This window comes from Suncus etruscus, chromosome 4 (assembly GCF_024139225.1).
Source record: "Suncus etruscus isolate mSunEtr1 chromosome 4, mSunEtr1.pri.cur, whole genome shotgun sequence".
NCBI classification, from domain to species: domain Eukaryota; kingdom Metazoa; phylum Chordata; class Mammalia; order Eulipotyphla; family Soricidae; genus Suncus; species Suncus etruscus.
Genome location: NC_064851.1, coordinates 3,058,646 through 3,305,204, shown reverse-complemented (window position 1 = coordinate 3,305,204; position 246,559 = coordinate 3,058,646). Strand labels below are relative to the sequence as shown.

Below are 246,559 nucleotides of genomic sequence, written 5' to 3'. Positions count from 1 at the left end.
CGAGACTTCGTGGTTCTTTACACAGACTGCAGAAACGCATGCCCCTTGGGGCCAGGGTGGGAATACAGTGGGTTGGGCGCTTGCCTGGCACAGAGCTGTAGCGCGAGGTGACGCCTACACTAAGCCCTGAACATCACTGTTTGTGGCCCACACCCCAAAAGGGCCCTCCCCACGTGTGGGGTCTGGCAATCAACCTCCACACTGGGCGTGTGGTGGGTGGAGGCCACATCCATTGCTCAGGGGCTAGCCTTGCTCTGGACTCAGGAGGGAATGGTGGTGCCAAGGATCTAACTCCTCGCTTTTCTTTTCAGGCCACACCTAAGCATGTTCCGGGCTTACTCTGGGTGAGGAGTGCAGGCGGCCCGTATGAGATCTCCAGGATCGAATTGGGCTCAGCTGTATACAAACACCCTACTCAGTGTTCTGTCGCGCCAGCCCCTCAAAATGGTTTTGAAAACCCTAAGGAGCTGAGAACTGGAGCCACAAGAAAGCCTGCCCAAGCCTGGCCAGTGAGCAGGTGAGCTGTTTTCTCCAGTGTTTTACCAAACACTAAGGGCTCTTGGGCCCTTAAGTCAGGAGGCGTCTTCATGCTTATAAGCAGAGTCCATCGGAAAAGACCTGGAATCCTGCAGCTCAGAGGGTTGTTAGCCCCCCCCCCCCTCCAACCTTGGAGATATCCACTAAGCGTCCTCAGTGAGCTATGGTTATGGGAAAAGGTCTCTGCAGGTTCATAACAAGGCTAGTGGGTGGGGCAGAGGAACCTGGAAATTGCTGAACTTTACCCTCAGTAGCAAACCTAGGCCAGCTCAAAATCAAGCATTGCTGAAATGCAGAAGGGGGGCTGGAGAGAAGCTTGAGTGACTGGTCTCTTCATAAGCCAATAATCCCAAGTGCCTCCTAAAGCCCCACTCCCACCCCCATCATGTGCAAGTTCCCACCCTGTTTGGGTGAAAACTCATCGGAAATGTGGCCTGGAATGAACCAACCGGGTGCTGCCCTCCCGCCCCTGCAAGAAGATGCATTTGAGCCTCATCACAAAGAGACAAGGTTAAAATGAAGTTTATTTATTTTTTATTTTTTTAAATAAAACTGCTTCTGAAACAGCTATTTTACCCCCCATGGCAGAGTGACCCCTGAAAGAGGCACTAACCCCTTCTTAAGGCCTTAACAAGATTTTTTTGTACATATTTTTCCTCTCTCTTTTTGTAAAACTCAGATATTTAAAAATTATACAATTTATGGTCCCCCGAGCCTGCCAGGAGCGATTTCTGAGCATAATGCTGGGAGTAACTCCTGAGCACTGCCGGGTGTGACCCAAAAACAAAAACAAAAACAGATTACACAATTTATAAAACAAAAACAACATAAAAGAATCATGTAGTGGACTGGGCCGGGCGGTGGCGCTGGAGGTAAGGTGCCTGCCTTGCCTGTGCTAGCCTAGGACGGACCGAGGTTCGATCCCCCGGCGTCCCATATGGTCCCCCAAGAAGCCAGAAGCAACTTCTGAGCGCATAGCCAGGAGTAACCCCTGAGCGTCACAGGGTGTGGCCCAAAAAACAAAAAACAAAAAAAAAAAGAAAAAGAAACATGTAGTGGAGTCAGAGCGGTGGTGTAAACAGGAAGGCATTTGCCTTGCACGCAATAACCTAGAATGGACTGCAGTTTGATCCCCCGGCGTCCCATATGGTCCCCCAATCAGGAGTAATTTCTGAGCGCAAAGCCAGGAGTAATTCCCGAGCTTCACCTGCTGTGGCCAAAAAAAAAAAAAACCGAAACAAAACAAAAAAAGAATTGTAGCATGGAAGGCTATAAGGCCTCCTTTTTATAAAAAAAATGAAAGCTAAAAGGAAAAAGGGGTTCTGATGTTCCTGGTCAGATCATCCCCAGAAATCCCCACTGCTCAGGCTCGTCTGATCTCCAACACAAGCTACCCTCCCAGCCACCCTGACCTGTCTGTGCCCTGACTGGACACTATGGCCAGTGACCCACTACCTCACCTGCTCTACGCACTCCTTTCCCAGCCCCACTCCCTGAGGAGGAAGAGAGAGAAGCGTGACCTCAAAGTCCTCACTTGTCAGGCCCCCATGCCTGCGTGCTCATCACACAGTGACTGGGGGGGGCATTTGTGCAGTTACCAGTCGCCGAGGAACAAAAGGGGCCTCAGAGGAGGGACCGGCCTTGTCCAGGCACATTTCCTTGTGTTCACAGATCCAGAGGACAGCTTTTCTCCTCCATGTTTCAGTGGGTTACTAAAAACTGTGTCCATTGGGGCATGCCCAAGACTAAGAGGTCAGAAGGAAACCAAGTTGGGGGAGGGTTGCAGAGGAAAGTGTGCTCTCCCCCAAGTCTGAAGAGAGGACCTGGACCAGCCCCACATGGACAGGGCAGCGAATATGTGCAGCGTGAATCCCCACAAGAGACAGTGGTCAGCTTCCACCCTCCCCGCTTCTCCTCACCTTTGCTGGCTGCACTCCAACTTGGCCCAAGCACCCACTGCTTCCAGTCTGTGACCCTGTCCTCAGACAGCAGCCCACTAGCCCCAAAGACTCTCCTAAAGAGCATGAAGCACTGGGGGTGGGGGTTCCTTGGGCCACACCCAGCAGTGATGAGGGCTCACTCCTGGCTCTGTACTCCTTACCCCTGACTCGGCTCAGGGGACCACATGGGGTCATGTATGCCAGGAAAAAATAACACTCCTAAACATACATGCACCCAATAGAGACCAACAAAATACTCAACTGCTAATTGACCTGACCAAAGATATCAATAGCAACACAGTAGTGGGAGGAGATTCAACACTGCTCTGTTACCTCTAGATAGATCAAACAGGCTAAAACTCAAGAAAGAATATTCTAGCTTTGAAGGAAGAAATGGAAGAGAAGATCTGAGTAGATATGTAGGTTTTAATCCCCACAAAAGCTGAATACACATCCGTATCCAATGCACATGGGATATTCTCCAAGGTAGATCACATGCTGGGACACCAAAACTTGCTCCATAAAATCGAGAAGAAAGTGTATCAACCAGGGGGTCAAGTGATAACACAAAGTGTAGAGAGTTTACCTTATGCATGTCCAACCTGGGATCGATCGATCCCTGGCATCCCATAAGGTTCCTGAGCCTGCCAGGAGTAATTTCTGAGTGCAGAGCCAGGAATAACCCCTGAGCACTGCCAGATGTGGCCCCCAAACAAAAACAAACAAATCCCCAAAAAAGATATCAACCTCTTCTAGATATGGATGCACTGAAATGGACTTGAGTTACAACAGAAACAAAGTTAACACCCAGAAATGAAACAGTCACTACTGGAACAAACAGTTGTACCAGAAAGGAAATAAAAAGATTCCTAGAATAGGGGGCGGGAGTAATAGCACATTGATAGCGCATCTTGCATTGTCCTGTGACAGACCCGGGATGGATTGTGTTGATCCCAGCATCCCCATATGGTCCCTAAGCCTTCCAGGAACGATTCTGAGCACAGAGCCAGTAGTAACTCCTGAGCGCTGCGGGTGTGGCCCAAAAACTAAAAACAAACAAACAAAAGGGATTCCTGGAATCAAATGAAAATGAAGACTCAAATTATCAGAATTTGTGGGACACAGGGGGGCAGGAAAGGTGGTGCAAGCAGTAAGGCATCTGCCTTGCCTGCACTACCCTAGGATGGACTGCGGTTCGATCCCCCGGCGTCCCATATCGTCCCCCAAGCCAGGAGCAATTAGCCAGGAGTAACCCCTGAGTGTCACTGTGAGTGCCCCCCCCCCAAAAAAAAAGAATTTGAGCGACACAGGAAATAAGGTATTAAGAAGAAATCTATAGTTTTCAAGCATCCATCAATAAGAAAGAAAGGGCCTGAATATAACTTATCTGAACAGGTTAAGAAATTGGAAAATGACAGGCCGGAACCATAGTACACTGGTAGGATGTTGGCCTTGCACATGCCTACCCAGGACTGACCTCAGTTTGATCCCTAGCATCCCATATGGTCCCCTAAGCCTGCCAAGAGCGAATTCTTTCTATTCTTGTATTTTTTTTATTTCCTATATTTTATTGAAGTGACATCTCATCATTACATTATGTAAGTTTCTTTTTTCTTTTATTTACATTTTAAACATTTAAACTTTAATGCATAAAATGATCAGATAGATAAAACACATTTTTCTAAACCTAGCATAACTAAGTATATTTGTAACATTTCATCTTACACTTTTAATTTAACTAGACAATTATTTTTCATTCAGTATTCTTTTTTTATTTCTTTTTTTTTAAACACCATGATTACAAACATGATTGTAGTTTGGTTTTTCAGTCCCATACAAAGAAACCCCCTTCACCAGTGCAACATTCCACCTCTAATGCCCCCCTATCTTCCTCCTCCCACCCTCTGCCTGTATTCGAGTCAGGCATCTACTCCTACTCATATACCATTGTCATGGTAGTTGTTAGGGTAGTTATTTTCCTAACTGCACTCACTACTCTTTGTGGTAAGCTTCATATTGTGAGCCGGTCCTTCTGGCCCTCATCTCTGGGGATTATAACAATGTTTTTATTTTTCTTAAAACCTATAGATCAGTGAGATTATTCTGTGTCTCTCTTTCCCTCTGGCTTATTGCACTAAGCATAATGTTTTCCATGTATATCCATGTATAGAAACATTTCATGATTTTATCTCCCCTGACAGCTGCATAATATTCCATTGCATATATGTACCCCAGTTTCTTTAGCCATTCATTTGTTGAAGGGCAACTCAGTTGTTTCCAGAGTATGGCTATTGTAAATAGCACTGCAAGAATATAGGTGTGAGGAAAGGATTTTTGTATTGCACTTTTGTGTTCCTAGGGTATATCCCTAGGAGTTGTATAGCTGGATCATATGGGAGCTTAATTTCCAGTTCTTTTAGGAATTCCCATATTGATTTCCATAAAGTTGGACTAGATCGCATTCCCACCAGCAGTGAATGAGAGTTCCTTTCTCCCCACATCCCTGCCAGCACTGATTTTTCTTTGTGCTGTGTGCCAGTGTCCTTGGCTTGAGATGGTACCTCATTGTTTTAATTTGCATCTCCCTGATAATTAGTGATGTAGAGAATTTTTTCATGTGTCTTTTGGCTATTTGTATTTCTTCTTTGACAAAGTGTCTATTCATTTCTCCTCCCCATTTTTTGATGGGGTTAGATTATTTTTCTAGTTAAGTTCTGTCAGTGGCTTGTATATCTTAGATATTAGCCCCTTGTCTGATGGGTATTGGTTGAATACTTTCTCCCATTCTGTGAGTGGGTTTTGTATCCTAGGGACTATGTCCTTTGATGTACAGAAGCTTCTCAGCTTATTATAGTCTGATCTGTTTATCTCTGCTTCCACTTGTTTGGAGAGTGCTGTTTCCTCCTTAAAGATGTCTTTAGTATTAATGTCATAGGGTGTTTTATTTACATGTTGTTCTATATATCTTATGGCTTCTGGTCTGATGTCAAGGTCTTTAATTCAGTGTTTTTTAACCTTTTTTTGTGCAAAGGCACACTTTTTTCATGAAAAAGAAATCACAAGGCACACCATAATTAGAAAATGATGGGGCCGGGAAGATGGCGCTAGAGGTAAGGTGTCTGCCTTGCAAGCGCTAGCATAGGACGGACCCCGGTTTGATCCCCCGGTGTCCTATATGACCAAGCCAGGGGTGATTTCTGAGCACATACCAGGAGTAACCCCTGAGCGTCAAACGGGTGTGGCCCAAAAACCAAAAAAAAAAAAAGAAATGGACTTAGAAAATGTTAAAAAAAAAAAAAAAAGGGGGCCGGAGAGATAGCATGGAGGTAAGGTGTTTGCCTTTCATGCAAAAGGTTCAAATCCTGGCATCCCGTATGGTCCCCCGTTGCCTGCCAGGGACTATTTCTGAGCAGATAGCCAGGAGTAACCCCTGAGCGCTGCTGGGTGTGGCCCAAAAACAAACAAAAAAAGAAAATGTTAAAATAAATTTAACTCTGTGACTGTATTGACTATATATAAATTAATTCTCTTGAATAGGAATCAAATAAAAACAAAATTTATTTTATAACTACTTTATTATAAAATAGAAATTATTTTATGATTGTTCATATTTCTGTTCACCTATTCAGTGCGAAACCTGGGCTTGTTTGGCTGAACACAAAGCTGATACTCTGGCAGGAATTGAAGAAAAACACACACATAGCTCTTTGTCAACATCTGTCAGTCTCTCTCTGTCTTTGGTTTTTATAGCAATCAGGCTTGAAAAGCTCCTCTCACACAGATATGTAGTGGAAAATGGGAGCAATGTCAAAATAGCTTTGTTTGCCAGAACTCCTTGGCAATATCCAACCAAAAACTTTCCAAAGGTAGATCAGCAAATCTTAGTTTGAAACCACGCATTTGTCTCAGTTCGGTTAGTTCCTCCTACTCCTGTAAAGTCATGTCCTTTCCACCAACTGATGCCGAGCTCTAAGGGTCCCTAACCCAGTCAAGGCATTCAGTGGAGACTGAAGAGAAATAAAATGACAATTTCTCCTTGAGAGTTTTTAAATATTTAACTATTATCTCACACAGTGCAGCAGTGTGAACACCCTGCCATTGCTTGGTGACTGTGAACATTTCAAGATTGCCACTTTCCAGGCCCGGAGAGATAGCACAGCGGCGTTTGCCTTGCAAGCAGCAGATCCAGGACCAAAGGTGATTGGTTTGAATCCCGGTGTCCCACATGGTCCCCCGTGCCTGCTATTTCTGAGCAGACAGCCAGGAGTAACCCCTGAGCACCATCAGGTGTGGCCCAAAAAAAAAAAGATTGCCACTTTCTATGTGTTGATGCCAGAGTTGCACCTTTGAACAGAATCCATTTATTTTATCTGCACTTGTAAGTAGGTTTTTCATTTCTGCCTTGCATTCGTGTGTTCAGTTCACTCAGATGATGAAAAATATCTGCCAGGTATGCCAGCCTTGCATGCCACTCATCACTTGCAAGCAGTTTTGAGTAATCTGACCTCTCTGTTAGAAACACTTTTAAGTTCCTCCCGCAGCTCATACACATGAACCAAGACCTTGCCAGGCAACAAGGTGCCACTGCACCTCCATATGATACAGCAAGGTTTTATGCTTCACTCCCATCTTCTCACACAAAGCTGCAAACATGCAACTTTTCACAGGTCATGACTTTACAAAGTTTACCATGCGCACAACATTATCCAACACAGGAACTAGGTCTGCTGGTAAGGTCTTGGCTACAAGGGCCTCCTGATGTAAAAAAGAACGTGTAATAATCACATCTGGGTTTCTTTCCTTCACTTGGTGTGCCTGACCATGGCTGTAGCTCCATTGGTGCAGACAATTTTGCAATTTTCCTTGTTCAAGGTATTCTGATGTGACCTGAAAAATTTCTTCTCCTGTTGTTTTATCTGGCAATGCCTTGCAAAAAAAAGAAGTTTTCTCTAATTGCATCACCATCCATAAAACACACATTGGCCAAGAATTGAGCATGTCCACTGATATCAGTAGACTCGTCAATTTGCAATGCAAATTTCTCACTGATATAAGTTTTTTCTGAAACCACACCTTCTAGGTCTGCAGACATGTCATTAATATGTTTGGAAATTGTGTTGTCTGAGGGACTTTGACTATTTCTTTAACTGCTTCAGGTCCGAGCATCTCCTCTACAATAGCTTTGTAGGTGGCAAGTATTAATGTCTCTGCCACAGTGTGCGACTTTTTTGACTTGGCTGTAAGTTCAGCAACTTGATAGCTAGCTTTAAGACAGTAGTCCTCAAACTATGGCCTGCGGGCCACATATTGTATTTGTATCTGTTTTGTTTCTTCATTGCAAAATAAGTTCTATGCAGTGTGCATAAGAATTCGTTCATAAGTTTTGTTTTTACTAGAGTCAGACCCTCCAATGGTCTGAGGGACAGTGAACTGGCCCCCTGTTGAAAAAGTTTGAGGACCCCTGCTTTAAGAGCTCTTTTATTTACTTTTGTGGTTTTTCTCATAAAAGTTGCCTGTTTCCAACAGACGAATGGTACATATACACAATGGAATATTATGCAGCTGTCAGGAGATATGAAGTCATGAAATTTTCCTATACATGGATGTACATGGAATCTATTATGCTGAGTGAAATAAGTCAGAGAGAGAAAAAAACGCATCTATGGGTTTTAAGAAAAATGAAAGACATGCTTGCAATAATAATTTTTAGACACAAAAGAGAAAAGAGCTGGAAGTTACAGCTCACCTCAGGAAGCTCACCACAAAGAGTGATGAGTTTAGTTAGAGAAATAATTACATTTTGAACTTTCCTAATAATGAGAATGTATGAGGGAAATGGAAAGCCTGTCTAGAGTACAGGCGGGGGTCGGGTGGGAAGGAGGGAGATTTGGGACATTGGTGATGGGAACGTTGCACTGGTGATGGGTGGTGCTCTTTACATGACTGAAACCCAAACACAATCATGTATGTAATCAAGGTGTTTAAGTAAAATATAAAAAATAATAAAAAAAAGTTGCCTGTTTCTCCATGTTTTCATGCAGGTGAACAAAAAAATAATCCACATTCTTGTTTTGAAGTGAAGGGTGTTTCGTTTGGAGATGGCATTTAAGTTTACTTGGGACCATAGCACTGTTAGATAGCTTTTCATCACACACCACACACAGTGGAGTTGGTTTCTTTGCATCTTCAGTGAAAGTAAATCCAAATGAAATATAGCTTTTGCTGTATTGCCTTGTGCCAGAGAATTTGCTTAAGCTAACTATCTTTGCTTTCTTTTGATCCCCACTGATACTTGGGCTCTCATCTGGCTCTGAATTTTGTTCAGAGTCCAGTTCTTACCTTTTCAAAAACTTGTTCATCATTGCAGTATCTGCTCCTGTCTCACTGTCACTCAGTACTTAGTGTGCTTGTCTCCTGCAGATAGCCGCTGTCCGTCACTCTGAGCACTCTTCTGGGCATGTTTCTATCCAGATCCAGCAGTCAGCGCTCTTCTGCTCATGTCTCCTCCAGATCTATCACTTAGCGCTCTTCTGTGCTGTGTCCACAATAATCCACTAGAGGCCAGATCCATCGATGCTCTTCTATGCATCAGCAATCTACTGCAATGTCTCCCCCTGTCAGTATAACAGTAACACCGGAGCAATTTTTAGTCAGTAATGTGCGCTTTGATTCACAAATAGGCCAATCATTAGAAACAGTCTAATGATTCTGTCTATTTGTGAGCCAAAGCCACATGTTATAGATGAAATTGGAAATTTTTCCATGGCACACCAGACAATATCTCACGGCACACTAGTGTGCCTCAGCACAGTGATTAAAAAACTCTGCTTTAATCCATTTAAATTTGACCTTTGTGCATGGTGTTAGATGGAGGTCTGAGTTCGCTTTTTGGCAAGTGGCTGACCAGTTGTGCCAACACCACTTGTTGAAGAGGCTTTCCTTGCTCCTTTTTAAATTTCTTGTCCCTTTATCAAAAATGAATTTATTATATGTCTGGGGAATATTCTCTGAATACTCAAGTCTATTCTACTGGTCTGAGGGACTGTCTTTATTCCAATACCATGCTGTGTTTTTTGACATCTTGATAGCATTTATTACAAAAAATGAAAACAAGTAATAACTTTTCTGAAAGATAAAAAGTCTGTTGAAGAAAAATATAAATGTGAACATGATTAATTTGAAATCTCTTTTTTTTTTTGTTTTGTTTTTTTTGTGACGCTCAGGGGCTACTCTTGGCTATGCGCTCAGAAGTGCTCTTGGCTTGGGGGACCATATGGGACTCTGGGGGATTGCAGTATCCTCTGTCCTAGGCTAGCGCTGGTAAGGCAGGCACCTTACCTCTAGTGCCACCGTACCGGCCCCTTGAAATCTCTTTCAATTTATACATTGAAAGATCTTTTTTTTTTTTTTCTTTTGGCATTGCTAAGAATTGAACTCAGGGCCTCCCACATTAAAGGCAAGTGTTCTTTGGCTAAATCACATCTTTGGAAAGACAAACATCACCTACTTGTCTTAACAAAAAATTCAAAATTATAGTGCTCATAAGAATTCTATTTTTCTGGGTCTTACAACATATCTGACCATGTAACTGGGAGTAAGTCTTTCTTTTACCAAAAATAAATGGTAGGCTTCCTGATCCCTGCGGGAGACTGCTGAGGAAGACCCCAGCGGAACTTAATTTCATCAAGGTTCCCCTGGCCAGGTAGGAGGTCCCAGCCCACAAGGCAGGTACCATCTCCTGCCTGGTGCTTTAAAAGCCTCTGCATCCCTCCATTTTTGGCTTCCTGATCCCTGTGGAAGCTGCTGAGGAAGACCGCAGTGAACTTAATCCCATCAAAGTTCATCAGCCAGGAAAAGAAGAAGCATGGCTGCTCCACTTTGCTCCGAGGCCGTGCCAATCTCCTAGCCCGTGAATTCTACCATGACACGCAGTAAAAGCTCTGCTACAAGTGTGACAATGGGGAAACAATGCAGGACAATGGCATGCATAGAGAATGAAGATGGCAGCTCCACTGACCCAGAAAGTACCAACTACATAGTCAACCTCTCACACAAGGAGTTTAGAGTAATAATATGGAGAATGCTCATAGAACTCAAAGAAAGAATAGATCAAGCTGAAGAGAACACAATCAAAAAAAAAATCAAAACTGAAATAAAAGGACTGAAAAACTCAGTAGATGAAATAAAAAAAAAAAACTCAATGGAAAGCCTCTCAAACATGGTAACAGCAGCCAAGGACAGAATCAGTGAGCTGGAAGATGAGATGCAGAACAGCTTCATACAGCAGAAGAGACTGGAAAAGAACCTTAATGCAAATGATCAGACAATGGAAAAAAATACTCAAAGAATGTAAAGAGATGAAAAGAAAAGTCCTTGACAAATTCAACATAAACAACATAAGAATCATTGGAGTCCCAGAGATCCAGGAAGAAAATCCCCAGGAAGAATCAATGGTCAAGGACATCATTACAGAGAAACTCCCAAAGCTAAATCTGTGTTTTACTATATATACTAGCTTTGAAAAGATTTGGGCATGCACCCAAATCCTGTATGACCGTAGAGTACCAGCTAAAGGAGACCTGAAGAAAAGCACCCCAAGATACATCCTAGTCACAATGGCAAATTCCACAGATGGGGACAGAATACTGAAAGCAGCAAGATCAAAAAAGGAAATTGCAAAAAAAAAAAAAAAAAAAGGGAAAATTGCATTCAAAGGAGCATCCTTGGGGCCGGCGAGGTGGCGCTAGAGGTAAGGTGTCTGCCTTGCAAGGGCTAGCCAAGGAAAGACCACGGTTGAATCCCCCAGCGTCCCATATGGTCCCCCCAAGCCAGGGGCGATTTCTGAGCACTTAGCCAGGAGTAACCCCTGAGCATCAAACAGGTGTGGCCAAAAAAAAAAAAAAAAACCCAAAGGAGCATCCTTCAGATTTATAGCAGACCTGTCACAAGAAACCCTTAAGGCCCAAAGTCAGTGGTGGGATATAGTGATAAAACTCAATGAAATGAATGCTTCACCTAGAATACTGCACCCAGCCAGACTCACTTTCAGGTTTGAAGGAAGTATACATAGCTTCACAGATAAACAGCAGCTAGAAACTTTACTGATTCAAAACTAGCCTTAAAAGAAAAACTGAAAGTTCTACTTTAAGACAAGACAGACCAACAGACACAACAAACTTCTACACAAAAATGGCACTAAATTCCATGACAACTATCTCTCTCAACATCAATGGACTAAATGCACCAGTTAAGAGAAACAGAGTGGCAAAATGGATCAAAAAGCTGAAGCCAGGGGCCAGAGAGATAGCATTGAGGTAGGGCATTTGCCTTTCATGCAGAAGGATAGTGGTTCGAATCCAGGCATCCCATATGGTCCTCTGAGCCTGCCAGGAGAGATTTCTGAGTGTAGAGCCAGGAGTAACCCCTGAGCATTGCCGGGTGTGACCCCCCCCCCCAAAAAAAAAAAGAAAAGAAAAGAAAAAGCTGAAGCCAACATTCTGTTGCCTACAAGAAACACATCTAAATAGACAGAACAACATAGACTCAAAATAAAGATCTGAAGGAAAATTATGCAAGCAAACAACTCTCTTACAAAAGTTGGAGTGGCTATATGAATATCAGATTACACAAATTTTAGACTCAGAAAAGTTATAAGGGACAAAGATGATCATTTTGTACTAATCAAAGGATATGTACAGTAGGAAGAAATCAATCTTTTAAACATATACACACCTAATGAGGGACCAGCAAAATATTTAATACAATGACAAACCTGAAAAAAGACATCAATAGCAACACAATAATAGTGGGAGACCTCAACACTGCCCTCTCACGCCTTGATAGCTCAACCAGGCTGAAACCCAACAAGAATATACTAGCTTTGAAAAGAGAAATGGGGGGTGCGATGAGGTGGCACTAGAGGTAAGGTGTCTGCCTTGCAAGCGCTAGCCAAGGAAGGACCGCGGTTCGATTCCCCGGCATCCCATATGGTCCCCCCAAGCCAGGGGCAATTTCTGAGCGCTTAGCCAGGAGTAACCCCTGAGCATCAAATGGGTGTGGCCCCAAAAACCAAAAAAAAAAAAAAAAAGGAAAAGAGAAATGAAAGAAAGTGGACTAGTAGATATATATAGGGCATCCTTCCCCAGAAAACGGATGCCTATTCTTCTCCAATGCGCATGGGTCATTTTCCAGGATAAACCACATGTTGTCCCATAAAACATATATCCATAAAATCAAGAGGATAGAAATTGTACAGACTACCTTCTCAGATCACAAAGCACTAAAATTAGAAGTGAACTACAAAAGATCACAGAAGAAAAAGTTAATACCTGGAAATTAAACAGCACACTGCTGAACAACCAGTCAGAGATGAAATAAAAAAGGAAATCAAAACATTTCTGGAACAAATGACAATAAAGCCACAAACTATCAGAATTTATGAAACACAGCAAAAGTCATACTAAGAGGAAAATTTGTAGCTTTGTAAGCACACATCAGAAAGAAAGAAGGGGCCTACATACATAGTTTAATGACACAGCTTTTAAAATTAGAAAATGATCAACAAAAGGAACCCAAAATAGGTAGGCAAAAAGAAATAACAAAGATTAGAGCATAAATCAAAAAAAATGGAATAAAATTGAAAGATCCACGAACGCAAAAGTTGATTCTTTGAAAAAATAAACAAGATTGATAACCACTAGCAAAACTCACAAAGAAACAGAGAGAGAAACTTAATAAAATGGATTAGAAATGAAAAGGGGGAGATCACTACAGATACTGCAAAGATTCAAAAGGTAATGAAAGACTACTTTGAGAAACTCTATGCCACAAAACATGAGAACCTGAAAGAAATGGATAAATTCTTGGACTCCTACAAGAATTCCACAGTTAAAGCAGGATAATCTAGGGGCCGGCATGATGGCGCTAGAGGTAAGGTGTTTGCCTTGCCAGTGCTAGCCTAGGACAGACCGCGGTTCAATCCCCTGGCGTCCCATATGGTCCCCCAAGCCAGGAGCAACTTCTGAGCCCATAGCCAAGAGTAACACCTGAGCGTTACTGGGTGTGGCCCAAAAAGCAAAAAACAAAAAACAAACAAACAAAAAAAAGGCAGAATGATTTAGCAGACCCATCACTACTGAGGAAATTTAAAAAGTAATCAAAAGTCTTCCCCAAAACAAAAGCCCAGGCCCATTTGGATTCAATAATGAATTCTTTCAAACCTTTCAAGAAGAACTACTCCCAATCCTTTTCAGATTTTTAGTGAAATTGGAAAAGCAGGAACACTCCCAAATAGTTTTTATGAAGCTAACATCACCTTGATACCAAAACCAGACAGGGACATTGCAAAAATAGAAAACTACAGACCAATATTCCTGTTGAACACAAATGCAATAATTCTCAACAGAATTCTGGCAAATAGGATCCAATGTTTCATCAAGAAGGTCATACTCGACGATCAAGTAGGATTCATTTCAGGAATGCAAGGATTGTTTAACATAGTAAATCAATTAACATAATATACTATATCAACAAAAAATACAAAACCCATATAATCATATCAATAGATGCAGAGAAAGCATTTGATAAGGTCCAATACCCATTCTTGATAAAATCTCTCATCAAAATGGGAATGCAAGGAACTTTTCTCAATATAGTCAAGGCCATCTACCACAAGTCAATGGCAAATATTATTCTCAGTGTGATCAACTAAAAGCCTTTCCTCTAAAATCTGGTACAAGACAAGAATGCCCTTTCTAACCACTCCTATTCAACATAGTGCTGGAAGTTCTTGCCATAGCGATTAGGCAAGAAAAAGCTATCAAGGACATTCAGATAAAAGGAAGAAGTCAAGCCCTCACTGTTTGCAGATGACATGATACTACATTTAGAAAATCCTAAAGACTCTACCAAAAATCTTCTAGAAAGAAGAGATTGGGCCAGAGAGATAGCATGGAGGTAGGGTGTTTGCCTTGCATGCAAAATGACGGTGGTTCAAATCTCGACATCCCATATGGTCTCCCGAGCCTGCCAGGAGTGATTTCTGAGTGTAGAGCCAGGAAAAACCCCTGAGTGCTGCCGGGTGTGATACACACACACACACACACACACACACACACAAGAATAGATTTATATAGCAAAGTGGCAGGCTACAAATTTAACACACAAAAATAATGACTTTCTTATACACCAATAATGATAGAGAAGAAATTGACATTAAAAAAAAACCATTTAATTTACACTGGTAAAGGAGGTGTTCTGTTTGTGACTGTAACCCAACTATAATCATGTTACTTAAATAAAAATATATTAAAAAAAAACCATTCACATTAGTGTCACACAAACTCAAATATCTTGGAGTTAACTAAAGTTGTGAAGGACCTATACAAAGAAAACTACAAAACCCTGCTTCAAGAAATAAAAGAAAACACATGAAATGGAGACACATACCCTGCTCATAGATTGGCAGAATTTACATAATTAAAATGGCAATACTCTCCAAAGCATTGTACAGATTTAATGCAATTTCTCTAAGGATACCCATGACATTCTTCAAAGACGTGCATTAAACACTCCTGAAATTCATTTGGGACAATAGACATCTATGAATAGCTAGAGCAATCCTTGGGAAAAGGAGTATGGGAGGCATCACTTTCCCAAACTTTAAATTGAATTACAAAGCTGTAGTCATTAAAAATCATGGTACTGGGGGCCGAAGAGATAGCATGGAGGTAAGGCATTTGCCTTTCATGCAGAAGGTCATCGGTTCGAATCCCGGCATCCCATATGGTCCCCTGAGCCTGCCAGGTGTGATTTTTGAGTTTGGAGCCAGGAGTAACTCCTGAGCACTGCCGGGTGTGACCCAACACCCCCCCCAAATCATGGTACTAAAATATAGATAGATCCTCAAACAGTGAAATAGACTTGAGTATTCAGAGATTGTGCCCAAGATATACAATCAATTAATCTTTGATAAAGGGGCAAGAAATGCAAAATGGAGCAAGGAAAGCCTCTTCAACAAGTAGCATTTAAGCAACTGGTCAGCTGCTTTCAAAAAAGAGAACTCAGACCTCCATCTAACACCGTGCACAAAGGTCAAATCCAAATGGATTAAAGACCTGGATATCAGACCCGAAACATTTAGGTATGGGCCCGGAGAGATAGCTCAGCGGCATTTGCCTTGAGCAGCCGATTCAGGATCTAAGGTGGTTGGTTCGAATTCCGGTGTCCTATATGGTCCCCCGTGCCTGCCAGGAGCTATTTCTGAGCAGATAGCCAGGAGTAACCTCTGAGCACGAGCCGGGTGTGACTCAAAAACTTAAAAAAAAAACCAAAACATTTAGGTATATTGAACAACACATAGGTAAAACACCCCACGACATTGATACTAAAGGCATCTTTAAGGAGGAAACAGCACTCTCCAAACAAGTGGAAGCAGAGATAAACATATAATAAGCTGAGAATCTTCATCAAAGGACATAGTCCCTAGGATACAAAACCTACCTACAGAATGGGAGAAACTATTCACCCAATACCCAGCAGACAAGGGGCTAATATCTAAGATATACAAGCCACTGACAGAACTTAACAAGAAAAACTTCTAACCCCATCAAAAAATGGGGAGAAGAAACGAACAATTTATCAAAGAAGAAATACAAATGTCCTAAAGGCACATGAAAAAATGTTCCATATCACTAATTATCAAGGAGATGCAAATCAAAACAACAATGAGATACCATCTCACATCACAGAGACTGGCACAGATCACAAAAAACAAGAACAATCAGTGCTGGCATGTGGGGAGAATGGAGCTCTCATTCACTGCTGGTGGGATTGCCGTCTAGTCCAACTTTATGGAAATTAATATGGAGATTCCTTCAAAAACTGGAAATTGAGCTCTCATAAAATCCAGCTATACCACTCCTAGGGGTATACCCTAGGAACACAAAAACACAATCCAAAAATCCCTTCCTCACACCTATATTCATCGCAGCACTATTTACAATAGCCAGACTCTGAAAACAACTGAGATGCCCTTCAACCGATGAATGGCTAAAGAAACTGTGGTACATATACACAATGGAATATTATGAAGTCATCAGGAGAGATGAAGTCATGAAATTTTCCTATACATGAATGGGCATGAAAACTATTATGCTGAGTGAAATAAATCAGAGGGAGAGAAAGACAGACAGAATAGTTTCACATATCCATGGGTTTTAAGGAAAATAAAAGACATTATTATAATAATTCCCAGTAATGGGGGTCTGAAGGACCAGATGAAGCACCTCGAGAAGAGGTGAGTGCAGTCAGAACATTAACAAACACCAAAACAATGTTAATGAGTGAGAGAAGTAGAATGCCTGTCTCAAATACAGGCAGAGGGTGTGGGTTGAGGTAGGTGGAGTGTATTGGTGGTGGGAATGTTGCACTGGTGAAGGGGGGTGTTCTTTTTGTGACTCAAATCCAACTACAGTCATGTTTGTAATCATGGTGTTTAAATAAAGATTAAATAAATAAATAAATAAAAATTTTTAAAAATTGTATAACATTTTACTATAACTTTGTATATAAAAATATCTCGACATGTCAGCATGAACAGTAATAAAAACAAACTCTCCAGTAGATTCCCACTATGTTAGGAATAAAATTAAATTCTTGGTTTCGGCCTCAAAAACTCTAACAATATGTACACCAATCAAATCTCTCATATAATCCTCTTCTTGCCTTTCATTATATCTTTTTGGGGGGCGCACCTGGTGACACTCAGTGGTTACTCCTAGCTATGCACTCAGAAATCGCTGCTGGCATGGAGGACCATATGGGATGCGGTACCTCCTAGGTCAGCTGTGTGCAAGGCAAACTCCCTGCTGCTCAGCCACTGTTCTGGCCCCTCATTATATCTTATATAATTCATTATATTTTATTTTCATTATACTCTTTTTGTTTGTTTTGTTTTGGGGCCACACCCGGTGATGCTCAGGGGTTACTCCTGGCTATGCACTCAGAAATCTTTCCTGGCTTAAGGGGCCATACAGGACACTGAGTGCAAGGCAAACGCCCTACCACTTGCACTACCACTCAGGCCCCTATACTTTATTTCTTGAACATACCAGCATCATAGGTATTATATCAACATTATAGGTTGATATTTTCTTTTTTATTTATTAATATTCTTTTTATTTCTCCATATTTATCTGGTTCATTACTCTCAGTACAAATTTACTATCATCTCTGTTCTTTGATTTCTTTTTCTCCATGTTATGTGTCTTTATTTTCTGGCTATTTTTTTTTTTTTTTTTGTGGTTTTTAGGTCACACCCGGCAGTGCTCAGGGGTTATTTCTGGTTCCAGGCTCAGAAATTGCTCCTGGCAGGCACAGGGGACCATATGGGAAGCCGGGATTCGAACCGATGACCTCCTGCATGAAAGGCAAACGCCTTACCTCCATGCTATCTCTCCGGCCCCTTTTTCTGGCTATTTTTTAAAGATACTCTCTTTTCTTTAAATAGATTTTATATTTAAGTAACATGATTATAATTGGGTTACAGTCACAAACAGAACACCCCCCTCACCAGTGTAACGGTCCCCCCTCCCAATGCCTTCCTTCCCCTTCCCATCCCCTGCCTGTATTCGAAACAGGCATTCTACTACAGTTATTTGTTTTTAAGTTCAGTAAGTTGTTTTTTTTCTTAAAGGATAAGGGTTAAAAAAAATAGTAAAGGTGTGACAGTGGCAATCGCCATTGTATGCATAGGCCCAGAAAAATATGGGGAAAACAGAAAAAATCCTTGGCCTGATTACAATTAGTCCTCACCCCCGAAGTTTATTGGCATAAGACCAACTCTGGGCTCTAGGCATTCCAGTCTGTCCAACCCGAGTCATTCTCCGTGGTCCTGGTGAAACTTTGTCACACTTTAGCTGTTGTTGGTATCAGGTTCCTATATTTAGAGATTCTGGATTCTATGCATTTCTTTCATCGAAGTCAGGCTGATGTGGAGCATCCTCTAGTTCAGCACATCATTAGATGCGGAGCAATCTGCCCTGCAAGTAGGCTGTTGCTGAGTCAACTGGGTGTTGAGAGCACTCTTTGGAGTAAATCAATGCCAGAGCAATGGTAGGTCTTCCCTTTTAGAGGTTTGGATCCTGGTAATGTTATAGACAATTGTGGTTGTTTCCATAGATGGTATCCATTTTTCAGTGGTGTATATGCAAAGCCCATTCTTCTGAGACCTAAGCCAAATCATTATGCCCATGTTCAGGTTATAAGACCTAACTGCATTACCAAATTTGTTTTCCCATCTCTATTAGATAAGAACTTTTTTGCATATGTATTATTTTCCCATTTTAATGTGCCTATGCAAAAGAGTAACAATGCCACAAGATATTGTTGGTGCATCTGGGGTCCGACGAATAAAGTCCAACATTCCCCATAACTTGGTTCAAACATGAATTCTATACAGAGATACTCTTCTACCAGTATTGCTTATAAAACAGATCTCAAAGGGGGAAAAGCAAACAAACAATCAAATAAAAAAAAAACCAGTGGGCAAAAAAAACACACACAAAAAAACAACAACAACAAAAAAAAACAGTGGGCAAAGTTGTCACTATATAAGAAGATATTCGAAAAGAGTTATAGATGTTAAGGGAATACCTCTGAGATATACAAAGGAGAGACACGTGTCCCTTTTATGTTTTAGAAATAGTCAAGAGGGAGGGTGTTGTTTCCGAGACACCACTTTGGTCTGTGATTTGGCCAAGCGAAGAGCACATGGAGTCATGTCATCCCCGTGTTGCCTGCTGAAGTTCCGACTCCCCGAGAGGGGTTTGCTTCCTAACTGCTGGAAGCCGGAAGTTCAGCAGTCCCCTCCCCGTCCCACAGGGACTGGGAGGAAGGAGAGAGAAGGCTGTGGGGGGCAGCCGAGACTGCATCTTCCCTAAGCTTGACCAAAAAGCCTACCGCATGGGAGCCATATCGTCCCGTGTTGCCTGCTGAAGCTTCTGACTCCTGGAGAGGTGATAGCTTCCTAATTCCTAATTTATTTAAAGAAAATGTATCATAGTTGACATAACTGAACATAATATATTTGTTTTAGAATGATAGGAAGCGAAATTATCAAAAATATAAAGAAAATAGATCTGGGGCCAGGAGAGATAGCACAGCGGCGTTTGCCTTGCAAGCAACTGATCCAGGACCTAAGGTGGTTGGTTCGAATCCCGGTGTCCCATATGGTCCTCCGTGCCTGCCAAGAGCTATTTCTGAGCAGACAGCCAGGAGTAACCCCTGAGCACTACCGAGTGTGGCCCAAAAACAAACAAAAAAAATAGATCTAAAAATTTAAAAAGCGGCAAAAAGAAAAGGAGAGTTCATTAGCAATTATTTAGTGACAATTATTGTATCACCAATAATACAATAGGAGAAGCTTTAGTATGCTTTTTTAAAAATAGTAGATGCACTGAAAAAAGAAAGATGTGTGTGGCAGTTGTTGTTGTTTGCATAGGCACAGCAAAATAGAAGAGAAATTGGAAGGAGAAACCTTTGGACTAAAAACAGGGAGACCTCACTCCTGAAATATTTTGCATAAGACCAACTCCAGATTCATGCCTACCAGGTTATACAACCCCTTTGACATTCTTGTGGTCCCAGAAACAGTCCTTCACCATCACAGTTGTGGCTGTCGGGTTTCTGTAGTATTAGATCCTGGTTTCTGTACAGGTCCTGTGTTGAAGGCGTCTTATGGCTTTGTCTAACCACTAGGGAGCATTGCAGAGAATCCTGCCCTAAAGGCAGACTGTTGCTGTTCCTAGGTTGTCATGGTGTCATAAGTACCATCTTTGGAGTAAGTCAGTGCCATGGGGATAGTGGAGCCTTCCTTGTTAGAGTTCTTATTCCTTCCACAGATGGTGTCCACGGTTCAGGGGTGAATGGTCAATGGCCAATCAGCTGAAGTCTAAGTCAAGTCACTATGCCAGGTGTTCAGGGTATAAGGTCCCACTGCCATTTAAAATGTTGTGTTCTGTGCCTCCTGAGTTTGTGACTCTCGGCTGCCTCTGTCACTCTCCAGCCACCACCAAAATGGTGAAGCAGATGGAAAGCAAGAATACTTTTCACAGGGGCCGGAGAGATAGCATGGAGGTAAGGCGTTTGCCTTTCATGCAGAAGGTCATCGGTTCGAATCCCGGCATCTCATATGGTCCCCCGTGCCTGCCAGGAGCAATTTCTGAGCATGGAGCCAGGAGTAACCCCTGAGCACTGCCAGGTGTGACCCAAAAACCACAAAAAAAAAAAAAAAAAAAAAAAAAAGAATGCTTTTCAAGAAGTCTTGAGCAGTGCAGGAGATAAACTTGTAGTAGTTGATTTCTCAGCCACGTGGTGTGGACCTTACAAAACAATCAAGCCTTTCTTTCATGCCCTCTCTGAAGGTATTCCAATGTGGTGTTCCTTGAAGTCGATGTGGATGATTGCCAGGACGTTGCTTCAGAGTGTGGAGCCAAATGCATGCCAACATTCCAGTTTTTCAAGAAGGGACAAAAGGTGGGTGAATTTTCTGGAGCAAATAAGGAAAAACTTGAAGCCACCATCAATGAATGCATCTAATCCCATTTTCAAGAACATTGTTCATCAGTTATATAATTTTAATATATATCTTTAAATATATATTTATATATATTTAAAAAATATATTTTTACAAAAATGACATCAAGTACGAATATATGAATATGAATATATTATATGAATAATATTATATTAATTATAATATATTATATTAACATTTTATAATATATAATATAATATGAATATATACATTTTATATATTTTAAAATATATATATTTTTTACAAAAAATGACATCAAATATGAAGATTAGGGGTTGGAGAGATAGCACAGCAGTAGGGCATTTGCCTTGCAAGCAGCTGATCCAGGATGGACAGTGGTTCAAATCCCGGCATCCCATATGGTCCCCCATCCCTGCCAGGAGCAATTTCTGAGCACAAAGGCCAGGAGTAACCCTGAGCGCTGCCGGGTGTGACCCAAAAAACAAAAAAATAAAATAGAATAAAGACTATATGACCAATACCATTGATTGTAATGATAAATATTAATTGTACCCTTTTCTCGTTTTAATGTGCCTATGCAAAAAGGACAACGCCACAAGATATTACTGGTGCCTATGGGGGTTGAGGTATCAAGACCAACAGTCCCCATAACCTTTTTCTTACATGGCCTCTAGACAAAGACTTGTCTACTGGGATTCCATACTAAACGGTTCCTGAGGAGGGGGAAATTGCCACTACATGAGAAGATATTTGATTACAGTTATACTTATTAAAGGAATGTAAATAAAGGAAATATTCAAAGGAGATTCATATGTTCTTTTTAAGTCTTTTGAAATAGGCTGAAAAGGGTGAGATCCAGAACCCAGCTTCAACCTGTGAGTTGGTATTTTGGAGTCTAAGAAAGATGCTCCCAGCAGTCACCTATCAGGGAATAGCCTTAAGCGGGGGGCTTCTCCACCACCAAATCCGATAGCAAGCAGAAGTCCCAGGAGAAGGAAAAGGGGCCGTCGAGAGAGAATCATAGCAGCTGAGTGTCAGTTTCTTATGTATCTTTTCACTTTGGGGGCTGGTTGACATCTGGCTGGGGTGGGAAGAATATTCTGCTCTGTGAGGAGTTAAGTTTATGATAATTATACAGGGGTTTGGGCATTCCATTTCCTTTCCTAGGAGCAATATAAAATTATGAGCATTGTGGAATCATGGTAAAAAAAAATTTAAAAAGTACAGTTGTCACGCAGAAACACTAGGGCCTGTATGTTTTCAGAAATGAGAATTGATGAGAAAGGACCCCTGTGCAGAAGGTGGCCTGCACAGCTGGGTTTATGCCCTGTGGGAGGAGCTACATGTTCCCTTCCCCTAGATCCCGGGACCCAGCTGCCCGGCCATGCTGTGAAGGCCTGGCCTGGCAGTCCCATATTACTGCTGTAGGGTTTAATACAAGGGGCATATGGGCTAGCTTTCCCCCACAGAGGCATCACAGTTACCAATTGCAAAAGGAACAGTGGTTTCCTGGTTGCTGGGGTCTCCGTCCAGTACCATGCTGTTTTAATGAGTATAGCTTTGTAATAAAATTTATATTTGAAGAATGTGATGTCCCCCATATTCCGTTTCCCTCGAATTGCTTTAGCTATTCATGAGTTTTTATTGTTCCAAATGAATTTCAGGAGTATTTGATTCACTTTTTTGAAGTATGTCATGGGTATTTTTTAGAAGGATTGCATTAAATCTGTACAATGCTTTGGGGAGTATTGCCATTTTAATGATGTTGATTTTTTTTTTACATAACCACGCAACAAATTTTAATAAATTGTATAGTCACATGTCATATGCTTCCAAATACATTATTGAAAAAATCAGATAGTGCCAAAATCATTATTTTTAAACAGTTATTAAATTATTTTTATAATATCTTTATTTAAGCACCTCAATTACAAATATGATTGTGATTAGGTTTCAGTCATGTAAAGAAAGCCCCACTTCACCAGTGCAACATACCCACCACCAATGTCCCAAATCTCTCTCCATCTAATGATGTTGATTTTGCCTATCCACAAGCAGCGTATGTGACTCCATATCCTTGTGTCCTCCTTTTTTTGTTTTGTTTTTGTTTTGTTTTTGTTTTTGGGCCACACCCGGCGGTGCTCAGGGGTTACTCCTGGCTGTCTGCTCAGAAATAGCTCCTGACAGGCACGGGGGACCATATGGGACACCGGGATTCGAACCAACCACCTTTGGTCCTGGATCAGTTGCTTGCAAGGCAAACACCGCTGTGCTATCTCTCCGGCCCGGTGTCCTCTTCTATTTCTTGAAGCAGGTGTTGGGTGACTGATCCTACCCTAATCAACAATTGTGCCCCACCCTAGGGTGTGACCTGGTGATAGTATATTGGATCATTCCTTACTTGATATTCGGCTCCCACCCTAGGGTGGTACCTGATTCTGGTCTATAAAGGCAAGGGTCTGGGGAAGGTTAGGGCTTTTTCTTCAGCCTTATTCACTGAATAAAGCTGATATCTCCTGAAGCCTGACTGCCAGTAAATTTTCTACCCGCTGACTGAACAAGGTGGCAGATGTGTGGTCCGAGGTGGAGGAGAATGACCTCATCCTTCATCCCACCATCATCAAGCTCCATCCAGGGCTCATCTGCAACAGCAGGCATTTGTAGTTATCTACAAATAAAGGACCTTCACGTTTCTCTCTAATTGACTCCAAGATATTTAAGTTTGTCTGACACTAATCTGAATGGGATTGTTTTTCTAATGTCCATTTCTTCTTATCATTATTAGTGTATAAGAAGGCCATTGATTTTTGTGTGTTAATTTTGTAGCCTGCCACTTTGCTATATAAACCTATTCTTTCTAGAAGCTTTTTGGTAGAATCTTTAGGCTTTTTTAAGTATAGTATTATGTAATCTGCAAACAGTGAGAGCTTGACTTCTTACTTTCCTACCTGGATGCCCTTGATAGCTTTTTCATGCATAATCGCTATGGCAAGAACTTTAGCACTATGTTGAATAGGAGTGGTGAGAGAGGGCAGCCTTGTCTTGTACCAGATTTTAGAGGAAAGGCTTTTGGTTTATCTTCATTGAGAATAATTTTTGCCATTGGCTTGTGGTAGATGGCTTTGACTATATTGAAAAAAATTTCTTTCATTCCCATTTTGATGAGAGTTTCTATCAAGAATGGGTGTTGGACCTTACCAAATGCTTTCTCTGCATCTATTGATATGTTTATATGGATTTTATTTTTCTTTTTGTTGATATGGTGTATTATGTTGACTGAATTAATGTATGTTAAACCATCCTTGCATTCCTGGAATAAAACCTACTTGATCATGGTGTATGTCCTTCATAATGAGGCATTGAATCCTATTTGCCAGAATTTTGTTGAGGATCTTTGCATCTGTGTTCAACAGGGATATTAATCTGTAGTTTTCTGTTTTTGAAGCATCTCTGTCTGGTTTTGGTATCAGGGTGATGTTAGCTTCATAAAACTATTTGGGAGTGTTCCTGATTTTTACAATTTCATGAAAGAGTCTGAAAAGGATTGGGAGTAGTACCTCTTGAAAGGTTTGAAAGAATTCATTACTGAATCCATCTGGGCCTGGGATTTTGTTTTGGGGAAGACTTTTGATTACCATTTTAATTTCCTCAGTACTGATGTGCCTGTTTACAACTGCTAGATCATCCTGGTTTAACAGTGGAAGATTATTAGAGTCCAAGAATATATCCATTTTTTCCAGGTTCTCATGTTTTGTGGCATAGAATTTCTTAAAGCAGTCTTTGATTACCCTTTGAATCTCTGCAGTATCTGTAGTGATCTCCCCCTTTTAATTTCTAATCCAGTTTATTAAGTTTCTCTCTCCATTTCTTTGTGAGTTTTGCTAGTGGTTATCAATATTATTTTTTCAAAGAATCAACTTTTGCTTTTGTTGATCTTTCAGATTTTTTTTATTATTTCCACTTCAATGATTTTTGCTCTAAGCTTTATTTCCTTCTTCCTACCCATTTTTGGTTCCTTTTGTTGATCATTTTCTAATTTTAAAAGCTGTGTCATTAAGCTTTTTATGTAGGCCCCTTCTTTCTGATATGTGCTTGCAGAGCTATAAATTTTCCTCTTAGTATGGTTTTTTTTCTGTGTCCCATAAATTCTGGTAATTTGTGTCTTCTTTGTCATTTGTTTCTAGAAATGTTTTGATTTCCTCTTTGATTTCATCTGACTCAATGGTTTTCAGTAGTGAGCTATTTAATTTCCAGGTATTAAAGTTTTTCTTCTGTGATCTTTTGTAGTTCACTTCTAATTTTAGTGCCTTGTGATCTGAGATGGTATTCTGTACAATATCTATCCTCTTCACTTTATGGAGATATTTTATGGGCCAGTAGACTATATATATATATATATATATATATATATATATATATACACATACATACATACATACTAGTCCACTTTCTTCCATTTCTCTTTTCAGAGCTAGTATATTCTTGTTCCATTTCAGCCTGGCTGAGCTATAAAGGGGTTACAGGGTAATGTTGAGGTCTTCCCCTATTACTGTGTTGTTATTGATGTCTTCTTTCAGATTTCTCAACAATTGTATTAAATATATTGCTGGTCCCTCATTGGGTGCATATATATTCAGGAGTATTGTTTCTTCCTGTTGTACATATTCTTGGATTGGTACAAAGTGTCCATCTTTGTCCCTTGTAACTTTTCTTTTTTCTTTCTTTTTTTTTTTTTGTTTTTGTTTTTGTTTTTGGCCACACATGGTGTCTCAGTGGTTACTCCTGCTATGCGTGCTCAGAATTCACTCCAGGTTTGGGGGACCATATGGGACACCGAGGGATCCAACTGTGGTCCATCCAAGGCTAGCACAGGCAAGGCAGATGCCTTACCCCTTGCAACACCGCACCAGCCCCCCTTGTAAATTTTCTGAGTCTAAAGTTTTTATCAACTGATATCAATATGGCCAATCCAGCTTTTTGAAGGGAGTTGTTTGCTTGGATAACTTTCCTCCAACCTTTGATTTTGAGTCTACGTTTGTTCTGACTATTCAGGTGCGTTTCTTATAGGCAGCAGAATCTTGGATTCAGCTTTTTGATCCATTTTGCCACTCTGTTTCTCTTAGCTGGTGCATTTAATCCATTGCTATTGAGAGATAATTGTCATGGGATTTAGTGTCATCTATGTGTAAAAGTTTGATGTGTCTATTGATTTGTCTTGTCTTCTAGTAGACCTTACAGTTTTTCTTTTAAGGCTGGTTTTCAGTCAGTAAAGTTTCTGAGCTGTTTTTTTTTTTTTTTAATTTTTTGAAGCTATGCATATTTCCTTCGAACCTGAAAGTGAGTCTGGCTGGCTGAAGTATTCTAGGTGAAGCATTTATTTTATTGAGTTTTGTCACTATATCCCACCACTGCCTTCTGACCTTTAGGATTTCTTGTGACAGGTCTGCTGTACATCTTAAGGATGCTCCTTTGAATGTAATCTCTCGTTTTGATCTTGCTGCTTTCAGTATTCTACCCGGATCTATGGGATTCATCATTGTGATTAGGATGTGTCTTGGATGCTTTCTTCAAAGAAAGGGCATACTCTTTAGGCATGCAGAATTTGTTTGCATGTAGTATTTAGCTCTGAGAATTTCTCTGCAGTGATGTGATTCTGTTGATTCTTCCTGCAGATTTTCTTCCTATGTCTCTGGGATTCCAATAATTCTTATGTTGTTTCTTTTGAGTTTATCAAAGACATCTATTTTCATCTGTTTACATTCTTTGAGTATATTTCCATTGCCTAATTATTTGCTTTAAAGCTCCTTTCCGATTTATTCTGTTGTATGGAATTGTTATGCATCTCATCTTCCAGCTCACAGATTTGGTCCTCAGCAGCTGACAGCCTGTTGGAAAGGCTTTCCACTGAGGTTTTCATTTCATCTACTGAGTTTTTAGACTTGTGATTTCAGTTTAGAGTTTTGTGATTTCTTTCTTCTTTCTTCTTTCTTTCTTTCTTTCTTTCTTTCTTTCTTTCTTTCTTTCTTTCTTTCTTTCTTTCTTTCTTCTTTCTTTCTTTCTTTCTTTCTTTCTTTTCTTTCTTTCTTTCTTTCTTTCTTTCTTTCTTTCTTTCTTTCTTCTTTCTTTCTTTCTTTCTTTCTTTCTTTCTTTCTTTCTTTCTTTCTTTCTTTCTTTCTTCTTTCTTTCTTTCTCTCTCTCTTTCTTTCTTTCTTTCTTTCTTTTTTCTTTCTTTCTCTCTCTTTTTCTTTCTGTTTTTATTTTATTTTATTTTATTTTTTGATTTTTGGGTCACACCTGGCAGCACTCAGTGGTTACTCCTGGCTCTATGCTCAAAATTTCTCCTGCCAGGCTCAGGGGACCACATGGGATGCTGGGATTTGAACCTCCATCCTTCTGCATGCAAGGCGTTTGCCTTACCTCAATGCTATCTCTCCGGCCCCTCTTTTATTTTTATTTTTGGGCCACACTCGGTGAACCTCAGGAGTTACTCCTGGCTATGTGCTTAGAAATCACTCCTGGCTTGGGGGACCATATGGGATGCCAGAAGATGGAACTATGCTCTGTGCTAGGCTAGCACAGGCAAGGCGGATGCCTTAATGCTTGCACCACCACTCCAGCCCTTATGTTTTCTGTTTTCTATATTCATATCTTCATGATTCTTATTTGTGTTCCATTCAACTATATCTATGTTTTCTTTGAGTTCTATGAACATCCTCCATTTTTCTTCTCTAAACTCCTTAACTGAGAGTATGTGATTGGTTATTCTTCAGTCCTCAGACTGCCTTCTACATTCTCTATGCATGGACTTGGCCTGTGTTGTTTCCCCATTGTCTTACATGTAGTGTTGTTTCATATGGGTGTAAATGTGGAGTTCATTGGCTACAAGATGTGCAAGGTGTGAAGCGAAGCAAGCAACCGCACTCCTCTCATACAAACTGTGGGCTGGGAGAGGCTACCTGGCCAGGGAGCCTTGATGGACTTAAGTTTGCTGGAGTCGTCCTCAGTTACCTCACACAAGGACACAGCAAGTCAAAAATGAAGGAATGCAGAGGTTTTTTTAAAAGCACCCGGCAGGAATCTGGTACTGCCCTTTTGGGCTGGGACAGCCTACCTGGCCTGGGAACTTTGATGGGATTACGTTCCTGACGTCATCCTCAGGGGCCTCACTCAGAGACAGGAAACCAAAAATAGAGGAATGAAGAGGGTTTTTTTATTTTTTGGTTTTGAGGTCACACCTGGCCATGCTCAGGGGTTTCTCCTGGCTCTATACTCAGAAATTGCCCCTGGCAGGCATGGGGGACCATATGGAATGCTGGGAGTTGAACCACCACCCTTCTGCATGCAAAGCATATGCCTTACCTCCAGGCTATATTTCTGGCCCTGAAGAGGGTTTGTAAAAGCACCCGGCAGGAATCTGGTACTACCCATGTGGGCTGGGACAGCCTAGCTGGCCAGGGAGCCTTGATGGGATTCAGTTTGCTGTGTTTGCCCTCAGTCACCTCAAGCAGGGAATCAGAAAGTCCCAGAAGCTATTTCTGAGCAGAGTCAGGAGTAATCACTGAGTGCTGACAGGTATTACCCCCCAAATATAAAGAAAAGAAAAGAATATGGAAAATGCAACAAAATAAATTGATAGCAGGCAGGGGAAATGAAATAATAAAACTGAGAGCATAATCTAATGAAATGGACCCCACCCCAAAGTTCAGAAGGAAACAAGTTTTGGTTCTTTGGGGTGAGGGAATATCTTTAAACCATTAGCAAGACTCAAAAAAAAAAAAAAAAAGAGAGAGAGAGAGAGACAGAAGCCTAACTAACTGAATCAGATGAAAGGGGGGAATATCACAACAGACACTACAGAAATTAAAACGATAATCAGAGATTGGTTTGAGAATTTAGAGAACCTGGAAAAATGGGTAAATTCTTGGATTCCTAGGACCTCCCAAGATAATGTGGAATACCTGAACAGACCTATCATTGTTGAGGAAATTGAAATAGCAACTCAAAGGCTTCTCAAAAACAAAAGCCAGGACAGATCCAGATGGATTCACTAGGGAATTCTTTCGAAACTTTATTATTATTATTATTATTATTATTATTATTATTATTGGGTTCTTGGACCACACCCAGTAACGCTCAGGGCTTACTCCTGGCTATGCACACAGAAGTCAATCCTGGCTTGGGGGACCATATGGGACGCTGGGGGATCGAACTGCAGTCCGTCCTAGGCTAGCGCTGGCAAAGCAGACACCTTAACTCTAGCATTACCACACCAGCCCCTCTTTCAAAACTTTAAAGAGGACCTACTGGTCAATCCTTTTCAGGCTCTTCAAGGACATTGAAGAAATGAAAACACTCCCAGTTTCTATGAAGTTAACATCACCATGATACCAAAAGGAAACAAGAAATACCATGACAGAGAGGGGAGGGGAGAGAATTACAGGCTGATATCCTTGATGAAGACAGATGCGAAGATCCTCAACAAAATACTAGCAAATGGAATCCAGCCATTTATTAAAAAAAAAAAAAAGAAGAAGAAGTTATGCACCATGGCCAAGTAGGATTCATCCCAGAGTTTCAAGGATGATTTAATACATGCAATTCAATCAACATATTATTTCTTCTTTTTTTTCTTTCTTTCAGTTTTTGAGTTACAGCAGGCTGTGTTCAGGGGTTACTCCTGGCTCTGTACTCTGAATTGCTCCTGGCAGGCTCAGGGGATCATATGGGATGCCTGGAATTGAACCCAGGTCCATCCTGGGTTAGCCACGTGCAAGGCAAATGCCTTAATGGTGTGATATCTTTCTGGTCTCATCATTTCAATAAAAGAAAAATCATAATCATATCAGTAGATGCAGAGAAAGCATTTGATAAAATTCAGCACCATTTGTGGTAAAAACTCTCAACATAATAGGAATTGAAGGAACTTTCTTCAATATAGTCAAAGCTATTTATCACAAGTATAATGTCAAACATTATACTCAATGGGAAGTAAAAGTCTTTCCTCTAAGATATGGCATAAGACAGAATTCCTTACCTTTGCCATATCTATTCAGTATAGTACTAGACGTATATGCCATAGCAACAAAATAAGAAAAAGATATCAAGGGCATCCATACAGGAAGGAAGAAGTCAAGCACTCACTGTTTGCAGGACACATGACAAATTCTAAAGACTACAAAAATCTTCTAGAAACAGTAAATTTGTATAGAAATATGGAAGGCTGCAAAATGAATATACAAAATTTCATGACTTATTATAAAAAATAATGAAAGGAGATATTTTTTAAAATCCCATGCAAATTATTCCTCAGAAAATCAAGTTCCACGTGTTTGCCTTGCTTGCAGCTGATCCAGGACAATTGGTGGTTCAAATTCTGGCATCTCATATGGTCCCCTGTGCCTGCTAGGAGTGATTTCTGAGCAAAGAGCCAGGAGTAACCCCCGAGCACTACATGTTGTGATCCAAAAATAAAAAAGAAAAGAAAAAAATCAATGCCATGAAATCAACTTAAAAGGTGAAAGACCTATAAAAAAAACCCAAAACAAAACAAAACAAAAAATATCTTCAAACTGTTTTAAAAAATAAAAGGAAACAAGAAAATGGAAACACATACCCTGCTCATGGATTGGATAAACATCATAAAAATGGCAATACTTCCCAAGAATTATTTCCGAGAAGTACAGATTTAATGCAATCCCTTTGAGGTTACCCATGGCATTTTACAAAGAAAGAGATTAACCACTCCTGAAATCCATATGGAACAATAAAATTTCATGAGGAACAAAAGCAAACATTGGGAAACACTGAAGATGAGAGGCATTACTTTACTCAGATTTAAACCATTTTAAAGTGGTAGTAATTAGAACAGCATGGTATTGGAATAAAGCCAGACCCTCAGATTAATGAATTAGACTTGAATATCTTGAAATAGTCCCTCTGGTAAGTATATGATAAAGGGTAAGAAATACAAAATGAAAGGTAGGAGCAATAGCACAGTAGTACGGTGTTTGCCTGGCATGCATCCAATCCCAGTCAGACCCTGGTTAGATTCCCAGCATCCCATATGGTTCCTCAAGCCTTCCAGGAGTGACTTTTTTTTGTTGTTGTTGTGGTTTTTGGGTCACACCCGGCAGTGCTCAGGGGTTATTCCTGGCTCCAGGCTCAGAAATTGCTCCTGGCAGGCATGGGGGACCATATGGGATGCCGGGATTCGAACCGATGACCTCCTGCATGAAAGGCAAACGCATTATCTCCATGCTATCTCTCCGGCCCCCAGGAGTAACTTCTGAATGCAGGTCCAGGAGTAACCCCTGAACCCCAACAGGTGTGACTCAAAAACCAAAAAGAAAATAAACCAGAAGAAAGAAAGCCTCTTCAACAAGTGTTGGGAAAACTGGTTAGCAGCATGCAGTAAAGTGAATTCATACCACTCTTTAAGAACAAGAACAGGGGCCAGAGAGATAGCATGGAGGTAAGGCATTTGCCTTACATGTAGAAGGACGGTGGTTCGAATCCCGGCATTCCATATGGTCCCCTGAGCCTGTCAGAAACAATTTCTGAGTGTAGAGCCAGGAGTAACCCCTGAGCACTGCCAGGTGGGATCCCCCCCCAAAAAAAGAACAAGAACAAAAATCAAATCAAAATGATTTAAAGATCTTGATATCAAATGTGAAATTGGTACATAGATAAAATATGTAAAGAATTCTTCAAGACATTAAAGACATTAAAGGAAATAGTGACCAGGATGCAAGGACTCCCCACAGACTGAGAGAAACTATTTTAAAAAAAGAATGAGAGAAATTATTCACTCAATACCTATCTGATTACAGGTTAATATCTAATACATTATACAAGGCTCTGCTGGAACTTAACATGAAAAAGAAACATCCAACCCCATCCAAAAATAGTAAGAGATGGACAGATACACATGGCCAAAAGGCACGTGAAAAATGCTCCACATCAGTAATCACCAGGGAGATGCAAATCAAAACAGCAATGGATCACATCTCACACCACAGAGACTGGCACACATTGAGAGAACAAGAACAACCAGTGCTGGATGGGTGCCAGGAGAAAGGGATGCCATGCACTGCTTGGTGGGAATATCGACTGGTTCAGTCTGTGGGAAGGACAATATGGGAATACTTCATAAACTAGAAATTGAGCTCCCATCTGACTCAGCAATATCACTCCTCATAAAAAAACACAGGCCCCAAAAACAAATGCAGAAAAACACTCAGCACTCCTGCAACAATTGTAGTAGTAGTCACAAGAGCCAGAATCTGGAAACAACTCAAGGGCCCAAGAACAGATGAGTGGACAAAGAAACCGTGGCAGAACTACACAGTGGAATACTACACAGCCTTTAGGAAAACGTGAAGTCATCAAGTTTGCTTATATTTGGATGAATATGGAGAGTAATATGCTGACTGAAATGAGAAAGAGGGAGAGGGACAGACATAGAATGGGAACATTTATTTGTGGAGTATAAAAGGAGAGTATGATATTAATATCTGAAGACAATAGAGATGAGTTCATGTAGGACGCTTGCCAAATAGCGGAAGAGTGCAGTTAGAGCAGAGATGAGAACACTATGATATGAAAGTGAAAATGATCGCTCTGAGCAAGATATGGATGATGAAAGGAGATAAAATGTGTATGATATCAGTAACAATATTGCAAACAACTGTTAAAAGATATAAAAGGAAAAGTGAGAGAAGTAAAATGTCTGCCATAGAGATAGGCAGCTGGGAGGGCAGAGAGGACAGTGGGAGGAAAATGGGGACTTGGTGAAGAATATGTGCACTGGTTAAGGGTGTTGGACATTTTATGACTAAAGAATCACAACTTTGTAACTATCTCATTGTGATTCAATTAAAAATTTTATTGAAGTTAATCAGGATGGGGCCAGAGTGATAGCACAGTGGTAGAGCATTTGCCTTGCACACAGTTGACCCAGGGTAGATCTGGGTTCAATTCCCGGCATTCCATATTATCTCCTATGCCTGTCAGGAATGATTTTTGAGCAAAGAGCCAGGATTAAGTCCTGAGCATGGCCAGGTGTGGGCCCCAAAAAATTAATTAGGAATTGATTGATAATGATACCAGTTTATTATAATTAAATTTAAATGATTTTGGTCAGAATGACTATATAACCTAGCAATTTCTTCGTGAGTATAGAGCACCCAGAATTGAGTGTGTCTCTACAGGAACTTTGCATCTCATGTTCAGAGTAACAGAGTCCACAGTGCAGAAAGCAGAGATCCAGGCCTCTATCAGTACATGGGATTCAGTCTTTACAGGGCAGTTCTGGAGCTTGAGGACTGAGAAACGATCATCACAGACCCACGACTCCATTCCCTCAAGTTGTGACATCCACAGAGACAACTAGATGGTGCTAGGGCTGGCAGCAGGGAAGAAAGTAAGTGTCTGTGCGGACAGAGTTCCTGAGATGCCAGGCGAGGAAGGCTCTGGGGAAGGCTGGTGATGATGGCTGTACTTCATGCCTGAAGACAAAGGGGACTTCAAGTGCCTTTGGAAATGCAAGACACTTGATGTTGTATTGTAGATACTTTACACACTAACAGATGCTAAACAGAGATTACATTGGCCTCTGAGCCACAGGCCAGGGGCAGCCTGCACAGAAATACATTAAATCAGCAGGGTAACTGTTATATACGGAAGCTTTTATAATATTTATTTAGAATATTCTTATCTCTGTTTGTTGTCCCACCTATGACCTTCCAGGTGAGGATGCAGGGGAGAGCCTAATAAATAGTGGTTGAGCGAGGTGCTCGGGGTCTTTTGCAACAGCTAGCTGGGATGCTCTGGTGTTTGGGAGCTGCTATTAAGCTGACAAAGGATTCTTTTTTTTTTTTTACTTCAATTTTTTTTATTTAAACACCTTGATTACATACATGATTGTGTTTGGGTTTCAGTCATGTAAAGAACACCACCCATCACCAGTGCAACATTCCCATCACCAATGTCCCAAATCTCCCTCCTCCTCACCAGACCCCCACCTGTACTCTAGACAGGCTCTCCATTTCCCTCATACATTCTCATTATTAGGACAGTTCAAAATGTAGTTATTTCTCTAACTAAACTCATCACTTTTTGTGGTGAGCTTCCTGAGGTGACCTGTAACTTCCAGCTCTTTTCTCTTTTGTGTCTGAAAATTATTATTGCAAGAATGTCTTTCATTTTTCTTAAAACCCATAGATGAGTGAGACCGTTCTGCATTTTTCTCTCTCCGACTTACTTCACTCAGCATAATAGATTCCGTGTACATCCATGTATAGGAAAATTTCATGACTTCATCTCTCCTGACAGCTGCATAATATTCCATTGTGTATATGTACCACAGTTTCTTTAGCCATTCGTCTGTTGAAGGGCACCTTGGCTGTTTCCAGAGTCTTGCTATGGTAAATAGTGCTGCAATGAATATAGGTGTAAGGAAGAGGTTTTTGTATTGTATATTTGTGTTCCTAGGGTATATTCCTAGGAGTGGTATAGCTGGATTGTATGGAAGCTCAATTTCCAATTTTTGGAGGAATCTCCATATCGCTTTCCATAAAGGTTGAAATAGACATCATTCCCACCAGCAGTGGATAAGAGTTCCTTTCTCTCCACATCCCCACCAACACTATTTATTCTCATTCTTTGTGATGTGTGCCATTCTCTGTGATGTGAGGTGGTACCTCATAATTGTTTTGATTTGCATCTCCCTGATGATTAGTGATGTGGAGCATTTTTTCATGTGTCTTTTGGCCATTTGTATTTCTTCTTTATCAAAGTGTCTGTCATTTCTTCTCCCCATTTTTTGATGGGATTAGATGTTTTTTTTCTTGTAAATTTCTGTCAGTGCCTTGTATAATTTGGAGATTAGCCCCTTATCTAATGGGTACTGGGTGAATAATTTCTCCCACTCAGTGGGTGGCTCTTGTGTCCTGGGCGCTATTTCCTTTGAGAAGCTTCTCAGCTTAATATATTCCCATCTGTCAATCTCTGCTTTCACTTGCTTAGAGAGTGCAGTTTCCTCCTTGAAGATGCCTGTAGTCTCAATGTCCTGGAGTGTTTTGCCTATGTGTTGTTCTATATATCTTATGGTTTTGGGTCTGATATCGAGGTCTTTAATCCATTTGGATTTTACCTTCGTACATGATGTTAGCTAGGGGTCAAATTTCAATTTTTGCAAGTGGCTAGCCAGTTGTGCCAACAAAACTTGTTGAAGAGGCTTTCTTTGCTCCATTTAGGATTTCTTGCTCCTTTATCAAACATTAGGTGATTGTATGTCTGGGGAACATTCTCTGAGTATTCAAGCCTATTCCATTGATCTGAGGACCTGTCCTCATTCCAATACCATGCTGTTTTGATAACTATTGCTTTGTAGTAAAGTTTAAAGTTGGGGAAAGTAATTCCTCCCATATTCTTTTTCCCAATGATTGCTTTAGCTATTCTAGGGTGTTTATTGTTCCAAACGAATTTCAAAAGTGCCTGATCCACTTCTTTGAAGAATGTCATGGGTATCTTTAGAGGGATTGCATTAAATCTGTATAATGCCTTGGGGAGTATTGCCATTTTGATGATGTTAATCCTGCCAATCCATGAGCAGGGTATGTGTTTCCATTTCTGCGTGTCCTCTCTTATTTCTTAGAGCAGAGTTTTATAGTTGTTTTTTTTTTTATAGATCCTTCACATTTTTAGTCAAGTTGATTCCAAGATATTTGAGTTTGTGTGGCACTATTGTAAATGGGGTTGTTTTCTTAATGTCCATTTCTTCCTTATTACTATTGGTGTATAGAAAGGCCATTGATTTTTGTGTGTTAATTTTGTAGCCTGCCACCTTGCTATGAGTCTATTGTTTCTAGAAGCTTTTTCGTAGTGTCGTTAGGATTTTCTAAGTAGAGTATTATGACATCTGCAAGCAGTGAGAGCTTGACTTCTTCCTTTCCTATCTGTATTCCCTTGATATCTTTTTCTTGTCTAATCGCTATAGAGAGTACTTCCAGTGCTATGTTGAATAGGAGTGGTGAGAGAGGACAGCCTTGTCTTGTGCCAGAATTTAGAGGGAAGGTTTTCAGTTTTTCTCCACTGAGGATAATATTTGCCACTGGCTTGTGGTAGATGGCCTTAACTATATTGAGAAAGGTTCCTTCCATTCCCATCTTGCTGAGAGTTTTGATCAAGAATGGGTGTTGGACCTTATCAAATGCTTTCTCTGCATCTATTGATATGATCGTGTGATTTTTATTTTTCTTGTTGTTGATGTTGTGTATTATGTTGATAGATTTATGGATGTTAAACCATCCTTGCATTCCTGGGATGAAACCTACTTGATTGTAGTGGATAATCTTCTTTTTTTTTTTTTTTTTTTTTGTGGTTTTTGGGTCACACCCGGCAGTGCTCAGGGGTTATTCCTGGCTCCAGGCTCAGAAATTGCTCCTGGCAGGCACGGGGGACCATATGGGGCGCCGGGATTCGAACCGATGACCTCCTGCATGAAAGGCAAACGCCTTACCTCCATGCTATCTCTCCGGCCCCCGTGGATAATCTTCTTAATGAGGCATTGAATCCTATTTGCCAGGATTTTGTTGAGGATCTTTGCATCTGCATTCATCAGCGATATTAGTCTGTAATTTTCTTTTTTCGTAGCATCTCTGTCTGGTTTAGGTATCAAGGTGATGTTGGCTTCATAAAAGCTATTTGGAAGTGTTTCCGTTTGTTCAATTTCATGAAAGAGTCTTGCCAGGATTGGTAGTAGTTCCTCTTGGAAAGTTTGAAAGAATTCATTAGTGAATCCATCTGGGCCTGGGCTTTTGTTTTTGGGCAGACACTTGATTACCATTTTAATTTCATCAATAGTGATGGGGGTGTTTAGATATGCTACATCATCTTCCTTCAACCGTGGAAGATTATAAGAGTTCAAGAATTTATCCATTTCTTCCAGGTTCTCATTTTTAGTGGCGTAGAGTTTCTCAAAGTAGTTTCTGATTACCCTTTGAATCTCTGCCATATCAGTAGTGATCTCTCCTTTTTCATTCCTAATACGAGTTATCAAGTTTCTCTCTCTCTTTCTTTGTTAGTTTTGCCAGTGGTCTATCAATCTTGTTTATTTTTTCAAAGAACCAACTTCTGCTTTCGTTAATCTTTCGGATTGTTTTTTGGGTTTCCACTTCGTTGATTTCTGCTCTCAGCTTTGTTATTTCCTTCTGTCTCCCTATTTTTGGGTCCTTCTGTTGAGCACTTTCTAGTTCTATTAGCTGTGTCATTAAGCTACTCAGGAAAGCCCCTTCTTCCTTCCTGATGTGTGCTTGCAAAGCTATAAATTTTCCTCTCAGTACTGCTTTTGCTGTGTCCCATAAGTTCTGATAGTTTGTGTCTTTATTGTCATTTGTTTCCAGGAACCTTTTGATTTCCTTCTTGATTTCATCTTGGACCCACTGGTTATTTAGTATGAGGCTGTTTAACTTCCAGGTGTTAAAGTTTTTCTTCTGTGTCCCTTTGGAATTCACAAATAATTTCAGAGCCTTGTGGTCAGCGAAGTAACCTGCAAAATTTCTATCCTCTTGATATTATGGAGGTATGTTTTTTTAATATAATTTTTATTTTGTTCATAGTGGTTTACATATTGTTGATGATAATATTACAGGTTCACATTTACATAAAATCAGGGGGGTTCCCATCACCAATTTGTCCTCCCTACACCTCCGTGTTCGTCCTACCTCCCATATCCTCCTCCTCTCCCCTGGGGTTGAGAGAAATTGTGGTCCCCTCTGTACCTAGCTTATTACTTAGTAGTCTTGGTCTTGGTGCCTCCCTTATTTCCACCTCTAACTGGGAGAAAGGACTACATAGTTCAAGTTATGTGGTTTTATTTGAAGAAGAGAAAAGTAATAAACTGAGGTAAAAGTCTAATATGCCAAAAATGGGGAGAATCCTTCTAGAGGCTCTCATTGTCAGTTTGAGAGATGAAGGAGAAAAAGAAGGTGAAACACCCCAACAGTACAAAAAGAAGAGTCAAATATCCAGTGAGCACTCCAGTGATAACTATAGGCACCACAATAAACAGCCATGGTCTTGAGTTAAAAAACATGGCAGAGCACCTAAAGAAAGAAAAGAAAAGAAGAAAAAAAAAATAAATGTAAATGCGGACAACAGCTTCAATAACCACACCAAAACAAAGCAATCGACAAAAAGTAGATAGGTAAATAATAATAATGATGATGATGATGATGATGATAATAATAATAATAATAATAAATAAAGAAAAAATAATATATAAAAGATAAAAATGTTTTGTGCTTTTTGCCTTTTTTTTTTTTCCTCCTGCACTGGCACAGTAAATATTGGGGTCATTCGAAAAGGAATTCACTTGGCCTTAGCGCTATGGGGTTTCTCCACCCTTGGGGTATATTGTCATGGGATTAACTATAGACTCCGTTCAGGTTCATTTACTCTACCGGTGGTACTTTCGTGGTGTTTGGAAAACTGCTCAGCCCTGGGTGATGAAATAAGACCTCTGTATCTGTAGATCTCAGTATCTGCACAGATCCAGGAGTGGGACTTATGGTGAAGTCTTTCTTTGTGGTTCTAGAAGTTCTGTTCCTTCAGTGTCATTTTAATCCATTTTCTGTGTTTGGTGTTCTTGGTCTTTGCACTGATCCTAGGATAGAACCTAGGATAGTGTCTTTCATTGTGTTTCCAGAAGCCTCATTCCATTGTGATTGTCTCTGCTGGACCTTTGGAAATGGGGATCATGGTTATTGTGTGGGTCATAGTTCAAACCCTAGACTAGGGCTTTTTTATTGGTCTCAAGATATATTCAGTCCAGTCATGGTTCTAGCAGCCAGTCATCTGTAAATCGCGATCTTGGCTTTTGGACCGACCAAAGGTTGACCAGTCTTCTGATTTTGTCTTATCGTTAGCTGGTGAGGTAGGATAACCTGTTTTTTTGTTCTTATTTTTTTTGTTTGTTTGTTTTTTCTTTTTTTGTTTGTTTTGGGGCCACACCCGGCGGTGCTCAAGGGTTACTCCTGGCTGTCTGCTCAGAAATAGCTCCTGACAGGCACAGGGGACAATATGGGACACCGGGATTTGAACCAACCACCTTTGGTTCTGGATCGGCTGCTTGCAAGGCAAACACTGCTGTGCTATCTCTCCGGGCCCAGGATAACCTGTTTTTAGGTCAAGTTGTTCCCATTTTCTTTGTTGTCAAGATATCATATTAGAGCTGGCATTTGTTGGTGGTCCAGTGGTATTAAGGATGTCCCGGATGAGATTTGTTTCCTGTAGCTGTTGTGAAGAACTGTGTTGATTCTATGTCTGGGATCCAGGGTTCAAGGCTGGACGAATGGTGTCTAATCACCTGATGTCTAAGTTGAGTCCAAGTGACATATTTTCAAGGTAGGAGATATTCCTGTATTGTAAACAAGTATCAGTTCTTATCTCTAGTAGATAAGAGCTCTTTTTATATGTAAGAGTTCCCCTTTTTGTAGTGTGCCTTTGCAGGGAGAAATGGTGCTACTTTATATTGTCAGTGCATTTGGGGCTGGACAAAGAAGAAAACAGAAACATGTCACACATCCAAACAAGATAAAATTAGGAATAAAAGTGTATGTGCTCACATATGTATATGTAGAACAAACATTAAAAATGAATTAACAAAATAATTAAAGGAACCATGTGATGCATGAAACTACCTTACTTTTGGGGAAAAGCAGGTGAAGAGGTGGTGCAATACCGGTCTTATACTTATGTTGGAAGTATAGGTTTCCCCATTGTCTTTTGGGATTTTCTTGTGGTGTGTGGGTTCCCAGGCACCTTTCCATCAACCCCCCCCTGACCTTTTTGAGATTGGCAGAGGATTTGCAGCAGGGGGGTTATGGAGGTATGTTTTATGTGCCAGCATGTAGTCTATCCTGGAGAATGTCCCATGTACATTGGAGAAGAATGTGTATCCAGGTTTCTGGGGATGAAGTGTCCTATATATATATATCCACTAGGCCTCTTTCTTCTATTTCTCTCCTCGGGTCTAGTATATTCTTTTTGGGTTTCAGTCTGGTTGACCTATCCAGTGTTGACAAAGCCGTGTTGAGGTCCCCCACAATTATTGTGTTGTTACTGATATTATTTTTCAGATTTGTCAACAATTTTATTAGATATTTTGCTGGACCCTCATTCGGTGCATATATGTTTAGGAGAGTTATTTCTTCCTGTTCTACATACCCCTTGATTAATATAAAATGTTCATCTTTGTCTCTTACAACCTTCCTGAGTATAAAGTTTGCATTATCTGATATTAGTATGGCCACTCCAGCTTTTTTATGGGTGTTGTTTGCTTGGATAATTTTCCTCAAGCCTTTTATTTTGAGTCTATGTTTGTTCTGACTATTCAGGTGCATTTCTTGTAGGCAGCAGAAGGTTGGATTGAGTTTTTTGATCCATTTAGCCACTCTGTCTCTTAACTGGTGCATTTAGTCCATTGACTTTGAGAGAAAGAATTGTCCTGGGATTTAATGCCATCTTTATATCAAAATTTGGTGTGTCTTTTGGTTAGTCTTGTCTTAAATTAGGTCTTTCAGTTTTTCTCTTAAGATTGGTTTTGAGTCTGTAAAGTTTCTGGCTGTTTTTTGTCTGTGAAACCATGTATTCTTCTGTCAAACTAGAAAGTGAGTTTTTCTGGGTACAGTATTCTAGGTAAAGCATTCATTTCATTCAGTCTTGTCACAATATCCCACCACTGCTTTCTGGCCTTGAGTGTTTCTGGTGACAGGTCTGCTGTAAATCTCAAAGATGCTCCCTTGAATGTAATTTCCCTTTTTGATCTTGCTGTTTTCAAAATTCTGTCTCTATCTGTGGGATTCATCATTGTGACTAGGATGTGTCTTGGGGTATTTTTTTCTGGGGTCTCTTTTGGTTGGTACTCTTCGAGCATGCAGGATTTGATCACATGTGTTCTTTAGCTCTGGAAGTTTCTCTTTAATGATGTTTTTGACCGTTGATTCTTCCTGAAAATTTTCTTCCTGGGTCTCTGGGACTCCAATAATTCTTAAGTTGTTTCTGTTGAGCTATCATAGACTTCTATTTTCATCTGTTCCCATTCTTTGACTAATTTTTCCACTGTCTGTTCATTTGCTTTAAGTTTTTTTTTTCCAGTCTCTCCTGCTGTATGGAAATGTTATTTATCTCATCTTCCACAGCACCAAGTCTATTCTCAGCTTCTGATTCCCTGTTCCAGAGCTTATCCAGTTTGTCATTCACTTCGTTTACTGAGTTTTTCAGGCCTGTTAGTTGACATGTTATTTCAGTTTGGAGTTTTGTGATTTCTGTCTTCATATTTTTTGGTTCTTTTTAGTGTTCTGTTCAACTCGATCCATGGTTTCTTTGAGTTCTTTGAGCATCTTCCATATTGCTTGTCTAAAGTCCTTATCTGAGAGGTTGATTAGTTAGTTTGTCGTTATCTGGTCATCAGTATTGTCATCTTCATTCTCTATGTCTGATGCTGGCCTGCGTTGTTTCCCCATTGTCACACTTATATTGTGGGTTTTTCTATGTGTTGTGGTGGTATTCATTGGCTAAATGATGTAAGCAGCCACACTCCTCTGGCTCCACCCTTTCTGGATGGGTCAACTTGCTTCCAAGGGAGGGGAGTCCTCCGTGGATGAAGCCTCACACAGGATCAAATCTTAGGCCCCATCATGCAGCAGAGAAGACAGTCCAGAGAGAAACGCTGGGCTTCAGTGATCCAGCACAGTTCTTAGTGTGATTTTTTTCTTCTTGTTGCAATGGTGTTCTTTCTTTAGAAAGAGCGCACGACCACTTAGCGAAGCGGAGCGGCCATGCTCTGCTGGAGCCTCTTTTCGGCCCACTCCCAAGAGGTTCAGGCAACAGGACAGTAGACAGACACACACAGGCAGCACTCACAATTTTTCACAGTCGGGCCCCACTGGGCAGGCGTAGATTCTGACAAAGGATTCTGTGTCCAACCTTCTTGACTTTTTACCCTCCTGTCTGTGTGAATTATTTGCGGGAATAAATATTACCAGGATCGCTTCCCCATCCTAGGGAATAGGGGAATGGGAATCAATTATGTATTCTGGGAGCTCTTTGAAGATCCATCAACTACCAGTATAGGAGTAACTCTAAGCCAACAAATGGTGCCGGAACAAGCTGAACCAGGACTCTCAATAACTGTAAGTAAAATGCTTTACTGGAAATTTTCCCTGGCGACCATTGGATGGCTTATGTGGTTAGTCACGTGGATTATGCCACCTTGTTTCAAACAGATTGGTTCAGCATTAGTCAAGTGGATTGTGCTGCCTTGTAATAAACAGATTGGTTCAGCATTATGGAATTTTTTTTGCTGTAGAATGGTTGTGGCCTGCATTTCAATCGAAAATTTATAACCACATAACTGCCGGTCCTATACTATCTCCATACTTCATAGTCTTTGGAATTTCTATCTTGGCTAATATGGTTATGGTGAGCTTATTGATTGACTGGTATTTAGGAGATAGAAAGATTAGCAATAGTGAAGCTAAAACCAGTACAGACAATAGGAAACTTTATCCAACCAATACAGACAATAAAGAATTTTATCCAACAAAGATTTGGGCCATAGTGCAGGCTGGCAGATCCAAGCCCAATATAAAAATTAAAGGCATTTATTCTGCTAAAACTAAGGCTTGAGACAATAATTTAGAAACTCACAGCCCCGGGGCTGGAGAGATAGCATGGAGGTAAGGCGTTTGCCTTTCATGCAAGAGGTCATCGGTTCGAATCCCAGCGTCCCATATGGTCCCCCGTGCCTGCCAGGAGCAATTTCTGAGCATGGAGCCAGGAGTAACCCCTGACCACTGCCGGGAGTGACCCAAAAACCACAAAAAAAAAAAAAAAAAAAATTAAAAAAAAAAAAAAAAAAAAAAAAAAAAAGAAACTCACAGCCCCATTTTAACTCTTTTTTTTTTTTTTTTTTTTTTTGGTTTTTGGGCCACACCCGGTGACGCTCAGGGGTTACTCCTGGCTATGCGCTCAGAAGTCGCTCCTGGCTTGAGGGACCATATGGGACGCCGGGGGATCGAACCGCGGTCCGTCTCCTAGGCTAGCGCAGGTAAGGCAGGCACCTTACCTCCAGCGCCACCGCCCGGCCCCCCCCATTTTATTTTATTTTTATTTTTATTTTTTTTGATTTCATGACTACGGATACTTTTTATTTACTGTATTTTAATTTTATGTTGGGGGAGAAACATTGATGTCAAGATGAATTTGGGATATATATCCTATATGCAAAACATATATTCCAGCCCTTTGAGCCATGTCCCTGGTCCACAAGGATACTTTAAATAAATAGTCATACATGTAAAAAAAAGAGAGAGAGAGAGAGAGAGAGAGAGAGGGAGGGAGGGAGAGAAAGAGAGAAGAGTCCTGGTAACAACTATTTTATAAATGTAACTGTATTTTTCCTCATGTCCAGAAACTCTTCCAATAGAATTCGGCATATTTCTCCAAAATCCACATGGGTTTATCACTCTAACACCAGGATTTCATTTGTACCAAGACAGGCAAGAGAATGAAGGCACAGGTTCACTTTGTCTCAACAAAGGACACCAAACACAGCCATGAGGCACTAAGGACATGGAAGCAGAGTCCATCACAAAAGAGCAAGTATTCAAAGTCTGTGGGAACTCACGTTCCCTTAACATTTGGCAAAATTCAGTCTAGATCATTTAATACCTCCGAAAGAACAAATAAATAAGAGATTCTACATTAAAGTATCAGATTGCCTATCATTAGTCTCCAGAAACTTGAGGCAAGGAGAGGGGTCATTGGTGGGGGAGGGCCAGAGTTCTCTACTCTTGACTCAACCTTCCTTTCTGAGGGCCGCAGACCCCCAAGATGGCAGCAGTCTTGGAAAATTTAAGAAGGCTGGTCATAGCTGACATGGTCCCTCAACACTACTGGACATTTCTACCACAGAAGCAAAATCCACATGGTTTCTACTCTTTAGTCCACTGTTTTAAAACACCAAGTCCAATTTCTTTGTTTTGTTGGTTTTAACTTTGTGGTGCTGAGGATCAAACACAAGGCCTCACACATGCAAGGCCACCATTTTCTGTCTTGTACCACTGGTCTTCATCCCGAGCCTCTGGCTTGATTATTTCAAGGTGACCTTAAAAAGCTTAAGATAAAGAAAAAATGTGTTCCAGTCTCCCACGAAGAAACAGATTTCAATGACAAATGAAGACATTATAAAGCCAAGCAATTTCCTCTCCTCAGGAAGCTGGAGATCATCAAGCCAGTCACTGCTTCTCTACCATGTGATGAGGACAGGACAAAGCTTGTTTCACGATTCTGAGACATTTTCCCATGACACAGCATGAAAGACAAGTGTGGAAGCTTGTTCTGAGCAGGTGAGGTAGACCTACTCTCCCACCCTCTCTTTACAAGGTGTGACAACTGCACAACACAGCTCAGGTTTGATGAGTCGCTCAGACTCGCCATCTAAGTGAAATTTAATTTCCTGCCTGTAAGGGCTGGTACCTCACTGCAAAGAAAAGGGTCAGCGGTCAATAGGCACATCACTGACAAGGAAGCCTGAGTCCAGAGCTACAGAAGAAAATGGAAATACATCCACCCAGGCCAAGGAGTGATTTATATTTCAGAAGTTTTCCCTAAGGGATTCCTTTAGAGATTATGCTCCAAGTTCTTCAACTTAGAGACATCTTAATATTTTATTGGTCTTTTTTAGATTAAAATCAAGCAAAAAATTTTAACTGTTCCCAAGCATGAGAAACATTGTTGGAGCTAGATCAGCATGTATTTGAATTCATAATTTATATTTAAGTGATTTACAATAAAATATATGCTTAAGAAATGAATTTTAAAGCAAAAAAATGAAATAATTATAGAAGAATCTCAATTTATGTTTTCTTATTGTTTTAAAAACAATCCTGGGGGCCAGAGCAATAATAACACAGCCGATAGGTCATTTGCCTTGTACCAGCTGACTCGGGTTTGATCCCCGGCATCACTTATGGTCCCCCAAGCCTGCCAGGAGTAATTTCTAGCACAGAGCCAGAAGTAATCCCTGAGCGCTGCCGGGTGTGACCCAGAATCGAAAAAAAAAATAAATAAACAATCCCTAATATGGGTCACAGGGGGAAATACTACGGAAGAGTGCATTTGCCTTGACATAGCTGACCGGATTTGATCCCCAACTTCCCATATGGTTCCCCCTAGCACTGCTAGGAGTGTTTCCTGAGTACAGAGCCTGGAGTAACCAATGAGCATGGCCATATGTGGCCCCAAAACAAAATAAAAACACACAAAAAATTAAGTCCCTAATTAAGTCTCTAATTCCTCTTGAACAACGTAGTATACATATATGTCTGTGAACATATATACACATATATAGGAAGTTCATTTCCATGCTAATTACATAAAAACTCAGGAGGCAGGGATGTAGCTCAGTGGCAAAAGGCATCGCCTGGTATGTGTGAAGCCCTGGGTTGGATTCCCCAGCACCAGAGGGGGAAGTGGGGAAGAAAACCAACTGGGATCATGGGTAGGTGTCATCTGCTAGAAATCCAATTAATTCATTCACTGCAGAAGGGGAGCTAGTATGTCCCCAATCTAAAGTAATCAGTAAAGCTCAAGTTCAGTTCCCCCCCTTTTTTTTCTTCTTCTTTTTTTTTTTTTTTTTTGCAAGTTTAAATTTTTGGTAGTTTATCTGTTTTGGAGTTCAGTCTAATGACCTCCTCCAAGCAGGTTCGAGAAGAAGCTGGAAGACTTGTTGGTGGGTGCAGCTTCTGCCTCTGGCTCAGCTGAGAGTCCCAACTCACTGTCGATCTGACCTAGCTCTGACTGGTCCAGGAGTTCGAAGTCATCGGCCTCTTCAGAGTCTGTGTCCTCTGCAAGGACGGGTAGTGCCTGGGTCAGCACCTGCTGCACACCCTCGACCTTGTTTTTGATAGCAGCTGTCACGGCGGCCGTGATGACATCCCCAGCCAGGTTTGTCATCAGCTGAAAGTTTGGGTCACTGCCAGGGGGCAGTGAGGGGCCAGCAGCCCCCACCTGCCCCTCTCCTCCACCAGGAGGGCATCTGTCCCGCCTTGCCTTTCTGCTCTGGGGCTCCCCAGGTAAACCAACACTGAGTTCCTCTTCATCCAGGGTTCCTGGGCCTTTTTCCAGAGCTGGAAAATCTGGAAAGTCTCCAGAGAAAACTTCCTCTCCAGGTCGTTCAAGATCAGAGCGCTCACGTTTTTTCTGATTAATATATTCTCCAATTCCAAAATCTAGCTTCAGCAGAATAGACTTGATTTTGCTGTACACTTTTTGCCCAATGTCATTACACTTCAACAATGGGCACAGAAATGCGAGCAGCAGTAGTAAGTAGCTGAGTATAACCCCCGGGACGTAACTTCCCAAGACTGTAAAAAATGTGCACATGCTGCAGACCACGAGACAAAACTTGCCAGGACTCTGCTGTTTAAAAAGAGACATTTCTTGAAGAAATACGCTGAAATTCATCCATGATTCTGTAATACATTGACTGAACCTGGGTCTTTCTTCTGGTTTGGTGTTGACAACTTCCCAGCTCCAGGGTCAGCTGGTACTCACTGTCCATCTTGTCTGGCTTCACCTCCCCAGGGCACCGCCTTGCTGCTTCCCAATTGCCTCTTTTTGTCACTCTTTCCATCTTGTCAGAAAGGTCCCTATTTGCCAGTGCTCAGTCCCAACACACTTCCAGCCCTTCCCAATCCCCTCCTGTGCCTGTAGGTGCCTCTGGGAGCTAGTGGTCCCCAGAGCAAGCCATCCTGGACCTAGAAGCAGACAGAGGCCTATCCCTCAATATTCCTAATTCCATCATCTGGAAGGTCAAGACTGCACCCACCCAAGGTTCCTGCCTTCCCTCTTCTCACTAGGCTATCTCCTCAGAACTCTCTCTTCTTCTTCCAGAATTCAAACTCATGAAGACTCCAGAATTCGAACCCATTCCAGCTACCCTACCCCTCACTTTCTCACCCCCATTCCATCGCCCCCCCCATTTTAACTCTTAACACTAGTGACCAACCTTCTGATGCTAAATCCACAGGTGAATCCTGATTCTATTCACATAATTGACTTACATAACGGTGCTGAATCAGACAATGAAACACCAAAAGCATGTCTCTATGCACCTAATCCACAATCCAGGCCTCAGAGCCCTATTCAGAGTAATTTTGTTAACCCGGCCTCTGCCCCTTTACCTGGAGTAAATGTTTCAAAATATATCCCGTTGAGATGGAAGACATAAATTGGCTTAAAAAGTCACATAAAGGGACCGGAGAGATAGCATGGAGGTAAGGCGTTTGCCTTTCATGCGGAAGGACGGCAGTTCAAATCCCAGCATCCCATATGGTCCCCTGTGCCTGCCAGGGGTGATTTCTGAGCAGAGCCAGGAGTAACCCCTGAGCACAGCCGGGTGTGACACCCCCCCAAAAAAAAAGTCATGTAAAGAGTACGGTCAAACATAACCATACTGTGTGGAGTTACTAAAATTTTGATGTCAAAAATCAGCTTGGATTTTGCATGATTTAAAAAATATTGCGAACATGTGCCTTCCTATGAATCATTGGGTTCAGTGGGAAATGTTTTATTCAGAAGGAGTAAAAGCCAAAACTTTATAGCCTGAATGGAACTAAAAAATGGGTGGCAGGGGTCACTTTCTCATACGAATTATTGATGGCAGAAAATCAATACACAAATGTTCAAATTCGAGCTGCTTTACCTAAGGAAATTTTAGATATAATTAAGGATATTGCATTATCCACATGAAAAAAATTGATTATAAGAGCACAGGTACAGGAATCTTTTTAAAAATTACCCAAGGCTCCCTTGAACTGTATTTAGAGTTTGTGGGTAGGCTTAAAGATGTGCTCAAATTAGAAGTCAAAGATGAGATGAGAAAATTTCTTGAAAAGAGATTGTTTTGGGGCCGGGTAGGTGGCGCTGGAGGTAAGGTGTCTGCCTTGCAAGCGCTAGCCAAGGAAGGACCGCGGTTCGATCCCCCGGCGTCCCATATGGTCCCCCCAAGCCAAGGGCGATTTCTGAGCACATAGCCAGGAGTAACCCCTGAGCGTCAAACGGGTGTGGCCTAAAAACCAAAAAAAAAAAAAAAAAAAAAAAGAAAAGAGATTGTTTTACCATAATGCTAATTCAACTTTCAAATCAGTATTATTATCTTTGCTGGACAAAGCAGATCTGAATGATTTCCTCTATGCATGTCTGAATGTGCATAAGATAACCCAATCCCCACCCCTCTCAAACCTGGTACAAACATTCATGGTTACCAAGAGAACGATCCTTTCCTTCCACAGGGAACAAAACACATTCAAAAAACCTAGCTTTTGTCCTAATTGTGGAAAAGGTAAGCACTGGGCAAGAGATTGCAAATCCACAAACTGTTTTAATTCTGACTGGGGAGAAGTCTGAATACTAACCCCAGTAGGCAGAGTACATATTTTCATTGTGGGAAATCAGGATACATCAAAATAGATTGGCAGCTCCTTTTAAACTCAGTTCTCCGGGGGCATTGATACATGATGCAGGGAAGTGCTTATAGGGGCACGCCCCAACCCCTCCAAAACTAGGGGCAAAACCCTTAGACTATAATGCTTCCTGGCCCAACCCAAGAAAATTCCACAAGATAAAAGAATTGAATCACGTAACTTCGGGAAGTGCAGGGTTGGACATAATATGCATGGAGGACATCACCATTAACCCAGAACAATGCCCTTATATGTTGAGAACAGGCATTATGGCTCAAGCACCCCCAAATACAATGGGTTTGATTCTTGGCAATGTAAAGGGGATATCAATAACTACTGGGATGGTGGATTCAGACTCCATGGGAGAAATAATTGTGATTATTAGTGTACCAGTCACATGGACCTTTAAGAAAGGTGAAGCAATCACCCCGATCATGATAGTATCTTATGTCAAAAATAAGAACTCAAATAAGAAAAGGATCAGAGGTTTTGGAAGCACAAATACGGGTGCAGTCCACAACCCACTCATGGCTATGGTTGCTAAATTGAGAGATGAACATCCAATGATAAAACTTCAATTGGAAGGGCAGACATTTGAAGGGATGCTGGATTTCAGAAGGGCAGACATTTGAAGGGATGCTGGATTTTGGAGCGCAGAGATTACCATAATCTCTGAAAAAGAATGGCCAGAAAATTAGCCTATCAAGGAAATCCATATTCTCTGGAAGGAATAGGAGGTTTAAGTTCCTGTTTGCTGAATACAAATACTATGGTGTTTAAAGACCCAAAAAAATCAAAGAGCTATAATTAGACCTCACCTGAGCCCGTTTTTGCCATCCTTGTGGGACCTTGACCTGCACAAACAGTGGAATGAAGAATTCCATATCCCATTAGCTCCAGAAGAACCTAAACCTTCCTTTGATTCAAAAATTCAAAAAATTTTTCATAGGGGCCACTGCCATTGAAACTCCAGCACCGATAAAAATAAAATGGATATCTGATGAACCAATTTGGACAGGTCAGTGGCTCCTTAAAGCTGATAAATTTAAGGTGCTGATAGAATTAGTGGATAAACAGCTAAGTTTGGGACATTTTGAACCTTCCTTTTCTCAATGGAATTCTCCCATATTCATGATAAAAAAAATTGGGGGTGGGGGGAGGACCGGTGAAGTGGTGGCATGAAGCAGTAAGGCCTCTGCCTTGTCAGCTCTAGCCTAGGACAGACTGTGGTTCAATCCCCCGGGGTCCCATATGTTCCCCCAAGTCAGGAGCAATTAATTTTTTTTTATTTTTGGGCCACACCCGGTGATGCTCAGGGGTTACTCCTGGCTATGCGCTCAGAAGTTGCTCCTGGCTTGGGGGGACCATATGGGACGTGGGGGGGATCGAACCACGGTCTGTCCAAGGCTAGTGCAGGCAAGGCAGGCACCTTACCTCCAGCACCACCTCCCGGCCCCAGGAGCAATTGAATTTGAATTTGAATCAATTGCCAGGAATAACCCCTGAGCATCACCAGGTGTGGTCTCTCCCCCACCCATAAAACACACACACACACACACACACACACACACACACACACACACACAGAAAACGAACATATGAAATCCGGGAAATGGAGACTTTTGATGGATCTTAGAGTTGTGATTTTGTCCATGATACCCATGGGCAAACTGCAGATAGGTTAGCCACTACCTGTAGTTATTACAAAGGACTGACCATTAATAATAATTTATCTAAAAGATTGCTTCTATCATATTCCTATTCACCCAGATGATAGAAAACGTTTTGCATTTTCAGTTCCTTCTCTCAATAATACTCATCCCTGCAGGCGTTTTCAATGGACCAGTCTCCCCCAGGGCATGCTGAACTCCCCAACAATGTGTCAGTTTTTTTGTAGATAAGATTTTGTGCCCTGCTCATAAAAAGTTCCCTCAAGCCATGATTATTAATATATACCGATGACATCTTACTGACCATGAACAATGAGACAGATTTACAGAATTTATATCCTTACATTACTGATTGTTTACAAGCATCAGGACTAAAAATAGCTTTAGAAAAAATACAGACTATGCCACCTTATCAATACTTGGCTTTCATTTTAGACCGAATGTCAATACATCCACTAAAAATTCCATTAATTAAAAAAAAACTCAGAATGATTAATGATTTTTAGAATCTTTAGGGGATGTGTGCCAATCTCTGTGTGTGAGATGGTACCTCGTAGTTGTTTTGATTTGCCTCTCCCTGATGATTAGTGATGTGGAGCATTTTTTCATGTGTCTTTTGGTCATTTGTATTTCTTCTTTATCAAAGTGTCTGTCATTTCTTCTCCCCATTTTCTGATGGGATTAGATGTTTTTTTCTTGTAAAGTTCTGTCAGTGCCTTGTATATTTTGGATATTAGCCTCTTATCTGTTGGGTATTGGGTGAATAGTTTCTTCCAGTCAGTGGGTGGCTCTTGTATTCAGGGCACTATTTCCTTTGAGGTGAAGGAGCTTCTCAACTTAATATATTCCCATCTGTTTATCTCTGCTTCCACTTGTTTGGAGAGTGCCGTTTCCTCCTTAAAGATGCCTTAAGTCTCAATGTCATGGAGTGTTTTACCTACATGTTGTTCTATATACCTTATGGTTTCAGGTCTGATATTGAGGTCTTTAATCCATTTGGATTTTACCTTCGTACATGATGTTAGCTGGGTATCTGAGTTCGTTTTTTTGCAAGTGGCTAACCAGTTGTGCCAACACCACCTGTTGAAGAGGCTTTCCTTGCTCCATTTAGGATTTTCTTGCTCTTTTATATAAAATTAGGTGATTGTATGACTGGGGAATATTCTCTGAGTACTCAAGCCTATTCCACTGATCTGAGGGTCTGTCTTTATTCCAATACCATGCTGTTTTGATAACTATTGCTTTGTAATACAGCTTAAAATTGGTGAAATCAATGCTTCCGATATTCCTTTTCCTAAGGAGTGCTTTAACTATTCGAGGGTGTTTATAGTTCCAAATGAATTTCAGAAGTGTTTGATCTACTTCTTTGAAGAATGTCATTGGTATCTTTAGAGCAGGGGTCTTCAAACTATGGTCCGCGGGCCACATATTGTATTTATTCCCATTTTGTTTCTTCACTTCTAAATAAGATATATGCAGTGTGCAAAGAAATTTGTTCATGGGCCGGAGAGATAGCATGGAGGTAAGGTGATTGCCTTTCATGCAGGAGGTCATCGGTTCGAATCCCGGTGCCCCATATGGTCCCCCGTGCCTGCCAGGAGCAATTTCTGAGCCTGGAGCCAGGAATAAACCCTGAGCACTGCCGGATGTGACCCAAAAGCCACAAAAAAAAAAAAAAAAAAAAAGAAATTTGTTCATAATTTTTGTTTTTACTATAAATCTGGCCCTCTAACAGTCTGAAGGACTGTGAACTGGCCCCCTGTTTAAAAAGTTTGAGGACCCCTGCTTTAGAGGAATCACATTAAATCTGTACAATGCTTTGGGGAGTCGACTTATTCTTTCTACCTTATCTTTCCCTCTTTTCCCCTAGTCCTTAGCCTTCATTTTTCAGAAATTTCTTCATCACTGTAAATCATCTGCACCCTCAAATAGAAGCTTCCTGATTTCAACCTTAGGAAGAAATCTTTGGCTTTTGGAGTTTCCTATCTGGTACCAAGCTGTGATCAACTTTTCCAAATTCCTCAAGTTTCTTTGAGGTTCTCGGGTTCCAGGTCCTTTATTGGCACAGATTTGCATTGGACTCTAGAAAATTCACCTTTTGTATGTTTTTGATTATAATAATCCTTTGAATTTATATTTGATACTAGCCTTCCTTTATTGTAATTAATGTTCTTCCCATTTTAATTTTTACTTTTAGAAATTAACTTTGTGTTACTTTAGGGTTTTTGCTTTCTTCACTTTAGGTTAGTGGGTTGGATGTACTGTTGACAATTTCCTAAATGATGATTTATTCCTGTTCTCACGGTTTCTGCTTGGGCACATCATAGAAAACATATTGTAGGTTCAAAAGGAGGTTCTATTCATTTTGGATGGAACCTCAAGTTACTTATCTACACAGGGAGGTTCTAGGCCTTAAAATTTTGGTTTGGTTTGTGACATGCACCCATCAATAAATAGTCAGCCATACTCCTTTGTACTTCGTACATCAACTTTGGACCTTTCACGGACTTCTGCCTGGACTATACATGTGGAAGAACTTGGATTAAGCTCAAACATATATTGGCCATCATTACAGTTGTCCCCCCAGTGATCTTGTGCCTACTTCTCCTAGGTAGGGACCCAAATCAGTGCCCCCCAAAATGGGCTTCCTTGTCAACCTGGATATGAATAAACAATGTGCTTCTTCCCGACCACTACACAGCCTTTCTAGCATCTTTTCAAAGGATCTCTGTCTTCGGATTACAATTGGGCTTTTTGATTGCCTCGGGAGTTCCCCATAGCCAACTTGATCTTTTATCATTGAATGCTGAATATTCCACTTGATCTTCCGCGGAAGAACTTACTTTGAATTCTTCATCTTGTATGTCGTAGATCTAACATTTCTGGAGCTTGTAGTCGATTCCTTGGCACGTGTCTGGTTTTGGACACCCGGTATTTAGGTTAGAAATTTTTCTTTCCTTTTCCCTGTGATGTGCTTATTCAAACAGCCGCCCTTTTCCATTTGTTTCGGTTATTCCTTTGTAATTATAGGGAATGTTACTTAATTGTGTATCTATATATGGAGGTTTTTATAAGATTTATTTAGAGGGGCCGGCGAGGTTGCGCTAGAGGTAAGGTGTCTGCCTTGCAAGCGCTAGCCAAGGAAGGACCGCTGTTGGATCCCCCAGCGTCCCATATGGTCCCCTCAAGCCAGGGGCAATTTCTGAGCACTTAGCCAGGAGTAACCCCTGAGTATCAAATGGGTGTCGCCCGAAAAACCAAAAAAAAAAAAAAAAGAAAAAGATTTATTTAGAATATCCTTCTCTGCCTGTTGTCCCACATACTACCTTGGGGGGGGGTGGCGCTATTGAAAGGATAACAAATAGTTGTCGAGTGAGATGCTCAGGGTCTTTTGGGCAGCTAGCTGGGAGGCTCTGGTCTTTGGGAAGGACTAGCAGGCTGACAAAGGATTCTTCATCCGACCTTCTTGCCTTTTTCCCCTCCTGTCTCTGTGAATTATCTGCACAGATAAATATTACCAGGATCACTTCCCCATCATTGGGGATAGGGTAATGGGAGTCAATTTTGCATTCTGGGAGCTCTTTGAGGATCTATTGATAACTCGTATAGGAGTAAATCTTAGTCAACAGGTAACTTTCCCAGAGGAGCATTAATATGACATCCCAGGTGTTGGGACTTATGCTGTATGGCTGAGCATGGCAGTCTCTGTGCACAGAGGTCATGAGACACAGCACAGTCTTGGCACACTGACTGTGGAGGGACTTTGACCTTTTGAACTTTCAGGAGAGTCTGAGAGTGGAGGTAGCTGTGTGGTCATCCAGTCTGGGGGACCCCACCAAGGATGCAGAGCAGTGGGTGCCTAGACAGCATCGCCTCTGATCCATCTTCTGATCATCTTCTGAACCCATCCATGGACCCTCTCCATACGATGGAAATCTGCCACTCCTCCCTCATTCAAGATTTTGTCCTGGTCATATCAGAAGTTCAGTCACTGTTCCTCAGCCTAACACCCAGGACTCAGACTTCAGGGTCTCAGACACAGGTGGGAAGCCATTGCTGGTTCTCCTGAGTATCAAGAACTGGTCGGGTAAGTAAATGGTCACTCTGAGCCTCAGTATACCCACCTGCGAAGTGGTCTGAGTGTCAGGTTTATTCAATAGGGCGAGGGTGTGAGGCCCAAAGTGAAGGAACATGGACAAGGTGGAGTCAGATCAGGCTGGGACCTGGGCTGGTTTATTGAGCATTTGATCCACAGCAGAGAAGCAAGTGAGGTTTGGGTGTCCGCCTTAGCGAGACACAGCACAGAGCTCATAAGGCACTGGGGTCACCAGGGAGGCAAAGACACCCTGGTCACTGGGGCGGGGCTGATCTTCGGGCACCGAGAAGCTGAAGCGCTGCAGGAGGCAGGTGAAGAAGAGGAAGAGCTCCATCCGAGCCAAGGGCTCCCCAAGGCACGCGCGGCGACCTGTGGTGGAAATGGGCTCAGTGATCCTGGGGTTCTGGTGTTCCTCCCCTCCAGGACCCTGAGGAGACACAGACAGAGCTGGGGACATGCAAGCACCTGCAGAGAAGGGCATGAAGGCCTCGTGCTTCACGAAGTGGCCCTGGGCATCCAGGAAGTGCTCCGGGTGGAAGCGGCGGGGCTTTGCCCAGACACTCTCGTCCTTCAGCACCGATGACAGGTTGGTGAGCAGCGTTGTCCCCTGAAGACAGAGGCCAGGCAAGGTGAGGCCAGTCACCTCCACCTGGGTCCACCTGATGCTCAGGGTATCCCTGGCCACCTGGTAATGATGGGGACCTGTTGCAAGTCAGCCCCTGAAAAGGTTGATGGAGGGATGGAGGATGAGGTCTTTCCCTTCCAGCTAGGAGCACGCGTCTGCCACCCTGTCTAGCCAACAGTTCTGAGGTGAAACACGGTTCTGAGGTGAAACGGTGAGTAAACAGCTCGCAGACGGTCAGGCTCATGGAAATATTTGCTTTATTCAGTGGACAAGACTGAAGTCCAAAGACTCAGCTTCCGTTCCAGCCAAAAAGCCCCTCGTCTTCCACAGACCCTTGCTTTTATCCCCCAGAATCAGGTACCACCCAATGGTGGGATCAGATACCAACCAATGGTGGAAGCAGAATCAGGTCCTACCCTAGGGTGGGGGCAGAATGCCAGGTCATACCCTAGGGTAGGGCACAATCACCAATCAGGTTAGGGTGAGTAACATAGTAATCCCCTAAAATATTTACATACACAACAGGGACCTACCTCCCTGCAGACAAGGACCCCTTCAGCCTCAGGGTCCCATTTTCATTCATCTTCCCACTGAGCAAGACATTATGGACTGGGCAAACCTGAGTCTGTGCTCAGCCCCAACTGCCAGGATGCACAGGTACCTGGGAAATGTGAGGCTGTATACTCCCTGACAGTTGTGGGAGCAGCTGCTCACAGGATGCTTCTAGTGTGTGAGGCTGTGGGCTTGGGGATGAGGCTTACCTTAGGGATGAGGAAGCCCTGGATTTCAATGTCCCGAGAAGTCATGTGGGGGACTCCTAGTGGGACGATGTCCCCGAAACGCTGCACCTCGTGGATCACGGCCATCGTGTAGGGCATGCAGGCCTGGTCCCCCATCTCTGGTGGCCGTGCCTGCCCTATCACCTCATCGATCTCCTGCTGGACACGGCCTGGACAGAAGGGGTTCCCCATGCATCAGAGGCAGAGGCTGGCTCAGGCCTCCTGATCTGAGTACAGATGAAAGGCTGAGCTGCTTCTGAACTCCCAGCCAGTCAAGTTGATGATCCCAACCGCGAGTTTGCTCGCTGTGACCGACACTGCCCCCAAGCCCCCTCATCCCCAGTCAAGCTCACGCTGTACATCAGGGTGCAGGATCATGAGCAGCAGGGCCCAGACCAGTGTGGTTGAGGTGGTCACCATCCCGGCAGTAAACAAGTCGGCTACCACCATGCGCAGGTTGGCATCGTTGAAGCTGCTATTGGGGTTCCCTTTGGCCTGGGCTCAGGGGTGGAAGGAGGAGATGCCCATTCTAATCCCAAATACCTCACTCCTGGTCATTGGGTCATTCACAGTCCCCAGCCCACCTTCACCACATTGACTGTGCCCCAACCTCTCACCTTCTCTACTTCGTCCAGGAAGGCATCAATCAGGTTTCGAGGTGCTTCAGTGGGGTCCCGGCTCTGCTTATTCTCAGTGATCAGTTCATCGAACATATTCAGCAAGGCAGTCAGCCCTGGGAAGGCCTTGGCAGGGAGCCCGGGAATTTTCAGAAGCACCGGAATAAAATTCAGGACCTGGGAGTGGGGCACAGAATGAGATCAGGGGGTCCTTCCTGTGCTTCTGAGCCTGCCTTCCTTGATTGTGCCTAAGTGAGTCCCCTAGGTGCCCGTGATCAGGAAGAGATCTGAACTCCACATGCATTGGTCCTCAGCTCATGAAGGAGGCCCAGGACCCCCAGCCTGGACATCTCTCCAGCCCTGTAAAGTCCTGAGCCTGGGGAAGCTCCATGATGTGCCTGTCAGCTCTGGAGAGGCCTCCCCGCACCTCTCGCAAGAAGCCCGAGTCCTCCTTCAGAGAAATGTCCATTAGCTGCTGCATCCTGATAAAGCGTGGGTCCTGGTATTCAAAGCGACGTGCGTAGATGAGGGAGGAGATCACGTTGCTCACAGCTTTATTCAGAAGGACTTTGGGGCTAAAGGGGCGTCCTGAAGGGGCAATGCAGGTCAGTGCTCGCCTCCCTCCCTCAATCCCACTTTCCCTCCCCTACCTGCGCCTCCGTACTTGCACTCACCTGCATGGTCATTGAAGGCCTCACAGAGGTAGCCGGCCTCCTCGGTCACCCACTGCTCCAGTGACTTCTTGCCCAGGCCGAAGTTTCTCATGGTGGACAGAGAGAATCGCCGCTGCTCGCGCCATGCTTGCCCGTAGCGTGCTAGAATTACGCCTGGGGATGGGGCAGGTACCTGAACTAGATTCTGGGTACCTGGTGCCAGCTCTTGGCCTCTCCCTCTGTTGCCACTCAGTTGTGCCCCCACGAGCCAACGAGTCTCAGAACCTCACCCCTGGGGGCTTCCTGCCCACAAGTACACCTACTGGGGGCCCCATGCTGCATGTAGTCCTGGTCCTTCCCATGGCCTCCACCCTCTGCTGGTCTGGGCTCACTCTGCAGGCTCATTCTGCAAGCGCACTTTGCCTCTGGTAGCTTCTCCCATTCTTGTTTCTCCCAGTTCGACGTCTTTTCCACCCCAGAAGGTCTTGCCCTTTCAGTCACCTCTTCCTCCTACCAGACCCAAGCTGACATGGTCACCCTCCTCCCTGACCTCCCTGGGTGCTGCCCTCTTCTGCTTCCTGCTCCTTCGTACCCACTGATCATGACCTTGCTCTGCTGAGCCCCAAGTGCAGGCACCCTGATTGGTATCAACTGTCCCCTTGCCTTCAGCACGGGAACTGAAGCCCAGGTGCTCATAGGTGGGTGCAGACGGTCTGTCAGAGGTGTCCTCGCTCTGGTGCACCAGGGCCTCACGCATTGCCACCAGCCCGTTGAGCACGACCACAGGCGTCCAGGCCATCTGCAGGCTGAACACATCCCCGAAGCGTCTCTGCAGCTGCAGGCCAAGGAGCAAGGGCTTTCGTCAGTTGAAGGGCTTTCCTGGTAACATCACCTTGCATAGAGCAGTGCTTGGGACGGGCCTTCCAGCTAGGACTCCCCGTGTCACCAAGTTGTCAGTAAGAGAAGCCAGTGCCTCATTTACAGATAGGGACTAAAGTCACAGTGCAGAGAGGTGAGACCAAGGATCCCCAGAGATCAGTGATAGGACCCAGGTCAGAGCACCTCTCCTACCTGCCTTGCTGTCCTCAGAGCTGTACTGCAGTCCTCCCCGAAGAAGCCTGTCCTCTCTGGGCAGGTCCTTCTCCCAACCAGGACTTACATTCAGGACTCGGGGAGTGTCCCCCCTTACCCGGCCCATGCTGTTGGGCATGTCCTGGAAATCGATTTGTAGCAGGTTGCCCAGCCCAGGCAGGGCCCTGGGGCCTGGTGGGTAGCGAGGGGCCCAGCGTGCTCTCCTGTGCACAAGGTCCAGAAGGAGCAGGAAGATGGCCAGGGCCACGGCCAGGGGGGCCAGCATGTCTCCGGTCAGCAGCGCCATGCTGTGTAGGCACCTGCAGGGCAGAACAGTCATGTGTCAGCAAGTCAGGACTGCTTCCAGCTCTTGTTAGAAGGAAGCTGACTTTGCCTTTGTGTCCCAGTCAGATTCAGGGTGTGACCATGCAGCAGGGGTGTATCTGGAGGGTTCTGAGGGGTGTTCTGGGCCTCCTTGTCCTCTCCTGGGCCTTCCTCTCGCAGTGATGGACAGGGTTGTACCCCCTTCCCACCCGAGCTCCTGCTTATTTAACTCTGAGGGGATACCAGGAGTTTGGACTTGGCCCTGGTCTACTGTTCACCTAATTTAAGTTTTGAGATTTCCCCAGCAGGGGGGGGGTTGTCACCTGTGTCCTTTGCAGTGACCCTCACTTTCCATCAATAGCCCTTAGGGTCACTGTGATCACACCCCTTGGAGTGGGAAAAGGTGAATGACACATGAACCATTGACTCATTACAGTATCCTCAACCCGCACATCCCAAAGGTCATACTGCCCCAAGCTCAGTCAGTCCAGCTCATGCACCCACTTTCTATCCAGACCCCACACAGCTACGGTCCTCAAGTCTTCCAGGTCCCAGATGGTCCAGTGACATCCAGACCTTATTCCTGGCCCCATAGGGCAATTGGCAGTGTTGGGGAACCCCAGCAGGCTGACTGCTTACCCAGCTCCCTGGGATTCAGCCTGGGTGGGTGCACAGGTCCAGGGAAGGAGTCAGACTAACTCCCCTCCTTTCCCCTTCGTCCTTGGCCTCAGTTTGTTCGAGTATCCGGGGCTGTGTCCACCTCCCGATGGAGCAATGTGGGCGGGCACATTCCATGTCTGTCCTAGCTGCCAACATGCCTAATGTGTGGCCTAATGGGAAGCCGGCCATTGCCTCCTTCTCTGTCCTGGGCTCTTCTGAGAAGTCTCTGCTCCAAACCCCCTCCAGCTTCTCACGATGGTCCTTGGGAGGTGACCCAGCCAACAAGTATCACTTGGACAGAAGCTGAGCACCACCAGCGTCCCGTAAGCTCAATGTTAGGGAAACAGCCGGATTTGGGGCAGAGGGTTGAAACCAGGGAGAGAGGCGTGAGGGTAAGGGGTGAGCAGGGGTAGGACTATGAGGCTCAAACCCACTGACATGAGAAGGGGCAGGACAAAGAGGGTGGGGAGGGGTCTTCCTGGTCAGGGGACAGTAGCCATGCTCTGTTCTGGAAAGAGCAGATGTATTCAAGCATTTGGTGGGCTTCCACACCCCCGTGCCCCGTAAGTAATCAGGATCAAGTTCCTCTTAGGGTACCTCTTGGTATCCCCAAATCACTGCCAACACTGGCAGCTGGGTGCAGTGTGGGCTCTGAGAACTGACTCCTACAGCTGAAGCGCCTGCCTGTAGGTGGTAACTGTTCTTCCTATTCCTCACCCGTGTGCCAGTGAAAGGGTGCAAAGGGCGCTCATGCGCATGCAAACACCCAGGTGCACAGCCATCCAGTCATGGTGGGTGCTGGATTCAGGTGACTCGGGCAGCAGGTCAGGTCTTCTCTGATGGCATTTCAGCCAGACCTTGAAAGACCAGCAGTCCGTGTGAGAACAGCCGAGGGAGGTCGGACACGAGCCCAGGCCGGCTGGCACTGCGGGGACAACAGGACTTTGGCTGGCTTTCCAGGGAACAGGACAGTCGGACAAAAGGTCTAGCTCTGTGCAGGGAGGGCTGAAGGGGCAGTCGGAGACGGGTTTGGCTAGCAGGACCAGGGACTGTGGGATTTGGGGCCCCAGGGTCTGCAGATCAGGTTTTGATTTTTCGTTTTAGGTCACACCCATTGGTGCTCAGGGATCACTCAGGTGATGCTCTAGGATCCTCTGGGATGTCGGGGATCAAACCCAGGTCAGCAACGTGCTAGGCCAACACCATGCCTGGGCAGGTCCATTTAGAGGCCAAAGGCCAGGAGGGCGAGCCCTACGTTCCCGTGGGGTCTGGCCTCTGGGGAGCTCCCCGAACTGTCCGTGGGGTGACAGGAGAGTTGAGATCATGCACAGTGACCCTGCAGTTGGGGCTCTGCATGTGGCGCGGGCTCAGCGGGTCTGGGGTTGGGCCTTGGGGAGCCTCGAAACAATGGGTCAGGCTCCATTTCAAAAGCAGATCTGCGTCCCAGCTGCTTCCTGAGCCTGTGCCTGAGCCTGCCAAGGATTTCTGAGCGCGGGGCCTGGAGTAACCTTGGGTGTGGCTCCAAACTAAAAGAAAAAAACCCAAACCCACACCCCAAAAATGCTTGCGCGAGGTCCTTGTTCTGCGCTGGACCCCAAGTTCGCTGAGCGGCTTCAGTCCGTTTTCGGAGCCCCCTTCTGCCTTCTGCCTGACGAGGCCCGCAGGGAAGGGGCGGCCGTCCCGCTGCCCAGCGATGCCCAGGACGCGCCTGGAGAGCGGGGAGGCGCCGCCCAAGCGCCCCGCAAGGTCTGCTCGCCAGCCCGACCCTCCCCGGCGTCCCCAGGGGCTTGGAACCTCGGCTCCCGGACCTCACCTGCAGCGTGGCCGGAGCGGCCGTCCCCACAGCGGTCCTGGACTTCTGGGTGGCCTCACCCGCCTGTCCAGCTGCAGGAGGCTGGGTCCGCGCAGCACCGCCCCCAAACCGTCCCCGTTTCAGAGCACTGCCCACTTGGCAAGACCAATTCTGGGCCTATTGCGTAATACGAATACCCTTAGTAACAAAACACCACACTCCACACACCACCACACACCCCTCTAAGACTAGGGTCCGGCGAAGTTCCTAAGGATCAAGACCAGGCAGCTGCCAGACTTCGTGGTTCTTTACAGACTGCAGAAACGCATGCCCCTTGGGGCCAGGGTGGGAATACAGTGGGTTGGGCGCTTGCCTGGCACAGAGCTGTAGCGCGAGGTGACGCCTACACTAAGCCCTGAACATCACTGTTTGTGACCCACACCCCAAAAGGGCCCTCCCCACGTGTGGGGTCTGGCAATCAACCTCCACACTGGGCGTGTGGTGGGTGGAGGCCACATCCGTTGCTCAGGGGCTAGCCTTGCTCTGAACTCAGGAGTGATTAGTGGTGCCAGGGATCTAACTCCTCGCTTTTCTTTTTAGGCCACACCTAAACGCGTTCCGGGCTTACTCTGGGTAAGGAGTGGTTGGCGGGCCGGTCATATGGGATCCTCAGGATCGAACTGGGCTCAGCTGTATGAAAAATACACCCCAGTGTTCTGTTGCGCCAGCCCCTCAAAATGGTCTTGAAAACCCAAAGGAGCTGAGAACTGGAGCCACAAGAAAGCCTGCCAAAGCCTGGTCAGTGAGCAGGTGAGCTGATTTCTCCCATGTTTTACCAAGCGGGGCTCTTGACCCTTAAGCCAGGAGGCGTCTTCATGCTTATAAGCAGAGACTATGGGAAACGACCGGGTTTCCTACAGCTCAGAGGGTTGTTAGCCCCCCAACCTTGGAGCTATGGTTATGGGGAAAAGGTCGCTGCAGGTTCACAGCAAGGCTAGTGGGTGGGGCAGAGGAACTTGGAAATTGCTGAACTTTACCCTCAGTAGCAAATCTAGGCCAGCTCAAAATCAAGCATTGCTGAAATGCAGAAGGGGGGCTGGAGAGAAGCTTGAGTGACTGTGGTCTCAGTCATTCAGAAGCCAATCCCAAGTGCCAAGTGCCTCAAGCCCCTCCCTCCCATCATGTGCAAGTTCCCAACCCTGTTTGAGTGAAAACACATCGGAAATGTAGACTGGAATAAACCAACCGGGTGCTGCACCCTCCCTCCCACCCCTGCAAGAAGATGCATTTGAGCCACATCACAAAGAGACAAGGTTAAAATGAAGTTTATTATTTTTTTGATTTTTTTTTTTTTTTAAATAAAACTGTTTGTGAAACAGCTATTTTATCCCCATGGCAGAGTGACCCCTGAAAGATGCACTAACCCCTTCTTAAGGCCTTAACAAGATTTTTTTGTACTTTTTCTCTCTCTTTTTTTAAAACTCAGATATTTAAAAACCATACAATTTACAAAACAAAAACAACATAAAAGAATCATGTAGCACGGGGGCTGTAAAGGCCCCCTTTTTATAAAAAATGAAAGCTAAAAGGAAAAAGGGGTTCTGGTGTTCCTGGTCAGCTCATCCCCAGAAACCCCCACCACTCAGGCTCATCTGATTTCCCACCCCAGCTACCCCCCGGCCACCCTGACCAGCCTGTACACCGGCTGGACACTCAGACCTTATGGCCAGTGACCCCAGACAGGCTGTGACCCTGAGGCATCTGCCAACCTTACCCCCCAAAAGTTAAAAAAAAAGCTTAAACATAATAAATAAATAGTGTTTCTTTCTGGAAATGAAAAAAATTTATTTTTGTGTTTAAACATCATTCTCCCACACTCTTGAAAACATGGACCGTCCCCCCCACCGCCCACCTTCCCACTTGGAGACAAATGAATGACAGAGATGGCTGGGGTGTGGCTGGTCTGCTCTTAAGAATCCCGGACCTAGAATGTTCTGAACTGGTGTGAGACAGGCTCAAGAGGGAAGCCACACCCCCATCCCTTATGAGATGAGTTTGTTCAGTTCAATTTCACATTTAAATTTCACTGTTATTGGAACAAATTTGGAGTTAACTAGGTAATTTTAAAATAGAATCAAAAGGGATAGCGCACCTTTCATTTAAACAAAGTCTTTCCAGACTAAAAATAGATTTATATATATATACTTTATCCTTCCCTGTCACCCCCTTTCCCTCCCCCCTCCCCCCTCATTGTCACTATGGAGATTGTGTCCATGGAAACAGCCACTCCAACTTCTTGGGTCTTTCTTTCCTGGGGTGTGTGTGATGGGAGCTGAGGAAGAGCTGGCGCGGGGGGCAGGGCAAGGCTGCCAGCAGAGCCGGTTCCATCCGTCGGGGTGTCCACCCTGGTCATCTCCACAGCCTCACCTGCAAGACACAGCAGAGCCTGGATGATGGCCTTGGTCACCCACATCCCCCAGAGTCCTCAGGTGTGCGCACCGGGAGGGCCCTTCTGCGGCCCTGAGGCAGTGCTGACCTTGGGGGCAGCAGATGGCCCAAGGCTTGGAGCCAGGTCCCAGGCAGCAGTGACCTGGTGTGGCCCATGTCCCCCAACAGCAGCCAATACCCTGGCAGGACCCATTGGTCGGGACCATCTCATGAAGGTACCAGATCCCGACACTCCTCCGCGTCCCCATCAGCACAAGGGCTGGTGACAAGACTCTGCCTTGTCTCCTGCCACCCAGCTCCCTCAGACACTTGCTAGGGCTCTTCACACAGCCTCGGGAGAAGGCGTGTACTTGGGCTCCATTTTAACACTACTGACTACTAGACACAGGGTTGGGTAGAAGTGTCCCCAGCTTGGACCTTTGTGAAGCACACTCATGTCCACCGGCATGTGGGGAAACGTAGACCCTTGAGGTTTCCCGTCCCAGAGCCTGCCCGAGTCCCCTCGACGACACCAAACCCAGGCGGCTTCAAGCTACAACCAAGGGAGAAGCCGCCTCCAGGTTGGGCTCTGGCTGGCAGGACGAGGCCGGAGTGCCCGCACCTCCATCCCCTGGTACTCAGAACTGTGGGCCCCCACCTTGGAATAAAGAGCGCAGGGGTACCTGAGCCTGCTGGGCAGGGTGATAGGGTCTGGTACTGGCCCTGAACACCACTAAGGATTTGCTGAGTGGGACACGTACATGGCGCTGTGGGGTACAAGCAGCAGGAACCCACTGTAGGGCTGAGGCCAGGCTCCCAGGGGTGAGGGGGTGCCTTAGGATAAAACCTGCCCCGGCCTCCACCCTGTGATGATCCCCAGCTCACACCTGAAGGCGGGCAGGGCTGGTCTGGAGAACAGAGAGAGCCATTTTCTGGGGGTCCTGGGCTCAGGAGTTGGAAACAGCCGTGAAATGATTGAGGACCTAAAGGACAGACCTCAGGGTAGGGGGTAGCAGGGGCAAATCCAGAGAAAGCAAAGGGCTTGGAGCACCTTCTGGAGACTTCCACCGGCTGCGGATGTGTGGGGAGGGGTCCGTCCGAGAACCTCAGCAGACAATGGCCTGGAGGTTTGCGGGAGACCCAATGAGGGTGAGGGGAGGGGTCGCCTGACTTGCCACAGGACAGGAACAAAGCACTCATGCTGCATCGACCATCAGGGGTCAGGCTACACAGGCCCAGGTTAGGTCGGGAGGGCAGATCTGCTTCCTGTGCCTGAACGGGAGTTTACCCCCAGTGCTGCCCCAGACCCTGCTCTCCCTGCTTTCCTGGCCCAGCAAGGCCCAAATGCCAGGGGCTTCATAGGCTGGAGACATGTGGGGGCCCTCTGTGGGCAGGTGAGGCCTGGCCTGACTCCACTCACATTCCACACGCACACCCAGGGCCAGCAGGGCCACGTTGCTTTTATAGGATGCGAGTCCAGACCCCTGCCACAGTGCTCCTCTCTAAGCGAGAAAGGGGGTGCGCGTGTGTCCTGACCTGGCTCTGACCTAGTCCCTGAAACTCAGCCAGAAGAGCAGCCTTCAAACAGCCTCCAGGGTGTCCCACTCCCCGGGGCATGGGCAGTGGGAGATGGGGGTCCCATCACAGGACAAGGCCACCCTCCTGAGCCTCCCAGGGCACATGTAGAAGCTCTGGCAGCGAGTGCTCGTCAAGGCAGGAGCAACATCCCGCGAGAGCTGCCCCAGTCCAGGTCCCATTTCTCCCTGCACATGGACCAGACTCCAGGATGGAGCTAGAAGCAATGAAGCCTGGTCCTGCCTGGCGGCGCTTCCCCAGATCACCCCGAGGCCCTGGGCCTGGACTGAGCCACTGAGCAAAGCACAACTCGAGCCCAGGAGCGAGGAGTGGTGGGCTCGGACCCTCCCACACTCGGCCTTGTCCTGAGAACTCATCAGCAGGAAAGGTGCTGGAGTAGTGGACCCCGGAGGGTTCTAGAAGTCCAGTGGCCGCCGCCGATGGTCCAGGGGGCTCCGTGCGGCTGTCTGGTTGCGAGGCGCACCACCTCGCCCGCTCTGCGCCCTCCTTTCCCAGCCCCACTCCCTGAGGAGGAAGAGAGAAAAGCGTGACCTCAAAGTCCTCGCTTGTCAGGCCCGCCGGCCCCGCACACTCATCACACAGTGACACGGGGGTCACAAAAGCGGCCTCAGAGGAGGGACGGGTCCTGTCCCAGCACATTTCCTTGTGCTCACAGATCCAGAGGACAACGCTTCTCCTCCGTGTGTCAGTGGGTTACTAAAACCTGTTAGTTGGGGAAATGCCCGAGACTAAGAAGCCAGAAGGAAACAAAGTTAGGGGGATCATAGCCAAAAATGGCTGAGAAATACTGTTGCAGGGGAAGGCGCACTCACCCCCCCAGTCCGAAAGGGGGCCAGAACAGCCCCACATAGACAGGGCAGCAGATGTGTGCAGCTGTGAATCTCACAGAAGAGAAAGTGGTCAGCTTCCCCACTCCAGCTTCTCACCTCTGCTGGCTGTATCCCATCTTGGCCTGAGCACCCACAGCTTCCAGTCTGTGGCCCTGTCCCTGGACAGCAGCCCACCACCCCCAGACTCTCCTGAAGAGCATGAAGCATTGGGAGGAGGTTTTCCTTGGGGGGTGGGTTTGGGGCCACCCCCCCAGCAGTGATAAGGGCTCACTGCTGGCTCTGCACTACTGACCCATGACTCCGGGCTCAGGGGACCATACGGGGTCCCTCTGGCAGCACTGGGGAGATTTTGAAGAGTAAACAAATAAAACCCAATGCTTCAGCCTAGGAGCCTTTGAGGGGATTTCCCTTCTCTGTATCCTTCTGAGCAAAGGGAACCATCACGGTCCTGGAAAGAGATTTCAATTGAAGCTGAAGGAAGTGTTTGTTTTCAGGGATTTCTCAGCTTCGAGAAACGTGGAGACTCTAATAAGAGCAGAGGCCAGACTCGGACCCCGAACTCAGATCTGCCCCTGTAAGGGCAACGGTCCAGTCGCAGCCCTGCAAGTCTCCTGGGCAGCTTGGCACTAACACCTCGACAACAACAACAAAAAAACCAAGGTGTCCTGGTGTCCACCTGGTGCCGGCAGTCCACGTGATTAAAGGCCGGGTGACCTGGGAGGCAGAGTCCAAGACCCACTGGAAGGGTCCGGCAGGGGTGAGGCGGGATCCTGGCCTACCCGACTTACCTGTGCTTGCTGTACTTTCACTCCCATGAGCACACTGCCCCCTCACCCCCGCTCCGACTGCTCTGTGCTGAGGCTGCCTTTTGCTGTCTTGTTCTGCAAGGGGGGGAGAGGGCATGGGAGGGGAGGCTGCCAGCGGTGCCCGGTGACGGGCAGGAGGACAGGAGAGCACATGGGTGCCAGGGAGGGCAGAGGGAAGGGGAGGAGAGCACATGGAAAAGGAGAGAGAAAGCAGAGTCAGTATGGCACGGCCAGAGGGAGATGCGCAGCTGGTTTCTCGGGCAGAGGTCGGCGCTGACCGGGAAGGAAAAGGCCCCACTTCGGAGGGTTTTCAGAGGAAAGCACGAGTGAGCTCTTCTGCATGTCTGGGGGCGTTGGCGGGCCTTCCTCTTTCGAGGATTTTCCTGGCCGGCTTGCCAACTGCGGCCCATGCATGGCCAGTGACCAGCAGGTGTCAGTGTGACCTCAGCAAAGACGCTGCTTGGCAGGGCCACTGCTGGCGGTGCTGGCTGTCGCGTCGTGCCAGCCCCTCCCCTCGCCAACCGTGAACCGGGCTCCTTGAGAACACTGCCAAGAGGGACCTTGAGACCAGTCGGTTCCCTTCTCCCATCCTGAGAGGGGCGAGTGAGAGACCCAAGGGTTGACCAGCAGCACCCCGACCCACCAGCCACTTCTACTGGTGGGAGACATGGAAGAGACGAGGCCCCCGCAGGCCCACAGCCACCTCGATTACCCAGTCACGCCCACCCGGCTCAGGGAGAGGACTCACCTTGTGCTTGGGGCACCTCACCGAGAAGTTCTCCTCACGGAGCAAACAATCTGCAAGGCAAGGGGGACAGTCAGCACCTTGTGGAGGGGGGAACCAAGCTAGCAGGGTCAGAGACCACCTGCTGTGGTTGTCCAAAGGCAAAGAGGAGCGTTAAGGGAAGTCTCACCTGGGGCCAGGCAAGAGCCATGTTGCTTTTACAGGCAGCAAGCCCAGACCCCTGCCAGTCAGTGTCTGCCTTGCACATGGTGGACTGACTCTGCTTCGATCCCTGAACCCCCTGCATCCCATAGGTTCCCCGAACCTACCAGAAGTAATCCCTGAACATTGCTGAGTGTGGCCCAGAAACCAAAAATAAGGAGTGAGTATCAGAACAGGAAGTCAGGCAACTCAAACAGTGACTGTCCCAAAGCTGGACTCCCTGGAAACCAGGATATGTAAATCCAAACAAAACAGTGTACCTCTTTGGGCAGGAGGGTTACAAGTGGCCCTAGTTTTACTCTGCCCCTGCATTTCCAAGGTCTATTATTTTCATCAAAAGAAAAGCAAGTTTCTGAACCCTTCTTTAAAAGGACTGGATGAGGGGTTGGCGAGGTGGTGCTAGAGGTAAGGTGTCTGCCTTGCCTGCACTGGCCTAGGAAGGACCGTGGTTCAACCCCCCAGTGTCCCATATGGTCCCCCCAAGCCAGGAGCGATTTCTGAGTGCATAGCTAGGGGTAACCTCTGAGCTTCACCAGGTGTGGCCCAAAAACCAAAAAAAAAAAAAGTTCAGCTAAGGCTAGAGAGACAGCAAGCACAGTGGGTAAGGGGCTTGCCTTGCATAGGTCAGCCCGGTTTGCTCCCCAGCATCCCATATAGGCCCCTGAGCACAGAGCCAGGATTCCTGATACCACTGGGTGTGGGACCCCCAACAAAAAGCCTGGATTTCACGGAAGCCCACTGCACAGGCCGGAGCCTGAGCTTCCTAGAAGAACAAACAGTTGAAGACCAGCAGCGGCTTCTGTCGCTGTACAGAGAAAAGCCCAGCGCTGGCCCAGGCAGCTGTCACCCTTGGCTTCCTGCCTGTGGGGACAGGGAAGACTGTAACATGAGCTGCATCCCCACAATGCATGGAGGGAAGTGGAATCCACGAGGGGGCAGCTGGTCCCGGAGGAACATGGTTCACCGCTGTGTGACACATGCCTGCCGCACCGCTGACAGGAGGACACACAGCTGCCTGCAGGTAAGCGGGCCGGGCCCCGGTGGCGGCAGAGGCCGGCGAGGAAATCTAATTAATGAGTTCCCGCTGCACCCCGCCGCGCCCGGAGACCAACAGCCGGGTCACAGGGCGCGCTGCGGTGGCAGAATGTTAATAAATATTGATCGCGGGAGGCGGCTCGGCGCTTAGACGGGAGAAATCTCCGCTTGCTTTCGCTCCAGTCATGCCGAGCCTGCTGGTTTCAGGTGAGCGATGGCCAGAGCACACGGGAGCTTCCCCGGCGAAGCAGAGAAGCAGATTTTGCTCAGCCCTGCCCACACCACCTCTCCGAGTCAGGCCTACTGCCCTGCCTTGCCCTGCCCTTTCCTCCCTTGTGGGCAGCAGCCCGCCAAGGCGCTTGTTTAGAGAGCCCATGGGACCGGGGCACAACCATGGCTCCTGCCGAGACACAGCATAGCAGGTGCGGACGCAGGGTGGAGGCAACGCACCCAAAAGCCCGGCCTGGTAGCCCTGCAGTGTCAGGTGGGTCAAGGGGGGTTATGTCTGGTGTTGGGGTGACAGGGCCAAGGATTGCTGCTCCCATAGCCCACTGCTAGGGGACCTCAGGACAGGTACTGCAGGTCAGGGGCCCCCGAGGCGCCAACACTGGAGGAAACCACAGCAGTGGACTGAGCCCAGCAACCTGCAGCAAACCCTCAGACCAAAGTGCTCCCCAGCTCTCTCCAGGCCCCCTGGTCCTCGGCCTCAGGGACAGGCCAAGCACACAGCCAGGCACAGGGAGACAGCAGGCTCAGACCGGCAGGAAGCTCTGCTCAGCACCCCAACAGTGACTGGGACAGTCACAGAGACTCAACACAGGGTGCTCGAGTGAGGGCGAGGGGCTGTGTCTGCAGAGGCAGAGCGGGACTCGGAGGGGAGGCGGGGCAGGAGGGGCCAGGCCCCGGGATTCCTAGCGACCACTCAACCTGGACCTGCAGGCTGGATCAAAGCGGCGGGAGCAGCTTGCAGGCGGCTGCACAGGGCCTGGCGATTCCCAGCTGCTGCCTCTGCGAGAGGAAAGAAATCCCCTCAAGGCAGACTCTTGAAGCTCGCTGGAATTATTAATGAGCTGCCACGCTCCCCTCTTCCTTCAGTCTTAACAGTTATGGCTCACTGCATTAAATACATTCCTTCTTTTTTTTTCTTAATTCAGTGCTTATGCTCTTACTGGCGCCAAACCCGGTGTCTGGGACGAACCAGTGCCCAAAGCAGAGCTGCCGCTGTCACCACGGGCCTCGGCACCAGGTGGCCAGAGCTGTGGGCGCCACAAGAGGGGCGCGTGCAGGTCAGACCCCACACTCTTCCTCCAGCACGAACCGCTGGACCTGAGCCTCCTGGACCCTGAGCACCGCAGTCAGGGAGAGCTCCGCTGGGCTGACAGCTGGCTCCATACGGATGCCTGGGAGCATCCCCCGGGCGTTGTCCTGATCCTGGCTCTTCATGCAGAGCCCAGGCAGCCTCCCTCTCCGGACACTCGGCCAGTGGGGACCCGGACCCGGACCTAGGTGGACCACAGCATACAGACTCAGGCAAGAGCGAGGCAAACGCCAGTGCTCACCAGCTCTGCCGTGCAGGGCCCAAACCAAGAGACCCTGAGTGCTCAAGAGGCCCGGGCCACACCCTGGTCCCTCCAGACAGGGCATCGCCTTCTACCCCGCAGTGCCCAGACACAACGTGTTCCACTCGTAAGCAGGTCCTGGGTCTAAAACAGCCTCCCTGCCCCACCGACCTGTTGGCTGTGCCACGCGCCCAATGCCCCAGAGAGCAACAGACCAGGCAGCACCAGACCAGGGTGTGGGGGACGCGAACAGATCCTCCTGTGCTGTTGTGGAACCCGGATTCATCTCCTGCATACCTACCCCGAGCTGGTACAGGGGACAAAACCACCAGGCCAGGCCCATTCGTTCCACAGTGGCAGAAGAGCAGAGAGCCACAGTCAACAGGTGCCCAGTGCCAGACACTAAAGGCAGCGATAGGCAGGGATTCTACCAGAGGCATCACTAACTTCGGCAGCCAGCGCAGGAGGACACACCCCACGTGTGCAAGGATTTCTGGGCTTGATTCCGGGCACAACAGCCCATGCCCAAGCCCAAGCCCAAGCCCAAGGCAGCTGCAGAGGGCTCTGAGCGCCAGGCCCTGTCGTGCCTGCAGGCCGAGACACAAGACAAGGCCGCAGAAGAAAAGTGCCTCAGAGGGCATGTCACGCGTCCAGAAAGTCACTGAGAAGTAACCATGAGCATAGCCACGTTGCAGGGTACAAGATCCACACAGAATAATACAGGAACACTACAGGCTTGGGAGGGACGACCGAGCAAGAACATCCCACCAATGACAGTGCCAGCGACACTGAGGGACACACAGAAGTGGCACAAAACTCAGAGCCTGCGAGTTACAAAATAAGACTCAGAGAAATTAAAAACGGTAACAGACCGAAAGAAGCTCTGGGCCAGAGCGACAGCACAGCAGGGAGGGTGTTTCCTTTGAACGCAGCCAACCCAGGTTTGATCCCCGGCACCCCAAAGGGTTCCCGAAGCATGCCAGCAGCAACTTCTGAGCGCAGAGTCAGGAGAAACCCAAGTGCCACCAGGAGTGACCCAAAAACAAATAAAAAGTTCTACGAGGGGCCGGAGAGATAGCATGAAGGTAAGGCATTTTTTGCCTTTTATACAGAAGGTCATCGGTTTGAATCCCGGCATCCCATATGTTCCCCTGTGCCTGCCAGGGGCGATTTCTGAGCATAGAGCCAGGAGTAGCCCCTGAGTGCTGCCGGGTGTGACCCAAAAACAAACAAAAAAAGTTCTGCATTTGGGGGTCATACCCTGTGGGGCTGGACCCTGGTCTTTGCCTTAAAAGCGTGTGCAAGCCTTTGGGAAGGAAAGGGTTGTGGGGGAGATTTACACCTGTGCAAAAGGAATGTTTTTTGTTAGTTATGCGGCAGCACAGCAATGTCATTCCTGGCCCTACACTCAGGAATTACATGAGATGTTGGGGATCGAATCTAGGTCAGCTGCGTGCCAGGCAAGTGCTCTCCCCACTGTACCACGGCTCCAGCCCTAAATGAGTATTCTAGAAACATTTTAGGTTCGCCACTTAAGGAGGTGAGCTGCGTGTTAGCTGAGACATCTTAAACCAGTGTTGCTCCACCTCACTTCTTGTGATTCTACTTTATGAACAACATGGGTTGGGATTCTGAGATAAGTCAGCTGGGCAAAGATGGCGGCTGCCCTGCAGAGGCCGGGTGAGTCTCACCTGCGTCGATGGCACACGGGTAATGGTAGCGGAAGGAGCAGCCTTTGCTGTAACAGCCCAGCGTGGCGCCTGCCTCCTGGCAGTGGGAACATTTCTGGAAGGAAGAGGTCAGAGGTCAGTCGTGTCAGCACAAAGCAGTGACCTGTCCCCGCACTCAGAGCTCACACCCCCACCCCGTCTCCACAGCGCCAGATGGAGGGTCAAGACAGCTGGCTGGAAGGTTCTAGGTGATGCCGCAGACAAGTTCCTAAGGAGCGCCAAAGGACACCTCGGCGTTCCCCACCCTCCCACCGGCTGGCCCGGCCCGGGATCCCTCCTCACGGGTGTCCTCAGCTACCGAGCCCTGCCTGCCTGTTTCTGCTGTGGAAGTCCACGGTGGGAGGAGAGGGAGATAGTAGAGTTAAATATAAGCCTCGGGGAAGTAAAAGTAGAATTGGTTCTAGCCCTTCTGTTTGTAAGATTTTACTTTTATTCTGCTGATCCCGAATGCCCGATGTAAGTATATCTCCCTTCCTTTTCAAAAATATGAGCTCCTGCATGCAGCCGGTATTTTTACACACAGACCCTAATTTAAATGCGCCAGGAAATCTGTCACGAGTTTCTGGCTCAGTGAGATGAGACGTTATTTTGCGACTGAAACGCTGCTCCTTATCTGGTCAGGCTTTCCTAGATGGGACCGAACCCCCTGGCCCTGCATGGCTCCCGTGGCGAGCGTCGTGCCAGCTGTAGCGAGAGACTTGCTTTGTAGTTCACCCGGCACCAGGGACCACGCAGGAAGGAAGCACCAAGCCCACCTAGGAAGGCTCCCAGGAAGGCCCACACTCGTCCCTGGTGAGTGCTCCTGAAGCACCCAGGCCAATGCAGAGACCCCACATACGAGCAGTCTCCCAGGACACAGAGAACAAAGGGGACGACCCCGTCCCTCCCCCGGTTGGGGGCCGATGGACCAGTAGGTTCCACAGCCCCGGGAGAACCCTCGAAATCAAAGCAGGAGCACGGGGAACGGGTCAGGGTGCTCTGGGACACAAGTGCCACTATGTGGGGTTGAGGGCAACCCGTGTGGGAGCTTCCTCAGACAACACCGCGGGCCAGCACTTGGCCTGTCATCATGTTCCCCACACCCTACGGTAAGAGAGGTACAGAAGTCCTGCACAGAGCATGTGTGAAGGAAAGCAAAGGAAAGGCTGGACAGGCCCCGGTCCTCAGGCAGCTGCACACTGTTTGCTGGAGTAGAACCCATTTCCACATCTCCAGATTTGTTACAAAAGCGTTTTTGGGGGGCTGGGGAGGTAAGGTCCACGCCTGGCTGTGCTCAAGGATTACTCCTGGCTCTGTTCAGAAATTGCTCCTGGCAGGCTGGGGGGATCATATGAGATGCTGGAGGTTGAACCCAGGACCATCCCAGCTCATCTGCAAGCAAGGCAAATGCCCCACCACTGTGCTATCTCTCCGGCCCTCAGAAGGCGTTTTTAAGTTAAAACCATCTCAATTCTCTAAGCTGTGATCTAAGAAGAAACCTAGGCTCAGAGGCACTGTTGTGACTGTTGTGCAGCTCTGGAACCTGAACCTGGGGACAATCCCTTCACTCCCTGCCCAGGGTCCCTAAAACTTGTCTCCCTCCTATAAAACTGTGTGGCTGGGACCTGGGCACTGCCTGGTCCTTCCTGCCTCAACACAGCCTGTGTCCCACGCACATCACTCCTCGGCCGGAAACGACACTGAGGCAACATATGCTTCTGTCCGAGACAAGGTACGGCCAATGGTCACGCCAAACCTGGGAGCTTGCTGGAAATGCAACAGCATTTGGGGCAACAGCAGAGAAGGAAACGGCCCCTAATCTAGCTCTGCCCTTGCCAGGGTGAGACCAGGAGACCGTGAGATGGGCTGTTCTCCGGGACCCTGGTCCAGTGCCATTGTGACATCTGTGTCCGGCCTGGATGGAGTATGGTGCTCCACAACCCAACCCGAGTACTGCTCATGTACCCCCTCCTGGACCAGGTGCAGCCAAGCAAGGAACAAGTACGACCCTGAAGGACCACAGCAAGTAACGTGCGTCTCCCATGGTGAAAACGATTACCGGAGCAGGTCTGGTGTGGCCCCTCAGCAAGAAGCAGGGAGGGCTCGGTACCGGGCTCGGGCAGGAAAATCACTGAAGCAGCCACATCCACCCCAGGGCAAGGCAGGGCTGGGACTGGTGGGAAGCAGAGATGCAGCTACCGTGGAAGTGGGAAAGGGTCATACTGCAAGACCCCCTGTAGCTGTCACAGAGGCTGGCTCCTTCCTACCACTCATAACCCCTGTTGGATGAATGGACTCCTACCCATTCAGGCTATGCTTGTCACTCATTGTCAGAAGCACCTTCGAATGGAAGCAGCCTTTGGACGGGTCCCTTACCCTACCTCCACCCCAGGCTGTGGTCCAATGCTTGCTATATAGACCCCGGGTCTCAGGGGAAAATGCCTTTTGGTGTCTGCGGTTTTCCACCACTGAGCTATTGGCTTCTTAGGAGTGGAAGCTTGCTTGTGGGAGGTCCTAAACTTGTTCTATCCCTTTAACCGTGTGTGGATTACTTCCTGCATCAACATTTTCTTCCAGATCTGCTTCTCTCCAATGACTTGGGGCACGAGGCTTCTGCTATAACCCCACTTTTTCTTTTTCACCTTTTTTTTTTGGTCCTTTGGGGAATCAGCTGTTAAAGCCCAGGGTATTAAAAAAAACAACCACACACCCGCCCATTTGGAGGAAACTGAGAAAAGCAAGCAACTCTGCATTCCCAGGGAAAGACTTGGAAAAGACTAAGTTTATATCTCAGGCTGACCTGAGGGAGCAGGAAAGAGAGCCAAGGGGAGAGAGGGACAAATTCCCTGGGGGCACTCAAGGGCAGGCTTGAGCAGGGAGCACAAAAGATGGGGGGTGGGGGGGAGTCATCAACCTTGAAGACAGACCTTGCAAATGACCAGAGCCCAGGAGGAAGGAAAGGCTGAAAATGAGAGCAGCTGCCTGTAACAGGGGGGCCAACGTGGGCACGGTGGGGGAAAAGCTTCCCTGATTGCTGGAGACGTGAGTGAACAAAACACCCAAGAGACACCGAGAAGCTCACATGACACACTCAAACCCAGCTTCCCAAGATAAGGGGCTCTTCCTCGAGGAGCCTTCTTGTAGAGTCTCGCTGGAAACTCGAGTCAGTTAACAGTCACCAGGAGTGAAGGACCTGACAGATTCTGGGGAGGAGATGGAAGAGACATTCCTGGAACTCAAGAGTTGTGAGTAAAAATAAAGACCCTGGAAAAAGAAAGTGTCAGAGGCCCCACAACATGCTCCCACACAAGTGATGTACCAGGAACCCTTAAGAAAGCAACAGCCAACAGTGATGAACAGTGATGAACAGTGATGAACAGTGATGAATATCTGGCGAATTCTGAAAGGACATGAAGGTGGCTTTGGGCCGCTTCTGGCAATTTTACATCTCTGCGCCCTCTACTCTCCAGGAGTCAAGGATAAAAGGCATCTCATCGGGGCTTGCACACTGCCGAAGAGTGATGAACCCAGCATCCCATATGATCCCGGTGCCTGCCAGGAGTGATTTCTGAGCGCCGCAGCCGGGTGTGGCCCAAAAACCAAAAGCAAACAATAGACATCTCAGTTCTTGGACACAAACAAATAATAGAGGACAGGCAGACACCGGTGTAGGTTCTTGTGTCAGGCCAGGGCACTGACAAGGGAGCTGATTTCAGGAACCAATGAGCCCAGTGCACAATGTAACCCCAGCCCCATGCCAGCCTCCGCCAAGTGCGTGGCCCTCCTCTTGCTGAAAGACACCCCGGTGGCTGCCTGCAAAGGGCTACCTGTGGTCGCTCTATGTGACCAGTACCTGGAAGTGACTCGGGGCACCGGCACGAGGGCGACAGAAGTTCTGTTCAAGCTCAGCTGCTGTTCTGAGCCTCGGCTGGCTTTGATCCCGCACGGCGCCCGCTCGAGTCACCCTGGCAGAGAACTTAATCCTTCTTGTCCCTTCTACCTCCCTCAGCTGTGAGATTCACTCTAGGATCCTCTCCTGGGGCCCGGTAGCACATGGAGGAGGCAGAGGTTTGGCTGAGGAAACGGAGCAGCGCCTGAGCCGTGAGGAAAACCCATCAGGTGTCATCTTCAGTGAGTTCCCACACTGAGCTGGTGGAGCTTGGCAGAGGGAACAAAGTAAGTGCTTGTTCTTGCGTGCCAGGAGGAACGTCTTCCCTTTGACGGAGAATTCCTGTCTCCAGGCCCCAAACCGGGATCACTCCTGCTCTGTGTTCAGGGACCACTCCAGGTGCTGCTCACCGTGACTGCTCACTACCATTCAGTCACGCTCACTTTGCCCTCCTAATTCTGTCTCTCCCCCGCCACAGGTTAGCAAGCAGGTTTCTCAAGGTTTGCATCAGAAAGGTGTTAAATAAGTAACAAGAAACAAACTACACAGAACTATATGAAAATTATATATGCTGGGACATCATGTCACAGGCATTGAAAGTGATCCCCAAAAGGTCTATCGAGCCCAACTAAATGAGGGAGAGTGGCCAGGCTGGGCCGTGCATAGGCCACGCACACAGAGGTCCCACACTGGGGCCCCTGCACTGCCCTGTGCTCCTAGCCTGGCTTCTCCCTCCTCCTCATCCTTGCTCTATAACCCCACTCACACAGGTTAAAATGCTCTAGAAGAGTGACTTCCAAACTCTCCCTCTAATATGAATCACCTAGAGAACTTTGGAAATTCCTGGTATCTTCCTAACATCCAGGCCACAACTATGACTCCGACATCAGAATTAGCTCTTGGGTGGCCTCCCAGCCCAGCTGCAGGAGTTTCTGGTTCCCTCCGGCGGTTCTAGTTGCACTGTTCCCAGAACCAGCATTCAGAATCATCCCCAACGCTGACGTGCTTCTAGATATCCAGCTGCACATGGGTCTGAGGCCAACAGGTGCTGCGACTCCTCTCCACACATCTACAGGCAATACTTATTCTGCCTCCATCAAGCCCCAGGTCTTCACTCAATTGGGAGGTCCCACCAAGGGAAAATGCAGGGGTTAGAGGGTGAAATCCCAGAAAAATCACTTGACTCAAAGCAATATCTCAACTGGAATGACCAGCAATGGGTTTCAAGACTTTTTTTTTTTTTTTGACAAATGAAGGAAAATGCCAAAACACACCAGGCAATGCTTCTTTTTTTTTTTTGGGGGGGGGAGGGGGCGGGGAGCCATACCCAGCAGCACTCAGGGCTCAAAAATTGCTCCTGGGGGCCGGAGAGATAGCATGGAGGGTAAGGCGTTTGCCTTTCATGCAGAAGGTCATCGGTTCGAATCCCGGCGTCCCATATGGTCCCCCAAGCCTGCCAGGAGCGATTTCTGAGCATGAAGCCAGGAGTAACCCCTGGGCGCTGCCGGGTGTGACCCCCCCCCAAAAAAAACCAAAAAAAAAAAATTGCTCCTGGCAGGTTTGGGGGACTCTATGTGATGCCAGAACTGGAACCTGGGTTAGCCGCATGCAAGGCAAAAGCCCTAACCACTGTGCTATCGGCCCGGCCTTGGCAATGCTATTCTGAATTAAACTGGTCCTCTACTGCCCAAGAGTGAGGGCTCTACTAGCAATAATAATTTTGTTAAGTTATGGGGAGAATAGGCTCTATCACAGAAAACGACTTCCAGACAAATCCCAACATTTGCCTTAGTAAGAACCCCACTGGCCAGCTCTGTCCCACGCCATTTGTTTTTCCTGCAGGAAAAAGGAGCCCAGGGAGGAACAAGTCCCAGTCTGCACCGCCACCCTCCTGGAATCCGGGAGGCACCTTTCTCCCTTCTTGTCTTGCCTACGGCACAGGAAGCGAGAGAGCTGGGGTTGGGGGACAGTCCAACTTGGGCCCCCTGGTGCCCAGGCTGCACTGGCCTTGCAGGTACGAGTGCCCCAGGCCCTGGCCACAGCAGCTCATTTCGTTAATGCCCCAATTTTCTCACTGGTACAATACCTAACTTGGGGTGGATGTGTGCAGGGACTAGAATAATCTTTAAGAAAATCAACGCAGGGGAGAAACCAAATCTAAGCAGGAAGCGCGAAGGGACTCTTGAAGAAGACATCTGGGAACCCCTCTGGCGAGAACAGAAGGAAGCTGCGGTGGGTGGCAGCTGGCCCAGGTGATGTACGGCCCTGCCCTGGGAGGACTGCAGGCTGATCTCAAGGCCCTGGGAGCTGAGAGTGGTGCCAGCTACCAGCAGGGAGGGCAGGAGTGCACTCTGCCTGCCACTTCCCAGCACATGCCCAGTGATCTGGGCACCAGACAAGGAGTCTCCTTCTGTCCCTCAGCCTTCTCAGTGGCCTGTTTTAAAAAGGCTCTGTGAGGATAATGCTTGCTCCACGGGAGAGCAAAGGTTCTGGCAGTGATATCTACGGAGCGGAGCGGCCCAGCGGGCAAGGCTGTGCTGTCATGTCAGGCCTTCCTGCTGTGAATTCAGTCAGCTTGATGCAGGCAACATGCAGCCATTCATTTCCCCAAAGAAGTGCAGCCACTTGCCACCACCCATCTTTGCTCTCACCCCAAAGGCTGGTATATTTAAAGAACACCCCAAAAATGGCTTTGGTTGCATTATTTTTCTTTTGCAGAGGACATACAGTACGATGTCACCAAACAGCATTTATTATTTTGCTTAACAAAAGGCCAACCCAGGGGCCAGAGCAATAGCACAGTGGTAAGGCACGGACCTGGGGTTCAACCCCCGGCATCTTATAGGGTCCCCCAAGCCTGCCAGGAGTAGTTTCTGAGTGCAGAACCAGAAGTAACCTGAGCCCCGCTGGGTGTGGCCCCGAAACAAAACAGACAAAAAGGCCTACCTAGGTTCCACTAATGATGCTTTGGGCGAACCGATTCTGGGTTTTCTGTTCTCTGGCACCCTATGAACACTATTTCTCAGCAGCCCAAGAAGAAAGCAGCAGGACTTGATCCAAATCAGCCCAGTGTTCTGGCCCGGGAGCCGCTGCAGCTTTCAGAAGAACAGGGCTGGTGCCCTTTAAGAAGATGGAAGGAGGGGTGATGGCAGTAATTAGCACATTTCCGATAAGAGCCGCTTAGGGAAGCGAAGCCCAGTGAGGCTGACCCAGCGGGAGTGGAGCTGAGAGGCTGGGGAAGAGGAAAAGCAAAGCCGAGCCTCCCCACAAGCCCAGAGAGAGAAAGCCTGGAACCCAAGTCACGTCGACTGACTAGCTTATTTTTCTTTTCCCCTGGAGAATAAGGTGGATTGGCTTATAAGAGAACGGTCACCTTTTGTGCATCTTTTCTGCATCTCCAAAGGCATCTTTCAAGAGAAATGAGCTGCCAGAAAAAGAACTGTCCACAGGATACTGCTTCTCTCTGGCCCAGGAACCAGGTGGATGTCTCCAGAATTCCTGGAGAAGTCCTCACAGGGGCTGGAGTGACTTGTGAACGACTTTAGCCGCTGAGTGGAGTGGTCGCACCAGCAAGCCCGGCTCAGAGGCCGCTGTCCGGGACTTCCCATCTGTGCAGACTCCGCTGAGGCTCGGGGCGGCCCCACGCTCAGCGGAGCTGTTCTGAGCCATCCTCCTCCTTCCTTTCTGGGCTTTCTTCTCCTGCCTACATCAGTGGTTTCCAACTGCCAGTCTGCCTGCCGGTCCTCGTGAAAAGCTCAACAGCGCTAGCCTAGCCTTTCTCCCCACCTCCCTTTCCTGTCTTCTCATCTCTCTCAGCGAACAGAGTTCAAAGTGGCCAGCAGGCCTGGGGAGAGGCTCAAAGGGGCTGGAGCACGGCTTTGTTGCAGGAGTCGCGGGTTCAGGATCAATACCCCGGCACTCCAGGGCGAGGGGCCCCAGCAATGGCTCTGAGCACCTCCCCGCCCCCCTCAGTCATTAGGCAAAATCACCTATTCAGAAGCAGCAGGCTTGGGGAGGGCAGATTCCACAGGACAGACGTGGGAAAGCCAGAACAGGCGCCACCAATTACACCTTCCTCTGGTCTCCACACTCTGCCAGGCTTTCTGGGGGCTCTTTGATGAGGTGGCAAGACGGGCCACCCCTAATTCTCATGACCCCGTCTTTGCACAGGTTAGCTGGCTGGCTGGCGTAAACCTGAAACCCAGACTGGCAGGGGAAATGCTGACCTTCAGAGCGGAGGGGGGCACCGGTGGCCCAATACCCCCTCCCCCAAGGCTGAGCTGGCAGCACCCCAGGTGCTCCTTATGGGGGAGGGAATTGAACTTTTTGGTTCAATCTACTTTCACAAATGTGGAAATGTTGTTTTAGAAGATTAATCTCAGAGCAGCAAGAAACACCACAGAGGCCAATCCTCACCCCAGCAGATGAAGCAGACAGACGTTGGGGGCTCTGGTTTGGGGTGAGAAACGAATGGTGAGGAAATCCCATCTTCTCACACCCTCACTGCTCCTGACTCCCCTCCCCACCCCAGCCACCTGAGGGCTGTTCCACGATGAAGCAGGCCTCGGTGGCTGTGAGCAGCTCACCCTGGCTTTCCATTCCATTTCTCTAGAAGCCGACTCCTAGGAGTGCCCGGATGAAGGATGGCTGAGGTCCCTGCCAGTCTCCTCCAGCGTCTGTGGAATGAAGCTGAGGGCCTCTGGGGCTCTCCGCTCCCAACTCAGGCACAGCGGTTGTGTGACGGGAGGTGGTGCCATCACGGGGGCGGGGGTGCGGAGGGGGGGGGGCTCCCGCATGGATGATGCTACAATTAAGTGACACACAGAGGGGGGCAGGCAAACTAGCCAAACTGGGAAAAAAAAAAGAAAGAAAACCACCAAAAAACTGAGCAAGGAGTTTCTGGTCGAGTCGAGAACTAAAGACAATAACTGGGGACGGACCGCAGCAATCACACAGCAGGGATGGCAGTGGCCCCTCTGGATATGATCTCAGGCACTCCTTGGTGGTCCTCCAAGCCAGGTGAGGAGAGTGAGATCTCTGAGCAGAGAGCCAGATGTGGCCTCAAACCCCAAAAGGAAACAAACAGTAACTAGTACTGAGGTTGGTGTCCTCAGTCCTGGCGGTGTAGGGGAGGGGGTCACTTCAGTTTGAGACCCTGAATGGAAGTTGGGTCTTTTTGTTTTTAGGGTTTTTTTTTTGTTTTTTTGTTTTTTTGTGGGTCACGCCTGGCAGCACTCAGGGGCCACTCCTGGCTCTATACTCAGAAATTGCTCCTGGCAGGCTCAGGGGACCATATGGGATGCCGGGATTTGAAGCACCGTCCTTCTGCATACAAGGCAAATGCCCTATCTCCATGCTATCTCCGGTCCCCGAAGATGGGTCTTGAATGACCCTCCAAGAGCTGGGCAAGACCATCATGTAAAGGGGGGGAGGTCTCTTCACTCACAAGAGGGGGAAGATCTCTCTGGGAGAAATGCTGGCTGGGATGAGCGAGCAAGCGAGCAGGGTGCATCTCGGGGGACCCCTCTGCTGGAGGCTTTCAGCTAGCCAGTGAGGTGCTCGGTGCAGAGGTAGAAGGCGGGAGGGGACGTGAGGGAAACTGGTTCAGAGCAGGGAACAGAACAGTGCTCCCTGGCAGGCTGCCACGTGGGCCGGGCCTACCTGGTACTCCCTGCCCGAGTCAGTACGGCTTTTCTGTGGGGACAGGCCCACTGTCCTCACAACACACCGATCTACTCGAAGCTTGGGCAGCTCAGGGCTGCGCAAACCTTCAGCAAACCTCCATGAATCAAGTTCTTTGCTCTGAAAGGGCCCCCACACTTCCCTCCCGCACACACGCTCAGAGTCTCAAAGGCATCTGGGTCTGAGGCGAGCACCCCTTCCTGGCCCCCAAAGACCTCAGTAATTAGCTGCTTCCGGCTCCGACCTCTTTGCACTGGCTCATTCTGTTCAGAAACCTACCAAGCCTGCGCCGCCCTCCTCCACCCCACGGCGGCACTCTGGGCCTGATGTGCTCTGTCTGATCTCCATGGCTGCCTCGAACCCAGCCCGCCCCTGCCCCTCTGGGAACTCCACCTGGCCCCCAATCTGAAGCAGCCTCAGAACTCAGGGCCCGTCTCGTTCTCGTTTTAATCGTGCATACAGCTTTGTTCCTGGCTCCGGGCAGGGGCTGACCAGCTACTGGCGGAGTGAGGAGTTCTGGGCGCTTGTGAACCAGGGTATGAGCTGGCAGTGTCACAGTCATGCAGGGTCTGGCAAAGCTCGGACTTGGGGTGGGGAGAGCGACCAAGGCGCCTGACTTGAAGTTCAATTCCAGGAGGTGACTACTCAGGGCCTTCACAGATGTCTGGCAAGTCCAGGGGCCAGTAACCCCCCTGACAGGGTGACAGCAGCCTTGACACCATCGGAGAAGGGGAAAAGATACTCCTGTGAGGGGAACCGGGAGAGGTGGGAAAGCGAGTTGTTTCTGAAATCAAACTACAGGCTCCAGGATTGTGGCAGGGGTGAGGGTCCCACAGGCTGCACAGCAGAGCATTCACGAGCCTGCGAATGTGTGTTCGGTGGGAGACGGCTGCACGCCCGGGCCTGGCACCAGAGTCCTGAGTTAAGCCCTTAGCTCACAGGGCGTCTCTCCTTCCTCATCCCTCATCAAGGTGGAGGCTGCCCTCTAGCAGGTCAGTCCAGGACAAGACCGAGTCACCTCAGACCCTCACACTTGTCTCGGGAGGCTCAGCGGAGACACAGGACAGCCAGCCAAGGCTGCACGGTTGTCTGTAAAAAAAAAAATGAGGATGGTGGAAAAGACCGCGAGGGATTCGGCCTCATAAAGCAGCACCACGGAGGCTGGAGAGGCGAGACAGGACAACATATAGAGCATTTGCTTTGCAAACGGCCAACCTGGGTTCAATCCCCGCCATTCGTCATGGTCCCCTAAACACTACAAGTCATTTCTGAGCAAAGAACCAAGAGTTAAACCCTAAGCACTGCCAGGCATGGCCCCAAACAAAATAGTTCCAGGACAGGCAATGAAGATAAACTGATTTCCCTGAGGAATTATGGAGTTGCACACAGAAAAGATCGTTGCTCTTAAGAATGGTCTCTTCAGGGGCCGGTGAGGTGGCTCTAGAGGTAAGGTGTCTGCCTTGCAAGCGCTAGCCAAGGATCAGGACCGTGGTTCGATCCCCCAGCGTCCCATATGGTCCCTCCAAGCCAGGGGCAATTTCTGAGCCTTAGCCAGGAGTAACCCCTGAGCATTAAATGTGTGTGGCCCGAAAAACCAAAAAAAAGAATGGTCTCTTCAGAAATTAGGATCTCAGGGCCGGGAAGGTGGCGCTAGAGATAAGATGTCTGCCTTGTAAGCGCTAGCCAAGGAACGGACCGCGGTTCGATCCCCGGCGTCCCATATGGTCCCCCTAAGCCAGGGGCAATTTCTGAGTACTTAGCCAGGAGTAACCCCTGAGCATCAAATGGGTGTGGCCCAAAAACCAAAAAAAAAAAAAAGAAATTAGGATCTACTCAGTTCTTTCATAAATGATTTCCAGCTTCTCAGGCGGTTTGGGAGAAACACGTTAGTTGACTTTCGGTGTCCAATTGCTTCCAGAAGCTTCGTGAAGCTCCTATTCTGTCTGGTTCCATTCTGAAGCGGGGATGGGGTGTGTGGCCTCTGAGGCTGACCCAGTCCCGGGGAACTGCTTGGTGACACCAACAGTCAAAGTAGCTGGTACCAAGCGGCACACCAGCCAGAGAGGGAATGAGGGACCTGCTGGTTTAAAGAGCAGCCGGTGAGCTCTAAGTCAAAGTGCTTTTTACAAACAAGAGTGGGTGAGATGCCAGTCTGTGCAGGGTGAAAGGAAGAAGCAAAGTCTTGCACCAGCAAGTAACTTTTTATTTTGAGGAGCTGTCCTTCCAACGCATTAATATATGTTAAGTCCTTCCAAGAGCACTCTGTAGAAGTAAGCTAAGGGGACCGACTACCTGGCAGATCTGCGGTGTTATCCCAAGGAACAATTAACCAACGAAACCCCCTTTACCTAGTTTCTACACAGAGAAAACCTCAAACGAGGGCCTACCTCTGACTCATCGGAACCAACAATTAAGGGGCCTGGAGCGATACTGCAGCAGTAGGGCATTTGCCTTGCACGCAACTGACCTAGGACAGACCAGGCGTCCCATATGATCCCCCAAGGAGCGATTTCTGACCGCAGAGCCAAGAGTAACCCTGAGCCCACCAGGTGTGACCCAAAATATCCCCAAGCCCCTCAAAACATAACCAACACTTAAGCGCTCCCGTTTTCAAGCCGGGAACCGCCTGGTCTCTGAGGCTCAGTCAGAGAAGGAGCCTGGAAGCTGTTAAAAGAGCAGGTTGGGTGGGAGCGAGAGCACGGGGCAAAGCCAACCTTGTTTGGATTTGATGGTCAGCATCCCTATGGGTCCCACAAGCCTCCCAGGAATAATTCCTAAGAGTAGAGCCAGGAGTAACCTGAGTAGTGTCAGGTATCATCCCAAAACAAAACACATAACAAACAAACAAAAAGGGCATGTTTCACAGGACTTTTCTACAGCTGCTCGGTGCCTTGTGGAAGAAACAAAATCCATCCAAAGTGAGTGTCACAAGGATGGACTGAGCCACTTCAGAGGGAAGGAAGCCTGCTGCCCTGCTCACTGGCCTGGGGCTTGTGCTCGGCGAATGTCCCGTCCCATTCCCACGGGACACGCTGCCAGACGTGGTGAGCTCACATGGTGAGCTGCCAACACTGCAGATGAAATGTTGGGGGCCTGGTGCAGGACGTCGGTACAACGGGTAGGGTATTTGCCTGGCACGTGGCTGACCAGGGTTCAATCCTTGGCACTGCATGTGTTATCCTGAGCCACCAGGAGTAAGCCCCAAGAATAGACAAATGTATGCCCCCCCCCCCGAAGAACCCAAAAAACAAATGTTAGGGGGCTGGAGAGAGTTCAATGGTCTGGAGTGTACGCTAGTTTACACTCCGGAGACCCGTTGGTCCCCTGGGGCACCACGGGGGATGGGGGGGAGGGGGAACTCACCAGGTACCCTGTGGGTTTCCATCCTATTCGCTCATTGGGTGGAAGCACCTTTGGAGTAAAGCATCTTTCGGATGGTCCCTCCCCTACCTGATCTCCCATGGGGGGGGTCTTTGGGTTTCCAATAAAGACCCCTGGGTCTCTGGGGTAAAACTCATTATTTCGGTTTTCTACAGCTACATTTTTTTAAACTTTATTGATTGATTGATTGACTGGTTTTTGGACCACACCTGGCAGCACTCAGACATTATTACTGGCTCTGCACTTAGAAATCGTCCTGGCAGGCTGGGGGCCCATATGGGATGCCTGGGATCTACTTGCAAGGCAAACCCCCTACCATTATGCTATCTCTCCAGCCCCAGAGACTGCACTTTCTGCTTGCTGGTCTTAGTGCCAGGAGTGGAAGGCTTTCAGTGGAAGTCCTTGAACCTGTTTTATCTCCATAACTGTGCATGGATTATTTCCTTTGTTGGCATTTGCTCCCAGACCCGTGTCTGCCCGATCCCTTGGGCACTTATTCATTTATTCAAGAGTCAGCCTGAGCACCTTTGACCCAAATTGCCTGGCTGCCCCTGGCTTCCAGAGCTAGTGTCCAAAAGTGGGCTTCAACATTTACAGACAGGAACCCAGCTCTACCAGAGACAGGCACGCACCTCCCAGGGCTGACCCAGCCCCCCACAACACCAAGGAATGGGTCGGTGCCCACTGAGGAAGCTCCTAGATCTTCAGGGAAGGTATTTTTAGCCCAAGCAATCCTGGGTCACTGTCCTATTTATGGCTTTCTAAGAGCGCTACAAAACCTCGCTGAGGTCAACTCCTGAAGGCAGACTCTGAACTTCTGAATCTTCAGACAAGGAAATTATTCACCCAGACAAGAAAAACATACACATCAAAAAGGTGACAACCAATTAAGGAGAAACAGTAAATTTCTGAACGAGTGACCAATGAGCATACAACACTGAAACAGGGATCAGGGGCCAGGGCCATAGCACAGCGGGGAGGCTGTTTGCCTTGTCTGTGGCCAAGGTGGGTTGTCTCTGGCATCCCACGTTGCCCACAGCAGGGCCTGGAGTAATCCCTGAGTACAAAGCCAGGAGTAACCCTGAGCACCATCAGGGGTGGCCCAAAACAAATAAAAAAAAATTAAATAACAACAAAATAGGAATCAAAGTCACTAATCTGTGAACCTAGAGAGATAACATAAAAACTCAGGAACGTTCTGAGGGTGGTCAGCGTCTTCCGACCCATTAGAACTAGGACACATTCAAAGTAGTTTGTGTCTGTCAAGACCCACAAAATGGTCTTACTTTGTGATTTAACAGTCCAACATATGGAAAATTTTTCCATATTCCTCCATGAATAAAAGGGCTTACTGCTGCATAAAATTAGTAAATTAACTGGAGGTTTTTAATGCTCAACGGTGCAGAAATGGTTGGATAAATTACATTACAGCCACATTAAGGCAAAAAACAAAAGTCAGATTATCACCAAAATTAAAATGAGAAAACTTGGGCCGGAGAGGTGGCAATGGAGATAAGGTGTCTGTCTGCCTTGCGAGCGCTAGCCTAGGACGGACCGTGGTTCGATCCCCCAGCATCCCATATGGTCCCCCCAAGCCAGGGTCAATTTTTGAGCACATAGCCAGGAGTAACCCCTGAGTGTCAAACAGGTGCAGCCCCCCCCCAAAAAAAAGAGAGAAAACTTGAAGGAAAAAAAAAGGCCACAGTCTAGTTTTTGTGGTATAATGGTGGTGATTCTGACACCTGGCTTCTAAAGGTTTTTAGAAGTTTAAGAAAAGCCCACCTAGAAGGGTGCTGTGAGTGTAGGGGCTGGGCAGACAGGAGTCAGGCAAGCTAAAAAGCTCACCCCCAAATGTAGCATTATTACTCCCTCTAGTGAAATAACAAACAGACGAAATCTAGGAGAAGCAGTAGCAGGGAAAGGGCCAGTCTGTCTGCCCATCAGTCTATCTGTCTGCTCATCTGTGCATAGTCCCATCAGCCCCAGCTCACAGCTGTCTTGTTGCACCCGAGTTCCCTTGACTCCACGCAGGCTCCTGCAGCCACACCAAGTCTCCTCTGCACAATGGCTTTCTCCAGCCTACGAGGGCAGCAGGAGTTCCAGCACGGTGGGAAACGCCTCTCTCAGCTAACTTGGAATCAAAAGCTTACCAGTTTCCCACCTATCAGCAAACTGAAATAAAAACCAACCAGCTAGTATAGTTCTGTCAGTACCTTGTAAATTTTGGATATTAGTCCTTTATCTTGAATAATTTCTCCCACTCAGTGGGTGGCCTTTGTATTCTGGGCACTATCTCCTTTGAGATGCAGAAGCTTCTCAGCCTAATATAGTCCCATCTGTTTATCTCTGCTTCTACTTGTTTGGAGAGTGCTGTCTCCTCCTTAAAGATGCCTTTAGTCTCAATGTCCTGGAGTGTTTCACCTACATGTTGTTCTATATAACTTATAGTTTCAGATCTGATATCAAGGTCTTTAATCCATGTGGATTTTACCTTTGTACATGGTGTTAGCTGGGGGTCTGAGTTCACTTTTTTGCAAGTGGCTAACCAGTTGTGCTAACACCACTTGTTGAATAGGTTTTCCTTGCTCCAGTTAGGATTTCTTGCTCCTTTATCAAAAATTAGGTGGTTATATGTCTGAGGAACTAGGGCCAGTGAGATGGCATAGCGGTAGGGCATATGCCTTGCACACAGCCAATTCAGGACAGCCAGTAGTTTGAATCCTGGCATCCCATATGGTCCCCTGGGCCTGCTAGGAGCGATTTCTGAGCACAGAGCCAGGAGTGACGGCTGCCGAGTATGACCCAAAAACAAAACAAAACCAAACAAAAGACAAATACTCTTGCTGGGGACCCGACATGTGAGTTGGCATGCACATGTGGCTTAGACAACCCACTTTCTACTAGTGTTTCTCCTGATTGCTACATCAGCCTCGGGGACTTACTTTTGCTTTTCTTCCTCAATCCTATGACTTTTGTTGCTTCCCCAATCCCAGCTGAATCCCAGCTTTGTTCGTCCCTCTTCTTTCCTATCAGCTGCACAGTCCACCATGCTCCTTGTTGGTGTCTGTCATGAGCTCTTGGCCCCTACTAGCTCTTTTTTTATTTTTAATATAAATTCTTTATTTAAGCACCATGATTACAAACATGATTGTAGTTGGGTTTCAGTCATAAACGGAACACCCTCCTTCACCAGTGCAACATTCCTACCACCAATGCCCCCTTTCCCTCTATCCCTCCCTCCAAGCTAGTTCTTTTTTTTTGGGGGGGGGGCACACCTGGCAGCGCTCAGGGGTTCCTCCTGGCTCTACGCTCAGAAATCACTCCTGGCAGGCTCGGGGGACCTTATGGGATGCCTGAATTCGAACCACTGCCCTTCTGCACGCAAGGCAAATGCCTTACCTCCATGCTATCTCTGGCCCCCCCACCACACACACACACACACACACACACACACACACACACACACACACACACACACACACACACACACTAGCTCTTAACAAGCAAACTCAGTGGCTGTGTGCCCACACTACCCGCTGCTTTCCTGGGCTCCCTGACCAAGTTCAGCCCGAACTGCGTGATTCTCATATGCTTAGACACTGCTAAACAAAAGGACCGACCCATAGGTCAAGTGAGGGCAGGCAGTGTTTGGGGCCAGCAGCAGCCCAACGCACTGGCACTTTGCTGCTTCGCAGAATGACAAACCCAACACTCACAACCACCTTCTCTCTGGGGCTGTGATGGGCTTCCTGGCTTCACCTTCGCAGGTGAAGGTGCAGATCACAGATTACGAAGGAAACAGCTAGGAAAGGGAACCCTAGCACCCAGCCAGCGTTCAAATCCATTTATGATTTAGTCTTGGTAAATGTTTGTTGTGTGTACCTAATTTATATATGAATATACCCCAGATTGTGTAAAAATGTCTCAGGTGAGAAGGGATCACAAGTAGAAACCATTTAAGGAGCCAGGGGGCTGCCAGGTGGAGAAGAGCTGGGAGCACAGCGTAGGGGAGGCTGTCCTTGTGAGCACAGATGGGGACCCAGAGGACACTCAGGCTAAAGCCTCCATCAGACAATGAAGGGCCCAGAGGGCTACCTACGTGTTAACATGTAGTCACGTTTCCATAATGCATCAATCTAGGAACGTGTTTCTGTTTTGTTTTCTTGTTGTTTTTTTTTGGACCACACTCGTGGAATAAGTCCTGAGCACCTGTGTGAGCCTTCCCTAAAAGAAAAGCCCACCTGGAAGGGAGCTGTGAGTCCACAGGCTGGGCAGACAGGAGTCAGGATGTCAGCGCCTCAGGACACGGAAGGGAGGTGCAGGCTATCAGGACCCTGGAGGCTACAGTCACAACTCTGAGGCCTTCCCGCACCAGGGGCATGCAACTGTCAAGGCTGTTCAGGTCAGAGGCGCTGGGCAGGCACACTCGAGAGACCCCAGCTGGGTCCGCCACAATCTGAGGCCTGCATAGAATCACACTTGAGGGAGGAGGCACAGTGGCGCCCACCTTTACAATTTTGGATTTTCAGTCATGTTCCCTCACGTGGGCAGGAGACGCCACGTTATTTTGTCATAAAGCCACATTTGTCAAAACACCTGAAGGAGAACGCGGTCCCAAGACGGATGTGCTGAGACCTCATCTCCGGTGCAAGGGCTGCAGACACGCTTGTCGCACACACCTGGAGAGAACGCATCTGAGAAAGTCGGAGCTATGGCTAGGCTTGAGGTGACCTTGGAAGATGGAATCACCATCTAGCTAACGTTAAGTAAAAGGCGATTCCTGTCATCTTCATTTGTTCTTGAGCACATTAAGGAGACAGAAGCCTGGTGAGTGGATTAGGAGCAGGTTTTATAGTCATGGCACACTATCACTTGAATAGTCAGAAGCATAACTTGGAGGTGGGGTACCCATCACACCTGCTGGTGCTGGCAAAACCATGTGGAGCTGGATGGAATCTGGGGCTCCCTCTGACACGCCAAGTCCTCTGAGCTCTCTCCCTGACCCTAACTTTCCTTCTGAATAGGAGCCACAACCAGTGACGTTGGGGGACGAGGCCACCAGGGACAGACTTTGCAAGGCTGTGGTGGGGAAGCCCCGAGTTGGGCCGCTACTCAACATGAGCCAAATCCCTGGGCCAAGAAGCTAATTTCCAAGCAACGTCTGAAACCAGCACACCACTGTGTGTCACAGAAAAGCAGAAAAGGTACGGAATGGTACCTTCTGCCTTCCTGCCACACGTCCTGGCTTAAGAGAGAATGAACCACGTGTGAGTCCTGACATTAAGTACCCACACATGAAGCTGGTCTTCTAGTCTTTGGAGAGAATCTCAAACACGCCAGACTTCCTTGAAGGTCGTGACCCCACCACAAAGCAGTAAACGTACTCAACACGCCTCATCTTGAGACCATCCGGGCTCAGCCCTAGGAAGCTGCCTGAATGTGCTCAAGGCTCCCTGGGCCTGCGACTGTCCTCTCCGAGAGGAGCACAATCTCGAGAACAAGAGGCCAAGGTTTACCTTGGACTGCTAGCTCTCTTGCTTTTGCCTGCAACTGCTGAACGCTGTCCTGGAAACTGCGAGTGGAGTGGCCGTCAGGGTTCCACTAATAACATGCACAGCTTAAAGCACCCAGGACAATGTGCTGGGACCATGGATGAGAACTGGGATGCCAGGTGGTCGGGAGAATCCGGCCAGCACTGGGGCCACCTGTTCCTCTCTCCTCTTATGAGGCTGGAGAAGAGCCAGCAGTGGTAGCCATGGCCCAAGGGCCGTGTGACACCTAGCACAAAGGTGCCGAGTAATAGGCTACATTTTCACACACTGCTCATCCTGAAACCAGTGTCATTTGAAGACTGTCTTTACTGAAAGGGTGTTGGTTTTGCTATATGCTCTAGCCTGAGACCTTTATTTTTTGGGGGGGGGGCACACCCAGCAGTGCTCAGGGGGTTCCTCCTGACTCTGCACTCAGAAATCACTCCTGGCAGGCTCGGGGGACCATATGGGATGCTGGGGATTGAACCTGGCTCTACCCTGTGTTGGCTGCATTTAAGGTAACCATCCTACCACTGTGCCATTGCTCCAGCCCCTAGCCCAAGACCCTGAACCCCACAAATGCTTGTTCCTTCGATCATGTGATTAATTTGGAGCATTTCTAACGTTGGTTTTTTGGATTACAGCTGGTGGTGCTCGGGGGCTGCTCCTGGTTCTGTGCTCGGGATCAAGCCTGGTGGCGCCTAAGTGCCCATGAGGCGCGGGGGAGCACATCTGGGTCTCCCACACACAAAGCTGCTTTGCAGGCACTCAGACCATTGAGCTTTCTGATCTTGAAGGTCTTGAAAACGACCATTTTTTTTTAAGTTGCTTTTCAAATTCCCTAGCTAAAAGGCTTCACGTTTAAGTTATTTAGCCAGTGAAAGTTGTGGGGGGTGGGTTGAAGACGGGCGTAGCATCCTCAGTGCCTCTGTTCCAATAATAACATTCCACATTTTATTTTCGGATCAAAGCTGACAGTCGACTACGGCATCACTTTCTGAAGACAGGCCTTCCTGATGAGTTGGAGAAGACAGGCCTGCTGTTTCCTGACATTTTGGGGTTTGGGGGCCTGTGACTGAGCAAGGTCCCGAGATTGAGGGTTTCTACTTTCCACAAAGTTTGGCTTGAGATGAAATCTAGGGAATCTAGCCTTCCAACGGAATTGTGTGGATTACTTGTTACCAATTATTGCTACAGAATGTCTAAAAACTTACACATAAAAATTACTGAGAGTTGGGGCCAGCGAGGTGGCGCTAGAGGTAAGTTGTCTGCCCTGCAAGCGCTAGCCAAGGAAAGATCCCGACCACGGTTCGATCCCCCAGCGTCCCATATGGTCCCCCCATGCCAGGGGCAATTTCTGAGCGCTTAGCCAGGAGTAACTCCTGAGCATCAAACGGGTGTGGCCCAAAAAACCAAAATAAATAAATAAATAAAATTTCTGAGTGTAAAAATATTCAGTTGAAACAGTAGCAGATTGACAGAAACACACACCAGAAAGTTACAAATAAACAAACAAACACACCAACACACCAACATTCTAACCCTCACCCCACCAAACCCTGGTGGCCCAGAAGGGAAGGCTCCTGAAGAGAAAGAGCAGAAATAAAGATAGAAGACGAATGACAATGAAAGGAGGGTGTGAAATAGACTAGAGGAGGAGAGAGGGAGGAGAGAGGGATTCTATCATTCCAGCAAAGGGGAAGATGCCATCACTACCACTATCCCAGGCACGCAATTATGAAACAGACCAAAAGAATGAGTATCCTGATTGTGTGTGTGTGTGTGTGTGTGTGTGTGTGTGTGTGTGTGTGTGTGGTGAGAGTGAGTGAGAGAGAGAGAGAGAGAGAGAGAGAGAGAGAGAGAGAGAGAGAGAGAGAGAGAGAGAGAGAGAGAGAGCGCGTGTGAGCGCACAGCAAGTAAAGCATTTGCCTTGCAGGTGGCAGACCCGAGTTTGATCCCTGACACCCTATATACCACCCCCTAAGCCCTGCTAGGAGTAATACCTAAGCTCATAGCCAGGGGTTAAGTCCTAAGCACCATTGAATATGGCCCAAAAGATCAAAGAAAAAGAAAATATAGCCATAGTATACTTTGTAAACTCCTAAATTATTAGTAAATGCTGAAAAATTTAAAAATAAATCACGAACACAAAGTGCATACAAACTTACTCACTAGGAACAAGAAACTAGTGGGGGAATCAGGCTCCAGGAAGATGAACTGGGAACCTTGTCTTAATGCTCTGGGTAACACTTGCATGATTCTAGAACCTGCAAATCTGAATCATTGCTAAAAGAAGTCAAATCTTGCACTTTTATCTCCTGTCAACTGGGGCCTCGGGACTCTAAGTTGGAGGAATGACCAACTATGTGAGGTACAAATAACTTCACGGGTGAACCAGAGCCGGAATGAAACATCACAAAGCAAAGCAGGCAGCTCGGAGACTGCTGGTACTCACCATCTCTCTGGCTATTTCCAGCGCTTCCTGCAGGCCATAAAGCCTGCCACAGACCAGGTAGATCCCGTTTGCCCAGAGAATACAACCCTCGTGGACCCAAAATTCATTGCTGTCAAGAGGTAGTTCAGGAATTTGTAACTCCAGCTCGGGGCCACCTTCCGAAGTCGAGGGCATGGAGGGCTTTGAGTCCGAGACCGCCTTTTCGCTGCTGCCCTCGGCGGACGCTTTTTTACAAGGAAGGCCCCGGGATAGGACGCGAGGGCCTCCAGCACAGTCTTCCGAGCGATGGCGCCGCTTAAACCGGGGGTGGGCAGCCAGGCTCCTCTGCTCCTTCTGCTCCTTCTGCTCCTCCTCCTCCTCAGTGTCAGTCTTGGAGCCATTGGAAGCGCTTTTGTGCCGTACCTTCACTTTGCTCTGCGTTTCCGTGGCCCTCTTGGGAGGCGGGTTCTTGGGGAGCGTGGCCGCGTAATCCTGGGGGTAGAAGGGTCCAAAGAGGTCGCCCATGTTCCGGTAACTGGCCCACTTGCCGCACAGACAGCACACCAGGTGTCCCATGACGGAGGACTCCGTCACGACAGGTCCCTGCAGCACAAAGGAGGAGGCTGGGAGCACCTTGCTCTCAGTGCTGCTGGGGGGCGGGGTGAGTGACCGCTGACCCTTCCGGCCCCGCACCAATTTGGTCTGTTCTTCCTCCTCGGCATTGATGATCGTACAGACGGCTCCGAGCTCACACTTGTTCACGACGTGGATATACGGGAAAAAGGACTTGTTCTTGGCGTCCGTTTTGTCCAGCGGCTGGGAGGCATACTTGAGCTTGATCTCGGGTTCCTGTGGCTCCACGATGGGGACCGCTTGTTTGGTTTTCCGCTTCCTGGGCTGCGCACCGGGCTTCCTCCGCTCCCTCCTCTGCCTCTGCTTTTTTGGCTTTGGCTCCCCGTCTGCAGAACCTTCGGGGATCTGAGGGGGCTGAGGCGGGGGAGGTGGAGGCTGCTGCTGCTGCTGCTGCTGCTTCTTCTGCTTATTCACACTCCCGATGGGCCTCCCCTTCTTCTTTCCCGACGGGAAATATCCCTTTGGGGGGAAACCCTCCTGCTTGGGGGAAATTGTCACTGCATCGCTCTCTTTCTCTTCGGCCTTGGCGCCGGCCTCTGTGGCCACAGCGGCCACCGGAGGTACATTCTTTGAGTCGGGGAAGATGAGAGGGGCCGCCCCACCCAGGGGGCCGTCTGGTCTCCCCTGGTGACCCCCGGGCTTCTGTGAGGTTGCAGTTGTCATGGCGCCGGGGGCTTCCTTGCCTGCTGTGCCCGTTTCCGGGAGGGTCTCGGTCTTAACCTGGCCGTCCCCGCTGCCACGCCACTCTTCCGAAGGGTGCACCAGGGGCTTCTCCACGTTCAGCTCTTGGCTTGCGGCACAGCCCAGCTCTGACCCCACCTCTCCCTTCCTCTTCTCCATCATCTCGGCCTCCTGCGCTGCGGCACTGCCACCCTCAGGGGGGCCGCTCTTCAGCGACAGGATGTCGTCTAGAGTGACGGCATCCACACCAGCCTCGGCACTGTTGGAGGAGGCACTCCTCCTGATGTTGGGGGACGTGATCTTCTGCACAATGGCCTCTAGCTTCAGTCCTCGGCCTTTCCGTGGGGGCAAGATTTTGGTCTTGGCGGGACTGGTGAGAGTGACGGCAGGGCAGGTTCTGCTATCGGGGCCGGGGAGGTCCTTGGCCAGTTCTCTCTTAGGGACAGACCTGAGATCCTGGCTGTGAGGGAGGTGGGCATAGGAATTGCAGGCCTTCTCGGCGCCTTCTCTGGGGGGGTGGAGGAGGCGCCCACGGTCTTCGGCGTGGCCGCCCTTCACCTCTTGGGACTGCCTCTTGCTGGGGATGGGGGAGATAAAAGAGCGGACGCGCCGCCTCATGATTAAGGGGTTCTGGGAAGAGTGGTCCTCCTGACCTGGCAGCCTCAGCATGACGTTGCCTGGCTTGGACGACTGCGCAGCCTCGGCCAGCCCGTGGCCATCAGCTTCATGGGGGGGCCCATACCGTCTCTGATTGCTCATTCCCGGGGGGCCGCCACTTTTGGCTGGGGAGGTCTGCCTGGAGAGATCCCAGCAGGCCTCCTGCGGGAGCTTCTGGGTGCTGTGTTTCAGCTCGAGGCCTTTGCTGGACAGACCGTCGCTAGACAGGAGGCAGCGGCCCCCGTCCTGACCACTGGGGTCGTGGTATGTCCCCATGGGTGGTCCATACATCATGCCGTCTTTGTCGTTCTTCAGGGGGCTCCGCACCCGGTCCAGGAACGGCTGCTGCCTCGGGCTCTTGCGGGGCCCCTCTTGCCTGTGCTGGGCGGCGGCGATCACTCCCTGAGCAGAACTGCTGCTCCAGTCTTTGTAGTCCTCTTGCTGTTGCTGGTACATCTGCCTCTTGTAATGGAGCTGAGAGTTCAGGCCGGCGCCAGGGTCCCCGTAGGCATGAGCCCGCGTGTTGGCGTGGTAGGCAGAGGCCAAGCTCTCTGAGTTGGGCGCAAAGGGTGTGTGTAAGGAGCTCCGGTTGGCCCTCTCGGCGAAGGTCATGTGTGGGTTGAGGTGGTGAGGGTCGCCCCCAGGCCCCCGGCTCCGGCCCGGAGACAGTTTCAATTTTTCCGAGAAGTCGTGATACTGGGAAGGGGACCGACCCCGCATGCTCTCCCGGCCGACCCGACCAGGCATCCGGCGCATGGGCACGGGCCTGCCGTCCTGGGGGCAGTAGTCCGAGAGGGGATCGTGGGTGGCTGCTCCAGGGCTGACATTGCCTCGGTAGGACTCGTGCTTGATGCCGGCAGGGTGGCAGTGGTCTCCGGCTTTCTTGTTGTTGAAACTGGCCTGGGATTTGGACTGTTCGAAGTCTTCCTCTTTGATCTGCCCACTCTGTGCCTTCAGCTTCGTCTCCATGGAGACCAGCCCACCTGGGAGAATGACCGACTGGCTCAGGCCTGGATTGAGACGCTCGTTCCTTCCGATTCTGGCGTCGGCACCCATGTGTCCCAGCGAGTGAGCCCCTGGGTCCCTGACAATCTGCCTGAGTGGAGATATGTCACAGATCACCGACCTTCTCTCAGAGAGGGAACCCCCAGGCTCATGGGCCGACTGGGCCTCTAGCTCAAACTTTCTGGGGATTGGATAGTCGGCCAGGTTGATCTGTTTCATCTCCGGGGCGGAGCTACTTGACTTTCGTTCCCAGGGGCCCCAGTGGGGGTTTTCCAGGAGGGACCCGATGCTTTTGTTCAAGAGGCCCCTGCCGGCTAGTTCATTGGTCTGACTCACTAAGACGTTCGGCCTCCCGGAGCCTTCAAGGCCTGCAGCCATGCCCTGACTGTGCTCCTGAGTGCTCCTGGAGTACCTCCTGTCGGGGTGGTGGTGGTACCCCTGGAGCACTTCCTGCAGGAGGCTGGGGAACTTCTCGTTGCGACCTTTTCGCTCCACGTGGCCAGCGAAGTCTGCCTTGTCCTGTCCCGTGGGATACTGAGGGAAGCCGCTGACGTTCCTTGGCATGCCGGACCCAAAAGCGTCTTTGTAACTGTAGCGCAGGCTTCCCGGAGATTTGCTGGGCTCCGTCCGGCCAATGAATCCGGGTCCCGCAGCAGGATGCCCGCCCTGCCCATTGCCCTCCCCGTTGTGGTTGGAGCTGCTCTCACCATTCTTGCTGCCTTTGCCCCCCACGGCCGCCACAGGTTCTGGCTGTATGGCTGCTGCATGACTGGCCTCCTTGGCCCCACCGGAGCTGGGGGGCCTTTGCGTGGCTGTGGGGTCATCGTCTTGAGAGCCTTTGTCCGAGCCACCGGGCTTTTCTGCCCGGCCGGCCATAGCCTCCCGGGAGACAATGACCCCAACCGACTTCTCGTTGGCTTTTGGGTTGCCCTCGGAAGATAGCAGTGTGTCCTTGGCACCGGGTGAGGTGGCCTCTTCTCTGGTGGCGGGGCTGCCACTGAGCCGGGGGACTTCGTTTGGAGCCCCCTGCATGGGCGAGGAGCTGGCTTTCTCAGAGGGGCCGCCCTTGTATGTTGTGTCGGAGCTAGTGCTCTGGCCGCTCAGCTGCCTCACCCTCTCACCCTGGTCCTCCGAGCTGCTGGAGCAGCCTCCGTCCAGAGACTCCGCCATTGGGGACTTGAGCTGCTCCTCGGGCTGCGAGGAGCCTTCCGAGTTGGCGCAGCTGTCCTTCTTGGAGGATGACGAGGGCCTCTTGGAGGCCTTCTTCTGGGGGGTCAGGGCGTCGGAGAGCAGCATGTGCTGAACAGTGTTGGGCAGGTTGGCCACCTGGGTGCTCAGGGCACTCAGACTGCTCAGGCCAGGGTCCGTCAGCCGCTTCTCTGGCACCCCTTCCAGCGCAAAACCTTTGAAGCCCGCGGCGGCGTGCGAGTTAGGGCTGGGCATCATCGACGGGGTCGGGCTGAGCTGGGGCATGAGCTGCAGGATCCTGTTTCTGGAGCCCAGGGACCCGCTGCCCTGCCCACACTGGAGGCTGTCCCCGCTCTGCATGAGAGGAGATGGGGTGGAGCTGCAGCTGGGAGATTGGACCACGGAGGCAGCCGGGGAAGGGTTGGAGATAGGGCTGAAGTTCTGGTGGAATTGCATGGGGGAGCGCACGGGCACCTCAGGCTGGCTGTACTGCCCCACCTGGCTCTGCAGGGGGAGCTTGGCAGTGCTGGGGAACTGCATCACGTGTTGTGGGGCGTGCTGCTGTTGCTGCTGCTGTGGTGGTGGTGGTGGTTGCTGCTGCTGCTGTTGCTGCTGCTGCTGCTGTTGCTGTTGCTGTTGTTGCTGCTGCTGCTGCTGCTGCTGCCCCTGCTGGGTCCCTGGTGGAATCTTTGCCGCTTGCTCGAAGTTTTTCAGGGCCTGAGGCTGGTAGCTGTAGTTGGACTGCGTCCCATACGCCTGGGCGTTGGAGCCCACATTATGGCCTTCATACTGGGACCCAGCGTTGACGCTGTAACTGCCATCGTAGCTCTGGCCAGACTGGCTGAACCGCTGCGGGGAGGGGAAGGAGGAGGAGGAGGAGGCGGCCGTGGCAGTGGAGGACTGGTAGTGCTGGCTAAACTGGCCCACTCTCAGCTGGTAGCCGGATGCGGAGGTGGGCAGCGTGGACGGCCGCTGCATGGGCTGCAGGTGCGAGGAGCTGGACGCCGATTGGCCGGCGGCTTGGGGCAGGGGCTGGTGGGACTGGTAGAGCTGCTGCCGCAACTGCTGGACCTGCTGCTGCTGCTGCTGTTGCTGCTGCTGCTGCTGCTGGCTGGACGCCTGCTGTGGGTACTGTGCACTGCCCGGAGAGAAGGGCCCTGCGTAGTCCTGCTGGTAATGGGACACGCCGCCCAGGGCTGAGTGCTGGGCCTGAAACTGGCCCACGTGACCTTCGCTCCCGTACTGATTGCCAAAGCTGCTGCCCTGGGGGGGGCCATAGCTCTGAACAGGCCCAGAAGGCCTGCGCTGCGGGGGCTGAGGGGTCCCTGAGGCCACGGGGTCTTTGCTGCCAGCCATGTAGTAGAAGTCCCCGGGCTCCTTCCGGAAGCCCTGGTAGCCCTGGTGGCCAGACGTCTCACTGGCCATCGCAGCCGTGGCAGCCGCCGCTCCTCGACGTCCGCCGCCGCCACCGCTGCTGCCGCCACCGCCTGCACCCCCAAAATTCTGGAACATCTGGGCCTGCCGAGGGCTGAACTCTTCTATCCGGGACGAGCTGTGGACCTCTTGCGGGTAGCTCTGCTGGTTTCCGTGGTAACTGCTCTGCTCCCGGAAGGACTGCATACTGTTCAGCAGCACAGCAGCAGGCCAACAGCCCTCCTGAAAACGAAGGAGAGAGAAAAAACCATGAGCCACGCATTTCATCGCCGGGTGCAAATCAAACCACCGACACACGCGATGGAGAGGGCACGGTAAATCAGGGGCTTGGAGGAAGACAGTTCTCTGGAGCCCATCTCCTTCTCTTATCCACTTCTAAAAATGCAACCAGAAAGAGAAATGGATTCGGGAGGGCGGCAGGAGTTCCACTGTAGCATGAGGAGAAATACTCTAATTAAATATAAATTCAATATAGCAAACACCTCATTATTAGGGCCGGAGTGACAGGAAAGCAGGTAGGACTGATTTGCCCTGAATGCGACGGATGTGGGCTCAATCCCTGGCATCCCGTATGGTCTACGAATGAGGAATACCTTGAGCACTGCCAGGTGTGGCCCCAAAACAAAACAAAAAGCAAAAACAAACACCCAATCATATTATTAGAGAAGTGAGCTTCCCCTCTGTTCAAATGGATTAAACAATGGGGCTGCACAGTTGCTGCAAATAAATAAAAAATACAGCCATTTCAAAATAAGTGTTCTGGGGGTCAGAGATAGGACAGCATGTAAGGCACTTGCCTTGCAGGCAGCCATTTTGATTCCTAAATGGTCCCACAAGCCCTCCAGAAGTAATTCCTGAGCACAAAGCCAGGAGTAAAAAGCCCTGAGCACCCCTGGACATAAAGCAATGCAGGCGTGCCCTCTCCCCCAGTCATCTTCCCATCCCCACAGTAGTCAACAGGTTACCGTGCAGTCAGCATGAGAAAGAACACATCACGAATTAGATTCAATGAGACGAGTCTGGAACATGACTGATCACTGAATTAATCTGGACCAATAAAGCAAAACTCACCCCCAGCCCAACTGAGAAGCAGAAACACCCGAGATCAGAAAGAAACCCCTTAGCCTAACTGAAGTCTGCAGTGAGTCCACCCCCGGGATGCTCAACTTGAATCAGTGTGTAGATTCCTGAGGGTTGGAATCACCCCCACACATCTAGGGGTCAATCTCTTCTGATAATGCGACTATGTCCCAACTCCCTTTTCAACGATTCACCCTCAATTCCCAAGTACAACGGACGAGGCAGTGTAAGGCAGAGATGTGGTGACCAAAGATCACTGTTGAAAACTGGCCCCAACATCATATATTTTAAAAGTAATTAGGAGGGGCTGGAGCGCTAGCACGGGAAGGGCATTTGTCTTGAACTCGGCTGATCCAGGTTCAATTCCTGGCATTCCATAGGGTCCCCCAAACCTGCCAGAAGTGACTGAGCAGAGCCAGGAATAACCCGAGGACCACCAGGTATGGCATAAAAACAAAACAAAACAAAAAACAAAAAAGAATTACTAAATAAACACATAGGATAAAGTGAGTCACTGAGAGACAGTTTCCAAACTATGAGTTATTATAATTTCTCAGTTACCTCCCTGAGGAAGCTGAAAAGGGAGTAACTGGCAATTAAGTGGCAGTCAAGTCAGTTCTTCTTCTAAAAGATAAGTTTTATTTTCTTCTTTTTCTTTTCTCTTTTTTTGTGGGGGAGGGTCATACATGTCTCTGCTCTGGGCTTACTCCTGGCTCTTTACTCCGGATCACTACTGGTGGGGCTTGGACACCATACTGAGTTCTGGTGATAGAACCTTGGCCGGCCACGTGCAAGGCCAGCACCCTCCCCGCTGTGCTAGTTCGTGGGCCCTAAAGGTCAGTTTATCCCCCACCCCACCCAAGTCTTACACGGCCTCCAAGAGGGAGGCACTTCCTCTGACAGCCTGCCCTCCCTTTTCTTTAGTCTCCTAGCCTGAAGGGGCCAGTGGGCATTTCTACAGAGGAACCCAGTGTACCTGGGCTACTTCTCCCTCCCTCCCTCTCTCTTCCTCCTTCCTCTCTTCCCTGGTTCTAGGGCAAAAGGCCGCTGGATTAGGAAGGTCTTCGCTGGCCATTAAACCCCATTAAAAACAGAAGCCGCTAACTCTGCACCCTCACCCAGGGGCTCCCTGCTTCCTGACCTCACCAAGCAGCCTTCCCCACAGTTATCCCCGTCAATGCAGACATGCTACATCTCCCCAGCTCAGCTGGTATCAGCTTTAGTGGACAGAAACTCTGTTCCCTGGTGTTAGGAACCCCCAGCAGGCATGATATGCGATGGGAATTAGCAAGTGGCAATGAGAACTAGGCCTTAGAGAACCAGACAAAACGAACACATGTGGGCCAAAGAGAAAACTCAGCAGACTTGGCAAATGACTGGACTCAACATCCTTGACACTACATGGTGCCCCTGACAACCACCAGGAATCTCCAAAACCAACCAACCAACGCTTCCACACTCAGAGGTGGGAGTTAATGCTGAGAGGAAAGAACCGTGTGGCAAAAGGAGAGAATACAGGCAGCTCAGAGCAGGTCAGGAAGATGCTGAGCATGCTGCCTGTAAAATCTTCCGGGTCCAGGGGCCAGAGCGAGAGATAGCACAGCAGCGAGGGCGTTTGCCTTGCACGCGGCCAACCCGGGTTCAATGATTACCCGGCATTCCATAGGGTTCCCCAAGCCTGCCAGGAGAGATTTCTGAGCGCAGTCAGGAGGAACCCCTGAGAGCTGTCTGTTATAACCCCAAAACTAACAAAAATAAATTAAAAAGTACACAAGATCTTCCAGGTTCAGATCAAAGAAAACACAACCTCCACAGTCACACGAGAGCCGGAGACTTTAGTGTGGCCACAGCTCACGGTGGTTCTAACTCTGGACTCCCCAAAGTCTGGCCCACTTATGGGAATAGCTTCACAAGCGTCTGTGACTCTTATGTGAAGTCTGATTAAGTTCCCGATCCACAGCTGTCTTGAAACAAACACAAGTCACTTGTAACTCCAAGAAGCTGCCCTGCATCCTCCAGAACAGGCTGCTTGCTGGGTTCCAGCCACCTGCTCGTCCCGGCTTCCCTAAGTCCACTCATCATGCACCAGCTTCATTTTACAGTAGTGGGAGTGGACATAGCGCAGGGGGCCTGGTTGTCTGCCTCCCACACAACACAGCCCGGGAGGAGCAAGAGCCAGTGACTGCTGCCACCTGTCCCAGTGTGCAGTCACCATGTGTCCTTTCCCAACCTCTGCCTCGGCAGCTCTTGCCCCCTTTCACGCTGCCCGCTGCGCCGCTCCTGCTAACGGTGAGCAACTTTCAGCTCTGCATGCCTGCAGCCCTTTGTGCAGGAAATGGTGGCCAACAGGTTAAGTTGAACAAAGACTCAATGCCATAGAGCACAGTGGTAAGGCGTTTGCCTTGCATGCAGGATGGTGGTTCAAATCCTGGCATCCCACATGGTCCCCAGAGCCTGCGGGGGGGGGGGGGGGGGAATTCTTAGCATAGTGCCAGGAGTAGCCCCTGAGAGCTGCTGGGTGTGAACCAAAAAAAAAAAAAAAAACAAAAATTATCTCTCTATACGAAACAGTTTGCAGTTGTTTAACCCCCTGTAAATAAAAAATGAGGCTTCTAGAAACCTCAGAGGACATAAACAATGTTGCTACTGGCTCTAAATTTTTCCTAAAGTTTCTAAGATCACTTTAGCATTAGGGTCTGGTACAGAAGTTAAGTAATGTCTTTATCTTAAACGAGACTGACCAGGGTTCCATACCCAGCATAGCTAATAGCATCCTGGGCACCACCATGTAAAATTCCTGAGCACAGAGCCAGGAATAAGCCCTGAGCAACTCTGGATGTGCCAAATGACAGCCCCTTCTTCCTCCGAACACTAAAGGAAAAAAGATTTGGATTCGATTCTCCAAAGGCCATTTCCCAGCCTCCAAAGCCCTATGGACACCTTCTCCTCTCTACCCTTTGTTATGGAGCTAGAAGAAAAGGAGATGGGAGAAGAGGGAAGGTGGGAAGGAGGAGGAGACCCACCACCACTACCACAATCAACCCATAGTAAAACACATCCTAAAGGGAACCAAATTCAATATTCTAAGCAAATGCAAAATGTGTGATTACCAGGAAGTGAGTGCAAGTTCACCTTTTTTTTACGAGTTCTAAAAGCTATTAGGAAAACCAAGTACACCAGCAGCTCAGAAGGGACTTGGTGGATGTAGCATACAAAACAGGCTCCTAGGGCAGACCTGTTGGATTAACCAGGTCCCTTCCCTGTTCCCCACCCCAGGGTGCGGTCTGGTTCTTCCTAATGAAATCTCAGGTCTCAGGAAAACCGCTCTCTTGAGTTTCTGGTTTTCCTCCAATGAGCGGAAGGCTTGTGTGTTGGAGCTTCCTGGACCTGTTTTACCCCCTTTGCTGTGTGTGGATTATTTCCTGAGTCGTCGTTTGCTTCCAGACCCTCGTCTCTCCAATCTCCTGGTCTTGGAGCCTGAGGCTTCCATCACAAACATCATCCCACTATCAAGAAAACCAGAGCATCCTTGTAATCAGCTTTAAAGCAACATGATTAATGATGAGAAATGCCTGAATGTTCTTGTCCCACAGACCACCACCCCAAATCCAACTTCCTCCCCCGCTTCCTTTCCACTCTTTCCTAACTCTCCCCCATGGTCTCAGAGTGCTGAAGGGGCACCTCACCAAGGACCTAAACTTTGGACCTCCATGTGGCCAACACTCCCTTCTCTCCTTGGCCCAGCACCCCCCACTGCCCAATGTATTCTTTCCAGTTACAAGCTTCTCCAAACTACCCCTCAAGTACCCCCGCCCCTCTTCCAAGTTTAACTATCACACTCTGCTTATTCTCCCTCACCTGAAGAGCCCAGCTTTTGTACTCAGCAAGAGGCTCCTGAGTTAAGAGCCCCCTCCTGAATGTCAGCTGCCCCAGCCCTGCCCCATCCTGTGCCCTGGGGAAGGGATATTCTAGGGCCTGTCAAAAGGCTCCAAAGGCCACTTGGCTGGGAAAGAGAAAAATTCAGGAATTTTCTTCCCCAGTGGCCACCCTGCTGTCATTGGGGCCGGCTGAGACAATAGCTCCAGAAGTGCAGGCAGAGGGCTAGCACCTCTGCTTTGTACCTCTGTGTGGCTGCTACTGCTCACTCAGAGGTGTCTTTTTGCGCCCCTGGTGGCCCCAAAGCTGGCTTAGTCTTTGCAAAAGTCCCAGTCACTTCTACTCTCTGGCCACCACTGTCTCTCTAAGTTCTCTCTCTCCCGCAAATCCCATGCTGGGAAGTATCTTTCCAGAACCCAGCATGGCTCAGGGTTAACTTTTGACAGAAAAAGCAGGAGAGAGACTTGGAAGATGGAAGGAAAGGAGCAGCTGACACTGGAGGTGGCTGTGGTTGCTCCCCAGGAGGCTCAGGATCCTGAGTCCATCAGGACCACCGGCCCGACTTCCCAGCCGCGCTCCTCCCAACGACTGGGTGACTCCTTGATTTTTGCAGTGAAACCTTTCAGACGGGAAGAGAAAGCTTCCCTTTTCCTGAATGAGCCCTGAATGATACAATTAAATGCTCCTCCAATTACACAGTGTGAATGTGCCATCTGTTTCCTACCAGGACCCTGACTAATAGAGTTCTCCCTCTCGTTCCCAGGATTTCAGAGCAGAATATTATCACTCAGGGAGTGAGAGACTTCTATTGCATGCAATATGGCATACCAGAGGGACTCAAATTCCTCCCTCAACAAAACACCTAAAAATGTCAGACAAAACGCACCACCAAGCTGCAGGGAAATAATCAATGCCCAGGGCTCAATACTGAAGGCAATGCCAAAGTCAAGCCCCGATGTCAGGGCACTGGGCACTGGGCTCCAACCATGAGGAGCAAGGAGTCTGCAGGGCTTTGCAGCCATCTGGCAAGGTCTGGGTCTCCGGTCTCCTCCGGTGGCAGAGAGGAGCCGCCAGTCACTTCTGCAGACAGACTCTGAGTAGTGCTGCTTAAGGCTGCAAGGATTTCTATCAATACTGGAGGGGAATTTAAAATAGAGAACAAGTGGGCCCGGAGAGATAGCACAGCGGTGTTTGCCTTGCAAGCAGCCGATCCAGGACCAAAGGTGATTGATTCGAATCCCGGTGTCCCATATGGTCCCCCGTGCCTGCCGGGAGCTATTTCTGAGCAGACAGCCAGGAGTAACCCCTGAGCACCGTCGGGTGTGGCCCAAAAACCAAAAAAAAATAAATAAATAAATAAATAAAATAAAATAGAGAACAAGAGCCAGGGAGATGGCTTAAAAGACTGGGATACAGGCTTCATGTGTAGCAGGAACCCCAGGCGTGGCCCAAAACCCAAAAAATAAAAACTATTTGATCATCTACATATAATCTCTATACACTGGAGCCAGAACGATGGCATAGCAGTAGGGCATTTACCTTGCATGCTGCTGACCCGGGACAGACCCTGGTTCAATCCCCAGCATCCCATATGATGTACTCTGAGCCTGCCAGGAGCAATTTCTTTCTGACTGTCTGTCTTTTTTTTTTTTTTTTTTTTTTGAGCCACATCTGGTGATGCTCAGGGGTTACTCCTGGCTATGCACCCAGAAATCGCTCCTGGCTCAGGGGACTAGATGGGACCCAGTGATTGAACCAGGTCCGTCCTGGATCAACCGGGTACAAGGCAAACACCCTACCGCTGTGTTATTGCTCCAGCCCCATCAGGAGCAATTTCTGAGTGCAGAGCCAGGAATAAACACTGAGCACTGCTGATGTGGCCCCAAAACCCACACCCCCCAAAAATAACCCTTTCTATGCATTGTCTAACTCCTAGGCAGTTACGAATTAATCTTCAATGACTGCAAACAAGTAAAAGGCTGCTTTTCTCTTCCTTCGCCTCTCTGGATTTCAGCCTCCACTGAATCCTCTACTATGTTCTCTGGTTGTTTTTTGTTTGTTTGTTTTTGTTTGTTTTTTTGGGGGGGCACACCCGGCGGTGCTCAGGGATTACTCCTGGCTGTGTGCTCAGAAATAGCTCCTGGCAGGTACGGGGGACCATATGGGACACCGGGATTCGAACCAACCACCTTGGGTCCTGGATTGGCTGCTTGCAAGGCAAACACCGCTGTGCTCTCTCTCCGGGCCCTGTTCTCTGGTTTTTGCCCTTTGCTTCTCTAGCCCTTCTTGCTGTCCCTGGAAGGTCATGAGGCTCAAGAATCCAGAGGTCCAGAAATAGGATCTTTTCTTTGGGGGGGGGGGGGACTGCATGTGGCTCAGTTGCCTTTGCTCTGTGCGGTGAAAACCTAAGTGGGGGCTGGAGAGGTAGCATGGAGGTAAGGTGTTTGCCTTGCATGCAGAAGGACGGTGGTTCAAATCCTGGTGTCCCATATGGTCCCTCGAGCCTGCCAGGGGCGATTTCTGAGCATAGAGCCAGGAGTAGCCCCTGAGAGGTGCTGGGTGGGACCCAAAAACCAAAAAAAAGGAAAAAAAAAGAAAAAAAAAAAAGAAAGCCTCAGAGAAGTGCATGTCCCTTTAACTAGCAGCTAAGGTGTGAGCTACTGATATAACACCATCCCTTGACATCCATGTCAGGCACTACACAAATTCACACATATTTCAACTTAGGGGGAATAGTGCGTAGGCCAAGTAATTGGCCAAAAGTCTCTTCCTGCATGGAACAGAGCCAACAGTCTATCTTCTGTTTCTTTTGACTCCAAAGTTCGTGCTCTCTCTTTACAGCACCATAACTCAGCAAGGAGCACCCAAACCCAAGTTCTTTCAGATTCTTATCACTTGTCAAATCTACCACCACATTGTTCTTGTTCTTTTGTATGTACCCCACACCTAACGTCTGCCACACCCTGCACCATGCACTTTACACAAGAGTCAAAGTATTTCATCCTTCCCATGCACTAAGGAGTGGCTCCTCCTCAAACATGCCAAACAGCAGTGAGGTGGGGGACAGCTAGCCCATCCCAGCCTGCCTCAGACCACAGCAAGACTCAACAGATCGATCAGAAAAGCATTTAAGAATGGAATCAGTGGGGCCGGTGAGGTGGCACTAGAGGTAAGGTGTCCGCCTTGCAAGCGCTAGCCAAAGAAGGACTGCGGTTCGATCCCCCGGCGTCCCATAGGGTCCCCCCAAGCCAGGGGCGATTTCTGAGCGCTTAGCCAGGAGTAACCCCTGAGCATCAAACAGGTATGCCCCCCCCCCCACCAAAAAAAAAAAAAGAGAATGGAATCAGGTCAGAGTGAGAGCACAGCCAGGAGGGCACTTACTTGGCTTGTACACAAGCACACTGGGTTCGATCTCTGTCCCCGTATCGTCCTCCAAACCCCGCCAGGAGTGATCCCTGAGCACAGAACCAGGAATGATCCCTGAGCACTGCTAAGCCTCCCAACTTTTTTTAAATGGAGGGAGGGGACAAGGGATAGTATAGGAGGTAGGATGCTTGTCTTGCACGCAGCTAACCTGAGTTCAACCCCTAGCATCCCCATGCACTGCCAAGAATAATTCCTAAGCGCAGAGCCAGGAGTAAGTAACCTGAGCATAGCAGAGTATGCTCCCCCCGCCCCTCCCCCCCAGAAAAAAAAAAAGGAGGAATCTTGAAATCTGTAGCACTTGACCACTTGTGCCTGATTATCTATAAATGTGAAATCAAATGTAAATAAATAGGCATGGGGACTTATCCAGAGACTTCACCTGATATCAGGGGTCTACAGGTGTCTTGGTATCATCAGGCCTTTGTATACTGTAAACTGATTATCATGTGTTGTTGGGGCTTGCTCCTTGACCCAGGAACTCAGAAAGTAAGCTCTGTTTGTTTTCTGATGGTAGTGGAGTCAGGGGACAAATTTAGGCCTCACTTATACAAGACCCGATGACTGGCTTCCAGAGGCACGTTAAGGAACCAACTCAGAGTCTGCAAGAGGAAATGTAAACCATCAGAACACCACGGACTCCAAAGTCTGCTCTCTGGGAACAGAAACAGTGTTCAACAAGGAAATAAGTCTATCTTCAGCCATGATGTGATAGCAAAAGATAGGACACAGTTCGAATCCACTAATTAAAAAACACGAAAAAAACACGAAACACTATTTCATTTACTGAGTTTAGGATGAAGTTGGTAAAAACAAAAATGTATAAATTATAATCCTATGAAAAATATATTTTATGCTTCTAATTCTGCTAGACTCATCCCAGGAAAATTCGAAACGAACCATAAACAGAAACTGAAGTATCAACACATTCACTCCAGTGGTACATAAAAATAAGAGTGAGTGACCCAAAATCCAAAAAAAAAAGGACTAAGGGCCGGAGAGATAGCATGAAGGTAGAGTGTTTGCCTTGCATACAGAAGGACAGTGGTTCAAATCCCGGCATCCCATTTGGTTCCTGAGCCTGCCAGGAGCGATTTCTGAGCGTAGAGCCCTGAGCGTTGCCAGGTGACCCAAAAATCAAAAAAAAAAAAAAAAAGACTAGGGGCCAAAGCCAGCGGTAGGGCGTTTTGCCTTGCATGTGGCTGACCCAGGACGGATCTCTGTTTGATCCCCAGTGTCCCACATGGTCCCCCAAGCCAGGAGCAATTTCTGAGTGTATAGCCAGGAGTAAACCCTGAGCATCACCGGGTGTGCACCCCCCCAAAAAAATAAAAAATAAGTGACTAGCAAGACACAGATCCTTTATCATTTGAAACGGATCAGACTGGGGCTGAGAACGAGTCCAGTTGGGAGGGCACAGACCTTGCACACGGCTGACCAGTATAAAACCAGAAATAGATCCTGAGCACCACCAGATATGGCCCAAAAGCAGCAAGAAAAATCGTGAGGGCTCTATGCGCCAAGGAGAAAGCTTATTCTGTACAGTCTGATGAAGAAAAGTAGCAGATAGTCATAGCCATGCCATGGTTACGTAAAACTGCTTAGAAATTAGACTTTCATTTTTGGTAGAGGGCCAAAGGGAATAGTGGGGGGAATTAAAACCCTTGACTAATCCAGCAGGGAAGGATCGGCGAGGTCCTTTCTTCCCTTATATTTCTATCTATGTTAATGCTTATGTGGAAACTAATTGCCTTTAAATCTCATTCACCTCACTGTAAAAATATACCCCTCACTCTCCCTTTTCCCTCCTGATGGGAGACACTAGCAAAGCAGTTCTCTGCCCAAAGGGGAAAAAAAGGGGTGGCCCAGGGAACCCCAGAGTGCAGAGAGAGGCAGGTGGGTCAGAAGAGGCACTGCCAGGCTTCTAGTTTCTGCTCCAGAAAGCCTGGTGCCAACGCCACATGGCCCAGACTCCACGGAGCCCAGGGAGCGCGTGCATGCAGAAAGTGCCGGCGTGGAGCCATTTTTCAGAACCGGGCTTAAAAACAGCTGAATCCCACTCCACAGCGGGCAGGCCTATTTTTAGAATCCCATCAAACCACCCAGCGGCTGCAGCATCCATCAAGCGTGTGCTCTGTCACTGTGAGGAAAACGCCATAAACCCGCTTCTGGCAGGCCAGAGCAGCCCAGCCACCTGCCCTCGATGGCCGTAGGACTTCTAAGCACAGGGCCCAGCACTGGTCCAGCCGCCCCACACGCACGATGGCCAAGAATTCCTGGGTGAGGGACAGAAGGCCCAGTGGTCTCTCCTGATAGCTGGCATCCCTGCACGTTTCCCTCAAGAGCTGTCTATGGGCCCCGGGCATAGCTGAATTGCTTCTCATTTAAAGGCTGTAACTGTGCATCCTTTGTAAATCCTTACCAGCAGGAAAAGGGGCACAGGAAGCGACTAGTATTGCGACGCCTAGGCAAAAATGTTTCCCTTGGCAAAGCAGCAAAATTAAAGGTGTACCGGAGTATTGGAAATGTGCGTGCATGCAACTCGGTCATTAACAGGACTAGAAACAAACTGCAGTGTCTTGATAAATAACTGTAAAAATAACTCGATAAAAAACTGTACCGGAGAACCATTCCAAAGTAGAAGTAGGTGAAAGCCTTGAGGTGAAAGTGATAAACTTTTCCCAAAAGGGCTCAAAATGAAACAGAGGCCAGAATACACAATGTATCGAGATGAAAAGACCCATTGCCATATCATCAAGTGATCCAGTCTGAGTGCGTGCCAAACGCTCCACAGGATTTAACCTCCTCCCCACCCAAAAGTACAGCAAAGTTTAAGCACAGGGCTGCTGCATTAAACCTCTGGTGGCCCCTTCAACCCCAGTTCCACTGAGTCCAACAACAAAGCTCCGAACCAACCCCAACAGTTGGACTGGGTGACATGAGTGTCCCCTGCGAACTGCTTGAGAAAGTCCCCCTGCATTGAAGAAAACAGGACAGTGCTCAGATAACCTCTTCTCAACAAGACTGTCCTGTTGATTTTTTTGTTTGTTTTCTTAACTGCTGTGGAGGCCACAACAGGGAGCTGTGTCTATCACAGGGTCCTGGCCCTCTGATTTTATATGTAGCATGTTATATATTATAATATATATTATATTTATTATATTATATTATATCATATTATATTATATATTATATAGATCCAGGTTCCTCCTGGCTCTACGTTCAGAAATGGCTCCTGGCAGGCTTGGGGGACTCTATGGGATGCTGGGATTCGAACCACCGTCCTTCTGCATGCAAGGCAAATGCCCTACCTCCATGCCATCTCTCTGGCCCCCTGATAATATTCTATTTTATTTTGGTTTAGGGGCCACACCCAGCACCGCTCAGGGGTTGGTTACTCCTAGCTCTGCACTCAGAAATCACTCCTGGCAGGCTCGGGGGACCCTATGGGATGCCAGAAGCCGAACCCGGGTCTGTCCCGGGTCGACTGCATGTAAGGTAAAAAGTCCTACCGCTGTGCTATCACTCCAGCCCCCTGATAATATTTTAAATCATTTGCCTCATTATCTGTATACCAAATATAAAGGTTTATTTCCGAATACTGGGACCTTCTTCCACAGCACAAGATATAGTCCACCACAGCGGGAAACCAACCTTAATGCTCCAAGACCAGCTCGATCCAGGATAAATCTGAACTTGGGGTTCAAAGAATCCTGTGTTATCCCAACACTGTGGTTTCTTTCTGGTCTAGTGCCTGACCCAGACAGTCTCAGGTGGGGCCTCGCATCTCGCTCTGTCCTGACCTCTGTGGCCCTGGCTCCATACAGCCCTCACTCAACTCCGGCACATGTAGGCACCCGTGCCGCTCCGATGCGGCCACACCAGAGATGACGTGGAACGCCTGGGTGGAGGCAGGAACAGGTGAGAACGGAGCTTAGCGGCTCAAGGCCATCTCCACCAGATTTCTCCGCTCGCTTTGTAACTGGTGGGAGAGGCCACCAGATAGCAGCACAAGATACCAGTGTGATGATGCCTGTATCTTGTTGCCTGTCACACATCCATCCCCATACGACTCCCAGGTGAACCTGGCTCTTGGCTGCTTGCCGGCCTGTGACTCAAGCCTTCGTTAGCAGGCAGGAGCAGAACTCTGTCCGTATGCTCCTTCCCTGCTGATCACCTGATGCTCAGAACGCCCTCATCCTTGGCTAAGCCGCTGGAAACCTCTTCCAACGGATCTGTGTCCTCTTGGCATGGCCCCTCTTGGAGCTTTCCCTCACTTGTGGGCAAAGGAAGTTTCAGGCTTATTGTGGACTTCCCTGCCCCAAATCCCAGAACCAACCATTTCTCCAAGGACACCCAGAGGTGTATAGAAGACTTTCACAGGGGCCGGAGTAGGGCATTTGCCTTGCACGCGGCCCACCTAGGACAGACCCGGGTTTGGTTCCCGGCATCCCACAGGGTCCCCTGAGCCTGCCAGGAGCGATTTCTGAGAGCAGAGCCAGGAGGAACCTGAGTGGTGCCACCAGGTGAGGCCAAAAACAAACGAACAAAAAAGACATTCACAATGAAGGTCTGGCCATGCCACAGATAACTTCACTGCTCCTTGGATACTGGTGCTTTTAGACAATATGCAAAATACATGATACCTCTCTCTCGACTCCTCTCGCTACAGCGCACACATGTATGTTCAGAGGACCGTGAGCACAGCTTGATGCTTCGGATCCTGTCCATCACCCTCTGTACTCCTAACCTCCCGCCATTTAATTCAACTTCCAAAACTGATTTTTTTTTTCTCCTCCTTCCTTTCCCTCTTGCAATGGCTGGGGTACACAAGCTGTCTACCAGGTCACAGGCCCTGCCCTGTGCTTGCCCGAAGGTGGTGGTGGTGGTGTTACATTACAGAGATGTCCCACACGTGGGGATGCCTGTGAGAAAAACCAAAGATGTAGCTCATGGTCTCGTGGCTTTTGTCACCGCGTCATCCCCAGGGTCCCTTTCACCATGACATAATGTGACACGCAGTAAGAAACCTGGCTCTATTTAGCTTAATGTGTGTATGTGTGTATATATATTCACACACACATAATGGCTTCATCTATTTCTGCATCTTGCTAAAGGTAACCAACTCCCCCAACCCCCACTGTACTCTTAAGCCTCATCCTTTACAGCCCCTCAAAATAATCCCTTGGCTTAAAATTTCAGTGAAAAAAATTCACCACACCACTACCTCTAGCCCCTCAGATCAGGTTTTGAAAAATTCATCCCAGACTTGACCTAAAGAAAACATACACATTTTCTTTCTTCTGGTCAATATTGCAATGCAAAGGTCAGGATATTCTTGCTAGCTGGTTATCAACGTTTTTGTTACAATAAATTAAAGGATATTAATAATACCTCTTTCTGGGAGAAAACTAATTTTAGACTTCAACTTCCAACAGCCATGAAAATAGATTAAAAAAACAATCTCCCTTTATTCATATTTTAGTTTTGGGTCCACATCCAGCGGTGGTCAGGGCTTACTCCTAGTCTGTACTCAGGGATCACTCCTGGCAGGGCTCAGAGGACTACATGGGATGCCAAGGATGAAACCCATTCGGCCATGTGCAAGGCAAGCGCCCTACGTGCTGTACTACCTATGTCCCCGGCCCTTTCATTTCTCATTTTAGAAGAAAACATTAATATTCCTGGAGAACCAAGCTGAGAGTTTTAAGGAGATTTAGAGGGTAAGAGAAGGGCCAGCCATATGGTGCTCTCAAGTACTCACAGGGGAGTCGGTGGCTCTGAGCACAGAGTGACCAACATCCCAAGCACCACTGGACGTGGCATGCACACACACAGACACACACAGATAGACAGACACACACACACACAGACGCACGACAGATTTTTCCAAGGGCATCAAGTGGCAAGGTAGAGGCTGAGAATATTCTCTGTACCTACAAACAGGATGTGCTATGAGATGGAGGCATGTCTCACTGGCCTGAGCTTGAACTAAGAATGAGTTTTTCAGCAACTGTACTATAGTAAATAAGAAAATGTTTCCAAACTAGCTCTCCAGCTCTATATGAATGTGGGTAATCTTAGAAACAATATCTGTGGGAAAGGCACGGTGCTTGGTGTCATGGGTCTAAGTGGAGGAAGGGACTCGGGAGGTGCCAGTGGTGACATCTATTGAATTGGTGTGACGGGTGTTGAGGGGCCACCGACCTGTGCTTTTCGGTTCGTTTATAGATAAAATTCTGGCTTCCTACTTAACCATACCACTTAAAGATAATACTGAGCTTGCATACCAAATCAAGATCTTACAGCTTCTTACACACAGGGAAGAACCCCAGTTCTACATCTGGTGACCTCACTTTACCTGGTACTTCAGGGATCCCCGGTGTCCCCCCATTCTGCAAATGGGTTTTGAATACCCGAGTCTTTGCCTGAGTGCTTCCTGTCTGGGTCTGATGTGTCTGTGTTCACCCTCTCATTTCCTCGGCCTCTTCTGGAGAGACCTGCACTTGACACCCCACTTGCTGGCAACCCAATTCTGTGCCCACATTTTCAGGCCACATGAAAGAGCAGGCAGGTGGCACAGCCTGAGCCCACACATGGTCAGATCCTTACTCTCAGCAAGACCTGGAGCAAATGACTTCTGCAAACCTCCATTTCTCTCAAATGCTCAACAGAAATGATACTTGGCTTCAGCCTAGATAAGGCCAGTGATACATTGCACTATTTTGCCAAGATTCCTCCTGAGCTGGGAAGCAACTTGCAGCCTTCTTTCCTTACTGATAAACCCCAAAGCAATAGGTCCAGAAAGCAGCTGGGGAGAATACAAATCAAACCGTTAAAAAGTGACAGAATTTGGGGCCGTGAGGTGGCGCTAGAGATAAAGTGTTTGCCTTTCAAGCGCTAGCCAAGGAAGGACTGCGGTTCGATCCCCCAGCGTCCCATATGGTCCCCCCAAGCCAGGGGCAATTTCTGAGTGCTTAGCCAGGAGTAACCCCTGAGCATCAAATGGGTGTGGCCGAAACAAACAAACAAACAAACAAAAAGTGACAGAACTTACGGGGAGGAGAGGTAGTACAGTGGGTAGGGTACTTGCCTGGCACGTGGCAGACCTGGGTTCCATCCCCAGCATCCTTTATATCCCTAAGCCCTGCCAGGAGTAACCCCTGAGCAGCAGAAAGTGTGAGCCTCCCCACCCCAAAATATTATTATTATTATTATTTTGGTTTTTGGTCCACACTCAGCGGCACACAGGGGTTTACTCCTGGCTCTGCACTCAGAAATCACTCCTGGCAGTCTCAGGGGACTGTTGTGTATGTAAATATTTTGGGGGATTACTATGTTACTCACCCTAATCTGATTGGTGATTGTGCCCTACCCTAGGGTATGACCTTGCATTCTGCCCTCACCCTAGGGCAGGACCTGATTCTGCTTCCACCATTGGTTGGCATCTGATCCCACCATTGGGTGGTACCTGACTCTGGGGGATAAAAACAAGGGTCTGTGGAAGGCCGAGGCTTTTTGGCTGGAATGGAAACTGAGTCTTTGGACTTCAGTTTTGTCCTCCAAATAAGTCTAATATTTCCACGAGCCTGACTGTCTGCGAGCTGTTTACCAGCCGTTTCACCTCAGAACCGTGGGCTAGACAGGGTGGCAGACGCGTGCTCCAAGCTGGAAGAAAAAGGCCTCATCCTCCATCCCACCATCAGTCAACCTCTTCAGGGGCTGACTTGCTACAGGGGACCATATGGGATGCAGGGATCGAACACCTGCAAGGCAAAAGCCCTACCACTGTGCTATCACTCCGGCCCCTTATTACTTTTTATAAAGACTAGAGTCATGTTACTTAAAAAAAAAAACTCTTTAAAAAACAAATAAAAATATAGAAGGCCCTTAGAGAATAATGTGGCCAACATCCAACAACCACGGAGGGCAAAACTAAAAGTCTAAGGTGGGAGCAGGGCACCAGAGGACAGACTAGGGCTAAGCAACTAACAGGAGGGGAGGGAGATTTGGAAATCTCTGCCTTCAAGGCTGCTCAGCATCTCTGGGGAGAACTGAGACATCCACCATCTGTGGATTCATCCCTTAATGCATAACTCAGAGCAATAGCTGCACTCGGCGCACTGATTCTAGGCTGGGGACACAGCTATAAGCGAGCCTCCCAACGCCCATGAAAGAGCCTTCGGAGACACACACGGATAGAAACACACACCTGGAAACTAAGAAATGTGGCTTATCTGGGGCAGTCAAGGACCCCAGCAGCCGCTCAGCTAATGAGGGGCAAGGTGGCTGTTTGAGGTGCTATCAGTAGGGAGTGCAGACACTGATACAGGAATGAGCTTAAAGACGACAAAACTGTGGCAGGGTCAAGGAAGGAGCTCAGAAGGCTGCAGGGCCTGACAAACCCACGTTTCATTTCCAGCCCTGGATGGTCTTCCCAGTACCAGAGCACCATGGGATGTAGCCTTGGTGGCCCACAGCACCACTGTGTGGTTCAAGCAAGGGCACTCGGGTTCAGAGCACCTGGTCCCACAGTCCGGGATGACTGGAGCAAGTTAGGACAGCTCAGAACCTCGAGAACTGTTGTGGAACCCTCCTCCCTTCTCCTCCCTATCTCACCTTCTTCACTCCCACTCCCAAACTAAAGACAACAAGCCGGTATGTCCATATAAGACATATGAAGAGCACAGAGGAGCATCCCAAGAAAGGAGCCCTGAGCACAACAGGCCTTTGACTAGCTGTCCTGGACACACCCAGACCAGTGCACTGCTGCCTGGGTGCTTGTTAAAGAAAGATGCAGTCCTGGGCCCGGTGGAATTGAAATCAGAATCCACATATACGATAACAAACTGCCGGCCAGGTCAGGAACTCCTATGGGGGAACTAATATTGCTGTGGGGCCACATAGACACACTGTGCCCTTCTGTGGGCCATGCAGAATCTGGGCTTTTATGAGGCTCTGGACAGCCCTGAGCCTCGTGGGCAGCAATGGCCACTCTGTTCTGTAGAAAACAAACTATGGGGAAAGCAGGGACAAAAAGCAGGGTGTCAGTTAAGAAGCTATTTAGGTCTAGGGCAGAAACCCAACTAAGAACGATTCTGTAACTACAGTACTTAAATAAAGAACAAAGAAAGAAAAAATAGTGAAAGACCAAGATAACACAAACAAACAAAAAAAAAGAAATTTAGGGGGCCCAAAGAGATAGTACAGAGGGAAGGGTGCTGGCCTTGTAACACAGCTCAGCCCCCACCATTCAATATGGTCCCCTAGACCGGCTAGGAGTGACCCCTGCTTGCAGAATCAGGAGTAGCCCTTGTGTATCATTGGATGTTTTCCCTCAAAACACACACAAAAAAAAAAATTAAAAAAAACGTGAGGTAAGGATGAGAGTGATGAGCGGATATGGTAACGCTTAGACACGGCCAGGCCCTCACAGACAGGCTCTCCAGAAGAGCAGGGAGCAGCAGGTGGAGAGAGAGCAGGATCTCCTGCACATCACACACAGCTCTGACAAGGACAAGTCTGGCAAATCTGACAATGCAATGCAACCACCCCGTCCAGAGAGACCAGTAGCTCCTCCTTGCTTGGGAGGTCACAACTCAATAGGCTCAGGGCTCACTCCAGGCTCTGCACTCAGGGCTCACTACTGGCTGTACTTGGGCGACCCAAAGTGAGCGAGCGAGCGAGAGAGAGAGAGAGAGAGAGAGAGAGAGAGAGAGAGAGAGAGAGAGAGAGAGCGCGAGAGAGAGAGAGAGAGAGAAAGCGTGAGAGAGAGCGAGAGAGAGCGAGAGAAAGAGCGAAAGAGCGAGAGAGCGAGAGAGCGAGAGAGAGCGAGATACCTGGGGGCTGTGTATGTGTATATGTGTGGTTGCTGATGCCATGGGGGTGTGTGTGTCTGTGTGTGTCTGTCTGTCTGTGTTTGTCTGTCTGGAGGTCGCTCATGCCATGCTCAGGTAACTAGGTGGTGCTGGTAGCTGGGGAGCATATCTGAGCCTCCTGTGTACAAAATACGCAAAGGTTGGGGCTGGAGAGATAGCATGGAGGTAAGGTGTTTGCCTTTCATGCAGAAGGTCATCAGTTCGAATCCGGCATCCCATATGGTCCCCCGTGCCTGCCAGGAGCAATTTCTGAGCATGGAGCCAGGAGTTTCCCCTGAGCACTGCTGGGTGTGACCCAAAAACCACAAAAAAAAAAAAAAAAAAAAAGAAAGCAAAGGTTCCATCATCTGTGCCCTGAACCCAGCACAGCATGGTGTAAACAAACTTTCACCCCCTCTCCAGCAGGCCAAGGGCTCCTCCCCCAGAACTTCCCAAGCCTAAAATCTTTTCGTATTGTGATGGAAAACAGGCCCCTGATTTCTAAAACTGCTTTCTAAGAGAGACTCAGAAGACTCAGAGCACAGCATGGAGCTAGAGCCTAAACACAATCTTGCCTTTCTTTCCTGCAAGTCCCACAACTGTCCTTTACCCTGCCACCAAAACACCCTAAGGCTGGGCAACACAAAACACTGAATACAAACAAGTAAGGAGGAAGCTAAGAGACGAAAGGAAAACAGACCACCTCACCAGACAAATAGGGATCTTTGGGGTGAAACAGGGGAAATGGTCACCCAGAACCTGGATTAACAGACCTGGAGCAGTGGCACAAGCAGTAGGGCATTTGCCTTGCACGTGCTAACCTAGGACAGACCACGGTTTGATCCAAGGGTTCAATCCAACAGCATCCCATATGGTCCGTTCCCCCCCCCCACCCCCCCGAGCTTGCCAGGAGTGATTTTTTTTTCTGAGCGCATAGCCAGGAGGAACCCCTGAGCATCACTGGGTGTGGCCAAAAAAAACAAACAAAAAAAAAACACACCTGTTTACCTGAAAGCAAGAAAGAATGGAGAAATAAGATACCACAATGGGCCAGGACGCATGCTTGCCCAATCTATCCCAGGCACCCACAGCAATTCCCCAAGCCCTGCCAGGAGTGATCTCTTAGCACAGAGCCAGGAGTAAGTCATAAGGAAAGCCAGGTATAACTCCGAAGTCCAGACAAAGCAGAAAGATTTTAAAAGCCATGTATTAGTGGCAGTTTTTTTAAGTGGATGCTCACGTACCAGACCAGATAACATGTTACAGACTCATTGAGCCTGAAATCTAGGGTGTCAGTGTTAGCACTCTGCAAATGAAGAAGTGGGTATCGGAAAATCACGGGCTGAATAGTACAGAGGGAGGGCACTTGTCTTGCACACAGCAGACCCAGGTTCGATCCCTGGTATCCCCTAAGGTCCTGCCGAGCACTGGTAAGAGGATTCCTGAGTGCAGAGTCAGAAGTAACCTCTGAGCATTGAGTGTAACCTAAAAACTTGAAGAAGAAGAAGAAGAAGAACAACAACAACAACAACAACAACAACAAAAAGAACAGAAAAAAGGAAAATCTGGAGCCAGAGTGATAGCACAGTGGGTAATTTGACTTGCATGCAGCCGACCCAGGACAGACCCAGGTTTGACCCCCAGCATCTCATAGCTCCCCCCAAGCCTGCCAAAAACAATTTCTGAGTGCAGAACCAGGGGTAACCCCTGAGCACAACCAGGTGTGACCCTAAGTAACTTTCAAAAGGTCACACAGCCATTGTAGGATTTCAAGTAGGACTAAAATCATGTCCTTAATCTCTACGGGTTTGTTGTTGTTTGTAATTTATGGGCTATATCTTGCAGCGCTCAGGGGGACCATATGGGTCGCTGGGGACCAAACATGGGTTGGCCACATGAAGGCAAGCGCCTGCCCTTCCTGCTGTGCTCTCTCTCTGGCCCCAATCTCTCCTGTTCTTAGAAATCCCCTCCGTGCCCCGCTGTGCCTTTCACAGCCTTTCCTTCCTTTGCACGGTCCTTCTTGCCTGGCTAACAGAGCTGGGCTGACACTCTGCCAGTCTGCTCTTGTTAGGAGCACTCTTGAGCACTGACCATCCTTCCTAGGGCACAAACTCTAGGGAGCACACAGGGTGACACCTCCTGTGTTTCCCCACAACGCACAGCGAACGTTCAGATGCCAGGAGCCAGGCTGACAATATCAATTTTCCTCCCGACAGAGCAACGGTGACCAAAGGTGCCTCGAGTCTTCATCCACAGAGCCAAGGCAATAGCAGCTCAAACGGCTCTGGGTTTGAACCCTCTAGCACCGTGGGGTGTGGCCCCTAGTGGTCTCCAAGCACGGCATCACCGAGCCCGGGCACTATGCTACACTGTGCAGGCTGATGGGCTGAGCAACGCCCAAAGCAGACACAACCCCTAGCGTTGCTGGGGGTAGTCCCTGAAAATAAAATAAATAATTAAAGGAAGTGTTCAGGGCCGGAGCGATAGCACAGTGGGGAAGGCTTTTGCCTTGCACGCAGCCAACCTGCATTTGATCCCCGGTACTCCACAGCGTCCCCCGAGCCTGCCAGGGGTGATTTCTCAGCACCACCAGTTTTGGCTCCAAAACAAACAAATAAAACAAAACAAATGAAAGATGTATTTTAGGGGCCAGAGTGATAGTATGGTAGGTAGGGAGATTTCCTTGCATACGAACGACTTGGGTTTAAATCCCAGCATTATACACGGTCCTCAAGCCCTGCCAGGCGTGGTTGTGATCCCTGAGTGTGGAGCCAGGAGTAAGCCTGGGCACTGCTGAGTGAGATACCAAAAAATAAAGTTTCGTGTTTTGAAAATTAATCCAAGTAACAGTTCTGGTAATCCCTCCATCCCGCCTCTTGTTAAGTATCACCTCTTAGGAAAGTATAAAGAATGCATCTACCCAACAGAGCTGAACTTTCTGGTGAGTAACTTCCACACACACACAGCTCGGGGGTCAGAGAGATAGATCTAGCAGCCAACAAGAGTTCCATGCCTGGCACTCCACTATGGTCTTCAGAGCCAGCAGTAAGCCCTGAGCGCCACTGGATGTGACCCTCAAGACAAATTAAAAAATAAACACACCCACCCACCAACCAAACCCACCAACCCCACAGCTCCATGAACTGAGCTCCTGCTTTGCAGCCAGAAGACCTGGGTTTGATTTTTGCACTGCAGGTCCCCAAGCGACACCAGGAGTGATCTCAGCACCTCGCTGGGAGGAACTCCTGAACACTGCCAGGTCATGGCCTTAGACCCAAAGCAAATAAAAAGTTCAATAAAGAGGGGCTGGAGTGGGGCCGGGCGGTGGCACAAGAGGTAAGGTGCCTGCCTTGCCTGCGCTAGCCTTGGACGGACCGCGGTTCGATCCCCCGGCGTCCCATATGGTCCCCCAAGCCAGGAGCGACTTCTGAGCACATAGCCAGGAGTAACCCCTGAGCGTCACCGGGTGTGGCCCAAAAACAAAAAAAAAAAAAAAAAAAGAGGGGCTGGAGTGATAGCACAGCGGTAAGGTGTTTGCCTTGCATGCAGCCAATACAGGACAGACCCCTGTTCGAATCCTGGCATCCCATATGGCCAGTCAGTCCACAGAGCCTGTCAGGAGTGACTTCTGAGTGTAGAGCCAGGAGTAATCCCTGAGTGCTGCCAAATGTGACCCCCTTCTCCCAGAAAAAAAGGTTCAGTAAAAAAAATGGAGAAGAGGGCAGCAATTAAGCATACAGCAGGTACAGCGTTTGCCTTGTGTACAGTCAGCCTGGGTTTGACCGAAGGCATCCCATACAGTCCCCCCAGCACTGCCAGTAATACCTTCCCAGTGTTGCTGGGTGTGGCCTCACCCCCCAAAAGTAAGAATCTAAAGGATTAAAAGACCATTTACATACACATAAGGTAAAGACACTAGCTAGTAAATCAGAATGTTCAGATGAAAAGCTCTGATAGTGGGGCCAGAGAGGCAGCATGAAGGTAAGGCGTTTGCCTTGCATGCAGAAGGACAGTAGTTCGAATCCCAGCATCCCATATGGTCCCCTGAGCCTGCCAGGAGCGATTTCTAAGCCAGAAGAAACCCAAGGGCTGCCAGGTGTGACCCAAAAACCAAATAAATAAATAAATAAATAAAATAGCTGCTAGTAACATCAAGTGGCCGCATATGGATACGTGAACTCTGAGTTTCTATCTGAATAAATATGTTGTAAACCAGATGTGCTGCCCCTACCATCACCCCACAGAGGCAAGGCAAGGTGAGACACGCGAATTTTAACATGCCCTTGGCCTTCTTGGGCGAAGGAATGAAAAATGCAGCCGACCAAGGCGCTGAGATCGGCTTTTATGGGCGGCACCGGGACCATAGGTCAACTTGTCAAACGAAGCAAAAAGCAGAACTGAGGTCCCCGACACAGACACAGACATGCCAGATAAAAGTCAATGGCCCTTTTTACCGTTTATGGGGTCCCGCTCAGATGGCTGGGGGACACGCCTGGGAGGAACAGCGACTGGATGATGGATCTCTGAGAAAGGGGCACAGGAGCTGATGAGGCACTGCAGGTTCACTCTTCACCCCATTCCAAAAGAGAAACGAAAAGCCCTCGGGAGATTACTGACTGCCCCACTTCAAGAAATAGAGAGCCAAGGGCAGTAGCCATAGCACTTCGGTAGGGTGTTTGCCTTGCCAGTAGCCGACAGGGATAGACCCAGGTTCGATCCAGGCATCCCATAGGGTCCCCTGAGCCTGCCAGGAGCAATTTCTGAGCTCAGAGCCAGGAGGAACCTCTGAGCACTGCTGGGTATGGCCCAAAACCCGAAAGTAAATAAATAAATAAATAAATAAAAATAGAAGGCCAGAGAAACAGGACGACAAGCTTGCCTTGTGCATAGCCAACATCGGTTCTACCTTTGGTAGCCCCCTGGTCCCTTGAACCCCAACAGCTGTGATTTTGAGTGCAGAATCGGGAATAAACCCTGGACACTACTGGGTGGGGCCCCAAAACCATTCAAATAATTCAGTAAGTAAATTCAGAGACGATCTCTTTTAAACAGAACAACCAAAGGATCTTTAGGAATGCCTCTGGTTCTAGATCAAATTTAGGGTTCTAATTTCATTTTGAAAAAAAGAAAATAACCAAGTCATAAATAATGGTAATGAGGAAGATGCAAGATACAAAACAGGCACAAAATACTGCCAGGAAGGATCTGAAAATAAAATTACCATGAAACCCCCAAGAGGCCTCAACCAGGGCAATCATTAGAGAAAAGAACAGTAGAGCAGCAGCCAATCAAGCCATCAGCTGTTTCCACCTAGATCTCACTGAGTCTTGTTAAGAGACCATGGAAAACTGGGTTTTTAAAAACCATCTGAAAATGAAGTCTTTCTTCGGGATGCAATATGACCAACAATACGATTTTATCTTAGTAAAATGCCCCTTCCCCTAGCAAGCTGTTTTCATGGATTCTCTTGGGTAATGCACTGGAAAACAGACTGTATTTAGAATCAGTAAACCTATGTTTAATTGATTGCCAGTTTGCCACTTGCTCTGTGACCCAGATGGGTTCCTTAGCCCACAAGTCCCACTTCACAGATTTGCCAAAATGCAGTGGTAAATCCATCTTGCTGCCTCACAGGAATATTCCACAATACATCTGCAAACCGTCAAGTATAGCAGAATCTAAAGCAAGTACCTCTATTACTGTAGTCCCTCTAGTAGGTAAATGCTAAACAAGACAGTCCAAAGACAAGCAACAGGGAAATACCTGAAGGGTTATTCAAAAAATGAAATATAACAGAAAAGCCCAAAAGGACAAAACAAAAAACCACTGTGATTAAGTCCCTCACTCGAAACTCCAAGCCCAAAGATTGAGAAGCCTTAACTAAGTCCCGGCAGGGTTGAACTGTCCCCAGATACCATCGTTCATTCCATCCACCCCAGAGTTCACTCTTAGAACTCCAGGGCTAAGAACCTCCCTGGTGAGGAAGACGGCCTGGCTGCTGGAGAAGCGCTTGCTGGTTGGGAGGCAGCTGGCCTGTGGTGTAAGAAGACTCTTCCCTTCCCTCACCACCAAAACCAGCAACCATCACCTCAGCTGCCTGAAACCAGCCCCAAGAGGAAAGTGGTGGGTGAGAAAACAACATCACTTGCAACCCCAAGTGGAAGACGAAAATCAGAGAGCGCCAAAGGCTTTCTGAAAAGTTAACTTACTTCTAAATTTTCCAGATGGCTTTAATAGTGAAAGTATATCTGGCAATTTTGATGTCAGGAGACATTCTGAAAACTTTCCTGATTAAATAATGTAATCAATAGAGGCATAGTTATTTCCATTTTTTTTTTTTTTAAGCAAGAAATCACTGGCAGAGCAGTTAGTTACGTGCTTAAGACCACACAGTTTAAGTAGCAAAGGGGATGAAACATGCTTAGCAGAGGCAGGAAATATAGCTCAAAGGGTTTGTGAGTATTTTGCATGCCAGAGATGCAGATCTGAACACCCCCCCCCCCAGTACCTCAAGAGCACCCCTCAAGCAATACCCTGGGAATAGTGTCCGGACCCAAAAACCATCAAACAAAAATCTGGTAGTTGAGGCCGAAGCTGTAGCAGAGAGGTAGGGCGTTAGCCTTGCATGCGGCTGACCCAGGACAGACACAGGTTCAATCTCCAGCATCCCATGTGGTCTTCCAAGCCTGCCAGGAGCGATTTCTGATCATAGAGCCAGGAGAAACCCCTGAGTGCTGCTGGGTGTGTGGCAAAAAAAAAAAAAAAGAATCTGGTAGTTGGTCCTAGAGACCATACTCTGCATCTCGAAGAACACCCCCCCCCCCCCCCCGACTGTGGAAGGCCTGTGATACATATCATGTGGCCTGGCCGGGCACAGGACAGGCAAAGATGTTTGTGGCTGGCTACTCATCCGCCCTTCTTGAATAGCAATTGGAGTCCGAAACATCCAAAAGGTCTCCACCCCCGCTCTGGCTGGATTCTTGGAGAATCCTCAGCCCCACTGCACTAGGGGGGAGGGCCACACTCCCAAGTGGTATTTCACCTTACAGTACAGTTTCAAGGCAGATTCTAGAACGAGTTCGTGCAGGTCTCATTTTCTATAATAATGACAAGCTACAAACCAGACAAAGACCGGGGAGGGAAGGGATGGCTCAGGGGCAAAGCGTCGACTGACTTATTAACAGAGGTCGGGAGAGAGATTCTTAGCATCGCCCTCCTGTGCGGAGGGAAATTCCAGCAGCACGGGTCGGGTCCAACACAAGCAAAGTGCAGATCCCTCCAGCCTCGGTCCCAAACCCCCATTCCACTGACTCCAGAGGGAAGGGAGAGTCAGGGAGGCCTGCAGGAGCTGGGTTCGGTCCACAGCACCGCAGATATGCCCTGGCAGATCCCTGGCACCACAGGGCACTGAATCACTGGAGCCCAGCAGTCATTTGTACTGCTTGTTGGCCTAATGTTGCTGGAAGTGGGACCAGGGTCACCTGAGCACTGCTTGAGCACCTCCCCAACCTCAAAACAAAAACTCTAGGCAAGAGAAAGGGAATTTTTAAGTGCAACAAAAATACTAGATGAAATGTGCATTAAAATTTTTTCCCTCTTCGCTTTGCCTCCCTCCCTTTGGTGCTGTTGTTGCTAGAATGATTGTGTACAACCCACGTGCTTGGCCCTAAATTGGAGCCACAGATTTAGGGGCTTTCCAAAGATCCCACTTTACCATGGCCCCAAGGATCCCCAACAACAGAGCTGCCTGCATTGTGGTCGGGCCCAGCCAGCATCAAACTCACTACCTCAGATCTGCAAGGTAAGCCCTTTATTAAAGTAATAAAAAGGGAAACAGGGTAGCGAGGAACTGTCAAGTGGTGTCAACACCAAGAGTGGATAAAGGATTCGTGGTAGTAGATACAATGAAATACATTTCAGATAAAAATGAAACAGGAGGCGAGAGGGAGAGAGGGCCAGAGAGTTAACGGGGCTTGCATATGGCAGGCTGTAGTTTGAGCCCCCAACGGCTTCCAGCCCCCCAAACATTGCCAAGAGTGATCACTGAGCAGAGAACCAAGAGTAAGACTTAGTACTGCTGGGCAAGGCTCTCCCCTCACCCACAAAGAGGAAAAGGAAAAAGAAACACTGATATACAAAGGTAGTGCTAAAATGGAGCACATAAATCCCAAACTTTTGCAGCCAACTCCCCTTCAAGGGGGAAAAAAAAAAAGGCACAAACCAGAGCTCTCTAGAAATTTTACCTTCTTGAAGCAAAGAGAAAGTAGGCCCCTCTCCCACCCCCCAGCTGCACCTGCGGTATTCCAACACCTCTGGGTGGGAGAGAGTTTTGATTAGGAAAATAATCACAATGATGAACCTGATACTAAAGGTCAATAGTAGATGATTTCATTGGTACAAAGTATCCAAACTAGGTCTAGGGAGAGGGAATTGTTTAAAAAGTGTGAGTTTGGGGACCAGAGAGAGCACAGCGGTAGGGCATTTGCCTTGTATGCAGTCAAACCAGGACAGAGAATGGTCTGATTCCCGGCATCTACAGGGTTCCCAGAGCCTGCCAGGAGCGATTTCTGAGCGCAGAGCCAGAAAGAACCCTTGAGAGCCCTGGGTGTGGGTGTAACAAAAAAAAAAAAAGGAAACAAAAAAAGTGCAAGTTTTCCTTAAGGAAGAAAATTAGAATGGGAAGTTGTCAGAATTCAGGGTGGGTACACAATGTTATAAATATATTAAATGCCACCAAACATCTGAAATTCATTCTAAGATAGTTCGTTTTGGTTAAAGGGTAAAAACTTGCCATTGGAAATTCATTATGTTTAAAAGATAGCGTGTACTGCATGGCTATTAGTACCAACATAGCAAATGTGGTTTTTTTTCACTCACAAACCAAAAGCTGCCTTTAGTTAGTCTAAAAGGACCTATACCACACCCAAGAAATTTCACAGCATGGTTCCCCCCCACCCAAATTCCCACTTGACCCCAGGAGCCCCACCCCCAAACAGAAGTACAGAAAACCACCACAGACCACTCCCCATACTGACCTCCATGGGCTCCCGTGAGAACCAAAGACAAACCCTACAAACCCTCCATCATCATCTCCCAACCTAGGTGTGTTCGCTTCAGGGAGCAACTAACATCCCAACCCTATGGCAGCTCCTACTGCTGCCAGGATACTAGCCTCTGCCACCAGCTCTGGGCTCAAGCTCCATGAGGCCCCAGCTTTTTCCAGGATCTGCCCTTCTAGGACACCCAGGTCTCGAGCACCCTGGGGACAAGTTCTGGGGCTCATGTGAGAACAATGGAGACCCTTAGCGCTACCCCACTTCCCCCACTGGCTTCCTGCCCTCTGTGGCCTAAATACGAGACCCACTGGACCTCTGTTTTCCCAATTGTGAAAAATGCCGTTTGCTTCAATACCATCCCCTTGGAACACTGAGGAGAAAAAAGTGCACCTAAGCCCACGTGGAACAAAAGGACATGCTTCAAAGGTCTAGTTCCATTACACACATTTTGCTAATTTGTGATGGGATGGTGGAGGTAGGGTGGGGCGAGGTGGAAGAGAGGATGGACCACACCCAGCACTAATCAGGGGTCATTCCTAGCAGGGCCCGGGGCACAACTGTATGTAGAACCAGAAGCGGCAGAGGCAAGCAGGGAAGGTGCCTGGTCCCCTCAGTCAGTTCCTCAGCATCGCAAGGGGCCTCTCCATCCAGCCCATCACAACAAAGGAGAGCATTTAATAATCAGCTGCAGCTGAGATAACTTACAGGCCAGACCCTTTGCAGCAAAGGCAACCCCCCACCCTGCCCGGCATGGTGCTGGCCCAGGCAGCAGGGTCGGTTTCTGATCTCCTGTTTCTGCAGTTTACATGTCAGAGAGAGAATCTGACAAAAAGGCAAGACCTTCGGCTGAGAGCATGGACAAAGAGCAGAGCAGAGCTTGTGCACTCACTTGGGGCTTGAGGCTGGAATGGTAAGGGAACAGTCAGCTCAGTGTGTGTTTTTGTTTTTGTTTGTGGGGGGGGGGGTGGAACATACCTGGTGGCACTCAGGGGTTCCTCCTGGCTCTGTGCTCAGAAGTCACTCCTGGCAGGCTCGGGGGGGTGGGGGGGGGGACCCTATGGGATGCCGGGATTAGAACCACCGTTATCTCCCCAGTCCTCAGTGTGTTTTTACAAGACAAGTGTGATGCTGAAGGGAGAAACTGGGTTCGGAGCCCCGCACAGCAGGTCCCATCCCTGGCTTGATAGTTAGTGGCTAAGTGAACTCCTAAAATTAATTTTCCTTCCTTTTTTTTTTTTCTTTTGGTTTTTGGGCCACACCCAGCGGTGCTCAGGGGTTACTCCTAGCTGTCTGCTCAGAAATAGCTCCTGGCAGGCACGGGGGACCATATGGGACACCGGGATTCGAACCAACCAACCACCTTTGGTCCTAAATCAGCTGCTTGCAAGACAAACGCTGCTGTGCTATCTCTCCGGGCCCTTTTTTTTTTTTTTGGTTTTTCGAGCCACACCCGTTTGATGCTCAGGGGCTACTCCTGGCTAAGCGCTCAGAAATCGCCCTGGCTTGGGGGTACCATATGGAGGGGACGCTGGGGGATTGAACCGAGGTCGTGATCTTTCCTTGGCTAGTGCTTGCAAGGCAGACAACTTAACTCTAGCGCCACCTTCCCGGCCCCATCCTTTATTCTGAATTTGTTTCGTTCTGGTGGTGCTCAGGACTTAACACCTGGCTCTGTACTCGGGAATCATGTCCGGCAAAGCTCAGGAGACCATATGAGGTGCTGGGAAGAGGACTAAATGTGGGTACCTCACCCCTATACTAACTCTCCGGCCCACCGAGCATTCTGCTTATTCCCACTTTACGAAGGAAGTACTGACCATCCAAGGCTGCTTTATGAAAGTTGAATACTGCATGCAGTCTGATATTATGGAATCTACAACTGGTAGCTGTTAGATCATAGATATAAAATTACTTAGTTACTCTATCAAAAAAACAATTTAGTGTAAGATGTCTAAAAAAGGGTTAGAAGGCCAGAGTGATAGGTAGGGCGTTTGTTTGCCTTGCATGAGGACGACACGAGACAGACCCATGTTCGATTCCCAGCATCCCATATGATCCCTCAAGTCTGCCAGGAACAATTTCTGAGCCAGGAGTAACCCCTGAGCACCACTGGGTGTGACCCAAAAATAAAATAAATAGAGCCAGAGATAGTACAGCAGGTAGGGTGGGGTGCTCATCTTGCAAGAGGCTAACCCAGGTCCAATCCTCGGCACCACAATAGTCCCCAAGCCCAATCTGGAGTGACCCCTGAACACAGAGTCAGGAATAAGCCCTGAGCTGCATTTGTGCCCCTCTCTCCCCAACATACAAAAGTTCTCTTCAGGGACCAGAAAAATAATACAGCAAGCAGGTAAGGCATTCGCCATGCCCCATGCTGACCTGGGTTCGATCCTTGGTACCCCAAATACTGCCAGGCACTTTGAGCACCAAGCCAGAAGCAAGCCCTAAGCACCACCAGGTATACGACCCTCCATAAAACTGACAAGAAAAGGGCCGGGCGGTGGCGCTAAAGGTAAGGTGCCTGCCTTACCTGCGCTAGCCTAGGACGGACCAAGGTTCGATCCCCCGGCGTCCCATATGGTCCCCCAAGCCAGGAGCGACTTCTGAGCGCATACCCAGGAGTAACCCCTGAGCATCACCGGGTGCGGCCCAAAAACCAAAAAAAAAAAAAAAAAAACTGACAAGAAAAATACCTTCCCAGTCATGCAAAATGATGGTCATCACTCACCGGTAAGAAATATACTATCAATGGGGGCCAGAGAGATAGCATAGCGGTAAGGTGTTTGCCTTAGATGCAGAAGGATGGTGGTTCAAATCCCAGCATCCCATAGGGTTCCTCGAGCCTGCCAGGAGTGATTTCTGAGCATAAAGCCAGGAGTAACCCCTGAGAGCTGCCGGGTGTGACCCAAAAACAAACGAACAAAACAAAAGAAATATAGTATCAAGCTGTAAAAATCATGAAGGGCTGGAGCGACACAGGGATGTGCTTTGCAGGTGGTCAACTCAGGCTGGATTCCTGACACCACACGGGTTCTCCTGAGCAGAGCCAGGAGTAATCCCCAATCATAGCCAGATGCCCCTCGCCAGGGAAATAAGGAAACGAGAATGCCTGCTAAGTAAAAGAAGCCACCTGGAAAGGTGCACAGTGTATGGTTTTAGCGAAAGCACGTTCTGGAAAAGTAAAAACTATGGTGAGAGTAAAATGATTGTGGTTGCATGGAAGCAGGTAGAAGGATAAATAGGCAGCAAAAGTTTTTGGTGGTGGCTGTTGTTTTTTACCTATTTATTTTTGAGTTTTAGGGCCACACCTGGTGAATTAGGGGGGACGAACCTTATGGGATGCCAGGGATCGAACCCAAGTCAGCTGTGTGCAAGGCAAACAAATAGCTATGCTATTGCTCCAGCCTGTTATTTTCTTTTTTGTTTTGTTTTGTTTGGGGGCCACAGCTGCCGGCGGCAGCGGCGGCACTCAGAGGTTACTCCTGGCTCTGTGCTCAGAAATTGCTCTTGGCAGGCTAGGGGACCTTATGGGATGCCAGGATTCGAACTGGGTCCGTCCCAGGTCAGCTGCATGCAAGGCAAATGCCTTACTGCTGTGTTATCACCCCACCCCCCATTGTTATTTTCAATGAATTGTTTAATTGAATCACCATGTGATAGATACACAGTTCCAAAGTTGTTCATGACTGAGTTTCAGTCATACAACGTATAATATCCTTCACCAGTGTGCATTTCCCCCCACCAGTGTCCCCAGTTTCCCTCCCACGCCCCCTCTGCGCTCTCCGGTGCCTGCCTCATAGCGGGCGTTTTTCCTCTCTAAGGGCAGAGTGTTTGAAGACAATGAGGCTACTCTGAATTCTAGTGGTGGATACACTAGTCGCTTAAGTTTCTCTAGAACCACTGGACGAACGACACCAAGTAAACTGGAAGATAGCTGAGGACTCTGGGTAACTGGGTACCTGGGCTCCTCCACTGTGGCAAATGCAGGTAGGGGAGGAGGGCTATCCTGACCATGACGTCTGTATGGGACATCACATGGGAACGCACTCTGTACCTGCCTCAGCTTCGCTGCATCCAAAACTGCTCTAAGAAAGGTGTTTACTTTTTGCTTTGGTTTTGGTTTTTGGTTTTTGGGCCACACCCGGCGGTGCTCAGGGGTTACTCCTGGCTGTCTGCTCAGAAATAGCTCCTGGCAGCACGGGAGGACCATATGGGACGCCGGGATTCGAACCAACCACCTTGGGTCCTGGATCGTCTGCTTGCAAGGCAAGCGCCGCTGTGCTATCTCTCCAGCCCTGAAAGGTGTTTTTATTTTAAAGTAAAGACTATACAATAAACTCTAAGTATAGTTAGTGTAAAACTATAGACATCTATTATTTGACTTTTATGCCAGGAGCACATATTAATTTTAAAATAAAGAGTACATTTCAATGACAGCAAAAAAGACGATTTTAAAGTTGTTTAAATTACGACGCTGTGCACTGACATTCTTGACACTGTTTCTTTTACATATATAATTATTTCCATGTATTACTATTTTAATAAGAGAACGGCTTTCCTATGACTGTTTTAACTCTGGCACAAAAAAATAGTATTGAGTAGTGGTATTTTTCCCCCAAGTTTTTTTATTTAGCAGAGTCAAAATAATTCAAATAAGGTGAATGGAAATAAGTCTATTCACTTATAACTGGGGAAAAAATTCAAAATTTATCAAAATTCATTTTCCTGAGCCCAAATGATTCTAGCCTGACTAAAGCAGGAAAGAGCCCATTCCACCTGAGGTCAGAGAGCTGTTACCCAGGATTAAGGTGCACGCTTTGTAAGCAGCTGAGTGGTTTGCCACCCAGCACTACATGACCTCCAAGCATCACCAGGTACAGCCCTAAGGGTCCCTGGGACTGCCAGGTGGCTCACACAATCCCTGGCACAGGCATGGTCTGAGTAGCACCGCAGTCTCAGCTCCTGACATTCAACTGTGGGTCTGGGAACGCAGAGCTTGGCCCTGGACCTCCCAAGCACGTCCGAGAAGAACCCCGGGCCCCGGAGTTTATTTCTTCTTAGGAACCTACATCACTTAAAAACTTACTCATAAAACTAGACACTGGAAACAATCTCAAAAGGCTGAAGAGGGGTGGACCTGCTGAGAGGAACCCCAAGCAGCCCTAGAACACCAGGCGTGAGACACACACACTCACCAAGAAAGCAATCATTAGCTACATTTATGAGTCTTGCATGTGACTTTACACCAGCAGACGCTTCCTGAGTTGTACCACCACTAGGTTTGTAGGTTTCTTAATAACATAATTCAACCCCTCTCCGAGGGAGCCAGCTTCAGCAGAAGCAGGTGGATGATATCAAACATCCAGACGGGCAGCACCAGGGGAGCAGCCCTGGGCAACCTTGCTGGGTGGCAGCAAGTCCTCCTTGCTCGGCGACCAAAAACACTGGTTGGGGGGAGGCAGAGACAATGCTTGATCCACAAACATATGATCTGAACTACTCTAAGTAGAAACCAATGCTAACTTTACTAATGTCTATGGTTTACATCTTAAACATAAGCAGATGAAAGAATAAAAGCATCAACAGAAGAAACCTTAAACCCTAATGTTTGGGGCCTGGAGAGATAGCACAGCGGCGTTTGCCTTGCAAGCAGCCAATCCAGGACCAAAGGTGACTGGTTCCAAGCCCAATGTCCCATATGGTCCCCCGTGCCTGCCAGGAGCTATTTCTGAGCAGACAGCCAGGAGTCACCCCTGAGCAACGCCGGGTGTGGCCCAAAAACCCAAAAACAAAAACAAAAAAAACCCTAATGTTTGGATTCTGAAAATACATCACTGATTTTTTCTTTTTATACTTTATTTGACTTAGTTATTTTTGAGGAGTCATACCTGGCGGCACACAGGGGTTACTTTTGGCTCTGTGCTCAGAAATAGCTCCTGGCAGGCACGTGGGACCATATGGAATGCCAAGATTCGAACCACCATCCGTCCTGGGTCAACTGCATACAAGGTAAATGCCCTATCACTGTGCTATCTCTCAGGCCCCTCACTGATTTTTTTTTTGGGGGGTGGGGTTGGGTCACACCGGCAGTCCTCAGGGGTTACTCCTGGCTCCATACTCAGAAATCACTCCTGGCAGTCTCGGGGGGGTGGGGGCATACGGGACGCCGAGATTCGAACCAATGACCTTCTGCCATGCAAGGCAAATGGCCTATCACTGTGCTATCTCTCGGGCCCCTCACTGACTTTTTAAATCCTGAACATATGTCGATTGAGCCAGCATCCTGTGAAAAGCTGCAGAGGGTTGGACCTGCTGCCAGCTAAACCAAATAAAACCGAACAGGTAAGAAATCTCTGGAACTCATTGGTTCAGAAGAGTTCTCCAAACAGTAAAGCACAGAGAAATACAACAATTGCCACTTCACTGGCATATTCCTTCGAGGGCGGGCAGCAAACGCTGGCCTCATTATTCATTCACTCCAAAAGGCGCATGCTGAGTACTGGATGCTGGGCCACACACGCTGCTGGGTGCTGGGGAACCACGTCCCTGTCTGGAGTCTGTTCTGAAAGGCAGACAGGTCCCAAGAAGGCAGCGTCTGGGCTTCACAACCCCTCTTCTTCCTTTGGGCCGAGCCCACCCTCTTCTCTTCTAGAGGGCCGGGAATTAACCCTGTAAGAGTAATGTGGGGTCCCCTGTATTGATCCCCTGTACTGAGGTGGACAGACAGCTCCTGGCCATGACTTGATTTCCCCAGCAGTTCTGCCTACAACTAACTGAACTCTTTGCGCCTTTCTCAAGCTTTAATTTCTCCAGGCTTACAGCAGTGTACCTTCACCCCACCACACACACTCTGCTGGACTTCTCCGGAAACACTGTCCGCCATGCTGCAGGATTTCCCACTAACCTGGCTGGCTGGGTTTGTGGTTCCCCAAAGGTTCCGGTCCCTTAGAGTTCCGTTCAGGTCCTCTCCCCGTGCTTCTGACGATGTTAGCAATGTAACTGAGTAGAGCGGTGGAGGTGTTTGAAACGGCAAAAAGCTTCCAGGGGCAGGACACAATAAGTAAATTCCCTGCCCCTGGCAGAAAATGCCCAGGTAGGGCAGGAGAAGGGAGAGAAGGAACCAGTTCTCCGTGGACTCATATTTCTTACTGCCCCCGAGCAATCTCCTCTCCGTGGTGGGAACACACACAGCTCACCTCCGAGTCAATCGGCATCTCTTCAATGTCAGTTGCGTCTACGCCTCACACGTCTAAGGCACTTCTTACAAGAATCTTATATTTGCACCCAAGACAACATTCATCACTTCATTCCCTAGGCCCTATCTTTCTGCTTCAGTGAAAGGCAGCCCCATGACCCGGCTTTCCCAGCCAGGAATCTGGACTCTCCTCAGCACCTCCTTCCCGGGCCCTACTCACCATCTACATTCATTTGGTGCAAGCGGCCCACTGCATTTGGGTCTCATTTATTTAGGGTACAACAAAGACCAAGCCCGACTCAGCCCTGGAACCTGGCAAACGGATGAAAGGATAAGATGGTTTCAGAGGGTGACAGACTTAAAAGTAACTGGAAGTTGGAGCGATAGAAAAGCAAGGAGGGCTTTTGCCTGGCATGAGGCTGACCCTTGTTCGAACCCCAGCATCTCCCCATAGGGTCCCCCAAGCCTGCCAGGAGCAATTTCTGAGTGCAGAGCCAGAAGGAACTCCTGAGCACCGCCAGGTATGGCCCCCAAAAAACAAAAAAAAAAGTAATAAACCAATAAAAGCAACGTAGAAGGGGATGGAACAACAGTACAGTGGTCAACCAGGTTCAATCCCCAACATGCCCTGAGCCCACCGAGAATGAGTCCTGAGTGCAGAGCCAGGAGTAGAAACCCCTGAAGCATCCCCAACTGGGACTCTAAAACAAAACAAAAAAGCCCCGAAACATTTCTCGGTCTAGAAAGTTCTCTTATCTCCTTTCTCAGTCACTCCTCTTCCACCTCAGAAGCAGTCGCTGATGTCATGTCTGATATCAAAGACTAGTTGTGACTTTCTTAGGGTGCCTTATAAGTGCCATTGGCCTTTTTGGGAGCCACTGTGTCTGGCTTTCCCCTGGGCCCCTTTGAGCAGCCCGTCCCTCCACAGGTTATCAGGACTTGGTTGCCACTGCCTAGTGGTCTTCCATGCAAGCGCAGACAGACAGACCCGTCCATTTACCAGCTTCCTGCTGAAAGACACCTGAACACTTCCAACTGGGGCAATGATAAGGACAAGTGCTCCGAGCTTCTTGAGCAATGTGGACAAACATTCCCTCCTCTTGGATAAATACCTCAAAATGGGATCTCTGGGTCACAACAGTAGACAACAACTGAACCTTTTAAGAACCCTCCCGAAAATAGTCCAAAGGGCACACAATCATTTCACTCGCAGCAGAGAGCGTCTGAGTTCAAGCCCCGTGGCTCCGGGGTATTTTTTTCCCAGGAATAACTCCACCTCTCCAAACCATACGCACACACCATCCGCTCACTCTCCAGTCCGAGTTTTTTTCTGTATCTTTTCTTTTAAAGTCCTTTGTAGACACATGCCGAGGTTACTTTTCATCTTTAACCTCTTCCCTTTCCTACCTACCTCATGCTATTTTTTCATTCAACAAATACCGTCATGGGGGAGAGCTAAACCGACCAGAATGTGTTCAGCAGAGAAATGGCATATGGAGAAATAAATCCCTGGGATGAAAAAAGGACTTGTGGCTGGAGGTCAACAAGCACAGGCAGCCAGTTGGTGTTCAGGGGCTATGAGAAATGGGAAGGAGGGGCGGGAGAGATAGCACAGCGGTGGGGCTTTTGCCTTGTATGTGACCGACAGGAGAGGGACCTGGTTTGATTCTTGGCATCCCATATGGTCCCCTAGCCTGCCAGGGGCGATTTCTGAGTGCAGAGCCAGGGGTGACCCCTGAGCACCGCTGGGTGTGGCCCAGAAACCAATCAACCAATCAATCAAGTTTAAAAAAAAGAGAGAGAAATGGGAAGGAGTTGGGAATTCTGAGTTCTCTGGGAAGCCATCAAGGAGTCGGGGAAAGGTAGGTGACCACTGACCACTCAGGGATTGGGGACAACAGTCGTCAGAGCTTAAGTGACAGAAGAGAGCAGAAAGCAGACACGAAAGGAACCCTGATGATGGTAACTTGGGAATGGACAAATGCAGGGGGCAGTGAGAAAAAAGGAGAAACCTGAGTTTAGAAACTGGCAGGGCAGAAAAGTCACCTAAGGAAATGGGGTAAAGGGAAGAGGACGTGCAGGACAGGAGCATCCCGAGTTGGACCTCAGAAGCTGCAGCACCAAACAGGCACTGGGGAGGGGGAAGAGGGATTCTGTCACCTTCAAGTCAACCATGACTTGCCAAGGGACGTCAGGGCACACAGAGGGAGAGATTCCACTGAAATCAAGGGTTCAGCTCCACGGTGGCCGGGAAGCAGAGTGAACTCACCGCAGGGACCGTCAGGGACCGTCTGAGACAGGCAGCAGGTAAGGAAGACACAAAGGGCCCATCTTGGAAACGCTTCCTGAGCCCTTCCGAAATTCAGGGTGACATGCATGGGTATATAGGGCACCGTGTCCTGTACTTCCCCTCTGGGAGCACTGCTGATATACCCCGTTTCACTGCCCTTCTCTCACAGCAAATATTTGCGGGCACAAAATCAATAGAATGGGCAGGAACAGGAACCAGCCACACTCCCCGGCAGCGTCTCAGTTCAAAGCCCAAAGCGGCATGTTTGCTTGGTGGCCAGTCACCACTCACCCACTGTGCGGCACCTACAGGCAGAGCACCCAATCACAGGTGAAGCACCCCAGCAGAGGCTCCCGAGTCCAATGCCTTTCCCGGGGACCAAACTCCATTTCACAGATGAGGAAACTGTGTGACTCGGGCTAAATGCTTAAGGTCACTGCCAGCAAGAGGTGGAGGAGCCAGAAGACCAAGGGCCACACTCCCTCTGCTCCTTCCAGAATGTGCCCCGAGGAGAACTTTCTACATTCTCACACGGCTGACAAGAGGGATGCCAGCCCAAACCAAGAATCCCTGCAGGCACAGAGAATATCTAGGTCCTCAAAATATACCTCTACACCTCTCTTCCGGAGGTCGGAAGTGGAAAGGAAACGGGCTTCCCCGAAACTGAGGTCTGAAGGTGAACCGATGGAGGACTGTCGAAACCTCCGCTTTCCTGGATTCTAGGACCCAATTTCTCCTGCGTTTAAATGGGCCTTGTCTACACATCACAGCTAAGGCTAGCATGGCAACCAGCTTCTTGTGTGTCCTCCAGTTGGGACCAAGACAGTCAGTGATGAGAGAAGCCAGTGAGAATGAGGCCAGAAAACCAACACCCCACGACCTTACGCAAAGTTACAACGGTAGCCCTTGTCCATACTCTGCTCTCGAGAACCAGGAAGCCGGGGCTTCGGCAATCACAGTGGGTAGGACAGTTGCCTTACATGTGACCCCACTAAGTCCCCACATCCCATCTGTTCCCCCAAGCCTGCCAGGAATGATTCCTGAGTACAAAGCTCGGGAGTGACCCCTAAGCACCACCGGGTGTGGCCCAAATGCAAAGAATAAAATAATCAATTGAAAAGCCTTTTCCTTTATTTCTCCAGATTGGAATTCCTCAAGCTTTTTTTTCCCCCCAAAGGAAGGGAGCACATTAGCTCCTGCAGACCTTTCTTTGCTCCTTGGTCCTCTGCTGAGAGCACAGGCGAGAGGGACCAGAGCATTAGGACAGCTGGCAAGGACGTGGCAAGGTCCTGGTCGGGGCCCTGGCAGAAAGCTGCATTATAACACATCGCCCCATGTTTTTATATTAAATAAAACACAACATTCCTTTTCCTCCCCCTTTTACTTGGCACTAAGTAGTGATCCTTCTTAAGCTCTTTTCAGCCAGGTCCCTATTCACGACAGGGAAAGATAGAAACAGAGGGAAGAAAGCCTTCTATCCACCCACTTCTATTCTTTGGATTAACTTCTCAGAATGCTCAGACCTAGAGCAAATTATTTACTTTGTATAATGCCATTCCATCCACCCCTGGGATCAAGCCTGACTGCCCTGGCAGAAGCAGCTCCTGAAGCAGTGGGGTCCCCAGGACCACTGTGAAGGAGGTGGTGACGGGACACTCCAAGCCACTGCATGCTCCACAGCTGCCCTTCCCTCTGCTTCGCTTTCTAGCTTGCGTCCCTCTGACGACTGTGCCCGTCTCCACAGCAGGCTCCTTTTCCACCTGTCTGTCCTCCGTTGACAACTTCCGTGCACACACAGGACCTTCAACCACATTCGGGGTTGTCAGCCTTGGACACGGAAGCCCTCTCCCCATCTTAGGGGCCTTCCAGAGTCCAACCAACTTCCACTCTTTCCTTACAGAATCATAGGTACATGCATAACAGAAAAATTTTCCCCAGTGGCTATCACAGTATTTCTTGTTTGTTTAAAGTCCCTAAAGCAAAGCTTCAAATAACAAGTCAAGACATACCAATAACTCACTTTCCAGTTTAACTTCCCGCTGGATCGTGTGCATCTGGTCAAACTGAGAACAGTCATTAGATAACGATTCAGGCACGGTACAGCTGCACGCGGGCAGCGCCTTACATATGCTACCACTCTGTGAGTGGATATGGCAGCAACGGGGCCCGAAAAGGAAAACTTCTTAGACTGAATCTCGAGTACACTAGGAAACCGTCAAGGTACAGGGAAATGAACATTTAGAAAAGTAACTCTTGGGACCACTATATCACACGGGAGAATTCATCCCCCCCCCCAAAAAAAAAAAGCTTTCCGGTATTTTATTGAGTCCATTAAACTGAGCAAGAGGAAACAGAGGGGCTGAAGAGGGTGCTGCAACAGGAAAACATGGACTCCAAGGCCGCATCTACAATGACTGATATGAGTCTTGAGCAGGCCAAGTAGATCATCAGGTGACAGCTTTGGAGCCCAGGGAAGGAGGGTTCTACCCCCCAAACAAGCTCAGACCTCTCACTAGTTCTATATCAGAAAAAAGGGGGCCGGCCATGTGTCTCTCAGATCTCTGGGATAGATTTTGTAGAGCCAAATTAAAATACCTTGGACCAGAGCCAGCATGCTAGGTTTCCTATCTCTCTCACCACCCACCATAGGCTGAAGTCACCAGAAGTCCAACTCAAATGCCTTAGATGAAGACAGTGCCTATGACTCCAACTGTACTCCAGGAATCAAATAGATGTCATGGAAGTCCTCACATCTCCCAGGGGTCTCAAACTCGGGGCCGCAAACGGCCCTTGTAAAACATTTTGTGGCCCTGCCCTCGAGGAATCTTTTTTGTTTTGTTTTGTTTTAAGTTGTTTGGGTCACACCCCCCAATGTTCAAGGCTTACTACTGACTTTGCACTCAAGGATCACCCCGACTTTGCATCCTGCGGCCCCCAGGTAAATTGAGTTTGAGACCCCTGCTTACACTTTCCACCCTGACATCCTCTACGCAAAAGCACACGCACAAATGACCTCTAAGCAGAACAGTAGTTTCCTACCTTCTTTTCCTTTTACAGACAAATACACATGAATGTCATACTGCCAACCATCTAAGTAACTAGGGTGGTGTGTGAGTTTTGTTTTGTTTTGAAATCTCTTACCAGGGAACAACAAAGTAGGGCACCTGCCTGGCAATCAATTCTGGCACTTGCTACCCTGGTTCCCAATCCCTGGCAGAGTACCACCAGGAGAAACCTCTGAGCACAGAGCCAGGAGTCAACTCTGTAGGTTCTGGAACAGACCCACCTTCCAAGTATCAAAATTGAACAGAAACATTTATAAATGTAAAAGAAAATTTTTATATCGCATACCAAACACCTATAATTCAAATACCAGCATAAATTGCTAGGTTTGGAGAACCCCAAAAAACCTTACCTGCACAGCTGTATGCAAATGTCTACTCATATGTAAAACCCTGGTAAGAATCCAAGAAAATTTCTACCGGTTCCTCGCCAAAGCAGCCCTCCCAGTGCTGAAAGCCTTTCTGAAATGGTGTTCGCAGAGCCTGAATTTAAAAACCGGTCCAAAAAACGCACCTTGCCACAATGGGCCCAAGTCCCCCGAGCACTCGGGCTGGTAGGGAAGGAACTCCGAGTCAGAGCATGGCCTAAGGCCCTCACACTCCATAAACTCAGTGCGACTAATTGGGGTGCTTCAGCATCTGAGAGGATGCATTCCACCACCATTAGGGAATAAATTGGGGATGCAAATAATGAGTGCACCCTGAGGTGACAGTTAATTCCACTAGCTCAGCCTTCCACAGGAGAGAGATTCAAGAATCCCACCTTACCCCTACTCAGAATACTGGAAGACAGAAGCTGCGAAATTTCCAAGTCAGCCAACCGCCAAATCGGCGCCCTGGGGAGAACCTTAAGAAAGAAGGTCCAGGACGTGGAGGACAGCGACGCCCTGCACAGGGAGACCTCCAAAGCCCTTCGAGTCAAGTCAACGGCTGCACGTGGCCCTCCAGCTGCAGTTCCCAACAGGCCAACCTCTGGCTGCCGCGTTCCGCCCGGATAACTTGGAGCCCCGAGACAAAAGGGGGGAAAAGAAAAAGCAAGTTCAAGGCGCAAAGGGCCACTGGCTGGAAGAGGCACCCCAACAGACCCTGACCCAGCCGGATGCGCTTTTGCAGGCGCAGGCTGGCACGTCCACAGGGGAGACCGGCTCTGAAAATGAAAAGCCAGGGCAGGTCCGACCGCCTTTGCCTGGGAAGATGCCCACGGCGGAAACCTGTAACGGACAGCACCGTGCAGGAGAGGCACAGCGGGGAGCCAAGTACCCCGGGGAGGGGACCCCCGCAGTGACTGACCCGGGGGTGCAGCCGGGCCAGGGCCAGTCCCTGTGCTGGAGAGCGGGGGGTCCCCCACTCACGCCCGCCGCCAGCCAGGGAAGATGTTTCCGAAGAACTCTTCACCGAGGCCCTTCACATCAGGGTCCAATTATCATCCCGAGATGTGCCTGCTAGATAATGGCTCGAGAATTCCATCCATTCGACGGCGGTTGCCAGAGTCATCTCGGTCTTGGGGGAAGAGCAGGAGGGAAGAGGGGAGGAAGAGGAAAAGGAGAGAGAAAGAGAACGAGCGGGAGGCTGGGGAGGGGGCCGCCGTGGAGGCGTCCCGGCTGGAAGGGGGAGCCCGCCGGCCAAGGGCCCCCCAATGAAGACCATCACGGACACGGCGATGCGCAGCCACGGGCCCGGGAGGCGCCCCAGACCCGGCTCGGCCTCCGCGCCCCGCTTCCCCCGAGCAGCCGGGGCGCCCGGCCCGCCCCGACCCCGCGCCCGCGCGGCGCCCGCTGTCGGGCCCGGTTGCAGCCGGGCGTCGGTTACCTGCGTGCGGCCCCGGGCGGGGCGGGCGGGCGCTGGGGGGGGCGCGCGGGCCGGGCCGGGCGGGCTGCGGGCTGAGGCCTGGCCGCGGCCCCGGAGGCTCGCTCGGGCCGGCCCGCGCGCGCGCTCGCTCGCTGCCCGGTGCGTCGGGCGCGCGTCGCTCGCTCAGGGCGGGCTCCCCCGGCGGAGGCGGAGGCGGAGGCGGAGGCGGCGGCCGCCGGGCAGGGGCCGAGGGCGGCCGGGCGCGGGGCTTTTTCTCCCCATTCTCCGCACACACAGGAAATAACAGCGCGTCACGTGACGCCGCGCGCCCAATCCGGAGGCGCCGGGCCGGAGCGCGCGGGCGGGCGGGGCGGGGCCGGCGGGGCGCGTACGGTGGGCGTGGCCGGCGGGCGCGCGCCGGGCGGGGCGGGGCCGGCCGGCGGGCGCGCGCATGCGCGTGCCCACCCGCGTGCGTTGGCCCCTGGGTCGGGCCGGGGCCGCCGGGATCCCCGCCCACCGCCGCCACCACGTGTCCTCCCACCGCTAGCCCCTGACCACACCGTCTATGCCCTGCAGCTCCTCCAGGCCGCCCCCCCGGGAGTGGCTCAACTTTGGGGGAGTTGGTGGCCCCCCAAAACCTTTTCTCCTCTCACACGCCTCTGGCCTCTGGGAACCTGCGGGGTGTTGGAGGGAGGGAAGGGGTGTGAGCACAACCTGCTGCGTGGGCTCGGCCCCCAGGCTCAGCGCCCCGGGGCCCCGCAGGCCTCCTTCCCTCCCTCGCTGCTCTGCTCCTACCTTAGGCCGCAGCAGCCGCCCTTGGCACCGTGTCACTACTGGGTTCCCACCGGGTGGGAGTGCGGATGGGGAGGAGAGATCACCCAGTGGCACCGAAAACATGATACTCATCTTGGGGGGAGCTCCAAGCCCTGAATCTTCTGGACAACGTGGCTGAATAGCCCTGGGGGCGATCAGTGCTTGGTGATCAACTCCAAATGGGACACACGCGCGCGCGCGCGCGCGCGCGCACACACACACAAACACACACACACACACTGGGGCCATCAGTGCTTGGTGATCAACTCCAAATGGGACACACACACACACACACACACACACACACTGGGGCCATCAGTGCTTGGTGATCAGGGACACACGTCCCAAGTCCCCACTAAATTTGGAGCAAAGAGGGGTCTGCGATGCCAAGGCCCCGGCTTTTATTCCCAGACTGACTTTGCATAAAACCTCAGGCATGTTTTATGCAGCCAAGATAAGGCTGAATTTTTTTTTCTCTCCCTCTTAAAATCTCCCACTGGTAAAACCCCAAAAGATGGGCCTTAGAGGCCCTCCCCCATAAGAAGTAAAGCAGACGAGTGTTTGTGACAGGGCCTCTGACTCACCCAAATTCTCTTCTCACTCAGCCTCAGTTTCCCCCTGATGAAACGGAAAAGAGAAAGGCTTGGCCGGGTCCCTAAGATGTGCTGAAACTGCCTATTCTAAATTAGGCCCCAGCTGCCTCATTTACGACAGGACAGTGCTGGTGTCCTTTCCTGCACCTGAGCTGCAACGGACCTTGTGCTCTGCCCAGCAGGTGGAGAATGATAGGAGCCAAGTATGGCCTGGGGCCCTGCCCCGCACACCCCAGGGCCTGGCTCTACCCTTTCACCTCTTGCACACAAGCCAGAAACAAGTTTTGCCTTGCCTGGGGCCATCCAAGGAGTGCTGGCTGGAGCAAGCCCTGAGCCCCAGCACTGGGACCTAAAAGAAGTGGGGGGGGGGGGGCAGTGCTCCAGCACCCCGGGATACCTCCTGGCTTCTCTCCCATCTCCCAAGATTGGGGCTGGCTCCAAAGTGGGTCAGGACTATTCTTGGGCCACTGATCCCCCAAAACCTCCAGTATGCCAGGCTGGGCAGGGCTCTTCCGGAGCAGAGCACGCAGGCTGCCTGGCCCTGCCCTCCGAGCTGATCTCATTGTTCTTTGAGTTTCCTTTTCAGATTCTTTGGCACCTAGATTTTTAAAAGAAAGGGGTCCTCAGAGATACTACAGTGGGTAAGCTGCATGTGTCAGCTAGATTGGAGCCCCACAATCCCATTTGGTGGTCCCCCAGAGCTTCCCCAGGAGTGAGCCCTAGGCCTCAGCCCAAAACAAACAAATGAATAAATGACAAGGACCCATTTCTGCTTTGGGCCACAGTGAAAGGCTGGAAGAGGGAGGCTGGACAGAGTCCCATGTTGTCCAGACAGGAGTGAGAGAATACTAAAGTCAAGGTGGCTGGGTCCTCAGTCTCTCCTCCGGAGAGAATTCAGAATAAAGGGAGAAAGCTCTTTTCCTACAGCCCCCTACCCCTGCTCCCTTCCTGGTCTTCCTCAGTTTCCTTGGGTGTCAGACTGGGGCTGGGCCATGAAGGGATTGCTGAGAGCTTTGCAGGGTCCCCAAAAGGGCCAGATCCAGCCTCCTGGTGCTCCTGTCCTATTGGGACAGGCCCTCTGGCACCCTCCCTTCTTTTAGGCCCTGGGGCAGAACATTGGCCCAAGGAGCTCAGCCCACTGAGAGGTATGGGCTGAAACCAAAACAAAGCCCCCCCCCCCAAGTAAATTCACTTAAAATGAGGAAAAAATGATTTCTCAAAGCAGGGTAATGGGAGCCTAAAGATTCTTGAGAAGGGAAACAGCTAATGAATGGAGAACAGAACCAGGCATGATTTAGCAGACGCTATGGAAGGGACAGAGACACGACAGACATAATTTGGCTGGCAAAAAGAAGGCACCCAGGTGCCCAAAGGGCCACATTCGACCTGTTGTTCTCACCTGGCCCTGCTGGGGGAATCTGGTCCCCATACTGTGCTGGAAGGAACTGGGCAGTCAACTCAGTGAGTGGCCCTGGTGTTCTCGCTCCTAATCCAGACCTGGAAAGGATCCAGCAGGCCTGGTCCCAGGCACAGAAGAAATCCTCTCCCTGCTCCCCCCGTCAGTCCCCCGCACTTAGGTGGCTTCTGGAACCCCTGTCCATCCAGCACTCCCTTTCTTTCAAAGTCCTCGCCCTCCTCCGGCTTTACAAATGGAGGCTTCCCCCTCCAGGTCACTGGCTCTGCTACCAGCTGTCAGCACCGATTGATGGAGGAGCCGGCCCTGGGCGGCAGGTCAGAGACTCATGGAGGGAGACAGGTGGGTGGCAGCAGGCCATGTCCTCGTCTACACACACACACACACACACACACACACACACACACACACACACACACACACACACACTGGCTGGGGTAGGCTTCCAGTCACATACACACACACACTGGCTGGGGTAGGCTTCCAGTCCTCCTGAACACACACACACACACACACACACACACACACACACACACACACGGGCTGGGGTAGGCTTCCAGTCCTCCTGAGTCACAGTGGGGCCAGCTCTGCTTTCTCTGGGGAGGGGGGGTGCCGCTTGCTAACTGAAGCCCAGCACCAGGGAGACCAGAAAGATGCAGTAACTCCAGCTGACACAGTGGGGACCGCTGGTCATTCTAAGGAGCCTGAGCCAGGCCACTTTCCTGGGGGCAAAGTGGAGGAAAAGGAACCAAGAACACAGCCAGTGGGGGTATAAGGGGTGATATGGGAACACCGGCCTTTCAGGAGTGTGTGGTTCAGAAGAATTCCTTCCTGGACCCAGGGCTATCCTCCGGATCTTCCCAGATTCGATCAGGGTCAGCTCTCAGGCCCAGAACCAGGGCTAAGCTGGAGTGATAGCACAGTGGTAGGCATTTGCCTTGCATGCGGCTGATCCAGGACAGATGTGGGTTCAAACCCCAGCATCCCATATGGTCCCCCAAGCCTACTAGGAGCGATTTCTGAGCACAGAGCCTGGAGTAACCCCTGAGCGACACTGGGTGTGAACCAAAAAAAAACAAAAACAAACAAACACAAAGGGACTAAAGTGATAAGTGAAGCAGTAGGGCATTTGCCATGCACTACATGCGGCTGACCCAGGACGAACCTTGGTATGGTCCCCCAAACCAGGAGTGATTCCTGAGCGCATAGCCAGAAGTAAACCCTGAGCATCACCAGCCAAAAACAAAAGGAACTAGAACTAGAGGCTACCAATGCCTAGTATCAAGGGCAGACATGAATGCAGGGCCTTGTGCCCGTGGCATACTGGGCATAGATTTGTGCCCCAGGCCCTCACAATGACCTCTGCTTGGGGAATCTGCTCCCAGCCGTGGCCCCACACGGTCATTCCAGGCCATGCATCTGTTCCCAACTCTCCGATACTGGGCAACTTGATCGTAGACATCTATTCATAGAGATCCAACCCAGAGGACTCCAAGGTCATGGTGAATCGGTCAAAGTCTCAGCCAGCCTTCCAGATGGGGCCACAGAGGCACAGAGAGTTGAAATAACTACTCCCACTAGGAAGAGGCCGGGCTGGTGTTTGAACCTCCCTCTCCACAGCGGTGGTTGTTCAGACCACCATGCTTCCTGGCACCCAATAAAATAGGGGATGCATGTGCCAGCCTGTCTGCCACAGGTCCAGGAGCCTGTAGTCATCGCACCCGAGGCCCCTTGCAGCTGTATGTCAGACCCCCAGGGTCATGGGAACGAGGGGTGGTGTAGAGCATATGGAGATTCTTAACAGCCCCATACACACACCATACTCTCCTGCTCTGCCCTCTCAGCTCTCCTGCCGCTGATGATTCAACTCTCTGACAACCCGTGGCCTGGTGGCCTCGGCCCCCAGAACCGGTGTCACTGCCAGTCTGGTGTCACTGATGCATGTCCTTGAGAAATCACTTCCAGGGGCCGGAGAGATAGCATGGAGGAAAGGCGTTAGCCTTTCATGCAGAAGGTCTTTGGTTCGAATCCCAGTGTCCCATATGGTCCCCTGAGCCTGCCAGGAGCGATTTCTGAGCATGAAGCCAGGAGTAACCCCTGAGCGCTGCCAGGTGTGACCCAAAAACCAAAAAAAAAAAAAAGAGAAATCACTTCCAGTCCCACCTCTGGGTGGGAGAAGATGCAAGGTTGTCCATAGCATAGCCTTGTATGCAGCTGACCCAGGACAGATCCAGGTTTGATTCTCGGCATCCATAAGGTCCCCTGTGCCTGCCAGGAGGGGGTTCAGAGCACAGAGCCAAGAGTAATCCCTGAGCACTTCTGGGTGTGGCTCAAAAACAAACAAAACAAAGTGGTCTGTCTGCAGGGAGTCCAAGCCCCTCACCTGGGCAGCAACACTCCACTGAGCAACCCCTCGGATGGATGGATGGCCAAACAGACAGATGGATGCATGCAAGTTTCCTCTTCATTGCAGAGAGCAGGACAAAGACCCACTGAGAGTTTAAGTCACTGGCCTGAGGCCACACAGCCAAGAAACTGCTGGAATCTGAGCTCAAGCTTCTGGCTTTACCATGTCACTCAGTTCGTGGCATTACAAAGTGTTAAGGTGAGGTCAAAAGTGATCCAGGGAGCTGAAGACAGCACAGTGGGGAGGGCTTGAAAGTGGCAGATCCAAGTTCGATCCCTGGCATCCCACAGGGTCCCCTGAGCCTGCTAGGAGTGATTCCTGAGCAGAGCCAGGAGGAATTCTGAGGGCCACCAGGTGTGGCCCCAAAAAAACAAAAAACAAAAAAAAAAAATCTGACAATAGCAGTGACAAGGGAGTGACAAAAGCTCTCTCTCTCCCTTTCTCTCTCTCTCTCTCTCTCTCTCTCTCTCACACACACACACACACACACACACACACACACACACACACACACACACACACACACACACACACACACACACACACACACACACACACTCTTAATCCTCATGGCAGCAAAAGAGGTGGGGACTCTCCTGAGAGCTTATAGTCCAGACAAGGAAACTGAGGCCCAGAGCAGCAGAGAAGGGACGTGAGCCAGCCTGGATCAGGAGCAGCAGCCAGTCAGGCCCCCATCAGGAACAATGAGGAGTTCCCTTCAGGGGGATTATTTCTGCTTGAAAGCTCCCGACTTTAGCCCCGGCGCTGTCGTGCTCGGCGGGAAGGCAGTGCGCATGCTGAGGCAGGCTGGGAAGAGACTTTGTTCTGGCCTGTGCTGTTGACACGCTCTTCAGTTCAAGCCTGAAATCCTGGCTCCCTGCGAGGAGTGGGAACCACACAGCAAGGGCAGCCTGGAGCCCAGACAGCCGGGGAACCTGCTGCGGACTCCGGGAGCACTGAGCCTTCTCTGTCCCCAGAGGCTCAGGTCAGGGGCTCCCCGTCCCCCTCCTTCCAGAGAGACTCGGGCTCCTCTGACCTCTTCAGCTGCCATCCCAGTGGGGAGCATAGAGGTACAGAGCCCCTAATCAGGATTCTCTGGGCATTCAGAAGGCACCGGGGTGACTATCTTCTGAAAGCGGCCATGCCAGGGCCATGCCCAGGTGCTCCAACCTGCCAGGCTCTGTGTGTGTGTGCGCGCGCGCGTGTGTGTGTGTGTGTGTGTGTGTGTGTGTGTGTTTCTGAGACACAAATCGCCAACTCCACGCCCAGCCACTGCTTCCTGTCCTGTCTTGTTCCTGCAAGCCTGCTGCCACCGTGCTCCCCAAGACTCCTCCTCAGTCTCAAGGCCGCCAGGGTCCCTGCCTGGGTCCCTGCTCCTGCCTTGGACAGTGTCAAAGCCAGACGTGCTTTACGTGATTCCCTCTTCCTGCAGACAGCCAAGTTGTGAAGTTTTGGCCTCTGGAGTTTTACTCAAACCCCCACCTCCTCACACAGCCTTGCCTTCCTCCTCCTCAAGAGCCACTCACACACCCCGCCACAGGCCAGCCACTTGGCCAGGGGGAGGGGGACCTGTGGTCACAGAGTTCAGAGTCCTGCAGGGCATTTAGAGGGAATCGACTAGACACTTAAGTAACCCACGGCACTAGAAAGACCACATGACAGGTGCTCAGGGGGACAGAAAAGGGACCCAGAGTCCAGATTCGGTGGAGCTAAAGGGGGAGGAGGAAGTGACTAAGGAGGGGTGTGGGTTGGTGGGATCCAGCAGGAGCAAAGGCCCTGTGGCAGGAGGGAAGCAGGGGAGACCGGAAGGAGAGGGGAGGGGCAGGAAGCCATTATGAGAAGGCAGGAAACTGAGGCAGCAGAGGCCACCGGATTCTTCACCCTGGAGCCACACCACTGACCATCTGAGGGTGCAGGTGCAAGGCCCCCCTCTTCTGCACCCACTCCCCGAGTTCCAACCTCCTACCACATCCCCAAACGCATGGAGCCCCATGCCTCCAAACATGTGGAATGCAATGGACATGGACGTCACAGACAGACAAGGCACTTACCAACATCTCCCCCGGGAGGGGCCAGGCTGCCTGGGGAGCCTTCCACGATCTCTGGAAATCACAAAATCAAGGATGTTAGTGAGACCCCAGCCGGGGGGCCCACAAGCACACCCCCAAGGTTGTCCACATCCCCAGTCTGCCAGGGACAGCCAGGGGAACCCCCCACCCACCCACAGAGGCCGAAGAGCTCTCTGGCTCAGGGGCTGCTCTGTCTTACAGATGGGGAAACTGAGGCATCCCTGGTAAGCGGTGACCAAGTTAGGAAGAAGCTGGTAACAGCTCAGAGGGCTTAAGGACCCCACAAGCTAAAAAAGCTTGCTGGAGACATAGCACAGGATGGAGGACATTGGCCTTGGATGCAATTAATCTGAGTTTGATCCCCAGCATCCCATATGGTCCCCCGAGCCTGCCAGGAGTAAATTGATTCCTGAGCGCAGAACCAGGAAGAACCCTTGAGCACTGCCGGGTGTGACCCAAATAAACTACACACACACACACACACACACACACACACACACACACACACACACAAAGCTTTGTGTGACCCAAAAAAACCACACACACACACACACACACACACACACACACACACACACACACACACACACAGAAAGCTTTCCAGAATTTTCTCTTTGCAAAGGTCTGAAAGTGACATATTTCATCAGTTGTCTGTCAGGCCAGCAGTGGGAGCCAGCACTCCAATTCTCTGGCAGGCTGCACCCCGTTTCCGCTCCGCTCCCACCCGCACGCCCCGCCCCACCCCGCCCCGCCCCGCCAGGGCCAGAGGCTGGCAGCCTAGCTTGAGGTAAGGGGAAGCCCTTGGGGACAAACAAGGCCTAGCCCCTCTGTTCAGGGGTGGGTTGGAGGGGGGGGGATGTTGCTCGAAACCCCGCAGGCATTCGGGCAACTCTGAGGAGTGGGGGTGGGGGAAGCAGCTGATGGAGAGGCTGACAATGGAGAACCTTCCGGAAGCACCCCATATTCCCCACTCAAGTCCTCGGATCTCACAATCGCTGGTGGGAAAGTCCAAAGCTTGGAGACTAGCGATTGGGGGTCCCGTGTCTCACACAGACCCCCATGCCCCCCAACATCCTGGCGGAAGATGAAGCAGTGTCCCAGCAAAGGGGGGGTTTGCTGAAAGAATAAGGCCACATGGCTGCCCCTCCCCCATAACCGGATTCCCACACTTGGGGTGCTGTCTGCAGGCATGCACAGACATGCCAGTCTGACTCCTCATCCTTGGTCCCCACCCTGGTCCTCTCAGCCGCCCACCTCACATAGGGCTCCCAGCTCTGATGGGGTATGAATGGGGTGGGGGAGGGGGGCAGGCAATACTACAGCAGTCTCAGTCTCCAGCTTTGCCATCTGCAGGGGTCGGGCACCCACGGGGCACTGGTGTTCCCTGCCACCAAAGCTGCGACCTCAACACTCTCTTGGTGTGCTTCCCTCTCCATTCCACCTTGGGGGGATTCACTGTCCTGGGAGTGAAGTCTCTAAGACATGCCCTCCCCCCCAGCACAGGCACCCCTGGGGTCAGACCCAAAGTGTGTGCTGAAGTTCAGGAGGACAGTCCGGCCAGGTGTCACCAAGAGCACTGCCCCGGAGCACTCCCTTGGGACTAGCAATCTCAGGAAATTAGGGGGCCCAGCTTTTCCCTAGCCAGATGAGGTAAAAGGGGACAGAAAGGGGGTAGGGACTGGGGTGCAATGGAAAGGCGGGTCACCAGTGCTCTGAGCCTGTGGCTGAAGGGAGTACTTTCCGAAGGATCAATAAGCCCTGAGCAGGTCACCTCAGCGGCAGCTGTCCAGGGATGAGCGGCGAAGAGTGGACAGGGCCCTAGATCACACACAGACAGGACATTGGGGTTCAGGGGTCAGGGGAGGCAGTGAGGAATGCTCCAGACCCATAGCAGGATGGGGTCCAGCCCTCAAGGGATGTCCATGGCCTGCGCCCTGCCCTTGACTCCTCACTCCTGGCCATCCAGTTCCATGGGGTCTGGAGTCACACACCCCAAGTCCAGCATTCCCCAGAGCCCAGATTTCTGGCCTGTGGAGTGGAGGCGTCCAGCTTACTAAAAGCTGTCGGGAATTCGAGAGCTGGTGGGACCCAACACAACTGTCTCCCCCTTTCACGGCGAGGGAAACTGAGATTCCGACAGGGCCTGAGCCTGCACTTCTGACCAGCTGCCAGGCACTGCCAGGTGCCACATGAGTTGTCCGCACTGTCACCTCAGCCCCGTAACTTCAAGTATTACTGGGTAAAGCCACGCCACAGACAGGAGCAGGTCAGAGGCTGGAGCCATAGCACAGCAAGGAGGGCGTTTGCCTTGCATGCAGCCCACCGGATTCAATCCCTGGCGTCCCATAGGATCCCTCGAGTTTATAGGAGTGAATTCTGAGCTCAGAACCAAGAGTAATCCCTGAGCAGTCCCAGGTGTGGCCCCAAAACAAAACAAAACAAAACAAAAACCAAAAAGCCAGGCCACTTGCCTGAAGTCCCACCACTGGCTATCGGCAGAGCGAGGCTTGTGTCCAACTGCTCAGCACCATAGCTCCTGGCCACCTCTGCCGACCCGGCCCTTGAATAGTCACCGAGATGCTACGACTCAGGTCACTTGCGACTCAAGTGGCAGAGCGTGTGTCCAGGCGTGTCCCAGCGTGCACTCGATGGCCCAGCGCCCTCTGCCCCTCAAGCCCCCAGCACGGCCCTGTGTGACCCGGCAATCCCCCAAACCTAGGCCAGTCTGCATGACCTAGCTAGGAAGAGCACGAAAAAGCTGGCGGGGTGCAGGGGAGCCAGGGGAGGGCTAAGGGGGCAGCGACCCAGAGGTAGGATACCCGCTCAGTCCGGGGCTGAGAAATGCCACCCACCCCCTCTGCCCCTCGCGCCACCACTCGGAATCTCTGCTGCTGCTTCTCCTTCTGAAGGTGACGCCCTCCCTTGCCTTAGCCTGGCAAACTCCTATTCACTCTTCAAAGCCCTTCAAGTGCCACCTCTTCCCTGAAGTCCCTCATTGAGTGCCCTTAGGAGTATATACAGGGCCACCCCAAAAGAACTCGGTTGTGGCTCTAGGTTTCCACCAGCATCCTCCAACATCCATTTCCTGCTATGTGCAGGCATCATGCCTTCATCTTTGTAATGTGCTCCCAGGGGGAGGCCAGCCACCACTCCCTGAGCCGTGCCCTTTGAGCTCTGAGCAGCCAAAGAACTTGCTCAGAGTCACACAGCCAGCATGTGGCCAGGCAAGAATGCAGTTCTGGGCTCTGCAAGGCCCCAATATTCTTGGGGGGGGGGGGCTATCAGGTGGGGAGGGGATATCAGAAGGAGGTCACTGCCCTGTTTCTCCTGCCTGTGGGCCGGGCAGGTGGCATACTCCTGCCATGCCAGCGTGGTTTCCCTCTGTGCATAAACAGCCCAGAAATCGGCTTGCGGTCCCCACCCCTGCCCATGTGCACTGGCAGTCGGCGCTCCATGGGCACCAAGGCCTGCAAGTGAGACCACACACACACACACACACACACACACACACACACACACTCAGACTTGCCAATGCTAAACTGGGCTCCTGGGGCAGGAGTAATAGCACAGCAGGAAGGGTGTTTGCCTTGCATGTGGCCCACCCAGGTTCGATTCCTGGCATCCCATAGGGTCCCCTAAAGCCACAAGAAGTGTGATCCCTGAGCACAGAGCCAGGAGTAAACCTTGAGCACTGTCATGTGTGGTCCCAAAACAAAAACAAGAAGGAGGGAGCTGGAGAAATAGCATAGAGGTAAGGCATTTGCCTTGCATGCAGAAGGACGGTGGTTTGAATTCCGTAAGGTCCGCCGAGTCTGCCAGGAGTGACTTCTGAGCATAGAGCTAGGAGTAACCTCTGAGTGCTGCCGGGTGTGATCCAAAAACCAAAAAAAAAAAAAACCAAGCAGGAAATAAAGTTGTGCTCCTGCCCCTTGCTGGTCATTGAGCCTAGCTGGGGGGATACTCAGCTCCACCAGGGAGAGTTGTGGCTGGTCCCCACATCAGGGAGGAGCCCTTTGGGAAGGGGTTGTTCAAGGCACTGAGCCCTGGCCCCTTCCTCTCCAGGTTCTGCCTGGCAACCACTTTCCTGGGCATCACTAGGTCCAGCGGGGCCCCATGGTGCCCAGGCACCAATCTCCAATCTCCTCTGGACTTGGCTTCAGGCAGTGATAGTCCATACCCGAACTAGACTCCACCAGGCACCAGAGGTGGGTTGTACCTGGCAAAGCCATAAAGGTGGACAAAGCCTAGGAACCCAGGCAGATGGCCAGGTAGGCTTCCTAGAGGAGGCAGGCCAAATCCAAGAGGACTTGTTCCAGTAGAAGCAGTAGAGAAGTCCAGGTGAGGAAGAAGCCCCGATATAGGGATGAGTATGAGCCACAGGTCAGAGGTCTGGGGACTCCAGACCTTAGAGGACTGTCTGGTCTCTTAGAAAAGTGTCTGGCCTGGCTGAGCGCAAGTTCTCCTGAAACCTTCCAACTGCCTGGCCCAAATAGAGGCAGATCCAGAGCTCGAAACACAGGCAAGCTCGGGGCCCTTCACAGAAGGGACAGGGCTGCAAAACCATTTGTCAGCCTCCCGGGCAAGCCAGGCCAGCTCTGGAGTGGAGACCAAGACTAGTTCTGGCCTTGGAGCACCCCAACCCTTCTGGGTCCAGTTCTGTTGCCCGATGTCCTTCTCTGGGCTCCCCTGGGAAGCAGCCAGCGGTGTAAGTAGCCTTTAGCAACCTCAGGATGCCTTAGGAAAAAGGGCAGCAAGTTGCCCTGGCTGGGAACAGAGCAAGGATGTAGCCAAGAAGAGGCAAAGACTGGGCCCACCCCCTGGGAGGATATGGCAGAGGGGGTGAAGGGGGCAGGCGAGGAGGGAAGGACCAGCTCCTCCCGCCGTGCTGCCTGTCTGTCTCCTGCACTTCACTGTAAAAATAAATGGAAGCTGCACAGCCAGAGAGAAAAGGGGAGGGGAACACACACACACACACACACACACACACACAGAAGGAAGGAAAAACACACGCGCACACACATGCACACAAAACCCAACCAGTCAGCCCCTGACAAGGATGGCTCTGGATGGAGCAAAGTGGCATGGCTGGGCTGGGGGGGGGTCGCTCTCCAAGGCTCTCCAGAGCTGGTTGCTGCCAGATTTGCAACCGCCACAACAGAGACAACACAATGTCATAATCTTCCCCCACCCCCGTCGCTCCCTCCTCCCGCGAGTGCGCGCGCGCGCGCACACACACACACACACACACACACACACACAAGCGCGCGCGCACGCACACAACACACTCACTCACACAAAATGACGCCTCCCTCGACAGCGACAGTGGGAAGGAGCCAAAGCCTGGGGTTTTCTGCCTAATTGTTGGCCTTGCTCTGCGGCATTACACGGTGCCCTGGGCCCAACTCGCAGCCGCCACCCAACTGCCCCCTGCTTTTGTCCCAGATCACTGCTGACAAATGGCCAGCCTGTTGGGCTGGAAGAAAATGTCTGAAAATAATGAAAATAATGGGGGGGGGGTTTTTGCGGGAAGATGGAAATGCCAGTTCCCCCCTCTCCCCCATTCCCTCTGCCTCCAGTCTGCTCAGCATGCACATTGCTGGTTGCTGGGGCCCCCGGCCAGCTAAGGATGTGAGGTGGACCCAGAGGGACACGATGGGGGGGTGAACAAGGGGAACTCAGTCCCTGGGGCCCTGACCCGGACGGGGTCCTGCCCTTCGCACTCTGCCTCTCCCAGGCCCCTGCCGTGCACACCGGGGGGGGGGGCAAGCAGCCTTGGCACCTCTCCAGTGCCAGGCCACCCCTCCGGCCACCGCCTGCGCCTTCTCCCCACCCCCGCGTCCCCTCCTCCTTCCTCGGCTCTTTATGGCAGTTTCAAAGCTGCAGCCGCCACTCAGCAGCTGCGGCCTTTGATGGGGGCCATGGCCAGCGACGGTGGCTCCTTTCCCCCCACCCGCACGCCCGCCCGCCCGCCCCTGGGGAGCCCGGCTGGCCGCGTGGAGGCAGCACCCCGCGCGCCCGCCCCAGCGCCCGAGCAAATGAGCAAACTTTCCCTGCCGCAGGGAGAGGTGCCCGCTAGCCGCTTACCTCCGCGGCCGCATCCCGCCGGCCACCGGCCCCCCCGGGACCCCAAGACCCGACCTGCTGCCTGCCTGCTTGCTCACAGTCACGGAGGAACCAAGGAGGCTGGGGAGGAGGCGGGAAAGGGGAGGGAGAAAAGAAGGAAGAAAGGAAGGAAAGAAAGAAGGAAGGAAAGAAGGAAGGAAGGAGGGAAGGGGGAGGGAAAATAAAAAGAGAAGGGGGGGCAGTTTCTCAGCTCTCAGCCACCTCGAGGCGCCTCCTGCCCATGCCCAACTCGGCAAGAAGTGAAGTCACAGGGCCTGGCAGTGACATCAGCAGAGGCTGTGACATCACAGCCCCTGCCACTCTCACCTCTGCAGGGTGGAGTTGGGGGAGCAGCAGGGGGGGGGGGCACAACCCTCCAAGATGGAGGGTTCATCTCCAGGCAAGAGCTGTTATGGGACTATTTAAATCAGCCTCAGGGGGTCTTGCAAAAAATTTAAATCAGCCACAGAGGGTCTTGCCACGGGTGGCAGTCCTGGTTACCCCCTGGTGTTCTGGCCAGCGGACAGGGCACAGGGTCTCCGGACCAGCACTGAGCTCTGTGGCTCAGGGTCTGGCCTCAGAGAGGCAGGAAAAAGGGGGTCACAGGAGGGATGGAAGGAGCCCTGAGTCTGTATCGTGGGTAGCTGGGTGGCACAGCAGCTGGGGGGGGGGGTGCTAAAACTTTTGGCAGCCTTGGAATGAGGCCTGAGTGAACTTCAGTTTTGGACAGGACAGTCCCAGTCAATCAATCAGTCAATCAGCAAATCTCTTCATGGCTGAACTGCTCCTCTGGTTCCTGGAGTCCTGGGACAAAACTGGGTCTAAAGAGCCCAGTTACTGGTCACGTCCTATCCTGGGGGCACCAGGCTCTGCTCCCCTTTGGGGGTGGGGGTGCAGCCTCTGGGGAGTGCTCCCTTGAGCCTGAGTTCTCAGCCTCCCAAGACCCCTCCAGGCCATAGGGTGCAGTGCTGGCAGCTCCCCCTCCCTGACCCTGGTCTGCCGCCCACACGAGGTCCAGAGACACCAGGCTGGAACCCTTCTGCTGTGTCTACCCCAAACAGGGTGTCTGGGAGGACACAGGAACACCCCAGGGTCGGAAGGATGCTCCCAAAACCCACAGCTAATGTTACTGCCTCCAGCCGGCCCCAGAACATCACCTCCCCCCACTGCTCCGAGTCATCCCCAAGACCCAAGACCCTTTGGGAGTTCCAAGAACCTCAGCACAAAATGACCCTTACAGGAGCGGTCACAGGGCCCCAACCCCAGCAGACCCAGAATGCCAACTCTGCTTCTCAACAAGCCTACTCACCCCAGATCCTCATCCCTGGCCTCATGTGGCGTCTCAGCTGAGCCCCCTCAATCTCTCTTTTTGGTTCTTGGGCTGCACCCAGTGGCACTCAGGGGTTACTTCTGGCAGTGCTTGGGGGACCCCACGAGATGCTGGGACGAAACCTGGATAAGCCCTAACGCCCTCCCCGCCGTGCTCTCACTCAGGCTCCTGAGCCTTCAACACTTCCAGACCCCAAGGGCCAGCAGGACATGACTGCTAATTCCTCATCATGGACCCTGGAAAGTCAGCAGGTAGCGGGTGATGCTTCTCATCACTACGGGGCCTATCACTGACCCCTCCGCCAGGGACTGGGTAGGGGATAACAGCGGTGACAAGAGGAGAGACTCAGCCAGTGCAGGTCTTCGTTAGACCCCAGCAGAACAGACTGTGTCTGTGCTTTTTTTTTTTTAAGACATTTTTAATTTTGTTTAAACTTTATTTACTTATTGTGTTTTGGGCCACACCCAGCAGTGCTCAGGAGTCACTCCCAGCTCTGCACTCAGAAATCTCCCCTGGCAGGCTGGGCTACCATATGGGATGCTGAGAATCGAACCAGTCCCTCCCTGGTCGGCCACTTTCAAGGCAAACACCCTACCACTGTGCTATCGCTCCAGCCCCTGTGTCTATGCTTCTGTGAAGACTCCAGTCCACACGTGTCCTTGCCTCCCACCAGCTCAGCCCAGGACCCCGTCCACTCCTCTTCGGGCCAAGCATATGACACACACATCTATGACTAAGGAAGGTGGTGGCACAGTCGTTAGAGAGTCAGGGGACAGTCCAGGGGCTGCTTCTAAACATGTTTGGGGGAACTGGGTCCAGGGTCAAACCCGAGTTTCCTATACACAGGAGGTATGCCTCAGCCCTCCGGCCTCACACTGTGGAATTTGGGTGGGGAAACACCCAGCCATGCTCTGGGGTTACCCTTGGCTCTGCATTCAGGGATCACTCCTGGCAATGCTCAGGAGACCCTATGAGATGCCAGGGATCAAACTCGGGTCAGCTACATAAAGGCAAGCACCCTCCCCACTGTACTATCTCTCCAGCCTCTCCAGATTGAAGAATTTTAATTCCATCCCATGGCCACTCCCAAAAAACCATGTGGTTGTAAATTCTTGCTGCACCATCTCTTGCCTCTGTGGTCTTTGGGGGGGGGGGGGCGGGGGCAGCGTTCCGGGGTTACTACTGGCTCTGCACTCAGAAATTATTCCTAGCATGTTCGGGGGACCAGATGGGATGCTGGAGATCGAACTCAGTAAGCTATTGCTCCAGCCCTGCCTCTGTGATCTTTTTGGGGGGGAGTTAGGTCACACCTGGTGGCGCTCAGGTGTTACCCCTGGCTCTGAGCTCAGAAATCGCTTCTGGCTGGTTCAGGGGACCATATGGGATGCCAGGGATCAAACTCAGGTCTGTCCTGGGTTGGCTGCATGCAAGGCAAACGTTCTACCGCTGTGCTATCCCTCCGGTCCTATCTCCATGATCTTGAATAATTTTTCTGAGCCTCACATGTCCCAAATGTAATGTGGGAAACAGAAATGATCTTGTGAGGTTGAGACTTAATGGAAGGGAGGAAAAACATGACAGTAAGAGCAGACAGACACAGAGCAGGGGGACACAAAGTGTGGGAGCACAACAGTCAGCTTGGGGTTCCGTGCCACATCTTCACCACTTCGGTGCCGCAGGTGAGGGAAATTTGAGAGGTAGGTTGGGCAGTGAGAAGAAAAGGGGCTTCGAGGGCAGACACAAGGCTCCTTACGCCTCAGTTCCCCACATACTTTATTATTTTAACCTTATTTGGAGACTGTGAGCACCATTCCTGACTGAGCTCAGGGCTCACTCCTGGCTCTGCTCAGGGAACCAGATGAAATGCTGGGGATCAAACTCAAGCCAGCCAGATCCAGACAAGTGCCTTAAATTCTGATCTCTCCAGCCTTTTTCCCACCTTTTGTTTCGCTTTGTTTGGGGTCACACCCGGTGGTGCTTAAAGAACCCTGTGGGATGCTGGGAATCGGGAATCGAACCTGGACTGGCCATGCGCAAGGCGAACGCCCTCCCCATTGTGCTCTCACCTGACCCACGTTTCCCACTCTTGACCTTTGTCTTCACTGAGCTTTTGAGGGGGTAACTGAGACTATGACAGAGCCAGGCATTGAGCTCCCAAGGAAGGGGGAGCTCTGTCCTCTGTCCCCCTGAACCACGGACAAATGCAGTTACCCAGAAATAAACACTCGACAATCTTCCCTACACAGCTGGGGTGGGTGCAGCACAACCAGGAGCAACAGATGCAGAAAAAAAGGCTGCAGAGGGAGCATGTCTGGGGAGGACTTCCTGGAGGAGAAGGTAGGTGAATTCAGTCACACAGGCTTGGGCGGGAGAGGACAGAGCAAATGCAGGGACAGAAGAGTCGGGGCACCATTTGCCAAGCCAAGCCACGGGCATGTGTGAGCAGTGGGCACCCTGAGAGAAGGCAGCTTGAAGGGAGTGCTCCAGGAGCACCACAGCTTGGTCCTGGGCATGTGATAGGCCACGTGGTGGCCAGAAGTCGAAGGGACGCTCAGCCATTCTACAGACCCAGAAACTGAGGCCCTGAGGCAGGCAGGACTTGGTCCAAGGTCACACGTTAAGTGGCACTAAGGTTGTCACTTAGCTTGGTCCCCTCATGAGAACATGTTCACTCATAAGATAGGAGGAGCTAAGGACACAGCACACGAGGAAGAACTCGGTGACGCCCCACAACCCCTCTGGTGAGGGGCTACCATGGCCCCCAATTTACATCTGATCACAAGGCCCAGAGAACAGAACTGAGTTTCCACCATGAACTAGGGCCAAAGCAGGCTCTCAGGCTGTCGGGCCCTGGGTCTGAGCCGTATTCAGTCTGCCTGCTGCTGCTTCTCTAAGGGCTGGGATTGGGGCTCGCCCAGCAGTGCTCAGGGCTTACTCCTGGTTTCATGCCCAGGAATCACTCTTTTTTTTTTTTTTTTTTGGTTTTGGTTTTTGGGCCACACTCAGCAGTGCTCAGGGGCTACTCCTGGCCCAGTGCTCAGAAATCACTCCTGCCAGGCTTGAGGACCATATGGGACGCCAGGTATTGAACCCAGGTCTGTCCTGGGTCAGCCACATGCAAGGCAAATGCTCCACCGGCAGTGCTATTGCTCTGGCCCCTCAGGGATCACTCTTGGCAGAGCTTGGAGGACCCCTTGGTTGCCGGAGATCGAACCCCCAAGTTGAACACAAGCAAGGTGAACACTACCTGCTGTGCAATCTATCGCTCCGATTCCTGACTACTGCTTCATATCAGAACATGCAGTCATCACCCACTCCGCCATGTATGCGTCCACCTCATGCATAACAGTGCAACCCTCTGTCCCAGACTGTGTCAATCAAGGAGACTCATCTGGGCTCACCATTCCAGCCACTGAGGCATCAACATGAGAGCACTGGCAGCCCCATGGAGCTACCCACCCCTCACCACAACCCTGTCCTCCTGCACGGTGCCCAGTCACTTTGGAGCTCACCAAACACAGCTCTTTGGAGACTCCTGACTTTAGGCACGACTGCTCCAGCCCGAGGTCCCCTGTGCTGCCAGAAACCATGAGCCTCCCCTTTCCATAGGCCATGACATTGTTCACTTTGGAGAGAGGGGGGTGGCTGGAGCAGAGCATCGATCTGGTATCAATTTCTTGCACGGAGGCCTAAGGCCTCACTGGCAGAAAGTGCTGCTGAAAACCAGATCTGGAAATGCCCACTCCATGGAGGTGGAGGTGACGGCTTGGGGGCTTCACTATGGGACAGCCTCTCCCATCCAGGGGTCTCAGCAGTAGGAGGCGGGCCAGGTAGAGGCACCATGTGCTCCTCCCAGAAATCCTTGGGGCTCCCTAAAAAGCCAGGCCTTTCCCTGCAAAAGCCCCTTTCTGGAATACCTGCTCCATTCCAGGCCCACCACACCCCCTACGGCCCAATGCCCCAGGAGAGAATGCCAAGGTTCAGCGACAGGACACGTGGGTCTGAGGGGTTCCGAAGATTCAGCTTTCCTCAGCATCGCCACTTGGCTAGGAAGGCCAGTTCCTCAGCTGGCCAAGCCCCTCCACCCTCTCACAGTGACAGCAAAGTGCCCAAGAGTCAGAGTGACAAACGGCTTCCCAGGTCTGGCGGTCACAGTTTCAGTGGCAGGAGAGTCAAGAACTAAAGCCAGGGGCCGGAGCAAGAGCACAGCGGGGAGAGCGTTGGCCTTACATGGGCAGGCAACCCAGATTCGATCCCTGACATCCCATAGCATTCCCCCAGCCTGCCAGAATAATTCCAGAGCACAGAGCCAGGAGTAACCCGAGTGCCGCCGGAATATGGCCTCAAAACCAAAAAGAACTGGGGACAATCAGGTGGCCTGGGGGGCCCACACACCTCAGACAGGCTGAGAAGGTTCCCCCAGAGTGGCCACATTATAACCCTCTGATGCTCGAAGCTATCTCCCTGAGATATCTCTCCCTGAGATACCTCTGGCACTCAGAGCAGAAACCAAGGGCAGGGGACTGGGGGATGGGTAGGCTGGCAATCCCAGAATTCGAAAGCATAACCTGGCCACCAGAGATGCCACATTAGAGCTCACAACTTGCTTCCTTGCTCCAGAAAACAGGGGTCTTTGAGGCATCCTTCTCCGGGAAACTGAGGTGGTTTCACTGCACAGAGTGTCCAGAGCTGGCCCTGAGGCGGGTCTGGAGGCCAAAGGCAGACGTTTCAGGGAGAGAAAAAAAACAGGCTGGGTACAGTGGGCCTGTGAGTCCAACCCACCACTGGCAGCCTGCCAACGGCCACAAACAAGGGGCGAGCTGCCCTCTGGGGGGCCGTGGAGGGGGGCCCCACAACCTGCCACGGGCACAGCTGCTGCCCCAGCAGACCCCCAAAGAGCGGCTGTGCTCCTGAGCTCTTCCCATTCCAAACATGCCAGCGCCCCGCGGACCCCGGAGGCTGCTACTTAGCGCCAGATTAATCACACCGAATTCTCCATCCAGATACTGAGCGCGGGCCGAACTCCCACCGCTAATCGCCGTAATATTCTCCTCGGCGTGTGCAGGCGGCCGGGGCCACGTTCCAGGAATATTAATTCTCCACCGCCGGCTCACTCCCGCCGCACGCATGCGCCCCCGCACCACCGGCTGCTGCTCCGGGGGCTCTGAGGACCCAGTGGGATGGGGCCCAGTGGGAAGCAGAGTGCCCAGACCCCAGCCCTCCTGGGGACTGGCAAGGCCTGGCAGGAAGCAGCACGCTGAGAGGCTTGAAGAGAAGTTGCCAGTGCCACAGAGACCGCGGGGCTGGGTAGCACCTGCCTGAGGGCCCCCCACCCCCAAGACCTCCAGTTTGTACTGAGCCACCTCTCCATGCTGGCCCCAGGAACTGCAGGAAACTCAGGGTCCCTGAGAAGACACAGTGCAGGTCCTCTGATTCTGTCTCCACAGCACAGAGCAGCCAGAAACAGGCTAATCCCAGCCACACACACACACGCGCACACACACACACACACACACACACACACACACGCACGCACGCACGCACACACACACACACACACACACACACACAGATGAAATCTTTCCTCTGCTCAAAATACAGAACCGTGGGTGGCACAGGGACTCAGGTGAAAGCAGGTTGGGGCAGGACCAGGGCATGTCCCTGTGGCCGGCAGCCACTGAGCCCACTGAGCACAAGTAGGCAGCCCTCCCCCATGGAGGGATGTTTCTGGGGTCCCCAAGGCAGAGGCCAGCACAACGCTGTCCAGGCCACAGATGAGCCTGCCCTTCAGGAGTATGTGGAGAGCACTCAGGAATGGACGTCCCGGCTTGATCTTGGGGGGCTGCCAGCAAGCTGGTGAATCTAGCTAGCTTGGTCCCTGAACTAGGAGGATAGGAGCACAGTCTCCTACCAAGTCCAGGGGTCTCCTGAGATCTGCCCAGTCCAGGGGGTCCCTGAGGTCTGGCCAGACCAAGTCACATCCTCGGGGACTTCTCCAAACAGCACCTCCCACTGTGCTTTGGTCCAAATTTGAGACAACTAGGGAAGACAGCGTTTACACGGTGGGTTTCTAGAAAGGAAACAGGCACAGGGCAGGGACCACGCAGGGTGACAAGAGCTGGAGAGTGGCCTTACAGGTATGAGGTGAGGGTCTGGGCTCCATGCCCAATGATATAAAAGAAAATGAGGCCCAGAGGAGAGATCTAGGAGCCCGAGGCCATCAGAATTTGAACTCAAGGCCAAGCAAACTCCAGCCCCTCCAGCCCAGCTCCAGGGCTGTATCTCCTCCTCCCTGATGAAGCCCATCGACCCCAGCCAGCTCTCTCACTCCTCTCACAGCAACAGTATTTACTGAGCACCGACTGTGTGCAGAAATGCCTCCACCATGGGGAAAAGCACCGGTAAAGCTTCAAGCACGGCTCCCTGAGCCCTGGAGAAAGCAGCAGTCTCCTTGGGCCTTGGAAGTTAGGGAGGACTTCCTGGACGAGGCAAAAACTAAGAGAAGCATGGTGAAAGGAGCTGAATGCAGGTAATAGTTGGGGTACATAGGGCATAGCGAAGTGGGCTGTGGGAGCCACGAGGATTCAGGGGAGCTGCCTAGACTGGCCCTAAGGTCTTTAGAACCTGGGTCTCCAACTCCCAGTCCTGTTCTAACAGGCAGGCAGAACCTGGAAAGGTCAACAAGATCCAACCTACAAGGAGAGCAAAGGGTTGGGGGTTAGAGCCAATTCCTCTCCCTTATGGACCCATGAAGAGAATCAAGGCTGGGCCCAGGGTGGAGCTGGGGGCGGAGTGTATGTGGCACATACGAGACCTTGGGTTTGATCCCTAGGACCACCCACAGACAAGCCAGGGGCCAAAGAGGAGCTGTGATGGGCCAGAGTGACAGCATAGTGAGCAGGGCCCAGGCCTGTGTGTAGCGAACCTGGGTTTGATCCCGGCACCCCAGCTGGTTCTCCAAGTTCCAGCAGGAGTGATTCCTGAGCACAGTGCTGGGTGTGACCCACACACACACCCAGAAACAGGGAAGAAGGACAGACGGATGGCTGGAGGCCTGGGCCAGGGAATACCAACCCAGCTCCAGGCCCTGGCATGCAGAGACAGTTGCACAGGCGTAAGCACCTCCAGAGCCTATTTCTCAGAGAGGAAACTGAGGCTCAGAGACAGAAAGACACACACCACACACATATATACAGGCATGTACATGTACACATACCACATAACCAATTGGTGTGCCAGCCTGTCAGTCAATGCCAGAGTGTGCCCACCCATGCCAATCTTGCCGGTGTGCCAGTCGGCGTGTACCAATCAATATATCCCAGCTAGTGCCAATGAGTCAGTCAGCGCCAACCAGTTAACATCAATGTGTGCCAGCCAGTGCCCTTTGGTGCCCATCAGTGCCAGTCAGTGCCGAATGATGTCTGTCTTTGCCAGTAGGTGCCAACGAGTGCCAGTCGGTGCCTGCATATGCTTGTGACTGCCAACCAGTGCCAACGAATGCCAGTCGGTGCTGGCATGCCCACATGTGCCAATGTGTCCATCTGTGCCAGTGATTGTCGATGAGTACCGGGCAGTGCCAATATGGGCCCAGGAGTAGCCACAGGGAAAGGACAGGGGGACACGTTTCAGGCCATGTTCTGTGCCCCGCCCCGCCCCCATGGCTATCAGAACAGCCCCTTAGGGCAAGATTGCAGGGAGGTAGCTCCCCCCGCCCCAACCTGGCAGTGCTCTGCTACTCATCTCTGGCCTCAAGAAGGGGGCCTGCCTGGGAAAACACCAGAGGAGCTTCTGGCAGCAACCCAGAGGACAAGAAGGCCTGTGCGAGCTGCCAGCCCTGCAGTCTCTCTCCAGGGCACCCTTACTGTGACGGTTCCCCACTCAGGCCCCTGCTCCAGGAGTCCCTCTGAACCACAGAGGTGCCTCAGGGATCCCCCCTTGTTGCCTGGCGTGATCCTGTCTGAGGGGGGGAGAGGCAGGACAGAGGAGCTAGAAGCAGGTGAACTGAGGGTCCTGCACCCTGAGGGAAGCCTGGAGGAGGCAGACCAGGGTCCCTCCAAGGAAACTGGGTCTGGCCCAGCCTCTCTGCTCCAGAGAAGCGAGAAGCCGCCTGCCCAAACCTCAGCCAGGAAAGAACCCCCCCTGACACCCCCCCCCCCCGGGCGGCTCTGGTAGGGTTGGTTCTGGAAGGCTGGAAGGCAGGAGCCGGAACCGTAGCCCAGGTAGGAAGGCAGAGGGGCTGGGAAGCAGGAATCTCCGGGCAGGCAGCAGCTCCTGCTGGGGATTCCCCCCCCCCCCCCACTGGGATCCTCAGCAAGGCAGAGGCACCTCAGCACCATCAGGACACCTGCCAGTCAGCCCCACTCAGCCCAACCCTGAGTCCCTGAGGACTGATCACGCTCTCGCCCTCCCGGCCTGACAGAATAACTAATGTCGACTCAATAACGTCCCTTGAAGGTTTTTAATTACCAAGCTGTGCCTGAGACTCAAGGAAGGTTCCAGGAGCAGGAGGAGGCCGGGGAGGCCACCGGGGCAGCGTGGGAGCAGGGGGTGGGGGTAGCCCTGGCTACGCCACAGAGGATAGAGCCAAGCTGCTGCTGCTGTCCAGGGTTCTGGGCCGGTGGACACGAGGCAGAGATCCGAGGAGGCGGGTGTCCTCCGACCCGCTGGAGAAGTGAGGCCTGGAGGGAGGGGACAGAGGTGTGCTGGGGGGACTTATGTTGGCCTGGACAGTCCAGCTGTCTGCAGGGGGACGTGGTGATGGTGGCGGGGTGCAAACCGCGGGCAGTGCTTAGAGAGGGAAGGTGGAAGGTCCCCTTAGAGCCTGGGGCCAGAGGTCACTGCTGCAGTGAGCCTGGAACACCCTGAGCACACACAGGGCAGGGGGTTCAAACACCCCACAAAAAATACCCTGGAGATGGTGAGGGAAGAGGTGGACAGGAAGGACTGGCAAGGTGGAGGTGGCACGGGCAGGGATGGCACTCAAGTGCTCAAAATCCCCCCTCCCACTCTCCCTGGCCCCTCCCTCCATCATCTCTGTCCCAACCATCCCAACGCCTGAGCCTCTCTTTCTAGACCAGCCTCCCCTCACCCCTGCCCAAGGCAGAGCCTGCTCTTGCCAAAGTCCCAGCCCTGAGTCCCTCTTCCCAGGGTGCTCGTCCCTTCAGCTCTGCACAGCTGCCCCACCCAGGGGACATTGCCTCTGAGCAGCCCACCTGGACTGGCCTACACCAGCAGCAATGCACTGGGGTCTGCATGTCGCCCCCCACAAACATTCCCCACATACACTCCAGGCAGTGCTCCCCACACTATGTGGGCCACCCTCAGGCTCAGAGGCACAGGAACATTGGGGGACAGGGCCTGCAAATAAGCCTGCGGGACCTACACTATATCTCAGCCACCTGCACTCTGAGCCTCGGAGACTCATTTAGAAGATGGGAGCAGAGACGGCAGCTTTCAGGGGAGAGAGAAGGGTGGCAGGGCTGTTGGTGTTATTTGGCACCATGGTCATGACCATGGCCACCACCGTCACTGTGACTCCACCCTGGATTAATTAATTAATTCTACACGTCACCATATCACCATCATCGCCAACCACCATGCCCACCACCACGACCACCGCCACCACCACCACAGTGACAACTGTCATTCCTCCCGGAGGCAGACGTGGCCTGTTTTTGGATGGGAACCAGGACACAGAAAGTGCACAGAGACCACTGCCCAACCGAGCTCTTCTCCCTCCGCCCCTGCGACTCTACTCTGCCCAGCTCTGCAGCGGTGCCAATCTGGGGGCAGCACAGAGTGCCCGTGCAGCTGTGCCGGGTGGCTGGACACTCCACCACACAGCCCTGCCCGGGGCCTCCTGGCAGGGATCGCAGCCCTGCGGCGTCCGAGCTGCTGCCCACCAGCCGGCCCCCTGGCACCGGGCCCGGGATACCAGCCAGCCGGGAGAGGAGGCAGCTTGGCTGGCAGCCAGCTCCCGGGGCCTGAGCTGTCAAGCAGGAGGCAGGCCAGGCGCGGCCAAGCCCCCTGGCCCCTGAGCGGGACCCCAGCCAGGCCTCTGCTCCCAGGGGGCCAAGAATGCTGGCTCCAGGCAAGGCTCCGAGCTGGAGCCCTGCAGGGCCAGAGAGCGGGTGTTCTGCTCAGCCTTTCACCATGGCAAGCACAGCCTGTAGACTGGGGGGAATTTTCGAGTTGAATCATAATAAAAAAAGCAACAACTACAGTTGACATCGAGCAAGTGTTCACGCCGTGACGGGCTGTGCGGGCTTCTACAGTGGCTCATCCTGAGGGGGCTTCCCTGGCTGGCCCTGACAGCCACACAGCGGGGGATTCGGGCTCCAAACACAGGCTTCAAGACCCACCGCTGCCCACAAGCTTGCCAGGGACCTGGCCCTTCTCAAAAGGGCACATAGGATATCCTGGGTCAGGCTTGGGGGAGCAAATGCTCACTCTGGGGAACCAGGGCAGTTCCTAGGGCCCACCCCCAGGATGGCAAGGCCCTAACAGGACCCAGGCCTGTTCCAGTTCCCAGGCCTGGACACAGAGAGCTCAGGACAGGCTGGCCAGAGGAGCCAGACTTACTTCCAGTGAGAGGGTAAGTGGGGGTGCCAGCTGCTTGCATCTGTGCAAGTCCTCAGGACTGTTTCCCCCAAACCATCTTCCTCATACAACTCCAAACACACACACACACACACACACACACACACACACACACACACACACACACACACACACACCTGGGGACCGAGGTAGAATGGTGAGTCACTTTCTCACATGTAGGTTATGTCCACTCATACCCTCAGTCCCGAACCCACCAGGGGTGACCCTGAGCACAGAGCCAGAGGAGACCTTGGCAGAGGAGCTGGACCATGCTCGCCACATCCCACAGGCCCATAGAGGAATGGGGACTGAGCCGAGGCCACTTGCCAGTCGGGATGCAAAACACAGCACAGCCCCTGACCCGGGCAGGACCAAGGGTCCAGCCCAGACCTCCTGCTCAAATGGACCCGAAGTCTGCCCTGTGCCCCAGCCCGCAAGAGGGGCTGCCCAGCAGGGCAGGGTTGAGGCCAGAGGAACCAATCCAGTCCCTGCCTGGGCCACGGCTGGCACCCTTCAGTCCAGGAAGTTCTGGCCCAGGAGCCCAGTGGGTCGTTCCAGGACTGGATCCTAATTGCTTCTCTGCACTCACCTGCCCCGACTAATTTCACTGCGGAAAGTGAAGCTGGGCCACAGCGGGAGGGGGCCCAGAACTAGAAGGTCCTTCTCCACCCCCAGACTCAGCCAGCCAGGCCCTGGACCCCACTCCAGCCGGCCTCCCAGGAGGCCTTGCACAGGGGTGGGGGGCAGCATTTCTGGGCACTGTCTCTTGGGCATCCCTTGGGCCCTGGAAACAGTTTGGATGTGGGTCCTGGGGGCTCAGCACATTTAGAAGACTCTGAGGGGACAGGGATTGAGGGTGACAGATGGGCAGGGGCTCAGCACTGCGGAGAGCCCAGAGTAGTCCCCAGACAGTGCTCTCTCTCCTCTTTCTCTCTCCCCTCCCTGTCTCTGTCCTTTCTCCTCTCTTGCCTCTTTTCTCTCTGTCTCTCTTTCCTTCCCTCTCTCTCCTCCGCCCCTCCCTCCCAGCAGAGGGTCTCAAATGCACCTGGTCTCAGTTTCCCTCCCAGGACACACAAGGCTCACCACTCTGAGCCTCAGCCTGGAGCCTCATTCGTCAAATATGCTGGTGGCTTTGGAGGTGACGGGGTCACCTGGGGAGGAACCCCCTCTCCCATCCTCTTCCTGTCCTCGTCTCGGGCAGGTCGGCCCCTATGTGGACCTGTGGTCAGGCCAGGCAGGTCCCCTAAGCCTGGAGCAGGGCAGATTAGCAGGAAGCTGGAAGGGCGGGGTGCAGAGAACTGCAGGGAGGAGGAGGGAGGAGAGAGGAGGGGGAGCAGGGTGGGGGAGGGGCCCTGAAACCCCGCAACATCAAAGCAGCTTCCCGCAGCCGCCCAGAGCTGGTCACGTGGCACAGGCTCCAGCACAGGGAGAAGCTGGGCCTGGGGTTGTTTGAAGGAATCTGGAAACAGGCAGAACCTCAAAACGGGGTGGGGGTGGGGGATATTATATACTTCATCTCTGGGCAGGTTTTCCCTTCCCTTCCCCAGAGGGTCAGGGCAACCAGAGGCAAGAGACCCACCCAGACAGTGGTTCCAAGATGTTTGTTTCGGGTTTTTTTTTGTTTTGTTTTGGGGACCACACCCAGTAGCACTGGGCTCCAGGCTGACTGGCCTGGCCCTGCACTCAGGACTCCCTGACAGTGCTCACTCCGGGAACCATATGGGGTCCCGGGGATCAAACCTGGAAACATGGGTGGCCAGCATGAGAGAAGGTTTCACTGGGCAGCCACAGGAGTTGATGGGGGGAAAATTGGGTCCTGCAGTCGGGGCCCAGTACCCCCTCTATCAAGGGATGACTGCAGGAAAGTCCCCTGACCTCAGCCCCAGGAGAAAGCACCTGGCAGAGGGGCTGCTTTGGGGCCCCACCTTGTCCCAGCTCAGGCTGCCCCATGAGGCAGGCAGCTTGGGGCTTCCCCACAAAGGCCCAATAACAACACTCTAGGGGCCGGAGAGATAGCACGGAGATAGGGCGTTTGCCTTGCATGCTGAAGGATGGTGGTTTGAATCCCGGCATCCCATATGGTAGCGATTTCTGAGCACAGAACCAGGAGTAACCCCTGAGCATTGCCGAGTGTGACCCAAAAACCAAAAACCAAAACCAAAACAAACAAACAAACAAAAAAACACTCTAAGTTTTTGAGTGTTCTGAGTGGGTATGATGATGGGGACAGAGGGGATCACCAGCTGCATCACATGCACCTCACTTGTGCAGGCAGCTGGGGGGGCATTTTAATCTTCAAAGGGTCCCCACAAACCTCAAGGCACGAAGGACTTCCCTGCTCCAGGTGGGAGAGGCAAGGCAAGCGAGGGGGGCACTGGACCCGACTCATGTGAGGCCAACAGGGGCCAGTGCCCTGCACCGGCCAGGTCAGGTCATGGGGCCTCCCTCTCCGCCCACAGTCAACCTTTGACCCTGGAGGGGTGACAGGGCTCTGCAGGTGTCACTAACATTCAGGTAAGCTGCTCTGGGAACTGCCCAGTGCCCAGTTCAGGAGCCCATAGTGCTGGGGCCAGATGTGAGAATGGAGAGGGCATGGGGCAGGAGTGGTGGTGCAAGCGGTAGGGCATCTGCCTTGTATGTGCTAACTTAGGACAGACCACAGTTCGATCCCCGGGTCCCATATGGTCCCCCAAGCCAGGAGCATCACCAGGTGTGCCCCCCCCAAAAAGAGAGAGAGAGAGAATGGAGAGGGCTGAGGGCCCTCACTCCTGAAGCCACTCCCATGGCTTAGGGCTCACTCCTGAAGTGCTCCAGGGTCTGAAACAATCTGCGATCAAACCTGGAGCCCTTGCATGAGGAACACACACACACACACACACACACACACACACACACACACGTACAAACACACCCCTTTTCCCAGCCCAGAACCGACCCAGACGGACAGAAAGAGGGTGAGGCTTTGCCCAGGTCCCCCCCCCATACACACACACTAAATCACAATAACTAATCACACAATAATATCACACAATAAATTGTCAGGAGGTGGATTCTCCTACACCCCCCGCTTTCTAGACCGACCCCATCCTGAAAACACAGAAGGAGCTTCCTGGTGGAGAAGAAAGTGGGGTTCATACCCCACCAGCACTTATGGGGGGTACATGGGTGGGGAGATACACAGTTTTTAAGTGGCCCAGACTGAAAGAGAAGGGAAGAAAGGAGGGGAGAACGGGAAGAGAGGGAGAAGAGAAAAGAAAAGGAACAAAGGGGTTTGAGGATATTGCTGAGGAAGAGAGGAGAGAGAGAGAGAAATTGCTGAGGGAGAGAGAAAGAGAGAGACAGACAGAGACAGAGAGACAGAGAAGGGCACCTAGCATTGGGTGCAGACATGAGCACGGATTTCCAGTCCTCAGGAAGTGACTTTTGAGGTCTGGGCCGATTTCAGGCTGATACAGGCAGGCTGCACCCGGCCCTGGCCCCCCTTGTCCCCATCTGGACTGTCTACCTAATACTCCATTAGGGGAGGAAATACATCCAGAAACCCACACACACACACACTGCAGAGGGCCAGGCGTCCCTCAGCAGATCAAAGCCGTGCTGGAGGCCCCTGTGGAAAGGCAGGAACTGCGGATGAATGATGGGGGAGGAAGGGGAGGCAGAGACACCCCCATTCTGGGCCATAGGGGGCACAATTCAGCAGAAACACCCCTATCTCACCGGGCAGTGACCACAGGGCAGGGGATCCTGGGGGTGCCGGAAAGGGGTCATGGCTGGACAACACAACGGCAGGGCTGGGGCAGGAGTGGGAGAGCCATGGGGAACCACCTGGGAACTGCACTCCCATTGCCACCTGGCCACTGGCCCCAAGCACCCCCATCCCTAGGCCTCTTGCACTGCTTGGTGCGCCTTCCCTCCCTGGGCCCTGGGATGCATGTCCAGGCAGGCATCAGCGAGTCCCCCACTGTCCCCTCAGTCAGGCCAAATGCCAGGACACAGGGAGGGAGCAGTGAGGTGGGGAAACTGAGGCAGGCCGTTGCAGAATTTGCCTCAGGGTGGCGAGCAGTCATGGACTCTGGGCATGCAAAAGCCACTGCTATAAACGAAGCACCTGGCTCTGGGGTTCGGGTGTTGGGACTGGAGCCCCTGCCAAGTCCAGAGGTCCCCTGTGTCCTGAAAAGGCTCTGGGAGGTCTGTAGGTCTCCCCTATATGTGCAGGATGGAAATTGGAAAGGCCCTAGTACTGTAAATGCACAAACTGGGGGAACCTTTCTATATTCAGTGGGGAGACAGACACAGGGAGGGGGCTGAGCAATGAGTAGCCTCCCAAAATCAGCAAACATGGGCCCTCCTGACCCAACACTGCTCCTCCAGGAGGGGCCCAGGTTTGGTTCCCAATGTTTGCTGGCACCCCAGGAGCCCCCCCAAATGCTGCCTGTTGTATTCACCAAAGCCCCCTCTTAAAAAGGGAACAAAACCAGGAAATGGCATCGTCCTCTGCCTGGGGAGATCCTCCCCGAACAGAAGCCCCCAAAACTGCCTGTCAGAACCCCAGGTGCAGAGGGAGACCAAGTTTCTCCCTGGAGAGCCTCAGGATGGCCTGATGTCCATGTGAGGCCAGCAGTGCTCACAGAGCAAGAGCAGTGTGGGCTGAATGAAGGCTTTAGTCTATTCTGGGGCAGTAAGGGGACCAGTCAGGGGTGTCCGGGGGGCACAACCCCCCTTGGGCCTCCCCAGTGCACAGAAGATGCTCAAGAACCCAGAAGAGCCCCCTTGTCCCCTCCTCTGCCCAGGCGGTGCCGCCAGCCAGCACAGGGCAAACCAAGCAATGTTCCAGGTCTGGTGGGGCTCAAGAGCCAATCTGAATGCGACTAAACCTCTGGCCTGTGTGAGGGCAAAAGGCAGGAGGAGGAGTGGAGCGAGCCCCCCTGCCGCACCCACCCCACCAGCCAGCCAGCCGAGCAGAGCCAGAGCGAGCGTCTGCGCCGCTGCCAATCCCCGGCTCAGCGAAAAGCCTCCATTTTGCAGGAGAAATTAATGAAAGGGAGAAGCCTGGGAAATTCCGAGGTGCCACCTGCAATTTCGACTTCCAGGGAAAGTGGGACGACAGCTGATTAAAGCTGCAGCCGCCCTGCCAGGCTGGGCCAGCAGCTGAGGGCCCTGTTCTTCTAGGAGACAGGTGGAAGCAATTGGGGGGGCGGGGGGGGGGGGCTCCAGGCTGAGCCAGGCGCCTCAGGGACCCCGGAGCTGGGGCCTCCTGCACCACTGGGCCTCCCCAACCCACCCCGGTGTGTTTTATAAGGATAGGAGCGTGTCCCGAAACTCCAGTGGGTAAGGAGCATAGAACACCCCCCCTCCAAGCGGGTTCCAATAGCGGGGGGGGGGGGGGGGGTTGGGAAGGCTCTTGCCTTGTGCTGTAGCTTTGGGGAACTTTCCAGCGCCAGAAGGAGGCTGCTGAGACAGAGTTGCCCTGCCCTGCCCTGCGCCTGATCTGTGAAGTCAGCACATGAGGAACCTGCCATCTTTCTCTATTCGTGCCCAGTCCCCCCAATTCCCTAGCCTGCTCCCGTGGGCAGGACAATAGACCACGGTGGTCCATTTGCCAGGCCCGCTCCATCTCCCTTCCCACAGCCCCTCAGTTAAATCGAGGAGTGAGTGACGTCACAGCCCCTACTTGGACAACGGGTCCCACTCCCAGCCCTTGGGCCTGGATAAGGCTGGAGATGGAGCAGAGAGCACAGGGCTTCTGGCACCTACAGGGCCTGCCCTGACTTGGGTTCGATTCTCCAGCCCCCACACACCGCACAGGTGATTCCCACCACGTGAGGGGGTCCCCCCAGCACAGCTCAGGCAGCTCCTCCTGTAATGGGCTGAAAGTCATCTCTGGGGCACCAATGGGGACCACTACAGTGGTGTTTCCCAGGAGTGCAGGACCATGCCGGGAGCCCCCTAGGTGGAGGGTGCCGAGGCTCGGATGCTTGGACCGCAAGGACCTGGGGTGCTGCTCACCCGCAGCTGTGTGGCCCAGGCAGGACTTGAGACCTCTCTAAGGCCTCTCAGGCTCCTCCCACTCTGCCCTCCCTGGCATTGTGAATCCCCCAAGCACATCCCTCGGCCCTCCTGGACCTCGGCCTGGGGAGCCAGGAGGTGGCAGGGAGCTCAGACACCGGCGTCACCCCCGAGGCTCGGCCCTCAACATAGATTATTATAACGGCCGTGGCCAATAGGGGCGCCGGCTATTAGAATGAGTTAAGACCAGATTAATCTGCTTTAAAAAAAATAGGCCTAGTTTTTTACGCTGTGTCTTCCTGCCTAACAACTCGGGCTCCTTCTAGGCCATTATCTCGTTTTATCGTTAATTCAATTCCATAAACATGTATTAAGTGTCTATTATGTGCACAGGCCTGGTCTGGAAGCTAAGGTGGGGAGAGGGGGCTCCTGGTGTGTGTGTGTGTGTGTGTGTGTGTGTGTGTGTGTGTGTGTGTGTGTGTGTGTAAACAACAGGTCCAGCCCCGAGGGACCCAGGGGAGCCCACCAACGGGACAGGAAACCAGTGTGCAGGAGCGTGGGGCAGGGTGAGACGCACGTAAGAAGCTGGAGAACCCAAGAGTGCTTCCTGGAGAAGGGGACCCAGAAGGCAATGCTTGCTGTATGCCAGGAAGCATTCTGGGCAGCTCACACCCAAGACCTCTGTCCTACCAAGCTCTCGACAGGGGATCCAGGGCTGGTACAGAGGAGCCAAGACAGCACAGCCGAGCTGGGCTTCGCTCTAAGGGGTGTAGGTCTCCTGTGCCAGATGAAGCCAGGACTGACTGGGCAGAGTGGCTGGATTCTACGGGACAGGGAGGAGCCCCACACCCCAGCAGCCCCCAGTGAAGGGCAGAAAGGAGACTGCTAGAACCCTGTGCCCACCGCAGCTCCAGGCCGGATCTGTTAGGTCTCAGCCCACACGCCTGAGGGTCGATCCCTCTCCAGGGCCAGTCCAGCTTCTTCCACACCTCCCTGGGGGTCGCAAGTTCCTGAGATCCCCCAGTCCAGGGGCTCAGACCCTCAGGTCTGCAGCCCTACCCTGGCCTCCTCCTCTCCCCTGTCATCTGCCTGCAAGAACATGTTCTTACTTCCTGTGTCTGGGGAGTGCATGTGTGGGAGGGTCCCGCTTTCTTACAGCTTTTCCATGTAGCTCTGGGTTCGAATCCAGATGTTGGAGAACAAGCTGAAGTTTAGGGTGCTCCCTGGAGCCTGGGCTTAGGAATCATCCTTAGAAAGTGCTGAATGGCGTCATGCCAGCATTTTCTTTTTTTTCTTTTTTTCTTTTTTTTTTTATTTTTGGGCCACACCCGGCGATGCTCAGGGGTTACTCCTGGCTGTCTGCTCAGAAATAGCTCCTGGCAGGCACGGGGAACCCTATGGGACACCGGGATTCGAACCAACCACCTTTGGTCCTGGATCGGCTGCTTGCAAGGCAAACGCTGTTGTGCTATCTCTCCAGGCCCATGCCAGCATTTTCTAAGACCAGTGGAGGGAGTGTTGCAAGACAAGAACAGAACACCCCACCCCAAAAGCTGTGTCCTCCATCTGCATCAGCATAAAATGATGCTGTTTGTTTTGGGGTTTCTGGGCCACACCCGAAAATGCTCAGGGAACACTCCTGGCAGTGCTTGGGGGACCCTATGGGATGCCGGGGACCAAGACCAGGTGGGCCACACACAAGACAAACGCTTGAAGGCCCCAGCCCAGAGGTGCTTCAAGGCTGTGGTCAGCGGGGCTAACTCCGCCCTGAACCAGGCCCCGGGGCCTCCCGGCTGCTGCTGATTCGGAGGGAAGAACGAGCAACTCTACTAGTGTTGCAAGTGTGAGTGTGTCAGAGCGTATGACAGTCTGTATGCTTGTGTGTGTTCATGTGAGTATGTGTGTTGTGAGTCTATGAGTGTATGTTTGTGTATGTATGTGTATCTGTGTGAATGTGTATAGTGTGTCTAGGAGCATGTTTCTGTGTATGTGTGTCTGTCTCTCTCGCTGTCACTCTTTTAGCAGACCTGAAGGGTCTTTGCTCCATCCGTGCTCCATCCTCCGCCCTCCCTCCTCCTCCCTGCCTGTGACTCCCCCTTACAAGTGACTCTCCATGGCAGGGGCAGGCCCTGGGGTCCACTGTGTCCCTGCCGCACCCATCAGCCCATGCCTGGGCCAGACAGGGACACCCAGCCTCGGGCTTGCATGGGCTGCGTCGTTGACCCAGGGCCAGGAGGTGGCCTCCAGTGTGGGCCCTGGGGCCACAGAGGGCCATAAAGCGGCCAGTCTGGAGGCTGCTCTTCCTTGGGGCATGCTCGGGGCAGGCACTTCCCGAGGATCATTCCTGTCATCGAACTCTGAGGGCCTGACACGAACCAGCTGCCGGGGCCCTTGGCTTGAGGAAATTGATGGCCGCTGTCAGCAGAAGGCTTCCCACGAGGCGTCCCAGCCTGGCCAGAGACACCTCCTGGGGGAGTGGGGAAGGGGGAGGGGGCTCCCCTGGACCAGCTGCTGCTTCCCAGGCAGGCACCCAGGGCCTGTGAGGAGGGATCCTCCTGTTCACGCTGTACCCCAAGCCCAACCCAGAACCTGGTGCTGAGCAAGCAGAGAAAGCAGAAAGCAGGGGCCAGGAGAGGAAAGGACAGTAGGCACAGGGTCAGGGACACGGACCAGACAGGTGGGAGGGACCCCACCCCTGCTCACTCAGTCACTCAACATCCTGCCTCTGCCTCCGAGCTGACAGGGCCAGGAGACCCCATCCTTGAGGGCTGCTCCCAGGGCTGGCCGAGACATGAGCACTGCCACCACCACAAGGGTCACCTGAGGACAAGGCCAGTTGGGGAGGATGTTCCAGGGCTGGCATCAGCATGGCTGATGGGCCAGTGGTAGTGGGTGGGGGCAGGAGCAGTGAGCAGGTACAGGGGACCGCAGGGACAGAGATAAGGACAAGAGGACCCAGGAGGAAGCTCAGGTTCCACGCTTGATCTTCGCCAAAAGGCCAAGAAGCGATGAAGCTCAGGCTCCATCCTGAGCACCAAGAGCAGAGCAGCTACCAGGCCACACCTTCCAGGCACAAATGCCAGGTGACGCAAGACCTAGCCCAAATGCCCCTCCTCCAGGAAGCTATCCTTGATTCCACGGTACAGGTGGGTCTATTCCAGGCTCCCTTAATCCCTGGAGCTACTGCCACGTCACAATTACCCTCTGGATGGGGTCACTGTTTCTCAGAATGACACTGTCCCTCAACCTAGCTGTCCCATGTGCCTGGTCCAACCTGATCTAATTCAAGAGGAAAGGTTTGTAGAGCGGCAACAGCGGGGTGCCCCAAGAGCAAAGGAGCACCCAGTCCCAGTGAGAAACAAGTGCCTGGTCCCAGCTGCTGTGCCCATCCCCGATATGGGGGTCCCACACTCTCTGCCCCCCAGTGAACCAGGAGTGTCCAGGAAGAGGAGCTCTCAGCTCGGGGTCTACACAGGAAATCGGGGCATCTGAGCTTTTAACCCCACCCCTGCCCTCATGAGCCCCACTTTCTTTCCTGGGGGGCCACACCCAGCAGGGCTCACAGGTTGGTCAGTTCCATGATGCCAGAGATAAACTGGGGTCTCTGCTAAAGGCAGGTGCTCCAGCCCTTCTCACTGGCCCTAGGACCCCACCCTCAACTTTCTGAAACCCAGCCAGGATCTGCCCACCCCAGCACCATCCAGGCTCCTGTAGCCTCAGCAGGCCTCACTCCCAGGCTCCCGGCACTGGCCCCCTCCCACAAAGGTCCCTCTAGCTCCTCCCTCCAACCCTTCCCCCCCAAATGTGGGGTGCGCCCTGCCCTTCCGCCTGAAACTGCACCAGCCTATTCTCTCCCCAAGACTCTGTCTGCTCCACTGCATGTGGATGGGCAGCCAGAGGGCTCATAGCCTGCCTAGATCTCCATACTTCAGGGGGCTCAGCCCTGAGGTCTGGGTCCCACAGCCTGCCCTGACCCTCACAGCCCCAGACCTGGGGTTCACAGCCATCACCCCCTCTGGATATAGTCTTCACAGGGGAACAACCAGCTCAGGCAGCCACCAAGAGCAGCCAGTTCCTACCTGACCCGCAGCTCAGGCAAGACCAGAGCGGCCAGCGGAAATACGTCCATTGCAGGTGCACCCGAAGACCAGAGGCACCTCGGCTCATGTGTGAGTGTATGTGGGTGTCAGTGCAAGTATGCGACTGTGTGTCATGTGGCGTCAGAATGTGTAGGACTTGTCTATCCATTTTGTGTGTTTTGTGTGACATAAACTGTGGTGTGAGTTCTGTGTGTGTCGGTGTGTATGTGAGTGGGCATGGACTGGACACACACTGGGCGTGTGTGTGTCATGCATGTGTATGCCATGTAGGCGTGTCCGTCTGTGGTCGTGTAACCCCAGCGATGCTCAGGGGTTACTCCTGGCTGTCTGCTCAGAAACAGCTCCTGGCAGGCACGGGGGACCATATGGGACACCGGGATTCGAACCAACCACCTTTGGTCCTGGATCGGCTGCTTGCAAGGCAAACGCCGCTGTGCTATCTCTCCAGGCCCCGAGTTGTATGTGACTTTTATGTGTGTCAGCTGCATGAGTATATGTGTGTGAGGGTGTGTGATGAGGGCAGTGGCAAGACTTTGAATCCAGACCTCCTCCTCCTTTCCCACTGCCCCCCCCCCCCCCCCCCCCCCGCCCATGGCACCTACTGGAGTAGACACCAAGACAGTGAGCTCTTCCTCCTTCCTGTGGGGTTGGGTGTGAGGGCTGGTTTAAAGGTAACCTCTGGGTGGGGCCATGGGCCTCATCCAGTCTGGAGGTGCCCTCCTCACAGGCCTGAGAGGTGCCGTCAGCTGGGGCCCCATAGGTGCTGGCTTCAAAGGGCCCCAGGAGCCCACCTGGCTCTGCTCCCAGAGCCCACCTGGTGGGCAAGCCCAGGCAGCCTGGGGCCACACTAGAGGTGGCAACCTGCCCCAGCTCCAAGGCCTGGGCCAGGGGGAGCAGCAGGCTGACCCCCAGCATCCTGGCCGCCAACCTGCCAAGACCCCTTCCCCCCCACCCCCGCTGCCCCGCCCTCCAGGTTTGCACATGCTAATCGGCCGCGCCCCCAGATCCCAAGGCTGCTTTGGGCTGGGCTGGCTCTACCTGTGCTGCTGATGTCACGCGGGCTATTTCCAGCCCGGCTGCCATGGCAACCACAAGGCCTCGGCTCCGTTAGGAGTTCAATATATAATTTACTTACTCTCCCTCCCCCCGGCCCCACCCCAAAGAGATTGGTGCTTCTGGGGAACAATCGGCTAAAATTCACAATAACATCCAGGGTGTCTGTCTGTGGGGGAGGCGGGAGGGAGGGAGTAGAGGTTGCGGGGGAGGGGACAGTGGGGATTGAAGGGAGGAGACCCGCTTTACTCATGAAGACCTTTGGGGCCCACTCCAGGGCACAGGCTCTGGCTGCCCAGTCCCCACCGCTGGCCTAGCTCCAGACTGACTCTCCTAACCCCATCTGGGATGGCCCAGGGGCTGGACACGGGGGAGGGGGGGGGCATTGCCATGTCGTTGGCACTAGAATGTCCCTGGGTCCTGATAAGCAGAAGCTGTCCCCAGTGGCCACAGTCTGGCGCTGGGAGTGTGTTATGAGGTCCCCTGATTCACAGGTCCTGGCAGAGTGTCAGGCCCTGAGGTGAGTTATGATAAATGACAGCTGGAGGGAAAAATCTGAGAAGCCCTCCTAGAGGAGGTGCTGCTGAGCTGGGACGTGGCAGGGACCAAGGCCAGTGCATTCATGTCTCTGGCCTTGCCCACCTGTCCTAAGCTGGGACTCTAGGGTCCACCCCTGCCTGGGCAGCTGGAGAAGCCCAGGGAATCTCATAGGTGAGAGATGACTCAGAGGGGTCCAGGCGATTCAAGTCCCTCACCCTCCGCTTCCTCCACAGAACAGGGACATCCTGTGAGCCCCGAGAACCTGGCAAGAGTGACAGGGCAAATGCCAAGACTGTGTGGGGCCAGAGAGATAGCAGGGAGGTAAGGCATTTGACTTGCATGCAGAAGGACGGTGGTTCAAATCCTGGCATCCCATATGATTCCCCCGAGCCTGCCAGGAGCGATTTCTGAGCATAGAGCCAGGAGTAGCCCCTTAGCACTGCCAGGTGGGACCCAAAAACAAACAAATAAACAAAAAAAAGACTGTGTGTGGAAACCTAACTCTCAACCTCACCTGTCTCACCCTGCCAAGATTCTGGGCCTGTCCCGGAAGCCATGTCCCCCCAAGGAGTCCCCCTGATCTCATCCCACCCCATAGACACCCCAAGGTCCTGCCCCACTCTTTTTGCTACAGTGTGGCCCACCCACTCTTTTTGCTACAGGAACCTCCAAGTCTTCATCAGAGCACTTGAGGACGCAACCCTGGGTACTGCCCCCCCCCCCACCTGGCTCCTGCCCTGTCCACACGCAGTTAAACAATAAATGTGGCTAGACCCTCAGCCCCCAGAGCCTGCCATGCCATGTCGTCCAGGACCACCACAGCCACCCAGAAGTTGGAGAGGAGCCTGTGTGCTCCAAGCAGGAAGCACGTTTTTGGGGGGCAGCTGAAGGCAAAGGGCCCCCACTCAGCCCCACCAACTGAGCACCCTTACAGCTGCATCTGTCCACGCACCCGGCCAACTGTCCCCTCCCCACCACAGGAATGTACATGCGGCCTCCCAGGAAAGTGCAAAAAATGAGTTAATATAACATTACGGCCGAGAATTTAAATACACAGGAGTCGAGTCGCACAGACTTACAGGTCCCCGAGCAGTTGTAAACGGCAGTTCCACGGTAGCGGCTAGGCTGGGGATGGATGGTCACCAGGACCCAACTCAGGGATGGTCATCAGCTCAGAGACGACCTTTTGGGCAGCAGGCACAGCTCAGGCTCGATGGCCAGTCCCCATGTGGGGATCTGAGGGGAGCCCCAGGAGACCCTGACCCAGGGCCCCAACCGCTCAGCTTCATGTCCAGCCCAGCTCCAAGCTGCATCCGGTTCCTCCCCCAGGCTCAGGCCTATGCCTGATGTCCCACTCCACAGGACAGCACCCAGCCTCCAGGCCTGTCTGCAGCATAGTGGGCCCCAACACAGAACCCCAGGTTCCAGCAGTGGACACGGGGCTCTCCCCGACTGGCACCTTTCCGGGCCAAAGGGGGCAGCACTGGCTCACTTCAGCCTCGCTTTACTTCTGCAAAACCAGGAAACTGACACAGCTCAGGCCCAGACAGAAATAGCAGCGGAAAGAACTCGGAACCGGGCAGTGAGTGGGTGCCCGGAATTGGGCACCACAGAGCACCAGTCTACCCCACCAGGCTGGCACCGCCACACTCCACACGCTGAGGGATCTCCGTGGTCAGAGCAGCAGGACACGGTGACCGGAACAGGCAGAGCGACATGGCGGCTCAGAGCCGGTTTGTCTGTGTTTCTGTGGCACCAGAGATGGAACCGGGGGTCTCCCATGTGAGGGGTGTCCTGCCCCCTCCTCCCAGCCCCTTTCTCTGAAGCAGGAGAAACAGAGTTAAGGGTCCCTCACCATCAGTCTTGGAGTGAATTCACTAGAGATGCAAGAGCCAGGAAGGAGACACAGCACAGACATATTGTTTGTCCAGGGGAGACCGGAGCACCCCAACACCATCACAAGCAGGGAGGACAGCTCAGCTAAACTAGGACAGAGCGACAAGCCTCTTTCTATCTTTTTGGTTTTGGGGCCACACTCAGCAGCGCTCAGGGGTTCCTCCTGGCTCTGCGCTCAGAAATTGCTCTTGGCAGGCTCGGGGGACCATATGAGATGCCAGGGATCAAACCCAGGTCCTTCCCAGGTTGGCTGTGTGCAAGGCAAATGCCTTACTGCTCTGGCTCCGGCCCCACAAGCCTCTTTCTTGACTATGACATCAAGGTGAAACATCTGTGGCAGGGGCAGGACAGGACAGGGAGGCGAGACTGGGCAGGCAAGAGCGGACAGGTGTCCCTCTTAGAGTCCTGCGGCCAGTTGGGGGAGAGGGAGGAAGGGACAAGGAGGGGGTGTGAATGGACGAGTGAGTGCAAGGATGAACGGGGGTACGAAATGAGGCAGCAATGAATGAGTGAGGGCCTCGGTATCTGGAGGGATGGATGTCTAGAGGAAGTCCAGGAATGAATGAGTGAGTGACTCAGTGAAAGAATGAGTAAGTGAGTGACCCAGTGGACGCGTGAATGGGCGAAAGAGCAGGTGACCACTTGGATGAACGGGCGAGTGCGGGAATGAATGTGAGTGACTTGACAGGCGAGGTGAAGGTCTGGATGAATGGGGACGTGAAGAAATGCATGGCTGGTGATCAGAGAGGGAGGAAGGGAATGAATAAATGAGTGACTGACGAATGGGTGAGTGAATGAAGGGTAAAGAAATGAGTGATTCGGTGAATGAGTGAATGGGACACAGTGACTATGAATAGGTGAATGGGTAGATAAAGGAGTAAATGGTGAGGGATGAGTGATGTGGTGACGGAATGAATGATGCAGTGAATAAATAAATGTGTGAGGGAGGGAATGAGTGACGTGGCAAATGAATGAATGGGTGAGTGGGGGAAATGAGTAATGCGGTGAATGGATGAATGAATCAGTGGAGGAATGACTGATGTGGTGAGGGAATGAATGATGCTGAGAAAATGAGTGAAGTGGTAAAGAAATGAATGGGTAAGTGGGGCAATGAATGATGTGGTGAGGGAATGAGTGATGCGGTGAGGGAATGAGTGATGCGATGAATGCATACATGAATGGCTGAGTGGCTGAATGGAGGAATGAGTGAAGTGGTGAGGGAATGAATGATGTGGTGAGTTACATGGATGAGGGAGGGAGGAAGAGAGGGAATGGGTGACGTGAATAAATTAATGAACGGGCAAGGGAATAAAGGTGAGTCAGGCAAGGAATAAACTATTCCTTATTCAAGTGAATTTGGGCAAATGCAAGTCTGCTGTAACTGTCCCACTGTCCCACAGGCAGCCCCAGTCCTGGCTTTGGTCTCCTCATGGGTCACGGAGGCAATTGGACCAGTCACCGCACTTGTGTTGGCTCCAGTGGCCGCTGCCCAAGCTGGACCCAGAGCCCAGGAAGTGGCCCCACAGTCCCTCTGCAGAGGCCTCTGGTCAGCCAGGCCCACCAGGCCCAGCCGCACCCACTCCTGCCTGCAGAGCTGTCTCCTCCCGGCATCTCCACCGCGGCTGGCAGGGACCCAAGTTGCCCTCGCTCGCTTGGCAGCGGGTCCCAGCGGGCTGCAGCTTTACCCAATCCTGCTGGTATCTGCGCGGCGCCAGGGCCCAGGCATGGTGCCAGAAGCCTCAGGTGGGCGGCACCCAGGAGGGGTCCCAGGGTAGGACGAGAACAGGCTCCAGGAACGGTGTGGAAGCCCAGGATCCCGGGGTGGGGGGTCGAGGCAGAGCTGGGCCCAGAATAGAGCCTAGCATCTGCGGTGGGTCCACGATGGGGCCCGCCTCTCTCTCCCCCACTAGGCCTCCAGCCCTGCTGGATGCGCCAGCAGCAGGCCTGGGCGGGGATCCGAGGCCTGGACGCATCCGTTTCATTGACAGGGCACCTGTGGGGACTCTCAGGCTCCCTTTGGGGGTCCAAGTGTGGTTCCCTAGCTAAGGGGTCCTGGGTTGCCAAAGGTTCACAGTGGCGTGCCTGGGGGAAGAGCATCCCCTCCTCACCCCAGGGGCAGTTCAGGACATTTTTGCAGAACTGTCTTAGCAGGGGCACCCCCATAGCGCTCCCACACAGACTGACTGAGTGCAGCCTGGCCTCTGCCTGAGCCACTCCCGGGACAGACATGAAGTGTCTACTGCCACACTAGGGGAAGGAGCACTGGGCTGAAAGCCCAGGAGGGGCAGGGCCCACTCAGCTCCCCAGGGGCCTTCCCTCAAGGCTGAGGGGCTCCCATGACCCCCCCCCCTCTCGCCCATGCTTCCTTCAGAGTCCATTTCACTGATATTTTTAGAAAAACCAAGGCCCAGAGAGACACTTTGTGCTCAGGGAGCAGAGAGGGGAAAAGGAGCTACTGGGCCATGATCCCAGGCCCAAGACAGAGAGGCAACCCCCAGGACTCCAAAATCTGAGTGTAGACCTGACAGCGCATCTGACACTGAAAGCCCAGCTCGAAGACAGTCCCAGAAACCCTACACCTGCCTGGCCTATGAATTTACTCCAGTCACAATTTTTTTGGGGGGGAGGCTGCCACTGACTGCCACAGGGCCTTTGTACAGGCCTCCCCCGCATCTGGCCTCATCCTTTGGGCCACCATCCCTCTCGAGCACAGTAGAAAAGCTCCCCTCCTCCAGGTGGTTCCAGGCCTGTGACATCTGAGGACACAGCCCGGCCCAGCCTCTAGCTCAGCTGGCTCCCCAGAACCTTGCCCTGGCTGGTCCGCTGGGCTGCCCAGGCCCATCTGGATGCTCCCGTTAAGAGCCTGAAGCCTCACCTGTCAGATTCAGCCAGTGAAGTCCATTTAACCTGTTCCAGCCTCAGAGGGAGCCAGGCTTGGGCAGGGAAGGGGGCTCCAGAGGGGCAGGATAGGTGTATCACACCACTTGCCAGCCCTGCTCTGTGCCCCCCAAGGCAAAGCCGGAGGGTTCCCCAGAGGTGAGGACTCTGATAAGCTGCTCTCTCCAGCGAGGCTGCGGCAATGGCAGCAGGTGACGGTCACACCAGCGATAAGCAACTCAGGGAGCGGCCCTCCCACCTCAAGGCCAGAAGCCACCTTCACTAGAGCTCAGGCTGTCTGCTGCTCCACTCTTGCTGAGCCCGGTGGTCTGGCTCTTCTGAGGGCAGTGGGGACCTCGTAATCCCCTGCCCTTGTGGCCCTCTCTGAAAGGAAGAGGCTGGGGCTGAGCAAGGAGAACGAGGGTAAGGGACCTCAAATCGGGGTGCACAGCTGGCTACCCTCCAGTATAGGACATACAGGGTGTGAAAGCAGACACAGGAAAGCCCCCCACACAAACACAGCCCCCACATAAACAGAGCCACCCACAAGCACAGCCAAGAGGCAGGAGGGTGGGGTGGGGCCAGGCCACACGCGGGGTGGGGGGGAAAGCCAAAGGTTCTGGGGGGGGAGTGACAGGCCAGCACTCCCCACTCCCCTTCCAGGCTTCAGAGAAGACTCAGTGGTCCTGGCAGAAATGCAGGCCCTGACCCACAGTGACAAGAGGCCCTCAATGTCCAGGGGAAAACCCAGGTGTCCACTGGCTTCACCCTCTCCTTCAGTGCCCGAAAAGACTTATTGCCTACACGGGCCATGGCTCACCCAGCCTGAAGGCCCAGGAGCTTGTACCCAGAGTCCCTGCTCCAGGCTTCTCAGGGCTGATTACCCCTCTGTACTGAGTCTCAGTTTCCCCACCTGTAGCTACTCAATACCAGCCGACCTGAGGCATGACCAGCAGACTTACTTCCTGTCCGGCACAACACACAGGCCCCAGGGCCTTTGTACACGCTGCACTGCGGGCTTTGCCTTTGTTCCTGTATGTGTGTCTCTCTCTCCTTGTCCTTCTGGGTGTCCCTGTCAGCTCCCCAGATAAGAATGTCCAACATCAGGGGCCAGAGAGCTAGCAGGAGGTAGGGCATTTGCCTTGCATGCAGAAGGACGATGGTTCGAATCCGTCATCCCATAAGGTCCCCTGAGCCTGCTAGGAGCATTTTCTGAGCGTAGAGTAACCCCTAAGCGCTGCTGGTGTGACCCAAAACCCCCCCAAAAATGTCCAGCATCAGAAGGCAAACCCCCCACCCCCCACCATCACACACACACACACACACACACACACACACACACACACACACACACACACACACACACCAGCAAAGCACAGGGCGACCTTCCTTCCTGGCTTCCAGACGAGCCCAGCACCATGGAGCAGTGGCAGGACCCACACTGAGGACGGTGAGCGCCTGCCAGAGTTGGGGAGAAGCCCGCGAGGAGCTCCGCAGCTCAGGCGGAAACCAGAGACTTGGAGCAGCAAGGGACTGACACCCACTTGAAAGATGGGGAAACTGAGCCCCAGAGCCTGGGAGCTGCCTGCTTCGTGTCCTCAGAAGCTGCTCTGCTCACTGTCTGAGGTTCTGCCAGCTCCCCTATCTGTGGGAGTCTATCCAGCCCATCCCAAGGCCCCTAGGAGCCCCCTGGGCCGCCCCCCCACCGCCCCCCGCCTGTCACCCCCATGACCCTGGCTGCTCGGGGCTGAGTCTCCGCTGGGTGAACAGCATCGCGCGCGGCTGAGCCGGGCAGCTGGCGGCGGCGGCTCCGAACCAGCTGTTTGGATGACAAACTGCGTTCAAGCTTCATTAGGGTAATCACGGACTCCCCTCCCGGCAGCGCCACGGAGCGCAACTGTCAGCCCGAACTAATCAAACGCGGCCCCGGGACACCCGCCCGCGCGCCTGACAAGCCGCTAAGCCGCCGCGCAGAGCAGAGCGGAGCATCGCTACCGGCCCGCCGCCGGGGGGGCCCTGGGCGCGTGCTCCCCAATTCGGGCGAGCCTCAGGGGTGAGGCAGGACCGGGGAATCCCGATGCAGTCCGAGCGGTGGCCGATGCTGAGATAAGCAGGTTCCCCGCGAGAAGGGAATGCGGCCATGGCCACAACACAGCATGCGGGGGCAGGCTGGGACCCCCACACCCTGGCTTCCACCCGACAGCCACCCCCTTTTTCCTCCACCTCGAGCCCCAAAAGGGACAGCAGAGGCTCTGGGTATAAGCACCGTGGCCAGCACCATCCAGACTCCAGACCAGAGAGGGGAGTCATGTGCTCAGCATGAGAACCAAGCAGAAGGGACGGGTCCCCCAAGAGGGGAAATGAAGGCTGACGGCTACCGAGTCCATCAGCATCAGAGCGGGGAGTGTCATGGAAAGAGAACTAGGCCTCTCAATCCTGGCACCCACAGAACAAGCTCTGAATCACATACTTGCTCAGGTCTTGGGAACCAGAGGATGGGATGGGGAAACTGAGGCACACTCAGTCCTGCCTCCATGGCCATAAGCAGCTCTGGGCATTGTGGGGACAGTCGATGAGAGGGCTCGAGCCCCAGTGCTCCAACTTCCATTTGAGGAAGACAGGAAGGCCCCTCGGTGGGAAAGGTGCCAGAGGCCGGCGGGAGGGCAGGGTATGAAGACTGTAGGGGGTGAGGTTGTTTCTGGGGTGTCCCCTGGCCTGTCACACACAATTCTGCATGGAGAGGCCACGGCGATGCGTGTCTGTGAAATGTGTCCCCTGAGCACACAAACTTCCTGCTCCGTCAGCCTGGCCTTCCAGGCTCTGCTTCTGCGCCTGCAAACTGGGGCACAGCCTGGCTGGGGGGAGGCCGGATGGGGGGGGGCAGGCGTCCCAATGTACAGCACTGCGGCCAGAGCAGACCTGTGTTCACAGGCCCTCCAGCTGCCCCAGACGCCCACCCAGTGGGCTGTGTTCCCTCTAAAGGGGCTACTATCCCCAGCAGCGCAACCCCCCACCCCCGGAGCCCAGGCTGTCTCGTACTGTTGGACTGACTGGCACAGGTCCCCACTGGCCACCCCACACCTCAGCCCTGTCCGCAGCTGGTGAGAAACTGGCACAGGGGCTGCCACACATGTGTAGCTGCTGGGACTAGGCAGGCACATGTAGCTGCTAGAACCAGGCAGGCACAAGCAGCAAAGCTCACAAACTTGCAGACACAACCAGGTGTTTGGGGACAGGCCTCGCTGCCCAGGGGTGGAGGGTTTTCAGCACCTAGCACCCACTCCACCCACATAGTTGCCTCTGGTCTCCAGAAACTGGGGTCTCCCAGCCCCACTGCCCATCCCCTCCTTCCAGAGGCCCCCTGAGTGCCCCAGAACCCCAGCCTGACACTTGTCTCCACAACCGTGCACTCTCCCTTCACAGGCTTGCTGAGCCCTGCCCTGGAGCTTTGCTCAGGTGGGACCCACAGCACAAGGGTGTCCATCAGGCTCAGCTGCATCACCTCCCCACATGGTTCGTTCGATGCCTGAACTTGGGGCTGGGCATACAGGAGGATCTGGGCACTTACTCACACGCTCACATGGGGGGAACTGCTTCCTGTGGTCACCCGGGTCCCCAAGCCCTGTCCCCGGGGAAGAACCAGCCAGAATCCACAGGCCACTGGCTTGCCCTCTGGGCCAGCACATCCTCAGAGGGGACACTCAGGGGCCCCGGCACAAGTTGTGTGAACAGGGATGTCTCCACAGCAGACTCAGGGGCAGAACTGGTAGGACAGGGGAGGGTGACATCCCACAGAAAGGAAGCAGAGCTGGAAGGGGCTACTGGAGTGGGAGAGTGAGAAGTGCTCAACTAAGTACAGGACAGTGGGGACAGGGCCTGAATGAGATCAGCACAGCGGGGAGGGTGTTTGCCTTGTACACGACCAACCTGGGTTTGATCCTCGGTATCCCATAGGGTCCCCTGAGCACTGCCAGGAATGATTTCTGAGCACAGAGCCAGGAATAAGCCCTGAGCACTGCCAGGTATGGCCCAAACACTGTGAGAGAGAGAGAGAGAGAGAGAGATAGATAGATAGAGAGAGAGAGAGAGAGAGAGAGAGAGAGAGGAGAGAGAGGAGAGAGAGGAGAGGAGAGAGAGGAGAGGAGAGAGGAAAGGAGAGAGAGAGGAGAGAGGAGAGAGAGGAGAGGAGAGAGAGGAGAGGAGAGAGGAAAGGAGAGAGAGAGGAGAGAGGAGAGAGGAGAGAGAGAGAGAGGAGAGGGAGAGAGAGGAGAGAGAGAGGAGAGAGAGGAGAGAGAGAGGAGAGAGAGAGGAGAGAGAGGAGAGAGAGGAGAGGAAGAGAGAGAGAGAGAGAGAGAGAGAGAGAGAGAGAGAGAGAGAGAGAGAGAGAGATTCTGGCTGGTTCTTCCCAGGGACCGGGCTTGGGGACCTGGGTGACCACAGGAAGCAGCTCCTCCCATGTGATCGTGTGAGTAAGTGCCCAGAAAGAGAGAGAGAGATGACAGAGAGACAGAGAGGCAGAGAAAGGGAAAGAAACACTGTGAAAGAAACAGAAGGGAAAGAAACAGAGTGGCCCCGCAGCCCAGTCTCAAGGGTCCAGCCCCACTCAGGGGGAGCCGTCCTAGTGTCAAGGTGCCGCCACCTCATTTCCCTCCACTCCCAGACCTCTGCCCTGCCCTGGTTGCCTGGCCCACATGGTCCTCATCCAGCCCCAGGCTCCCCTGCAACATCCCCACTGCCAGCACTTCTGCTCACCTCCTGTCTGGTGTAATGCCAGGCTCCTGCCTCACTCTGCTCCCTCCTCTGATACACAAACTCCTATTCATCCTTCAAGTCCCAATAACGAAAATATCATCCCTTTCGGAAGAGCCTGCCTGAGTCTTTTCCTCTTGCTGGACACCAGAGAAAGAAACCCTATTCAAAAGAAAAGGAACCCAAACGGGTACATGTCATGTCCACTTAGGTATCTGGTCATTCCAGGGATGGGTTTAGGCACAGCTGGATCCACAGCCATCCCAGCTCTACCTCCCTCCATGCACCGATTTACTGGAGCCTCCCACCCTGCACAAGGCCCAGAGCCCCACCTCTGGCTCCCTCCCTGAGAGGCTGGGGTGGAACCCGGGATTCCTGGGTGCCAGGCCAACGGGTTCTGCAGGGCGCCTCTACCCCATATCAGCAGGTCCAGCCCACACCCAGGCCAAGGGGGCGCTGGTTGCCAAAACTCTGCAGTACAAGAAAAGCTCAGTGCCCTCCCAGCTGGGTAGTGGGCACCCAGGGCCAGCCGGGACAGGCTGCTAGATAGGCATGGGGGGGGGTGGCCGCGCCCAGGAGCTGCACAGACCCGCCAGTACTAATGGGTTAACCATCACCCCTGGCAGGCAGCAGATCTGCATTTTCACGGAGGCCTCAGGGGGACACAAAGCTTCAATGGCAATGCAGAAAGCGGATGGGGGGGTAGAAGTGGGGGGGGCCTGGGCAGAGTCCAGGCCCCAGCTGCCTGGCCTGCCTGCAGGGCCGCTCCCCAAGTGCACGCTAAGGGGCTGCGAGTGGAAGGGCTGGGAAAATAATTAGCGGGGAGGCCTGGGCGGGAGGCTGGCGAAGCTTAATGAAACTGCTAACGCGTTAGCGGCTCCTGCCTGCCTGCCGGGGGGCGGAGGCAGACAGCCATGTTGCCAGGCTGCCAGGCGGGACGGGGCTGGCACAAAAGACCCCTCTCCATCAGCAGCCTCGGGCCCAGCGTCCTGAAGGGCACTGCCAGGGTGGGGTGGCAGCGCCGGCTGCAGCCGTGCCAGGGCCGCACAGAGCTCCCCTTGGAGACAGCAGCCCGCCACTGTGGCCGTCACAGAGCGGGGGCAAAGCTGAGGGGGGCTCTGGTCCCCTTTTCCAAACGGGAATCGGGGAGACCAGCCGCCCAGGGGCCACGTTGTTCCAGAAAAGCCTCTAGCCCTTGAGGCCCGGCTGCCGAGAGCTGCCCCCCAACCCCGTCTTCCCCCTGGTTCTTTATACTCAGGAGAGCTGACACCCCCACCGATAAATGTACCCACCCCAGGGAGCAGAAGTTCCACCCCCCCACGCATGAGGGGGTATTTATGCCCCCCCAACCGACCCCACCAAGACACAGACGACAACACAGAAGGTCAGGGAGGTTTAGCAAAGTGCCCAAGACCACACAGCACCTTGGCAGAGACCCAAAGCTACTCACCCCTCACTCCAAACCACATGCTTCCTGCCCCAGCAGAACCCTCCCCCTGCAGAGTGGGTGCTTGGTACCCTGAAGGCTGAGGCTAGGGGCTGGGAAGAAGCTACACCTCACTTCACCAGGGCTCCCTGGGCCACAGGGGTGGATGCCTGAGGCAGAAACAACCAGCATGTCCTGTGCAGAACTCAATGCATCTTTTCAGCGCCAAGCATGTGCCAGCCCCTGGCACGGTGCCACCTCGCTGTACTCTGAGAAATCCAGGCAGGGAGCAGCGCCACAGCCTCCGAGGGCCCTCACCTGCAAGCGGCTCCCCCAAATCCATTAAGAGGCCCCATAAAAAGGTCTGGGCCCAGCTGCTGCCTCCCCAAACTACCAGCCAGGTGCTCCTGAGACCCAACTTAAGGAACCAAGCCAGAGCCTCAAGCCTACCTCAGGAAAGGCTGGGACACAGGGGAGTGTGTGGAAAGGGGGTCCCAGTACCCCTGCGCCCCATTCCCTGCAGCCAGGTGCAGGGGTCTGAGGAGCAAAAGCACTGGGGCATCACAAGTGCCCACGATGCAGCCGGGTGCGAGCACCATCTGTAAGGGAAACCCCCAGCGGCTCTGGTTCACCCACAGAGCCTTCCAGAATGCCCAGGCTCAGGACATGCTTTGGGGGAGGTTCCCCCTCTCACTATGTCCCCTCATTCCTGGGCTGCTTCCCCAGGGAGCAGGGCGAGTACAGGCCACTCTGGATGAAATGAACGAACGAATGAATGAATGAATGCCTCCTGCACCTCTTGAGACCAGTCTGGAAACTGGGGGCCAGGGCAACACCCAGGTCTAAAGGCGGGGAGCTGAGGCCCCTCTGTGGCTGGACCCTGGGGGCTGCCTTGCTCCCCCCTCCAGAGGTATGCCCCTCACCCTCGTGGCCTGCAGCAGGTTATCTGGGTGCAGGGCAGGGGGCTGGCCAAGGTCAGGGCCTGCAGAAGCAGTGCAGCAGCCCCACCAACCTTGCAGTCCCCCTCCTCCTCCTGGTGCACACGCGGCCTCCTCCCTTCCTCCCTCCTCCATCAACGCAGTCAGAAGGGGGAGGGGAGGGAAGGAGGGGGAGCCCGCCCCCCACACACACACACTCAGCCCGCAGCGGGCTCCTTTCTGGTCAGGGATAAGGCCTCTAATGAAGGCCCCAAAGATGCAGCGGAGCTGGCGGTGGCAGGCTGGGAGCCCGCGGAGCCGCGGGGCCGCATCCCTGCTCCCAATTAGCACACAGGTCCTCCATCAAAGGCCAGGCCTGCTGCCAGGCACCGAGGCCGGGGGGACGGCCTCCTACCAGCAGGAGCAGGCCTCGGCTCCCGGGCAGGCCCTGGCCCCTGCCCCTTGCGGTGGGGGGAGCAGACCCCTCCCCAGCACCCCCCACGCCTCCTCCCTTCCGCGATCAGCCGGCTCAGGGCAGCGCTGTCACCCCGGGGGACGCGCTAATGAAGATGGCCGACATTAATCTCTTCCCTCCCCGACAGGTCAATTTATAGTTCCGTGGGGAGCGCTGGCGCGCAGCCAGAGGGCCTGACATAACTCTCCCCGCTCCCCGGGGGGACGTCAGGGGTGGGCTCCAAGGGGCAGCGGGGACAGGACAGGGAGGGGCCCAACATCTCCGTGTGGGACCTGGGTCCCGGCCCCTCGAAGCAGGAGGGGGCCGTCAGGCCGGCTGAGCCACAGTCCCGGGCACCTGGTCAGCAGTGGGAGACCCTGGGGTCAGGGTCCCCAGGGGGACAGAGGGGCTCTGAGGGGTCCCCCTTAAGAAGCATGGGGGCCATTTATGCCCGCGGAAAGATTCCTCCAAGATTACCCAGGCTGGCAACTCTGGGCCCCGAATGGAGGTTCTGGGCCCCGAATGGAGGTTCTGGGCCCCAACTGGCCCCTCTGTGTCCAGGCCTGCTCCCTGCTCCCCTGTGGCACCCAGTCTGAAAGGGGCAAGAAAGGGGGCACAGAGGCGTGTGGATTGTGCCCAAGGCTGCACCCAGAGCTGGGGGTTCCGCTCGGACCATGCAGGGCTTAATAAGTTGGGGGTCAGGCAGGACCCCACGGAGGGGTGGGGCCGGCAGGTGTTGGGGTGCAGGCTAAGCTCCCAGAGTTGACACTGTCCGCAGTGGGCAGCAGGGACCACACAGCTCAGGAATGTGGTCCAGACCGGCCTGGGACAGGAGCTCAGAAACTAGAAGCTGTGGACGGGGAGATGGACGCTCAGGCCACAGAGTCCCAGCAGGGCAGCAGGAGAGGTGAGAAGAAAGGTTTGGAGTGCAGAGCCCCAGAACCCCACGACTGGGTGGGCAGATGGGCGGGTCACAGGGTGCAGGGTCTGGGTGCTGAGGCAAACGACTTGGTGGCCCTCGGTCAGCCTGGGCGTTGGACAGATGCTAGAAGGGGGACAGTCCCCGCAGGCCCAACACAGGTCTGAGGCACAACAGCAGGCAGAGGCCCCAAGGTTGGCTCTTGGGAGCACAATCCCAATCTGGGAGTCCTCCTGAGCAGATGAAGAAGGAGGCCTCTGGGAGGAGCAGCGGCAGCGAGGGGGCTTAGCAGACCCTCATGGGGCACGCACAGGGGGCAGAGCCTGCACTGCGTGGGCTGCAAAATCCCTTGAACTCTGCAAGGGTCACTTCTGGGTCCCCGGGTCCTGGCCCTTCCCATACACCCCGTCCTGCAGGACCCCAGCAGGGCAGGCGGGTGGGCTCCTGCAGAACCTGTGGGCAGAGGGGGGCAAAGAGGGGGTGCTCTCCCAGGCCAGGCGGAGGCTCTCAGGGGCCAGCTTGGCTCAGAGACCGGACTTGAGGTGCTGAAGCGGGCTGGGCAGCGGTGGGCTGACCTGGGCAGGCACAGAGGTACAAAAAGGCGGGGGAACGAGGGGTCAGAACCCCGTTGCTGGTGGGTGGGGGGCTGCGGGGCGGTTGGTTGCGGGACAATAGCTGCTTCTGTTTTATTTTTTTTTCCTTTCCCCGTGTCTCTCTCCCACAATGAAACAGCCAGACCTCACTGGGGGGGGGGGGCAGTGTGCGGAGACCCCCGAGCAGCAGCAGCAACTGGGAAGGGCCGGGGCGGGGGGCGCCCCTTGAGCCAGCTCCGCTCGGCCTCTGTTTGCTCATCTGTACAATGGGGCCCCGGCCGGCGGGGGGCCCCCCGCGCGTCGTCCTCGCCACCTGTCCGGCCCCGGGAGGGAGGAAGGAGGGAACTTGAGTCCCCGCCCCGGGCCGGCGCCGTCCCCGCCCCGGACGCCCGCCCGCCCGCCCGCCGCGCCCACGCGCCCGCGCTGCCCCCTTACCCTGGCGGCCGGAGGGCCGGCATCTGGCCCGCAGGAGAGCCCGGGCAGCGGGGCCGGGCTCCGGAGCGCGGGGCGCGGGCGCGGGCAGGGCGCGCGGGGGCGCGGGCCGCGCGCTCCGGGCCGGGCGCCCCGCGGCCGCCGCGTCCTCGCCTCCAGCGCGGGCCCCGCGCGCCCCGGCCGGCCCGGGGCAGGCCCTGCGCAGCGGCGCGCGGGGGCGGGCCTGCGGGCCCTGGAGAGGCGCCCGGGCGGGCTCCCGGCGGGCGGGCGGGCGGCGCCGCTGCGGTGGCCCCGCTGCTGAGTGGCGGGGCGCGATTTACTGGCTGCAATTCCCGGCGCCCCTCGATGGCACTTAAGAGCCGGGCGGGCGGGCGCGGAGGACAGGACGGGCGGGCGGAGGCGGAGGCGGAGGGGCGCGCGCGGAGAGGAGCGGAGAGGAGCGGAGAGGCGAGGAGAGCAGGCGAGGAGGGCGGCGGGCGCCGTGCGCGCCGGCGGAGGAGGGGCGCGGGCGGGCGGAGGTGGGGAGAGGCCCCGGATGGAGGCGGCGGGCGGCCGCGGCGCGCAGGGCTGGGGTGGGGGGCCCCCCGCGGCAGCCCCCGCCCACCCGGGAGGCGACGCGCCCCGCCCCGCTTCCCCCTTGCCCACCCACCGGCCCCGGCCCCGGACCCCCTTGGGGACCCCCCGGATGACAGGCAGAGGCGGGCCTCGGTGACCCCAGCCTCGCTCGGTGGTATAAAATCGATCCCCATCATTAAAATCTAAAAAAGAAAAGAAAAAAACAATAATGGGGAGTCTTCTTCCCAGGAAAATCCACAGGGACAGCTGAGTTTGGAAAAGGGGACACTCACTGGGTGACCCGCCACAAGCCAGCAGCGCCCCTGGCTTGGCTGCCCTTTGCCACAGAAGACAGAAGCTTGGCCTGTTCTGCTGGAGTCCGGCTGGTGCCAGGCCCACCAGCCTGGTCTCCTGGTCCCTGCCGAAGGCAGCAGGCATCTCAGCCGGGCCTCCCCAATTCACTTCTTTCCCCTTCTTGTAAGTTTATGGTGCTCAGGGTTTACTCATCGCTGTGCAACTCAGGGATCACTCCCAGAGATGCTCAGGGGTTAGGCTCGTGCAAAGCGAGCATCCTGCCCAGCTGTACTATTGCTCCAGCCCCATGGAGGCCCCACTTCCACGAGTCCCTTGCCCCGGCACTGCCCATAAGCCCATTCAGCCCTAGGAGATGACAGCCCGGCCTGCCTGGCCAATTCCTGGCTGGCACCTGGCACAGAGGCCTCTGCTCTGCCGTCGGGCTGGCTCGCCTCCGCCTGGCTCTGCCAGGCCCACAGTAGGCACGCTTGGCAAGTGTTGGCAGGGTGGCAACCACAGTGACTGGAATCCAGATAGCACCGGGCCACTAGAGCCATGGTGGGCACAGGGCACCCGTCCCCATGGCGGATGTTCATTTGAAAGCTCCAAATGTTCGTTCGGGCAGGTTCCCACCAACCAAGGCAGCTAATGATTTCCACGCTTCATTTTTCTCTGCAATAATCTCACTGCCAAGACTTCGGGGCTGCTGCGGCCGTCCTCACGCTGGCACAGATCCATCCCAGAAGGTGCCATCCACCTGGGGGAGTGGCTGGCAAGGGGTTGCAGGGAGGGCCTGGGAACCACAGAGTCTCAGGGCTGCAGAATGGAGGTCCCTTATGGAGGGACCGAGTACTGCTGAGGAATGCCCCAGGTTGGCACAGCTGTGTCCTCTCCCTGGGCAGCAATTTTATCACCCATCACCTCACTGCCTCCTGAGGAGTCAGCCCAGAGCCCTCCTGCTCCAGCTGCCAGCTCTATCTCAGAGGATACTATAACTCTGTGTCGCCAGCTCAGCCAGGATCCTACTCTACAGGAAAGGGGCAGGCTCAGAGAGGGTGACCTTGCTAAAGGTCACAGGATGCTGGGCACTGCTCCAGGAATCTGTAGGTCCAGTGCCCTCCTAGACAGTAAGAACCTCTTGGGGGCTGGATGCAGAGCTAAGTCCTGGGGGTGGAACCAAGAGCCACAGGACCATGCAGACGCAGCGCCCGAGCCCACACTCTGCTCACCTTGTACCACCCCCAGATGTTCAGAGCTGGAGCTGGATCCCAACTCTCCCACAGCCCCCGGGCCACAGCCTTGCTCACAGGCCAGCCACTGCACAAGCTACTGAATACATCTATCCGCAACATTGGGGAGACCAATGGGACTGTGGACAAAGAGGAAAGTACCAGGAGATTGCTTGCTGGAGTTCTGGGGTAAACTGACCTGAGTTTAAATGTTGACTTCTCAATGTCCCCACTTGGACGGCCCAGTTTGGGCCTTCATTTCTTTTTTTTTTTTTTTTTTTGGTTTTTGGGTCTCACCCGGCAGTGCTCAGGGGTTACTCCTGGCTCCACGCTCAGAAGTCGCTCCTGGCAAGCACGGGGGACCATATGGGACGCCGGGATTCAAACCGATGACCTTCTGCATGAGAGGCAAACGCCTTACCTCCATGCTATCTCTCCGGCCCTGGCCTTCATTTCTTTAGCTAGACCCCGTGTTGGCACCATCACAGGGAGTGGCTCCACCGGCATCCTGACACTCGGGCCTTGGGGACTCTTTGGAAGGACCCAGAAAGCCCGGGAGGGTCCCATCCCAGCACGTGACAGTACAAGGTCCACAAAAGATAGGCCTATCTGGGATGGCTCTCAAGTTAGGGGGTTGCAGGTGCTGGAGATGGAATTGGAGGCTTGACTACAGTCCAGAACCAGATTAAGCGGTGTCCGTGCATCCATCTGCCTATCTGTGGAAGGCTTTGCACTTTTCTCAAAATCCCTCAGAGGAGCCAGCAGGGAAGGAGAACGACTTAGCACTATTCCCAGGAGACGACGGGTGTGGTTTTCCATCCAGCGAGCAAACACAGCTTCCAGCTTTCCTAATTCCAGCCCTCCATCCCTGTCTCGTCCTGGGCACACTCAGAGGAGGCACCCCTGCCAGGCCTCAGTTTGCCTGGTGGAAAATGGGAGTGGAGAGTTCCCCCACGATTGGCAGCCACGCTCATAGGTCCCCAACCCCTGGGTTATGTGTGTAGATGCCCCCAGAGCCAGATGAGGGGAGCCTGGCCCAGGGCAGTACCAGGAGATTCCTCCCATGCTGGGGCTCTGGGGTGAGCTGGCCTGAGTTTGTTGGCTCCGTCGCAGGGAGTGGCTGATGCAGGAGCCCCAAGGCTGCCTGACCCATAGGCCGTGGTAGTGTGATTGTCAGGGAAACAGGCCGAACCCCTCGGGGCCCAGGAGTGTTTCTGCAGCAAAGAGAGAGGGGGGCCGCCCGGGAGCCCCACCCTGAGCCCCCAGAACCCACCCTTCCGACCTTCCCCTAGGGCGGCCTGAGTGACAGTCGGCCTCGGGACACTCACCTTCGGGGAGGGCGCGGGCCTGCCCTGCACGCAGCCAGCTGAGTTCAATGGGCCCCGAGCCCTGCCAGGGGCGATTGCTGAGCGAAGAGTCGGGGAGAAGCGCAGAGCGGAGCATCGCCAGCTGCGCTCGCTCCTCAAGGCCCCCAGTTTGTGATCCGCTGAGAGTCACCGGGGAGTGGATCGCTTCCGCCCACGACCCGCTCGCAGGGAGTCCGATGTCCAGGGTTCTGGGAGCCAAGGATGAGTCTAGGGCCGCGGAGGATTCTGGGAGCATGTGAACGTCTAGGGGGCCGCAGAGGATTCTGGGAGCACGTGGACGAGTCTAGGGGCCGGAGGATTCTGGGAGCACGTGGGGGGATGTTGGGGATCGTGGAGGATTCTGGGAGCATATGAAAGTTTCCAGGGGGCCGCAGAGGATTCTGGAAGCATGTGGGGGGATGTTGGGGACCGCGGAGGACTCTGGGAGCATATGAAAGTTTCTAGGAGGCCACAGAGGATTCTGGGAGCACACAGATGAGTCTAGGGGCCACGGAGGATTCTGGGAGCATATGAAAGTTTCTAGGGGGCCGCAGAGGATTCTGGGAGCACGCGGACGAGTCTAGGGGCCCTGGAGGATTCTGGGAGCATATGAAAGTTTCTAGGGGGCCGCAGAGGATTCTGGGAGCACGCGGACGAGTCTAGGGGCCCTGGAGGATTCTGGGAGCATATGAAAGTTTCTAGGGGGCCGCAGAGGATTCTGGGAGCACGCGGACGAGTCTAGGGCTGTGCTGAGGATTCTGGGAGGGCACAGACAAGTTGAGGGCCACAGAGGATTCTGGGAGCACGCGGGGGATGCTGGGGGCCACAGAGACCTTTGGAAGCACGTGACAGACTCTGGGAGGGCCCAGACAAGTCTAGGGGGCGCAGAGGATTCTGGGAGCACGCAGGGATTGCTGGGGGCCGCGGAGGATTCTGGGAGCCTGTGGACGTTTCTAGGGAGGTGTTGAGGTTTCGGGGAAGCCAGGGAGGATTCTGAGGGGACACAGAAGTTTCTGGGGGGAACGTTGAGGATTCTGGGAATATGTGGATGACACTACGGGGGACATAGGATTCTGGGAGCATGCAGACAAGTGTAGGGGCCATGGAGGATTCTGGGAACACGTGGGCGATTCTAGGGGGACGCAGAGAACTCTGGGAGCGCGTGGAGGATTCTGGGAAGACACAGACAAGCTTGGGGCCCTGGAGGATGCTAGGAGCGTGCGAGGGATGCTGGGCACCGCGGAGGATTCTGGGAACACGCGGAGGAGTCTTGGGGACCACGGAGGATTCTGAGAGCATGTGGACTGTGGCCCCATGCCCCCATTCTTCCTGTGCAACTTGATCGTACCTGCAGGACCCCGCCCATTCCTGGGAGGGGTCTTGGGAAGGTTAGAAAAGGCCTTTGACCCAAGGGATGAGGGTCTTTGCCTGGATGGAGAGGTAAGAGGAGGAGACATGGCTGAAAGAAGTGAAGACGCAGGGCAAGCTAAGGATAGCATGCGTAAATGGTTGAGATTGACCACACATGTGGTGGATAGGGCATGAATAAAGCTGATACTTCCTGAAGCCTGTCTGAGTGAGTCTGATTCCCGCCGCGACCACCTGAAGATGATGACCTGCCTGCCAGTTAATGGGGGACGGAGCCACGTGCCTGGGGCCTAAGGACAAAGGCCTCCATCTCCACCATCCAAGCCCATCCTAAGGGCTGTAAGACTACAGTGGACGATTCTAGGGATGTGCCGAGGATTTTGGGAGGCCGTGGAGGACTCTGGGAGGGCGCAGACGAGTCGAGGGCCGCGGAGGATTCTGGGAACATGCGGGGGAATGCTGGGGACCGAGGAGCATTCTGGGAGCACATGGACGTTTCTAGGAGGACCCAGAGAACTTTGGCAGCGAGTGGAGGATTCTGGGAGGACACAGACAAGTCTAGGGGCCGCGGAGGATTCTGGGGCCGGGTCTCCCCCGGAGCTGAAGCCGGACCAGCCCCATAGCAGGTGCTGCAGAAAACTCCCTGGAACATTCGTCCATCTCAAGGCGGGGGACCCCCGCACTCCCGTGGGGGGCAGCTCCCCTGGCAGGCGGTCCAGCCCAGCTGCTGTCTCCTCCTCCTCCTCCCTGCTGCCGTCGTGGGGCCTCACCCCAAGGCTGAGCCAGGCAGGCAACCTGTGGCCCATCTGTGGTGTCAGAGGCTCGAGGCTCAGGGACCCCGCAATCACTGCCTGGGAAAGCCTCGGCACCCCCAGGCCCAGTGGGCCCCCCCCCGCTGAGCCCCCGGATGCCCTGGGGTGGGGGTGCTGAGCCCGTTGCACGCACGTGCACATGCACACTCCCTCCCCCGCGACAGTTTACAAAGTGCCTTCGCAGACATTATCACTTCGGCTCCTAAAACGCCCCCTTAAAAACCACAATAAATCGCACGCTCTGGCTCGGGCGCCCACCGGCTGCTGCCGTTGCTCGGGGAGGGCGCTCGGGGCCTCGGGGCACGGCGCTGCCAAAGCGATGCCAGCCAGCCCGGGCGAGGCGAGGCGAGGCGAGGGGGGCGCTGCGTGGGCGGGTGCGAGGGCCCAGCTGAGGCGCCCTGCTGGGTAGCAAGCCTAGAGGAAGAAATGCTTCTGTCTCCAGCAGCTCCTGGAGGATCCCAAGGGTTTAAAGGGGGACAGGAGCATCTTCAGGGACTGTCAGACCCCTCCTCCAAATAATGCCCCACCTTTATTGGGCCCCCTGCCCCCCCTCCCGGAACAGTGAACCACCTCCCTTGTACATCATAATTCCCCAGACACCTCTGTGCCCCTTAGCTGTTCCTGGGCCCGCTTTTTAGGAGGGAAGGTGGGTGTCTGTGTTTATAGCCAAATGCCTGAGCCCAATCACACATCAGCATGCAGCATCCACTTGGGTTTTGGTTTGTTGTTGTTGTTGTTGTTTTTTCATACATTTCGCTCCATTTTCCAAGTTAGGGGAGTTCAATTTACAACCGTGGAAAGTTCAGGAAAGTTTTAAAACAGCAGGGCCAGGGGGATCTAGTCCCAGGAGGCTTCATGCAGGGGAGCTGCCAAGAGGCCCAGCCAGGTCAGCTGCGCACGCAAACACCACACCACCACACCACACACCACACACACACACACACAACACACACACACATTGGTTCTCAGCCTCTGGAGGCTCTGGTAGCATGAATAGCACCAACAGGTGGCAGTGTCCCTGAGGTCACCTCAGAAGGAGTTTCTCCTAGTCCATATGAAAACCAGCTGCTGGGGCAAGTGGGGTGTCCTACCATATTTCCACACCCCCGTTTGGCCTCTCAAGTAGGGCCCAGTAGAGGATGGTGGAGAGCTGGGGGTACTGAGGGTGGCTCATGTGGCAGATGGTCACCCTGCCCCCCTCAGGGGACTCCGGAAACCCCCAGGACCCTAGAGATGGGGCTCAAAGAAGCCTCAAGATCCCTGGCCTGGCTCACTGCTCCTTTCCCCTGATCCATCCAGATGTGGCTGCGTCGGCAGACAGAACATGCTTCACACATGGGCTCCTCCTCAGCCAACGCCCAAATAGCACCACAAAACCCCAGATCTGGGATAGAGAGCTCTCACACATAAACCTGGGGCCAGAGGATGGTTCAAAGGGAGCCTGAACACAGCCAAGGGGGACCCCCAAGCATCTGGATTACCTGATGTTAATTTTGTTCTGATGGTTTTATTTTATTTTTTTGAGCCCTGTTTGGGGCACACCCAGCTGTGCTCTCAGGGTTCACTTCTGGCTCAGTGCTCTGGGATCACTCCTGGCAGAGCTCCGGGAACTGTGTGGTGCCACAGAATTGGATCTGAGGCTTCCACCTGCAAAGCACATGCTCCAGCCCTTTTGACTAATTTCCCCTGCCCACTGGCCAGATTTTCAAATGCAATGAATAGTGTAGCAGAGAAGGCACTTGCCTTGCCGAGATCTTTGATTTGATCCCCTGCACACAAGAGTGTGTCAACACAGAAGTAGTAGCCCTGACTCCACTGACTGTACCCCAAAACAAAATAAGTAAACAAAAGGTGAAGGCTATGAATAGATTCTTTGCAAAGGTGGTTTCCACAGCCAGAGGGAGGCCCCTGCAGCCCGCTTGTACCTAGATGCTTATTTTGGCATATTTTCAGGACAGCCTCAGAGAAAAGAGCCCAAAAGTCCACCAGTGTGGTAATGGACAATAGAATAAGAGCCTGTGAGCCCCCTGGTCAGTCCTCACAGTGGAGTACTATTCAGCTCTGAAAAGGAGGGAAGTGCTCATTCCTTCCACAATATGAATCTTTAAAAACAACACAAAAAGTCACAAGACCGATTCGATTTGGGAGGGTTGGTTTTGGGGTCACACCTTGCAGAGCTCAGGGGTTATTCCTGGCTCTGCGCTCAAAAGTCGCTCCTGGCAGGTTCAGGGGAACCATATGGGATGCCTGGATTTGAACCACCACCTGCCCTGTGTTGGCTGCGCATAAGGCAGACGGCCTACTGTTGCTCTGCGCCCACCCCACCCCCAATTCCATTTCTATGAATTGTCCAGAATGGTCAGGAGGAAGGGAAGAGAGTGAGACCACAATGAAATTCAAGTGTGGTAAGAATGTTTTGAAATGAGAGGTTGGAGTGGTGGTGCAAGTGGTAGGGCATCTGCCTTGCACATGCTAACCTAGGACGGACCACGGTTCAATTTCCAGCGTCTCATGTGGTTCCCCAAGCCAGGAGCGATTTTTGAGCACATAGCCTGAGCGTCAACCGGTGTAGCCCAAAAACCAAAACCAAAAAAACAAACAAAAAAGAATGTTCTGGAATGAGGAAGCCATGATGACTAGATAGCCTTATAACTATACCTTGTCTCAGTATGTCACAAGTTATAACTTCGAGAGATTGTCTCACTAAACTGGATTCTGGAAGGGAAAAAAATAATAGGGTTCCCATGCCTCAGTCAACCTGTGGAGGAGTTGACCTCTTGCCAGTATTTTCTGGAACCCCAAATTAGGAGGTGACAGTGACATATGAAATTGCATCACAGTGTTTGGGCTTTTGAGCGACACCTGGCTGTGTTCAGTCTTACCCTGGCTCTGTACTCAGGGATCCCTCCTGGTAGGTCCTTGGAGACCAGATGGGGTGCCAAAGACAGAACCCAGATCAGCCAGGTGCAAGGCCAGCACTATCCCGCTGTCACCTTCCATTCTCTGCCCCCTCCTCTGAAAGGTTGAAAACCAGCCAGTGCAGTGACGGCTGCTCCTGTCTGCATGCCTGGTCTTGGGCCCACGGGAAGGTGCTCAGACATGCACTGCAGAACACCCCACTTCTGAGCCTTGAGGGGGTACTAAGTGCCCCAAGAGCCCTGCTGTCCCCTGCTAGGCTGCTGGGAAAGGAACGAGGACCTCCATCCGCAGGCAGAGTCCAAAACACAAAGCCCTGAGCTCTAAGTGGCCCCTTCCTGCCAAGTGGCACTGAGTGCTGAGAGCACAGACTGCACCAGCGCCAGCCCAGGCCCCGCCAGCACCATTTCCCCGCTCCCCCTGCTTCCCAGTCCGCCCTCCTTTCTCCCCCCTCCCACCTTCCCTCCCTCCCAATCGCAGCTCCATCTCTTCCCCTCACCCTCTTGCCATTCTCTTCTTGCTTTCTCTCCTCCCTTCCCTCTCTTCCTCCCCCTTCTACCTTTCTCCTCCTCCCACTCCCTCTCTCCCTCTTCCCTTTTCAGCTCCCCTCCCATCTCCCACCCTTGCCCCTCAATATCTTGCCCTCCTACTTCCCCTGCTCTCTTTTTCTCCCCTCCCCTCCCCTTCCCTCTCTCCCTGTTCTCCTTCCCTCCCCCCTCTTCTTTTTCTCTCTCTCTCTCCCTTTCCCTCTCTCTCTCCCCCCCTCCTCTCTCTCTCTCTCCAGCCAATCCCTCATCAGATCCTGTTAGATGATTTTCACAGCAGCCTCTGATCTGCCTCTGCGGTGGGGCCCTGGGCCCCTCCCCCTGTCTATCTCAACTCAGCAGCCAGAGGGTTCATGAGGGGTGAATCTCAGAGCCTCACCATCTGCCCCCCCCTTTCATCTCTGAGCTTATCTGCACCAACTCTCCTCCCCAGCTTCCCAGGGGCCCAAGGGCCTCTCCCTCCGCCCTTTCCTTTTCCCTGTGGAACTGCAGTCCCCCAACAGCTCTTTCCTAACATGTGTAAACTCTCTTCCCCTACCCTGTCCCTGCTTTTTTCCTTCCCCCCCCTCCTCCCTCTCTCCTTTCCTCCCTCTGTTCCTTACTCCCTCCCTCTCTTCCTTCCTTCCTTCCTTCCTTCCTTCCTTCCTTCCTTCCTTCCTTCCTTCCTTCCTTCCTTCCTTCCTTCCTTCCTTCCTTCCTTCCTTCCTTCTCTCTCCCTCCTTCCTTCCCCATCATCTCCCTTGCCCTCCCCGGCTCTTTTTTCTTTAACATGGCTCTTAGCTCACTCCACGGTGCTTTAAGTCTTCTTCCCAAGTCCAGCCAGCAGTGCTCATAAGTCCATTTCTCAAGGCACCTTCCTCACCTTCCTCTCTTTTCGCTGTTAAACCTGTGTTGCACCAATCACCTGGGGCCATGGAGCTTTTTACTTCCTAAGTTCTGTGGCTTGTCCTTACCAGTGTGAGCTGGTGAGGACAGGATCTGGGCTATCACGAAGCACTAGAGTTGCGAGTAGTACTGAGGAGAGATCTAGAGAACTATGTTCAGATGAATGAGTGAATGAATGAATGAATGAATAAGCCTCTGGGTCCCGCTCACTCCCTACAGGTCTGCCTACACCTGGACCAGTGAGCTCATGTCCCACCTGCCCTGTGGCTGCTCTCACGACCTTCCTGCCACTTCAGAAACCAGAGGCAATCAACAAGGAAACTGGGGTCTCCAGAGGCTGTGGAACAAGGGTTCCAAGGCATCCTATAGGGCCCCAGATGCCCCCTGGACAGGACCAAAGCCCAGTACTGAGACCCCAGTGCCCAGCCCTGTAGGCAGTAAGGGTGAAGGTGGAACAGATGCCACTCCAGAGCTGACAGCCAGGACCAAGGGTCACAGTATGGAGGGCAGTGACAATCCCACCACTGAGCTGGGACAGGGACATATGCAAACAATGAATTATAGGGCATAGGCTCTGAAGCAAAATGCAAGACTCCTCACCCCAGTGACTCCCAGAATAGCCCAGAAAAGGACGGCACCCCAGAAAGTGTTTGGACAAACAGAGGGGGCAAAAAAAAACCAGGTCTGGCCTGCTGTGGCCCAGCTGGTCCCTGGTCTGACCCCATCTCTTCTCCCTGGATTCACAGCTGAGTCCTGATAATGGAGCACAAGTGCTGCGTGGCCTGGGTCTCCATTCTAATCTGTAGAACGGTCCGAGCCCTTTCGCCCATAGGTGCCCGGGCCCAACCTCAGGCTTCCAATCCCTTCCTTTGAGCCTCAGGGCAGCCCCTGATGGCCTCCTGGACACCTAACTGCAAGGGCATCTCCTGCGCCTTGATGGTCTCAAAGTCATGGCAGACAGAGAAGGGTGAATGATGTAGAGTCAAGGGTTCTAGCTGCCATCCATGGGGGTGATTGATGGGGAGGAGGAGAAAGACCACCGAAGAGACCAAGGGAGCCAGGAGGTGTGTGTGTGTGTGTGTGTGTGTGTGTGTGTGTGTGTGTGTGTGTGTGTGTGTGTGTGTGAGCACTTTCTGGAATCCAGACTCTGGTCCCTTGGGTAAGATACCTCGTCACACACCCCCTCCCGGCCCTGTACCTTTTTACCTCTAAAATGACACTGGATTGAGAGACGCCCCTTCCCAGCTATCCAAGCTGAGGGCCCAGTGGTCCAGCCCCCACAAAATGCTCAGAACAAGAGCTGGAGAGATAGGACAGGAGAAAGGCACTTGCCTTGTACATAGTCAGCCTGATTCCATCCCCTGCACCCCATAGGGTCCCACAGCCCTACTAGGTGTGATCCCTAAACACAGAGCCAGGAGTGAGCCCTGAGCCACCCAATGGGGCTCCCTGGCACAAATCAAACAAATAATAAAATAAAATGCCCAGAATATGACAGGCTGGGGCTGGAGTGATAACACAGTCGGTAGGACATGTGCCTTGCATGTAGCCCATCCAGGACTGACCCAGATTCAATCCCTGGCATCCCATATGGTCCCCTGAGTCTGCCAGGAGCAATTTCCAAGTGCAGAGCCAGGAGGAACCCGAGTGCCAGCCCCCCAGAAAAAAAAAAACATAAAGTGAAGTCAGGTGCTCAGCGAACATGCCTTCCAGAAAACGGGTGCCCTGTGGTCGGGGGACAGACAAGCTGGAAGAAGAGATAAAAATAGAGTATGAAGCTCAAGGCATGGGCACCAGGGCCCAGCCAGGAGGGGCTTTATAGGCTAACTGGGCACCCCAGTTCTGTATGCAGTGAGTATGAGGCTCCCTATAATTTCTGATTGTCACCGACTATTACCCCCACCCCACTGTCAGCCAGACACCCCCTCACCAGCTCACCTCCAGCTGGACCTTGACACATCTCACATAAATGCCAAGAGACACACTCGCTCCTTCCAGCTCAGGACAGCTTAGGCCTGTGCAGGTCCCGTGGGGTTGCACTGTCACAGGTAAGGAGGGAGGCAGGAACCCACAGATCACCACAGTTGCAGAGGACAGGTTGGGGGGGACTGAACTATGACTGAACTATGCCCATGGGTGGACAAGACTCTCTCTTCTGTGAGCTTGGCTTGGGGCCCTTCCAAGTGCACAGCAGGCACTGTGGGGACCCCAGGCACACAGGATGGTGGACAGTGGCTCCATCTGAGCCAACAATGTGGGGAGCCATGCTCTGGGCCTCCCAGCTTGTCCACACACTGGATGCTTGGCAACCTGAAGCCTGCCTGAATCTCTGAGCTGGATCTCGGGGGTGTGGGGACCTTCAGGAGTGAGATGGCAATAAGGAACCCCTCAGCCTGCAGCAGTTATTTAGGTTCACGCTCCTTCTTTTGGGGGGGGTGCTGGGAGGCTATGAGACAGTGATTCCCCATCCATGTTCTGGGCCATGAGCTCTTTTCATGGAGTTTATCCTTTCAAAGACTATCAGGGGCCAGAGCGATAGGACAGCAGGGAGGGCATTTGCCTTGCATGTAACTGACCTGGGTTTAATCCCTTGTACCCCATATGGTCTCCCGAGCCTTTCAGGACTGATCCCAGAATGCAGAGTAAGGAGTAAAACCCTGAGAGAGAGAGAGAGAGAGAGAGAGAGAGAGAGAGAGAGAGAGAGAGAGAGAGAGAGAGAGAAGAGAAGAGAGGAGAGAGAGAGAGAGAGAGGAGAGAGAGGACAGGAGAGAGAGGACAGGAGAGAGAGGACAGGAGAGAGAGAGGAGAGAGAGAGTGTTCCTGCCCCAGAACCTTCTTCACCCACACATCCTGCCCTGCCCAACGGACCCCTGGGTAAGGAAGCCAGGAAGAACAGGTGTCCTCTGTGTCCTGAAGAGGGTCACTGCCAAGAAAAGTTCACATGTCTACAGATCAGTGAGGGCAAAGTCACACCATAAAAACAGATTCTGGGGGTGGGGGGAATCAAAATGCTGGGGAATTTTTATTGGCCAAAAGAAAGAAGAGGAACATAATCCCACATGAATAATAAAAGTAGAAACCACTCCAGCCCATCTTTGCAGAGAAAGGACACCCCCCCCCCCCAATAAAAACTAAGAGGAACAGCCACAGGCAACGCCTGCTCACATTTCTCAGCTGTTCTTCATTCCTGGCAGCCAGAACCTCTGAAAAGCAGAGACTGTCCAAAAAGGAAGGTTTGGGTTGATTTTTTTTTTGAAAGGCATTTCATCCAGGGCAAGGTTGGCTTTATTTATTATTATTTTATTTTTTAATTACGTATGTTACTGTTTTCTGCAGTGGTCGCTCACATTCCCGGGACTTCAGGCCGGCCTGCTGCAGCCGAGGGCGGGATCTGATTTGGGGAATCCGTCAGCTCTGCCGGATCCCTTTGTGACAAATCTCCATCCTCCACCATCAGCAGCCAGCCATGATGTCGAGCCGTCAGATTTCCGGTGGGGGTGGGGGTGGGGGCGATGCTGGGGGATTGGAGGGGATGAATGGATGGATGGATGGATGGATGGATGGTGCGGACCCAGCGGGGAGGAGGGGGGACAGGAGAGAGGCAGGCTCAGTGTTGGTGCTATTAAATATCAGGCTGCACCCTAAAATTCCCAGCCCCCCCAGATGCTTTCTAGCCACCCAGATGTCTGCAGCCAGAGATTGCGGCCCAGCCCCCGACCGACCACCTCAGCTCAGGGGGTTCCACAGTTGGGCTCTGACCTGAGCTCTGCCACAGGCAGCCCGAGCCCCTCAGGTTGGGGGAGCACGCTCGGTCTTTGCAGGAGCATGACAGGAGCAATGAGGTCCAGATTTTTCCAAAAGCTGTGGGAGCCACAGGATTGGAAAAGTTCAGTCTCTGGAATTAGCTTCCCGTAGCTCTGTGAGCCAGAAAGGAGGAGAGGGGGGAGAAAAACTCCTTCAGCCAACACACACACACCCACACACACTAACATACACTCATCCATGCACACAGACAGATATACATGCTCACACACTCACAAAAACACACATTCTCACACACACACACAACCACACATAGATACACTCACTCACACACAATCACACACATGCACGCACACACACACACACACACCACACACAAACACTCACAACAACACAAACATCTGTGGCTCTGAAGCCACAGGACTTAAAAACCCCAAACAAAACCAGCAAGTGTGAGCTGTGAGAACTGGCTGCTGACAGGGAGGGGAACTGCACCCCCCTTCAGCCGCACCCCCCCCATGCGTCCCCCAAAGCAGACAAACACCAAACAGCTTTGTTCTCCCTGACAAAGCCCCTCGCTTGCTTCCAAGAAGAGACAGTTGCCAACAAAAGCACAGGGCAGAACTAATTCACACTCAGACTGGGGGCTTCCAGGCAGCCGGGGAGGACAGAAATGGAAATGGCTTCGTCCGGTGGGACCCCAGCACCCCTGTCCCGTCCCATCCTGTCCCCCTAGCTGAAACTGCTGGGAACTCCCCTCCGGCCACAGATGAGCAGAGTCCTGGCCTGCAGGTGACCTGGCCACGCGCCCGCTGCGGCCACCTCGGAGGCCTATGACATCACAGCTAATTGCTTCGATAAATGAGCCAAGAGCAGGCGGGCTCTGGGGGCTCAAACCCCAGGACTCCAGGGGGGAGCCTGAGAGACAGCTGGGCCGGGGCCAGGGCCAATTAGAACGGGTGTGTGCAGAGCCCTTGGATAACAAGAAGCGGGGTGGCCAAGCGAGGTTGGGAAGGGCGGCGGGGGGAGTGGGGCTCCTCGCCTAGAACGACCCCCCTGTGCATTTCGGAGGAGGAAACAGGCTGTGGAGAATGACTGGGTGGGCTGTGCAAGGTCACCGGGCTAATTAGTGCACCAGACTGTGGTGGGGAATCGGAGGCTCGCCCGGCTGGCCGCGCTCCTCCCCGAGTGCTCTCGAATTTAATCCGCACAGCCCCTTCAGGGGAGGATTATCATTAACCTCTTTTGCCAGAGGAGAGAAGCAGGCCAGAGAGGTTAACGCCTGGGCCCAGGCCACACAGCCTCTCATTAGCAGGGCTCGGCCTCCGCCAAGGATGGCTGACTCTCCATCCAGTGCTCGTGCTGGGAAGAGGGGAGCAGCGGGAGGGGACGGGGTGCTGTTGCAGCCACCCAGAGCCAGCCATCTGACTGCAATACTTAATCGAGAAAGGCTGATGATCCCTACAGAAGAGAAGGGAGGGAATGCTGGCAAATTGACTTTCTCATGCCTCTGCAAGTCAACCCACTCTCCTCTTCTGGGGGGACGCTAAAGCTTTGTGGGACCTCAAGAGCATCAACTGCCCCCAGGAAAGGTGCCCAGGTCTGGCAGAATGGAGTGAGGGAGGGAGAAACCTGCTCCATGACTCCTGAAGGCAGAAGAGGAAGGAGCTGGTCCTTCGGGACTGATTTCAATGGTGTGGCCAGACTTAAAAAGAACTGAGCAGAGAAACTGGCCTGGGTCAGGGAAAGGCCTGCTGGCTGCTGGCCATGGCCTTATGTGTGTGACGCTGCCTGGGGAAGGAACATCAAGGGACTCAGAAATCAGGACCAGGTGGGTCTGAGCCAGAGGAAGCTACACACCTGTCCCTTCCAGTAACCATCTGTGACCTCCATCTCTGGCCTTGTCCTCTCCAGCCTGCTGGTCTCTTACTTTGCTCCTGTGAGCAAATGGCAAATGGGCTGTGGAGTCCAGAATATCCAGAACAGTCCAGGACAAATGAGCTGTAGAATCCAGGACCGAGGCTAGTGGGGGAAAGAATAGTCTCTGCCATCTGGGTGAATGGCCTGGTGGGCAACTACCATGTTTGGGTTTGATTTATTTTATTATCCACTTGGGGAAATCATTATTATTCTACTTTATAATAATTGTGGGGGTGGGGCACACCCTGAGGTGTTCAGGGCTTACTCCTGGCTCTGTGCTCAGGGATCATTCCTAGTGGTGCTCATGGAGCCCTCTGTGTTGCCGGGGATCAAACTCAGGTCAGCCATGTGCAGAGCATGTGCCAGACCACACTCCCTGGTGCTCAGGGGAGACTCATGTTCCCTCCTCTGCCTACCACTAGAAGAAGGTTCCAGCGTTATCCCCACGGCAGTGACAATTAACTGCCCAGAGCAAGACCAACATTAGCCCAGTAATGACAGAAACATCCTCGACTGTTAGAAAGTTGCTGGGATGCTCAAGGGCAGCCTTCCTGGAGGAGAGGGCGCTGGCAATAGGGGCCCAGCGCATCAATCCCTTTGACTCATGATCACGTCAAAGGGAGGGCTGCCAGCCCTCTGCAGTCTCTCCCCTACAGAACTGTGTCCCCACATTGGTCTGGAAGCCCCACATGGCCAGAGGGCAGGTCCGTCCTGCTGGCACTGAACAGACCATGCTGGGCCAGAGCAGATGTTTCATCCCATGACTGTTGGTTGAGTAAAGAATGAACAGCGTGTGCAAAGGCTTGTGGCAGGAGGGCATGTAGGGAGCAGGAGGCTGAGGGCACAGAGGAGAAAGCCGCCCCAGGATGCCCCAGATAAGATGAGAAGTCCCAATTCTGCTCCCCTCCCCAATATCTTGTCTTTCCCCACTTTTTTGATTGTTGGTTGTTTTGCTTTGGGGCCACACCAGGCAGTGCTCACGGGTTCCCTGAGGCTGAGTGGCTGGAGGGGAAGACGTGGCTCTGAGTAGTCCTCAGGAGACAAACTACACGGACATCAAGCCGGACGCCTGCAGGCAGAGTCCAAGCTTGGACACCATGTCACCTCCTGCCTCATGGGTAACCCCACCTATTGGGCCCAGACACAGTGGTCCTGGGGGAGGAGGCAGAAATCTAGGGGCTCCAGTGCCTCTCAGTGCCCCAGACCCCATCGGTACCCCCAACTGCCAGCCTGCCTCGTGAGGCAGAAGAGGAAGGAGGAAGGAGAGAAGGAAGTGAGAAAAGAAGGAAGGAAGGAGGGAGGTAAGGATGCAGAAAGAGGGAGAAAGGAGGGGTAGAGAGGAGGGAGAGAGAGTGGCTGCTTCCCTCCAGGCCTGGGCAGTTTCCAGCGTTGTTGGCTTTGCACCCAGCAAACTCTGCCTCTCAGACTCATTATGGGGGGACCAGGAGATGCCCGGGGCTCCTGCCTGGACAGGCTGCTACCTGGCGGGTAGCCTTGTGACGGGCTCAGGATGGACCCCTCTGCTTCTCCTCCAGAACTTAGCTCCCTTCCCAACTCCCAATTGGGTCCAGACCGAGTCTGGGGTGAGCAGGTGCCCCCCCCAACTTTGCGCATCTGTCCAATACACCCTCTTTCGGGGCCTCCGGGAACTTGGGGTGCCGCTTGGAGGAGGAGACTTGCTTGGAGCCCTGCTGGGTTGGCCGGCTGCAGCCTTGGGGATTTCCGAGGCACCCCGTCATCACCCCAGTGCCCCCCAAATCCTGGCACGGTCACCAGCTCCGATCTCCGTCCCAGGAGACCAGGGCAACCCCTGGGATCACAGACCCGGACGCAGATCCCCTTGACAGCGACTCGGGGCGACCTTCCCGAGCACCCCAAAACATGCTCCTTACCTTGACAGCGCGCGCTGGCGCCCGGCTCCTGGCTGTGCCCCGCGTCTTTCATGCATGTTGCAGCATGGTCGACAGAAAAGGGTCTAAAATGTCATCGGTCCTTTCCGGGCCCCGCGACTGCCCCCCCCCCACCGCCCCACTTTCCCTGCTTTGTTTTGGTTTTTCCCCGCTTTAGGACAATGCGTGGCAGCGGGTCGGGGGCTCCGGGCAGACGCCGCTGGACGCGCGGGGGCGTGGTATGTAGATTAGGGGGCGTGGCATGTAGATAAGGACTGTTGGTGGTGGGCGTGGCTTCATGGCTCCCTGCCTCCCTCCCCTGGGGGAAAACCGTGGTCTGCGCCTGGAGCTCCGGTTCCGCTTCCTGATTGGACGAGCCGGGCTTCAACGCTGACATATGATTGGTTAAGACGCACGCGGGGCGGGGCCGCCGCTCTCAAGTCTCTGCCTTTTTGCAGCGGCTGCTGAGCTGCTGCTCCTTAGGGCCCTCCTGAGCTCTCTACAGCCTTTCTTCTTTTTCTTCTTCCTTCCTTCCTTCTTTCCTTCCTTCCTTCCTTCCTTCCTTCCCTCCTTCCTTCCTTCTTTCTTCCTTTCTTCTTTTCTTTCTCCTTTCTTTTTCCTTTTTCTTTCCTTTCTTTCTTCTTCTATTTCTATTCTTCTCCTTCTCCTTCTCCTTCTCCTTCTTCCTCCCTCGCTGCTTCCGTGCTCTCTGTCACAGCAGTGAACCAACCTGGCTTGTATCTGCTTTTCTTTGTCCCTTTCAACAAAGCTGGGAGCCCTTAGGGCCTGGCACACACAGTGGGTGCCTCTCCAAAAGGACGCCCTTGCCTGGGTTCATAGGCAGCTTTTTAGAGCTAGTTTTAGGCTGGTTAGGGAGTCCACCCCCATCCAAAGTTGGTTTGACTATTCTTCAAGAAAGGAGAGGCCGGAGTGCAGAGAAATGCAGATCTCCTGGTTATCCAAGGGGACAGCTGACCTGGGGCACAGCACATCTCTGCACAGGGCCTACCTAGGGCTCCATCTGTGAAAACAGCTGCCTGAGAGCAGCGACGGGTCAAAAGATGATCAGTTATTCCCGGGAGTGTGTTGTGCCAGGTGCTGCCTTGGCGGGTCTGAGACGGCCCTCACCCGCATGCCCCAATCCTGCTGGTCCACTGAGCCCTCTCCCACTGTGGGACCAATTCCCCTACAAATCCTCAGGGATGCCAGATGCTATCTCCTCAAATCAGGCTACACTGCCTGCTCCTGAGAATGTAAGGACATGAGGGAGGATTTCCAAGTTATCAAATAAACTGGCAATCAGGCTTGCTGTTCTGGTGGGCAGAGCAGACCTTGGGAAGCCCCCAGACAGACCCTTTTGACTGAGCCATGGGAAAGAGGGTGTGGAAAAGATACTGGAGTGAGAGGAAGAGGCTCAGTCAGCCGTAAGTGCTGTCTGAGAGCCCAGCGGTGCTCCCAGGTGTTCAGAGCCAGCAGGTGAGATCCCCTGTGTCTTGTCATCACACTGCCTTACACACCTCACCGTGGGAGACTTCTCAGGCAGAGCCCAGTGGTGGAAATTGAGGGATTCACCTCCTCCTACTCAGGGGTGCTTTTCTCTTTCCAAACCAAGGGACATCACAGCTACCTGGGACTGAGACATCGGCACAACTTCTGGGACGCACAATTCCACACAGAGCAAAGCTCAGGGGAGAAGAATCAACTGGGGAGAAGGGACTGGCCGGACAGAGGCTGTCTGTCCATCTGCCCCCCCATGCCCTGCACATTCATCCCACCCTGAAGGCCGCTGTCTGGGTTCCAAGCACCAGTTTGCCGCATAAATAGACAGGAGGAAGCAAACAGTCTGGGGGGGAGGGTCTTTTCAGACCTTTCCTTTCAACATTCCTACCAGATAGCCCCCACTCTCATCCCAGAGGAATCAGCCTCTAGCTGTTCCTGCTTCTCTCAGCCTGGCTCCTGCCCCCTCCAGCACCCCACATTTGCATTTGTGAGCTGAACCAGGACAATAGAAGCTCTTTCACAAACAGGTGGTGATTAATCGACAAGTTAATTAAAGAGGCGGTAATTGGGCCCCGAATAACAGTACAATGGGAAGGGCACTTACCTTGCATGCAGCTGACCTGAGTTCCATCCCCAGCACCCTATTATGGTTCCCCAAGACCCACCAGGAGTCATTCCTGCCTGCAGAGTCAGGAGTAACCCTTGAGCATTGTGAGGCACGGTCCAAAGGGAAACAAAATAAACAAAATAAAGAGGGAGTGATTATGTTTGGATTTCAGGAAGGAAAGATGTCTGGAACTGGGCTGGTGGTCAATAGAGGTCTTCCTAGAAAGGGAAGCCAGGAAGCAAAAGGGATTTGAAAAGACAGGAGGGAAGGAGAGAGAGAAACAGACACAGACAGACAGACAGACAGACAGACAGACAGACAGACACAGACAGAAAGGCGTTTTCTAAAAAAGCGGATGGTCCAACCAGGCATTGGGCTGAGTGCTTCTCTGCCTTCTTTTTGCTTCCAAACACTGCAGCAACAGCACCCACAGAAAGGCAGGAATGAGGTGCAAGGACTTCTAAAATCCAGCTGGGGGTTCTAAATGGCCTCCCGTCCAGTCCCAGTGCGCCTGGCCCCACCCGCGCAGGCGGCCCTGCTCGCTCTCCAGTAGATCCGCGGCCTCTGCTCTATCTTCATTTCTGATTGATTTTCCCTGGCAGAGGCGCAGAATTCTTCGCATTAAGTGTCAGGCTCTCTCTGTCAAGTAGTTAATGACCTATAAAGCACTTAAAACGTGCTGAGGAGATGCTATTTCGGGGCACCCCGTGGTGCACCCTCTCCTATTGTCAGTAATCATCTCTCATTTATTTGCTCTCATTGGTTTGGAATTTGCTATTGGGTTGCCCTAAAGTGGAACTTAGCAGGGAAGGTCCATTTCCATAGGGGGCCCAGGCGGGACCTAGGGTTGCCACCGGCACATCAGGGGGACCCAGGGCCCCTTGGCCACAGGTGTCCTGAGCACCTCTGAGCACCCCTTTCCTGACTTCCTCCTTCCACTGCCACTGTGCACTCTCTCTCTAGTCCTGGGTACCCTCATCTGTAAAAGGGGAGCAGAGCCCAGACCAGGAAGACCCTGACTGGCTTTAACTCTCACTGTGACAAGGGAGCTGCAGGCATCTGCCCCTGGAAGTTGAGAGAGGCAGGAGGGGCCTGAACAACAGCACAACAGGTAGGGCATTTGCCTTTCACACAGCTGAGACCTGGGACAGACTCGGGTTTGATCCCCAACATCCCATATGGTACCCTGAGCCTGCTAGGAGCGATTTCTGAGCACAGAGCCAAGAGTAGCCCCTGAGTGCTGCCAGGTGTGGCACCAAAACTAACAAAAGAAAGAGGCAGAGAAGGTTATAAAGGAAAGGAACTGGCAGAGAGGGTAGAGGGTGGAGAGGAGAGGGTGCAACTGGACCATGGTTAAATGGTCATGTGTGTGTTTGTATGTGTGTGGATCTGTGCATTTACCTACACGCTCTGTCGTGAGATTAATGGACAAACAGAATGTGGTTACATCAGAGAGATTCTTATTTTGGTTTGGGGGCCACATCGAGCAGTGCTCAGGGATTACTGCTGGTTCTACGCTCAGAAATCACTCCTGATGGACTCAGGGGAACCCTATGGGATACCAGGAATTAAACCCTGGTAGAATGCGTGCAAGACAAATACCCTCCCAGCTGTGCTCTTGCTCTGATCTGGGGTGGGGTTGTATATTAGTGTTTAAGGACCATTCAGTGGTGTTTAGGGGCTACTCTAGAAGTAGTGTTCCAGGATCACTTCTGGGGGTGCTCAGGAGATCTAACAAGGGCTTCCTGCGTACAAAGCATGTGCTCCAGCCCTTTAAGTTATCTCCTTGGTGTATTTGGGTTTTTTTTAGTCTTTGGAAGACCTTTCTGGAAAGTCACCCTTGTAGAGGGTCCAAGCCCATGATTTTCAGCATGTCCAAAGTTTGCATAAGCACAGTGATCTAATTCCAGAACATTCCTATAAGGAAACCCCATGGCAAGTCTATCTCCACCAAAGCTTCTAGAAAGAGCCTCAACTTCTCTCCCTCATCCATTTATTTTTTTCTGGGGTGGGAATTGGTGCTTACTCCTGGCTCTGTGCTCTGGAATCACTCCTGATGGCTTAGCCTGGGAGCCTTATGGGATGTGGGGAATCGAACCCAGCTAAGGTGTCTACAAGGCATGTGCCCTCACATTGTACTCTCATTCCCATCCACTTGCAGCTGGGAGCACAGAGAGAAACCAGCTGCATCCTGGTGCCATAGGGGAGGGAAGAGGCTCCCTTCTCTGCACCCCACTTCTTCACTGGACCCCGAGAAGCAGGCATGTCTCAGAGCAAGCAGTGGGGAGTCATAAGCCCCAGGCTCAAGGGCCACCCATTATCATCAACCTCCTACCCCAGACTCGATGCACAGGCTTGTCCTCTCAGCCCAAGTGAGCTGAAGCCTGAATGGTGCTGAGTGAGAACAGAGATTTTTTTTTTTTTTTTTTGGTTTTTTTGGGCCACACCCGGTAACGCTCAGGGGTTACTCCTGGCTATGTGCTCAGAAGTTGCTCCTGGCTTGGGGGACCATATGGGACACCGGGGGATCGAACCGCAGTCCGTCCAAGGCTAGCGCAGGCAAGGCAGGCACCTTACCTTTAGCGCCACCGCCCGGCCCCGAGAACAGAGATTTTTTTTTTCTAGTCCAGCCAGTTGCTGTTGAGGAATTGGAGACAACCACAGGAGATCCCTTGGAGAGGACTTCACTGTGTGTCATCTCCCAGCTCAGCCCCACTGGCAGCTCAAAGGGGATCCCCCAGCCTGGAGACAGTGGGGACTGAAAGGAGGGAACCAAGCAGTCAAGCCCTCCCAGGCAGCTCCAGGCTTTCTGGGACCAGTTAGCAGAACCAGCCTCCCAGGACAGGCAGACAGGCTGCACAAGCCCAGCACACGTCATTCATCCATCAGGACCCCTGGCAGCGGCATAGGCAGCAGGGACAGTGAGAGGCTCCAGTGCCCAGCCTGCCCCTCTGATTAGGCAAAAAGAACCAGCCTTCCAGAACATGGCTCTGGGGATGGCAGGAGCAGCCACCTGCCAGGTGTCAAGGTTTGTGTGTGAAAAAGTGTCTCAGGCTAATGAGGCACTTCTAGGAAATTGCCAAAAGAGATCAGCCTCCGGGCAGGGGAGCTGCTCAGAGGTCCAGGCGTGCTTTGCATGTAGGTGCCCCAGGTTCAATCCTTGATCCCCAGGTACTGCCAGGAGTGCCTCCATTCTTCCCCAAAACAAAAAAGATTCTCCCTCTTGAGCTAGAGAAATTGCACAGCAGGTAGGGTGCGTGCCTTGCACACAGCCAACCCAGCTTGACCCCAGAACTCCAGCAAGAGTAACCCCTAAGTGAAGAGCCCAGAGTAAGTCCTGAGCACTTTTGGGATATCATCCCCACACACCCCAAAAAATGTCTTTCTCTTTCAGCAAGAGCAGGTACTGGATTGTCCAAAAAGGAAAAGGTTTGAGCCGGAGTGATAGCACAGTGGTAGAGCATTTGCCTTGCATGCGGCTGACCCAGGACGGACTTGGGTTCAATCCTTGGCATCCCATATGGTCCCCCAAGCCAGGAGCGATTTTTGAGCTCATAGCCAGAAGTAATTCCTGAGCATCACCAGGTGTGCCCCCCCCCCAAAATGAAAAGGTTTGTTTATCTAAATAAGTGGTGGAGCCATAGTATGGCAGATGGGTTGTTTGCCTTGTATGTGGCTGACCCAGGTTAAATCTCTGGTCTCCCATATAGTCCTCAGAACCTGCCAGGAGTGATCCCTAAATTCAGAGTCAGGAGTTAATTCTGAGCATCATCAGCTGTGACCCAAAAGCTCAAAAAATAACTGAAAAAGAGAAAGGATGGCAGAAAGGAACCCAAGAGCAAATAAGGTCTCTGTTTTATGTCAATTTTCATAGCCCAGATTTCTGGGTCCTGCTTCCAGGGCCTGGACAGCCCCTAGAGTTTATGAGGGGTGTCCCCTGACAAGCCGGAGGGACCAAGCGCTGCCACTGTCAGCCTGGCTGGGCCCAGGCCCCAGCCTCCCTTGCTGGCTGAGCAGTCTGCCAAGAAAACTATTGAACTACATAAAAATCCATCCTGGAGCTCCCTGAGGCCCCCTTAGGATGGCGCGTGGTCTTTAAATTAGAAGGGAGGAAAAAAAGAGGCAGATTTGCCGGAACTGCAGCTCAGCTGGCGAGTGAGAGCCGGTGGCCCAGCCCCAGGACAGAGCCTGGCCAAGCCACACCCTTGAGGCCCCTGTCCCGAGAGTGTCCCACAGGGCTCCCAAGGAGTCAATGCATGTTCCCATGGAAACTTGCTCTGCAGAATCTTCTGGAAGCTGTAGCCAGAGAGGACCACCTCTCCCTCCCACTATGTGTGCTAAGGGCTGGTTCTCTCTTCTCCAGGGAAAAGCCAGGAGGGATGGCTGGAAGGAAGTATGTGGGGCAAAACTTCTAGACTTTGGGGCTGCAGCCATAATACAAGCAGGGAGGGTGTTTGCCTTGCATGCGCCTGATTCTGGTTCGATCCCCAGGACCCCAAAAGGTCCCCCATGCCCAGCCAGGAGCTCAGAGCCAGGAGAAACCCTGAGCACCACAGGGTGTGGCCCCAAAACAACAACAACAAAAACAACAACAAATAAACAGAACAAATAGAACCTTTAGACTTGAGGCTGGAGAGATAGCATGAAGGTAGGATGCATGCAGAAGGATGGTGGTTTGAATCCCAGCATCTCCCAAGCCTGCCAGGAGCGATTTCTGAGCATGGAGCCAGGAGTGACCCCTGAGCACTGCTGGGTGTGACCCAAAAACAAAAACAACTTTTTAGACTTTTCTTAGCATGGCCTGGCCAGTGAGGCTGTGTGTCTGGTGGTGTCAGAGGCAGTGGGGATGTTCCTGGTAGGGTGTGGCAGGCACAGGGGAGATGGTGGGAATGCAGAGGTCAAGTGAGCAAAGCATCTGTGGAGAGGGGATGAGTGCCAGGACAGGAGGTAGCAGATGCCTAAACCTGGGAAGGCCCTAGAACAGCTGTCCCTGACTTTAGGTTTATGGCTCCTGCCTGGGGCTTGAGGAATAGCTCACAAGTCAGAGGCCCCAAATGTGATGTCTGACATCTCAATCCCCCTCCTGACCTCATGCGGAGCATGGCCCTGGTTGCCTCAAAAGCCCACTGGGTCTAGTATGGGACTGACCAGTCTGTCTGCTTGGCTGAATATTGCTGGGAGCCCCCAACCCCCAATTCCTTTTTAAAAGCCTCTTGGGGCTGGAGAAATAGCACAATTGTAGGGCATTTGCCTTGCATACAGGACAGACAGTGGTTAGAATCCTGGTGTCATATGGTCCCCCAAGCCTGCCAGGATCGATTTCTGAGCACAGAGCCAGGAGTAACTCTTGAGTGCCACCGGGTGTGACCCCCCCCCCCAAAAAAAAAGCCTCCTTTGCTTCTGAGCCTCATCTTCCCCCACCAGACACCTTTCCTGAAGAAACATTCCAGAAAGAAACACACTGGAACTTCCTAGAGACCCTGCAGGATCCAGCAAAGTGAGGGGGCTCAGGTACATGTAGCCAGGAGCCCAAGCTCAAGGCCCACAACCTCAAGGACCCCACAGCTGTTTTTGTCTCATTCGAAGCAGCCCCTCGAGGAAACCCCTGAGCCCCAGCTATAGGCTCAGTGCTTTTGCAGGCCCCTTTTGCAAGTTCTGCTTGCATCTTAGCCCTGAACACTGATCAATTCCTCCTCCATGCTTGCAGCCTGGGATGCTTCTCCCAGCCCTTCCTGACTCAGATTCCCTTTGGGGGGGTCTTGCCTGCCTCCCTGAACCCCACTTACCCCCAGTTGGAACCTATTGGCCTCCCTGCTTACCTAGGAACCAGGCTTCCAGGGTCTGTGCTCCAAAGAGGAGGACAGGTGAGGCCCCAGACCACAGGGAATGAGACAGAACCCATACCAGAGTCTGAGCACAGTGTGGCAAGCATGGGGAGAGACTGTGGGACCTGGGCATGCTAAGGGAGCATGCTAAGACCTCAAGGTCTCCACAACCCCACCCCCAGAACCAACTGGAAACTGAGGAGTCCTAGCCCCAATTCTCAGAGGTCCAGGGACAAGGCCAGAACCAGGCAACAAGGCCATGTCCAGCTCACTCACTGCCTCCTTGTTCCCAGGAATTAGGAGCAGGTCCCCCTGGAAACCTGTCCCAGAATCCAAGATCTCAGCATAGGGTCCCTCCTAAACACAGCCTTTTGCATGCTCAGAATTGGTCCAGAACCAAGTGGGGTGGTGGTGGTGGCCTGTGGAAACCCATCAGGATTAACCCCTTGTTAATCCCTTTCCTTATCCTTATGGGGAAGATTAAGATATGGCTGATGCTATCAGGTCCAGGGCCAATGCCAAAACTGCCCCCCTACATTTGGGAGTACACTGCAGGGATGTGGGGCTGCTAGGGGATAGGGAAGATCAGGAAGACTGAAAGGGAAGAAAGAAAAGACTGAAAGCATCTGAGTCTCCCGGCAAGGGGACCACTACCTGGGCCTTCCCAGCCAGTCTTAGAAAGGGTCTTCTGGCTCCCTTAGCAAGGCTGCAGGGGTGAGATGAGGAATTTTGCCCAGCCCAGAGGAACCCCACAGCCCACCCAACCCCAAGGACCTTGGTTCCTGGAGCCAACTCTGGGCCAAGATTTAGGATTGGAAATTGGACCTTTGCTGTGGACAGAGGAACAACTGAAGCGCCAAGAGTGGAACAAATTTATGAGGCTGGAGTGATAGCACAGAGGTAGGGCTTTTGCCTCGCATGCATACATCTTAGGACAGACCCGTGTTCAATTCCTGGCATCCCATGGTTCCCTGAGCCTGCCAGGAATGATTTCTGAGCACAGAGCCAGGAGGAACCCCTGAGTGCCACTTGGTGTGGCTCAAAAACAAATAAAAAGAGTGGTCAAAATTTGGGAGCAAAGGGGATCCACTTGGAGGAGGGCAGAATTTTGAACTATCAATTTCTCCTCCTCACCTGCCCCAAAGCACTTGGATCTGGGCCCAAAGTGATAGAACAGGGCACATACTGGCTTTCATCTGGCTCGCCCTGACACCATGTAGGGTTCCCTGAGCACAGAGCCAGGAACAGCCTCTGAGCACAGCCACAGCGACCCTCAAAATAACCAAAAGACCAGATCTCCTCTTCACCTGTACCTGTCTCGACCCTCTGCACTGCGGTCCCAGCCCCTCAGTCCCTGCCTGCCACCCAGCTCTGGCCCAGACCACACCCACATCGTCCATGCCAGTTCCTGCACCCCTCTCGAGGCTGCCAGGCCAGGTAGGTGAGGAACAGCCAACAGGTCCAGGTGCTGCTTTCATCTCAGCGGGACACATGTGTCCCTCCAGGCCCCTCTGGAGATGGCTCATCTCAGTCTGCCTGGGCTCAGAGGAGGTGGCAGGGCATGGGGAAAGGCTGGCATCTAGGACATCATCGCCTGGCAGAGGGCATCACACAAGAGGGACAGTGCAGTTGGTACAGAGGAGGCCAGGGGCTGCTGAGGCAGAAGTCTTGACAATGGAAGAAGAAGAAGCGGGAGGTCTGGGACTTCCTGCTGGTCCAGCCCAAGTCCTTGCCTGGAGAGGCAGTTGGGGACAGCACAGCAGACCAGGGATATGTCCTAGAGATTTTCATAGACCAGTTGCCCGTCGCTGTCCCTCTCCAAGCCACGTGCCTTCTCCTGTGGAAAAGAAACAGGAGTTAAAGTGATCATAAGGATAGATGGGGTGCTTGCTTGCCTTGACCTGAGTGCAAGACCCAGTAACCCCAAAGGGTCCCCTGAGTACCTATAGGCGTCCCCTGAGCACAGAGCTAGGAATAAACTTTGAACACCACCTGGGGTAGCCAAAAACTAAAGAAATGGGAACATGAACCCGAATAGAGGTTGCTCCAGTGAGTTTGTGGGCCCCAGAGACAATATTTTTATTTCTGAACGTTGGAGTGCACTGTTGGAAATAACTGGACTTCACTCTTCAGAATAATTTTTTTGTGGTGCTTGTCATTCATTGGATGGGAAGGACCTTTCGGATTGGTGCCTTAAACTACTGTTCTCCTCCCCTGCATATGGACTTTGGTTCCCAATAATGCCCCCGGGTTTCAGGGGAAAATTGCTTGTGGTTTTGGTTTTCCACGACTGAAGTTTCTGCTTGCTGATCTTAGTACTAGGAGTGGAAGGAAGGCTTGCAGTGGAAGTCCCTGAACCTGTTTTATCTCATAACTGTGCGTGAATTATTTCCTGTGTTGGCATTTGCTTCTGACCCATGTCTGACAATCCCTTGAGATTGGACCATGAGGCTTCTGCTTTAATATACCTCACGGGCCCAGAGAGATAGCACAGCGGTGTTTGCCTTGCAAGCAGCCGATCCAGGACCAAAGGTGGTTGGTTCGAATCCCGGTGTCCCATATGGTCCCCCGTGCCTGCCAGGAGCTATTTCTGAGCAAACAGCCAGGAGTAACCCCTGAGCATCGCCAGGTGTTGCCCAAAAACCAAAAAAAAACAAAAAACAAAAAAACAAAAATATACCTCACCTTCCTGCCTAGCACCCCAGATGGCTCAGTACTGCGGGCACCACCAAAGGCAGCCCAGGCATTCTTGGGATTGGGGATGCCAGAGCTCTGAGAAGCCCCAGAGCTTCGAGAACAGAAAATGCATCGATAGCGCCAATGAGGGGAGAGCGGGGGTCTCCCTCTTCCTGGAGGCTCTTCCCAGTCCTGGGCCCCTTCCAACTTGCAGAACCCTTGTGAGATTATGGGCCCCAAAGGCTGAGAGCCGTGAGAATGAAGGGCTGAGCCTCTGGCTTAGCCAGCAGCCGCCATCCAACTGGTCAATGAAGACACGGCACACACATCCACACCTCGGGAGGGTCTGAGCAGGAGGCCTGGGCACTCAGCGCAGTGGCAAGTTCCTGGGGACTGGGTAGGGCCCAGTGGGTCTCCCACCCAACATAGCACCAAACCCCTCCTTTACAGAAGAGGAGCCTGTGGGAGGAAACAGATCCCAGCTTGCTAACCATAACATACCTGGGGAAGAAGATTCTGGGAGGGGGTCGGGCTCTGCAGGCAGGCATACACCTGGGTGTCCTGGCGCTGAAGGTCCTGCGGGAGGGGGTGCTGGTCAGAGGTGGACAAGAGACACCCCTACCTCTCCCAAGACCCCTGATAATGCCCCCCACAGCCACACTTTCTGGCTTCCCCAAGTCACCCACTGCCCAGACACCAGAGTGCCCTCCGGATACTCCTGACACAGGAGTTTGATGTTTTTTTCACTGTTTGTTTGTTGGGTTTGGGTTTCTGTTTTGGTAGTGCCAGGGATCAAATCCGGGACCTCACTCCATGTGCTTTACCACTGACCCACCTTACCCCATGTCACTCAGATATCTGAGAAGATGGAACTGACTCTGGGCTCTGACAGCTGCCCGGAACCCCTCAGCCTCCTCATCTAAAATTTGGGGATAATCACACGGGGGGTGGGGAGGACCCACCTAACCTAGGGGAGGGTTAGCGTGTCATCTCCCTCGCCCATCCCACCCCATAAGCCTGAAAGCTCCCTAGCTCACTCTGTCCTGCTCAGGTCTCCTCCTGGGGAATGGGGGGCCTGGACTGCTTCTTAGGGGTGCCGGAGGAGAGTCCTCCCCAGTCTGCACTGCCAGCCAGAGGCACAACTCTCTTTCCCGCCCGAGCAAGGCATCAGGACGGTTGCCAAGGAGGTGGTTTCCCGGGCAACAGGCAAGCAGGAGTCTCACTCGGCGGGTGGGGAGGCGAGAGATCCAGGTGGTGCAGGAGGAGGCAGGGCATGAAAGCCGTGTAATAAACCGTTTGGCGCTTAGAGACCTTCGCTGCAAGGGTGTCACACACTCAGGGATGGCAAGGGACCAATTCAGGAGCCTCTGAGTCAGAACCCCGAGCTTCCAGGGCATGGATTTCAGAGGCGCATGGTGGCCCGCTGGGGTCCCTGGGGCTTGTCCAAAGCAGCACCACAGTCAGTAGGAAGCCTGGCACTTGACATGAGAAACTCCTCTGCCCCCCCCCCTGGCTTGGGTCCCAGAGCTGGGTCTCCCTCACTGTAGGGGACTGAACCTGGGAGTCCCCACCCAGACATGGTTCTTTTCCCCCAACCCTGGCCAGAACATGCTGGCTGCCCCACATTAACCCAAAGAGGCACCGTGGTGACACCCCCTGGGCCACACAGCCCTCCTGGCTGGAGTCCAGCTTGGCTCGCTGCCATCCCTGGTCCTGGCACCCGCAGGAGTGTGGGGAGCAGCAGGGAGGGCATCAAGCCTGTAGCCCTGCGCATGCAGGGGCCCTGCAGAGGTGGCTGCCGATTAGCAGCTGCTGAGAAGCTGTTGACAAGGCCTGACCTGCCGGGCGGCATTTGCATCGCGGGTGAGAAGCAGGGCAGCCAACAACAGCACCCTGGCCTGATGGTCATCTCTGCTAGCACAGGGAGGGGCCCCTTTCACCTGGGCCTGCCAGGAGGTTCCCAGTGGGCAGGGCCAGGCCTGCTGGGCTAAGCTGGGTTAGACTGGACTGAGTTGGGTCTGCTAGCTCGAACTGGGCTAAGCTAGTGGCTGTAACGGTCTGAATTGGTCTGAGCTAGCCTGGACTAGTCTAAGCTGGGCTATACTGGTCTGAGCTAGTCTGGGCTAATAGGAGAAGGTCTGAGCTGGGTGTATACTGGTCTGGTCTGGGCTATTTGGGTCTGAACAAGGATGGGCTGGCTTATACTGGACAATACTGGGTGAGACAGGACTGGGAGGTCTGGGGCAGAGCAGAAAGAAGTCCCTAACCTGGGCCCGGAGATATCGATAGCACAGCGGTGTTTGCCTTGCAAGCAGCCGATCCAGGACCAAAGGTGGTTGGTTCGAATCCCGGTGTCCCACATGGTCCCCCGTGCCTGCCAGGAGCTATTTCTGAGCAGAGAGCCAGGAGTAACCCCTGAGTACTGCCGGGTGTGGCCCAAAAAAAAAAAAAAAAAAAAAAAAAAAGTCCCTAACCTGATTGGGTTCTAAACTGGGTCATTCTGGGGGAATTCTGAGGGATTTCTGAAAGGGCTCTGATGGGGCTCTGTGGGGGCTCTTGAAGGAGTTCAAGGAGTCTCTGAGGGGTTACTGAGGGCGCTCTGACAGGGCTCTGAGGGAGTTTTGAGGGTTTCTAAGGTGGCTCTAAGAGGGTTTGGGGGGCTCTAAACGGATTCTGCAGGGTTCTGAGGGTTTTTTGAGAGGACTCTGAGAGGGTTCTGAAGGGGCTCTGAGGGTTTTGAGGGAGATTAATAGGGGCTCTGACAGGGACTCTACTGAGGTTCTGATATGGTCCTGATGCTGCTCCAATCCTCTCCTGGGGTTTCTCCACGGCGAGTGTGGACACTGCAGCCCCTACATGGCTCTGAAGGACCTTAGACCGTAGCAGGCTGTTCAACCCACGACACTCTGTCCTTCTTTCTCTGAGGTCCAGGCCAACCGGTGGCAGTGCCCCTTGTCCCCCCAAACCCTCCTGCTCTCCTCACTTCTAGAACTTCTGCTCTCTTTACCCTAAGCATATGGGGATGACCAGGAGCATGCTTGGAGAACGGATTCAGACAGGGTGGGAAGGAGCCCAGGTTAGAACCCCCCCCCCCTACAGAAAGGCAGGCCTGAAATGGGGTCCTCTGGCAGCAAAGATCCAGAAGACGGGGAGAGGGTCCCACTCAGTATGTAGTGAAGGGAAAAGCACAACCATTAGCCAGGTGACTGCCAGGACGGATCGGGAGAAGCACTTGCTCTGCTATGGCCAAATCAGGCTCAAGTCCTGGCCCCATGTTTGTTCCCTGAGCCCGCCAGAAGTGATCTCTGACATAAGCCCGTGCAGCCACACTTTACAGGTGGGGAGCCTGAGGCCGGGACAGGGGCACAGCTGGCCCTAGAGAGATCCCCAAGACTCACCGTGTAGATGGAGTCAGTGGTAGCTGGCTGCTGGGAGCTGCTGGCAGAGCGGGGGTCCCAGCACTTCCGGGTGGGCGGCTTCTGCAGAAACTTCACCAGTTTCTGGGGGGCACAGTGGCAGGGCTGAAGCAGAGGGCATGTGTCCCCCTTCCTGCCCACACACCAGCAGGGATGCAGCCCCCCAGCTCTGCAGACCTGGGGTGCAGGAAGCTTTGAGATAGGAGCTGCTGGGCTGAGACCCGCCAAAGCTGGGGGGGGAGTAGTTTGAACTGGGCCGGAGCTCCTGATCCAAGGTCCTCCACCCTGGGGCTCCCCAATCTGCCCTTCCCCACCCCACCCCACCCCCCACCCCCGGCCTCACCACTCTAGAAGAACCAAGCATCCAGTATCTGGCTCTGGGGAGCCACCCACCCTGACCATCCCTCACTATTCACCCATTCCCTCCTTCCAGGGACACTAGTCCTGTCCTCCGTGGGTGACCAGAAGCATTGAGGCAAAGTTCTTGACCAAAGTGGCAGGAGCTGACCTTCTGCCTCCCAGGGAGGCCAGAGCAGGCTGAGGGGAGGGTTAAGGTGATTTGGGCCAGAGTGGGGGACACTGAGAAAATGGGGACACTGGTGGAAATGCAGCTTCAGGAATTCAGTGAGTATTCAGGGAAGGAGAGAAGAGGGAGGGGTGAGCACAGTCCTGGGGGGAGGTCCCAGGGGGGAGGGCTGAGGAAAAGCCTCAGGCAGCCAGCAGGCCTTGCCCCCCTCCACACACATACACACACCCATGCCCCATCTCAGGCCCCACAGCCAGCAGTGGAGCTTCCAGGTTCTCACACCAGCCAGGCAGCAGCTAATTAAAAAGCCTGGCCGCCTGCCAAGCACGTTTACCCAGGATTAGCATGGAGAGCTGCTTCATCTCAGCCCCAGCAGTGCTGCCAGCACGCCACCAAGGGCCACCAAGGGCCACAGGGACCCCAGGAGCTGTGGGCAGGGAGAGCATCAGAGGAGGACAGCACTAACTACCCCCCTGAGCTTTCCCCACTTGCCCTCATCCATGCACTCACTGCCCCAGGTGAGACTAGGGAGGGGTGGCTTGAAGGGGGAGCAAAGCATGCTGGGGAGTGTCCCATCCAGCCTGGGTTGGGTGCTGGGAATGACCAAGCATGCCCCCCCAAAAAAACCTAAGAAAGGAACATTCCCAGGAGGAGGGGGAGTATTTGAGGATGAGGAAGGCCCTGCAGGCTGCCTCTCTCCCAGGAAGCAGCCCTCTACCCCTCAAACTGAGTGGGAGTCCCAGAACCAACATCTGGGGGCCAGAGCAACAGCACAGCAGTAGGGCGTTTGCCTTGATTGCAGCCAACCCTGAACGGACCCCCAGTTCAATTCCCGGCATCTCATATGGTCCCCCAAGCCTGCCAGGAGCAATTTCTGAGCCCAGAGCCAGGAGGAACCCCTGAGCACCACCAGGTGTGACCCAACCCCCCCCCCCCAAATAACAACAACAAAGAACCAACATTCATAGCTGCCTCTTCTGAGGGGCAGCTCCCACTAAGCTCTCACCCCTGCTTCTATTGTGGCTCTGGGTCATCAGGCAGCTCTCGATTACTCCTGTCTCTGGCTCAGAAATCATTCCTGGCAGGCTCAGAGGACCATATGGGATGCCTGGAATTGAACCCAGGTCCATCCCAGGTTGGCTGCATGACAGGCAAATGCCCTACCGCTGTGCTATCTCTCAGGCCACACTCTCTCTTTCTTCAGTTGAGCTCATTTTGCTCCTCCTGAAAGCCCAGGCCCTTAGTACCCCAGTGGGGCGGGGGAGTCAGTCTATGAATTCTGACATGTGAATGAAGGGGCAATCCCCCCCTCAACTTATGAAGAGGGTCTGGCTCTTAGGGTACAGGAGCCGCTGGTTGGGCTGGAATGCTCCCCAGTTCTTCCCTTTCATCTCAACCCCAGCAGTTCTGGGAGCCCCAAGGTCATTCTTTTTTTTTTTTTTTTTTTTGGAATTTTGGACCATACCTGGTGACAATCAGGGGTTACTCCTGGCTATGCGCTCAGAAATCGCTCCTGGCTTGGGGGACCATATGGGACACCGGGGGATCAAACCACAATCTGTCCTGGGTCAGCCACATGCAAGGCAAATGCCCTACAGCTATGCCATCATTCTGGCCCCAACTAAGGTTATTCTTAAACCATCTTTGCCAGCAGGAAGGCAGAAGGGACCCCATAGAGAAGCCCCCTCCACAAGTAAGTGCAAAGAACTGGAGTAAACTAGGCAAGCACTGGCCTGTCGGGCCTGTCCAAGCTAGTGGGGTGGGGGGGACCACCTCATTTCCAGAGCCATCAAGTGGGAGGAAACTTTCCCTGCCAGAACTGCTGGGAGGCTGATGCTCAGAGGCTATAATGGAGCCCCAGAACCAAGAGAGCTAAAAGGGGCAAGGGGGGACCCAGTGTCCCCATCAGACACCATGGAGGGGACCCTGAACCCAGAAGAGGAGGGAGAGGAGTTAGAGGTTCCTGGCCAGGGTAGCCTTAGGGACGTCAGGCCTGTCACAGCATCGGGGAGGGGACAGGAGGAACCCCCAGGGCCCCCGTTGTCAAAGCAGGCAGCCTGGGAAAAGGGGGTACAGAGAAAAGACACCCACCTTCCTCCAGAGCAGCAAGGCCGTGCCCAGGACACTCAGCACCAATAGGATACCAAGGCAACAAAAGAGGAGTGTCTTCTGGGAGACTTCGGGGGGCTCATGGTACCCTGAGTCTAGCAGAAGGGCAGGAAGCAGAATGATCAGTTACCTCAGAGAGGTTTCTCCCCACCACACCACCCTAGATCCCAATCCCCATGTCCTCCTGTCCCAGGACCCCACTTACTCTCCTCCCCAAGATAGGCCCCCATCTCGTCAGCTAAGCCCCCCATCGCTTCTGCTAGCTGCAGAACCCTCACTCGGGGCAGGCTTGGCTTCTGGAAAGGGGTCTGCCTCAGAGAGCAGCTTGTCCTGCCTTGGTGTGTGGCAGAGGTCAGGGGTCAGAGGGCAGGGCTGGGGGTAGGGTCTGTGCCTGGCCTAGTGGGGGCTGGCACGCAGGTATCAAGGGGCACAACCATCTTCCCTGGTGCCTCCTTTTCTGTCTTCTCCTCCTACTTTCCACCCATCCATTTTTCCATCCCCCTACTAGTCCGCCTGTCCATCTATCAGCCTTCCTTCCCTCTATCATATACTCATCCACCCACCATCCATCATCCAACCATCCACCCCCTCCTTTCCCATCCATTCACACACACACACACACACACACACACACACACACACACACACACACACACCACATGTCCGTTTCCCTCTGTCCATCCATCATTGGTCCCTACACCCACCCAGCCCTCCTTCCCTCCATTCAACTTTGACTGGCAAAGCGCTGCAGCATGTCCACAGATGCCAGAATGTTCGCCTCTGATACTCAGGTACAGACCACCACCAACATCCATGACGGAGCTCTAGCCCCTTCTGAAAGCCTTTCCCAGCCTCGGAACCACATAAGGCCCCCCTGAGCCTAGCCAGGAGTGATCCCTGAGCATGGCAGAATGTGGTTCAACCCCCCATTCCTCCCATAAAAGGATCCTTTGGGGGACTAGGTACATAAGGGTTGGCCAATGTCGTATCCTGGAAATCAGCTAAACTGGGGTCCAAACCCAAGCCTGTGAGGTTTTGAAGTTCAAGATCCTTCTGGGGCAAGACACAAAGTCAGCTCAGGAAATTGGGGGCTAGTTGGGGTTATTTTTTTTGGTTCTTGTTTTTTTGGAGGGGTGTTTCCGGGGTTCTAGTCCAAGTCTAATATATGCAAATATGCACTTTATATTTTTATTTATTATTTTTGGTTTTGGGCCATACCCGGTGACACTCAGGGGTTACTACTCCTGGCTATGTGCTCAGAAATTGCTTCTGGCTTGGAGGACCATATGGGACACCTGGGGATTGAACCCAGATCCCTCCTGGGTCAGCTGTGTGCAAAGCAAATGCCCTACTGCTGTGCTATCGCTCTGGTCCCAATATATATATATATATTTGGAGATCTGCACTTTATCACAGAGTCACTTCCTGGCTAAATTGGTGGTTGCTCCTAACTTTTGGGGTGTCCCTACTCCTTGGAGTACATGGCAGAAATCTTAATACTGTTGCTCTTTGCTCCCCATTCTGCACCCACCTCCCCGCTGGGAGCTGGGGCCTCCCTGTCCTGTCTCGATCACCTGTCATCACTGGACACAGTCCCGGAGCCCTAAACACCCCGAGTTTGTTTTGACGAGGTCACACACCCCCATTTCATAATCCCGCGCGCTGTAACCTCAGTTCTGCCGTGGGAGGCCCCTGGCCCTCGCCCACCTCACCTCGGACCAGGATGAAGGTGCCTTTGCCTTGGGCCGACTGTGACTCCCTGAGCACCGAGCAATAGTAGGTGCCGGTGGCCTTGGCGCTGTGCAGCTTGGGGGTGACATTGCAAAGGTACGTGGAGGTCTGGTTTTCGATGCCTTGGCCAGGGCTGCAGCCTGTGTCCTCCATGGAACTGGTGTGGCCCTGCAGGTCGGTGTAGAAGTAGCTGACTTTGGGTTTCTGCGGCTTGTACTGATAGGTGATGCTACAGCCAAACATCACCTTTTCGTTGGCCAGAGACACCATAATGGGGGGACCGGTTTGGATCACAGACAGCCCTCCTGCCAAGGAAGTGGGGGACAAGGGCTGTGTCAGTCCCGCCACCTACCCACACACTGAGCATGGGGCGAGGCAAGGCTGGGCACCCTCTGCTCTGTGCTCCCAAGTGCATCCAGCAGAACCCAGCAGTTCTCAGGGATGCCTCCTGGCTCCGTGCTCAGGGGTGGCTCCTGGCAGTGCTTGGGAGACCATTTAGGGTGCAGGATTCAAACCCAGGTCACCCTCATACCAGGGGACTAACTGTTTGATAGGAAGAGATCAAGAGTCAGAGTTATTCGCAGTTCTCATCCCTAGGGCTGGAAAACTCCAAACTCTCACTCCCAAAGTCTCCTTCCCAAGACAGGAAGCTGTGAAGGAGAAAAGCAGGGGTCTGGGGTTTTGAGGGGTCTGAGACAGAGAATACAGTGGAGGGTATTTAACTTGTACACTGCCGACCCAGTTTTGAGCCCATATGGTCTCTGAGTGAGCCAGGAGTAAGCCCTGAACACAGCTGGGTATAGATTTAAAAAAAAAAAAAAAACTTAATGGGCCAGAGAGATAGCACAGCGGTAACGGTTTGCCTTGCATGCAAAGGACGGTGGTTCGAATCCCAGCATCCCATATGGTCCCCCAAGCCTGCTGGGAGCAATTTCTGAGCGTATAACCCCTAAGTGCTGCTGGGTGTGACACAAAAAACAAAAAACTTAAAATAAAAGTACATGTTTGAGAAAAACCCACCCACACTGGTACAGTACAAAATCCAGAGGAAGAAGGCAAGGAATAGAACCAAGAGACACTTTCAGACCGTGGTGGAGTACGGAGGATGCTAGATCTGGGTCTTCCCAAAGCCCTGAGGCAGGAGAGGGAGAACCCCTCAGTCTGGGGAAATAAGCCAGTCAGTACAGAAAATACCAGGTCAGGGGCCGGGAAGGTGGCGCTAGCAAGCGCTAGCGTAGGACGAACTGCGGTTCGATCCCCCAGCGTCCCAGATGGTCCCCCCAAGCCAGGAGCGATTTCTGAGCTCAAAGCCAGGAGTAACCCCTGAGCGTCAAAACGGGTGTGGCCCAAACCCCCCCCCAAATAGAAAATATGAGGTCAGGGACTGGAGACATAGGACAGTGGAGAGGGCGCTTGCCTTGCACACAGCTGACCCAGATTCCATCCCCAGCATCCGAAAGAAAGGAAGGAAGAAGGAAGGAAGGAAGGAAGGAAGGAAGGAAGGAAGGAAGGAAGGAAGGAAGGAAGGAAGGAAGGAAGGAAGGAAGGAAGGAAGGAAGGAAGGAAGGAAGGAAGGAAGGAAGGAAGGAAGGAAGGAAAGAAATCCAGGTTCATCCCCCACCTTCCTCCTAGCAGGCTCCTTCCTTCCCCCATCTCTATTGCTGCCCCATGGGATGATTGAGAGGTCCAGGGACCCCTTTAGAAAGCTCTGCAAACCCTCTTCCACCCACTGCCTCCCACTAGGAAACCCTTTTGAAGATCCCCAAAGAGAGGCTCAGAGCTGGTTGGGAGGGGCTGGAGCACAGGGCCTGTCTGCTGGACCCCTGAACTCCTCCCAAAACAAACAGGCAGGATCTCCAGCAGTGACCCGTGCAAGGAAGCTGGGGAGATTCAGGGGTGCAAGGGAGGGTCTGAGGCCCCTACTGACCTGGGGCCCAATGTCTCCCTGGACCCCCGTGTCCCAGACAGGAATGGAGGGAGCTGCAGGGACAGGAGAGCCAGGTTGTTAATGGAGAGAAGATGGAGCACTGGAGGCGCTCCTGGGAGCTGCAGGATTGATTTGTTTGGGAGGAAGAAGGGGGGCGGACTGTGAGCCAAGCTCAGGCTTGGCCAGCGGCCAGACTGCTTCCTGCTCTGCTTCCTCAGCCCTGTGCCTGCCAGGGGTGATCGCAGTGAGGGGGGAGGGATGCTGGAGCAGTAACAGAGTGCCCCCCACCCCAGCCCCAGGCTCTCATCCCACCATCCTGCTCTGTGCTAGAATCAGACTGACTGGAGGAGCTCAGGGCTAGAGGCAGCCCTTGGCTGAACCCCAGGGTCCCCATGGGCAGGAAGGACAGGCAGTGGCCACAGCTCCCTGACCCCACCTGCCTGCATCCTTCCCCAGCCTGGGAGCACTGGCTCCCTCACGCCTGCCAGCTCTGAGCCAAGACAATGAGCGTCAAGGTGGATGGGATCACTCCTGGCTCTGTGCTCAGGGGTTTTCGGCCACCACTTAATGTAGTCCCCAAAACAAAAATAAACTCTGATCCTCCAACCTCTTCCCATGCCCCCATGAGCAAAATGAAACTCAGAAGAGTCCAGAAACTAAGGAAGGATCCAGAAGGAGGAACTCCTGACTGCTCCTGTCAGCCGCCCAGCCGTGAGCACTTTCTTCAAGGGGAAGGGAGTCTGGAAAAGGGGTTCTAGTCCCCAGATGGGGGTGAAGGCAGGATTTGGGAAAAGGGTTCAGGGCTGAGGTTATAGCTCCTCCTGCTCTAATACAAGCTTCTGCCTGTCAACATGCCCCAGAAATTTGTTCCCTGGCACAGACCCAACCTGCCATCACCCCAAATCCCGCACTTGGGTCCCCCAGCCCTGCCTCTGGTAGCTAAACTGGCTCTGTCACCTCTGGTCCAGCCTAGCACCCCAACTGTGGCTACTTCCTCCTCTGCCCAACCAGGGAACTGCCCAGCTGCCTTCTGGGAACTCCAGAGTGTAGCTCAGCAGCTGAAAGCACCTGCCATGAAAGCATGAGGCCTCAAGTTTGACCCGTGGGGCCACCTACATATCCCCTATTGCTCTGCTGACTGTCTGGGACTCCCAGAGTGTGGGTTCCCCCTGCCATGAGCACCACAGCCAGGGAAGTGGTGAACCCCACATCCGCCATGACAGAGGGGAAATAGAAAATACTCAAAGCAAAGAAAAGACAGAAGACTTGATGGGGAAGGCGGAGAGGCAGTACATGGGTCTACAGCCTTGAGGCTTCTGAGCTCTGGAGTTGGGGTGCCTAGCTTTGTCCCCTAGTTTCCCCGCACAGAGCCCTGGGCTCAGGTTCCAGGCTGCAGGGACCGAGTACACCACTGTCCCCTGCACACCCACCCCCGAAGGTACAGCTGGTGGCAATGAGTCCAGTCACTGTGGTGTGAACGTGGGTTGCCTTCATTGGTCCTGCAGCCCCCATGGAGACAACTCAGGGCCGGGCAGAGGAAGGAGGAAGGCATTGGGGACACTAGAGACCCACGGGGTTTTCGTGTCTTGCAAAAGAGGAATTTCTCTTTTTCTTGTGTGTTTGTTGCAACGTAGGGGGGGAGGGGGCGGGGCGCTGCCATTTGCCACCAGGCTGGTACAAAAAGGGCTAATCTAGAGAGTTGCACCCCACAAAGCCGCTGTCACTTGGGGACCTGCACTCTTGGTCCCTTTAAGAAGCCACACAAGGAGAACTCACAGGAACTTGGGGGATTGAAAAAGCTCCTTCTCTGGCCTCTGTGCCAACCTCCTCTGGAGCAAAGCGGAGAGATGCCGAGACCCCCCTGGCCCCACCCATGGTGATCCCCATGTCCTCAGGGTGGGGACATTTTTGTGGAATTAAAAAAACTTCAGGACCGGAGCAAGAGCACAGTGGTAGGGTGTTTGCCTTGCATGCGTCTGACCTGGGATGGACCTGAGTTCGATTCCTGGCATCCCATATGGTCCCCCAAGCCTGCCAGGAGTGATTTCTGAGTACAGAGTCGGGAGCAACCCCTGAGCACTGCCATGTCTGACCCCAAAATAAAAAATCCTCGGTTGGTTGAAGCAATAGCACTGAGGGCAGTAAGTCCTGAGAAACTCCAGGTGTGACCCAAAAATATAAAGACCCCAGAAGATCTTCAGGGGGACAGAGGGTCTGGTGCCAGACTCAGAAGCAGGCCGGGGTTTGGACAGAGCCTGGTTGATCCAGATGCCCTCACATTAGGTCTTGTGCAAGCAAACCAGGCCCCCAGCCTCAGATTACCCGTTCTTCTATTTGAGGGGACACACCCTAACTCTGAGTTCAGGGATCACTTCCGGGAGGGAGCTCCAGTAACCCTATGGGGTGCCAGGGATGGAGCCAAAGTCAGCTGTGTGCAGGGCAAGTGCCTGGTAGAGCTGTTAGACTTTCTGGGTACCATGTCGCAGTTCCTAAGTGGTCCCCTGAGGAACGTCTGAGGGGTGGATTGTCGGGGCGGGGGAGCAGAGACCGAAGGCCAGAGGCCAGGCTGAGCATTTCTCTGGCACAGAAAGGGCCAAGGCTGGGGCAATCAGGGCTGGCTCCTGGCATTCCAGACAGAGGCTCTGCCCAGGGCACTGGGGGTCAGGGGGACCCCAGATTAGGCAGCCCTGGCCAGGAACAATCCTGAGGGAGCTTGTTCCTGAGACCCCCATTCCTGAGTGAACTGGGAGGCGGGAGTGGGATGTGGCCTCCGGCTCCTTCACGAAGCAGAAATAGGTCTTCTGAGGACAGTTCTGGGACCTGGCCCAGTCCTGGGGGGCCCCAGCAGAAGCAGGGAGCAGGGTGGGGTCCCCAGAAGCACCCAGGTGAGGTGACATTCACCTAGCACCCCCCGGGGCCCCCAAAGCATCATATGAGGGCACAACACTCCCTGTATGTGCCCCCGTCCTGCCACCCCACACCCCCATGAGGCTCAGAGCCAGGTAGCCCCTACCTGCCAACTGCAGAGTCCTGGCGAGCAGCACCAGGAGCACGATGTGGGGGGCCATGGGGTTGTTGGGGAGCGACTGTGGCTGCCACAGTTCCCTTTCAGGCCCTCAGTCTCCTCCCTGGGCGCCCCAACTTTCTGCTTAAGTTGGGAAACTGCCTCGATGGGCGGCACCAAGGCGGTGCTGAGTGAACAGGTAAAAAACTAGAGGTTCCGGCAGCCAGAGGGGGCTGGAGCAGGAGCACCTTGGGGCCCCTTCTGGGGCTGGCCAGAAGGCAAGTGACCCCACACCGGCCCAGAACTACATTCTAGAGCCCCCTGCAGGCAACTTCCCTTCATCAGGAGCACCCCAAAGAGTGGGGCTCAAACAGGGAAAGAGAGGAAGAGGGAAAGAAGGGGGCCCCCAATTCACACCTGGTCTCCTCTTGGAGGTCCCAGAGATCTGACCCCAAGGGGCTACCTGCAGATCCTAAAACCCCCTACAGACTCCCCGGAACCCCTGCAGATCCCCCTGACATCCCTACAGCCCTCTGGAATCTCCCTGGACTCCTCCTTTCACTTCCTGTCCCCCCAGCAAAACATTTGCTTCCCCTTTCTGTTCCCAGCCCTGCTCTCTGCCTCCTGCCCCCAGCCCTGCCCTCCTGCAGCCAGCCCTGCCCTCAGCAGTGGGCAGAGCCCAGCCTGGGCAACAAGCAGAGGCGAAGACCACGACAGGGACCCCCATGACATGAGGGACCCATTCTCAGTCCTTCTCCCGCAGGCTCCCCCCTCTACGGCTGCACTTGAACAAGCAACGCCAGGACACCACCACCCCCCTGCACCCCCGGGGGACAGCGTGGGGTGAGGAAGACGGATGGAGGCGGGTGGGCCCTGCGGTATTGGCTGCGGATCCATCACGGTGATGCATGATCACACGCGTCACCGCGAGACAGAGATAATCTGCTTCACGCTGCTCCCGGCTCCCGCGAGGGGGAGGTTGTCTCTGCCAGTGCCACTGGTGACAGGTGCATGATAATGCCTCCTGCGTCTGCCCGCCCCGCCGGGGAACCCCACCGTGACACAGCCCTGTGCTCCTCTGGGAGCCTCGAGACCAGGGACCCACGTGGGGGGGTGGCAGCTGCCTGCCAGGACACAGAGCCCAGGCACCGACTCTTCTGCCAGCATGTCCAGCCCATGTGCCCAGTCCCGATGCCCTCAGCTTGGCACTGAATCAGCTCAGTCTGTGCCCAGTCAATGGAGCTGCAGGAATGACAGGAGGAGAGGGCGTGGCTCGGGCGCCAGCATCAAGCCTGGCACATGGGCAGGTCTCTGATGCCAACTGCTCTGGGTGGGGCTGGGGGCTCCTGGGTTAATGCTGAGTGTCCTGAGATGCCCCATAGTCAGACATCTCCTCTGGGGCTTGGGGAGGGGCTGGGAGCAGGATGATGGAGAAGAAAGTAGGGGGCAGAGGGATAGCACAGTGGGGGGGGGGGCGTTTGTCTCATATGTGGCTGACCCGAGTTCGATCCCGGCATCCCATAGTGTCCCCCAAGCCTGTCAGGAGTGATCCCTGAGCACAGAGCCAGGAGGAACCCATGAGCAGTGCTGGGTCTGCCCCCCCCCCCAAAAAAAAAAGAAGCACATGGGGCCGGAGAGATGAGAAGGCATTGGCCTTGCTCGAGACTACTTAGGGCTTGAATCCCGCGATGTTTGTGGTCCCCTGAGCAGAGCCAAGAGTGACCCTTGAGCACAGAGGCAGGAGCAAGCCCTGAGCATCCCTGGGGGATGGCCCAGAAGTGAGCGGGGAGCAGTTTCAGGAACCTCATCTTCAGACTAATGCACGCCTGTAGGGGAGGGTTTCTGGGCCCCAGGGAAACATCTGAGGGCTGCCTGGACTCACAGCACCTAACCTCCTGAGCTCTCCACTGAACCCGCAAATGCAGACCTGCAAATGGGGACAGCACAAATGGCCCAATCAGCTGTCCAACCGTCCACCGGTCACTCTGTCCATCTGTCCATTCATCTACCCTTCATTGTCTATCAGTCCATCTGCCTACCTGTCCGTCCATCCACCCATCCATCCATTCACCCACCCCCTCCATCCATCTGTCCATCTGTCTATCCCTCCATCCCTACATTCACCCTTCAGTTTCCTGGTTACCTGTTCAGCAGACTCTGGGCACTGTTGAAGGACCCAGGGGAACATCAAGGAGTCCACATGATGGGGCCTGGGGGACCTCACCACTCACTAAAGCAAAGTGGCTCGGGGAAGTCAGTAAAAGCTGGACACTGGGAGACACTGTCCATGTGTTCATCCCCCTCCTCCCCACCAGGTTCCTACTTCAGATGAGAAAGCCCAGGCACAGAGAGGTAATATGAACTCCACCCAAAGACACCTTACTAAGAAGTATGCCCAGGGTAAGGGAGGCAAAGGTCACCCCAACTTTCAGCTCTCCTGGAAGGCAGAGAATACAGGTGGAAAGAAGCATGAAAGGCACTCAAAAGGTCTTTCTGGAGGAGATGGCCATTCTGCAGGAGAGGAGACAGAGGCACATTGATGTTTCTGTAATCCTGAGACCCCTGGGCCCAAGGACTCCCATGTAGGGAAGGAAGCTGGCCCCAGACCCCAGGATTTCCATGTGAAAGTATGGTCCTTTGCAACCAGATTTGGGAACCCAAATTTCTAGGTCTCTCTGCCTGTAGCACAGGAAGTAGCTTCCAGGATGGGGGGGATAGGCCATTCTCTGTCCCAATGGTCAGGTCCCCTCTTTCCTCCTCATACTCCAGAAAGGCCCCTAGAAGCCAAGTCCCCCCCCCCCTTTTTTTTTTTTTTGATTTTTGGGTCACACCTGGCAGCGCTCAGGGGTTACTCCTGGCTCCAGGCTCAGTAATCGCTCCTGGCAGGCTCAGGGGACCATATGGGATGATGCTGGGATTCGAACCAATGACCTTCTGCATGAAAGGCAAAAACCTTACCTCCATGCTATCTCTCCAGTCCCCAAGTCCCCTTTCTTGGGGTCCACTGCAGGGGCATCTCAGTCCCTTTCTCCTCTTTCCAACAAAGATACCCTGTCTGTGAAATGGTGGGCCTCTACCAACACCCCTCCTACTGACGCCCCAACTAGACTTTGAGTTCCCTTTTTCTGCACATAAGTAGCAAACTGCCCAGGGTGGCCTAGAGTCTGGGATACCACCTCATCATGAGCGACTCTGGTGCAATGTATACGGGCCTCCTCTCATGGTTGGGAGTGAGCTCCCCATCAGGGGAGGTAAGTAATCTCTCTCTGAGGCCACTGCACTGCTCAGCAGCACTACTAGCCACAGGTCCCTCTCCAAGCCCCTTCTCCATTCCTGCTGCCCTGCCTCCCTGCCCAGTATTTAGTTTTTCTTTCAGCTGTCTCTGCATTCAGGAATCACTCCTGGGAGGCCAGAGAGATAGCACAGCGGTAGAGCATTTGCTTTGTACATGGCTTACCCAGGACGGACCCAAGTTTAATCCACAGCATCCCCTGTGCCTGCCAGGAGTGATTTCTGAGCACAGATCCAGGAGTAACCCCTGAGTGTGTCACAACCACACACACATGTGCGCGCACGCACACACACACACACACACACACACACACACACATATACACACACACAGAGGAATCGGTCCTGGTGGTGCTCAGGGGATGCCGGAAATTGGACCAGGTTGACAGCATGCAAGACAAACGTCCTCCTCTCTGTGCTATAGCTCTGGCCCCTGGCCAGTTTTGGTTTTTAGTTTTTGGGCCACACTGAATGTTGCTCAGGGGTTATCCCTGGCTTTGCACTCAGGAATTGCTCCTGGGACGCTGGGGACTGAACTGGGCCAGCTATACATAAGACCAGCACCTTCACTGGCCGCTCGCCGTACTGTCCCATCGCTCAGGCCCCTGGCCACAGTTTAAAGGCTGCTGGCGAGCAGCCTCCTTCCCTCCCACAGACCCTGGAAGCAGCTGTTTTTGACAGAGGCAGAACTAGTCCAGAAAACAGAAGCCACCTGCTCAGACCACACAGCAAGCGAGTGGAGGCATGCCGGACCCCCCAAACACACACACACACACACACACTCACTCACCCAGGCTGTGCTTTGCATCACTCGCAGCCCTGCGAGTCCTTGATCCTCCCCGCAGGCCTCTGTGCTAAGCTCGCCCGGCAGGTTCAGACCCGGAATGAACCAACCGCGGGCAGGGCAGGGCAGGGGGTGGCAGAGAGAAGCTGGCATGCTGGGGCCAGGGCCCTTGGGCTTTCCTCTTGGACGCGAGCCCAGACTTTGACAGACTCCTTGCTCGCTGAGCTGAGCTAGTGAGAGAGGCAGCAGAGTCACAGCGAGTCGTGGGCGCCCCCTGCCCAGCTCCTGCCCACACTGCCAGGCGTCCAGGCTGGCAGGGACAGAGGAAGACAAAGGTAGCTCCACTGGTTCCACCGTCGCTACGGGTCATGGGCTTGCCACAAGCCTATCTTCAGGGCAGGTGAGACTCCTGGTGGTTGGGTCCCCCCCTGAGTGGCTGGTGCCAGTCTCAAAGGTCCCCCCAGATGTCCCTGCCTGTCCTGTCCTGTCCAGGGACCTCCAGTTTGTCCCATGTCCATGGTGCCACCTGGTGGCCATCGTGAGCAAGTCCTGGACAGCGAGGTTTCCACTCCTGGTTTGGGGCTACTCATAGGTAGAGGGTGGGATGGGGTGGGGAGGGAACACAGAAATGGTGTGCAGCTTACAGTGATGGTAGGACCCCCACCCTCCTTCTCACACACACACCCATCTCCTGCAGAGGTCTTCTGGGAGCTGGAAAGCTGCTCTACTGGGAATAAACATATTTGGGAGGAGTTGGTTTTAGTTTGGGGTCCCACTTGAAAGTGCTCGGGGTTTACTACTGCGTCTTCAGGCAGATCACTCCTGGCAGGGTTTGGGGAACCATATGGGGTGCTGTGGTTGAACCTCTGGCTAGACGCATATTAATTGTTTTTCCCCTTATACTACTATCTCCCCAGCCCTGGAGGGGGGACTTTTGGGACCCTCCCCCAACCCATTCCTGGGGCTTCAAGGTGATAACCAAACTCCCCACATCAAGGCAGCCAATTAAGGAAACAATTACCTTCTCCTGCTGCTAAACCCCACGCAGTTCTGTGGTTCTGTGGGGCCGTGTGTGTGTGTGTGTGTGTGTGTGTGTGTGTGTGTGTGTGTGTGTGTTTCAGCTCCACAATCTTTGGGGACATTTATTTATTTATTTATTTTTAATTTATTTTTACTTTTTTTTTCTATTTATTATTTTATTTATTGGGTTTTTGGGCCACACCTGGCAGTGCTCAGAGGTTACTCCTGACTCTGCATTCAGAAATAGCCCCTCGAAGGCTCAGGGGACCATATGGGCTGCCGGTGATTCAACCCAGTTCCCTCCTGGGTCGGCCGCACGCAAGGCAAACACCCTACAGCTTCAGCCCCTGAATTCTGCATTTTTACAGATGTTGGTTCTCTCACTAAGAGGAGTTTTCAGGCCTGGGCCTGTTGGGCCCTCTGTGCTTGCTCTGTGCTCCCTGATGTCCTCCCCTGTTTGCCCTTCTCTGTCTTTGTCCTCCCTATTGTCCTCCCTCCTCCTGTGGCCCTCGCCAGGCCCTGGTGCCCGGGAAAGGCCAGGTCTGAGCTCCAGCTCCTGAATGTGAGTGCTGGGCAGAGCCGAGTACAGACCCCAGGAACTGTGCTTATGGGGATCTGTGGGAGCTGCAGGGGCCTGAGAAGGAGCAGGAGGAATGACTGCAGACTCTGCCACCCACATATAGCTGGGGGGTCAGCCCTCTTACTCCTGGGGAGGTCACTCTGGCCTCACTCTTTTTTTTTTTTTTTTTTGGTTTTTGGGTCACACCCGGCGGTGCTCAGGGGTTACTCCTGGCTGTCTGCTCAGAAATAGCTCCTGGCAGGCACAGGGGACCATATGGGACACTGGGATTCGAACCAACCACCTTAGGTCCTGGATCGGCTGCTTGTAAGGCAAACGCTGCTGTGCTATCTCTCCGGGCCCTGGCCTCACTCTTGGCCTCACTATCTCCTCCCACAAAAATCCCTTTAAACCTGGATTCAGGGGGCTGGAGCAAGAGCACAGCAGGGAGGGTGTTGCCTTGCACATGGCTGACCCAGGTTCGATACCCAGAATCCCACAGGTCTCCTGAGCCTTCCAGGAGTGACTCCTGAGCAGAGGGCCAGGAGTAACCGCTGAGATTTACTGGGTGTGACCCAAAACCCAACTCATCATCATCAATCATCTAATAATAATTATAATAAGGGGCTTAATGCTAATATACTTTTATTGCATGCAGCTGCCCCGGGTATGATCCCTGGCATCTCATATGATCCCCTGAGTTATCCCAGAGCTAGGAGTAAGCCCTGAGCACCCCCAGAATAAAATAGCATAAAGCCAAAATTAGGTTGGCCCTCACCTTTTGTTTCCAATTAAGGCCCACAAACCCCCCAAACAGCAGAGCAAATGGACTAGGCGAAACCTGGCCTCCCTCCCAGAGCCCCCCAACACCATACACCAAAGCCACAGAGCAAAGTGAAACCCACACCAGGAAGTAAGGGAGCAAGTCCCAGCTCTGTCCATTCCCCCCCCCCCACACACACACACTTCTTCCCAGGGCCCTGCCTGGCTGCAAGCTGACTACAGTGTCCACTGCGACTGATGCTTGGGCAGTTTAAAAGGTTCTCACCCCTCCTGGGGTTCACGCCTCCTCCCATGGGGTGGGAAGGGTAATGCCACCGGCACCCCTGGGCAGATGGAATTAGCACGTGAGCACACCCTGCCATCTTGAGTTAACCACACCCCAAGGTCCACTGTCACCCACTTCCGCCAAATGCTCAGTCTGGAGGAAAAACGAGACAGAGGGATGGATGAGGCGGGGAGACGTTTAACAGGTTCATCACCTGGCATTTGCAAACAGAACCAAGGAAAATATCCGGCCCATTGCAAGGCAAAGCAATAATGATGATAGGGGCTGGAGCAAAAGCACAGTGGTAGGCTTTTGCCTTGCACGCAGCCAACACAGGACAGACCCAGGTTCAATCCTTGGCAGCCCATAGGGTTCCCTGAGCCTGCCGGGAGTGATTTCCGAGAGCAGAGCTGGGAGTAACCCCTGAGCACTGTCCGGTGTGGCCCAAAAGCAAAACAAAACAAAAAAATAAAGAAGTATGTAAGACAAGTACTTTATCCTCTGTGATTTCTCTCCAGCCCCTCAAGGCTGACTTTTGAGATTCACTGCAAGGAAAAACCGTTGCAGCACCCCAAAACAGGAGTGGCTTTGCCCCCAAATTACTTTCTCACACACAGATGACATGGTTGGGGGTGGCTTCCTGCTCCTGAGACTCAGGGGCTGGGCTCACACTCCCCTTTCTTCTTTTGCCTCAGTAAATGGAAAAGGAGAAAGTGGAAAAATTAAGTCTGCTTCTTCCTTCCCTTTTCTTCCTTGCAATTGTTGCAGGTCTGTGCCAGTGACACCGGAGATCAAACCCAGGGCCTCACACACAGTGAGGTGAGGCAGGAATACTCTCCCTCAAGCCACACACAGGCCCCTGAATAGCTACTTTCTATTGGTTTGTTTTTTTGGCCACACTCAGTGTTGCTCAGGAGTTATTCCTGGCTCTGCACTCAGAAATCGCTCTTGGCGGGGCTGGAAAGATAGCATGGAGGTAGGGTGTTTGCCTTGCACGCAGAAGGACGCTGGTTTGAATCCTGGCATCCCATATGGTCTCCCGAGTCTGCCAGGAGTGATTTCTAAGTGTAGAGCCACTACCCCCTCAAAGCAAATGCCCTTCTGCTGTGGTATGGCTCCGGCCCCATCTTACACCCTTCTGACCCTCATTCAAGCTGGCTATGCACTCAGAAATCGCTCCTGATTTGGGGGACCCTATGGGACGCTGGGTGATCGAAGTGCGGTCCATCCTGGGTCAGCTGCATGCAAGGCAAATGCCCTACCACTGTGCCATTGCTCTGGCCCCCCAGAAATCATTTCTGAGCACAGAATTTGGAGTAACCTAGAGCACTACCACCTAACGCCCCTCCCTAAAAAAAAAAAAAAAGAGAGAGAGGGGCCGGAGAGATAGCATGGAGGTAAGGCATTTATTTGCCTTGCATGCACAAGGTTGGTGGTTCAAATTCCGGCATCCCCTATGGTTCCCTGAGCCTGCCAGGAGCGACTTCTGAACACAGAGCCAGGAGTAACCCCTGAGCGCTGCCGGGTGTGACTCAAAAACAAAAAAAAAAAAAAGAAAAGAAAAGAAAAGCCAACCTTTGTGGTATTTTTGTTTGTTTTGGTTTTTTTTTTTGGGGGGGTCACACCTGGTGGTGCTCAGGGGTTACTCCTAGCTCTGCACTCAGAAATCGCTCCTGGCAGGCTCAGGACCCATAGGGGATGCCAGGGATTGACCCACCGTCTCCTGCAAGGCAAATGCCCTACTGCTGTGCTGTCTGGCCCACCACAATTATGTTTTAGTTTGGTTTGGGGGGACACAGTCAGCAGTGCTCAGGGCTTACTCCTGGCTCTGGGGCTCAGGGACCACACCGGGCAGTGCCAGGAGTTGAACCAGGGTCCTCGGCATGCAAGGCCAGCACTCTGGCTCCAGCCCTGCATTTGCAAACACGCCTTTAACGACCCCCTAAGCACTGAGCATCGGTGACAGACTTGAACTTATTGGCGATCGCTCCAAAATCAATGCTGGAGTCTTAAAGGCTTTGCCTTCGTGGTTTATCGACTGAGAACATGAAAAGAGAAAGAGGAGGGGCCGGAGAGGTGGCGCTAGAGGTAAGGTATCTGCCTTGCAAGCGCTAACCAAGGAAGGACCTTGGTTCGATCCCCCCCGCATCCCATATGGTCCCCCCAAGCCAGGGGCAATTTCTGAGCACTTAGCCAGGAGTAACCCCTGAGCATCAAATGGGTGTGGCCAAAAAAGAGAGAGAGAGGGGGGGGGGGACCATTCTGGACTGGAGTTCTGAGGAGAAAGCTGCCCTGGGATCCTGGGTGCCTCTTAGTGAGATCCTGTCTGTGAACTAGACTCCATCCTCGCTGCCTCTGAAGATAGTCAACCGCCCCTGGAGTGATGGATTTTTGGACCCCACCAGGCAGTGCTCAGGGGGAACTCATGCCTCTGTGCTCAGGAATCACTCTTGGTGGGCTTGGGAATATGGGATGCTGAGATCAATCCAAGGTCAGCTGCCTGCAAGGCAAAACGCCTTCCCTACTGTGCCGTAGCTCTGGCCTGAGACCTCCCTGGACTGATCTTTGCCCTGTGGTCATGAAGACCCCTCTTCTCTCTCTCTCTCTCCCTCTTTTTCTCTCTCCCTCTCTCCCCTTCTCTCTCCCTCTCCCTCTCTCTTTCTCCCTCTCTCCTTTCTCTCTCTCCCTTTCTCTCTCCCTCTTCATTCTCTCCCTCTCTCTCCTCTGTCTCTCTTCCTTTTTCTCTCTCCCTCTCCATCTCCCTCTCCTCCCTCTCTCCCTCTTTCTCTCTCCTTTCTCTCTCCCTCTCTCTCCCTCTTTCTCTCTCCTTTCTCTCCTTCTCTCTACCTCTCCATCTCTCTCCCTCTTTCTCTCTCTCCTTTCTCTCTTTCTCCCTCTCCCTCTCTTTTTCCCTTTCTCTCTCTCCCTCTTTATCTCTCCCTCTCCCTCTTTCTCCCTCTCCATCTCTCTCCCTCTCCCTCTCTCTCCCTCTTTTTCCCTTTCTCTCTCCCTCTTTATCTCTCCCTCTCCCTCTCTCCCTCTCTCTCCCTCTCCCTCTCTCTCCCTCTCTTTTTCCCTTTCTCCCTCTTCTCTCTCCCTCTCCCTCTCCCTCTCCCTCTTTCTCCCTCTCTCTCTCCCTGTCCCTCCCTTTCTCCTCCTTCGCCTCCTCTCCCTCTCCCCCTCTCTCCCTCTCCCCCACTCTCTCTTCCTCCACCAAATGGCCTCCTATTTCAAGTTCATTCAGAAAAACGCTGGTCTTCTGCAGCACCACGACTTCCCCAGCAGGCCCAAGGCAGATCTTGGCTCCGCCCCCCACTCCCTCCTCTGCCTCCCCCCCTATTAAGGCGATTGCATTTGAGCCCCATTAAATGCGCTCTGCTTTATAGGCGCTGATTTATAGGCCAAATTACCTGGGTGGCTGTCAGGAAGGGCCTGTCCGTCAGCCTCAGCCACACTCACCCCCCACCTCCCTCGCCCACTTATCATTCATGGCATGGGGGACCCCGTGGGCCAGAGCCATTTTGCCAGCTCGCAATGAGATGCGTGGGACCCCCTCCCCGAAATTGCTGTCACGTGGCTTCCTTTGATGAGAAGGTCAGGAGAAACGAGAGCTCGGGGAACTAGATTAGAGTTGGGGGAATCTCTGAGTTGCAGGCCCAGACCCTGACCAGCCTTTTACTCTTCTTCGCCCCAGGAGGGGGCTGAAACCAAAGGGGGGGCAGAAGAGAGGTTTGAGGGGTTCCTCCAGAGCTCTGGAAAAGACTGAGTCCTCCCTTGTCTCCCAGCTGGCCGTTTCTGCCCTTCATGCTGAGAGGGTCTCCCCAAAACATCCCAACTCATCAGGCTCCCCCTTGCTGGTTTTCTGATGGAGCTGTCAGTTTTTATTACCACTGGGAGAGATCATCTTTCTCTCCAAGCTGAATGTTAATTGGCCCTTCCCCTCCCTGGTTCCCTTAGAACACGCTGGAACACGCTGTTCCCTCCTCTCCCACCCCTCCACCTCTGGCACCCCCTTCCCCCCTGACGGGACCCTCGTTAGGATGTGTTTCCCAAAAAGAAAAGGCAAGGACGGTGGCTTGTAAGAGACTGCTATTTGCCAAGGGAGTGGTGGGGGAAAAAAAAAAAAATCTACAGAGAGTGGAGGAAGCTGCATTTTGGGGAGTTTTCAGGTGCTTGTTGGCAGGGACCCGACCCCCCCCCCCCCCCCCCGGGCTCTGCAGCAAGCCAGGTTTCACCTCTGTAGGCAGCTGGCTCTGGCAGACTGGCACAACACTCAGAGGGTGACAGGAGACAACCCCTCAACCAGAGCCTGAGGCCCCCAGGAGAATGTGGTGGCCAGGATGCAGTGGGACTCCTGAAGCATCTGAGAAATTTCCTGGGTGAATTTCAGCCTTAGAGAACAAGGAGGAGGTGCTTAAGTGCAGGGGACCCTGGGGTGGGGATTAGGGGGGCAGCAGAAGGTCTGATCAGGAGACCTGCAGAATTTTTCCTCCTCTGAATTCTCAGAGACACCCAGCTTGGAGACAGTACTCGGCCTCACATGCAGCTGACCCCAGACCCATCCTTGGCCCCACACAGGGACCTCTGAGCACTTCCAGGAGTGACTCTCATCCCCATTTCCACCCCTGTCCCCCAATAGAAAATAGCTCAGGGGGACTGAAGTGATAGCACAGCAGGTAGGGCATTTGCCTTGCACCCGGCTGGCCCATGTTCAATCCCCAGCATCCCACATGGTCCCCCGAACCTGTCAGGAGTAATTTCTGAGTGCAGAACCAGGAGTAATCCCTGAGCGCCACTGGGTATGGCCCAAAAATAAGAAGAAAAGAAAAAAGGGGTCCGGAGAGATAGCTTGGAGGTAGGGCATTTGCCTCACACATGGAAGGACAGTGATTCGAATCCCGGCATTCCATAAGGTCCCCCAAGCCTGCCAGGAGCAATTTCTGAGCATAGAGCCAGGAGTAACCCCTGAGTACTGCTGGGTATGACTCAAAAACCAATTCCCCCTCAAAAAAAAAAAAAAAAAAAAAAAAAGAAAAACAAAAAGATGGGGTCGGGGAGATATCACAGCGGTAAGGCCTTGCAAGCAGCCAATCCAGGATCAACGGTGGTTCGAATCCCGGCATCCCATATGAGTCCCCAAGCCTCCCAAGAGCGATTTCTGAGCACAGAGCCAGGAGGAGCCCTGATGTCACCGGGTGTGGCCACCCCCCAAAAAACTTTTATCCTCTGACCCCCCCCAAAAAAAATACCTTGGGCCAGTGGGATGGATCAGTGGTTAGAACATAGACTTTGCATGTGCAGGACCCAAGTTTCCTCCCTGACACTTTTTGGGGGGTAGCCCCAGGGTATACCCACCCGCCTTGCTCTGCCCTGCTGGGTGCAAGCATTTCACCATCAAGGCTCCAGCCCCAGGCTTAACTTTGCCCTGTCTCAGTTTCGAACCCAAACACCATGATCTGAGCTTAGAAATTTCTGTCCTCACTCTCCAGACAAGCCTCTGAGCTGAGCCACGGATGTTTGGTCTGATAGGGGTCCAGCCTGGCCGAATCACACCTCTCTTCTGTTTGGGGGAGAGTTGGGAGGGGTCACAGGCCAGTGGAGGGGGAGGGCCCCCCCAGCCCAGACCTCAGCAGTGAGCAAAGGAGGCTGCGAAGGAGAACGAAAGACCCGTGACTGCAGAGATTCCTTCTATCTTCATAGAAGCTGTGGACAGGACAGAAAGACAGAGGACAGAACAACAGAAGCCGGTTCCCAACACAGTGAGTTTCCTTTCTTCACTTCCTGCACTGGCTGCCCTAGAGCAAGAAGTTGATCAGGGGGCTGGAGAAATGGCATGGAAGTGGGGCATTTGCCTTGCATGCAGAAGGATGGTGGTTTGAATCCCGGCGTCTCATATGGTCCCTGGAGCCTGAAGAAGAAGAAGTTGACCAGGAAAACACACCAAGAGCCACAGCATAACCCAAATTTGGGAGTGTGTGTTCCTTGGTTTGTTTTTTTTTTTGTTTTTGTTTTTGGGTCACACCCGGCAATGCTCAGAGATTACTCTTGGCTCTACACTCAGAAATTGCCCCTGGCAGGCACAGGGGACCATATGGGATGCCGGGATTCAAACCACTGTCCTTCTGCATGAAAGGCAAATGTCTTACCTTCATGCTATCTCTCGGCCCCTTGGTTTGGGTTTGGAGGCCACACCTGCTGATGCTCAGGGCTGACTACTGGCTCTGTGCTCAGGGAATCACTCATGTTGGGGCTCAGGGGATCCTCTAAGGTTTGGGGATTGAACCCAGCTTGGGCACATGACAGGGCAAGCGCCCTCCCCAATGTGCTCTCTCTCCTACTCTCACTGGAGCATTCTGAAGTTTCTGCAGAATGGAAGGAGTCCAGGGGCCTTTCTTGGGAGTTCCTTGTGCAAACCCCACAGCTGGTGGGGCTGCAGTGATAGCACAGCGGGAAGGACATTTGCCTTACGTGCGGCCAACCCAGGTTCAATCCCCAACATCCCATAGGATTTCTGAGCCCACCAGGAGTGGTTCCTGAGAGCAGAGCCTGGAGTAACCACTGAGCATTGCCCCAAAGTAAAAACAAACAAGCAAAATACAAAGAACGGAAAACACAAAACATCACTGCTGGTGATGCCGGCTCAGAACCCTCTGGAGCAAGACCGAGATTGGGTCCTGTCCACCTGCTCCGGTCCTACAAGCTGTTCCTTCAAACCCGAGTTTAAGCTGGGCATGGACCCGAGAGAGAGGCAATAAGGACATTAGGCATTAGGCGTTAGGTGTTAGGCTGGCTTTAGGTTGGCTTGAGCCACAGTAGGGCTCACTTTCTGCCACAGTCAGGAGCAGTAAGGCTCAGAGACACCTGATAAACTGCTGGAAGAAACGAGTCTCCTGGGCATGGTGGAGTTGGCAAGAAATTCGGGGTGTCTGGGACCAGAACAAAGAGAGAAGAGTTAGAACAGGGAGCAGTGACTTGAACCTCCATCCAGCAGCCTGAAGAGGGGGAGGATGATCCAATTCCAGAGCTCAGGGGGTCTCCTTCCAGGGTGCTGCACTGAGCAGAGGTAACATCAGAGACTGATGTTTTCAGAAAAAGAGAGAGATAGATAGAGGCTTCCTGGGACAGTGATGGCTTAAAGGGCTAGTGAACCATATTGGCCTGCCAGGAGACTGAGCACTGGGCCAGGAGTAGCACCTGAGCCTGCCGGTGTGTCTCAAAATAAAAGGAAGAAAAGAAAGGAAGGAAGGAAGGAAGGAAGGAAGGAAGGAAGGAAGGAAGGAAGGAAGGAAGGAAGGAAGGAAGGGAGGGAGGGAGGGAGGGAGGGAGGGAGGGAGGGAGGGAGGAAAATGAAAAATGAGGGCCCGGAGAGATAGCACAGCTTGCAAGCAGCCGATCCAGGACCAAAGGTGGTTGGTTCCAGGACCAAAGGTGGTTGGTTCGAATCCCGGTGTCCCATATGGTCCCCCATGCCTGCCAGGAGCTGTTTCTGAGCAGACAGCCAGGAGTAACCCCTGAGCAATGCCGTGTGTGGCCCAAAAACCAAAAAAGAAAATGAAAAATGAAAAAAAATAAAGAAGGGGCCAGAGCGGTGGCGCAAACGGTAAGGTGTCTGTGCACGCTAGCCTAGCCTAGGACGGACTATGGTTCAATCCCCGTTGTCCCATATAGCCCCCCAAGCCAGGAGCGATTTCTGAGCACAGAGCCAGGAGGAACCCCGGTGTGGCCCAAAAACCAAAAATAAAATAAAGAAGAAGGGCCCGGAGAGATAGCACAGCGGCGTTTGCCTTGCAAATAGCCGATCCAGGACCAAAGATGGTTGGTTCGAA

General features: G+C 52.1%; 4 protein-coding genes and 1 pseudogene across 5 annotated transcripts; 1 reads left to right on the top strand and 4 right to left on the bottom strand.

Annotated features, from left to right (window-relative positions):
• Nucleotides 1–20,769: 20,769 nt before the first annotated feature.
• On the top strand, nt 20,770–21,074 carry LOC126006356 (thioredoxin-like; annotated as a pseudogene).
• A 22,408-nt stretch (nt 21,075–43,482) lies between these two features.
• LOC126006908 (reticulophagy regulator 1-like) lies at nt 43,483–47,069 on the bottom strand. The gene is made up of 2 exons (XM_049772449.1): nt 47,059–47,069; nt 43,483–46,630 (listed from the first exon to the last, which is right to left on the bottom strand). Exons 1-2 carry the CDS (start codon nt 47,067–47,069, stop codon nt 45,781–45,783), a joined length of 861 nt encoding a protein of 286 aa, XP_049628406.1. The 3' UTR covers nt 43,483–45,780.
• Nucleotides 47,070–54,444: 7,375 nt separating this feature from the next.
• Nucleotides 54,445–58,397, bottom strand: LOC126006365 (cytochrome P450 2D14-like). Its single transcript, XM_049771760.1, has 9 exons — nt 58,193–58,397; nt 57,667–57,838; nt 57,025–57,177; nt 56,778–56,938; nt 56,351–56,527; nt 56,087–56,228; nt 55,716–55,903; nt 54,795–54,936; nt 54,445–54,698 (listed from the first exon to the last, which is right to left on the bottom strand). The coding sequence occupies exons 1-9, from the start codon at nt 58,379–58,381 to the stop codon at nt 54,520–54,522; spliced, it is 1,503 nt and encodes a 500-aa protein (XP_049627717.1). The 5' UTR covers nt 58,382–58,397; the 3' UTR covers nt 54,445–54,519.
• A 3,762-nt stretch (nt 58,398–62,159) lies between these two features.
• On the bottom strand, nt 62,160–191,210 carry TCF20 (transcription factor 20). 2 transcript variants are annotated; one of them, XM_049771529.1, is made up of 7 exons: nt 191,193–191,210; nt 147,179–147,229; nt 92,697–98,495; nt 71,741–71,834; nt 67,258–67,307; nt 66,492–66,617; nt 62,160–63,277 (listed from the first exon to the last, which is right to left on the bottom strand). In XM_049771529.1, exons 2-6 carry the CDS (start codon nt 147,182–147,184, stop codon nt 66,534–66,536), a joined length of 6,033 nt encoding a protein of 2,010 aa, XP_049627486.1. In that variant the 5' UTR covers nt 147,185–147,229; nt 191,193–191,210; the 3' UTR covers nt 62,160–63,277; nt 66,492–66,533. The 2 variants fall into 2 exon arrangements, with proteins under 2 accessions (XP_049627486.1, XP_049627487.1); XM_049771530.1 differs by lacking the exons at nt 147,179–147,229; nt 191,193–191,210 and adding an exon at nt 186,452–186,503.
• A 27,209-nt stretch (nt 191,211–218,419) lies between these two features.
• NFAM1 (NFAT activating protein with ITAM motif 1) lies at nt 218,420–232,095 on the bottom strand. The gene is made up of 8 exons (XM_049772448.1): nt 232,041–232,095; nt 230,458–230,526; nt 227,082–227,405; nt 225,352–225,464; nt 222,717–222,818; nt 219,820–219,894; nt 219,328–219,414; nt 218,420–218,479 (listed from the first exon to the last, which is right to left on the bottom strand). The coding sequence occupies exons 1-8, from the start codon at nt 232,093–232,095 to the stop codon at nt 218,420–218,422; spliced, it is 885 nt and encodes a 294-aa protein (XP_049628405.1).
• Between the last annotated feature and the right edge of the window lie 14,464 nt (nt 232,096–246,559).

Coding starts and splice junctions, on each gene's coding strand:
- LOC126006365 (XM_049771760.1), bottom strand. CDS start 58,381: ATGGCGCTGCTGACCGGAGACATGCTGGCCCCCCTGGCCGTGGCCCTG. Junction 57,839..58,192: donor TGCCCAACAGCATGGGCCGG/GTAAGGGGGGAC, acceptor CTTGGCCTGCAG/CTGCAGAGACGCTTCGGGGA. Junction 56,229..56,350: donor TCCTGGACGAAGTAGAGAAG/GTGAGAGGTTGG, acceptor CCCTGAGCCCAG/GCCAAAGGGAACCCCAATAG.
- NFAM1 (XM_049772448.1), bottom strand. CDS start 232,095: ATGGCCCCCCACATCGTGCTCCTGGTGCTGCTCGCCAGGACTCTGCAG. Junction 225,465..227,081: donor CACCTTCATCCTGGTCCGAG/GTGAGGTGGGCG, acceptor CCCTTCTGCTAG/ACTCAGGGTACCATGAGCCC. Junction 219,895..222,716: donor CCACTGACTCCATCTACACG/GTGAGTCTTGGG, acceptor CCCCTCCCGCAG/GACCTTCAGCGCCAGGACAC.
- TCF20 (XM_049771529.1), bottom strand. Junction 67,308..71,740: donor CCCGTGTGCCATCGACGCAG/GTGAGACTCACC, acceptor CTTGCCTTGCAG/ATTGTTTGCTCCGTGAGGAG. Junction 66,618..67,257: donor TGAGGTGCCCCAAGCACAAG/GTGAGTCCTCTC, acceptor CACCGCTGGCAG/CCTCCCCTCCCATGCCCTCT.